The sequence below is a fragment of the Tiliqua scincoides genome, chromosome 9 (assembly GCF_035046505.1).
Source record: "Tiliqua scincoides isolate rTilSci1 chromosome 9, rTilSci1.hap2, whole genome shotgun sequence".
Classification (NCBI taxonomy): domain Eukaryota; kingdom Metazoa; phylum Chordata; class Lepidosauria; order Squamata; family Scincidae; genus Tiliqua; species Tiliqua scincoides.
In genome coordinates, this window is record NC_089829.1 from 2,385,168 (window position 1) to 2,590,562 (window position 205,395).

Sequence of the window (205,395 nt, forward strand, 5' to 3'; positions counted from 1 at the left end):
GAAGGTTCTGTCCTCAAAAGTTTCTGATTGGACAGTCTAAATAAGTATGAAGTCACCTCAGTACTATTAGCATAAGAAATATAATAATGAGTGCCCCAAGAGGCACTCTTCTTGGGCAGAGGTTTTGGGTGCAACATCATGTGAGCTCCATTGTCCGCCATGGGAACCTGGCCTCACAGGTAGCCTGGAGCTAAGAGATCTGAGAGCTAAGAGTAACTGACCCAGGTGAGAGAGAGGGATTAATAGAGATAGCCAGCTAGCTTTATTATTTTATTGCTGATATGTTTCCTAGATGTTTATGCCTCTAGCATTTGCTGCCTTATGTAACCTTATGTACTTAATAAACTAAAATCTCTTTTACCAAGTTGTTTCATTGTCTGTTGGGGACAAAGGTTCAGAATTCTGCCTAGCTGTTCAGCAAGCTACCAAGTGCTCATTGAGGTCTAGTAACTTGTGGGCTGAAGCTTTAATTGGAGAAAGAGCTCGATGCCTGCAAGGGTTAAGAGTTAAGCCTAGAGGGTCTCAGTGTCCCTGGACCGAGGCATTGGCACATACAGGGTGTTGGCAGTACTACTGGAGGGTGGGGCCTTGAGGGCTTTCGGGCACCCCAACTCTGAGCACCTCTAACCACTCTAAGTTAGCGACACAGGGGAGCAGTCCTCCTTCCCTCCTCCTCCCCCGCGCGGGGGGGGGGCTTCCCAGAGGCAGCGGGGGGGGGCGCTGTGGGAAAGGGATGTTGGGCGAGGTGGGTCCCTTTCGGCCTGATCCCGCGGCGGGGCTTTTCGGAGCAGCAGTCCCGAGGCTGGCTCGCGTGCGGGGCGGCAGCTGGGCGGCCAAATGCTGCTCCCCTCCCCGACGGACTGAGATACCCCGCGAGCAGCCTGGCAGCGGGACGGAAGGGCGCTCGAGAGCGGCGGCATGGAGGCGGCTGTCCCGGCTCTCTGCACATGCTCAGAGGCCCTCTCGAGGTGCGGGGGTTGCGGTGGGAGTACGGCGGGTGGGCACATGGAGAGGCTGCGGGGCGGTGCCAGGAAGATCCGCCCGGCGGTCAGGTACGGCCTCCCGCCCGCCGGCCCGCCCGCCATTGGGCCCGGCCGGTGTGCGCGGGCGGGCGCGCTCGGAGCCGGGCGGAGCTGTCCTTGGCGGGCGCTGGGCAGAGGCCGTGCCGGAGCGCGTGTGGCGGGGGCGGCGGAGCAGCGGCCGGGCCGCCATGGTGAGTGACGGGGCGAGGGCGCGGCGCGGCGCGGCGCGGCGAGCTGCCCTTCCCCGCTCGGGACTCCGTCTCGCGGGCGGCAGGCGAGGCCGCTCCCTGCGCGGAGCTCCTCCGCTCCTGCCCCGAGATGCGGGCTGCGGCGGCGGGAGCGGAGCCTCCCCGGCCAGAAGCAGTCGGGGCGAGGCGTGCGCGCAGCCCGGCTTCCGCGGGCCCTCCCGGGGCGTCCCCGCAGAGCGAGCGGCGCGCTGCCGGCGCCTCTCCCCGGTCCCCCGCGAGCTCGGCCGGGAAGCCCCAGCGCAGCGCCGCCCGCTCCTTCCGTCTGCGCGGCCTTCTCGACTCGGAGCCGCCGCGGGAGACGCGCCCCCCGCGCGCGGGGCTTCCCCGCCCGTCTCACCCCGGGGGCGGGCTGCGCCTCCCCCGGTCCGTCCGCCAGCCAAGCGGGCAGAGGCGGCGGCGCGGCGAGACTGGGCGCGCTCCTGCTCGGCCCGGGCCGCCCCGCGGGCGCCGCAGGAGGAGACCTCTGCCCCACTGGGCGTGAAAGGGGCCGAGCCCGGCAGGGCGCCAGCCCCTCGGACCCCGCGCCATGGCCGGACCGTCTGACGCACTTGGCGGCCTGCTCCCTCGCCTCGGGCCCCTCCAGCGCCGCCCGGCCCCGCTGCGGCGGTTGTCGAAGGATCCTGGAGGGGGGAGCGTGGGCGTCCACCCCCGCCTCGTGCGGAGCCGGGAGCCCCTGCGCCCCACTGGGGACCAGCCCGGCCACGGCAGCGCGGCGCCCGGGTAGAGTGTCGGGCAAAGGGTGCGCCTGCGTGCTGCGGGCTCCCGCCGGGCGGGACCGGACCGGACCGGACCGGACAGGGGTCAGCCGCGCTGTTGGTGCAGCCCGGGCGGAGGCCTCTTGGCCAGGCAGGGTCTGGGTGGCGTTGCTGTTTCTGGGCTTTCTGGCACTGGAGCGCGGAGACTTTTCTGCTGTCCTTGCAGCAGCTTCTGGTGGGAGAAGGACAGTCTTGTGGCCAGTTGTGCACCAGGGTCATTTGGCACCCAGGCCCAGCAATTGTTGGCACCCTTGGCTGTGACAAAGTTAATCTGGGCTGCAAGTCCAGGCGGGAGCCCAGGTCTACCCACCCAGCAAACCTCAGCTACAGAGGCCCAAGTTCTACCTTCAGCCCAGTTCTGACGGTTGGTTGACCTTGATCTGGGCTCTGAAGTTAAGATAGTGCTCATGCTCGACCCCAGCACAAACGCTGCATTCGTCCCTGACTCAGTGACATACTGCCCCTGCATCTGGAGGTTCAATGTAGCTATCATGGTTAATAACCACTGTTAGACTATCATCCACCAATCGGTGTTTAGAATCCACTTTAAAAGTCATCTGGGCCAGTGTACAACACCCAACCTTCCCACTAATGGCATTTCTAGGGCTGGTGTCATCTGGTCATGATGTCAGCCGCATTAAATTTATTTGTTTTACTATAAAGCAGTGCAAGTTACCCAACCAATCAGTAACCAACAAAAAAAGTGGCCAACTTGATGACACTCACTCAACTGAACAGGAGTTCTAGTATTAGCTCTGATACATGGAAAAAGGAACTGACTCATACTAACATCTTCTTGGTTCCCTGCCGTCTCATAACACCTCATTAGCTCTCAAAACACTCAGACTCATTGGTCACTTGTAAGTTAAGGAAATCCACTTTTTGTGGCATAAGGCAGTTGTGTTTTTCTTTAATGGTGATTTGGCTATAGCTTTTGATAAAACACAGATATTTCAGTGCAGATATTTCATTGCATTCTGCTGTAAATCACACATCAAATGATATATAACATGATGGTATTATTCTTAAAAACCACAATTTTGATCACTAGTGATGTCACCTCCCCCAAGGATGTCACCTTACTAACACTTTATTGGTTCCATACTGTGTCATAATAGCATCTCATTAGCTCTTCGAGCAATCAGTCTCATTGATCCATTTTCTAAGGAAATGTACTTTTTGTTACATAAGACATTTGCATTTTTGTTTTCTGGGTTTTTTGGCCATAGCTTTTGACAGAATGAAGATATTTCTCATTGCATTCTGCTGTAAATTACGCATCAAATGGTAATTTGAAAACACCTTACTAACACCTTATTACAGTGGTTCTCAAACTGTTAGCTCTGGGACCCACTTTTTAGAATGACAATCTGTCTGGGACCCACCAGAAGTGATGTCTTGGCCGGACGTGACATCATTGAAGAAATTAAAATAAATATAAATAATTAAAGTAAAATAAAAATAATAAAATAAGGGGAAGCCAGTCCTGTTTCACCACATGAATTTTCTCTAGCCTGCCTGCAATCACAACCCCCTCCCCCCAAAAAAAATCAGTTAAGATTTTTAGCCCTACCCAGTGCCCAGTTCAATTTTTCTTCTATTTAAACCATTTCGCCATCAGGACACCCCTAGCATTATAAGTCTAAAAAAGAAAAAAAATTAACCTTACCAGCCGAAACCTCTGTTTTATTCCTTTTATTGGGGGGGGCTGCCTTTTGAAGCATTTGTTGGGCAGGGGTGCCCAAACCCCAGCCCTGGGGTCACTTGCGGCCCTGGAGGACTCCCAATCCAGCCTGCAGAGCCCCAGTCTCCAATGAGCTCTGGCCCTCCAGAGACTTGCTGGAGCCCATGCTGGCCCGACACAAATGCTTTGCCTGATGGCCAACTGTTTGACCTCTTGTATGAGCTGAGGGACAAGGGTTCCCTCCACTGCTTGCTGTTTCAGATCTGTGATGCAGCAGTGGCAGCAAAGGAAAGGCTGGCCTAGCTTTGTGCAAGGCCTTTTAGAGGCCATGGACTATTGCCAGATCTTCATTCATGAATGAATGAAGTTTTGCGGAGGTGTTTTCCCGAGTCCCTGAGGCAGTTCATGGCTGAACACAGTCACGTTCTGGCAACTCCTGCAACACTGCTGGAACCAACCATATTGGCCTCTGTCTTTCCATTGGACCATTTCAATGACGTGGAGAGGGGGGATTTGCTGCATGGGTAACAGTCTATCCTCCATATCTACCTTACCCAGGCTTCATGCACTGGAGAGCACACTCTGTTCCAGAACCACCATTCAGAGTGCGATACCACAGTCTTCCAAGACTGAAGGATGCCAACCACCATCCATTCATATAAGTTCCACCTCTAATGTATTCATTTATGTAAATTTATTCGAATTTGAAATGTAAATTAACTCCCACCCCAACACAGTGTCAGAGAAATGATGTGGCCTTCCTGCCAAGAAGTTTGGACACCCCTATTCTTGGGTGTATTTTGGGAGTTGCGTTTTATCGGATCAGGACCATTAGGATGTCATTGGATTCCTCTCAGCCTGCCCTTTCCGATGGACTATGGCAGTGGTTTTCAAACCCTCAGGGAGATTTTGAACTGCAGTAAGTCTTGGTGGGGGTGGGGGGGGAGTCACTAATGGGGCTGCAGGGACTGGGATGCATTCACCAGTTCCTCCACCTCCGCAAAACTGGCCTGATCCAGCTGAACTCTTCTTATGTTCTTATGAGGCAGTGAGTCTGGGGCAGGGGTTGGAGTGAGAGGCAGCCAGGCTGGGGGGGGGGGGTATTCCTTTCTCTCTTCCATGCTTGGAAGGCCTCCTAAAGCACTGGAGGGATCGGCCTGGAGGGATTCTGCAACTATCCCCCTTTGTGACGAAATTGTTTGTGTGCTGGGTCATTTGTGTGTGTGGGAGCTGCTGGGGACGATTGTTCTGAACCTGCACAGGCCCCAGAGAGCAACTGGGTTCTTCCAAGCTGAAGAGATGGGCACCAAGGGAGGGGTCAGTTAGCCAGAGAGCCGAGATGCCTCAAGATGCTTGGCTTGTACCTGACTAAAAAGGACCCTGCCTGGAATCAGCCACACCCCCCTCCCATTTGCAGGGGCTTTCCTCAGTGTGAGATGCAGGGAGCTTGGAGTCCCCCTGCCTATTTTAGGGAAGCCTCTTCTGGCACTGGTGCTCTCCCAGGCTATTGCAACCCTTATGTCAAGCAGAGCTCTGCATGGTGGGGTCTCTTGGGAGGCGCCCTGAACATTCCCTCCCTTGTGCTACTGGCCACTCAGAGCATGGCACCTCCCAGGAGTGCGGCTTCCAGGGCTGCCTCTGCAGCTGATGGAGTTGGGGAGGCCTGCATGAAACCCCAGGAGGGGCCCACAGGCCCAAAGGGGGTTTATCTGTGTATCTGTTTACGTGATTGGACCCCCGCGCTGAAACAGGAGTGAAACATGAAGTGCAGCCATAAAGAATGGGGGGGGGACACACAGATGTCGTGAAGGAGGAGAGCTCCCCCCCCCCACTGCTCTGGCTTGGGACCGCCTTCTCCGGAAGCGGCTGCTGTGCACAGATGTGCTCATTCTGCGTGAGAGCTGCTCTGGTGTCCTTGTCACTCAGGCTGCCCTGCCTGCCTGGGTCATTGTGCTGGCTCCTTCACGCCGCTGCCTGTAGTGGGGGGCTCTGGCTCTGGAGCCCTGCGTGCTGCGCGCATGTCCTGGGCCTGGCAGGTGGCAAAGCTACTAGCTTGGGCCAAGGCAAGGCATGTGGCACTTGGAGCCAACTTCGTGGGGCACCAATCCAGGCAGTAGAGGCGGCTGGACCGCTCCCCCCCCCCCAAACAGCCTGCCAGGCCCTGCTTGGAAGGCCAGGGGAGAGCCGGGCTGCCTCCAGCTGCGCACAGGGGGGGGCTCCCCTAGAAGTGCTGGCAGCCCGGGCTGCACCCCTCCTTGGTGAGCGAATCTGGGGCAGCCACAGAGCCCTTCACGTGGCTGTTCTGTGGAAGACGACACCAGCCTGCCTCGGAACACCCGCTGCGGGGGGCCACCGCTGGGAGGGGGGCGGACTCACCCGAGCGGCCGTCTGCGGGGGCGCCGCGTCCCTTCGCGTCCTGCTGCGGGGGGCCGCCCCCCTCTCGCCGCCCCGGGCCTCTCCTGAGCCCGGCTCCCGCCCGCAGCCCTCGGGGTGCAGCAGCAGGAGGCGAGCCGGGGCAGCGCGGCCCCCGGAGGACCTGCAGAGCCTGCGGCGCAGCTGCCGGCGCGACTTCCGGGCCCGGGTTGCCTTCCCGGGGGCGCCGCTCCTGGGGCTGCGGCAGGGCCCCCCAGGGCAGCCGCGGCGAGATGACCCGCGGCCCCGCTCGTCCCTGTTCCGGGCGCCTCCGGGCCCGGTTGCGACGGGGCGCCTGGCGTGGCGGAGCTGCTCCCGCGGGTGGTGGCTGGGTCCGTGCCCGGGCGAGGCCTCGGCGCCCCTGACTTGTACCCTGCGTGGGTGAAAGCAGCGGCTCTGGCAAGGGCGCAGCCCCATCGCGCGCCCGCAGCTCCTGGGGGGACTCTCCAGGCAGGCACTTCCCAGGACGCCTCCTCCAAGTGCTCTGAAAGGGTTCGCCCCGCACAGCCAGTCGGCAGAAGGTGCCAGGAGCCCTCTCTTTCTAGGCAGCCCAGACTGGCATCCAGCAGTGCCAGCTTTTCCCAGGCCCAGGAAGACAGTCAGTTTGCCAAGAAGGCCTGGCAGGTGTGCTGAGAGCCTCCGTTTGGGGCAGCAAGGAAGGGTCCCCTGCCAGGCCCCCTGCTGAAGCCAGCAGCCTCACTCTGGGAGAGGGCCGGACTGTGACGCCAGTCAGCAGGCAGGCAGGCTGGCCCTGTCAGTGAGGACTCTGCTGTCCTTGGGCTGGGCTCATTGGCAGGCAAGGATGTCAGCAAAGTTTCCTGCAGGGGGAGGGGAGTCAGGCGGGTGGTGTCAGCAGCAGCCTGACCTCTGTGTTCCCCAGCCTGACCTTGCACTGTGTTGCCCGCAGCTCTGACCACCCACCCAGAGCTGTGATGGAGCGGCTTCCTGGCGCCTGAGAGGTTTCTGAGCAAAAAAAAATTGGAGCAGTGGGGAGCTCTTCCCAAGGCTGTGAGCGGTGAGGGAAGGCTTGCTCCAGCAGTGCTGACTGCCCTCACTCTGCCTCAGGGGCCATCACCATTTCTATTGAGTTTGGGGAGTTGTGGCTGGAGGGGCCAGGTCCCCTCCACTGCCTGACAAGGCTTGACAGCTGGGGCCAAATTCCACCTCCATGGTTGCTGCTGGTCTTCAGTTTGCCCCTGAAAACCACTGGCCTGGGACTGTGAGGTGGGGTACCTTGGAGGCGTTACCAACTCCTGTCCCTGTCAGTGTTGACCAGGTGTAGGAGGCAGAAGGCACTGGGGTTCCCAGGGGGTGCCATGGAACTGCTGAGAGCCCTCGTGGCTGCACCCTGGGGTGGCTGCCCCCGCCCTCCCTGGTCTCTCTCTCACGTAGCTTCCCATGGTAGTTTTCTAGCAGTGTGAATTGGGGGGGGGGGATCTCTTTACAGCTCTTGAGAGAAGCCTCTCAGGGACCCAGGAATGCTCAGGGGTTGTCTGGGTCCAGGAGGAGAGGCACCACTGGAGAACAAGGCAAGAGGGTCCCTGGTGCCTTGGCTGACCTGCACAAGCCTCTTATAGGAGTTCTGGCCAAGGAGTTCTGGTCCCCCCCATGGCCCTCATTGGACCAACCTCCCCACAGAAGAAGCAGGGCAGCCTTGCAGTTGCTGTCGCTCAGCGACTGAGCAGCCCGGTTCTGAGTCCCTACTGGAGAGGGGCTGCTAGTCAGTAGCGGTTCATGCCCCTGACTCCCCTCCTGTCCCGTCCAGAAGCATCTTCTGCTTTTCCCTTGCAAAACTTCTGCTTTTCCCTTGCCACCCCAGACCTGCTTAAAAGGCCCTGTGCTTGGCTTTGCCGGAAACTCATTTGGCTTACTCTTTGTCCTTCCTGTTGCTTGTCCCGAAAGTCCAACTCCGAAATGCCCCCCTTCTCCCTCCCCACAGAGTCCAGCTTGAGGAGTTGTCCACTGTTTGCTGGGCAGCTGCTTTTGCTTGAGCCTCCCGACTTGTCTTGTGTGGTTTTGGTGGCCCTGCCCCTCCCATCTCTCACTCCTGAAGTGTCCGATCAAAGTGCAGGTTTGATTGCTGATGCTGCTGTGGCTGCCAGGAATGCAGATCTGGAGTGTTAGTTGGTGTGTGTCTGCTGGGGAGACAGCCCTGCCTGAACTGTGAGGCTCCACATGGCTTGACAGAGCATGACTTCCCTGGTTCAAAACTCACCTCGACCAGAACCTTGCTAGGTGACCTCAGGCCAACCATTTCCTCTGGGCCTCAGTCTTCCCAGTCTGCAGCATGGAGCTAATCATACTAGTCTTCTGGGGTGGCGGTGCATGCTCAGAGCACCTGCAAGGGTGAGATGGTGGGGCTTGCAGAGAGGACTGTCTTCCTCCTGCCAGGAGGATTCTGCATGGCTCTGGAAGAAGAAATTCCCCCCTCAGGTGGAGGGAAGGGTGCTCTGGAAAAGTGGGGCAGGCCTCAGAATAGTCTCCTGCCCGTCTCCTCTGCCCTGGCAGTGCAGGTGTCACATGTGTCAGGTGTGCGTTGTGTTTTTTGGTTGGCAAGTGTGGCTATCAAGGGCTTTGTGTAGGCTGCAAACATGTGCTCTACAAGCGCATGTTTGCAAACCAAAACAAGAGAAGACTGTGCGTCATTTTCTGGACCGTGCAAACTAATTGGAACTGAAATATTGAATGGGGGAAGAAAAACCAATGAAGTGAATTTGAGAGCTGACTCCTGAAGGCTATCTTGGATCTATTTTAAAAATCAGGCTACTTGGGAATATTTCAAGGCACCCCCCCCCGCCACAGGCAACAAAAACAATGGTGCCTTAATCTAGACTGGAGACATGGCGGGGGCGGGGGGCGGGAACACGTTTCCAAGCAGTGGTCAGTGGTTTGTGTGTATCGTGGACTCTTGCCACAAGAGTAGGCCTTGCCTTCCAGCAGCACCCAAGCTTCTCAATGGAGTAGTCTACCCGCATCCAGGTGCAGTCTACTTTTGCATAATAATAATAAATTGTATTGGCAACCTTCAGTCTCGAAAGACTATGGTATCGCACTCTGAAAGGTGGTTCTGGCACAGCGTCTAGTGTGGCTGAAAAGGCCAATCCGGGAGTGACAATCCCTTCCACACCCATTATAATAATAATAATAATAATACAGGTATTTCTATACCGCCTTTCTTGGTCCTCAGATTTCTCCTTAGACTTTATTCAAGGCGGTTTACATAGGCAGGCAATTTAAATCCCAGTAGGGATTTTTACAATTTGAAAGAAGGTTTCTATCTTTCAAGAAACCACAACATTCAAGATGTTTCTTTCATGATCTGGCCGCACATTCTGGCCTCCATCCTCCCACGCTCAGAGCAGATGGAATAGCTCGGCTCAGCTTGTCAGCTGCTTCAAGGTCGCACGGTGCCGGTGGCCTCGAACTGGCGACCTTCGGATGTTATCTTCAGGCAAATGGAGGCTCAATCCTCTAGACCAGACCTCCTGCCCAGATGTGGTGGGGGACACAAGCAGGGCAGGTGCATCTCCTCCATACATGTGGGCTGTGAGCTCTGCTGGGCTGTGGGATGCTGCGCTTGAGGGACCGGCCAGCAGGGCTCCTCTTTCAGCTTCTTCCTCAGTGGGCCTGCAAGTGTTTGTCTCCCTCGCTCACTGGAGGGATGGGCTGCTCGCTTGCTTGGGCACTTCGTTTTTCTTCCTCCTTTGTTCTGTGCCCCTTTTGAGGGAGTAGGAAAGCTGCAGACAATCTCTTCTGGCCTTCTGCCCCTCCCCCAAGGCTGGCCCTGTTTGTTTACCCTGTAATTGGAGCTCCCTATAGGGCCAGTTGGCTTCCAAGGTGTAAGGAGACACCCTTCTTGCCTCTCCCTTTGAAATGTCAGCTCCAGCAGAGCTGCTTCTAGGGCTGGGGGAGAAAAGGAGGGGTTGGAGGAGTGGCAGGCCTGAGCCTGGGGGGAGCGTTTGGTGGGGGGAGCGCTCTCCTTGCTCATAGAACTCCTCCCCCCTCAGGCTAGGGTCGAAACCTTGACTTGGTCACCCAGCACTCTGCTGGATTAGATCTCACTTGGTGTTGTCTGGCTGGGTTCTGTGGTTGGGATCCTGGAAAGGCAGGCCTTGAGGGGGGGAAGGTCCTGTCAGGGGCTGTGTGTGTGAGCACCCTGAACACAGCCCACCTTCTTCCCTCCCGCTTGCCCAGAGCTCTACAGCCAACCCTGCTTCACATTGGGCAGGTGGGGTGGGGGGTTCTTTTGGCAACTCAGAAGAGGATCTTGTTAGCAAGCTTCTGCCTGCCTTGGTCTCTTGCTTGGTCTTGGCAGCGTCTCTGGCTGTTTACTCGCAGAACTGGTCCTGTTGTGGAGCCCTCTGGGGGTGAGCTTGGACTTTCCACTCTTGGTACCAGCCAGCAAGACCTGCTGGGGTGGGGGCTTGAGGGAGGAGACAGCCAAGTGCAGGGAAGAGCCGTGGGAGATCTCCCCACCTGAGCCTCTAGAGAGTGTCTGCTGGGAACATGTGGTATAATGGTGTCTCTGTGAACTGTTGGCGGCTGGAGGATTGGCAGAGCTCTTGGGTTTTGAAGGTGCAGGCCTTGTGTGGTTTCAAGGAAGCCCAAGGAAGCAAATCCCAAGGGAGCGAGCCATGGACACACATCTGTGCTCTCCTTCTGTGACAGAAGCACTGGGAAGGTGGCTCGTCAAACACTTTGGTCTTTGCTTTGCGCTGGTTGATGGCCTTGCTGCGGGAAGTGGCCAGTTGATCTGTCCATTAGCAAAGTGGAAGTGCCCCAAGGCAGCCAGCTGTGTGGTTGTGAATGTGTGTGTGAGTGGGTGTAGTGGGAAGGGGGGCTGTGGCTGTTTCCCAAGTGATAGCCCTGGCTATGCCTGGTGGCTAGAGTTCTGATTGGCCATCCTAGAGTTGTGAGGTGAGGGATTCAAACTTGCTGAGGCCTTGGCAGCAAGGCAAGCCCCAGAGCTCTGTGTGGCAGAGTCGTAGCTAGGTCATTTGACACCCAGGGCCCATAAATTTTTGTCACCCCATATGATTTAACTATTAATTAATTGCTAATTTATTTAATTAATTCACTTTTTATACCACCTTTTCTCTAAGCAGCTCAGGGTGGTGTACATGGTTCCTCCCCTTATTTTGTCCTCACAACAGCCCTGTGAGGTAGGTGAGATAGAGATAGTAATAGTCATGACACAGAATGAATAATCATAATGGCCAAAAAATAAATGCAGTGAATATTTCTCCACAAGCAATGGATGAAATTCTGCATCAAATGGTATAGAACATGATGGTATTATTCCTAAAAGCCAGGATTTCCAGAATTTTGGTCACTAGCGTGTCACCCCCTCCCCCTCTGGATGTCTCATTGGCCTGTTTTGATGTCTTCATGGCTGGAAGTGACATCATCAAGCAAAATAAAATAATTATAATAATTAAATAATAATAATAATTAAATTAAAGAAAAACAGATAAATAAGGGGAAGCCAGCCCTGTTTCACCAAGTGAATTTTCTCTGTAGCCTGCCTGCAATAACATCCCCCCCCCACAAATAAATTAGTGAGATTTTCAGCCCTCCCCAGTGCCCACCTTACCAGCTCAAGCCTCTGGTTTATTCTTTGGGGGTCTGCCTTCTAGAGCATTTGTTGAGCTCCACTTTCATTAGATGGGGACCATGCAGCTAGCCTTGCATTCCCCTTTGCCTGACTTGACCAGGAGCCAAGGCACATTTGCTTACTCGTGAGTAAATGCGACCGTGTGGCTTACTTTCGCTTTCCATAGGGCTCAATACATTTGTCTGCTTGGAGGGAAGGACTTCCTTCTTGGGTGTTTTTTTGGGGGGTGCTTTCATTGGGTAGGAACCATTCTGGTGTCATTGGATTCCTCTCAGGCTGCCCTTTCCGATGAACTATGGCAAGTTCGCCTACTCACGAGTGAACGAGCGATATGACTCAGTTTCGGTTTCCATAGGGCTCAATGCATATTTTGGTTTCCGGTTTTCTGGTCATAACTTTTGATAGAAAGGAGTTATTTCAATGCGGTTTTTTGCACTGCATTCCGCTGGAAATTCCGCATCCAATGGCATATAGCATGACGAGGTTACTCCTAACCATCGTGATGCTGGTGATGTTGGGGCATTTATGGTGTTACACCCCCCCCAAGAGTGGTACCCGGGGCGGATTGCCCCCCCCCCCGCTAGCTATGCCACTACTGTGTGGGACAGCCTCCTTTTGTGACAGGGTCGTACCTGCGAAGGGTGCTACAGTCCTCTCCCACCGAGGTGGGCTGTGACCTTCCCTGCCCTTGACTGGTCTGAGCAAGGTGTCTGGGGCTGGATGGCCACTTGGCTGCCCCTTGGCCAACCCGTAGCCCCTTTGGTCCAGGGAGGTGCGCTGCTGGTTCTGTCGTTCTGCAACAGGCAGGAAACAGTAGGTCTGTGGGAGTGTAGGCCACTTCCTGTGTGTCTCGAGGTTTGAGAACTGATAGTGACCATGGCGGCAGCACCAGGCGTGGAGTGGTATCAGAGCAGGAAGCAGAGAGGGACAGCTGGCCTGACCGGTAGCCGGTAGCAGTGGCAGCCAAGCTGTGCTGACGCACCCAGAGGAGGGGGGCAGAGCCCCCTAAGTGCCCAGTGGACTTGGCTATCAGTGCAATTGGAGGAGGGTGGTTGATCAGTGGGGCTGGGGCTCCCCGCGCCCTGGGGCTCCCCGCGCCCAGGGCAACCCCCAGAATTCCAGAATTTTGGTTCTCCCAAAACGGTCTTGGGTGAGAGGGCCAGGAGGAGACTGCTTCCCAGGCCCCGGGGGTTTTGTTTGATGCCATTGGGCTTAGGGGAAGAGGCTGCTCTTGCCCTGGTGCCCTGGCAGGGGCCAGCTCGGGTGCTTTAGGAGCTGTCTGCAGAGAGGGGAGGGTGGGCAGGGGATGAATGGAGCAGGCGGGGTGGAGTGGAGCGGCAAGGCTGGCGGTTATGGGAAGGCAAGGGAGGGCCTCACAGCGACAATCCTCTGGGCGCCTGCTCTGGAATGTCGCTCAGCGAGGCCTTCCCAGCCTTCCTGTTTTTTGTTCCCGCTGCTTGCCAGTCCACCAGCCCTGGTGTTTGCAGAGGGGGGTAGACGCCTGTCTCTTGCAGTCTGCCCTGGGCTGCTTTTCTCCTGGGAGACTGAGCAGTGCAGGGAATGGTCCAGGCAAGGGGGGTTGCATAAGTGAGCGGGGCAGAGGGGAGACAACTGTGGGTGGGCTGACCTTGCTGCTTCCTTGTTATGAGGTGGTTCGGTGGCCTCAGAGTGTGGAGCTGCTTCCACTCAGGCTTGGGGGAGTCTCTGCCCTGGCGGGATGGATGCCTCCTCAATGTGCCACAGGCCTGCCTCTGGCCCTCCATGCGCTGCCTCTTGCTGCTGCTGAGACTCGGGGGAGTGGGGGCAGAGGAAGAGTGGCCCTGTCATTCTCCAGGTGGAGCTGGTGATGCTTGGACAGTATTGGCGTGACTGAGCTGAGCATGATGTGCCTGGCAGCTTGCAGTGCAGTGCCCCAGTCGGCTGGCCTGGAGGCGCTCAGGAACTCTGTCCTCCCTTTGGCCTTGCAGATGTCGACATACAAGCGGGCCACCCTGGATGAGGAAGAGCTGGTGGACTCCGTGGAAGGCGAGGTGTACCCCAATGGCACACAGGTAAGGATGTTTTCCCTTGCTCAGGGCTGTGGTGGGCACACATGAAATGGAGGAAGAGGGGCTACCTGCAGAAGGGCTCTGGGCAGGTGGAACAGGAAGATGGCCTGGTGCCCCAGAAGGGGTGTTAGAGGACTGGTACTTCGCTCTGGCCCCTCTCCAGAGACCACTGGCCACTGCGCTGCTTGGGCATGGGGTACTCTGAGGGGGATCTGTCCCACCACAAGGCTAAGGGGGCAGTGCTGCAGGGAGTCCCACCTGGCTGTTCTGGGGAGGCCCCGTCCATCTGGGACTCCACGAGAATTGACTGGGAGGAGGTGCCCCAGGGACTGGGGAGAGTGCCTGGTGCGCTGGGACCGAGTTTACTGCTTGCAGCCACCCCCTGACCCCTGATCCTGGCTCAGACTGGCCACATTGGTTGTTCTGTCTCCAGCTGCCCCCCTCCCATTTGCCTGGGTGAATAGATGGTGGCCAACGGAGGGGGCTGCTGCTTCCCATCCTACCAGACCCAGCCCTTGCTCCTGGGCTAGTGCTGTCCCATCAGCTCTGCCAGTGACGTAGCTGAGGAGGTGCAGGGGGTAGCAATTGCACCGGGCTACAGGCTTTAGGGGGGCAACAAGCTGAGCTTGACACTAGTGGCCAAAATTGTGAAAACATTGGTATGTACAAATAATACCATCATGTTATATATCATTGGAAAGGTAATTTAATGCTGAATGCAATGAAACAAACCACTTTGGAATATCTGTATTCTATCAGACATTATGGTCAATTACCCTGAAAGCTTTTTATTTATTTACTTAATAAATTAAATTTGATTTCGTTGTGGGGGGGGGGGCCTACAAAATCTTATTGAACCCCAGGCAGCAGATGTCTTAGCTATGCCAGTGTCCCATTTTTCACTTTTTTAGAAGTCTGGGTGTGGTGTCGTTTCTGGAAGTGATGTCACTTCCAGGGCATCATTTTGGGCACCAGGGCACCAGGCTACACTTTCACTAGGTCTGCCACTGGGCTCCGCTTGCAGGCAATTTCAGCTTCTCTCTCCCAGATGTGGAACTCTGCCTTGGCCGCAGTGGAGTTGACTTTGGGTCTTGTCGGCAGTGCTTGGGAGGCAGCCTGTCTTTCCCAGCCCTCCAGCTCCCCGAGGGTACTTTCTCTTCTGCAGCATATAATAGGTGGAGGGGATCTGAGCTGCTGCTGGTCCAGGGGTGCCCAGGTGCTGGCAGGGTTGGGGGAGGAGCAGTGCCTGCAGTGAGACCTCAGGAGTGAGCTGGGGGGGAGGGGGCTGGCCTTCCCCACCCACATTTGCACTGCTGCCAGAGAGTGCAGCAGCCCACGCGGTCCCGTTGGCTGACCCAACCAGTGAAAGGAGAGAGCTGTGGCTGTGGCTAACTTGGGGGCAACCTCAATCCTGGGAGGAGCTGCACAGAGCCAAGCCCCCCGCAGCCCCCCGCAGTCCCTCTCCCTGACTTGGTGCAGGCTTGATGCATACCTGGAAAGAATTGTCGCTGCTCCTGCTTTATTTTAAGGGGGTGGGAGCGGAAGGTCTGTTGCCAGTGACAGGATATCCTGGCAGGCAGAAGTGGTTGGGGGGAGACTTGGGAGGCCAGTGGTGGTTTTTGTGGCAGGCCCCCTCCTGCTGTGCAAGAAGGCCAGGCGTGCTTGTCTTCTCTGCCATCGTAGGTGGTGGATGCTGTGCAGTGGGGGTGGGGAGGTCAGCAGGGGCAGCAGAGACCCCTGGAGACCCCCTTCCTCCCAGCCCTGTGAAGGCCGATGGTGCAAGAGGACCATTGCCCTCAGCCCAGGCAGCCTGTGGCTGGCAGAGGCTCGCTATAACCCCCCCCTGCCCCTCCAGTCTGCCTCTCTCCTACCTGGCTGTGCTGTAGAGTCCTGGCTGGCCTGGGTTGTGGAACTCTTTTTGGGTCCTTGTGTGTTGCTCTAGCTGTCTGTACTGGGGCTTTGTCTGGGGGCTGAATCTCTCCCCTCCCCTTCCCTGCTTCCTGTCTCCCCATCCAGCACCCCCCCCCCGCTCCCTCACAGTCTCCGTCTCACACATACCCCCGCCCCCGGCTTTTCGACATCAGTGTGTGTGTGGATATGTGCCTTTTCGGCACAGAAATCCTTGAGTGCTTTGAGGACAGCTCCACACCCCCTCCTGGCCCTTGTGCTGTCCCTGGACGCCAGTCGCCTGGCTACCCTGCTACCTCTGCCCACACAATAGCATTCCTCGGACACCTTGGATGGTTGTGTGGGGGCCCTGTGTGAAGCTGATCCAGGCAGGACCACAGTGAGGGCGGTAGAGGATTCTTGGCAGGGAAGGCTTTGCTTGACTGACCAGAGAGAGGCCCCCTCCTGCGCCCCTCCAAGTGCAGGGGAAACTGGTGCCTGGGCCTTGGGAGGTGGGTTGCTCCTACCAGGAGTCCCTCTCCAGGAGGAAGGTGAATGGAGTAGAAGCTCCAGCACCCAAGGCACCGCTGAGGCCAAGTCCTTGCATACCAAGCACCGTCTCTGCCAGGCTGCCATCTGTTCCCTGATGCTCCCACTGCCCAGTGAGCTTCACTCCTCTCGTGGGAGGCAGGCAGAGCTGGTGGGCCCTCCATGGAGGCCCTGGGTGACTGGCTCCTCAGCCTTAGGCTGGGACTGTGTCCTTGGAAGCACTGGCCAGTTGGGCAGGCAGGTGCAGGAGCACTGGTGGGCCCTGGGAGTGCTGGCCTGCTTCAGAGTTGCTCTGGGGACCTGAAAGAGGAGGAGTGAGTGACCAGCCTGTCCTGGGAGGGGGCCCTGACAAATGGACCTGTGGCTTGTTCCAGCCCCTTGTGGTGGCCTGTTCTGCAGCATACGCTGGGCACTGTGGGCAGAAGGAGCTGTCTTAGGCAGCGGTCCTCTGCCCAGCCAGCCCTCCTTGTGGACTCCCCTGCTGTGTCCCTGCAAACTTCTGGGATTTTTCTTTGCTGCCACTGCAGTGATTCTACTGGAGAAATCTGCCCTGGCCTGTTGGGGCCGTCTTTGCCACCTGGCTCTCCCCTCCCTTGGAAAAGGGGCAGTTGCTCGGCTCTTGGTCCAGGAGCAAATGGGCAGACGTGGGCTGACCTGGAGCAAGACAGCTGCAGAACCAGGGTTGGGTCTGGCTTACTGCAGGCTTACTGCAAACCCGCCCCCCCTGCCCGAACCATCTGTAACCAAAACTCCTTGTGCTGAGACAAGTGCCCCCCCCCAGACCTGGCAGGACCAGTTGGAGCTTCAGTCTCACTGGACTCCTCCCATGGCCCCCTGATGGCACACCAAGTATCCTTGGGGTGAGTAGGCAATCAGTGCAGCCATTTCCATTCCCACGGCTGTCGTCCTGCTTCCTGGTCTTCCTGCAGACAAGGCAGCTTCTGTTACACCTTGTTGATGGTGAGATGATCGTGTTGGCTGGGGAGGGACAGTGTTTGCAATGTTGTGAGCTCACTGGATGGATTAACACTGAGCAAGACATCTCTCCCCTGGCTGGCCGGCCAACCGCCTGTGTGCCTGCCTGTCCCTCGGCCACCTTCTCCTCTCCTTCCCTGGACCTGAACCCGGCTGGGGCTCTGGGACTGACCCCCCCCCTTTGAGCCTCGGGATGTTTTGGGCCAAGTACTGCCTGCAGTAGTCAGAGGGGATCTTGCGCTTCATGGCCACTTTGCTGCAGCACTGCTTCCTGATGGGGAGAACGTGGTCAGCCAGGCTCTTGTTCTGGGACCTCTCGGCTGCCCACAGTGGGGCATGGAAGTGACTCACACCCTTTCTCCTTGATAGGAAGGGGCCCTGTCCTAGGACTGCTGCTCCCCCCTCTAGTCCCAGGGCTCCCTATTCTGTTTTCTGGCATGTTGAGTCTCCTCCTCTTCAGTGGAAACTTGTGTCTTGTGGCATCCTGGCTCCTTTTCGGTCCTGCCGGCTCCCACTAGCTGCCTCTTGGCCTGGGGAGCAGCTGCTCAAGGGAGTCCTCGCTCCCTGCAGCCCCTGTCCTGTGTCTGAGGGCGCTGTGACCAGGAGGTGCTCCTCCTTCACCTCTCCCCCTCAGGACAGCAGCTGCGCTCACAGGAACCTTGTGGCTGGCGGAAGCACAACTGGGCACAGCCAGGCCAGGCTGGGTGCAGGCAGCCCCCTCTGGCCCTTCCTGGGAGCAGGTGGTCTGGCCATGCCCCCTGCCCCTTGGGGCTTCTACCTGGGGCTGCTCTTGGGTGGTGTGGAGATTACATGGGCTTCCCGCCAGGCTCTGGCCCTGGGTCAGGGTGCTGCTGGGGACCTGGACAGCCCTGTGCAGTTTGGGCCCCAGAGCAGGCCGCCAGCCGCCATGCAGACCTTCAGGAGAGATGCTGCTCCGTGTGTGGGGGCTGTGGGACTCCCCACTTCAGACCCTTCTTTGCTCTGGGAAGGCACTGGAGGCACAGCTGCCCCCTGGGTCTGCTGGTCTCTGGAGCCTCTAAACTTGCCGGATCTCCCTTCATTGCCAGCGGTTTTTAGGTTTTGGGTTGGCCACTGTGGAACAGTTTGGTGAGAGACAGAATAGAAATGACCAGACTGAAATCAGGGAGGCTGGAGGAGCCCCAGGAGGACAGTGTCCCAAGGCAGGAGCTGAGCTGGCAGCCCCAGCAGTTGGTCTGTCTGTGTGTCAGATTTCCATGTGTGTCTTTTGGGGAGACAACACGTGCAGGGGAACTTGCATGGGGTGGGCCAAGTGCCTCCTGGGGTCATTAGCCGGTCTGGTTTGAGAAGAACAGTTCCTTCCTGGCACCCCCTGCTGTGGCCTCCCCCTCCCATTGACAGTGCTCCGCAGCAGTGTCCTGTAGCTGCCTGTGTGTAGATAGTTCTTCCCTCCCAGTCCAGTGTGTTCCTAGGGAACAGAAGGAAGGCCCCTCTGGCTCTTGCCTCCCTGTGCAGAGCAGGGCTGGTTGTGTGGCTGCAGCTGTGCCTGCATGGGAGCGCTTCCATGCTGCTGCCGGCCAAGATCGGCCCCTCTGCGTGGCCGTGGTCCCCTCGGGAGAGGTGTCCCCTAGTCCTGTGACTCAGCCGTTCTTGGCAGCGGGACTGCATTTCGGGAAGTGGGATGCCTGGGCAGCGAGGGTCGAGTCCCGCTCCTAGCCCTTCCCATGCATTTCCTCTCATGGGCCTCTGTCCTCTGTGCTGGGAACAGGCAATAAAAACAGATTCCAGAGGCGGCACAGGAAGTGGTGGATGGAGCCCCCCTTTTCCTTTCCTTCTCTGCCTCCTGTATGTGTGCTTGGGGGGGGGGGGGGATTGTGCTGTGCTTACAGAGGCCGGCAGGGAAGCAGCGCTGGAAATGCTTGTTGAGGCAGCCTGCCCTCTCCTGGGGGCTCAGAGCAGTGCGCAGAGTATTTCCTGTCCCAAGGTGCTCACCTGCTCCTTCTGAATAAGCAGGTCTGGGACATAGATGCTTGTGTGCTTGGCAAGCCTTGTGTGCAGCTGCCGCGTCCCCTTGGGCAGCGCTGTTGGCGGTTGCTGTTCTCAGCATAGCACCTAACTGGGAGCCCCCTTCACCTGCCATCCCCGGTCTAGGCCCTTCCGTGGCTGCCTCACAGTCTGGCTGGGCAGATCTCTTGCTGCCTCACCCTCTTTTCTGTCATCCGCAGGTGAATTTCTGGGGCTCCAGGAGTGGTAAGACCTGGTGGGCGAGGCGGGCGCGAACCGAGAAGGGCCTCTTCCTGTTGGTGGCAATCCTGGCGACTGGGCTCTTGGCCTGCGGACTTGTCCTGCTCCTGCAGTTCCAAACCAGTGAGTGTCCCCCCCCCCCTGCAGCCCACCTGGCTAGCTGGCTGGGAAGTTGCCTTGCTCCAGTTCTGCTGGAGTTGTATTTGCAGAAGGCCCCTGACGCCAGGCTCCATGCGCAAGTTGAGCAGCTGGCAAGGGACCCAGTGTGCTTTGTGTGGCTGGCAACAGTGGCTCAGCCCAAGAAGAGCTTGGACAGTGGACCGTCCAGAGTCTTTCGCAGCCCTGCTGAAAATTGGAACTTTTTGCATGCAAAGCAGGGAGTTGGGGCCTGAGGGGACCCTCTGCCCCTGGACCGAACGCACTGGCTGGCAGCAGCTACTGCCTGCAGAGAGCATGCAGAGAGCCTCTCAGCCAGAGGCACTGCTGCTAGGAGTTTGTGTGTGCCAAGGGAGGGCCAATTTGGAGAGATGTGGCCTGCCCCCCAACTCCAACAGTTTTTCTTTTATGACTCTGCTTGGTCTCTCTGCCTCTCCTGTCAACCCATCTCGCCCCTTGGCGAATCTCCTGTCCTGCCTGTTACCACTTGCAGGCGCTAATGGTGGCCCTCTCGCTCCCTCCATAGGACCCTGCCTGACGGAGACCTGCATCTCAGTCGCCAGCTCCATCCTGAGTTCGCTGGACAGGACGGTGGACCCCTGTGAGGACTTCTTCGGTTTTGCCTGTGGTGGTTGGATCCAGGCCAACCCCGTCCCTGATGGCCACTCACGCTGGGGCACCTTCAACAAGCTCTGGGAGCACAACCAGGCCATCCTCAAGCACCTGCTGGGTGGGTGAGCGGGGGAGGGAGGGAGGGGAACCTCCTAATCCTCTGCCTGAAGCCCAAAGAGGGTGTGCTACTACTGATGGCCAGCCTGCAGTGAGGACAGGGCCACTTGCCAGGGCAGGGGATGCCCTGGGGGGAAGGCGACTCTCTCCTGTGGAAGTGGCTTGTAGATATTCGCCTGCCTCCCCCACTCCACCACTGTGGAGGGCAGCTGGGCAGTGGGGGGGCGGAGGCTTGGGGGGGCTCCCCCTTTCCCCCACTTGCACCGGGAGAGCACGAGAGTTTCCTGTGGATTTCTGTTCCTGTTGCTTGTGGCGGAGCACCTATCTTGGAGACTGATGGATTCCTCCTCTGGAGCTCTTTGGGGCTGCCTGGGTGGGGTGGCAGGACTTTGAGGGTAGTGCTGTGTCCTATGGTAGGCAGTTCCATCCATGCAGAGAAGTGCTGCTGACTCTCCAGGCTGGTTGCCACGCACTTGCAGAAAGCCCTGAGCCCTTGAATTCCCTTGGTGAACTGAGCTGCTGGGCAGGAAATAGACTTCAGGAAGAGACTGAAGCCGAAGGGATGGGGGTGGGGCAGAAGGGGCCGACTCAATTCTCTGGCTGGACTTCTTGCAGAGAATCAGACGGTTGGCGCAGCTAGCGAGGCGGAACGCAAAACCCAGCGCTACTACCAGGCATGCATGAACGAGAGCAAGATTGAGGAGCTGAGAGCCAAGCCCCTGCTGGACCGGATACAGCAGGCAAGAGCCTCCACAGGCAGGAGCAGGCTATCCCTCACTCTCGGCCTCTCCACTCTGAGGAAGGGCAAAGTGGGGCCTTCTCATGGGGAGAGGGCAGCAGACAGGCAGGCTGGCATGAGGGTGGGGCAGGCACCCAGCGGGCCCATGTCTCTCTTTGCCCCCCCCCCAGGTTCACTGCTCTGTCCTTTTTGGCAGGAAGAGGGATTGGAAGGGGGGTTTTCTGGATCCGGTGGTCCTGCATTGGTGGTAGCAGTGGGGAGTTTGCCTCCTGGGCAATGGATGGGGGATGACAGCGCCAAAGCAGCCATCTTCTGAAGATTTTTGGAGCCCTGTTTGGGCTTGCGCTCTGGTTGGCTGCCTGCGCACCCCTCTCACTCAGCACCAGAACCAGGGGACATCCACTAAAATTGAGTGTTGGGAGAGTTAGGACAGACAAAAGAAAATATCTTTCCTCAACGTGTAGTTGGTCTGTAGAACTCCTTGCCACTGGATGTGGTGATTGCATCTGGCCTAGATGCCTTTAAAAGGGGACTGGACAAATTTCTGGAGGAAAAGTACATCACAGGTTACAAGCCATGATGTGCATGTGCAACCTCCTGATTTTAGAAATGGGCTATGTCGGAATGCCAATGCAAGGGAGGGCACAAGGATGCAGGTCTCTTGTTCTCTGGTGTGCTCACTGGGGCATTTGGTGGGCCGCTGTGAGATGCAGGAAGCTGGACTAGATGGGCCTGTGGCCTGATCCAGTGGGGCTGTTCTTATGTTCTTAACTACAATTCCCAGGAAGCCTTGCAGGTCTCTTGTTATCTGGTGTGCTCACTGGGGCATTTGGTGGGCCGCTGTGAGATGCAGGAAGCTGGACTAGATGGGCCTGTGGCCTGATCCAGTGGGGCTGTTCTTATGTTCTTAACTACAATTCCCAGGAGGCCTTGCAGGTCTCTTGTTATCTGGTGTGCTCCCTGGGGCATTTGGTGGGCCGCTGTGAGATACAGGAAGCTGGGCTAGATGGGCCTGTGGCCTGATCCAGTGGGGCTGTTCTTATGTTCTTAACTACAATTCCCAGGAGGCCTTGCAGGTCTCTTGTTATCTGGTGTGCTCCCTGGGGCATTTGGTGGGCTGCTGTGAGATACCGGAAGCTGGACTAGATGGGCCTATGGCCTATCCAGCAGGGCTATTCTTATGGGTCTTCCTCCTTCTCCTCCCCCCCCCCCCCAGCTTGGTGGCTGGAACATCAGTGGCTCCTGGGAGGGGGGCGACTTCAATCAGACGCTTCTGGCACTGGTCGCCCACCAGCATGTTGCCCCCTTCTTCTCCGTCTACGTGAGCGCAGACTCAAAGAACTCCAACAGCAACGTCATCCAGGTGGGCACGGGAGTGCTGGCGGGTGTTTGGAGGGGGGAGTTTACCTGCTTCCCCCTGCTGTTTCTACCTGGGTGACTCCCTGGCAGAGCCCACAATGGTCAAGGGTGCTGGCAACGGACTGCAAGCCTGGCTGTTGGCAGAATGCCCATCTAGCTCAGCCCCTGACTTGCTGCAGCAGGAGACCCCCAGGTGCAGCCTGCCCTGTGCCACCCCCATCTGCCTACTCACACCTGTGCCATCTCTTCTAGATCGATCAGTCAGGGCTGGGACTGCCTTCCAGGGATTACTATCTGAACAAGACGCAGAATGAGAAGGTGACCCCCCCCCCAGTAGGATGTAATGTGCAGTTGTTCCAGGAGAACTGCTGCCTCAAAGGGTGACTGGGGAAGTGCATGGGCTGCAGTGGGAGCAGCTTGGGGGGCGGACCAGGGCTGCTTACCAGGCAGTGGGGGGTGGAAGCAGCTGCCGCCACACGGAAGGGTGCTGGGGGACGTGTGCTGGAGTGTCTTGCCCAGAGCTTGCCCGGACCTGGACCCAGCCTAGTCTGGCCAAGAGGGATGATCTGAGCCTACTGCCCCATTCCCCCTGGCCCCCTGGCCGCTGCCCTTGCTGACCCGCTGGTATCTCCACCCTCCCCTGGGGCTCCTCCGGCCTCCCCCTGAGCCTGTGGTCACAGCCCCGGCCCCACTCTCTGCCCCCAGTTTGTGGGCTGCCCACATACCTTTCTTCCTTCTCCCTGCCGCCTGCCCTGCCCATCGTTGGTGTCATTCGTGTTGGCCTGCTGCCACATCCCATCCTCGGGCATGTCCTCCTCAGGTGCTGACGGGGTACCTCGACTTCATGGTCCAGCTGGGGATGCTACTGGGGGGGCCGGATGAGGCCTCCACTCGGGCAAAGATGCAGCAGATCCTGGACTTTGAGATTGCCCTGGCCAACATTACCACCCCGCAGGAGCAGCGTCGGGACGAGGAGCTGATCTACCACAAGATGACCATCAGGGACCTCAAGGTGCGTGTGTGTGGGGGGTGACCAGGCCAGGCCTCCCTGGTTCTCCTCTCAAGCTCAGTGCCAAAGTTGCCTGGGAAGCGGCAGGAGCAGGGCGGCAGCTGCCGGCTCCGGGTGGCATGTTCTGTGGTGGCAGCATTGCAAGGGGTGCTGAGGACTGCTGCTTGGCACCTGGGGTGGTGGAAGTGCCCCAAGTCGGCTCTTGCCCAAGTGCTTGCTGTTCCCTGGGAACAGCAAGGACAGGCTTGTTTCTGGAGCCGCGATCATGAGATGTGTGTTTGGAGATGCTGCAGGAAGCATCTCCAAAGACTCGCTGTCCTTTGGGTCTGAATTGGGGGTGGAGGGGCAGAAATGGTGGCTGTGCTCGAGTCCTTCCTTTGTTGGCTGAAGGAGGGGAGGCGCAACTCCGTCAGCAAGGAATGGATCGGACCCCTTGCAGCTGCAGGTTGAATGTTTTCTGTGCCAAAGGCAGGTGTGGCTGTCTGGGTCTGACTTGCCACTGATCCTCTCAGGCTTGCTGAGAGGGGAGGAATTCGTGGGTTTGGGTCTCCGTGGAACGGAAGGTTTCATGCTGCCACTTTATATGTCAGCCTGAACGCAGGGAGGTGGGTGGAACCTCCTGCCACCTGTGGGTGTGGCTTCCAATGAGAAAGGCCTGGTGTGCCACCTGTTCTGCCCCTCTCCCACTGCTGCCCCATTGCAGCAGCGGACCCCCTTCCTGCTGTGGCAAGGGCTGACTGGGCTCCGGCCTGGGCCCTCTGTCCTCCTCCCCAGAGTTTGGCTTCAGCCGTGGACTGGCTGCCCCTCATCAGCGCCATCTTTGCCCCAGTGGAGATCAACGAGTCGGAGCCAGTGGTGGTCTACGCCCGGCAGTACCTCGAGCAAGTCTCCTCCCTCATCCTTAGCACGGACAGGCGGTGAGTGCCAGGGAAAGGGGCTGCTCTGCCCACCCACCTGTTCCAGGGGTCTTCTTCCTGGCTGGATCCCTGCTGGCAGGAGCTGGAGGCTTGGCAGGGAGGACCAAGGCCCCCACTAGGCACTCGTCGAACAGCCTTAAAAACCCAACTCCACCTCTGAACTTGGGAGCCAGTGACGTTAAGACCTGCCCACACGGGGGATGTTCTTGACAGGTACTTCCTGTGTAGGTGACGAGCATCACCCTGTCCCTGAGTCCTGCACTGGGTGCTAACATGAGGTGTCGGCTGCCCAACATGGCTGCTGGGCTGAGTTTGGGAGAGGCTAGCTCAGGGTGGGGTGGGGGCCCGTAGCATCCTTTTTCTGTGATTGGGTCTCCTCTGGGGAGACGTGGCCTGCTCCTTCTAAACTCCCTCGCCCCACATATCTGACTTCTAGTGCCCCCACTGGAATCTGTCCCACAGTACAGAAGGGGAGGGGCGACAACGTGCACACAGGTTTTTCCTTGAGAAGACCTGCGCAACCTCTCCCTCATGGGGTGCTGGTTCTACTTTGTGGGTGGCTCTTTCTCCCTTATCAGGCTCTTGCACGACTACATGATCATGACCCTGGTGAGGAAGACCTGCTCCCTGCTGGACCGGCGGTTCCAAGACGCAGAGGAGAAGTTCATGGAAATCATGTATGGGACAAAGAAGGTGAGGGGGGCTGGCTGGAGACCTGTAGCAGGGGCTGCTGCTTGGTGGCAAAGCAGGCTAGATCTGGCCTTGGAGACCCTTGCAGGGGATGGCAGCACCATCACCTCTCCCCCCCCCCCACCAGACTGCATCCTGCACAGGATTGGCATGTTGTGTCATCTGACATGCCATGTCCCTCTTCAGCCTCCCTCCCCCAAACCGGGAGCAGCTGAAGCCCCTGCAGCCCCCTGATCCCACTTGTGCTCTGGGTGGGGGTTTGCTGTGGATACTCCATTTTTGGCGTGGTCTGGTGTGGCAACCAAAGCTGTTCAACAAAGCAGCTTGCATGGCACAGGTGATGAAAAGCAGTTCCCTGCCCTGAGGTGCCTGAAGTCTGGAAAAGGAAGGGCAGGCAACCAGTGGCCACTGGAGAAGTGGCTATGTCTGGGCGCCACCAGAACTACCAGGCGCACCCAGTGTCCTCCTGTTGCTAGTGGCTGAACTCTATGTCAGGACATAGTGATGTGGGACATTCCCCAAATGTCAACATTTCAGCCCCCAGCTGAAAAAACCGCTAGCCGGGCATCTGTGAGATAAAGCCTGTGGCTGGGGCCTTGCAAGGGCACTGCTTGCACTGGCTCTCCAGGACAGTGTGGGCCAGGCAGATTCTTCAGATGCCAAGTAAGGTGGGTGCAGCTGAGCTGCCCAGAGGTGTAGAGCAGAGCACTGCTCTGGTCTCAGTGCAGTATTGCCTTTGCAGAGCTGCACGCCACGCTGGAAGTACTGCATCAGCGATACGGACGTCAACCTGGGCTTTGCGCTGGGCGCCATGTTTGTGAGGGCTACCTTTGCCGAGGACAGCAAGACCGTCGTAGGTGTCCTCACACCCCCCCCCTGCTCGCCCAGCACCTCGGTATAGTCTGCACACTGTTGCAGCAGGGCTGCCCCACCCTTTCCCCCAGCCCACCCTCTCGGCCAGGGCTTTGCTCTGCAGCATGCAGAGTGGCTGCCCAGACTCCTTTCCTTTCCTATGTGTTGCAGGCAGAGGAGATGATTACTGAAATAAAGATGGCTTTTGAGGAAAGCCTGAGGGGCCTGCGGTGGATGGATGAGGAGACGCGGAGGGCCGCCTGGGAGAAGGCGGACGCCATCTATGACATGATCGGCTACCCCAAGTTCATCACGGATGCCAAGGAGCTGGACAAGATCTTCAGTGATGTGAGTGGCTTAGCAACCTGGGAGGCAGGGGGGCCGTCTGCAGTCGGGCCAACAACTGGTCCCCCCCCACCTCACTGTGCTGGGCTTTGCTTTCTGGCAGTATGATCCCACATCGGACTTCTATGAGAACGTCATGCAGTTCTTCAACTTCTCTGCCCGAGTGGCTGCCGACCAGCTGCGAAAGCCCCCCAACCGGGACCAGTGAGTGGTGCCCCCACAGATGACCCGCTCCGCTCGGGTCTGGCACTCCTTTCCCAGAGTGGCAAGCAGGGCCCTGAAGGAAAAGGGCCTCCCTTGCTGGTGTGCAGCACCTGGGAGCTGGGAGGAGCTTTCCAGTGGGTGAAGGGGGGGCCCTCTCGTGAGGAACCCAGACCCACTTACTTCAGCCCCCTCTGCACAGGGCTGTCATCCCCAGCGCCTGTGGTCCAGCTGTGAGGCCTCTGCACAAAGTGCTTTCAGGAATCTGCATTGGACATGGCTGCCTGTTGCTTCTATTGAGTACCTCCCCCCCCCCCCAAAACCCTGGAGTTGGAGAGAAAACAGAAGACATGCCTTTCTTTGCCGTGTCTTCTGTGATCAACCCTTGCCATGTCCCCAGCCCCACGGACGGGTCTCTCTCTCTCTCTCCCTCTCTCTCTCCCTCGAGACTCTCTCGAGCAAAGTGCCTCAAAACCCTCTGCTGCCCCCAGTCCCTTTGTTCTTTCAAAGTCACCTCCAGCCTTTGGGTCCAGCCTCCAATGTGGACAGAACTGGGGCCAGATAAACTGCAAGTGGAGACTGGACCCAAAGGCTGGAGGCGACTTCGGGGGGGTGTCCGTGTCCTGGAGCAGTTCAGGGCTTCCCAAACACAGGAAGGTCATTTGGGCTGTGAACTTGGCAACATGGCAGCTTCCAGATTGTCAAATGGCCAGGGGGTTACTGGGCCCCAAAGGGCAGTGAGCAAGGGGGTGTTGGGTGCTGCCAGACAAGCGGAGGGGAAGCTTTCCCCTTCCTGGTCACCACCTGCCCTGCTCAGGTCTGTGTGGAAAAATGGGGCTGGGGGATGTGGGGAGGGGTCTGGGTGGAAGAAGCATTGGCATTGTCTCTCGTCTCCTTCCATCCCCACTGCAGGTGGAGCATGACTCCCCCCACAGTGAACGCCTACTACTCCCCCACCAAGAATGAGATTGTCTTCCCTGCTGGCATTCTGCAGGCCCCCTTCTACACCCACAGCTCCCCCAGGTATGAGCTGGCCCCATCCTGGCATCAGCCTTGTAAAGTTGGGCAAGGGAGGGGGCTCTGGCTTCTCTCCCCAATCCAGTTTTGCTGCCTTGGGAGGCTGGAGGGCCCATGGAGCTGGCTCAGCAGGGAGGTGGGAGGGGCAGCATGGCTAGCACTTCAGGGTACATGCCCTGGCAGTGCAGCCCTTTGCAGTCCTGCATTGTGGGGGCCCCCACATCCTGGCCCAGCCCCTGTGGGACCCAGTGGCCAGTAGCAGGGGCAGAGGGGCCTAGTCCCTCCTCCGACATCCTGGTCCCCTCTCCTTTCTGCAGGGCCCTCAACTTTGGTGGGATTGGCGTTGTGATGGGGCACGAGCTGACGCACGCATTTGACGACCAAGGTGGGGCTTTGCTGCCACTCCCTCCCTGCCCCCCTGCAGACACCTCTACTCTTGCTGTTGTCCTGGGGGGATGCTCAGAGAGTTCAGATCTGCTCCTCCTTAATGCCAGGTGCTGCCAGCCTCCCCAATGGGCAGTTCATCCCCTACAAAACCTGGGCTGCTTGGAGACATGGGGGGGGGGGTCTGGGGCCCTGCTTGACCGATTTTTAGCACCTGCCCTATCACTCCAGCCTGTGTTGGGGTTGCCTTTCTGCAAAGGACCAGGAGACATGTAAATGCCCATGCGTGGAAGGAGTGGTCCTGCACTTGCCCCTGAGCACCGTTGGGACGGTCCGTGAATGATACCAAGTTGCAGTGGCTGCATCTGGAGCTGCCCCATTCTGCAGGCAGTGGCCAGGACCCCAGGTGCAGCTTGGTGCTGCCCCAAGCGGTTGCCCTGCCCTGGGGGGCTGTGCTAGGGGGTGGCGGCTCCCAGGGTGGTTGTGGAAGGCAGGCTGGAGAGGGAGCTGCAGTTGGCTCCGGTGTGCTGAGATTCTCCGCTGCCTCCAAGTGAACCTGCTGCACAAGCCTCACCCTAGGGGTGTGTTGGCTCCAGAGCTCACGAACTGGATCCCTCCTGGGGGCCAGCCAATGTCATGGCTTCTGACTCTGCAGCTGGCAGGGAGGGGCCCTGGCTGGGTGGGCAGAGCCTGTGGCTGTGGGCAGGTCCTGTCTGGCACCTCTCATTACAGGCAGCAAGGCCTCTGGCTGCCAGTCAGAAGAGCACAATACAAGACAGTAGCAGGGCCCAGCCTGGACCCTTCTGCTCAGCAGTGGCTGCACACAGACTAGCTGCTGCTTCCAGGGTCTTGGGCAGAGAAGGGCCTCCCTCACTGGAGATGCTGCTGGGAATTGGAAAGGGGGGTTGGGACACCTGTCGCATGCAGTGTATGGGGGGCTCTTTTCACTGAGCAACAGCCTGCCCCCGATAGGTGATGGGAGGACTGCTTTCTCCTCCCCCGGAGAGTCTGTCATCCTAGGCAGGGGCCTCGGTGGGCTTTTGGGGTGCTTCTGATGACCTGGTCCAAGCCCTTCAGCACACGGGTGACATTCCCCCTCCAGGCCGAGAATATGACAAGGATGGCAACCTCCGGTCCTGGTGGAACAACGTGTCTGTGGAGGCCTTCAAGCAGCAGACAGAGTGCATGGTGGAACAGTACAGCAACTACATGGTCAATGGCGAGGCAGTCAGGGGGCGGCACACACTGGGCGAGAACATTGCTGACAATGGAGGGCTCAAGGCTGCCTACCGGGTGAGGCTCTGGAGGACTGGTGCCTACTCCCTGGTGGCCTCTGCGCCAGGCGAGAAATTTGACTCACACTCAGTACCACCCTCCCTGCCTGGAGTGAACATGAAGTCGGTTCTTTGTGGGAGGGTGGGGGCTGTAGCTCAGTCAGCGAAGCAGTCTGCAGCCACTCCAAGAGGCCTTGGGGGCATTCCCCGCTTGTGGTGGCATCTCCAGGCAGACTCCTTCTCTGCCTGCAGGCTTGGAGAGCGCATTGGGCTGTGTGTTGTGATGGCGGAGGATGCCGGCCATCCTGCAGTCAGACATGCCCCCTGACCCATGCCTATGCCCTCTCCCTTCCACAGGCCTATCAGAACTGGGTTCGGAAGAACGGGGCTGAGGAGACCCTGCCCGCGCTTAGCCTCACCAATTACCAGCTCTTCTTTGTGGGCTTTGCCCAGGTGGGTGCTGCGATGTCGCCGTGCTTCACGTGGTGGTGGTTCCCTTTACTTCCTGTTATGCTCTCTTTCTCCTGGTGGGTGTTCTTTCCTTGCTTCTTCCTAGCAGGATGTTTCAGAGATTCTTGGCCTGCTGCTGGACCTTCGTTGGCATCTCACTTCCCACTGAGGCTCAGGAGTGTGTTGGGTGAAGGGTTAGCTGGGCTCCCAGCAGGGAAGGGGGAAGGGTCAGGTCTGTGCCCCTCTCTTTGACTGAGAGTGGGGCAAGCTGAGGCTCCACCGTCTATGTATGATTTGATGGGGACCATCTAAGTCACTTGCTCGTTTAGTCTGCCTCTCTGTGCCTTATTCTCATGGGAGAATTCTCATGGGAGAATTCTCATGCAAAATTCTCTGAGCTACAGTGGGTACCTGAGATTCTGCAGCACCATCTGCTGGCAAGAGATATTGCTGCAAGGAGTAATTCAATTGCCCTTTTTACTTTTTCTCTTTCATGTGATTTGGTTATTCCCTTTTTAAAAATTTGGCTTTTTAAATAAGAAACTTTTGCATATTAGCCTGCCTTGTTTTGGGAGACAATGGATTCTTCCATCTCCTTGCTCTGCAGGTGCTACTGTGAGACTGATTTTAACAAAGACCCCTGTGGTTCAGTGTCGTTCTAGGAGAGGGGTTCTGCCCAGGGAGCCCCTCTGGCTAATGTGATCCTCCTGGACTGGTGCCAGCAGATTCAAACTACGAGGCTTTTCCCCACTCGGCTGCCTGTCCAAATGTAGGGGAAGGGAATGAGTGTGCCACACTAGGCGCTACTGCCCTAGATCATTGTGTGGTTACTGGTAGCCCCTCTCTGGACCTTGAGACCGTCATTGCCTGTCGGCCCCTTTTTTGAGTTTCTCATTTGTGTTTAAGCAGGGGGGAGGGGTGCAAGGAGGAGCACCAGTAGCAACAAAGCCTTTTGCACCCAGTATAAAGAGGCAGTGACTCAAAGCCAGAAAAAATCCCAAGTCGTGTTCACAAGAGTCTGAAGACTCCTGTGGCAGAAAGTTCCATTGTCTCTGGGCACCTGCAGAACCAGCCCTACCTCATTTGCAGTTGTGGCCTATGTTCTCTGAGTGATTGGCAGATCTGAATGGGAAGGACAGTTGTGCAACAGGAGGCTACTCCCACCTCGCCTGGCCTGGGCTGGGGATTGAACTGCCACGTTCTTACCGAGGAGGGAAAGGGGGCTCCTGCTTGCTGCCCACTTGCTGTGTTCTGCTGTTTCAGGTCTGGTGCTCTGTACGGACCCCGGAAAGCTCCCATGAAGGACTTGTCACTGACCCGCACAGCCCGTCCCGCTTCCGCGTCATTGGCACTGTCTCCAATTCAAGGGAGTTTGCAGAGCATTTTGGGTGCCGGCCCGGCTCCCCAATGAACCCGCTGCAGAAGTGCGAGGTCTGGTGATGACCTGCCCATGGAGCAAGCAGAATGGGGGAACTGTTGGGGGAGATAAACGCAGCTGCCTCTGGTGTGCTGGGGCCTCCCTCCCTGGAGAAGGAAGCCATGAACCCTGGGACCCTTTGCCTTTCTGAGGGAGTGTCTTTCTGCTCAGCACACTGCCCCCCTCCCCACAGGGAAAGGCTCTCCAACCACTGCCCCAAAGCCCACTGCCCTGCGCACATCCCGGAATTGCTTGTGAACTGCCGGGGGTTGGGGGTGTCGTGCTTTCTTCTCTCTTACTTTTACCTAGACACACACCTACCTGGTGAATATGCACTGACTGTCTCTGACATAGAGACTTTTCCTTTCAGCAGGAAAAAAAACTCTTATGTTGCACAGGCTGTGAGGTTGACAGAACTTTCAAAGGGAGAACCACCCCACACACACACACACACACACACAAACACCCAGAGCCCACAAGTGAAAAGCTGCTATGGTCACCCACAGAGCTGTAGGCACTAAAAGCATGTTGCAAGATACTTTGGGGAAAACAATTTTTTAATCTTGTGGGAAAGCCTATTGCAATGCAAGTGTTTATCTGTGAGCAAAGGGAGCGCATATTTATTCCTCTTGAGTGCATAGCTATGGTGAGGGAGAGAGGGAGCACCTGTGGCCTGCCCTCTTGTCTTGTTGGCTGGGCAACAGAGCCAGGCTTCCCCCGCGGAAAGGTGGTGCTTGCAGAAGCCTGTGCTTTCTGCCTCTCCAGCGAGCTCTCCTGGGTCCCTGCCACTCTGCCCAGCCCTCATGGTGGAAACGAGCTATACCTGGAAGGCCTGGACTTTGGCCTCCTTCCACCTCAGGGCAGGGAGCTCCCAAGGTTGCCATGACTCTGCATATCCTCACTGCCCCCGGTTTCTCCAGGTGCTCAGCCTTGGCATCTGGTGGTGCCCACAGTCAGCACCTAGAGAGATGAACCACCACATAGAACATGCCATGGACATGAAGGCCCCCCCCCGCCACTCCCTGAGGGTCCAGCTACATAGCACATGCGACTCCCCCCCTGGAGCAAAGTCCTTTGCAGCATCACCCGGGCCTGGAAGAACATCCCCCCCGTCCTCTGTGGCCCTCACACTGGGCTCTGCCACATACCTTCTGGCCCTCTGGGAACTCCTCTGTCCAGCTCTGCCTCAGAGGTTTTGCCCACCCCTTGGTGCAAAATGCTGCAGTGGTCCTGCTGGAGTCGTATTGTTGTGGGCCTCCAATGTGTGGGTTTGGGCCTGGCACATTGGAATGGGCCAAAAATCAGGGATATCCCAAGAATGACTTTATGCCACTGGCCTTCCTGCCTGCAGCCAAATTCTTGCAGGAGTGACTCACCTCTTGCCTTGTCAGCACACTTGGCTGCTGTGGGGCAGCTGAACTGACACAGACTGAAGGTGGCAGAGGTGGAGGCAGATTGCAGGGTCTGAATACACCACATGCCTGCCGTGCTCTCAGACTATCAGAAGGAGGCTGTCGCTTGGAATCTGCTTTGGAAACTGGAGGGGGAAGCAGCCATCACGCTCCTTCCTGGACCTGCAAACATTCTCAAAGAAGGGGTTGCCTGCTATTCCTTGGGCTCTTTTTCCAGCTGTCGCATGGCATACCCAGGCCAGGGTGTGCTGTAAATCCTTGCTGAGTTTGGCTCGGACCCCTGTGCTTTGGGGGGCAGTGGTGGCCATGACAGCACGTGAACCAGGCAAGATGCAGGAGGAGGGCAGGCCTGGGACACCCTCCCTCCTGGCAAGAACCCAGAGGCCTCCAAGCCAACAACAGAGCCCAGCCTGCTATCCGGCAACCAGCAGCTCCCCTTGCCTCCTGCAGGCCTGTCTCCCTCTCAGGGCTTGTGCTGGGATCTTGTAGGTCTGCCCTCTTTGCCTGGCAGGCCTCCTGCATGGAGGGTGAGGGAGATGGAACCCCCCACCAGCACCCTGTCTCCTGTGGTAGTGCTTTGCTCATCCTGTGTGGCCTCTCGGATTGGCATCTGGGGTGCATCAGCAAGAGTGGCCTAGCTTCTGGGTGCCTGAGCTCAGTAGCCCATATAGAGCAGGTGGGGTTTGGCCATGCTCCCTCCCCTCTTAGTCTCTAGGCAGCCTCAGAGGGGGCAAGGGACTATATTGGCATGGGGTGATGCTGGAGTCCTGCAGAAACAACCAAGAGTGTGAGACCTGGTTCCCTGTTCTCATGAGTGAGAACCTTTCCAGTGCCTTAATCCTGAGACAGGCCCTGACCTTGGGGCAGGGGCTTTCTGTGTCATGTGTGACTGCTGATTTGGGCCAAAAGGGATCTCTAAAAAATAGATGGTGACCAAAATCCAAGTGGGAGCAAAGGAGGAGGGTATGGGTTGTGGGCAGGGGTTGTGACCCTAGTGGCTCCCCTTTACTTTCCTCACCTGTGGAGCTCACTTCCTGTTGCCTTCCTGAACCCCCTTGCCAGAGGGTCGCTCCTGGCAAGAGCAGGACCTCCGGACAGCTTGCCTTTTCCTTGTTTTCTCAAGCATCAGTCCCTTGTCATGTATTTTGTTCTCCAGGGCTGTTGTGTGGGGAAGGGGTTTTCCCCACAAGCAGCCAGGCCCTGACTGCAGCGCCAGAGGTAGGCTATGTGTCAGTGCAACTGAGGCCTTCCCCTCCTCACTTGCAGGCCTGCCATACTCCCCCACCATGTGTGTGTGCGCGCAAGTGAGTTTGGTTTTGCTATTGCCTTCCTTCTGCACAATTGTTTCCAGCAGTGCAACTGGATGGAGAAGGGCATGCGCTGATCATTTCAAGATGTTTTAAGAGGACCTAGGCATTTTGCAGGGAAGGGGGGGGGTTGAACATCTAGCCTCCCTGTCTTGACTAGGAACTGCCTCCCCTGGCACAAGGGGGGAAGGCAGATGGGGGGGGTCCTTATCGCTGGGTCTTGCATTGGTGTAGGAGGGAGCCATGCCAGTCTGTGTTGTTCCTTTTTGTCACTTCTTGTTTGGACGTTCTTGTACTTTGGAATAAAGAGCTTTTATTAAGTTTTACCAGCTGAGTATGCTTTCTGGCGTTGGGGCAATCCTATCCCCCCTCCTCACTACTCCTCCACCTAGTTTCTGGGGGGCTCCTCCATCTCCCCCACTGCTTGCAGCTATGGAACTCCTGGGCCTGGTTTTGTGGGCTTTGCTTGCCTGGAAACTGGGTGGAGGCAGAATTGGAGGGCTGAGTCCCTGCTGCTGACATCCTGCTCCAGTTGAGCCCTGCTGTCTCATGGACCAAGGCTTTGCTCTTCTGATTCATTTAGTCTTCCCTGATCCACATGGCCAGGTAGGGTTGCCAGCTCTGCAGCTGTCCTTTGTGCCTCTGCCTTCAGCAGTGGGCATGGCCATAAGAACCCTGCTGGGTCAGGCCAAAGTTCCTTGCTCCTCTTTTATGCAAGTCAGACTGCTGCCAGCTGGGTGGGGAGAAGAGGCTGGAGTGGGGCCCCTTCTGGGAGCTGAAAGAAGTTGGCACCCTGAGGTCTGCTCCCCTCCCAGAAGCCAAGGCTCTGGGCATAGTGTGGGTGGCCCTGGCCACCTGTGAAAACGGGACCCTGCATTGTGGACAGTCTGGAACACCACGAGCAAGAGGGCGTGGGGGAGGGGAGAGCTGGCGGGAGAGTTTGGGGGAGGGACTGCAGTCCTGGGAGGGGTGGGGGCGAAAGGGTCGTGCTGGAGGGGCTGCGGGGCCCTTTCTGAAGCAGCCCCGTCCTCTGCGCCGCCAGCAAACAGCCTGCCTCGCCACGCCCCGCGCGTGCAATGTAGACTATGCGGCCCAGGGCCGGGAAACGGTGCCTCTGAGCGCATGCAGAGTGCTGCATTCACCCAGGTTTCAGCCCACTCCTGAGGGCGCAGCGGCTTCCACGGAAACGCTTCTCGCTGCGCGGGCGGCCGGCCGGCCGGCCGGCGAGGGTCTCTTCCCTGCAGCACCGCCGGCTTCTGCTCTGGCCGAGGCCGGCCGCAGACTCGGCTCCGGCCGCTACAGGGTCGACGGGGAGCGCCCGAAGAGAAGCAGCCGGCGCCCCGGCCCGCCTGCCCGCAGGCCCCGCTCCCGCTCCGCGCCGGGGGCCCCGCAGCGCCGGCTCCCTCGCGCCGCCCCTCCCCGCCCGGTTCCGGCCGCAGCCCGCGGTCCCTCGGGGCAGCCTCTTCGGAGTGCGGCGGGCGCGGGCGGAACGCTGCCCAGCTGGGCCGCGGAGACTCCAGGGCGGCCCCGGCCCGAGGGCGCCGCCGGCCCTTCCCGGCGTGCACGGGCGGCCTCCGCTACTGCCCGGCGGCTCCTCCGGCAGCCGAGCGCCTCCGAAGCGGGCCGAGCGCGGCCGAAGGGCGGGCGCGCGCTGCGCGTCGTGCGTGCTGCGTGCGCGTCGCCGCCGAGTGCCGAGGCGTCCGCAGCGCCATGTTGGCCGCTCGGCCCCGTCCGTGAGCAGCATCCGCCGGCATCGCCCGCCCGAGAGCCGCCCGCGCCCGCGGAGCCGCCCCGCCCGCTCCAGCAGCGCCGAGCCCCGCCGGCGGCGGAGGCCTCATGAGCCGCGCCCGGGCCTGAGCCGCGCCGCGGCCGGCTGAGGAGCGGCGGAGGCCGGCAGGCAGGCAGGCCGGAGGAGGCGGGCGCGGCGTTGTCACGGAGACCGGCCGGGGGTGCTGGCCCTCCTGCGGGCTGCCCCCGCCGCCGCCGCCGCCGGCCTGGTGGTGGCTCCGCTTGGCCATGAGCCTCCCGCAGAAGGCGGCCCTCAAGCCCGGCGCGGCGGCGGCGGCGGCCAGCAGCAGCACCACCCCGGCGGCGGCGGCGGCCCCTCCTTCGACCGCGGGCGGCGGCGTGGCTGGAGCCGGAGGGCCGCCGCCCGCAGCCGCCGCTCCGCTTCCTCCGCCGCCGCCCGCCGGGCCGCCCCCTCCCGCCGCCGCCCCTGCCCCGCCGCCGGCCACGGTGGCCTCGGCCCCCGCCGGAGCGCCTCCGCCGCCCCCCGCCCCTCACCCGGCCGGCATCAGGGCTCTCCAGCCGCCGCCCCAGCAGTATCCTTTGGCTTTCTCCGCAGGGGCGGGTTGCGGACCGGGTGCCTTCCGCAGGGCGAGCCGCGGGAAGGCCGGCGCCCTCCAGGCACCGGGGAGGGAGCGCCGGAGGTGGGCGCGGGCCCCAGAGCCAGCGCTGAGCAGAGGGGCTGCTGGCGCCCCCCTCCAGGTAGCAGCGCGCGGGGCCACGGCAGGAAAGGGGCCTGTGGAGCAGCGCAGCCCCAGTCCAGCGTGGCCCGTGTTCCTTGGGAAGCCTGCGCCTTTCGGCGGAGAGGAGCCCAGCCTGTGGCGCTGGAGTGCGTGGCCCCAGCCCGTCCCCGCCAGCACTGGTGTGGGTGTTGTGCGCCAGAGTTGCCAGAGTTGTTCTGCTTCACCTTTGTGAGGCTGGGGCGGCGCCACCGCTGGGACCTCCCTGCCCCTTCCAAATGGTGCAGCGAACTTCTCTCCCAAGTGTTGTGTCCCACTGCGCTCCTGCAGGAAGTCCTCTGCGCCTGCTTAGTGGGACATGCTTCCTTCCAGGCAGCCAGGTCCAGGCTTGGCCTGCAGGTCTCGGAACACCTTGGGACACCAGCACGTGGCTCCTCTGGGCACTAGGTTGCAGTTTCCCACCAGGTACTGGGGGTGGGCAGGGAGGCCCTCTGAAAGGCCAAAAACACACTACTTTGCATGAAATGCGCCTGCATGGTGGGAAGTAAACCTTGCAGGGATCCAGCACCATCTGATGCTGAGAGGGGAACCCTGTGGCCTTGGCTTCCATGTGGGTGGCTATTTTGTGGTTGCTGGGGTTCCAGCAAAGAGGCATCTGTCAAAGCCTGGGCGGGGGGAGAGATTGTGCTGCAAACTCCAAAACCTTTTGCTGGCAGTGCGCATCTCACTCTTTGAGCTGGTGCCTGCCAGTGGCAACTGGAGGTGCTGGTGTTGCTTTGTTGGCAAACCCTCTCTGGTGAGGACAAATGGTGGCAGCTGTGAAGTGTTGGCACAGGGCTTGCTTCTGTTTTACAGCTCTTTGAGGCTGATTGAAGGGAGCACCCCAGACCCTGCTGGTGGGGTTGACTGAACTTCTGTGACAGGAGAGATCCGACAAAGTGACCTTTTATTTGGATTTGGGGAATGGGTGAGACATACCTGTGGTTCTGATCGAAGCTCCCTGGCATTCCTGTTGAGTATGGGGACTTCTGAAAAAGGGGCTCATTGGTGGGCCTCACTTACGCCCCTTAAGAGGTGCTTCAGTATGAGTGTGTTTTGCTGAGGGCTGCCTGCCTAGTGTGTTTGAAGTCTGCGTCGGCGTGATTCCTCCCAGCTCTGCTGGGTTCTCTGCCTCTGCTTTTTGCTGAAACAAACCTCCTTTCTATCCTACCAGTTGAATGGCTTTTCTGCTTTCCTCACCTTAGGCATGCCAAGATGCCAGACCTACACTGAGCTTCTAATCAGCCTGAAGTGTGCCTTTTCACAGTGAGCGCTGGCTTAGTGTGTCTTGGAAAGCTGGCCTACACACCACATGTGGACGCTGCTGAGTCTCTCAGCTCCTGACTGCTGTGGCAAAGGAAAGGGGCCTGGGGGGGGGTCAGTCTTATCCAACTTTTCAACACTGATGCAACCACAGTGTAGCCCCAAGGGAAGGAAACAAATTTTCTCTTATCTTAGGAAGGCCTCTGGGACTGCCCTCCCACTGCAGGATGTAGTGCATGCTTCTTTGGCATGGCTGCATCAGTGCTGGAAAGTTGGATGGGATTTGGGCCCTGGCTTTCTCTCATCGGCTCTCCTGGGAGGACCTCGGAGTGCCTTGTGTGGCAGAGCCGAACAAGAGATGCAGAAAAAGAGAGCTGCTGAAGCCTTTGCGGGCCAACTCTGGTTCTGTGCCTTGCATGTCACTTTCACTTGCAGTTCATACTGAACTTGGGCTTGTTTCCTCTTCTGGCTGCGTCTCATTAACTTTTGCTTCCTTGCAGTTTTGCTGTGTGTCTCTAGGGGACAATCTAGTATAGCAGACCTGAAGGATGGCCCCCCAAATGCACTTGCCAGATTTGCCTTGGGGCATCAGGGTGCAAATCTTTTGCACTTGTTCCCTAGTTAGCTGCAAACTTGGTTCTGCAGGGTTGTGTATTCCCCCCCCCCCCGAAATCTGGAGGAAATTGTGCAGTTTGGGTTTTGGCTCCATGTGCATTGATGGCAAAGACTCTTGAAGAGCCTTAGAGGGTTGTGTAGACTATGTAAAGGAAGGGGAAATGAAAGAGAAACTTGCTATGGGGGTGGGGGGTAAGAGAGCGCTTGCAAACGAGGCAGGCACGCCTTGGAAATGGGTCCATGAAGAGAATGTGCGTTTGTCCTCCATTGCAAGTTGGTGACTGGCTGGCTTTGTGCCGGCTCTGGGACCTGGTTGGTACCTCCTTGAGAAATTTAGCTTTGACTGCAGAGGGCATGCATGGGTTGTACTCAAAACGTCGCATGCCATGCCATGCCATGCACACCAAGTTGTGTTGCTCAGCCCTCCCCTGCCTGGCATGACCGTGATGTTTCGTCACCTGCTAAGAGTCCAAGCAGGAGGAATGATATCGTTGGTGCAGGGCTATGCATGCCAGTTAACCCCCTTTTAGTGTGGTGCTCTCCCTCCCAGGGGCTCGAAGGGGTACACATGCTGCCCTCTTACTTCTTACTGCCATGGCACCATGTGAGGCAGATGAGACCAATAGGTGGAAATGGGCTCTGCGTTTTCCTCCATCTGTGTTCTTCTGACTACAGGAGTGGCACTGACACCAGAAAAGTGACGATTGCATGAGCTTTGTAGACAACGCTGCCTTTTACCAATACCTGCAGTTTGTGAGCATCAGAATCTCCCTCGCCAGCACCATCCTCACTCTCACGTGTACCAGCATCCAGTGGTAAGATGGCCTTATTCCAGTGTAAAGGAGAAGGTTCACCCTGGTGTGTTGAGTTGTGTTCCGAACTGTGATGTGATGTGAGAGGAACCGTTCTGGACATGGAAGAAGTGCGAGTTCCACTGCCTGGCGGCTTGCACTGGCTATGGTGGTGGTCCTGATGAAGGTGATGCACTACTCCTGTGGTTTGGACTTGTCTCCCTTGCAGACCAGCGTGTTGGTTAGATCTTCTCCTTTGCTGAGCCCTGTTGTGCAGCCTTCCTTGCTCTGCTTTAATTTGTGTTGAAGTTTTGCACTACAGAACCAGGTCATTGGCTTCTTCCCTGCCTCAGCAAATCGTGTGCTGGAAAGGACCAAGCATTGGTTTCTTTGTTAGAGCTTGAATAGTGGGGTCACGTCTGCTGGTGATGCCTTCTCCTTCCGTTCCTTCTTGGCAGCGCAAGGCTGACTTTTTCCCCTGGTCCCTCAAATCCCCTTGAAATTGTCACTGGGACAGCCAACTCAGTGTCTGCAGAATGGGAGCTGGTGGAAGAGATGAGAACTTCTTTAGGTGTTTCCGCAGGCCACTGTTGGGGGTCCCAGTTTTTAATCCTTTGAGCAGTGTTTTATCCTGGCTTTCGACTTCTGCCTCCTACAGCTTCAGAGTTTCTCTCACACCTAGAGGCCGAGTGTTGGCTGCAGCTCTAGTTTGTCAGGTCAAGCATCACACCAAGCCATCTTTAAAGTTTCTGAGGTGCCATTTGGTTGGAATTGAGCATGACAGTGTCTTGGTGGTGCTGTTACTTTGTGGTCTTTAAAATAGACCGTTCTCCCCCCTCCCGGTTCCCTCAGTAGTCACCTTTCAGGTTTTTATGCCCAAAGGTGATGCCTGGACATTTCTGGACTTCCACTGTTCCAGCAGGAGTGTTCCCGGCTTAGCATCTGGGGAGCTGATGTGTGTTTCTTCTTCCTTGCTTGGACTAAACACCTGTATGAGTGCATAGGGTGGCAATCTGAATGATGGTGGGTCAGGTTCCTCTGGGAGGGGTGTGTCGCTGTGTGTCTAGTGGGGTTGATGCTTTGGGGGATTTGATGGCTGCAAGGTATTGGCCCAGTATGTTGGCTGCCATCTCTGCTGCTTGTCTGAGATCCAGTGTGTTTCCACTTGCCTTTGGTGATCAAGGTGAGATCCCACACAGAATGGGGGTCCTGCTGTCCTTGTGAAATCCCTTGGGCTTCCAGTTGTGCCAGCTTGGGGTGGCTGTGCTTGAAAAGCACTTGCTGCTTGTGGAACAGTGTGTGAGGACCAGACATGTAGTCTCATGTAAGGAATTTGTTCCTGCCAGGCAGACCACCTAGCTTCTTAGCCCAGCAGAGATTCTCTTGGCCTTGGAGTCCTTGGCAGTCTGTAGTCTTTGGTGGTGGTTTGGGATTGTTGGCATCTGTTTTCACCACATTGCCTTGTGATCTTTCTGGGAGGTTGTGAGCCTTCTCTCTTTACCATGCCAACATGGTCGTGCCTGGCATGGATGTAGGCTGGACTGCCTTCCTAATCAGAGTTCTTTAGTGCGTACTTTATGTCCCTCTTCCAGGGACAGTTCTAGTTTGGGAAGCCAGGAAACATCCACCAGAGAAATTCCTTCTAACAAGGGAGGGTGTTTGTGGGGACTCAGGGCCCAATCCTATCCAACTTTTCAGTGTTGGTGTAGCGATACTGCAGCACCAAGATGAGGAAACAAAAGTTCCCTTACTTTGAGGAGGCTTCCTTGAGTGCCCCAGCATCAAAGAATGCCGTGTGTGCCCTGCTTGCACTGCTGCGTCAGTACTCGAAAGTTGGATAGGGTTCGGCTCTCAGTTCAGCTTGCTTTTGTGCTGGGAAGAAGGATGCCTTGGGCCTCCCTTGATTCCTCACCTTTACCATTGGTGCCCCTGTACATCATTGTGCTGTGACCGATTGCCTCTTGGAGCACGCTTGCCAGCTCCTTCTGCATCCTCGCTGGGGCAAGTGGTCACCCCCCTGCGTACTCTCATGAACCTGTTCCAGGCCTCTGCATGCTCCTTGGGGATTGTCTTTGGCCTAATTGAAGGCCCCAGTTCAAGTAGTTGAATTGCCTTTGTTTCTTTGCTGTGCATCAAAAGTGAGAGAAGACTGCACCTGTTTCGGTGGCACCACCCTCGTCCCTTCTCTTACCTTCACCCTTGCTTGGGGTGGGCTCTTTTTGGTTTACCTGTGGTGGTGGCAAGCCTTGCCTTGGGACATTCTGGGTCCTTCTCTGGTCAGTGAGTGGGACCTGTTGCCCTCCCACTGTCTGTTTTGGGGATTTTGTGCCCAGCAGGTGTGTCCCCCTTTGGATGCCGCTGTGTTTGCCCAGGTGAGAGCAAAATGCTGCTGGCAGTTGTCCTGTGTGGCCAACACGTATCTGAGGAAAATATCTGCTGTTGTCAGCTTTCCGAACACTCACACTGTCCCATGTTTTGATGCTGCATGTTTCTTCTGGATTCCTGAAGCGCTTGTGTGTGCCTGACCTGGAAGAGTTTCCTGGGTCTTTTTGGCTGCCTTGCATGGGAAAGGGGGAACCCCTGCAGGCTGCACCACTAAGAGTTGCACACCTGAGTCTGTCGTCAGCTGCAGCGTTGCTAACTTGCCTCCTCATGGGCACAGATCTTTGTGTGCTTGCATATGCTTTTCAGGATTTGTATTAACCACTCCTTGGGGTAGAATTAGCAGAGCAAGGTGGTGGCGGTCAGGAAGGCCTTTCCTACAGTGCTAGTCGGGTGTGTTGTGGACCCAGCCAAGAGAATGTTCAGACAGGCTGCTGAGCTGCGCAGCTGCTCTCTCCGCTTTGTGGGGAGGGTGTAACATGGCATAGGAGAGGCCTGGAAGCTGGCTGGGCCCAAAGAGACTCCGTGTTGGGTCCAACTGCCCCATAACTGGGCAGTTGTCTCAAGTCATTCACAGCGTTGCTGATCATGCAGAGCTATAGTTAATAATAATAATAGGTATTTATATACCACCTTTATTGGTCTTTATTCAAGACTTTATTCAAGGCGGTTTACATAGGCAGACTTTATTAAATCCCTATTAAATAGGGATTTTTACAATTTCAAAGAAGGTTCTTTCTTTCAAGAACGACTACATTCAAGGTGTTTCATTCTGATCTGGCTTCACATTCTGGCCTCCATCCTCCCACGCTCAGAGCAGATGGAATTGCTCGGCTTCAGCTTGTCAGCTGCTCCAAGGTCGCACGGTGCCAGTGGCCTCGAACCGGCGACTTGTGGATGTTATCTTCAGGCTGGGGAAATACTTGGACACAGGCTGTGTTGATGTAGCAGCAGTGTAATGAGGTTGGATTCGACTGTCATAGTCCCAGCCTGAAGGACACAGCCAGGATGCTCACCTGTTCCTTGGAAACTTCCACTGGTGCACCTCCCCTTGGGACTTCTGGCAGTGTTGTCCTTTGTAGCCCTGCGGTGATTTGCGCTGGACCTGACTGAAAGGTAGTGCTGGTGTTGTGTCAGTGGAACTTTACCTCCACTGGGAGGCCTTGTGACGGCGGCTTGATCACCTGAAAGGGTTTCCCAAACTATTTAGACACCTCTGTGACTGTGGCGGCCATATGCCAGTCTTGGCTGTCAGCTCCACTCCCTGGGCCACCCTCTGTATAAGAAGAGCTCCTCTGGATGAGACCATAGGCCCATCTAGTCCATCTTCCTGTGTCTCACAGCGGCCCACCAAATGCCTCAGGGAGCCACAAGACAACGAGAGACCTGCATCCTGCTGCCCTCCCTTACGTCTGGCATTCTGAGGTAGCCCACTTCTAAAATCAAGAGGGCATTACACGTTACGTGACATGACATGACATTACACATCATGGATTGTAACTTGGTAATGGACTTTACTTCCAGAAATTTGTCTGATCCCTTTTAAAGGCATCTGGGTTAGATGCCATCACCACATCCTGTGGCAAAGCGTTCCACAAATCACCGCAGACACGAGCCCATGTCAATCTCACAGTTAAGTCGAGGGCAGGTTTGAGATAAAAATCATGGAATGTTCTGTGACCTTTGAATAAGTTGGTGAACTTTGAGGGGTGTCTGTAGTTTTGTCTGTAGAAAAAACTAGTAGTTTTGTCTGATTTTACCTGAGGCCAGATCCTGAAAAATAACCTACCATTAATTGTTACCTAAGAGCTGTACAGTCTCCAATTTATTGAAAATATAGTAAAAGATCATAAGATACTTTTTCATTCTTTAACTTTTTAAATTTTGATCTCCCCAACATTTTTGTATACAGTATCAGAGTCAGCGCACTGTAAACAACATACCAGTAGAACAGTGGGTCTCAACCAGGGGTACATGTACCCCCAGGGGCACTCCACAGAACCTTTAGGGGTATTTCAAAAGAATAATGGCAGAAAAGGGCAGGTAGTGCTCCAGAATGCCTTGCAGGACCAGCAAGGCAGGAAGGGAGGTAGCTAGTTGGCTGTGAAAGCCCCACCAATAGCTAGTTTTTGGTCATTAATTCATGTATGAATCAGTGATTAAAAACCAGCACAGTAAAAAAGCTGAAACATAATATGGAAAGTGAGCAATCACCGAGAATTTCTCAGGATACTTCTGGTGCAAAACAGTGCAAAGGCAGAGTCTTCAGTTTTTCAGACAAAAAGAAAATACTGTGATGAATACATGAACTATGGGTTTTCATATAGAGAAGATGGCTTATATTATTCAAATTAATTACAAACATTTTGCTAATAGGAGTACTATTTATGCAATGGGCTGCCAATGGGTATGCAAGTGAAAAAAGGTTGGGAACCATTTCAAGAGAATTAATCAAATTCTTCTTTAAGATGCTGGTGTGTTAAGTCAGAGGCTCTACATATAACATACAACTTATAACACATAACTGGGTGCGTGCAGTTCAGTTCACAGCAGAGAGACAAGCAACAAGGAATCACTGTGAACAAGAGCAGGTGCGCAAAGTTAACAACCCTATTTACTCAGAAGTAGACCATTGCTTTTCATAGGTGTTATTCTTATGTAATGGTGCATTGAAATGGAGCCTGGGACTTTGTTTCAAATGGAACCGAAGGTTACATCCTGGTGTTTAAAAAAGCAGACCTCTGTGAAGTATTTGCAGAGGCTGCAGCAGCATTTGCAAAATGGAACAAGGCTTGCTTGATTTAAAACAGGAGTGCCTAAACCCAGGTTGCAGGGGCCACTTGTGTCCCTCGGGGACTCCCAAACAGGCCTGTGGGGAGCCCCCAGTCTCCAATGAGCCTCTGGCCCTCTGGAGTCTTGCTGGGGTCCATGCTGGCCCGACGCAACTGCTCTCAGCATTAGGGTAACTGTCCATTCTCTTAATAATAATAATAATAATATACAGTATTTATATACCGCCTTTCTTGGTCTTTATTCAAGACTTTATTCAAGGCGGTTTACACAGGCAGGCTTATTAAATCCACGCAGGGATTTTTACAAATTGAAAGAAGGTTCTCTCTTTCAAGAACCACCACATTCGAGCTGTTACACTCCGATCTGGTTTAACATTCTGGCCTCCATCCTCCCACGCTACGAGCAGATGGAACAGCTCAGCTGCAGCTTGCCAGCTGCTTCCAGGTCGCACGGTGCCGGTGGCCTCGAACTGGCGACCTTGTGGATGTTAATCTTCAGGCAAATGGAGGCTCTACCCTCTAGACCAGACCTCCTGCCCTTGCGTGATATGTGAGTTGAGGGCTCCCTCCACTGCTTGCTGTTTCATGTCTGATGCAGCAGCAAAGGAAAGGCCAACCTTGCTTTGTGCAAGGCCTTTTAACGGTGTTGAACTATTGTAAGACCTTCGTTCATTCATATAAGTTCCATCTCTAATATATTCATTTATGCAAACTTATGTAAATTTATTGAAATTTTAAATGTAAATTAATTCTTTTTTCCTGGCCCCCACCACAATGTCAGAGACAATGTGGCCCTCCTGCCAAAAAGTTTGGACATCTCTGGAAGCCTTTAGCAGGAGAATAAAAGGTTAACTTTGTCTAGAGCTTTGCCCTGAAGGAGTTGCCTTGAAGATTAACAGCTGTCTGTCTCTGCATTGCTTCTGCAGCTTTGCTTGCAGAAGTTGCTTGAAAAGCCCTGACACCTGAGCTACTTTGGAGATAAGGTGAGAGGATGATACAAGCTTGATTTACTGGCAAAAATTTCTCACCCTATAGACGAATTTTCTGTTGTCTGTCCTAACTCTCTCCAACACTTAACTTTAGTGAATGTCCTCTGGTTCTGGTGTTATGTGAGAGGGAAAAGAGCATCTCTCTATCCACTCTATCTATCCTCTGCATAATTTTGTATGTCTCAATCATGTCTCAGGTGCCTTTTTTTTCTAGACTGAAAAGCCCCAAATGCTGTAGCCTTTCTTTGTAAGGAAGGTGCCCCAGCCCAGTAATCTTTTTGGTCACTCTCTTTTGCACCTTTTCCATTTCCACTATATCCTTTTTGAGATGTGATGACAAGAATTGGACACAGTACTTCAGGTGTGGCCTTACCATTGATTTGTACAATGGTGTTATAATATGAGCCATTGTAGTCTCTTATCTTTTCTAATGATCCCAAGCATAGAATTGACCTTCTTCGCCACTGCCGCACATTGGGTTGACACTTGCATCGAGCTGTCCACCAGCACCCCAAGATCTCCTAATCTGTCACAGACAGCTCAGAACCCATTAGCCTATATGTAAAGTTTTGATTTTTTGCCCCAATGTGCATGGCTTTACACTTACTTACATTGAAACGTATCTGCCATTTTGCTGCCCATTCTTCCAGTTTGGAGAGATCATTCTGGAGTTCCTCACAATCTTTTCTGGTCTTCACTACTTGAAAAATGTTTGGTATCATCTGCAAACTTAAACACCTCACTGCTCACCCCTGTCTCCAGGTCAGTTATGAAGAGGTTGAAGAGCACCGGTCCCAGGACAGATCCTTGGGGCACTCCATTTTTCACCTCTCCATTGTGAAAATTGTCCATTGACACCCACTCTCTGTTTCCTGGTCTTCAACCAGTTCCTAATCCAGGAGAGGACCTGCCCTCTAATTCCTTGACTGGAGTTTCCTCAGCAGCCTTTGGTGAGGGACTACATCAGTGGCCTTGCATGAAATGGGAGGCACAGTTTGTCTCTCCTGTGCCTCCCATTTCATGCTCCGATGGTCTCTTCTGCCATTGCATGGAATTCATTCAGCAGCTTGGGGAGCCAGGCTACAGTGCACCCAGGTGTTCATGTTGCTTGACTGCGGGATATCCCTGGAGTAGGTGCCTGGGCAGTCAGCTCTGTCCCCAGCACTGTGATGTGCCTCGCCTTGCAGAGCCTGAGGCTGCTGGGCTGCTGCACATCTGGAAAGCCTCCAAAGCCGTCAGTCTTAATTGCCCATATGGTTTGTGGCCTGAGCTGGAGCCCCTGGAGAGCCGCGGGATATATGCCACTGTCAGTGCCGTGAAAACGCTTTGTGGGAGGATAGGCGGTGCTTCCTGGGTCTCCTGGCCATTTAGGCTAGGTGCCTGCATGTCCCTGAGGTCCTGGCCTGTGCTGCTACACCTGAAGTGGCTCATTGCCTAGTGGTGCTAGTGCATGGCCAGGCCTGTTGAGTTGCTCGTGAGTGCAGGAAGTTGCCCGCCATGGAGTTGGCTTCTAGGAACGATTGTCCACACCAACTCTCTGAACTTTGGGGGAATGTGGCCCAGAGAGTGAGGTGGGGGGGCACTCTGTCCCTGAGCTTTGGCCTCTCCCCAGAATGGGAGGAGGAGAGTCCTGGAGCAGAAAACAAGGCGAGGCCACAAAGATGGTGTGGCATTTCAAGCAGGGCCTCTCCTGATCTTGCTCTTTAATGCCCCTTGCAGGATGCGACATCTGGCATGTGCGCTCTGGTGCCACTTTTCTGAACAGGCAAGGCCTATGTGTCTGGCTGCCGAGAAGACCCTGCAGGGCTCCTGCAAAAGCCCTCTTCTGCCTTGCTGCTTGGCAGCAGAGATGTCTCTGAGGAGCCGGCCCTATGGGTCTCCCTCCCTCCTTCTTGCTGCTCCCTGCTCAACCATTCAAAAGGCTGGCATTGACCACTGAGACAAAGAGCCCTTTCAGGACCAGGGCTTTTGTTCACACGCTCTGCTTCTCTGCTCTGCTCCCTGTCCCGATTGTTAAAGCTTCCAGTGGTGCTTAGGAAACGAAAGCAACTTCCTGAATGTGTTTAGAAGGAACACTTATGGTCAAAGGAGGGGGTGAACATTCCGTTCCACTTGTTACGTGGTTTTGGAGAGGAAAGAGTCCGTCTCAATGGAGTTTTGCAATTGGTCTCTCCAGAATTTGATTCTCTTGTGGTCACCTGGTTGTTTGCAGAACCTGAGTCACAGTGGCTGGGGCGCTGGTGCCTGCTAGTTGTCTTAGCTCTGTGATGGTGGCGAAGCCTGACTCGATTTTGGGCTTGATCCTCATCAGAAGGTTCTGCCTGACCTTTCCTGGAACAAAGGTCCAAGCAGTGGCACAGCCTAACTGAGGCTGATGTGCGTGTTGCAGTCCTGGAATGGTACAGTCTCTTCTCACTGCAACTACCATTTAGGTGATTAGACTGCCCTGGGGGTTTCAGTCATCCCACCAACAAGAAGCCATGTATGGCATCGTCCCTATGAGGCTGATCTCCAATGATCTGCTCTTCTCCTTGGGCAAAACTGTATGGGGTGGGTGTTGAGCTGTGCAGGGGCAAAGGCCCACCCCCCCCCCCCGCTCCATCATGATGGGCCTGGTGACGAAGTGGCCCAGACTGCCAAGTAGGCTTGTATTGGCAGTGTCCTGAAGAGCAGTGTCTCTTCTGAAGAGGGTGTCTCTTCAGTGTCCTGAAGAGCAGTTGCTGTAAGGGGAAGGGCCCACTCCTTTAGTCCTAACTGGGTCAGGTGGGGGGGGGGCTGGATGTCCAGCTGCACCTTCGGTGGTGTGTGTCTGAAGCTATCCAGGGCAAGCCAGAGTGGGCCTTCTGGAGCCTGCAGCTGCTTTTCCCAGGTGCCAGCGGTGACGTCTGCTGGGGAGAGCAGTGGGGGCCAGGGGCCTGCTACGGGGTGTCCCGGCGAGGGTTCTGCCCTGCTGTTCTCTGGGGAGCCTCTTTCCTTGCAGCCCCAATGCTGGCCTGCCTGGGCTTGGGACAGAGTGACCCATTGTCTACTCTGCTACAATGGCCTGTGTGTCCCGGACTGGGAAGCACGTGGTGCTGCTGGAGCTCTACTGCTTGATCTCAACAGCAGGAGCGGGCAGTGACTTGAAGCCCCCTGAAGCAACAGCCAGCAAGAGCTTCCTGCTCACTGGCCTGGGCTTCTAGCCCCGTGCACTGGAGCTGTTGTGACCAGCAGCAGCCGTGTACAGGCCCCCCAGGTTCTGCTTCCCAGGTCTCTGATTCGCAAGAGTTCAGGGATGCGGTGGCACTTGGGCGGTTCCTTCTTGCTCTCCTGTCCTGTGTTCACTGGGTTGATCCTGAACGAGCACAGCGTTTTGTTCTTCTGAAAGGAGGTTATTGACCACATTCTTAGAGAAGAGCAGGGGCTTTGAAGCCCCTGGGATTCGTCTCTTGAGTTCCAGTGGGGGCACCTGGCTGGCCTTTATGGCCATTAGCATATGATGCTTATGCATATTAATTGTATAACACAAATTAATTGCAATGCATCTTAATGGCTGTTATGGCCATAAGCAGGAGCATCGCTAGCAAGATTTGGGTCATGGTTCAGCAGGGCTCTTTTAAAATCGGCTCAGGCAGGTTGGCTGCAAGAGGGACTGGACTGTCAGAAGCGGCCTCATCCTGAGCAGGACCATTGGTCAGACGCTGCCAGCAGCAGCGTTTCTCCCAGGCTTCAGGCTGAGAAGGGCCCAGTCCTGCCCTGCCTGGCAGTGCTGCTGGGGATCAGGCCTTCTGCTTGCCAAGCAGGGGCAGCTGTGCCCCTGGGCTGTGACCTCCATATGCATCACTGAGGGTCTTGCCAGGGCACAGGTGGACCAAGCAGGGTGCTGGGCCAAGCAACTTGGAGAAGGTTCCTTGGCTGTTCCCCGCACTCCTGCTTCCAGAAATCCCAAAAACCCACAGGACCACTGCCGTTTTGCATGCCGAGCTGATTTTTTGAAGAGGAGTGTGTCATTGCTCATGCAGTGTGCTGGGCTCGTTGAGTGAAGTGTGCGGCAGTGGCCTCCCCCTCACCTTGGAATAGCCCAGTTACTGCCCGAGGTGAAATGCGGGGACCCTGGTCTAGCACCCCGCTGCAGCCAGTGGGGCTCGAGGCCTGGGTGCCAGTGGCCATGTGCTGGAAGGATCTTCCAGGTTGAGCATCAGACCCTTGGGAGCCAGGAGATGGGCACACTCCTTGTCAGCAAGGGGCTTCTTGAGGCTGCTGGATTCTGAGCAGACCACCCAGGCAGCGAGACATTCCTGCAGTGAGGGCTGCCAGCTTTGGGTAGCAACAGGACCAGACCTCTGAGTCCCAGCACTGCTTAGTTGGCCTCCTGCAAGCTGAGTTCATTTGCACCTTGGCCACACTTGCCTCTTCAGCCTTGCTTCCGAGCCAGGCATTCCTGGGAAAGGCGTGTCTTCCACAGGGGGCTGCAGAGTCAGAGAGCTGCCTCCTGTGCAGTGTCTGTGATTGCAGAACCAAGAGGATGGCGTAGCCAGCCCATGTCCTGGGCCTTCCCGCACTGTCTGGAAGCAGGTTCCGGCCAGGCTCCTTCTGCACCTCGTGTGTCTGTCTGTACACTTGTCTTCACACATGGGCTGCCCTGGGAAAGCCTTTTCAGGCCTGCCTGTGGCTCCACCCTGCCTTCCTCCAGCTTTCTCTGGTTGGCTGTGAGCCTCCGCCTGACTCATTCATTCTCTTCCCAGTTTCCCTCCAGTAATATGCCTGGAACCTCAGCTGGGAATGTGCCCACCCCATATCTCTGTGTGGAAGTGTGTTGGTTCAGACTGGCGGAGGCCACTTGAGACCACTTGTCGCCTGCTGTTTGGGACAAATCCTTGTGGGAGACCTGGAGGTCCCGTCCATCAAGGGAAAGGTCTCTTTCCCTGCCCACTTGGCTCAGGCTGGCTTGTCTTATGGACAAATAAGCTTTGACTGGGCTCAGAGATTGCTCCAAGGTCCTGGAGAGTGGAGGGCACTGGGCTGTCTGGCGAGTTGTTCCTGCAGAGCTGGAGCAGCAGCAGCCTGGGCTTGCTGGAGGAAGTCACTCGTTGGCGCTGCCAGTTTCCAGACTTGTTGACAAACAGCCCGCGTGGAGTATCACGTTTCCATGTTTCCCAATCCAGGGGCACATGTTTTGTGCCGTCACTGTCCTGCTTTTGGGATGTGACACATCACGTGGTGGGCTCCTTATTTTTCAGATGGGTTGCTGTTTGTCAGCTCAGATGTCTCTTTGACTCTCGGAGAGCAGATAGTCGTGCGTTGACAAGGGGTAGAGTTGAGAGATTACACGGGAAAATGAGCCTTGCGTTGCTGGTGGTGACTGTGTGTTGAGCTTGGAGTTCTTCCTCTCCATTTCCTTCAAGTGCTGGGTTGGTCAGCATTTGCCACCCAAGTTGTCTTGGAAACAACAGGTGCTTGGTGAGTTTGCTGGTGCTTCACGAGTAGTCGCTCTGGTGTCCTTGGGTGTAGACTGCAGGCCCAGAACTTGCAGGGTTAACTTGCTGGTCCTGTTCCGGGAGGGGGGGCAGGCTCAGGGGTGGTGCTTTCCGCTACGTTGGCTGGGAGGTGTTCCCTGCTGCGCTTTTCCCTCCTTGGCAATGTGGTTTTAGTGTCAGCTGTGCCCTGTGCATCCTGTGCTTGCTGCCTGCATATGTGGACCACGGGGCCTCCCAAGTCTGATCAGAACCAGGGAGGAAGGTACTGGCTGGCTGTCCTCTGAAGGGGCAGTGGCCAGGGCTAAGGGATGCTGCAGTGGACTCAGTGGACTCTCCTGGAAGGCTGGCTGGTGCATGCTGCTGGGGTGATCAAGCGGGGCAGACTTTGGCTTGCCCCCAAAAGCCATGGGGCAGACTCGGCTCAGGTGGACATGCAGAGATGCCCAAGGGAAGGTGCTGGTCCCCTGCCAGGTAAGAGGGGGGTCATGATGGAGCTGTGTGATGATGTTGCTGGTGCCCTGCTTCTGGGCTGGGGATCGTTCTCGGTACCTGCTGGGGTAGGGGGAGATGCTGCAAGGTTTTGCAGTGGCCTCATATTTGATGGTTGTGGCACCAAGGAAGACAGACAGCTACTACTTATGCCAGCAGTTCTCATCCTTGGATCCTTTGGGGCATTTCCTTGTGGCTGGGCAGCTGACTGATTCCAGAGGAAGAGTTTCCACTCCACTGTGCTAGTCTGTGCATGTGTATTTGTCTGCCAGCTTCTTTCAACTGGTTGAGTGGGCTCTGGTGGGTGGAAGCCTGTGCCCCAAGAAGGAGTGGCCTTTTTGTGGGGCCGCCTTCTCTGGGGCTCTGGTTCCTGGAGGTGCCTGGACTGCTCAGTTTTTGTCCCTGTGTTTTCCTTACTCGGCTGTTGGAGTGCAGAGGCTACCAGTTGCAGTGTGAGAATGTGTCTGCTGTTTTCCTGCTTGTGGTTCAGTAGTGAGTGAGTCTGGACATGCCCAGAGGCTGCTTAACTGTGCAGAGTGCACGGTGGGCAAACCGGCATTTGGTGCTGTGCAAAGGAATTGGACTCTGCTGCTGTGCGGTCTCCTCTCCCACACTGCGTCTCCAGCTTTTGTGCCATACTGGAGAAGGAGCCACCCGGTCCAGGGAGTTTTCCTCCTGCCTCAGGCCCTCTCCGGGCAACTTATCTGGCGGTGACCTGGTGTGTTGAATAGAGGTATGCCACTGTGAATCACTCTGGACTGTTCCAGAAGGCCACACACAGCTGTTTGAAGGAGTGCTCTTGGGTGGCTGGCAACATTTGGGGGAGACCATTGTGCACCCCCCCCCCACTTTGAGATTAATGTCCTGTCAAGATCCTGGGCCCTGCTTCTGGAAAAATGGTGCACCTCCTTGTTGAGGAACACGTGGCTACACCCAGAAGCTTGAACCCTTCAGATTATGGGGGAGAAAGAGGGAGGAAGGGAGGTGCTGGCCAGGGCTCCGAATTTCAGGCACCCTGTTTGTGGGAGTGCCTTGACCTGTTGCTGCCACTGGCCTAGTGCCTGTGTGGAGGACTGGCAGTCTGGTCATTGGAGGGGGCCAGTGGAGCGGGCTTTCCTGGAAGTGGCCGGAGGGTCCACCTGTTGCGTTCTTGTTCCAGGGTCTTCCTGTGGGGGAGGGGGGTAAGAGTGCCACTCACAGAAGGTGCTGCAGGTAACACTGTCTTTCTGCACTGGCCAGGCCACCACTAGAGGAGATGCTGGAGCTGGCTAGCTGCTTTCCTTGGAGATGGGGGGGGGGGCATGTGGTGTTCCCTTGGAGGTGCAGGTCGGTCATCACTCTTCTGGGTGGGAATACCCGTTAGGTAGTGAAGGCTTGCTTTCTCCTCCTCAGGAGCTGGCTGGGCCGTTGCACCTCCTAGCAGGGGGAATGGCTTTGTCACCTGTGAGTGCCTTTTGGTAGCGTGTGGGAGTGGAGGACAGGCTTTTACCAGAAACGGGGGGCCTGTTTCCAAGCTGCCAGTGACATCCTTCCCTTCAGCATACTGTTTTTCCTTGACTTGCTGCTCTGTAGAATCCCCCGGGGACCTATGCAGCAGCCCCTGGAGGATCGGATCTTCACCCCAACGGTCTCGGCTGTGTACAGTGCTGTAAGTATCTGCCGGCACTCCTGCCCAGTCTGCTGGACTCTGTGTTGGCTCAATGGCGTCCAGGAGCACAGGATGCCTTCTGCAACTGAGCAGGCAGGCTTTCTGTGGGCGTTTCTAGACCCTTGTGGGCTGACAGGGAGAGTTGCTGCTCCCAAGAGGGAAGAGAGCAGTGGCCTTCTGGTACAGCAGTGTGAGGGAATCGGATGCGTCGGTTTAAAACCCCTTTTCCCTTCACAGTTTCCTCAGCAGGGGATGCTCTTGCTAAAGAAGATGGCCTTGTTCGGGCGTCTCCCGCACTCTAAGGAGGAAGAGGCCTGCTTCTGAGGGCCTGCTAGCAAAAGGGGCCAGCTGCCATGCGTGTTGGGTGCCATGTTTTGCTGCTGCAGGGAGAGAGGCCTGTTCCTCAAGCAGCAGAGCACAGGGTCCCTTTCTGCATGTCTGGGAGGGGCGTGTTGCTTTTCTGCATTCATAGTGGATCCCTGGTGGGCTCTTGGGAATTTCACACCCACAAATACTTGACTCAGATATTCCCCCAATGAAGCAAACCCTCCAGAAAAGAGATTAGGGAGGATTAGCTGCTCCAGCAGCCAATCACTGTTTAGACAGGAGATCTGGGTCAGGAAGTCAGTCCACTTGTCTGTGCTGTGTGGTGGCCCCTGCAGCTGTGGCTCCCTCTTTCTCAAATGCATGCATCAGCTTTCTCCCCGCTGTAGCTTGCATCCTTGGATATTGCTCCCCAGGCCACATTGGGTTAGTTTGAATCAAGGCATTTTACATTACCAAGAAAAAGGTGGATTGAGCATCCCTGTGGAGCATAACTTTTGAAAGGTTTGAACTACTGGTCCCGGTGCACAGAGAAGGATGTTAAGCAGAGCCTCACTTGGCTCACTTCTTGGGGATGGGACAGTCTTGCCAAGCACAGTGACACTTGCTTCCTAGTAGACATGCATTCAGGATCATTCTGTCCCTATTGAGAACTTCCCTGAAACAAGGGCTGGTTCTGGCCAAACTGTAGAAAGTCAGAGCCCACCAGCCAGACTGGAATTCTAAGAATACCAAAGGGGAGAGCCAAACGTTTTGCAGGGGCCTGGGAGGGGGAAGGGCTTGGGATGGGGACATCTCATGGTTCGTGGAGGTGATTTGCTGGCCTCTGCTGGGTTTCAGGAGGAAGCCCCCGTGACAGTGGTAAGATGTTGCTCCCATGCCAAGAGGGCTTCCTGCTTGGTGGCAAGTCTTTGCCGGATGGTTGTGTGTTTCCTCTTTCATTCATTGTGCTTGGTAGATTAATATGTAGCTTTAATTAATGCAGCTTTAAGCCTAGGCTATAACTTGAAGTTTAAATTTTAGAGTTCTTTAATATAGCTGAAACATAAAGGTAAATAGAAGGATCCAGATTCCATTCAATTTTCCAGCACTGAGGCAGCAATGCCGAGGGGTCATCCACTGCATCTTGCAGTGGAGAGGCAGTCACAGAGGCCGCCTCAAGATAAGGGAATGTTTATTCCCTTACCTCAGGGCTGCGCTGTGGTTACATCAGTGCAGGAAAATTGGTTAGGATTGGGCCCAAAGGATGCAGTTGCTCTTAGGGTGCTCTCCTTTGACAGGCAGGCAGGCGTGGTAGCGGGTGGGATGGGGTGCTGTGGGAGACAGGGCTTGTCTATTGGGGAACATTGCTGCCTCTTCTTCTGTCAGGAACCAGTTGCAGTAGGCAAGGAGGGGTGTCCTGAGGAGCAGGCGTTCTTCCAGTCCTCTGCATGCATTCTTGGTGGTTGCAATCACCACACCAGCACCTGTCCCAGGATTCACTGAGTCCTGGATGTTTTGCTCTCCCGGCAAAAAGGACTTGCTGTTTATCGAGTGCTGGATGTGCTGGGTCTGCCGGTCTCAGCCTGCTGCGGGTGTGCATGCCTTGAGCCACCTAGCGGCATAGACTCTTGCGGTCCATCTGTTGCAAAAGGGAGAGGTGGGGTGGCAGAATAACCCCAAGTGGCCTCTGGAAAGCACTGTGCTGGACACTCAGCAGGCTGTGCAGCAGGATATCCAGGCTGATGTGACTGCCCAGAGCATTCCTATGCACAGATCAGCTTGCAAGATAAGTGGCGACATGGTGGAACGGTAAGCGCCGCTTTTTCTGACCTCTGAATCAAGCCCTTGGGATGAAGTTTAATGAGTCCTGTTTTAAATTGATCTTCTCTTTAAACCTCAACTTTGGAATAGCCTTGAGTGCTCCATCACCCCACCCTCAGAGTGCTGCTTTTGAGGAGAGCTGCTTCCGTGGTGCACCCTGCGATGGAGCCCTCTCCTCCAGAGAAGGTGGCCAGGCTGGCTGCCTTCCACCATGGAGGTGTCTGGGGACCAGGGCTCTTTTCTGCCTGCCTTTAAAGTTCCTTTTGGGCCCACCAAGTGGATTTAGCTTTAAAGTTAGCCTGTTGGTCTTTTGACAGCGCTGGGTCAACTCTTACAACAGGGTTTTACAGCGTGTGCCGTTTTTGTAAGTCATGTGGCGCCCTCTCATGACAGGAGAGGAGTGGGTAGTGGACAGCTCCCAGGGATCTGAAGTGGGTACGTGAGGTGTGAGTGCGTGCCGAAGGCTGAGGCCCTTGAGGATCACCCCAGCTAAGGACTGTGCAGCAGCATGTCCTGGTGCAGCTCCCCCCCCCCCAGGAGCATGCCCATGACCCATGAGCTCCATAAGTTGCTTGGGCCAGAGCACACACCTACTAGGATGCTCCTAACCAGTGACTGGCAGAAGAGCCAGTCCTCCTTCAGGAGCAGTGCAGCGCCTCCCCTTCTCCCAGAAGCAGCCTTTCTGACCTCTCCCCTCCCTCACCCCGACTGTTTGTCTCCTCACAGGTTGCCAGGCAGCCAGGCCCTCCTGCTCCTTCCCCGTATTCTGCACATGACATAAGCAAGGGGCACCCAGCCCTTGCCGCAACGCCACCAGGACACGCATCTTCCCCCGGACTCACTCAGGTAAGGTGGGGTGCCTTCCACCCATTTCTCCGTTCTTGCCCTGGGTTCTCTGGTTGGGACTGAGAGGCCTTTCTAAAGGGTGGGGGGGCGGCGGGAGGAGCAGTGCAGTGTCAGGCTTACTCTGGAGCACTGGCTGCCATCCTCTGTGCTGCTGTTCCTGATGGGTCAGGGCTCTGCTGCTGCTCCCTCTGCTGCTGGGGGGGCATCACTCTCACTGGGAGTCAAGTCATGTTCTGCCAGGATTCCTGGCAGCTGCAGTCAGCAAAGTGCCCTGTTACAGGAGGGAGAGGAATAGTCATCTAAGTGAACAAGGTGCTTTGCATTGAGCAGTGGGGGTCCACCAATGGCAGAATGTCTGTGCCTGATGTTTCCAAGTGAGGAGGGCCGAACGGATCGCAAGTTGGGACCTGGTGGGGTGGTGCTCTGCACGCAGGGAGTCTCGTGGAGCCTTAAGAGGAGAGGCAACCTCCAGGCAGAGTGTGGAGGGCCTTGACAAAGTGGGCAACTGGGGAGGCAGGGGTTCTGGCTTGAGGTCTGGGTACTCTTGATCTCCAGGCTCTCGAGTGTGACATTAGACCTGGTTCCTTGTGGGGGGAAAGTAGTGTTGCTCTTGACCTGCAGGGAAGGGAGAGTCCCACAGAGCCTGCCCCCCCCCCCAGCTTGGGACAGGGGTAACTCTTCTGTGGGAGTTCTTATGGGTTCAGTGGCAGTGGCCTGCTGCAATCCCTCTTTTTGCTGCTCATGGCCAGATCACTTGCTTCTCAAAGGCGTTGTGTCTTCCTGTGCATGGTAAGGCCCCCAACCCACTGCATCCCTGAACCCCCCTGTCCTTCCAGCTGTCCCTGGGGCTCCAGGAGGAGTGGCGAGAGGAAGCCCCCAATTACCTGCAGAGAGAGGAGCCCTTCCCCATCTTGAGCACTTGGCACTCCTCATCATTGGACTCGTCCCACCTGAACTTGCAGGTGGTCCAGGGTGTCAAGTCAGCTGTTGCTAGTTCCCCAGGCCTTGGCAAGAGGCTTTGGGCTGCTCCTGGGTGCAGGGCTCTTTCAGAATGGCCCAGGTGCTCAGCTTCTCCCTTCAGGGGTCGGGAAGCCCCCTCCCCCACTCAGCTGGGAGTGGTCTAGTGCAGCTGCTGTTGGCCAGGCAGTCCCGGAGGGCAACCACCTCTGTTGCTGCCGCAGGCTCCGTCTTCCTTTCTTCCAGACTGCAGGGCATCTCCCCCATAGGCAAGGCCCTTGCTCTTGCTTGTCAAGTGACACCAGCAATCCTGCCCAGGCAGGGCAGAGTTCCAAGCAAAGCGTGTTGGTCATAGGAAAGCTTCCCAGTCACGTATCTCTGACAAGGGACAGCTCCCCACACTGCCCCACTTCTTCAGGGCTTCCTGGAGCGACAGTTTCTGAGAAGAGCTGGTGGTGCTGATGGACTTGCACAGGGGGCTCTTCCATCCCTGTGACTGTAGTGGGGCTGTCAAAAGAGCGCACTGCTTGACTCCTGTGGGGTGGTGGTTGTGTTGAGGCTCTGGGCTTCAAGGCAGCAGACCTTCCCTACTGCAGTCATAGGGCAAGCAGAGTTCTGCTGTACTTGGGCGTGCCCAAGAGCATCTTGGAAGAAGCAGGAGGGAGATCCCACTTCTCCCTTTCACTTGGGATGCTGAACCCAAAGGACAAGGGCTAGGCAATGTCTCTGGAATATGGTTGTGTCTGCGGGGTTGGGGGAGGAGGGAGGCTATCGCTCAATCTTATAAAGAGGGCTAAGGGGTTGGTGGGAGGGAAGGAGTGAGTAGAGCTTTTGCATAGGCACGTGCTAGCCCCTGTCTCTCCCCCAACCATCTTCCCCCACCCCTATCGCTCTTTCTTTCTTACTCTGCCACTCTCTTTCACTCTCGCTCCAGCAGCCAGGAGGGAGGAGGGACAGAAGCTTTCCACCCCACCCAAGAGCCAGCAGTCTTTTTGAAGATCCAAGGGAACTGGTGCAAAGGATTCTGGGATGTGGGATGGTGAGTCACAAGAGGAAAAAGCTTAAGTGATGCCCTGCCAGAAAAGCCTGGCGCTTTCCCCCCCCCCCCATGTCTCTGTCTTTATCTCTGTCTCTTTTCTCTGAAGGGTGGAGGTCCTATGGGAGGGTCATAACATAGCACTGCTTTCATGGATAGAACATGAAAATACCTTGAGAACTGGAGGTGTGTGAAGGTTGGCCTGCAGGCCCCTCTCTGTGTCCTCTGGGCAGTCCTGTTACGTCTCATGCAGGAGTCAGCCTGGGAAGTGAGAGTTGTGGCCTTGGGCATTTGAAGGGCCTGGTTGGACCCTGGCTTCCTGCCCTGACCTCTGCTTGCTGATCTGGATAGCAGGGCTTTATTTCCCCCTTCCTGTTACTTCTCTAGGGCAGTTCTCCGAGGGGGGGAAGGGTGTGCCAGGAAAGGGCACCCCCTGTGCATATTTGATTTTGGCAGGGCTGTGAGTTGCCAAGGGAATCCCTAGCTGTGTGTTGGGAGCGGTTGTCTTCTCGAGTTGGACATTTTTATTTAGAGTGAGTGGTTTGCTCCAGCAGGTTCTGTAGCTGGCGCGTTCTAGCCTGGAGCAAACCTGTGCAGCAAGCCAGGATGAGGCCCTTTCCCAGTCCACCTGGGTGGGGGAGAATTCTGGCTGCTTGCAGTTCTTCATCTTCAGCAGCCAAGGCCAACTGCAGCCCACCCAGAGTGGTGCCTCGGGCTTTGCACTGCTGGTCTCCGCAGCGTAGAGGCACTCAGGGAGGCTCAGTGGTGGTGGTTTTGTGCAGTGGCATGGCCTCTGGTGCCATGGGCCTTGGCGGGGTCTCCCCATTGACCGCAGCAGGGCCCTTGGCTCTTCTGAGGTAGGTGCCTGCTGTGGAATCACCTGGACCACCTTTGGAAGGTAAGCTGCGGGCAGGTGGGGTCCTGCTTTGGCAGCGGTTGGCTGTGTGTCCAGAGTGGCAGGAGGGTGCTTCTCCCTCCCTCCTTGGAGGCTGGGGCCATGGGAGCAAGGTGCTGATCTTGGGCTGCAAGTCTAGTGGAGCCTTGGGCTGCCTGAGCAGCCTTGAAGGAAGTCTTTAGTGTGTTTCCATGAACCAGGGTGGCAGTTGTTGTGCCGGTGGGGGGGGGGGTGCACAGTTGTCCTGCAGGAAGGCCTGAGCCGGGGGGGGGGGGAGTTCTGTTGGCAGAAAGGGGAAGTCGAGGGCACTGCTGGTGCATCCACCTTCAGCACTGCTTCTGGTCCCACATCCTTCCTGCACAGGGCTTTCAGGACCGCCTTTTGCCGAGTTATGACCAGGGCTTTGTGCCCTGCGCTGGGTCTGTTGTGCTGGGTTGGTGGCTTGACTTTCCCTGCTGTCAGCTGCAGAGTGTGAACTGTATAATGCCCCTGGGTGTGCCTCCTTGACCTGTGCTGCAGTGCCCGTTCATGCTGCCAAGGCAGAAGTGTCAGTTCTGTTGTTCCGAGTAGAAAACAAAAGAGCAGTGTGTAACTCGGCGTTTTCTAGGGTCATGTAACATGGACAAGTGTGTCCTTGCGTATTTATTCCCAGCACAATTGACCCAGGGTGGTGGGGGGAAGGGGATATCATGCTGTGCAGCAAACCTGGGGGAGGCCAGTGAGGCTAAGTTGGAGCTGAGGAGGACACAGATGCTGTCTTTCTGGCAGTCAGCAGAGCAGAGGGGCTCTTGAGGGTGTCCTGCCAGGAAGATGCCCTGGGCACTTCCAGCATGTCAGGGGTCCTTCACTGCTCCTCCACTTGTATGCAGGGGGTGGGGGTGGCAGAGGAAGGTTGGGGAAGGTGCCTGGCAGCCCAGCCCCTGGTTCTGTGCAAGTTCGTGGTTGCTTTCTGCTTTGGCTGGAGGCGGTGAGGGTGGGGAGCAAGACCACTGCTGGTGTTCCTATGGAGTGCGCGTAGTGGGGGGGGGCAAGACCCACTTGCTCAGTTGCTCATCAGTCCCTGTGGAAGAGCAACTGAGCAAGTGGGTCTTACCCCCCCCCGCCCCCACTATGCACACTCTTCTCCCTGATTTTTGGAGCGACGTGACAAAAAGCTTGTCATTAATACCTGGCAGGCAAAGGCCTGAAATGCAGAGCAGAATCCCCCGAATGAGTCCTTACTCTTCTGACAGATAAGCTGGTTACAGTTCTTCTGTGCGTCCATTTTACTGTGCAAGAACAGCAGTCGAGACTGTTTTCCTGCTCAGTGGGCTTGACTAGAGGAAAGTCTAGCCCTGCACGCCAAAGGCACAGGCACGGCTGAGGGGCGTTCCTTGGGTCTGCTTCTGGCAGCAGCATCCTTGGGTCCTGGGTGGCCACTGTGGCTCTTTCCAGAGACTTTGGTGCGTGGCCCGTGTGAGGCACATGGTGGCTTCTCTGTTGGGTTTTCCGGCCTGTCTTGTAAAGTGGGCCACTGCAGGCAGGTGATTCTAACACGGACTTGGAACAGTGTCCTGTTGCTTTTCTGCATGAGCTGGACCAACTGTTGGGGAGAAGGGCTGGGGGGAGGGTGGTGCTTAGCCAGCAGAGGAAGCAGCTATTGGCATGTGAGGAGGAGGAGGTGGAGGAGAATCCCCTTGTTCTAGCAGGGAAGCAGGGCTTGGCGGGGCTCCAGGGCATGTGGTCTCTGTCATAGTCTGCTGGAGAGCCCCCTCCCCAGAAACCCCTGGCTGGTTACGCTGGGCAACTGGTTGTACCTGCGTGGCTGGCAGCACTGCATGGTAGAGAATGTAGAGACTCTGTAGCAGCAATGATACGTCAAGGGTGCCTGGTGCCTTGAAGAGGGAGGCCTGAGAGGATTCCGCTCCCTTTTCAGTCTGAGGGAGAAGGAGGAGGTCACACCCAGCCCCTCAGATTGCACCACTTAAGAGGAGCCTTCCTCATCTCTGGGTCTGTGGTGTTTCTTCACTGCCAGAAGACCTGGGAGTTGTGGCTAGGGGGGTTATTGCTTGCTAAGGTCCTACCATTGCTCATGAGCACCTTAACCCTGTATTCTCTCTCTCTCTCTCTGTGGCAGGCCCCTTATCCCTCCGGACAGAATGCTGCACCGACCACGCTGGTGTACCCGCAGGCCTCACAGACGATGAGCACACAGCCGCAGCCACGCTCTCCGGTAAGGGGCCCTTCTTCGCCCAGGCCTCCTGGTGGAGCCTTGGCTTCCCTGAGAAGAAGGTGGCTGAGCGGATGACCTCCTCTCCTGCTAGGTGGTGCAGCCGGTGCTGCCCACAGGCTCTCTCTGTCTCCCGAACCTTTTGGAAAAATGCTGGTGCAGAGCCACGGAGCAGTCTGGGAAACCCTGGCCCGTCGCTGCATGCATGTCCTCCGGAAGCCTGCCAAGCCAACTCTGGGGTCTCCTCCGGCCATACATGCCATTCTGCAGGCGAGAGGCAGGCTCCCTCTTTGACGGAATGAACACTTGGGTGTTGTGTCTTGGGTTCTGCAAGTGCTGGGGGGCGGTGGCGACGGTGGTCTATGCTGAAGGGACCAGTGGAACGGTTGGCTCCAAGCGTTCCATCTCCTCCGCTCTTGCCGCAGGCCGTGCCACATCGCGCTTTGCGAGGCCGTCCCCTGCCCGAACCTGGCTACTTCTCTGTCATGTGGATCCAGACCGTGGTTGCCTCTTAAGTGGGAGTGATGAAGTGGTACCTTCCAAGAATGTATTCTGGCGGTAGACGCATGCGTCCCCCTGCCCCCAACTGTGTATTGACCATGGGGATACTCTTCTGGGCTGGGGGGGTGGCGGCAGGGGCCTTGGTTCCTACAGTCGTTGAGGTCTGTGCCCAGAGATCCCATCAGACCCAGCCACATGCTCTGATGGTGGGGTTAGCTAGCAAAGGGTCTCCAGCCAGCTCCCTTGGGTTGCCTCCGTGCCGAGAGCAGGAGGAAGCCCCTGGGCTGGAGTGAGGGGCCGGCCTGGCTCGGGAGCCGCATCTCTAAACCGGTTTTCTCGACAGCCCAGCAGAGCAGTGCCAGGACATTGCCCAGAGCCCTGGAAGCGGAGGAAGGTTTTGGAACAGAGTCCGGCTTACAGGTCCCTGGCGGGAAGAGGCTGGATAAAATGCTGCATTGTAAGCAAGATAACAAACTGTACTCCCTCCTTGCGGGCAGCTGAGCCTGCAGCACTGTCTCAGTCCCGTTGCCCCTTCTGGTTTCCATTTGCATTTTTTGGTTTTTGCTGTGTGTTTTCTGTTTTCTTATAACCACATCGTTGACCGATTTACAGAAAATCACTATCTTGGTTGCGTTCTGTGACCAAGCAGCTGGGGGAGGGTGAGGCACGATTGCAAAAGGAAGTGGGAGCACTTTAGATCACCAGAATGATTGGGTGCCCCATGATTTTTTCCCCCAACCCTGGCTTGAGGGCTTGCATTTAATTGGATTAAGTGTGTGAGAGGATATTAACAAAACCCACCAAATGACATACCCCTCCAAGCATCAGGGGTTTGATTTGTAACATACTGGAGCTCTCTGCATGTCATCAGGCATTTTTCTGTGGTCATGAACAATTTTTTTACCCTTGTTCTCCTTCCATCTGTGTGGTCTTTGCCATCTGTCTCATTTTGTGACCATTGCCATCCCCTCACTAAGAACTCCTCACATGACCTTTTGTTCCCTGCCCCAAATCCAGAACCACACAATGTCAGCTGGCCTAGCATTTTGTTCTGGATTTGGCTTCATTGTTTATCCCTCCTCTCCCCTTGTAATGCTGAAAGGAGGCTTGGTGGAGCGGGTGCTGAGGGAAATGGCTGACCATGGCACGAGATCCCAGCTGATGACCCAGAGCTGAGCCTGCGCGCTCTGGTCGAGGGGTGGCTTAGTTACACCCTTCTGATCCTGCTTTCAGGGACTGCTGGCAATGGCCAGAGCCCCTTTACAATCCAACTGGATTCCCAGGCACACGTTTGGGGGCTTTTGTGTAGTGGGATGCAGGCCACAACTGTTGCATGCCCATTCCAACTGGGGAAGAATACTTTTCCTTTCTTCCAACTTCTCAAGCAGCCTGGCCGACTTCATGAGCTGCTGGAGGTGGTGGGGAAAGGAGAGCTGGCAGCTGTTCCCAGGTCATAAGAACATCAGAAGAGCCTCTCTGGGTTAGGCCCGGGATTCATTCTGTCCAGCTTCCCATATCTCACAGTGGCCCACCATATTCCTCAGGGAGCACTCAAAAAGTCAAGAGACCTGTTGCCACACCCTTGCTCCTGGAATTCAGAGATAGGCTAAAACCCAGAGGTTGCATACAGTCCTCGTGGCTTTTAACCTGTGATGGACTTTTCCTCCATCAATCTGTCCAATTCCTTTTAAAGGCATTCAGGGCAGGTACCATTACAATGCCCTATGGCAAGGAGTTCCACAGATTAATGACATGCTGCATGAAGAAATACAGGTTGAATCTGATTATATGCAGAGGTTTCGCTTTCCAAACCCTTGCTGATTAAAAAAGTTCACATGTAGTTAAACCAGAAATCCATTCTAAAAATGTCTCTTTAAATGTTTTTCAACAAGAAATAAGTGCAGGGGGGGGAGCTTCCCTTACCTTGTGCAGCAAGCTGGTGGGCAGTCTCTGGACACTCCAGGAAGCTATTTCCAGATCATGCCATTCACCCTCCATTGCAGAAGCTACCCCCAGTGAAGGAGTTGCCTGGCATCTTACAGCACAGCCACCTGCTGGTCTTATGTACACACGCACAAGGCTGTGCTTTCCTAAAGCCCCTTTCCCTCTTACCGCCGCCACCAGCACTCTGCATCTCTCACGTGATCTGCCCCCTTCTCACAAGCTGGTCTAGGCTCAGAGGAAAGTTTCAAAAGACATCCCCGCAGCACTTTTGTGAAGCAACTGGCTGAGATCTCCAGTCCCCTCAGCTGGTTGCTTGCTTTTGGGCTTGCTCATGTCCTCTTAAAAACATTGAAACAAGGGGGAAAAGTTTTGGCTTCTGCTTCCTCGTGTGTTGGGGGTCAAGGGAAGCTTTGCAGCTGGTTAGCTTCATCTTGTGGGTGGAGAGGAACCAGAACCAGGCGAAGCCCCCTTGTTTCAATGCTCTTAAGTGAGCCCGCAAGCAAGCAACTGAGGGGACTGGAGATCCCAGCCAGTCACTTCACAGAAGCGCTGCTGGGGTGTCTCTTTAAACTTTCCTCTGAACCTAGACAGGCTTGTGAGGAGGGGGTGGACTCCATGAGAGGTGGCAACAGCAGAGGGGGAAAGGGGACTGCAGGGCTTCAGGAAAGCACAACCTCATGTGAGTTAGTGAGATCAGCAGGAACCATGGTGGTTATACTGTGAAGTGCCGGGAAGCTCCTTCGCTGGGGTAGCTTCCACAATGGAGAGTAAATAGCACGATCTGGAAATAGAGAGTGTCCACCAGCTTGTCATACAAATTAAGGGAAGCTGCCCCCCCCCAACGCGCACACACTTACATCTTGTTGAAAAACATTTAAAGGGATGTATTTAGCAGCTCAACATGAATGACCACCCGTGTTGAGTCAAATCGAGGGATGCAAAATCAACTGATAATGAGGCTCAACCTGTATTTCCTTTTCTTTTCTAACTCTGCCATCATTCAGTTTTAATGGATGTCCCCTGATTCCGGTGTGTTGTGTGACAGGGAAAATAACTTCCCTTTATCCATCCCCTGCATAACTGTGTGTGTCTCAGTCATGTCCTCCTCTCAGGCACCTTCTTTTTAGATCAGTGGTTCTCAACCCTTTTAGTACCGGGACCCATTTTTTAAAATGACAATCTGTCAGGACCCACCAGAAGTGATGTCTTTCACCTGAAAGTGATGTCATGGCCAGAAGTGATATCACTCAGTCGGAAAATTTTTAATATCCCCCAGATGACAAAATCAAAGTAAATTAAAAGTTTACAATAAGTATAAGTTTAACCGTTTATTTAAAATAAAGAATAATCCTCCTAAGCAGTTGCTGATCTGTTTTTAAAAACTTCCCCAAACACTGCAGTCTTATCCACACTTACCCAGGTGTAGGCCCCCTGGAGTGACATTGTTCAGAGCATTGATATAGTGGCCTGTTAAAAGTACAGATCTGTAACCTTTTCCCAAACGCTGTAGGGTAGCATCAAGTCTCATATGAAAATTAAAATACACATTGAAATGAATGGGGACCCACCTGAAATTGGCTTGCTTACCCACCTAATGGGTCCCAACCCACAATTTGAGAAACACTGCTCTAGACTGAAGAGCCCCAAATGTTGTTGCTTTTGCTCGTAAGGGAGGTGCCCCAGTCCACTCAGCGTTTTGGTCTATATCTTTTCTAGTTCCATTATATCCATTTTGAGATATGGTGACAGGAACTGGGCATGATATTCCAAACGTGGCCTTACCATCGATTTGTACAATGGCATTTTGATATTGGCCACTTTACTCTCAATCCCGAGCATGGAATTCAGCTTCTTCACAGCTGCCACACACTGGGTTGATATTTTCATCAGCTGTCCACCAGCACCCTGAGATCTTTCCCAACTCAACCCAAGAGTGTATATGTGAAATTTTGATTTCTTACCCTAACGGGCGTCACTTCTCACTTACTTACATTGAAATGCATCTGCCATTTTGCCACCCATTCCGCAGTTTGTAGAGCTCTTTGCAATCCCTTCTGGACTTCACCACCTGGAAAACATTGTCACCTGCAAACCTGGCCACCTCACTGCTTATTCCTGACCCCAGGCAGTGGCACAGCTAATGATCATGTAGCCCAATGCAAGCTCAAAATGATGTCCCAACCAGAAGTCATGTCATACCCAAGCTTTTTTAAAAAGTGAAAATCAGGGGAAAACCTGCCTCCTTCTCCCTGAAGCCCACCACCCACTTGCTCTGCTGCCTCCCCCCAGCCAGTGGTATAGCTAAGGCATCTATCTGCTACCTGGGGTCAAAGAAGATTTTGTAGCGCCCCCCCCCCCCACAAAATCAAATTTAATTAAATAAATGTGCGCCTTTTTGGTTAGTGATGGCCTTACCAATCCTAACCTTACCAGGATGGCTGCAATCCTAACCACACTTTCCTGAGAGTAAGCCCCATTGAACAAAATAGAACTTCTGAGTAGATCTGGTTAGGATTGTGCCCTGTACTGGGGTGAAGAGAGGGACAGTTATACTCCCCCTGTTAAATATAAGAGGAGCACCACTTGAAAAAGTGCCTCTTTACACAGTTAGCAGGGGTAACTATAATATGATACACAGAAATGAGAGCTGACTCATATTAACACCTTACTGGTTTCCTGCTGTATCATAATAACATCTCATTGACTGTTCGAACAATCAGTCTCATAGGTCAGTTTTGAGTTAAAGAAATCCATTTCTTGTTTCATAAGGCAGTTGTGTTTTCATTTTCTGGTTAATTGGCCAAAACGTTTGACAGAATACTGATGTTCCAGTGAGGTTTGTTTCATTGCATTCTGCATTAAATTCCCTTTCCAGTGATATATAACATGATGGTATTTGTACATACCAATTTTTATCACAATTTTGGCCACTACGTAGTATCAAGCTCAGCTTGTTCCCCCCCCCCTAAAAATTGTTGCCTGGTGCAGCTACCCCTGCACCCCCTTAGCTATGCCACTGTCTCCAGGTGATTTTTGGAAAAGTTGAAAAGCGCTAGTCCCAGGACCAATCCTTGGGGTGCACCGCTTTTCACCTCCCTCCATTGTGAAAATTGTCCATTGAAACCTACTCCCGTTTCCTGATCTTTCTGATCTTCAGGAGGATTAGGATCTTCCTGTTCCTAATCCATGAGAGGACCTGTCTTTTTATTCCTTGATTGTGGAATTTTATCAGCAGCCTTTGGTGAGGAATGTTTCAAAACCCCTCTGAAAGTCCAGATACATTCCAGATTTCACCCCAAATCTGTGGCACATGTGACCCCTGGCAACTGCATAAAAAGGTCTGGGAGCAAAATGGCTCTTTTGGGCAGGGTTGGGGGAGGTACATACAACATAACTGTAAAAGAAAAAAGGAACTTATTTTTAGTCTAAGCCAGCAAGGGCCTACAGTTTGTTCTGTTGCTTACAGTAAGTACCCTGTCAACAGGAATTATGCCACCACTTGCCAATGGTAACAATTGCAAAAGAGACGAGGAAACTCATTTACAAATGCTGATCTTTCTCTAGTTTTCATGTATAACTTCTCATGACTCCAATTCACCTAAGATGCATCACCTCTGCCTTCAATTTCCCATCTGTTAGAGAGGAGGCATTTTCTGGGGCCTGTGCTGGGGCAGGGACTGGGTCGAGGACACAGTTTGGCCTGATACCCCCTTCTTTTGCTCACTGAGGCACTTTTCTGGGTTTTCTCCCTTCTCCAAGGGTGTCCTCGAGTGAAAAGGTGGTATGTCCTTCCAGTGCCGCCATTTACTGGAGAATGCAGCTGGCTGGAAGGGTTGGTAGCATTGCACATGGGGAGGGGGCGTGGGGACAGGAGCGGCGTGCAATTCTTTGGGAAACCTTTGCTGGTGGCAGCAGTGGCCTTGGCCTGGCACTCTGCATGTTGGTGGAGAAGCAGCTGGACCTCTGACAGTGTGGGGCTGTCAGAGCTCTGACTGGGCTCTGACTGGTGTGGGGCTGTGCTTTGCTGTGGTGGTCGGTGTGCTGGAGAGACTGTGTGGTACTTCAAGGTGGTTCCTGTGGCGCTAAAGGCAGGTGTCAGAGTGAACAAGGCTGCCTTATTGGTGGTAGGGGTTTTGGTGACAGCTCAGTGCGCTTTCCTGGAACATCTTGCACCTGGTTCTGTCCTGGGCACTGAAGCAACCTGGCATTGAAACGGGAATCCCTGTTCCTTCCCTCCCCCCCCCCCCAGTGCTCAGCCACTTTGAATGTCCTCATTTTGGTTCTGACCCCCCAGCAGGCTAATGGCAGAGCCCTATGTGTGTGCTGAGGGCTACCCTTCACCCTTTGGGCACAGCGTGCTGCCACCTGGGGCCTCCTCTGCCCAGCATTCCCCCTCTTGGTATTACAAAGAGCCAATCCAGCTGCAGCAGATCTTCAGGCACATGTGACTAGTGTGCAGGGCCTTTCCGGCATTTGATGCCACTGACGGCCACCACCCCTGGTGGCATCGTTATCTTGTGGGGATCGCGGCATCTGTCTGTCACTGTCCTGTAGCAAAGCTTTGACTGTGTAGTGTGGTGTTTTTTCCTTGTGGGTTTATTTTGCATACAGTGTGACATGGTTGCCTTTTGTTGTGGTCTTTCTGACTCTCTGTGCCTTTCCTTTTGTGTTTTGTTTCTCCCGCATCTCCTCAGTTTGCAGCAGGGCCACGACCTGCCCATCACCAGGTACAGTACCCGCCTCGCCCCTTTCTTATCTCTCTGCTGCTCCTTGTTTGGGGGGCATGGGAGGTTGGCTGCCCTCTACTAATGCTCGCCCTTCCTCTGCTCCTGATTCGGGTTACCCCCTAGTAAAGGCACTGGGTCCTCGTCCTGTTGCATTGATTAACAGCCCCAATAATTGCACTTGGTGCTTTGACTGTGCCTGCCACAGGGCTCGCAGGCTGCCCACCAGTGGTCTTGAGGAGAGACCTGGTCCAACAATCTACCACTCCTGGGCAACTGGGAAAACAGGTGGAGCCCTTAGGCTGCCCCATGGCAAGCAGCCCTTGTGACGGCATAGCACCATTGGACTCTCGAATTAGGTCCAGCTGGCCTGGCCTGTGCTTTGGGCTGAGGAGAAGCGAGTCTTTCTGAATGAGTGCAGGGCAGAGACACATCCGAGGCGTTAACATGAGAACCGCTAACTGCAGAGAGGACCTTGGATGGCAGGAAACTCTCCAGCCCAGCCCCTCTCACAGAGGCAGGGCAGCTGCTAGAAGTGGTACTTCCTGCAAGCTTGATTCCCATCTCGATCCAGGCAACGTGGCCCTTTGTGATGAAGCAGCTCCCGAAGATTGCAGGGCCCCAGTTCCCACAGTGTGATCTGATGGAGCTGGTGACTAAATGAGTGGGGTGCGCATGACCTGGATGAGACTGTTGCTAAAAGGCACCTGTGGGTCTGAGGCCAGGGTGGCATAGTCTGTGGCCAACTTGGAGCACCAGGCATGTCTCGGGGTGGTTGGGTGGCACGGGGATGTGTGCCTACCATGCCTGTGCTCACAGGGATGGTGTAGGTAGTGGTGGTGTACTTGCCTCTTCAGGTCTCCTGTGGTCAGGGAAGGGCCACTGGGATTCCTGGAGCCATGGCTGCTGGAGAACAGGAGGGGAATCGGTGTCCTGGCTGCAGGGAGGGTGTTGGGTGTCCTGCTGGGGTCCAGGAGAGGAAGCCTTCAGGTGGGGTGTCTCTAGCCATGTGCTTGGTCTTGGGTGGAGTGGTGGTTTGCCCAGCAGGCGCGGGCAGCAAGTGCCTAGCAGTCGATGCCTGCTTCAGTCCTGAAACTGGAGCAACAGAAGGCTGGGGCTGGAAAAGGCCAAACCGAGGAGGCTGCCATGGGGAACCCCCTGCTTCTCGGAAGTCCTCCTGAAAGCGTGACTGTAGCAAAGGCTGTTAGTCCCAAAGGTGGGACACCCATCTCCTGAGACCCAGAAGGTTGAAATAGTGGCAATGGGGCCTGTTCTCAGAAAGCAGGGAAGCAAACTATGACCTTGGTGTGACCAGGCAGCTGCGGGAGCATCCGGGGGAGTGGCAAGGTGAGAACTGGGGGCCTGTCAGTTCCTTCTTGAGAGCTGTGGTCCAGCAGACTCCTAACCCTGGGCCCTTGGAGAAGCACGACTTGTGCCCAGTTGCTACAAGGACATGCTGCCTGCCTACTGCCTTTCAGGATTGCAACACAGATACTCTTTTCTTTGGGGGGAAGGCTGGCTCTTTCCTCCAAGGGCAGCCAAGATCTCTGGCCATGAACAGTGGAGGCTGCCTCACCCTTCGGTTTTCCAGATCCAGTTAGCAGAAGGGTTGGCATGTGGCTGTGTGACGTGAAGCTGTTAGAAGCAGCTGTGAGCTTGGGGAGGAACAGTGAACATGGGCAAGAAAGGGGGGACAGATGCTTTACCTCGCAGGAATGAGAGTTCCTGGGACCAGTTCACGTCAGTTCTTCTGGGTGGGAGGGCTTTGATTCCCACAGAAGCAGTGGGTCACTTTTCTGCCCAAGACTGCGCCTTGCCTGAATTCCAACTGAAGAGTTGCGGTGGGTTCTGTGTAGCCATTGGAACAAGGAGAACTCAGCCTGCCTGGGTGTTCTGGTGGGGGCTGGAGCACAACCTTCTGCAGCGGGATAGCTCCCCCCTAGGAAGACAGGCTCAAGGGACCCCTTCACCGGGAGAGTGGTCTCCCCTGCCCTCCCAGACTAGCCTGTTCCCTGGCAGAGACTGCCCATTTGCTGAAAGGGAAATACCGGCTTCCCTAAGTCTCTGTGGCAGGCAGGGGCCCAGCAGGGCACAGGCAGGCAGGCTGGGCTGCACAGTGGCCTGGCTTCAGCTGCTGGCTGCCGTTCTTGGCCTGTCAGGGCAGGTGCAGGAGAGCCACCAAGGGCTTTGCTCCCAGAGGGTCCTGCAGTGGGAGCTGCCCGTGCCCCTGACCTTGAAGGCTCCACGATGATGTTGATGGGTGTTCCTCCACCGCACAATCCCAGGGTGTCCTTTTATTCCAAGGACTTCTGCTGCACTGGTTTGGGCAGCCTTTCCTCTTGCCCAGGCGTTTGGGATGCGCACAGGGCTTATCACTACATGCCACACTTGCTTTCCCCAGGGTATCCCTGGGAGCAGAGCTTTGGGATCCGCCTGCCTGCTGACTGTTGCCCAGCGGAGATGCGTTCTGCATCTCTGAACAGGGGGACCCAGTGGAGGTGGTTGAGGGGAGGCCTTTCACTGCCAGGCTCTGTCCACCACATCAGCCAGAGGTGCCTGGCTTGACACTTGCTGGCAGCGCTCCCCTCCTTCCCCTCTGTGGTGCTTCTCAGTCTCTGGGCTGCTTGATGGTCTGAGCATTATGGGAGCGAGCCCTGCGAGATCAATGGCTGCTTGGTATCAAGAGGGGAAAGGGGCGGGGGCAGTGTGGCATGCTCCTTGTGCTTCTCTTCAGCCGCCAGCACAGCTACTGATACCCCAGAGGTAGTGGTGGCTGCTGCCGCTGCTGCCACCCATGGCAGCCCAAATCTGTGCAGTTCCTTCCCCCGCATGCCCTTTCTCTGCAGGCAGGCCTCTGGCCCCAGTCCTCTGCAAGCATCCCATAGTGCTGAGATGGGAGCCTGGCTTCCTTCCACTTGTGGAGAATGGGAGGGCAATGGTGGTGCTGACACAGCCTTGTGGGGGGTAGGGAGGGCAGATGAATGAGTGCCAAGGCCTTTCCATACAGTGGTTTTTGTGGACCTTGTGGCTGCCACTGGGGCTGCTCTAGCTGGGGGAGAGGACACTTTGGATGGTGCATGCTGGATCTGCTGGCTGTCTGGCCAGCTGGGGAGAGGTGTCGGGGCAACTGGAAAGGTAGAGCGTAGCAGGGAGGGTTTCCAGGTGCATGCTGGGCCCCACTCCCTCCCCTCCTTGACCTGTCAGCTGTTCCATCGGCTTTCTTTCTGTTTTCCGCTGCTTTCTTGCTTCGTGTTGAAGGGAGGATTCAGACCTATCCAGGTAACTTCATGACTTGTTCTGCATGACTTCACTGAGTCTTGATCCCGTGTCCATGGGGATGTTTTTTGTGTCCAGCCCGGCCCTTCTGCACATTGAGCGTCGAGATGGAGGCCTTCAGGGCTGGGGGGGCCTCACCATGCTGCACAGGATGGGCGAGTGCGGCCTTCTTGTGGTGGGGGGGAGAGAATTCAAGCCCAAAGAGGCAGCCCAGAAGTGCTCCAAGGAGGCAGGAGGGAGAGGCAGGTGGCCCAGGCCGGCCGCTGCTTCTGAATTCCCAGGCAGCTGCTATGTCGTCTCAGCAATCCCTTCACAGAAGCTGCCTTCCGTGCACACTGACAAGGCCCCTTTCCTCACTTCTGGGGCAGGACTCTGGGGACAGGCAGGCTTGGGTGTTCCTTGGCGCTCTGGAGAACTGCTGTGGGCTGCATGGCACAGCCTTCTGGGGCTAGAGGGAACCGCTGCCAGGCAACGTTGAGAACACTGAACTCCTTGCTTCCTCCCCCCCCCCAGTTTTTTCAGAGGCCCCAAATACAGCCTCCTAGAGCTACAATCCAGAACAGCAACCCTTCCGTCCGCCCTGGGGCACAAGCGCCCACAGCCGTCTATCAGACCAATCAGCACATCATGATGGTGAATCACCTTCCAATGCCGTACCCGATGCCTCAGGGCCCCCAGTACTGCATCCCGCAGGTAAGCACTGCCCAGTGAAAGCGGGGGCAGGGCAGGAGAGGGTGCTAGAGCTGCAGTTGCCCAAAGCTAGCCGTCCTAGGGCTGCTTCCAGAGCAGTTGGGGCCACTTCCCAAATGCCACTGATGGGGAGCTCCAGCCGATCCGAGCTCCCTTCCCCTCTCCAAGCCTCGTCCTGGCTGGGAGGAGTTCCAGTCATTCAATGCAAAGAGGTTGCAAAATCCGTTTCCAGTGGCTGCTGTCAGTGCCCTGCCCCCCCAGCTGTGTGGAGAGCCATTTTCCAAACGGGGGGAGCAGCCCCCTGTGCATCTGCTTGAGAAGGGTGCTCCCTGCCGACCCAGTGAGCAGCAATGCTCTGGGCTCATTGTGCTGTTTTCTCCGCAGTATCGTCACAGTGGCCCTCCTTACGTGGGCCCCCCGCAACAGTATCCGGTTCAGCCACCAGGGCCTGGCCCATTTTATCCAGGACCAGGGCCTGGAGAGTTCCCCAATGCTTACGGTAAGGAGAGGGGGCAGAGAGCGATGCCCCTCTTGGCACCAGAGCAGAACATAGCAAGCTGCAAGGAAAGGGGGCAGGGAGCCAGGGCAATTGTCTCTGCTGGAGGCAGCCCCTTGACTGTCCTGTCCTGTTGGGAGGCACAGCACCTGTGGGCTTGTGGGGAATTCTTTGGAGGGCCCCCCCCCGTGTGCTTCGGGGTGAAAGTCTCCAGCTGTTCAAGCTGCCCTGTAGTTTGAAGCAGCCCTGCACCGGCTGCCTTGCCCCGTGGTGCATTTCAGCCCAGGGTGGGTTCTTTCTGTATGGCTCTGCAGGCCTCTGGGTGAGGGACCTTCCTCTTCTCTCTGCTTGGCAGGCCCAGTGGCCCAGGCATTGGGGTTCCTTCTCCCCTAACAGGGCACAGTATCTGTCTGCCAGGTGTGGGTCTGTGACTTCTCCACCCTGCATCACTGTCCCATCTCCTCCAGCTGGAGAGGGATTCCCACAGAAGAGGGGCAGCATCTTCAGTGGGGCATGCTGACTGGACTCCCCTGGTGCTGAGTGTTATGTCCCTCTTTCCTCCTCTGCAGGAGCACCTTTCTATCCAAGTCAGCCAGTGTATCAGTCTGCACCCATCATAGTGCCTACGCAGCAACAGCAGCCACTCCCACCAGCCAAGCGCGAAAAGAAAACGGTAAGAGAGCTGGGGGCAGAGGCTGGAGACCCAGCAGGTCTCCCTGCCAGGCGGCTGCTTTCTGGGCCCCACAGTTGTTGTGTCCTGAACTTGAGGGGACTGTGTGTTCCATGGTTAGAGTGCAGCAGCTGGTGAGAATGCTGGTGGTCCCCCTTGCTAAGTCTTGTGGGAACAGGGTGCTCTTTGAGGACTTGAGCTACGGGGTGAGCTGCCTCTTGATCACCCCCTGCCAGGGTCTGAAGTGGGCACTGGGGGCAGCATGGCCAGACCAGGCACGGCATGTTGGCCCTTTGAGAAACAATCTGAGCAGAGTGACTTCAGGGACTTGGTTCCTCTCTCCCTCCAGATCCGTATCCGGGATCCAAACCAAGGGGGCAAAGATATAACAGAAGAAATAATGTCTGGTGGAGGGAGCCGGAACCCCACACCCCCCACCATCAGGCCCACGTCCACACCCACCCCTCCCCAGGTAACTGTGTGGAGAGGCTTGCTGGTGTATCTCCTGCTCTCCACCTTTGTTCTCTGTGTGCTTGTTGGCTGTGAGGCGGATGGAAAAGCTTGCTGCCCAAGAGGAGCTGGCCTTTGCGGGCACACTCCAATGGCTGTACTCCCCCCCCCCCCCCGCAGTCATGCTGCGGAAGGGGCATTCTGGCTTGGGGAGGACATTTTCCAGTCTTCTTCCTGTGCCTCCAGTAGAAGGCTGCTATGAGGCGCACCCAGAGGGAAGGGTGGTTGTGGGTGGTTTCAGCATCCCCCATGGGTCTCTCCTGTTCACCAGCCAGCAGGCGTGTAGGTAGCTGGAGAGTGGGCCACCTCTTCAGCTGGCCACACTCTGTCTCTCCAGGTGTGAATGGCGTTCTTTGTGAGCAGGGGAACTTGGCTTCTTTCCTCAAGGTTAGAGGGTTGGAAGGGATCCTGCCCCAGACTCTTGAAGCGGCTTGTGGTCCTTAGAGAGTGGCTACAGTGAGGGCCGGTCCACGCTCCTTCGCTGCTGCTTATAATGATGGCTTTTCTTTGCCCACCTCCTCACTCCCCATGTGCTTCTGGCCCCTCACTTTTGTTCCTCTTTCCCTCTGCATCTTCTGTTCCTCTCCGACCTGACTCTATCCCTGGATTCCATGTTTGTGTGTCTGCAGGCTCACTGCCATCCTTCTTTGTCCTTCCAGTCCCAGCAGCAGCTATCCAGCCAGGCCCCAGAGCACAGTCCTGTTCCAGGCGGGACAGTGGAGAGCGCTTCTCCTGCCAGCAGTAGCAGCAGCACCCCTGTCAGTGCAGCAAGTGACCTGAAGCCAGGTTGGTTTGCAGATCTCTTGCCCCTCCCCAAGGGGGTGGCCCTCAGGAGCAGAGAGCAGCACTTTCTCTGTTGCCAAGCCCAGTGCCAAGGCAAAGCTGCTAGCTTCGAAGAGTGCCCTTTCCCGTTCTCTGCCATCAAACATTAGCAGTGGCGAGCAGTCCAAGGCTCCCATCAGAGCCCTTTCTGAAGAGCACTCCTTGGAATGGAGGCTGTTTGGAGTGGGAGCCACTGCCACAGGTTGAGGGGGTGTGGTGGCTCTTTGCTGCCTGTCTGACTCAGAGGCCACTGCCCACTCCGGTGGCTGTGGGATAGTGGTCCCAGAGTGAAGGGGCATATGGTGGCAGCTGTGGAGGCTTGTTGCCAGGCTTTTAAATCTGCAGCGGGGTGGTGACCTGGCACTCCAGTGCTTGCCTGCTGGTCAGAGGGAGGGAGTCTGTGGCAAAGGCAAGCAGGGGTGGGTGTGATCCTTGCCCCTCCCCCACTGCCCAGACACGCTGCAAGCAAGTCAAATGCCGCAAACTAGGAGGACAAGGTAGAAGCCAGCAGGAGAAAGAGGAGCAGGAAAGTGTCAGCAGCTTGGCTGACTGGTGGCCTCCAGAGAGGAAAAAAGCCGAGGGGGAACAGCATGTGGCCTTACTTGGTGGTGGTACAAAGTTGGCCCTCTCCCAGCGACACCTCAGTGCCTGGTGAGCGGGATGACACAGGGAGCACTACTGGATATGCCAGGAAATATAAGGGGCAAGGCAGTGCTCCAGAAAGGTTGTTGGCAAATTGAGCCCTTGATGGCAAATCGAGCCAGGCGGTAAGAGGCTCCTTCAAGGAAAGGGGGGGGTGGTCCCTGGGCAGGTGAGGCAATCCTCACAGCGGCTGAGCAAAGGTCTGTGTGGGGGGGCATTCTTACTCACTTATTGAATTGGGTTTGCATCCCAGTTTGCACTGTGGTGGTCTACATCTGCACCCACAGGCGCAAACACTGTGTGTAAGGTTTCTGACTTCACAGACTTTTGGTCCTCACTGCTGGCATGCAGTCAGATCAGGCTTCTTGATCCTCAGCCAGCCTAGGAGCAGCACGTGTTTGCCTCGAGACAACCGTGGACAAGTGGGGCTGTGGCCTCCAGCCTCCCTGCACATATTGTTGGCAACTTGGAGCCCAGCAGCGATGGGACAAGTGGCCGTGGCCAGGGCAGTCTCTGTGCCTACCCAGCGGTGCAGGCCCCCCTGATTTTCCACAGCTGCGTTTGGAAGCCTGTGGTCATGAGCAGTGGTCATGAGCAGATGCCAGGCTAGCCTTGCGTCCTCCCCAAGAGGCTCAGGGGAGAAGTTTTACTGAGAAAAGGAGGGACGGACTGGTGCTGCTTCTGTTGTCTCCAAGGACTTGTGTGGAAGAAGAAGCAGGCGGATGGCCTGGAGCGGGTGCATGGGGGAAGCGGTGTGCTTCATCCAGTCTGAGCCGCCAAACAAGCCTCTTAACTCTCTCTTTTTCCATTTCTTCAGAAGAGAAGCCCAGAGCAGATCCAGTATTAATATCTCCTTCGCCTGCTCTCAAACCGGAGTCTACTGGAGAGAGAAAAGACCAACTCGATCTGGTAGCCGAGACCCTGCTCTCCGCCGAGGCCACCCCAGAGCTTCCCCTTGCTGCTGCGTTGCCCTCCCCAGTTGCAGTGGTTGCTGCTGCTCTTCCTCCTGGCAAAATGACATTTGCAACAGGCTCTGAGGATGGATGCACACTGGTGCCCGTGGCCCAGGAGGCTGCCCCACTTCCCAGCACCGCACCCTGCATGGAAGTGCTCGCCTGCCCCACTACGGATCTGACCAGTGTAGATGCCTGCAGCGAGCCCCCTAGACTAGTCTCAGTCGGGCTGCAGGCGACTGTTGGCATTAATCGGAAGAGTGAACTGAACGGAGTTGGTGACAGGGGAGCTGAGCCTGATGGTGTCGTTGAAGAAGTCGACCAAGAGGAGGGGCCTCTGCTGGCCGAAGAGTTGGAGAGCCTTGAGAGCTCGGAGGCAGAAGTGGCAGCCGCACCTCCTTCAGTTGCCACCGTTCCTGCTGCTGTGCTGCCGCCAGCGCCTCCCAGCCCTCCACATTCTCTTGCTGCTGCCGCTGCTACCACTCCCAGTCCGCCCCCGCCCCCTCCTCTCTCACTGCCTGGCGCCCCCCCTGCTTTTCAGGGGGATTTGGAAGAAGAGGAGGCCACAAGAACAGCCCTCGACAAAGACGCCCAAGAAGTGCTTGAGGGAGAAGAGGGGGAGGTGGATGGGCAGCCACAGGAGAGCACCGAGTCTCAGGGCTTGAACTCGAGGGCAGACCCCGGACCAGGTGAGCACTCCTGCCCATAAGGGTGGTGCAGGTTCTGCTCTTCCTGGAACAAGGGATCCAGGAGAGCTGTTGGGAGTGGGGTGGTTGCGGTTGGGAAGTAAAGGTGCTCTCAAGTAACCTGGTTCTTGCCTGCCACCTAGTGTAGCTTGGGAAGGAGGGGGGGGGTCCCAGCACAAAGTTCATTTAGGAAATGTCCACACTGTAAAAATGAGGTGAAGATGAATCTTGCCCGGACCTCCATTCTTCCAGTCCAGAGTGCCTGCTCAGGCAGTGCTTCAAATGCCAAGCTCCCACACTGGCAGCCAGCGTCCACTTACTTCGCCGTTCATGAAAGAGTGGCCAGAAGCTAAGGGGTTGCTGGGCCGAGAAGCAGAATTCTGTGGGAGGCACCTGTGGCTCTTGCTGCCCCATGAGCATTCAGCACCCAGGCAGGAGTCCTGTGACAGTTGCAGCTGTCTGTGGCTGGGAGAGGCTTGAGAGAGGCTGGCACCTGGTGGCTGCTTTGATGAAGGCCTCCCTCCCCTTGGTGGCTTGTGGAAACTGGAGGCTTTTGTGAGTAGGAGGGCTGTGTGTGCTGCTGCAGGACAGGCCTCATCATTTCCCTAGTGGGACAGGGGAGCCAGAGGTCGAGCGGCTCGAGGTTGAGTGTTGGGTGGAGTGTCAGGGCTCAGTGGCTGGCACCCAGAGGCCCTGGTGCACCAATGACCCTCCCTTGCTTCCTCTCTGCATTCTTTTGGGGTGCCTGCGGCATTAGAGCTGCATGTTGCTCAGTGGGCACCGTTTGCTTCAGCTGAACTAGATACAGCCCCTGCCACATCAGGCCTGTGAGACCTGCATTCTCAAAAGGGACTCTGAAGAGGGATGGGAGGACCAGGGGAGGGTCAGAGGTCTCCCCAGAGGGTGGTTCCCTTCCTCCGTTCCAGATCTGAGATTCTGTGTGTTTCAGGGAGACTTAGCAGGCCTTTAGGGCCTGCTCGCCAAGGCATCCAGGAATGGCAGCTGAGTACTTTGTGCTGAGAGAGCAACAGCAGTCACTGCTTAAGGCATGAAAAGCTTTTAAGTGTGAAAAGCTTGGTAGTGTCCCACTGCCACCAGCCCAGGTGTTTTAGAATTTCCCAGAAATTCTGGGAATTTCTGGGCAGACCCCTCTTTAGAGAATCATGAAATTCTTTAGGATCTTTATAAGGTTGCCCTTATAATCATGCTTACAGACACAAGTTGTCACTGATTCTCTGAATGAGGCAGAATAAAGCAAATAGAAGTTTAATACAATTTAAAAACTGAACAGAAAAGCAAGGCAACAGACTTGGAATTAGCACAACCAAACGGGCAGAACAAAACTATTTTTGCAAGTTAAAAACACAAAACATAAAGCCACCAAATGGTTGCACAATATAAAACACTTCAAACTCTATAAAACAACATGTACAATACAACAGTTACCAAAGGTTGTAGAATGATTGGCAAGAGAAAAGCCTAAAATTAAATTCCTGTGTCCCTGACTCACCATCAGAACCACCCTCTCCTCTTTCTCTCTGGCTTCCTGAGGATTTGTCCTCCAGTTGGGAACCATCTTATCTTCTAATTGAGTAACACGAATCCTCTACCTTTCGCTTCCCATTTAAAGGAACGTGCAGGGACTTCCCAGAAAGGAGAAGGAAAGGAAAACAAAGTCCCTAAAAGCCATACACCCCCAGGACACAAAGAGGAACTAATACACAACTTCACCACAAGGATAATTGCCGAGCCCTTCTGGGCCACCGTGCCCAGCTGGTGGGCCATTGGGGGGGGGTGTTGGGAGTAAGACGAGCCTGGCAGGTTGGAGGTCAGGTGGGATGTGAGAACCAGCAGAGCTGCCCTGGATGGGCCAGTCAGTCCAGAGAATCTGTAGGTCCTTCTAAGAGCGACAGGCTCACAAGGACAGGTTGAGCAGCGGCGACGGGATCTGCAACTGGGGTGCTCCCCCCCCCGGGTCATAGGTGCAGCACCCGCAGGCTTTCCCTCAATGCTGCCTCTTCTTTGGTTCCCAGGCAGACCTGTTCTCCCACTTCCTGAGTGGGAGAACACTTGATGTGGCGCCTTGCAGTATACTGATGCCTGAGCAATGGTGCTGGCCTATAGATTGGCATTGCCCTGAGTGCCAGGTGGACCTGGATATGAGGTGCTTCAGCATGCAGTCCCTTCTGTGGCCCCTTGACCAAGCAGGTCGTGAGAGCCAGCAGAAACTCCTCAGGGAGGAGGGCTTCATGCTCAGCCAGGTGTGGATGCTGAAGAGTGACCCTCCTTCCAGGGCCGAGAGCCTCTCCATCGCTGCAGCCTGAGCATGGGGGGGGGGGGGAGGTAGCTGTGCTGCAGTGCCCTTGTGGTCTGGGTGTGGCTGTCCAGAGGGTCTCTGCTCAAGGTTTCTGCTCAAGAGACCTCCAAGTTCTTGGTTGCTGGACCTGCCCCCCCCAAACAGCAGTTGTTGGAGTTGCACCCCCATGCCCATAACCTCAGCAAGGAGCTTGGCTCATTTTTGCAGCCTCAGCAGTCAGAAACAAAACTGCGCTCTAAAGGAGAGCCTGCCAGTCCTGAAGCCCTTCTCTGAGACAGAGACATAGAACTGTCTAGGTTGGCTGCTCTCTGGACAGGAAGGAGGTGTCCACAGAGACTGCATACTCTCCCTGTGTCCCAGCCTTCAGCCCTGGTCTGATTGTCTTCCAGTTCCCTTGCCCTTGGTGAGGAAAAGCAGGCAGGCATGTAGGTGAGTTTGTCCTGGCTTCCTCCAGGATTGGAGAATGCTTTGACTCTTGAGAGCCAGTGTCAAAGGTTTTTTCCTTCTGCTTCTCTGTGACTTTCTTTCGACTCTGAGAGAGAGAGATGGACACCTGGGGCTGTTTGCATTTGTGAGCTGGTAGTTACGAGATGGGAGACGAGAACAGGACGCAGGACCTCAGAGAATAAACTTTTGGGAGTTTTGTTCTGTGTGCTCCCCCTGCCACATCTGTGTATCGTCTTCTGCCATGCAGGAGGCAGCAGGGTCACCCCAACACTAGGTCACTTTCTCTGGAGTGCAGGGAGACATTTTGGAAGGGCAGCAGCGCTAGTTCTCATTCTAGTGGAGTCTTCTCCAGTACTTCCCCTACTGGTGGGGGGCCAGGCTGCCCATCTGAGAGGGGCCCTTGCCCGACTGTGGTCACATACATTCTCTCCGCCCTCTGTAGTCCTTTTAAGCTTGAGCAGTGGTGCCACTGCTCAAGACTTTCCTGTTCCCAGCACTGGGTGGATTCAACCGGTAACTCACAAAACTTGCTTTGTAGCCCAAACATCTGCACTTGCACCAAAGACGTGGAAGATACCAAAAGAGTGGAGCCCAGCCACCGAAGAGGGGGCGGAGGCTGAGCTGGAGGTAAGTAACACTGGGACTGCACGGTTTGGCCCCCAGAGCCCCTTGGCCAGTTCCCTCATGGTGGTTTCCCTCACCCTTCCCTTGCGGGGACAGCTTAGTGGAAGGGTACAATGTTGTCACCCAGTGTTCTGCTGGGGCTTTTAGTCAGTTCTGGCTGGGTGGAGTTGGTTAAAAAGTGAACCAGTCTTCTGAAACAGAGTTGGATCATTTGCAGGGAGTGGAGGTATGTTGAACTGGGGACTGCATGTTCCCTCGTGACTCCTTAACTCCACTGAGTTCTCCCTGACCCCCCCCCCCAGCCCTAACTTTCTGGCGTTTGTTCCAGATATGGTGGGCCTGCTGGGTGTTTGGGGTAGGGGAGTGGGGGCTCTTAGCGTAGCATAGTGTTCGCTGCTGTGTGGAAAGGGGTGTCATGTGTTGCTTCAGGCAAAAGGCAGCCCGGAAGCATATGATCGAAGCCAAGAGTGCGTTGTTGGACACAGGCTGCAGTGCTGAAGAGGGGGTGCCTGGCACTTGACAGAGAGAATGCAAATTCTGGTTTGGTCTCTCCTCCAGCTGAAAGCAACAGAAGAAGAACTTGGAAGTGACAGAATGCTTGAAGCTGAACCAGAGGCCGTATGTGTCAGCCTGTGCCCCGGGAGGGACTCACCCTCCGACCTCAAAATAACCAGAGTAACAGAAGAAAACGGAGAACAGGAAGGGGAGCCCATCCGTAATGGGGCCGAGAGCGTCTCAGAGGGCGAAGCAGGCGATGGGAGTTCAGTTTGCACGGAAAGCTCCAGTGAAGCCGCCACGTGCCAGTACAAGCTGCGTAGGTCTTCTCTTGGGCTGCTGCTGTTGGCCACCTGGGCCAAGCCTTTCGAAGACGGGAGGTTGCATGCTGGGGGTTGAAGGGAAGCTGGGGGTTGAGGCTCTGCTGCTGAAAAGGCTAACCACAGGGAGAGCCTTTTCAGCTGAGGAGCTCCTGAACCCCCAGGGCACATGGGCAGCTGCCTCCAGCGTGTCAAGGTTTTCTTCCTGCCCTTGTTTCTCAGGATGCTGCACTGACCAGAGGTGGGGGGGGGGCTGCAATTCCACAGACTGTGAGCAAACCTGTACTTTGTGCAGAGGAGGGCCTGGCTCTCCTTCCAGAGTGCCCCTGGCTGGGTGGACATTTGCTCCTCTCCAGCTCTCTTCTCTGCATCCAGTGCAGAAAAGCTACCATTGCTTAGCCAGAGTTGGCCTTAGGAGCTGCAAGGCCCAATTGGAAACACCGTTGCAGGGCCCCCCTCTAATTTTGTAGGGACCTTCTACTAATTTTTTTAGCTCTTAGCTTGATTGGAGCCACAACAAGAAAAAATCTGTTACTTCTGTGCAAGTGGTGAGGACTCTTGTACTTTTAGTGATGGTGCAGAATAGGTGCCTGAGATATAACGAGGGATGAGGGAGCGCACACCCATCCCGCATCATTCCTCAAATCTCACCCATTGCTGCTCTGTCCACAGCAGCCTGCTCCGGAGCAAAATGGGGGAGAGAATGGTACTGGGAGCTGCAAGGGCGGGGAAAGAGCGAGGCATGATGTTGCTGCTTGCATGGCATCAATTTTGAACCAATTAGAAGCAGCAGTGGGTGAAAAGGCAGTGCGGGGGCCCCCATCATGCACAGGGTCCAATTGGGCAAAATCTTCCCAATTACCTAAAAGGTGGCCTTGTATTCAGCAGTGGCCACCCTGGAGCCTCTTGATTCTGTGTTGTGCTCTAGTAGTCCTCGTGGCTCCAGGTGTTGTCTCCCTGGAAGAGCACTTTTCTCACTTGTGGTTTCATTCCTGGCATCAGCGTCATGCAAGACTGATGCACCTCACTCTGCTGAGCCCACCTGGCTTTCTGTCCATGTGCTGGTCTGTCTCCAATGCCTGATCTTGTTGAAACAATTGCCTCCAGCTCGCTGGGAAGCGACTCTTGTGTCTTCCAAGCTATAGGGTGTGTTCAGATAAACCACACACTGTGCAGATGACACTGTGTTTCACCATCTGTTGTTGGCACTCTGGCTTGTGGAACACAGCAGACACGATGTCTCCCTAAATGTGATGAGAGTGGGTGGGTGCATTTGTTCCTAGTGGTGAGATAAACGGGGGATTCCATGTGGGGGAAGCCAGATTCTACAGGAAGTGTGTGAAGGCAGGTGCCAGGGTGTGAGGGGAAGCGCAGCATGGCCAGTGGCCCAGTCCTGAGGCTACCAATGTCATTACAGAGCAGTGGAAGCCCCTGGACTCTGAAGGGAAGAAGCAGTATGACCGGGAGTTCTTGCTGGACTTCCAGTTCATGCCCGCCTGCATCCAGAAGCCGGAGGGACTGCCCCCCATCAGTGATGTGGTCCTTGACAAGGTCAGGAGCCAAACTCTACACCAGGGAGAGGGCAGAAGTTGGGTGGGGTGGGTGGGGTTGCTGGAAAGTTGGGCATGGTCTTGCTCCATGGAGGAAGTGAAGAGGAGGTGCTGTGGATCCTGGGCTTGGTTACAACCAGGGGACAAGAGGTGGGGCTGGCAGGCAGCAGGTATGACGACAAGGAGGAGAAGACTGGTGTGACTCCCCCCATAGTTTCTTCCGGCTGCACACTTCAATGGCAGGGAGCCCCCAGGACTGCTGGTACTCACACTTCCTCCCTCTCTGGCAGCCTTCTCTGTCATCTCCCAGGCAGGTTGTGCCAGCTGTGTGTTCTTCTTGGCGTTGGCAGCTGTTCTTGAAACTCCTCAAAAGTGTTGCCCAGACTGGCTGCAGCGTGACTGTCCGGAGCCTTTGTGTTTTTCTGTCCATACAGATTAATCAGCCAAAACTGCCTCTTCGAGCTTTGGACCCCCGCATATTGGCACGGGGTCCAGACTTCACTCCAGCATTTGCTGATTTTGGAAGACAGCTCTCCAGTGGACGGGGCACCTCTGTGAGTGTGAGTTGCTCCCAGGCTTTCAGTGTTCACAACGGCCTTTTGCCTCCCTTTAGACAAGCCAAAGTCTGCAGCGAGCAACATCCTCAGGCACAGCTCCTCAGCAGTCAAGCGGGGGGGGGGCGGTCTTCTTGTTCTGCCTGTCCTCTGCCAGGCACTATGCCTTCACTGCTGTCGCTGCCCTTTGGTTGGCGTCTGGGTCCCTTCACCTCTGTTCATGTCCATCCCCTTTACATTCTCCTGTCTTCCTGTCTACAAATCCTCCCTTCTTTTCCCTGGCTCTGGTTGGCTGAAAAATGGTGACTTCACTTCCCTAGGAGCCAGTGGGCTGCTTTCTGTGGGAGGCCTGCTGGCCTGGGTCATCCAGCCTGGCAGCCTGCAGATCCCACTGCATGGAGTGGGTTCCCTTGAGTCCCTCCTGCCTGTGACTGGTGGGTAGGAGGGGATTCCTCCTGGGAAGCAGGGAGTGGAGTGGTGGCGTGTGCTGCTGGGCCTGAGGAAGAGAGCCATTCTCTTCGGGGGGGGGGGGGGGTCTGGGGTGGAGTTTGGAGTCCAGAGCTGCATTTCCTTCCAAGGCCACAGCACCATCCTGTCAGGGTGCAGGGCAGTCCTGGCTCCTCCATGGCTGTTATTGACGGTGCCTGCTTGGGAATGGAGAGGGGCAAGCACAGCCTGCTGGCAACATCACCTTTTTCCCTCTTCCTTTCTGCAGGCTTGCAAAATGCAACCCGCAGCCGGACTACAGTCCCTCACTCGGTGTGGCCCCCCAGCCTGCCCTCTGCTGGTCTCAACTCACCCGTCAGTGAGGAATCTGCCGCTAGGGGTAAGCCATCCTGCCCCCTCCCCCACATCTTTGAACCTCTTTTCATGAATACTTCTCTGCCGTCCGCCACCTGGAGCACGGAACTACCACAGGGAGGGCACTGGCCTTGCGCAGTATTCCCCCACCCCACCCCCAGGATGTCTCTGGTGCTGGGTTGGACACCGCCCACAGAGGGCACATTCGGACTTTGGCCTGACTGGAGCTACCCAGGTCTGCTCTGGCCATCTAGTGTTGCCCAGGTCAGCCTCACTTTGGTTTTGGTTTGGAGCTGTCAGTGCACTGTATGCACTTGCGCCCCAAACAGCGGCAGCATCTTCATTTTGTGTTTCTGAAAGCAGCTGCACTTTCCCGTCTTTGCCTTGGCATCCAGCACTGCTCCTCACTTGAGAAATGCCTTTCATTTTTTTAAAAAAGGGTGTCAGGTGAGGTGAACCACCAAAAGCCACAGAGCCTGGGTTCTGTGCCAGGTCGCTGTGCACTGGCCACAGAGCCTGGGTTCTGTGCCAGGTCGCTGTGCACTGGTCAGCCAGCTCCCTGGGTCCTTCACCATTTCACCACACCTCTTGCGTCAGCCGGTCTTTCTGTTCCTTGCAGTCTGGTCCTGGAGAGAGGCCTCCTTCCTCGGCTCACAGCAGCTGCTTTCCTCCCAAGGCATGGTGGCCCTGGCGCTGGGGTTTATTTTCTATTGGGGAGGACTGCCAGGAAGGGAGTGCTGCCATCAGAGGGCCCGTCTGATGACAGAACTGGTAGTGAGCTGCCGCAGAGGCACGCCTGACTTGGGAGATTCCTGGGTCCAGCTACAGGAGGTTGAGGGTCTTTGCCTCTGGTGCAGGGAACCAGGACAGGAAGGTCTTTTGGGGGTGGCCATGGAAGACTGTATTGGTCGGACAGGAGTGAGGAACCAGTGTTGAGGTGGTGCCTTTGCTCTTTGGTACTGTGTGGGGATACAATGTCCCAGCGCCTGCGTCTCCAGTGCCCTTCTGTAGCAGAGCAGGCACCTCTCTGCTCGAGGGAGGAGACAGCCTGGAGTGCCCAAGTTGTCAGGCTCTGCTGTCTTCAGGGCATCCCTTGATGGGTGAAGGGAGGGAGCTGCAAAAGCAGGATGCTTAGCTAAAGCTTCCCATGGGTGGGTGGGGTCGGGCTTATGGAGAGGTACCTGCTGCTGCCCTCTGTAGCTGAAGGGGGAACAGGATTCCCCCAGAGCAAGTGCTGCAGTGCCAGGTCTTCTTGGCAGCAGTGCGGGGAGGGGCGATTGAGTGCTCAGGTATCGAGAGCCACTTGGCTTCTCTGTCCTACATGTCACAAAGCTGCAGCAGGGCAGCCTAATGGAAGCACTGTGTGGCTCCAGCCAGTATCTTGAGCCAAGTGCCCCATCACTGGGCATCAGAGTGTGGCTTGACACCGGAGGACAGTGTGCACAAAGCAGTCTGGCCGGGGAACTGGATGCTGTTCTTGGCACCAAAGACAGCCACTTGCTGTTTGGAACAGGGCTGCTGTCAGGACCTAAGTCCTTGGGTGTCTCCTCTCTGACTTGGCTTTTGGGACAGAACTTGGCTGTGGGTGTCTCTTCTTTCTCACTGGAAAAGTGAAGTGAAGAGCTCCGGTGCAGTTTGCTTTTCTGAAAGGGGCAGGACCAGGGAGATTACAGGACCCCAAAAATGACCTCCCAAAAAGCACCTAGTCCACAGAGCAAGAGGAGCTTTTTGCAAGCTAGAAGAGTGAGATGTGAATGCACTCCCCCAGGCCTCCTGTGCCTTGGCACTGTCCTGGCAACGGGCCTTGAGTGGTTGGTCGCAGCCAGGCTTGGCCCAAAGAGCCCCAAGGTCTGTGTGGGGTGTGATTGTGGCGGGGGGGGGAGACAGGCTGCTTCACCCACACCTTTGTGCCCTGCTGGAGCGTGTGACAGTGCAGCAAACTTGCATTTCCAGGGGGGGTAATGTTTGGGGGGTGGGTTTTTGTTGTAGCTCTTGAACGTTGGGCCGCGGAGATCTCAGCCAGGTCAGAGGCGGGAGCCACGGAAGATCATCACCGTTTGCGTCAAAGAGGATGTCCACTTGAAGAAAGCCGAGAATGCCTGGAAGCCAAGCCTGAAGCGTGAGACGCAAGCTGAGGACCCTGAGAGCATCAAGACTCAGGTGAGGCAAGGCACAGCTGGGGGGTTCTCACCTGGATGCCAGTTAGGTTCACAGTTGAAGAGGCCAGCCGTTGCTGTCTGTCAGATTGCATCAAAGAGACCAGACAACCTACTACCTCTTGGCCAAGCGTCTTTCCTGCACTGTTTTCCTTGGGTAGCTCTGCCTTTGCTGTGGAGGGGGGAGAAGTGTCTCCACTAAGCCCTCCCGTGCCTTAGATCTTCTTGTGCTCCGCAGCACCACAGCGCAAAGGGTCCTCCTTGAGTTTTTGCTGTCTTAGAACTTTGCCATCTGCTACTTTCCCTGCTCGCCTCTCCCCTTCCATCCTGGAACTGCAGCCACTTGTCCAAGCTGCCCATCGCTGTTCGGGGGTCCTCTGGTGTTTGTGGCAGACCCCTGTCTGCAGCCTTGCTGCACTAACATGCTCTGGATGCCAGGAGAAGCCGTCTTGGGTCTCTTTTGTTTCACTTCCCAAGGATCTGGTCCCCTCTTGCCTTATCTTGGCCTTTCCTCTGCCTCAGGAGCTGTTCCGCAAGGTTCGGAGCATCTTGAACAAGCTGACACCGCAGATGTTCAATCAGCTGATGAAGCAAGTGACTGATCTGACTGTTGACACGGAAGAGAGATTGAAAGGTGTCATCGACCTGGTGTTTGAGAAGGCCATCGACGAGCCGAGCTTCTCAGTGGCCTATGCTAACATGTGCAGGTGTCTTGTCACGGTAAGGATGACGTGGGGGGCGGTCAGAGAAATGTACTGACCAATTTAGTGTGCCTGTATGCACGTGTGTCCCTCTCAGCCAAACGGTTCCCAGAGCAGCAGGAGCAAGGAGCAAGAAGTGGCTCTCGCTGATTTCAGGAGACACTAGCAACAGCCCCAGGGTGGGGAGAGAGGACTTGGCTGTGATGACTTGAGACCCTTGTTCTTTGCCTGCAAGCAGGGAGGGTCCCTGCTTGCAGCAGGTCACAAGGAGGGGAGCTTGGAGGAGGCTGCCTTGCACCAGAGTGTGGCTGGTCTGTAGCAGTGGTTCACCTTCTCCTCCCCCCCATGCGGCTTTACCATGTCTTGGCCACAGCTCAAAGTGCCCATGGCAGACAAACCCGGCAGCACGGTCAACTTCCGGAAGCTGCTGCTGAATCGCTGCCAGAAGGAGTTCGAGAAGGACAAAGCAGATGACGATGTCTTTGAGAAGAAGCAGAAGGAGCTGGAAGCGGCAGTGATGGTGAGCCTCCAGGAGCACTTCTGCAGAGAGGGAGGCACTGGTGGACTGGCTGCTCTGGGCAGGAAGGCAGCAGGCTGAGGTGGCAGGCTTGTGGCTTGGAGAGTCTTCTCACATGCCTGATTCCCAGTCACCTCCCTGTCCTGTCCTGCAGCCTGAGGAGAGGACTCGGCTTCATGATGAGCTGGAGGAGGCCAAGGACAAGGCCCGGCGGCGGTCAATTGGAAACATCAAGTTCATCGGGGAGCTCTTCAAGCTGAAGATGCTGACAGAAGCCATCATGCATGACTGCGTGGTGAAGCTCTTGAAGAACCACGATGAGGAGTCCTTGGAGTGCCTCTGCCGCCTGCTGACCACCATTGGCAAAGACCTGGACTTTGAGAAAGCCAAGGTAAGAACCTCTTGGACGTGCCCAGGAGGTGGCTGTCAAAGCCCCCTTGCAAAAGGAGCTGGAGTGTGTGCAGGTTGAACTGAGCTGGTGAGGGCTGATTGGGAGAAGGGCTGGAGCTATGTTGGCTCCATAGTTCAGGGTCCATGGGAAAAGTGGGTGCTGGGCTGAGAGGAGCCAGGACAGGACTGAAGAGATGATCAGTGTTGCACTGCCCTCTTGGAAGTGCAGTGGGTGTGGCTTTGGTCAGCCTGTGTCAAAAAGGGCCAGCAGGTAAGGCCGTCTATGAGTTTGGGGCCCCTTCCCTGCCAGAAAAGGTGAAGAAGCATTCAGAGCAGAGAGCACAGATGGCCTAGAGATGCATAGCATTGGGAGACAGGGAGCATAGAGAGAAGCGTTTCCCCCTGCATAAGACTTAGAATTCACGGGCGTCCATTAACCCCGACTGCTGCACAGTGCAGTATCAGTGTGTGGAACTCTCAGCCACAGGTTGGGTATTGATATCCTGAAAAGTAGGTGAGGCCACTTCAAGGAGGGCTAGGTCAGTGGCTTCCAGCCCTGGTGGCTGTGCAGAGCCTCCCAGCTTCCGAGGGACCTGCTTTTGCATACACACTGCTGGGCAGATGAGTAGCAGGAGGGGGCTGTGGCACCAGCAGGAAGGAGGCTTCTGTGCCAGCTGGGCCCCTGCTTGGTGTAAGCCAGCAGCCTAGGCTCCTGCTGGGTGGTGTCTGGGCTGCATGTCGGCTACCGCTGAGAGCTGCTGTGTGTTCTAGCCTCGAATGGACCAGTACTTCCATCAGATGGAGAAGATTGTGAAAGAGAGAAAAACCTCCTCTAGAATCCGGTTTATGCTTCAGGATGTCATAGACCTCAGGCAGGTATGTGCCTGGCAGGGGAGCTGCCGCCACAATAGTGAGTGCTGAATCTACCCAGGCTGCAGAGCCTGGCTGTTCTCAGGCTTGGTTTGAGACTCGAGGCGCTTTCCTCCTGTCCGATGGGTGGATGGCTGCAAAAGGGTTGTCCTGAGTTTTGCAGCTGACGTGGGTTACGTTCCAGGGATGGAATTACAAGCAGCTGCTCTCAGTACTGCCCTTGGAGTGCCTTTCCACAGCCCATGTCTGGGCTGCACTTTCAGTGGCTGCTTCACAGCACCCCCAAAGGAGATGGGAGGAATTTCCATCAGCGCTGACTGCTGTGGGATGCCCCCTTCAGGCCCTGCTTTCTCGTCTTCCGTAGTGCAACTGGGTCTCGCGGAGGGCGGATCAGGGGCCCAAGACGATTGAGCAGATCCACAAGGAAGCAAAGATTGAAGAGCAGGAGGAGCAGCGGAAAGTACAGCAACTGATGACCAAAGAGAAGAGGAGGCCTGGTGCGTCCCTGGAGCTTCAAGTGTGGGGCCTTCCGCCAGGCTGCCTGCTATGCACACAAGCCGGGGGGGGCGGGTTCTGCCCAGGGTTCTGGGTGACTCTGGAGGAAACTGGCAGCGCCACCCTCTGGGCCTGGGTGCTGAAGCACACTTCTCTGTATTGCTCATTGAGGGCTAGGAGCTGGAGAGTAGCCTCATCTGGGGTGATGTTTGCAGGCAGGGAGTGTAGGTTGCTGCGCGTGGGGGGCAGCAGTGCATGTGCTGCAAAGAAGCCTCCTAAAGATTCTGCCCCAGGTGGCTGCAGGGGGGGGGGGAGGACATTGAGGAGGGTACTCAAAGGCAGCTCTGCTTTTTAGCTGCCAGCAGCAGAATGAGGAGAGGCACCTTCTTTCTTCTGCAGGCATCCAGAGGGTGGAGGAGGGTGGCTGGAACACTGTGCAGGGGGCCAAGAATAGTCGCGTGCTGGACCCCACCAAGTTCCTTAAGATCACCAAGGTACGTGTTGAGGAAGTGGAGTGCCTGGTGGAGGGCTGAGGGGAGACTGGTTCTCACTTCTCCCAGCACTTGACCCCTGGGTGCTTGCTCCAACCAGAGGGGCCTCCCATCATGGAGAACCAGAACCAAGAGAGGGGAGAAAAGACAGTGCCCTCCTCCCCCCGGCTGGCCTGATTTGAACCCTGTCTGTTGCAGCCCATGATAGATGAGAAGATCCAGCTTGTGCCTAAAGCCCAGTTGGGCAGCTGGGGGAAAGGCAGCAGTGGCGGGGCCAAGGCCAGCGAGATTGGTGAGTGGAGGGCTCCTGGCACATGCTTGGGGGCATTTCTGGGGCGTGGAATATGCAGCTGCTGCCAGGCACTTCTGGTCCTCCAGAGTGCTCCCCCCTGGACTGGGTGAGCACTATGCTTTTTCTCCATCCTACATCAGTAACAGTTCTTCACCCAGGTCCAAGTCCATGACCTGCCAGCACTTGTTCAGATTAGCATTGTTTTCCTCCCGCTACTGCTGCTCTGCAGCCCACTCAAGCTGCTTGCTCCCTCCCTTCCCCCCCCCCCCCAGCTGCTCAACCATCCCCCTGGCTTCTGGGATTTCACCAGACAGTACTGGACATGCTCTGCAGCCTTAAAGACTAGGAACAGCTGCTTTGAAAAGTCACCCAGGTTCCTAGGCTGGGTTCAGTACTGGCCTGGGGTGGTTGAACATGCCCCGTCCTACTTGTAGCATCCCTTACTTCAGGAGAACTTGGCCTGCCTCTCTCTCTCTCTCTCTCTCTCTCTCTCTCTCTCTCTCTCTCTCTCTCTCTCTCTCTCTGTGGCTCCCCACCTCTCAGTCAGGCCCCCCATTAACACCTGTCTTTGTCACCAGCCATCTCCAAAAAACCACTGGCTCGCAACAGGCTTCCAGGGGCCTAGAGATTGGGGTGTTTTCCCCTGCCGCCCACTAGGAGGCAGCAGCTTCCTTTGAAGGAAGACCTGGGCAGGGCACAGGGGGCTCCAGCAGTTCACAGGCAGCTTAGAGATGGCCATTACTCTCCCCCACATCCTCTTGCAGATTCCTTACGACCAAGTGCCACTAGTTTGAACCGGTTCTCTGCACTGCAGCCTCCTGTGCTGTCCGTGTCTGCCTCAGCCACATCCTCCGAGCTGGACTCTCGCAGGGCCTTAACTAGGTAAGTGTCAGGCAGTCCAACTTGGCTTCTTTTGTCCTTGCGCCTTCTCTCTTTCTCTCTCCTTGAGGTGTTCAGTACCTTCAGAGGGGCGAGGCTGAATATAAGGATCCCCTGTGCATGTAATGTTAATGTGCTTCATGAAAACAGACAGGGAATTAATAACCTTTCAGATAAGCTGCTTCTTTCCTGTCTAACACTTGCTGCCTGAGCTTGGCTTGCCATCTCTGGAATTCCTGAGGCGAGTGAGCTGGTTTGAGTGGTGACCGGGTAAGAGATCTGCCCATGAAATGTCTTTCCATCCATAGTCGTGGGAGCACTGGCAGAGAGAAGAATGACAAGCCACTGCCCTCCTCAGCCTCCCGCCCCAACACCTTCCTGCGGGCCAGCGTTGGCAGCAAAGAGCTTCTTTTGGACAACCAAGCGCAAGAGGAGCAGCGGAGGGAGATGCTGGAGACAGTGAAGCAGCTCACGGGCGGCCTGGAGAGCGACCGGCCCAGCACAGAGATGGAGAGGAGCAAAGTCAAGGACATGGGTGAGCCACCTTGCCGGTCACCAGCAAGAGCCCCTCCCCAGCCAACTGGGGTCCACATGACTTGGGATAGGTCTGTTGGGTGTGCTGAATGGCCGCTCCATGGAGCTTGTGCACCTTGGGCACATCTATCCCTTTTGAGTTCATCACTGATCAGATGTCCTTGATGAACCAGCCACAGGATGAGTGCTGTCACCTCTGGCCTGAAGGACAGGGTGTGTGGGGTGCAGCCAGTGTTTGGGGAAGGACCATTTTAGAGTTAAAATTCAGCCTCCTGCCATTCCTTGTAAACTAAGGCCCAGGAACTTAGAATTTTTGGTAAGGAAGCCAGGTGGAGTTCTGTTTTTCACAAAGTTAAATCAGAAGGAGGATGAATGCATCCCAACAACTACTGGTTTTACTTGAGCTAATGGCACAGTCCACCCCAGCTGTCCTCCTGGCTTGGTGGGGTGCTCAGGTCAGTGAGAGAGAGCTTCCTTGGTCTCAGCTCTGGGTTTTTCTTTCCTTCCATTGCCTGAACAGTCAAACCTGAAATCTCCACATTGCCTATCCAAGAAAAGCCCACGTTGTCAGGAGAGGAAATGGAGAGAAAGTGCAAATCGATCATTGATGAGTTCTTGCACATTAATGATTACAAGGTATGGAGGACAGCAGCCCCTCAGAAGGGGCCCAAGCAGAAACCCAGCATGGGTTACTCTCCCTGGTAGGGGTGGGGGTCACATAGTGCAAGTTAGTGGGATGCACAGCACATCAGAATGCCAATACCCACAATCTCCCCCTCCTGGTTTTGTCTAAACAGGAAGCAATGCAGTGTGTGGAAGAGTTGAGCGTGCTGCGCGTGCTGCCCCTCTTTGTGCAGGTCGGAGTAGAATCCACCCTCGAGAGGAGCCAGATCACCAGAGATCACATGGGTCATTTGCTGTATCAGCTGGTGCAGTCAGAGAAGCTAAGCAAGCAGGACTTCTTCAAGGGGTTGGTAGTGTCTGGCCAGGGGAAGAGAGCAAGAACATTTCTTGTTGTGGGCATTCTCAGCAGAATCTGAAGACCTGGGGCTGCCTGCAGAAATGATCAGGGGCTTCCCTGAGAAGACATGGGAGTAACAAGCTGGTTTCTTCCTTAGATTTGTGGACACCTTGGAGCTAGCAGATGACATGGCTATCGATATCCCGCACATTTGGTTGTACTTGGCTGAGCTGGTGACGCCCATGTTAAAAGAAGGAGGAATCTCTATGAGAGAACTTCTGACGTAAGCACTTTGCTTTTCTCTAGGGGAGCCTGAGCTGGCTGTGGGTGAGCCACAGCTTATGTGTCAGCCATGGCGGAACAAAACTGCTTCGGAAACTGGCAACCCATGACATCCCCTATGTGCCTACCTGTGTCCACTGAGGAGGCTCTGTTGCACCTGTGCCACTAAAGGGGTTGAGCCACCGGGCCCCCTTGGTTGCTCTGATTCTGGCTGATTCCAGAGATAAGTGGATTGGGGGGGGGGGTTTCCATAGCAGAGAAGTGCAGTGTTCCTTTGCAGCAGCTGCTGCCATTTTGTTTCTCTCCTGTTGCAGAGAATTCAGCAAACCCTTGCTTCCTGTGGGAAGAGCCGGCATCTTGCTTTCTGAAATACTGCACCTTCTATGCAAACAAATGGTAGGTAGGACAGGCCCCACTTGCAGATCTGCAGGAGCAGAGAACGGCGTTTGGGGTATGTGGGAAGTTGGCAGCGGAAGAGTGCAAGCTGCTTGCCAGGGTGCCCAAGGCTGCTTCCCCAGGGTCGACTCTGGAAGACCCCTGGAGCCTGGGTGAGCTCCCAGCTGCTGCTTGGACAGAGGCCAGAGATCTTTCCATAGCCAGTGGCAGGCTGGTTGGGGCTAGTACATAGGATTCTGGAGCCCTCCTGAGAGAGAAATGGGGATGACTCAAGGCTGCTGGGCCCCCTTGGTTGCTCTGACTCTGGCTGATTCCAGAGATAAGCAGATGGGGGGTGATCACTGCAGCACTTGTGGGCTCGAGCACTTGCCCTTCGCTTGTCACAGCTGCATGAATTGCTTTGTGTGCTAGAGCCATAAGAAAGTGGCAGCCTTATGGAGGGAGGCTGGCCTCAGCTGGAAGGACTTCTTGCCTGAAGGGGAGGATGTCCATGCTTTCCTTGTGGAGCAGGTGCGTTGAGTTGGGCCGAGAGCCGGTGTGGTCATTTTGGCCTCTCTGAGGATGCAACAGGTGGTCTCGGACTGCCAGGGTGTTGGAGAGGGTGTGTGGTGCCTCCCAGCCAGACTGGGGGGGGGGGAGCAGTGATGGCCCCTCTCTGCTCACATCAGGGCATTACAGAGTGGCGGCTTTCTGAGAAGGGCCAGTGTGGGTGGCTGCGAAATTTGGCTGGCCAGTCTTTCTTCTAAGCTGCTGCTGCTCCAACTCTTGTCATGCTGCAGAAGTTGGACTTCACTGAGACAGACAGCTTTGGTTCTTCAGAAGCACTTTCCAAGAAAGCCCTCTCTGCTGAAGAGCTGAACAAGCAGCTGGAGAAACTCGTGACAGAGGACAAGGCGAATGATGAGCAGATCTTTGACTGGGTAGAGGTACACACCCTATTGCCACTGTTATTTTAGCAGCTAGGGCTGCAGTGGGATCCAGCCGCTTTGTGAGCAGCTCTCTCCACTCCTGGTGCATTCTGAGTACACAAGAACAGCTCCACTGGATCAGGCCATAGGCCCATCTAGTCCAGCTTCCTGTATCTCACAGCGGCCCACCAAATTCCCCAGGGAGCACACCTGATAACAAGAGACCTGCAAGGCCTCCTGGGAATTGTAGTTTAAGAACATAAGAACAGCCCCACTGGATCAGGCCATAGGCCCATCTAGTCCAGCTTCCTGTATCTCACAGCGGCCCACCAAATGCCCCAGGGAGCACACCAGATAACAAGAGACCTGCAAGGCCTCCTGGGAATTGTAGTTTAAGAACATAAGAACAGCCCCACTGGATCAGGCCATAGGCCCATCTAGTCCAGCTTCCTGTATCTCACAGCGGCCCACCAAATGCCTCGGGGAACACACCAGACAACAAGAGATCTGCATCCTGGTTCCCTCCCTGCATCTGGCATTCTGACGTAGCCCATTTCTAGAATCAGGAGGTTGCACATGCGCATCATGGCTTGTAACCCGTATTGGCTTTTTCCTCCAGAAATTTGTCCAATCCCCTTTTAAAGGCATCTAGGCCAGATGCCATCACCACATCCTGTGGCAAGGAGTTCTGCCAGCCACGCGAACCCCCTCCTTATGCTGGGCTGTGCTCAGCAAAGTTCAGATGAGCCCTTGGGGGTGGTCTCTAGCTCAAGGGCATCAGGAGGGCATCTTGCAGGAGCAGGCACCAGTGTGGTGCAGAGGGGCTGGATTGCAAGGTGGGAGGGGCCTCTTGCCCTGTCTGTCCTGTGCCCAGTTGGGGCCAATCTTGAATGAAAGCCATCTTAAGGTGTGAGCTTGACCAGAGGACTCCTGCAGCAGTGGGCTCTCTGGAAGGGGTGTGGCTGTACTTTTTAACATCTGTTCTCGATTTCAGGCAAACCTAGATGAAGGCCAGATGAGTTCACCTACATTCCTTAGAGCTTTAATGACAGCAGTTTGTAAAGCAGCCATTATAGGTGAGTGACAACTGGGAAATCTGCACCAAGCACAAGGCACTTGACCCTGAGACGAGAGTGGCCACAACAGGGTAGGCGGGGCAACCTTCTGTCCCAACCTTCTGTCGGATTTCACCTCTCGATGCATGGATGGTGTGTGTGTGTGTGTGTGTGTGTGTGTGTGTGTGTGTGTGTGTGTGTGTGTGTGTGTGTGTGTGTGTGTGTGTGTGTGTGTGTGTGTGTGTGTGTGTGTGTGTTAGTCTTGTTTCCTGAGCCTGAAACCTCCTGGGTGCAATTGGTTGGTTCATAGTCAGCACCATCTTTGCTGAGTTTTCTTCTGTGCAGACTTGCTGATGTGTTTGATGCTTCCCCTCTTTTCAGCGGACAGTTCTACCTTGCGAGTTGATACTGCTGTTATTAAGCAGAGAGTGCCGATCTTATTGAAGTACCTGGACTCGGACACAGAGAAGGAGCTACAAGCACTTTACGCATTACAAGCATCCATAGTAAAACTTGATCAGCCTCCCAGTAAGTGTGTGGTGCATGTGCTGGGGGCAGGGCAGAGGGAGAGTTGCCTTGTCGTTCTATAAGCACATCTGGCTGTACCAGGGCAGTGTGGCCAGGGTGGTTGTCCCCATTTCAGTCTGTCATGTTTCCTCCTCAGTCATATGAGACCCAAGATAGTGGAGGCATAGGAAGCTGCCTCTTGGTGACCAAGTTGGACTCTTGGCTCAGTACTGCCAGCACAGACCAGTAGCAGCTCTCCCAGGTTTCCCGTGCAGGGGTCTCTTCCCAGCCCTTCAGGGAGAATGCTGCCAGGGGTGAGCCTGTGGCCTTCTGCATGATGAGTGAAGGCCTCTCTCGCTGATGCAGAGGACATGGCCATCTTTTCAGCAGCTTGGATGGCGATGTAGAGGAGGTGCTCATCATATTTGCATATGACCTCTGGATTGGTTACTAATAATACCTGGAAGGCAGGGACCAAAAGACTGTCTTGGCAGGTTGAAAACTGAGCCATGCAAACAGAATGAACTTCAGCAGGGATGAATGTAAAGCTCTGCATTTGGGTAGGGAAGACCAGAAGAACCAAGATGACACTGGGGGCACCTGCCTGGGCGGTAGTGTGTGTGAGGTGTGTGAGCAGATCACAAGTTAAACATGAGCAGGGGGTATGATGCGACAACAGCAAAGGAGACAAATGTGATTCTAGGCAACATCAGTGGAGGTCTAGTTGAGAGAAGGGCTGGTCCTGCTGTCCTCTGCTTTAGTCAGGTCCCAGCAGAAATGTTGTATCATGTTTTGGGAGCTGCAGTTTAAGAGGGACATTGATAAACTGGGGGAGGGTCCAAAAGAGGGCAGTAGAGATGTACAGGGGCTGATGGAGGTGGGCATCTTCATCTGGAGAAGAGATGGCAGAGGGACGACATGGCGAGTGCAAGTATCTGAGGGGCTGGCAGGCGGGAGATGGGACAGGTTTGTTCTTACCTCAGCGAAGCCAGGCGACAAGAACAATCTGCCTCGGGGGGGGGCAATCGACTCCCCAGGGTTGAAGGCCTTGAAGCAGAGCCTGAATGTTGTCGTCAGTTGTGGTTGGCCTGTGTTGATTGGCAGGGGCTTGGACTCAGGGACCTTATCAATCCCTTCTAGTCCCACAACTCCCTAGAGGTCTCCTTCAGTTCTTTAGACCAGTGGTTCTCAAACTTTTAGCACTGGGACCCACTTTTTAGAATGAGAATCTGTCAGGACCGATAGCAGTAATGTCATGACCAGAAGTGACATCATCAAGCAAGAACATTTTTAACAATCCTAGGCTGCAATCCCACCCATATTTACCCAGGAGTAAGTCCCATTTACTATCGTTAAAACCATATATGCAGTAGCCTCTTAAAAGTACAGATTTGTAACATTTCCCCAAATGCAGTCACATACCATGGTAGCATCAAGTCTAATATATTCGAAAGAAAATATTGAAAGGAAGGGGGACCCACCTAGTGGGTCCCGATGCACAGTTTAAGAAACTCTGCTTTAGACCATTTGGCTCTTGGTTTTTCTTTGGAAGCGTCTTCTAGTGTTAGGGGTCTGGATTGTTGCCTGCCTGACCAAAGGCAGAGTGTCCTACAGGTTGGGGCACCAGCAAATACGGAAAAGGGCTGCCACTTGGAAGAGCCTCCGGAGAGAGCTGCCTTGGCTAGAGCTCCACTGCTTTGAGAAACATGCAAAGTTGGGCACCATACAAAAGGAGTGAGTACCGAGTGCAGGTGCGCGGCCAGCCATCCCTGCAGTGTTGCTCAGCTTTCCAGCCTCTGCCTGCTACTGAAAGAGTGTTGTTATCCCTTTCTCTGCCCCCCCTTCCTCACACAGATTTGTTACGGATGTTTTTTGATTGCCTATATGATGAGGAGGTGATATCAGAGGACGCCTTTTACAAATGGGAAAGCAGCAAAGACCCAGCAGAGCAGAACGGGAAAGGCGTAGCACTCAAGTCAGTCACAGCGTTCTTCACCTGGCTACGAGAAGCTGAAGAGGAGTCGGAGGATAATTAAGACTGAATACAAAAAAGCAAAAACAATTTAAGTATTTTTTTAAAAAAAGTTTCACGTCTTCGCCAATCACAGTGCAGCAAGGCCAATTCTCGCGCAGAACCCGCCTCCTCCCACACGTGCACGAGTGGGAGAGGAGGAAATGGAGACCCACGCACAGGCGATCATGGAGGACAAGAGGGACTCGCGCATTCAGTTCCCTTCAATCCCGAGGGCAGGAGCACTACACCAAAATACAGCTATTATTTATAGAAAATACTTTGTTTTAATCCTTTTTCCTTTTTTAAACAAGGACTCATACTTTAAAAAGAAACAAATCCATTTAGAAAAAAGTGAGAACTTTAATTTATTATTTTAAGGACTGCTGCAAGCGTCAGTGTAATTTTTAAATTTGCAGTTTCTGTAACAAATTGTATAATAGGCAGCAGCAGCAAAAAGCAGAGAAATAAATTCCCCTCTCCTTCAGATCCACCTCGGTTTTCTTTCAAAAGCATGGTGGCTGTGTCATAAATGCTCCAGGAAGGGCTGGCTGAGGGGGGTGATGGTCTCCAGATCTTTCTGCCTGCCTCTCAGCTTGCATCCAACATTGAAAAAGAAGTTGTTGCCTTGGAGCTGAAGGAAGCACATTTGAGAAAATGGCTATGGACCAGATTGCTTGGAGAACAAGGTGTTCATCCCATGCAGACAAGTGCTACCTTGGAAGGAAGAGGAAGTGATACTTGGGATACTTTTCAGAACCTTTAGAGCAACTTTAAGGCTTGTAAATACATAGAACAAATATTTAAAACAGAAAGAAATGGACTCCGTACTATTTCTTTTCACTTTCAAAATATAAAGAACAAAATAAAGACAAACCCTGCAAGTTTAAAAGAACAGGAAGTGGCTCCTCTTTTGACAGCAACTGAATGTACCGACTGCCCCCTTCCCCTCTGAGCAGCAGCCACAGCCTGAGAGGGGGAAGGGCAGGCAGAGTGATAGGGGAACGAGGGGGGCTGCAGGTTGGGAGAGTCCTTGTTGCAGATGGAATGTTATGTGCGTCCATTCTGCCTCGGTTTGGCCAGGGAGCTATAAAGGTGCAGCTCTCCACATTGTACTCTGCTGAAGGGGGGAGAGACGCCTCCTCATCATTCTGCCCCCTTCCAGGAACTCCAGCCCCCTGTTCCTCACCTGTTCTCTTCAAGGAAAAAGGAATGTGCGACAGTGAACAAAAGCAAAGCAGAACGAAAGCAAAGTGTTGGCCTGGTGGGGAACATCACTGCCTGGGCCTCGCCAGACACCATGACCAAGCACCTCTATGGGGTGAAGGTGCTGCTGCTCCTCAAGGCCCCATCCTCCACTGCCCCACACCTGACTGCGTGCCATCGCTTTGGACGGCCAAAGATAGCCACCACTCCTGGGAGACAGAGCTCCGGGAAACTCAGCTGCTCACTGTGTCCTCCAAAACAAGTGACTGACACTGTGACTCCTGCCCAACTGCCTCACTTGTTAAGGGAGTGGGTTGTATTTGCCAGATACAGTTTGAATGGAAAAAGGTATAGCCTGAGTGTAGCTGAGGGTGGAGTGGGGGGGGGGGCAGGACGGACTTGGGAGTGCTGCTCTCTCCTAATACTGTGAATATGACAGCACCCTGGCAGTGTCCTGATCGGCAAGCAGTCTCACTCTTTCTCTGTAACTTGGTGCTTGCCCCCCATATGGAAATTATACCCATTTTTAATACGTAAACTATCAATGGCTTCTGTGTGCCTTTGCGAGAGGCTTCTGTGCAGAGAGTACAGGCTGGATTAGCCTCAAGCCTCTGTGAGTGGTTTGAGGGGCAAGAGCTTTTTTGCATGGGATGCACATAGACTGCCTGGTTTGGGTTGCTCCTTAGGACCATACCCTTTCAGCCAGGCTAGTTTTGAGGATAGTTCTGTGGGAGCCTGCACTTGTCTTGGTGAGCATTCTTATGGTAGTGGTGCTGCAACCTGACTCCCCCCCCCCCCCAGTCATTTAACCTGTGACTGGTTGCAGGGGGCCCAAAATAAAGCAGGGAGCCTCTTTTGACATGACTTGGACATGCCTGCCCCTGGGTGGCCCACCATTGGCTCTCAATCCTACAGCAGTACTGTTTGAACACAGCTTCCTGGGCTTTTCCCATCAGAGGCAGGGGTTAGCCAGCTTTAAGAAAAAGGTCCCCTCCCCATTTGCCACACCAGAAAAGGGAGGGGTGAGTCAGAAACACTTCAGCCAGGAGGTTGTGTCGAATTGTAACAGCTTGCTAAAAGGCAGCAGCAGTGTTCACATCTTTTAGGAGATGTAAGATATTTCTTCTGCCATCATAACTTGAATGTTTGCCAACAAAAATGTCACAGGACAGGTTGAGCATCCCAAATCCGAAACAGTTTGAGCACCAACCTGACACAGCAAGAAAAGCTTCCTTGGTCGTGAGCACTGAGGTGGATTGATCTGCCTTTGTAGAACATGCCACATCCCCAGGCAGGCAGGCAGGGAGAGAGAAAAGGCTGCACTTCCAAAAAAAAACCCAATGCCCCAATAAGTAACAAAAGGTAGCTCCAGCATGCTTGATGAAATTCTAGAAACTAAATCACACCCACCTGTCTCATTATGAATCTCAACCCACTGGTGCCAAACTGAGAAGCAAGCAACATTTTCTACATTTCCCATCCTGCACAGTCCTGAGCTTGGACTTCACCCAAGTCTGGCAAAAGCCTGGGGAAACAACCACCACCCCCACAGCAATGTCCTCGTGGTGTGACTGGACTCTGTAACCAGCATCTTTGCCAAAAGTCCCAGTGCTTCTCCTGTCACTGTTCTAGCCTCAATGCCTCTAAAGCACCAGCACTGTTGTATATGTTGTATATACTTGTCCAGTATAACAGTATATACTTGTATATACTGTTCCAAAATCTGAAGCACTTCTGGTCCCAAGCATATCGCATATGGGATTCTCAAACCTGTGTGTGCCTTATTATGGTTGGTTAATGTTATCCTGAAAATGACCAGGTCATTTCTGATTGTGCAGCAGCAAATTGTGGTCATCTCAAAGGCATTGGTATGTAGTCATGTGCATGATACTGCTTCTTGCTGTATTTCTACACAGACAATATACTAGAAATAAGTGGGTTGGGGTTTGTACTGCAAATGATATCTGTCAAAATGGGCATATCTAACACTACTTTTAAGCATGATGTTATGCTCTGAGGTGGGCTCAGGTAATGGACTGTGCTTCCATTGGTCAGGGTGGGGGCAGTTGTTCCTTATGGGAAGCCCCCTCCCCTTTGACTGACAGGCAGGGTTGCTCAGCAAGGATGACCCCAAGGAAGTAGGCACACCCGTCCTGACAGTGGCAGGGAGCTGAGCCTTGCCATGAAGTGTCTGTTCTGCTTTAGAAATTCCTCTGCGTGCAGAAGCCATCAATGCAGTTCTTGTTCTAAAGTGGCAGGATCCCGATTGTGGCAAGGGTCTCTAGAAATGTAGGATTGTGAAAGGTCTCTATAGACCCTTCAGCAAGGCATCTCCATAAGTACTTTCTTTGCAGAAGGCTTGCATCTCTGCCTTGAGGGTGCTCATAAAGCCACCTGTTGACTTGGCCTGCTAGGAGCCAGTCTCTTTCCCTGCCCATATGATGCCTTCTTTAGGTCTCAGTCCTGGGGAGGGAGGGAGATAAGCAATGCTTCCTCCATGCTGAAGCAATGCTCTCTCCCACCCCCTGCAGAGATGTGAGCTGGCCAGGTCCAAGTCTTGGGCACAGGGGAGCTTTTGCTGCTTGGTCAACCATGAGGCCTGATGGTCTTGCAAGCAATATCTTGGCCATTTCAGGGGCTCCTGCTGCCTTCTACCTTAAACCTGCAGTGTGAGTGGAGAAGGGTGGTTGGGTAGTACTACAGCAGTGTCAATTTCCAAGCAGACCCACCCCAAGGATATCTCTAGTAGAACCACAGAAAATTAGGGGTGGGTGCCCTAGGGGACCTGCTCTTCAGTCAGTGACCAGAAGGCTGCCAGGGCCAGCTCTGCAGTCTCTTGCTCAGTGTCTCTGTACCAGCCAGAGCAGGCCATGGAGGTTTTGTCAAAGGTTTTTCCACGCCTGCTTAGCCGAAGGAGTCCCACTGAATTCCTGGGCTCGCTCCCGGGCAAGCGCAGGACTGCAGGCTGAGGCCGCGGTCTGGCAGCACAAAGCGGGCCGGAGTCCACAGCGCAGCCACCCGCGGAGCCCGGCAGTGCTGGAATTGACGGGCAGGCGCCGCGCCGGACGGGGCCTCGCTGCCTGCCCGGCTGTCCCGGCGCGACGGCCTGTTGCAGACGGACGCGCTCCTGCTCCTGCAGCGGCCCTGGAGGCCCGGAGCGACCTCCGCCTCCCGAGCTGACCGGGCTCCGCGCTCGGATCGGCGCCGCCCGCCCGCGCTCCTGCTGCGGGGCCTCTGCCGGCCCCCCGCACTGGAGCGGCAGTCGGAGCCGGGCCTGGGAGCGGCTCGGAGGAGCTTCCGGGGGCCGCCAGGCAGGCACCCCTTCTGGGGTCGGGACCGCGCGGCCTGGCGAGGTCGGAGCCGGAGCCTCGCGCCAGCTGGCCCCGCGCTCCGAGCGCCTCGGCCGCACCTGCGCACTCGCGCCGCAGGCTCTTCCGCAGCGCCGCGTTCGGCCAGCGAGAGACGGGCCTAGAGCGTTGAGGCTCGCGGGCGGAGCATGCGCGTGGCCGCAGCGTCCATTGGCCGCGCGTCGGAGCGAGGGCGGGCCTGAGGCCCGGGTTCGAAAGATGCTCGCACCGCCCATTGGCCCGCGCCGCCGCGGCCCCGCCCCTTCCTCCGGTGCCGCCGCCGCCATTGTTCGAGGCCGCTCCGCCGCCGTCGCTGCTGCTGCGTGTCTTGCGCGCCGCCGACGGGCCGCCCTGAGCCGGTGAGCGAAGACTCCGCGGGCGGCGCCCCGCTCCGCTCAGGCCGCCGGGGCCCGTCATGGCCGCTGCAGCTCCCGGGGCGAGCCCGGCCGGTCCCGCAGGCCCTGCCGCGCAGTCAGGCCGCCGCCGCTCTCCTGCAGGCCGGCGGGCCTCGTGAGCGTCGCGCTCCGTTGGGCGGGTCCGGGGAGGGCCCCGCTGCCTCCGCTCTGCGCCTGGGGGCGCGGCGATCGAGCCTCGGCGAGGCAGGTCCCGCCGGTCCGCCCTCTCTGGAAGGGCCTCTGCCCGGGCCAGAGGCGGGGCGGGCGGGGACCGGGCTGCCCTCCCCAGGGCCCGCTTGCCTTCGGCGACAGAGAGGGGCGCGCCCGGCGCCGTTCTCAGGGCTTGGGGAGCCTGCAGACTCTTCCTGCGGCGGGGCGGCCCGGGGTCTTCGCCGTGCCGCCCGTCGAGCGCTCTCTTCTGGGGACGGGCGCCTGCCTGCTGTCCCGCTCCGTGCTGCGGGGAGCTGGCAGGGGCGTCGACCCGCCCCGTTCCTGTCGCTGGGGCCGCGGCCTCCTCGCAAGTGCTGCTGGCTGCGCACCGACCAAAGTGGGGTCTTCCAGCTCCGGTGCTGGCGGGCGGCCTGGGCAGGGAGGATCCCCCCTGCTGTTGGCAGGTCCCCAGACCCCTCGCTGGTCTTGCCCGCATGCCAGAGAAGCATCCTGGAGGCTTGCGCAGCGATTCTGGGGGCCTCTGCTGTTCCCACCGAGGCGGGTCTGCTGCTGCTGGGGAAGCCCCTCCCTGCCTCCCTCCCACAGAAAACAGTCCAGCCCCCCACGCCCTGCTGAGGCTGGCAGCATGTGTGGAATGCAAGTGTTTCCCACCGTGGCAGGCCTGCCTCCGCAGCAACCTCCGCCTGGTGGTTCACCCACGAAGGGGACGCAGATGAGTTTGGTGTCAGGTGCGGCAGAGCTGCCTGTGCTCTGGGCAGCTGAACTCTCCCCTCATCTCCTTTGGGCCTCGCCTGCCCCAGCCAGAGGCAGTCATCACCTTCGGCATCCAGAGGTTGGTGGGGGCTCTTCCTCTGCTTGAGCAGGGAGGGAAATGGAATGCAGGCCGAAGGCTGCTAACCCCCCACCCCTCTTCGGAAGGCTTGTCCGCAAAGACAAGCTTGAGCAAGGGGTCAGTGGCAGAGGAGAGCGTGCAGGGTGGCGAGTGGGAGGACTCCATTTCAAAGATGGTTGTAGGCAGCTCTCGAGGGCACGGCTGACGTAGTCTGGGCTTGAGAGCTGCGCTAAGACCCAAGAGGGCCAGGGAGGAAGCACTGGGCCTCTCACATGGCATTATAACTCAGGGCTGAGGCTGGTGAGCCATGAAGACCCCCAGGCATGTGGCAGAGGGGGGTTGCTGTCCCCAGCCTGCACAGGCATTGCCTGCGGACCTGGTTCTGCAGCAGGCACTGTTGGGACACTTTGCCTGGGGCTTCTGCCAGGCCAGTGGGGGTCAGTCCACTTCCCCATGCTGCCAGGCAGGTACACCCCCTCAAGCCTGTGGCTTTCTGGCTCTCTCCTGGGTCCTGGGCAAACTGTTGCTGCTCTTTTGGCCTAGCTCTGCAGCATGATTGAGGAGTGGGAGGAGTGACAGTTGTCCTTTGTTTGTGTTCTTGTCTTGTTCTCCTCGTTGCTCTTCTTCACCACAGTCTCTTCTGCATTCTTCAGGTTGTCTCCTCTGTTAGGAAGGTCTTCTCCCCCTTGAGGGTAGCACCTGGGGCTCCAAAGTGCTGCCCTCACGCTGGGGCTAGACAGTTATTTAAATGGCAGCCGAAGTGTCTGAAGCGGATCTCACTCCCTGTAAGGCGCCACCTCTCTTAGCGGGCGCTCCCCTGGACACGCTGAGTGAGGTAGGGGCCGACCCTTCTGCACCTTCGCCCGTGGACTGGCCCTGGCGAGGCCTGCTCTGCTGCTGCCGCTCCCCCGCTTATAGGACTCTTGGTGGGGGCTGCACCAGCGCCTCCACCCCCATCCCTAGGTGCACTCCCCCCTACTTCCTCGCTGGGTCTGAACTGAAGCACTCTTCTCCTTGTCTCTTGGGAAGTTGCCACTTCTGCTGCCTCCTTCTCTTCCTCGTGTGTCTGGACACAGTTGCTACTCCCTGTTGCTTTGGATGGGCTGGTTTTGAGAAGGCACCCAAGGTTGCCCACCAGATGCCTCCTTCCAATTTCCCTGGCCTAGAAACCACCACTCCTGCCTCCTGGGCTCTTGGCCTGACGCTCTTCTCCGCTTCCCTTCCAGACAGTTGGTGACGGCGCCATGCCGATCCGAAGGGTTGTGAATGCCTCTGCACGGGAAACTCCTCCCAAAAGCAAACCTGCAGAAGGTGAGGAGGCCCAGCCAGGTAAAGTTCCTGCAGACAACTTGGTCCGTGTGAGCCTCAGTGTGTGCGGGACTTGCATGTCAGCACAACTCTGGGTGCAGGGTGGCAGCTTGTGGCAGGCTCTTGCCACGGAACTGGTGGAGCTCAGGGGAGCTGGCTGCTAGGCCTCCAGGCTTTGGTGCGGAGGACTGAACTGCTCTGGCTTTCTCTGTTTGTGTCTGTTGGCTCTGCTGTTGTAGCTCCAGTTTGCCCCCCAACATTACAAAGTGGTTTTCCAACTGGTTCGTGCACTTCGATGCAGGAGCCTTTTGTGTAGAAGACCACTCTTCTGTGGTCTTTTCCTGTGGTAACTGCTCAATGACATTTCTGTTGAATGGGGTCTGCAAATAGCAGTGATGTGCAATGATCCTGTCCAGGGAAGGCAGGGACTCGGCTAGCAGTGAGAGGGGGAAAGCACTCACCACAGCTGCCCAGGGAGGTCTCAGGCCAAGGCGCAGAGCTGCTTGGCAGGTATGTCTGCATCCCTGCCCCCACCCAGAGCTCCCCTTCCATCCTCCCCTGTTCAGTCTGACATCCCAGGGCTCTGCTTTTCCCTCCAAAAAGCACCACCAACTGCACAGACAAGAATACCTGCAGCTTTCCGCCTCCACTTGAAAACAACTCCCTAGGCTTTGTGGCAGCAGGGTTCCCCCAAACCTGGGCCCCATGGCCTGGGCGTCCCTGCCACCACTGACCCTCCCCCTTTGCTGGGAAATTGGGGCTCCCTGGAGACAGCAAGAACAGAGGGGAGCCCTTACCATCTCTGCAAAAATCTCCTAGCTGCCAGGGGGGGGTGTTTTCTAATGGAACCTCTCGTCTCTTCCGTGTGTGTGTTTTTGTCTGGTTCTGAGAAGAAGCTTCTCTGAACAGGTTTTTGGGTTCCTGTTTTGGATTAGTTTAATTCCTGCTCAGAAGTGAGAGGTACGTGAGTTGCAGAACCACAGACATGGACCAGGCAGGCTGGAAGCAGGCAGAGATCGAAGTTCAAGGGAGGACGAGGATGGGGAGACAAGCTGCTCTGTCTGAGAAGTGGGTTCTGAGGCAGGAATTGTCCTTGGGGCTTGACTAAGCCGGGCCGGCAGCCCAGAGAACACTCCCGAGTCCCAGACTGCAGCACAGGGGAGAAGATCCTGGGGCAGGGGGAAGACTTACAGCCTGACCCTGCTGGTGTGCAATGGTTTGTTGGTTGAATTGGGAGGCGCCTGAGTGAAAGCACAAGTGTGCAAGCAGAGGGCAGACTCACCTGGGACAGCAGGCCTGGTGGCTTTCCTAGCCTGCTCTGCTCGGGGCAGGCCCCACTCCACCTGTTCTCAGCTTGACCTTGTAATTGAGGGAAGTTCTGAAGCACCAGAGCAGATCAGCAAGTGGGTTGTGCTGGCGACTGCAGATCCCCACTAGACGTGCCAGGCGCTGGGGCTGGCGCCGGATGTCCTGCCTGCTTCTGAACAGAACACCCTGGCAGGGTGCAGTGGGGGTGGGCCATGGGTCCTGCTGTGGGGCTGACCCAGCCTGGGGTGCTGCCAGCGGCACCTGTGCAGTGTCACCACCTGTCGCCCCTATGCCGCTCCCTGCAGCCAGGCTTCTCCTGCCCTTCCTCCCCTCCTCCCTGCCCAGATCCAGATGTAAGTTCCGAGGAGTCAGCCTCCACCGTTGAGGAGCAGGAGAACGAGACCCCGCCAGCCACCTCCAGTGAGGCGGAGCCCCCAAAGGAGTCTGAGGCTGGGGACAAGAGTGTGGAGAAGCCTACTGAGGAAGCCAAAAAGGAGTAAGGAATGCAATCTCCTAGGTGCCTGGATGGGGCTCTTGGAGGGGTTGGAGGAAGGGGGCGTCGTCCAGAGCTGCTTCCCGAAAGGATCTGTAAGGGAGGGCAGGTGAAGCCGGTGCTTCTGCAAAAGACTTCTTCCCCCAGGCTGCTCCAGCTTGCTGCTCTGGTGAACTGGAGTTTGGCTGAAGGGGAGGGTGTTGGGCAGGCTGGTCCTCAATCCCACCGCACTATCCATTGCCACAGTCCCAATTGTGTAGCCAGGTGTTGTTCCTGACAAATGTCTGATGCAGCAGGACCCCCCCAAGAGTTGGCCCCACCCAGCGCGTGGAGGCAGCAGCAGGAGCTCCGTTGTGGTTCTGCACCCCTGAGCCGCCTGGCAACCTCCCCACCTGATGCTCTTGTCTCGTGCTGTGCGCAGGGAAAAGGACCCAGGGAAGGAGAAGGAGAAGAAGGTCCGGAGGACCATCCCTGCCTGGGCAACCCTCTCGGCCAGCCAGCTCGCCAGGGCCCAGAAGCAGACACAGATGGCAGCCTCCTCTCGCCCTAAGATGGATGCCATTCTGATTGAGGCCATCAAGGCAAGTGGCTGGCAGGCAGGCAGGCAGGCAGCCTCGTGGGCAGGCAGGGCTGTCTGCTGATGGTCTGCTCCCTTTCAGGCCTGCTACCAGAAGGGGGGGGCGTCGGTCGTGGCCATCCGCAAGTACATCATTGGCAAGTATGCGTCTCTGGAGCTGCAGAGGAGGGGCTATCTCCTGAAGCAGGCCCTGAAGCGGGAGCTGGAGCGGGGTGCCATCCGGCAGGTGAGCAGTGCCTCTGGAGACACCTGGCAAAGGTGTCCTGCTAAGCCACAGGAGCTGCTGGGGGGGGGGGCATTGCATCTGGCTTAAAGCATTAGCCCGCTCTTGAGGCTGATGGTGTTCAGGTTTCGGGGGCACACTGTGTCAGCCTGCAGGTGTTGCTGGCGGGGGGTGGGGGAATCAGGATTGGTGCCTCTTCAGGCTCGAGTCGGCTAAGAGACTGGCTCTGTAGGGCTCCACCCTGCTTTTTCTGGATCAGATTAGGTTAGGCTTCCAGATTTGGAGGGGCTTTCTAAAAGGCGTCAGTGAGTTCTTTAGGTGTGGGTTTCTCCATGTCACAGAAGATTAAGGCAGCTCTGCCCTTGAAGCTGCAGATCTGGCTGAGAATGGCTGGTGGCTGCCCCCTCCCTGGGCCCCCTTGCGCATCACCTGCTTTTCCAGAGTCTTCCTGATGCTCGACACCGACCCTTCCTTTCCATCTACCATACTAGGTGAAAGGGAAAGGAGCCTCTGGCAGCTTTGTGGTTGTCCCAAACTCGGGGAAAGCCGCTCCAAAATCCAGAGACCGGAAGGTAAGGCCAGCAGGCTAGGCAGGAGTAACCCCTCCACAGGACCCTCCTCTCACCAAGGGCTTTTGCTCTTCTTGCAGGCGTGTGGAGGAGGGCAAATGTGCTGCAGGGCAGTCACAAGGGTGCCCCCCCCCCGTGGAGCCAACAAGCCTTGTGGCATGGCCCAGGGCACTCTCCCTAGGCAAAAGCAGCACCTCCCCCTGCCCTGAAGACACTTCCACCACCCAATGGCCCAGGCGCTGGTGCACTCCAGCTTATACCATGTAGGGAGGCTGCCTCCTATCCCTCGTGGGCTGATTTCCCACCTGCCTAGGTAGTCCCTGCAGCTGCCCTCGCCCTGTGGATGCTGAGGGTAGTGGGAAGATCCATCCACAGCATGCCTGGGAGAGAGAGTGTATGCCTGGGAAAGGGCCTTGCCGTGCCCCCATCCCAAGCGCTGTTCCACCTCTGTTGCCCTCCATTCCTCTGCCTGTGGATGGGCTGCCCAGTGGGCTCCTGGCCTCCTTCCAAGGGGTTCCACACTGTCTTTCAGAGGAGTGCTTTGGCCTCCGGCCCAGAGCAGCAGGTGAAGCTAGAAGATGTCCTCCCACTGGCCTTCACCCGCCTCTGCGAGCCTAAGGAGGCCTCCTACAGCCTGATCAAGAAATACGTCTCACAGTACTACCCCAAACTGAAGGTGGACGTCAGGTAGGTGGCTGGAGGCAGTCCAGGCAGATCAGCAGCCCCCTTCTGGGGGGGGGGGAAGCATCGCCTTGGCTGCCCTCCCTCCCCTTGCCTTGGCAGCCAGCTAGGGGTGCAAGGCCGGCTTTGTGTCCCCTGGCCCAAGACAATTTTCTCCGTAGTGTTCTGAGCACATGCAAAACGGCCTGTGCTTGCCCCCAGCATGCAGCTGGGGCTGAAGGGGGGACGTGTGTGGATTTTGGCCTCCTTGACCAGGACCACCCACCATGCCCTCAAACGCCAAGCCACTTGGCTTGTTCCACCCTCTCTTTGGGCTTCCGCACTAGTGCATCTCCCTCTGTTTTACCCCCCAGCAAAGAATGATGCATCTCTGTTCCTTGTGAGCATCACAAGATCACGGGAGCATCATGGGTGGTCTCTGGGGGCCTTTTTCACGGCTAAATCCAGCTCTGCTCCCTTGCGGGCCCTGGACAAGCAAGTCTGTTCTGCCCCCATAAGATGACAGGATCTCCTTCTCCATGCTAGGGAGAGCCATTTGTGTGAACTCTGGAGCCCTAGTCCAGATTCCCTAGAGATCTCTTTGGGTCAGGTCTCCATCCTTCCCTTGCCCCATAGCAGGTGGGCCTCTGCTGCTCCCCACAGCTCTGCCAGTGGTTGTGCCCAGGGCGGGCTTGACGCACCTGCTCCTTCCTGCAGACCCCAGTTGCTGAAAAATGCCCTGCAGCGAGCTGTGGAGAAGGGCCAGCTGGAGCAGATCACAGGCAAAGGAGCCTCTGGGACCTTTCAGGTGGGGAGTAAGGCACCCTGTGCACACCTCGCTCCTGCTTTTTCAGAGCAGAGGATTCGAGTACCAGGGGAGGGACCTTTCTTCCTTCTCTTTATCTGACGCCCCCTGTTTGCTTTCCCCAAAACAGCTGAAGAAATCTGGAGAGAAGCCCCTGCTGGGTGGGAGCCTGATGGATGACGCTATTCTGTCAGCCATTGCCGCCATGAATGAGCCCAAGACCTGCTCTACCACTGCTCTGAAGAAATACGTCCTGGAGAAGCACCCGGGGACAAACTCCAGCCTCCAGGGTAGGTTGCGTCCTCGCCTGTTCCCACACAGGCAGGCACGCAGAAGCAGTGTCCTTGCTAGCCATGCTGCTTCCTTGCACAGTTTGGACTGGCACTGGTTGTAGTGATGGCCACTGGCTCGGCTGGGGCCTGAGATGCATGCAGGGAAGAGCCCTTCAGGGACTGCTGGTTGTGGTGGCAAAATGCTGCTGACTTCGTGGTCCGCCTCTGAGCATCAGTGTGCAGGAGTGGCTGTGGAATTCTTGGGAGCATGGCTACTAGGCAGGATGGATCTTCCTTGGTTTGCCTTGGCAGCAGCCAGGGTTTTCCACTGCTCTTACTAAAAGAGAGGGGCTGGCGTTCTCCATGTTCCTTAGCAATCTGTCCCTGGGAGAAGGAGCAGGGACTTCCTGGAGTTGCCTGTTGGTTACCTTGGGGAAGAGATGCGGAGGGGGTGGCAAAGGTGTAGGGGTGCTGGCCTCAGGAAGTCCTCCTGAGCCCATCTGGCTCAGGGCTATATGTGGAAGAGAGTTCTGAGTGGAACCAGCAAAATGCCCTGGTGGAGCTCTCCCTGTCTTCCCCTCCCCCCAGTAGTTTTTTGTCCTGGTAGTTTTTGCTTGGGCTTCCCAGCCATTGATTTTATCTTGCCAGACAAATCTCATCTCCTTTTTTGATCCAATTACTAGCTTACTGGACTGTGGGAATGCAGTAGATGTAATATATCTTGACTTCAGTAAAGCATTTGATACGGTCCCACATGACATCCTAATCAGCAGGTTGGTAAAATATGGGTTCAACGATACAATCGTTGGATGGATTTGCAACGGGTTGGATGGCTGTACACAGAGGGTGTTTGTCAGTGGCTCCGCATCAACCTGGAGGGAAGTTTTGAGTGGGGTACCTCAGGGCTCTGTCTTGGGCCTGGTTCTTTTTAATATCTTCATCAATGACTTGGATGAGGGGATACAAGGGAGCCTCATCAAATTTGCTGATGACATAAACTGGGAGGAGTAGCAAACACACTAGAAGACAGCGGAAGCCTTCAGGAAGACCTGACAAAATGGAATACAGGGCTGAAATGAATAAGATGAAGTTCAACAGGGATAAATGCAAAGTTCTGCGCCTGGGCAAAAACAACCAAAGACACAAGTACAGACTGGGAGATACCTGGCTTGGGAGCACTATATGTGAGGGGGACAATGTTTGGCATAATGAGAGCATTCAGGGACAAAGGAGCTAATAAGCAGCCTATCCTGGGGCATTCCATGTATAAATGCTTTTATGCAAATGCCCGGTCTCCAAGCAAAGATGGGAGAACTGGAATGTCTGGTGACAAGAGAAAACATTGACACAGTGGACATAAGGAAAACCTGGTGTAATGTGGAGAATCAGTGGGATACCGCAGTCCCGGGCTATGAACTCTACAGGAGGGACAGGGAAGGGCGTGTTGGGGGTGGGGTGGCCATTTATGTTAAGGAAGGGTAGAATTCAGCAAAGTAGAGATTGAAGGTGGGTCTGACTCCACCATAGAATCTCTGTGGGTTAAATTACCAGGCCTGAAGAGTGATGTAATACTGGGGGCGTACTATCGTCCTCCAGACCAGAAACCAGAAGGGAACTTGAAATGAGGAAACAGATCAGGGAGGTGACGAGGGACAGGGTTGTAATCATGGGGGACTTCAATTATCCTCATATTGACTGGGTCAACTTGTGTTCTGGTCACAAAAAGGAGACCAGCTAAATGACAGTGCCTTAGAGCAGCTAGTCATGGAACCCACCAGAGGACAGGTGACTCTGGATTTAATATTGTGCGATACTCAGGACCTGGTTAGAGACGTCAGTGTTACTGAGCCATTGGGGAACAGTGATCATGCTGTGAACCGTTTCGACATGCACGTCGGGGGAAGAATACCGCGCAAATGTCTCACAAAAACCCTTGACTTCCGACGAGCGGACTTCCCTCAAATGAGGAGGCTGGTTAGAAGGAGGTTGAAAGGGAAGGTAAAAAGAGTCCAATCTCTCCAGAGAGCATGGAGGTTGCTCAAATCAACAGTAATAGAGGCCCAGCAGAAGTGTATACTGCAAAGGAAGAAGGGCTCGACTAAGTCCAGGAGGGTGCTAACCAGCCATGTCAGAGGCCGTAAAGGGCAAGGAAGCTTCCTTCCGTAAATGGAAGTCTTGCCCTAATGAGGAGAATAAAAAAGAAGGTGATACGGGAGGCTAAGAGAGACTATGAGGAACACATGGCCAGCAGCATTAAGGGGAATAATAAAATCTTGTTCAAATATGTTAGAAGCAGGAAACCCGCCAGAGAAGCGGTTGGCCCTCTGGATGGTGAGGGTGGGAAAGGGGAAATAAAAGGAGACTTAGAGATGGCAGAGAAATTGAATGAGTTCTTTGCATCTGTCTTCATTGCAGAAGACCTCGGGCAGATACCGCTGCCCGAACGGCCCCTCCTGACCGAGGAGTTAAGTCAGATAGAGGTTAAAAGAGAAGATGTTTCAGACCTCATTGATAAATTAAAGATCAATAAGTCACCGGGCCCTGATGGCATCCACCCAAGAGTTATTGAAGAATGAAGTTGCTGATCTCTTGACTAAAATATGCAACTTGTCCCTCAAAACGGCCACAGTGCCAGAGGATTGGAGGATAGCAAATGTCACGCCTATTTTTAAAAAGGGAAAGGGCGGGACCCGAGAAACTATAGGCCTAACATCTATACCGGGTAAGATGGTGGAATGCCTCATCAAAGATAGAATCTCAAAACACACAGACGAACCAGCCTTGCTGAGGGAGAATCAGCCTGGCTTCTGTAAGGGTACGTCTTACCTCATGAACCTTTTAGAATTCTTTGAAAAGGTCAGCAGGCATGTGGATGCGGGAGAACCCATGGCCATTATATATCTGGACTTTCAGAAGGCGTTTGACACAGTCCCTCACCCAAGGCTACTGAAAAAATTCCACAGTCAGGGAATTAGAGGGCAGGTCCTCTCCTGGATTGAGACCTGGTTGAAGGCCAGGAAACAGAAAGTGGGTGTCAATGGGCAATTTTCACAATGGAAAGAAGTGAAAAGCACTGTGCCCCAAGGATCTGTCTTGGGCCTGGTGCTCTTCAACCTCTTCATAAATGACCTGGAGACAGGGTTGAGCAGTGAGGTGGCCAAATTTGCCGACGACACCAAACTTTTTTGAGTGGTGAAGACCAGAAGTGATTGTGAGGAGCTCCAGAAAGATCTTTCCAAACTGGCAGAATGGGCAGCAAAATGGCAGATGCATTTTGTTTCAGTGTAAGTAAGTGTAAAGTCATGCACATTGGGGCAAAAAATCAAAACTTCACATGTAGGCTAATGGGTTCTGAGCTGTCTGTGACAGATCAGGAGAGAGATCTTGGGGTGGTGGTGGACAAGTCGTTGAAAGTGTCAACCCAATGTGCGGCGGCAGTGAAGAAGGCCAATTCTATGCTTGGGATCATTAGGAAGGGTATTGAGAACAAAATGGCTAATATTGTAATGACGTACAAATCAATGGCAAGGCCACACCTGGAGTATTGTGTCCATTTATGGTTGCCGCATCTCAAAGAGGATATAGTGGAAATGGAAAGGGTGCAAAAAAGGGCAACTAAGATTTTTCCAGGCCTCTGGAATGTGGTGTCCACTTCTGGTCACTCCACCTCAAGGAGGAGGGATATTGCAGACCTGGAACAGGTGCAGGAGCAGGCAAGGCACCAGGCAGCCAAGATGGGTTGGAGACCTAGAGTTCCTTCCTGATGAGGAAAGGCGACAATGTTTGGGGTTCTTAAGCCAGGGCATCATTGAGACTTGCAAGATGATGTGTTAAGTAGAGAAATGTGTCTTCCCCAAGCATGGCATGGGGACCAGGAAAGGGGGTGCCCAGTGAAGCTGACGGCATGGCAGTGAGATGGCCATTCACTTGGAGGGACACCCAGCTGGAGGTCTGTCCCTGGCTGGCAGACAGGAGGGCCACTGTCACCAGGTTCCAAGGCAGCCTGCCCACTGAGTGCTGGGGAGCTATGGGTGGGAAGCATTCCTGACTGCCTCCTGGAGGCAGCTGGGGGGAATGCTAGACGTAACAAATCCTGGGACCTGATTTCGCAGCCAGCCAGCCACTCCTTTGGTTCTTGTGGGTAGGGCTGAATTACAGGGATGCTGAGACCACCTCCCCTCATCTCCCCCCCAGTCCATCTGCTGAAAAGGACCCTGCAGAAATGCGAGCGGAACGGCTGGATGGAGCAGATCTCCGGGAAGGGCTTCAGTGGCACTTTCCAGCTGTGCTTCCCGTACTACCCCAGGTAATGGACGTCTTGGAGATCCCCAGGCCAGGAACTGCCTGGCTGCTGTGAGGGGCCTGTCAGACTCTTCCAGTGCCTGAACTGCAGGGGTGCTCGGAGGGGACTTGGGGCCAGGCCTTTTCAGTCCAGAATCTGAGGAGTAGGAAGGAGGGGCTCCAGATCCTGCAAAGTGTATGTGGTCTGAGTGGCTACACCCCCACGCTATGGGGCACTGTCTTGTTTTAACTCCCACACGCCTTATTTCTGACCTCCTGTCAGCCCAGGCATTCTGTTCCCAGAGAAGCAGAAGGGGGAAGATTCAGAGTCCTCTGAGGAAGAGGAGTCATCATCTGAGGAAGAGGAGGAGTCTGAGGAAGAGCCCCCTCCCAAGAAAAGGTATTGTGACCAGTGGCCCTGTGCTGGGAAGATGACACCTTCTTTGGAGTGGGAGCCAGACCAGGTGGTCCTTGGGCCCCTTTCCTGACTGGTTTTCAAGGGATGGGGCAGGACCCTCTTCGGCAAGGCTGAGGGGAAAGATATGTCCTGCAATTTGTTCCGTGGCCAGCACAGGCTCGCCAAGTGGCAGCAGCACTGGTGCCCACCTCACTCGCCATGAGATGGTTCTGAAACAGGTGGGAGGAGTGTTGCCCTCTTGGCATTGCTGGTCTTGAGCTCTTTTGCTCCTGTCAGCAGGACGCAGAAGCAGCCCCCTCCGAAAGTCCAGAGCCGGGCCAGCACAGTGCAACGGCGAGAGGCCAAGCCCCGCAAGGCCACCCCTGTGGTGCATCGTGGGAAAGCCAAGCCCCCTCTCAAAGTCAAAGCCCCCACCAAGAAAGCCAAGCCAGCACCCCCTCAGGCTGCCATCAGGATCCCCCCTGGCAGCAGCCCCGCCCCCAAGAAGCCCACCAGCGCCAGGAAGGAGGTGAAGCCCTCAGCCACCAGGAAGAGCAAGCCTACCATGAGGAAGTCCCTGCGGGCGAAGAAGTAAGGCCACTACTCCCCTGAGTGGCAGCACCTCTGTACCCCTGTGCTTTTCTTCTTCGAGGTCCACACATATTTTGTATCTTAGTCCTTGAGCTGCAGCTGTTCTCTCCCTCTTCCCTCCCCCTCACCGGTAGCAGCAGGGGGGAAACCAGGACATCCAAGTGATGCTCCACATCTAGGCATTTTGGTCTCTTCCCTGTGCCTTCTCGCTCACGCTCATGTGCTCGCCCCTCCAGCCACCTCCTTTTCTCGCCCCAGACCAATCACCAGTAAACATAAGACACTACTCAAGAAACAAGGCAGCATCGGGTCCTTGGTGCAGGGTGCAGCTTGGCTGTGGAGTTTTGGATTTGAAAACTGGTTGCGAAGAAGATGGTTATATTTTTAGAAATTAACAGCTTTCGCAGAAGGTGGAGGCGGCAGTTCAAAAGGCCTTTTTTGTCCTACCCCAGAGTGCTGCCTGTGGTCCTTGCCAACCAGCAGGTTGGTTACCCCATCCTGCTCTCCCCCAGGTATTGGGGGGGTCAGGGTCTGCCTTGTGGGATGGGGGCCCTGCTGCTGCCTTCCTAGCTAGCGTGTTCTGCTGTCATAGCTTAGTTCCCCCTCGTGGTCTCTGTCCCCTCAAGACTGGGCTTGCGCAACTGTCACCTTGAATCCAACTCTAGCAAGATGGAAGAGCCTGAGGTTTTGTCAGTTATCTGCCCCCTACCCTGTTTTTTTTTTAAGAGGAAAGAGCAGAGAATGAACACAGAGCCACGAAGTGAGGAAAATATAACAGCAACTCTGAGCCTGCTGGTGTGTGTGTGGTTTTTGTACCTGGAGGGCCTGGCCCAGAGTGAGCATCCCTTGTGCTGCTGGCTGAGCCCTGCTTGGGCACTTGGAGCCTGCTGGTGGTTGGGGCACCCTCCTGGAGAACGGGGTCAGCAGGGGACTCCCCCAGGCCTAGTTCATAGTGGGGCCCTCTAAAGAGTAGGTTTCATCATCCATTCTGTCTCTGAGAATAGGCAGGTCCAGGTGAGGGAGGCTTCAGAAGTCAGCAGCACAACTGGGCTGGTTCAGGATCCCTCAGCTGCTGCTGAGCACCTGAAGAGGAGCAAGGACTGGCAGCTGCTGCACAGTTGAAATGAGTACTGCTCTGAAGGATGGCTTGCAAAGACGGGTGGGACAGAAGCCCCCAGACATCAGCTGGGGGACTCTGGACCTCTGAGATGATTCCTAGATGGTGTCCGGCCTGCCAGACCTGAGCATGCACCCCTATGGTCCTCTGGAGCGAGGCTGGCCCCTGCTCAGTTTCCTGGGCACCTGGCAGCTTGGAAACAGCAGAAGGGGGGTCCCAGCTGCAGAACCAGCCCTCCAGGAAGGCTTGAGCCTGCTTGACCAGTGGGGAAGGCAAGGAATGGGGGGGCTCCTATCTCCCCCTGTCACAAAGCCACTGCTGTGTGAAATGACAAGCACACCCCGTCCGCAGGATTGGGCCCCCTGGGAAGGGGCTGTTGGGCCGCTGGGCAGATGCAGGAACTGCAAAAGGGTGGGGTGTGGCTGGATTTGAGTCATGTGGGCAGGTTCGGTGGGAACAAGGAAAAAGCTTGTGGGGAGGACGAACTGGAGCTGGCGGGCGAAGGGGGCCGCTGCCAGGGCTCTTGCCAGGTGTGCCTGGAAGGGCCACCTCCTCCACTGGAGCTCTCTGACCACGCATAGCGCAGCTGACGCTCGCGCCCCTGCTGCTTCCGAGGAGACCTCCAGCTCCACGCTGTTCCCATCTCGGGCTGGGCCCGTTCCCACTGCAGACAGGATGACCTGCAGCTGCCGCCAGAAACGGGGCGGGGAATGCCCGGAGCGCTCGGACGAGCCCGGCCTTCCCTGGCTGCCAAGCGCGGGCTCACCTCTTCGGCCACAGAGGAGACGCCAGCCCGGCCTCGCGTGGTCGCCCTCCCACCCCTTCGCCTTCCGCGGCTGCCCGGTGCCGAGGAGCCAGCTGGGCTCGCAGTCCTTGGAGTCGGGCTCGGCCCAGATCTGGGACGCCCCGTCCTTTCCCCGCCCGCCTCCGCAGCGGCGCTTGGGGGCGGGTGCGCGCAGAGGGCGCAGGGTCAGGCCTCCCCGCTCGGGGCGCTACGTGGGCGGAAGGGGCTCTGGCATCCCCCAGGGGTACCGGCTTAGCGGAGGCCCCTCCGCCGCGGACGGGCTGGGCAGTTCCCGGTGAGCAGCACGAGGCTCTGCTCCAGCCAGGGCAACGCGCAAGGGCTGCCCCACGGCCTAGGAGAAGGGGGTGAAGGGCCCAGGGTCAGAAAGGGGCCCAGAAAGTTCCTGGGACCGGACACTTTCCTCTCTCACCTGAACGCGCTGCCCGCGCAGGATGCGGGGGCACAACCAGGGCAAGCAGTGGCAACTGCGCTGCAAGCCACACACGCGGCCCAGGAAAGCATCCGTGACCCTCCTGGACGCAGAGTCCCACGGGGAGGAGCTGGTCTGCTGCAGTTGCTCTTCGGCTTGTTGCTGGACAGCCCCGGAGGAGCGCAGAGGAGCTCAGGGCAACGCTGTGGGGCTGCCGCTGCCGCAGAAGTTCATTGTGGTGCATTCTAGGAGGAGCCCCAAGACCCAGAGGCACGTTTCCTGCAGTGATTTTCTATACTGCAAAGTTTTTAAAGAGACTTAGGTTTACCATACTAGCTGCCAATGCCACGTGGTGGGGTAGACCCGGCTCCGAAGACTATTCTGGCTGCCAGCACCCTTCCCCTGCCCTCTTTTGTCGTCGCCCCCCCGTTCTACCTGCCCCCACTGCCCCTTCCCCCTTTGGGAAGGGGCCCAAAATAAACGTTGTACCCCCCGATAAACTCCTCTCAGAGGCCCGGCCCTGCCCCCTTCGGAGGCCCCTCTGAACGCGGCGCTAGGGAGACGCGGGCAGGAGCGCGAGGGCGTCTGCAGGCGGTCCGCTCCGGGTTCCCGGCAGGAAGAAGCGGCCGACCCTGCGGCGCCCTTCGCCCCCGGACTCCGGGAACGGCGCGGAAAGCCCCTCCTGCCGGAGCCGCCTAAGGCCACTCGCGGGCTGACACCGGGCGCGGGGACGGAGCGCTCCTCCTTCCACGGCGACCCGCCAGGAAGCCCGCAGGCGGTTCGCGGCCACAGCGGCCTTCGCCGGAGCGCCACCGGCAGCAACCCCGCAGCTGGACGTTGCTCCGGGGAGCGGCTGCTGCCGACAGACCCCCCCCCGTGCGTCCAGGCCCCGAAGCCAGGCTGGACAAGGGGGCGCTTGTACCCAGGAGCCAAAGGGGATGCTGGCCCGGGTGCAGAAGGCCCTGCTGGAGAGGCCCGCCGCAGACGCCCGTGGCTGGAGCCGCGACGCGGCGGCTGGGTCGGGGAGGCTCGGACGGGCTCTCGCCTCCTGGCTCCACGGACGCCGACGGGCAGACCCGGGCCCTGTCTGCGGAGCCAGCTCGGCCCCGCCCCTTCTGCTCGCCCGGCACCAGCCCCCGCTCGGCTTCATCCTCCCCTTTGCAAAGGGGCCCGGAAGAAACTTCACCCCCCTCAGAGGCCTCTGCAGCGCTGCTCGTGGAAGGGCAGCGGGGCGGAGAGTCAGGGAGGCGCCGAGCGCTTCTCCGCTCCTCCCGCAGATGGGGCGGGGCCGCGCAGGGCTCGGGGGCGGCGGCGGCACCTGCGGCTGCAGTGCGGCTCACCGTTGGGCGCTCGGGCCGGGCGGACGAGCTGGGCTAGCAGCGCGCTGAGCGGGGCATCCTGCGCCGGGTGCCGCCGCCCAGGTAAGGGGGGTGCGCTGTGCTACGCCACCTGAGGAGGCGGCGGCGGAGGGAGCCGGGGGCGCAGGTTGCCCGGCACAGGCAGGAGCCGGGCCCGGCAGCGCCTCCGCGCCTGCCAAGCGCCCCTCCGCCTTGGCCCCTTTCTCCCGCCCCGCCTGTCCAGCCCCGGCCTTGCCTGGCCGCGCCCGGCGATGCTCCCGGCTGGGTGCCAAAGGACCCCCGCCGAAGGCCGACGCTGCCGGTGCCCGCCTGCAGGGATGGAAGGCGAGGGATGGCAGGACTCTGCCGGGGCGGCGGGGGGCTGCCCGCGCCCCGCCCCCCCCCCACGGCCCCGCCAGGCGCGCAGCCAGGACTCGAACTCGGCTCTCCCCGCTCCCGCCTCTGGGAGGACCCGGACTCGGCGCCCCCACCCGACCGGCTCTCCCCTCCAGGACCGGAGGGCGGTGGCCGCCGGCGCCGCTCACTGCCCGTCTCCCCTCCCACCGTTTGCAGGCGAGGGGCCGCGGGCGCCATGAAGAAGCAGCCGTCCGGGAACGGGCGGGCCCCGGAGCCGGCGAGGGGCAGGGTCGTGGGCAGGCTGGCGGAGGTGAGTTGGCGCCCGCCGGGTGGGGCGCCGCAGTGGCAGTGCTGGGCCTGGGGCGGAATCGTCTCCTCCTGCGCGTTCAAATGGCCCAAGAGGTTCCTTCCGCAGCCAGGCGCTTGTCATCCCCCCCCCCCCCGTGGGCCCGCATGGGGGCCTCGCCCGAAAGGGGGCTCCTGGCTGTGGCACTTCGCGGGCCTTGATTCCAATGGAAATGCCAGAAACCCAGAGGGTGGGCCTGCCAGCATTTCCGGAGATGGAGGCTCAGGGCCCAGGCCTCGCCAGCCGCAGCGCAGGCCCAGGCAAGGCAGCAACTGTTCGAAGCAGTGCACACCCCACAGGCACTGGCAAACTGGACGGACTGGGCTGGAAGCAGCAGCCCAGCAGGAACCTTCCTCTGGCTCTGCTCTTTGGATGGAGCACAGGCTGCTTTCCACAGGCAGCCACAGTGACAAGCGCAGCAGGCTGCCACCTCATTGCCCAGGCAACTGCTCTCCCACCAGCAGCTTGTCCACCATACATCAAGGTAGGCAGAGGGCAGGAGAGTTCTAAGGCTGAAGGGGGACAAGAGAGTGGGAGAGGGTTTCCTTGCTCCTCCTTCCACCAAGGAGAAACCAAGGCAGCTTTGGGGCTGTGGGCTCATTTCTCCATCCTCCTCTGCAAACAGTACTTGGGTTCCTTCAGAATTGAAGATGTGGAGCTTCAGCAGAAGGTTCAAATGATTGACAAGCGGCTTCAGGGCCTGAAGGTGAGTCAGGGGCTCCTGTGGTTCAGAAGGCGGACTTCTCTTGCTTCAAGCACTGACACGGGCCCCAGCCTGAGCAGCCATCCCTGACATGTATCCTCTGACAGCCATGTGGCCCTGGTGGGTAAACATGGCATTTTCTGCTATGGCACTGGTGTCAGAAGGCAGGAAGCCTCTCAGGTGTGGGGGGGGGGCTTCAGAGCCAATCTGCAGGATAGTTCTGTTTTGCTTCTGGGCACCCCCAGCTTCCAGGCCCTGCTGTTTCTCCGCATCTTTCCCTCCCTCCCTGTTATTCTCAGACACAGGACTGCCCCAGGAGGCAAACCGTTGTCCTGAAGTTCTGCCTGCAAGGTCTGAAGATGTACAGCACAGAGGGGGAGGTAAGCAGGGCCATGACCTGCTGCTGCTGTGTGTGACTGTTTGCATGTCAAACACCACTTTCTGTCACAATGTGGCCCTTCCTTGGGAGGGAGTCCCATGGAGTAAGGCTGATGGAATCAGCATGCACAAGATTGCATTGCTGGAAGCCCTGCCAAGGAGAGTTAATGGCTTTTTCTGGCTTTCTGCCTGGCCTATCTCGCAGGGAGGGCTATTGTCAGACAGGCAGGTAGGGGTGTGTACAAGGCTGGGATGAGGCCAGCCCGCTGGCAGCAGGTGAAGGAGCAAGTGGTGCCCTGGCCCTTCTGCTGCCCCACTGTGTGCTTCTCTCCGACAGGCCCTTCTCATGGCCCATGCTCTGAAGCGCATCCTCTACAGCACCTGGAGGCCTATGGACTGCCAGTTTGCCTTTGTGGCCCGCAACCCGCACAGCCCTTCCAGCAGGCTCTTCTGTCATGTGTTTGTAGGCAGCCAGCCGAGCGAGGTAGCAGGGGCAGTGGGACTCTGGTGGGGTGTCATGGGGGCAGCGGTGCTCCCCGCTTGGGTCACCTCCAAGCCAGCGCCCAAGTTTGCGAGTCAAGAGCAGTTCCAGCTTTCCACTTGTCTTCCTGGGTTTTCCTACCAAATGAATAGCGGTAGGATGAAGCGGTTCCCCACAGGACCAGAGCTGTGGGTCTCCCAGGCCAGTGCTGTCTGCAGTGGTAGGCAGGGAGTGACTCTACCCTACTCCAGGGGTCTTTCTCAGAGCCACCAGCAAGACGTGCTGCCAAGGATTGGCCCTGGGGCCAGCTGCCCACACAAGGACCCATGATGATTGCAGACTCCTTGCTCAGCACCTCTGAACACCAGTTGCTGAGGCACAGCAGTGAGAGGGAGGTGGAGGAAGGGGGTTGGGATAGGCTTCCCGGAGGCAGGGTGGAAACCCGGGGGGGGGGGGGGAGTCCTAGAGGCCCTCAGTTCTGTGACCAGTGGAAGAAAGGCCCTGTCCTGAGGAATGCTGCTCTCAATCATGGCCTGTGTGCAGAATTGGCCTAGGCGTCACTCTGCAAGGGAGCCTGGTGCTGATGCCTCCTTCATTTCCCACTTGCTAGGTCCAGGCCCTGCACTTGCTGCTCTGCCGCTCCTTCCAGCTTTGTTATCTCCTGATGCACCCTGAGAAGCAAGACTGGCCCCCAAGTGGCCCCACTCAAAGGGAGCCAGGAAAGCTGCTGGGATCCCTGCCAGAGAGCCAGCTGGTGTGGGAATCCCTCAACCCAGAGGACATTTCCCAGAACGTGAATGCGCTGGTGTCGTTCCGGAGGCTTCCGTGTCCTGCTGCCTTTGGTTCCTCCCTCAGTGTGGTGAGTTTCCTTTGCACAACTCACACAAGTAAACCAGTGGACAACATGTCACTGGACAACATGTCAGCCCATTAGCAGGGGTCTGCTCCAGGTTGCCATGTGCCAAAATCCCAGCAGATCAATATCCCAGAGGAAAAAAACTGTTAAGAGAGAGGACAGGGAGGCAAGGCACCAGGGATGCATTTTGCTGTTCATACAAATGAGTCAGACAAAGGAGCAAGTCTTAAAGGGATTGGCCCTTATGGTCAGCCAATCATGCTCATCACAAAGCTGATCAAGAAGACATTGAGTACAGGAACGGGACAAACCAAGAGCACAAGCAAGACTGACCCATGGAATATTCTAGAGATGAACTGTATCCGCTAGTATCCTCTAGTCAATTATTTGTTCTTTATACCCCACCTTTTTGCCTTTGAAGAGGCCCCCACAGTGCTAATCTGATCTCCAGCTTCAGAGCTCCCATACTGCAGACTGAGGGTGCAATCCTAACCCCTTATGTCAGTACTTTCCAGCAGTGGCATATGGGATGTGTGCTGCATCCTGCAGTTGGGTGTCACTCATGGAGGCCTCCTCAAAGTAAGGGAATGTTTGTTCCCTTACCTCAGAGCTGCATTGCCCTTAAGTCAGTGCTGGAAAGCGCTGACATAAGGGGTTAGGATTACGCCCTGAGTGTCTGAGTTCTGATTTGTGTCACTAGAGAGAGAGACTGGATCTGGAGGAAAGGAGCAGCTTAGCCACCTCTCACCCTGGAAACCCATTTTGCTCCCCAATTCTGGTGCGCAAGAAAGCCATACGCAGCAAGATCCTCCGCTCTGGAGCATATCGGGGTTGCACCTTTGAAACTGAGTTGCAGCAGTGTGTCGGAGAAATGTGTGAGTATTGGGGTAAGGTGAAGTATGTTGGTGGCCAAGGGTGCATGAAAGACAGAAAGGAGTTGAGTGTAGCCTGATGTTCTTCCTGTCACTACCATTGCAAGGTGAGTCTTAGTGGTCTATGCCATCGACTTAGGGTGCAATCCTAACCATCTTTCCAGCACTGGTATAGCTGTGCCAGTGGGGCATGTGCTGTATCCTGCAGTTGGGGGGCAGTCATGGAGGCCTCCTCAAGGTTAGGCAATGTCCATTCCCTTACATCAGAGTTATATTGCTGTTATGTCAGTGCTGGAAAGTTTGTTAGGATTGTGGCCTGACAGCCCAATCCTATGCATATCTACTCAGAAGTAAGTCCCATTACAGTCAATTACACTTTACTCCCAGGAAAGTGTGGATAGGATTGGGCTATTAGGCTGCAGTCCTATTCATACTTATCTGGGAGCAAGCCCCATTGACTATAATGGGACTTACTTCTGAGTAGACATGCATAGGATTGGGCTCTTAGCGCCCAATCCTATCCAACTTTTCAGCGCCAGTGCAGCCGCAATGCAACCTGGATGTAAGGGAACACATGTTCCCATACCTTGAGGAGACCTTTGTGACTTACTACTCCAACACAGGAAATAGTGCATACCCCAGCACCAGCACTGGAAAATTGGATACGATTGGGCCCTCAGTGATATATGTTGCACAGATGTAGCTATGGGGACATGTGTGTTGTAGAGGTGGGAGACAAATTGGGTCATCCTAAAGACATGCCAAGCCAAATTGCTTGCTGGCACGAACACCTCAACATAGGAAGCTGCCTGCACAGAGTCAGCCCCTTGGTCCACTTCGTCTGGGATCATCTAAACACTGACTGGCAGAGGAGCCTGATCTGGAAAGGCTACCAGGGCTTGAATCTGGGACCCTCCATATGCAAAATGGGCTCCATCTATGAGATCTTGTATTTGCACATTTTGGAATCCTCTGGGGACTGCTCTTTGCTTCTCCACCATTCAAATGGAGGCTGGTGCCCCTCCTCACTTGCTGTGCAGTTTTGATTCCACTGGCTCCCTTTGACAGAGACTTGTTTGTCTTCCCCATGCCTCTGTGTTCTTCTTGGCTGCAGTTGACACCAGCTGTGATGGCCAAGCCAGCAGAGGCAACTTGACAGAACATGACAGCAGCCTGATGGAGAACGTTTGGTCTTTTGCAGGCATCGACAGGTACATGGAAACCTCCTGTGCCTTTGTGCAGCGGGGAGGGGGGGGAGGAGGCCCTGAGCCGCAGTGGACCCTAGTGGGATGGGTGGGGGGACACTTCTGGCTGACAGCAAGACAATCAGTGCCTGTTTTGTTATTTACCAACTTACTGTTGGTAAATATTGTTCACTGCTGAATTATGTAATGGAATTCCACAAAAGTGGTGCGTGTGCTATGAGAGCAGGGAGTGAGCAGGCCTGGCTGGGTGTGGGGAAGGGCTTCCTGTTCCTTCCTGAAGTGGCTCTGGGGGCTTGCGCTTCCCATCTCCAGGGACGCTGGGGTGGCGCTGCTCAGAAGCGATGTGCTGGGAGCCTTCCTTCTCCGGGCAGAGCCAGAAGCCGTCAACCAGTGGCGGCTCACGGTGAGGACGCGGTGTGGAGTCGTCGGGTACCAGATCTACAGGAGCCAGCTGGGGAAGTTCTCTATTGAGGTGAGGCCTGAAGCTGCCCCTGTCCCTCCGGGTGGCCTCTCGCGACTGGGTGCCGGCAGGCGCGCAGTCCCTCAGAGCAGGGCCGGGCGGGGCCAGGAGACCCGGCAGGGAGGGCGCTGCGCTACCAGGCCAGAGCCGCAGGACGGGCCTCGAGGCCTTTCCAGGGCGCTCTCCCCGCCCGGGTTGGTCTCCTGGGGCCTCGAGGGCGGCAGGCCGACTGCTCTCTCCCTCTCCAGCACCTGCAGGCGCAGTTCCCCAGCATGGAGGCGCTGCTGGAGCGGCACTGCGGAGGCGCGCGCGGGCCCTTCTGCGCCCTGGCCGCGGGCCGGCGGAACCCCTGCTACGAGGCGGAGGACTGACTGCGCGGCTGCGCACGAGGAAGCGGCCGGGCGGAGGGAGCTGAGACGGCGGGGGGCGGGGGGGCCGCGCGCGTCGCGCCTGTACCGCGCCTCAATACAGCCTCTTCAGCCGCAGCGCCTCGTGTCTCTGGCTTGGCCTTCGGCGGTTCCGTCCGGGAGCGGCGCGGTCGTCCTGGCGACAGGGGGCGGGGCGGGGCGGGGCTGCCCTTCGGCCGGGGGCGCGGCGGTCCGTCAGAGCGAGCTGGCCGCCTCCGATTGGCCGTGCGGGCGGGGGCGGGGCGGGCTCCGAGTGGCGGGGCGGCTGCGCGAGAGCCTCGGCCGTGCTGCGAGAGATGGCGGCGGTGCTGCTGGCGGTGCTGGCCGCGCTGGGCCTGGCCGGGGCGGGGACGGGCGGGCGGCGCACGCTGGTGCTGCTGGAGAACGCGAACCTCCGCGACACGCACTCGCTCTTCATGCGCGGCCTGCAAGGTCAGGTCTGGGCGGGCAGTGCGGGCGACCTGCAGAGCGCCGGGCCCGCGGGCGGCTGTGCCCTGAGCTGCGGCCCTGCCGGGCGCGCGCTGCAGGCCCGACCTGGGCTCGCTCTCCGGAGCTGCCTCGGGTGCTCGGGCGGGAAGGCCCCGGGGCTGGACGCGGCGCAGCTCCGCGCAGAGCGTCTCCTGTGGGCTGGAGTGGCCGTGCGCTGGCCGGAGGCGGGCTCTACTCGCGCGCTGCGGGCCGGCGGCGGAGCTCTGCGTCCCGGAGAAGGGGAGCGGCTGGAGCAGCGGAGCCGGGAAGGCCGTCCAGGGCCTCCCGGCAGGGGCGCAGAAGAGCCCGCCTCGGGAGCAGCCCCGCTGACTGCCGAGGGAACCTGCCGGGCTGGGCTCTGAGGCGACGCGCTTCTGCTTCCCAGACAGGGGCTTCGACCTCACCTTCAGGACTGCCGACGACCCCGGCCTGTCGCTCATCAAGTACGGGGAGTTCCTGTACGACAACCTGATCGTGTTCGCCCCGTCCGTGGAGGGTGAGCCTTCCTGGGGGGCCGCTTCTGTGCTCGGCTCTTTTCTGCTGCTGCTTCTGGTCAGAATTAACGTGCTGAGTTGTCTCAGTTTGCGGAGAGGAAAAGGTTTCTGCTCCCAGGTGCAAGACAGTGTAGGTGGGAGGCGGCTTTTGCCACCTCTTATGGAAAAGTGAACGGACAGGAGTCAATGCGGGTATGTTCAGTCGTCAGACCCTGTCCGCTCCTTGTGACCCCCTGGACCACTCTCTCCCTAAGTTCCAGAGTTTGTCCAAATTCCTGCTCGTTGCTTCGGTGACGCTATCTAACCATCTCATACTCTGCCTTCTTTTGACTGGGATTTATCCCAGCATCAGGGTTTTTAATATGGCGCATAAATACAGTTTGGGGCTACTATTTTGCCAGAAGGTAGTTGAGGTACAGGCATCAAGGTTCCTTTTGGGCTCTTCACATGGAAATCATTTGAGTTGTATCGGAACTAAAAGGCAAAGCCCTTCACTTGCTTCTGTGCACAGCATCAGGTAATGACCCCCCCCCCCCCGCTCTGTTTCAGATTTCGGAGGCAACATCAACGTGGAGACTATTGCAGCTTTTATTGATGGAGGCGGAAGTGTCCTTGTGGCTGCCAGCTCGGATATTGGTGAGTGACAAATGTTTATCAAAGAGACGGAGAGCCACAGAGCTGCATGTCTATTGGCCACTTTGCTTGATGCTTGAGTACGAGTCTTAAAAGGAAGGCCTGTGTAGCCAAGTCCTCATTCAGCCCCAGCTGTCCTGGAACTTTGAGCATTTTTGTAACTAAATGGAAAAGAGAAGAGCCAGGCACCCTCAATAACTTTCTGAATGCGATTTGTGTATGTGTTCACTGCACATGAGCTGAATTTTGCTCAGCCACCTGTCAACCTGGGGCATGGATAGGCTAGGTGTTTGAGCCCCTTCTGTGCTGGGTGGTGGGTTCGCTGGGATGGTAAAGATCAGATGGCCCTGATCTTCAAAGAGATGCTTTGCATTCAGTTCTCCCCATGTAGATGGATAGAAATAGAAAGTGTCTGTTTGGGTTTCTTGGCACACTTTGAAGGGAATGTTCATGTTTCCTTTCCTGCTTCCACACACACAGCACCAGGAAGTGAAGCATTTCTAACAGATGAGATGCTGTGTGCATGTTCTTCGTTTGTTTTTTAAAATTAATATTTCCAATTTATTTCCTGCCAGGTAGAATGTGGCCCTGATTTCTTGATAGCTCCCCTTTCTCCTGAGCAAGTAATAAACTGCAATCTTGTTCTTCTCAGGTGACCCTCTTCGGGAACTGGGAAGTGAGTGTGGGATAGAGTTTGATGAAGAGAAGACAGCTGTCATTGACCACCACAACTACGATGTCTCTGATCTGGGCCAGGTAAAGGTCAGAGTGGTTCTGTGTGATGTGGGCTGTGGTGTGAGCCACTGCCCTGGGTGCTGTGACCCTTCCTTGTCATTGTGGCTTCCACTGCTCCAGTTTTCTTACAAAAGAAAGAACAGCTTGTGTGCATGACCCTGTAGTGTGGCCATTTGGAGCTTTGGACTTAAACCCACCTGCATACACAGTCACACATCTTCCTGGGTGATCTTGGGCCAGTCACTGCTTGTCTCACAAAGGGTTCTTTGGACTAAAAAACAGGTAGATGACCCTAAACTCAGAGGAAGGGTGGGTGGAGGCTGGGTAATAATGTAAGGTGTACGGTGGCTGGAGTGAATTGCTCAGAAAGGTGGAGTGGCTCATGTGGTTGGGGATGGGGTGTCATGGGCTACTTCTGCTCCTGAGGGCAGAGTGCTGGCCAAGAGAAGAGGAGACCAGGTGGACCAGCAAAGGGTTTTGCTGAGCCTGCTTGCTGGACATGTAACCTGCATACAGCTAACTGCAACCTCCTGTTAACACCTCCCTGCAGCACACCCTCATCGTTGCAGACTCTGAGAACCTCCTGAAGGCTCCAACTATTGTGGGGAAGAGGCTGCTGAACCCCATCCTCTTCAGAGGGGTTGGGTAAGTCTCCTGAAACCTCAGTCCAGACACTGGGAGGACTGCACAGGTTTTTTCACTTGCCTGTCATGCTTTTCACTTTACTCAAAAAATGAGGCTGGTTCATTCTGTGCTTATATGCTTTTAACAATGATAGTTAATTGGGCATACTCACGGTAAGTGTGGATAGAATTGCAGCCTAGGATTGTTAAAAATTTTCTTGCTTTATGATGTCACTTTTGGCCATGACTTCATTTCCAGTGGGTCCCGACAGATTGTCATTTTAAAAAATTAGTCCCAGTGCTAAAAAGTTTCAGAACCAGTGGCTTTAAAGGACTCCTTGAAGACAATTCCTTGGTTTTCCTTCCCTCATGCTCGCCCTCCTTGCCAGAAGCACCCTGTGCTTGCCCCTCCTCTGCTGTCATGTGTGATCCTATCTCTGCAGGATGGTGGCTGATCCTGACAACCCCCTGGTGCTGGACATCTTGACTGGCTCCTCCACCTCTTATTCCTTCTTTCCTGACAAACCCATCACACAGGTACGTGCTGGTTCTGAGTGTCTCTGCCTTTGTGCAAGGGACACTGGGCAGCAGCTGTCTTGCCTCCATTCAGGATGACCCGCACTGCATTTGACCTGTGTGGGTTGACTCTGGTTGCCTAACCCCTAGCCTCACTTATGCATGACTCAGCCTTGCCAACTGAATGTAGATTGTATTTTTGCAATTCTTCTACTCGCCCGTCATAGCAGCCTTGTGAGGAAAGGAGCATATGCCCATTGTGCTGAATGTATATGAAGACTGAGAGGGCAGTTGTTCTTCACTGTCTCGTATGGAGTCCACCGACCTCAGTACTGTCTGCTCAGACTGTACTGGTCTTCTAGGATTGGAGCTGGGTTTTTCCCCAATCCTACTGGTGTTTTGGCCAACATACAAAGCTTGAGCTTTGCCAGCAAGCTGCAGCTCAGTCCGTGACTCTGTTGCTGTCTTTCTCTAGTACCCTCATGCTGTTGGGAAAAACACACTCCTGATTGCTGGTCTCCAAGCCCGGAATAATGCCCGGGTGGTCTTCAGTGGCTCCCTGGACTTCTTCAGTGACGCGTTCTTCAATTCTGCAGTGCAGAAGGCTGCGCCTGGCTCTCAGAAGTACGTGGGGGATTCTGCTCTCTAGGCTGCTCCTTGCCTGGCCTGGGCTCACTGCTGTGGATGAATTCAGGCAGAGTATGCTTGCTGATTCGCCTCACTCATATCTCACGTGACTCCCCCAATATGAGGCATCTGGAACAGCTCATGACCCATTAATGTAATGGATGACTGAAAAAAGATTGGTGGTTTTCTGGCCTGGATGCCCCACATCAACACAGGAGAGTGGGATATGAGTTGTGTTAAAACACCAACTAAGAACCCAATCCTACCCAATTTTCCAGTGCAGTTGTGCTAGTGGGTTGTGCACTGCATTCTGTGGTGGAGAGGCAGTCATGGAGGCCTCCTCAAGGTATGGGAACATTTGTTTCCTTACCTCGGGGCTGCATTGCAGTTGCACTGGTGCTGGAAAGTTGGATAGGCACTAATGGAGCAGATAAATACAAAGCCAGGACAGTTGGAAGTTTGCCAGAATAAAAAGTCTTCTATCTGGTGTAAAATATTGTTGGGGAGGGGACAATCTGAATGTCCTGGGGCAGGTGGGACACAACTACAGAGGTTGTCTCCCACGTTTCTGCCAGTTGACGGTTGCTTTTTTAGTGCTGTGTGGGGGAGGGGGATCCTTGCTTGGTCCACAGTGCAGTTGCTGGTTTTTCTCTGGCATTGGATTTGAAGGTTGGTGCTGCCTGGGATGTTTCAGGTACCTGCAGACGGGGAACTATGAGCTGGCCATCGCCCTGTCCCGCTGGGTGTTCAAGGAGGAGGGCGTCCTGCGTGTTGGAGAGGTCTCGCATCACCGTGTTGGAGAGACAGCGCCACCTAGCGCCTACACGGTCACCGACCTTGTGGTGAGATTTGATGTGGCAAAGTTGCTCCAGTTGCTTTCGTATCTGCACCGGCCCTACCTGTCAACTGACTGATGGGTCTTGTTTTGCAGGAATACAGCATCGTCATTGAGAAGCTCTCGGAGGGGAAGTGGGTCCCTTTTGATGGTGACGACATCCAGCTTGAGTTTGTCCGCATAGATCCGTTTGTAAGAACTTTCCTCAAAAGGAATGGTGAGTCACCCTTTGTTTTCCCCCTTGTGAGCAGCTTCACAAAAAAGTCTGAAAAATGACTGGCCTGTGCAAATGTGCAAATGCACAAGCCCAGGCTCCTTGGTCACTCGGCATTGACCCACCAGGAGCAGCAGCGACCACCTGACTAGGTCTTCTGGTAGGGAGCCAGGGTTGGCTGTTCTATCTCAGGCAAGTGTGTCTTAGTGTAAGCCAGCCATGTGGGCTGACTTGGGCTGTGGTTACCCCTGCATTCAGGAGGAGAAATGCAGGTGGCATGAAAGAGGCGCCTGTTGACACACCTGAGCCACATCTCAAAAGGTCAGTCATTGAGGAATGGCTGCAAATACATGAGCCAACTCTGACTGGCCAGCTGGATGGTTTTCCTTCATTAGCTCAGCTGTGAAATGGTCACACAGCCCACAGGATTATGAACAACAGAGCTGTTGGCCAGAGAGCTTATTGAGTGGGGTGGGCAGACATTTTAGCCCAGAAGCCACATTGGGTTATGACTGCCAAAAAGTGAGCTGCCATCATTATTGTTTATTCTATTTATATACTGCTTTTCAACAATGAAGTTCACAAAACAGTTCACAGAGAAAACCAAATAACTGAATGGCTCCTTGTCCCAAACAGATTCACAATCTTAAAAAAATGCAGAAACACCCCCCCCCCCCAGCAAACAGCCACTAGAAAAAACACTGTTTTGGGATGAAGAGGGACAATTACTCTCCCCTGGCATGTACAAGAGGAGCAGCACTTAATGCCTCTTGCCCAGTTAGCAGGGGATAATCTAGACCCATTGTGACAGTTACTGTTATTGTGTTGATGCCATTTCTGTAGATATGGTAATCATTATCTGCTTTTTACAGTTTGGGAGAAGAAGAAACTAAGGGGCTTGGTTTTCCTAGCTTCTTTTAACTGCACTGCTTAGCAGGGCTTGCCTGTGTTCACTCTTCTGTATCGTCTTTCTGTGCACATCATAGCCCTCCCTTTGATATTGTGCTCAGGAGTGAGGCTGCTGGCTTGACCAGGCAACACCACTGTGTGTGTGTGAGCCGTGGACGGGGAACAGTCAGAAGGCTAGCTTAGAGGCTCTTCCAGGCAGATTGAGCATGACCCACCTCTGCCATAGAGCCTGCTGTGCTTCCCCTGAGGAGCCGGGTAGTCCCCCTGGACAGTTTGGGGCAACAGCTTCTGTAGATCTGTCAGACTTCTGCCAAGCCCCTCTTCTTCTCCCCTTCTTCTGGGCGTAACTCTCCCAAGTGTGTTTGGCTCCCAGGTGGCAAGTACAGTGTCCAGTTCAAACTGCCTGATGTCTATGGCGTGTTCCAGTTCAAAGTGGATTACAACCGGCTAGGCTACACGCACCTGTATTCCTCAACACAGGTGAGCAGCTGCAGCTTGGCTCTCAGCTCGCTGGGGAATAGGAAGAGCCGGGGATTTGGACCAAGGAACTGTTGGGCCTGTGTGTTCACTTGCATCTTGCTTTGGTACCTCTGCAGAGCAGCAAGCCATAAAAATGGAAAGGCTTGTCAAATTGATGCTGCAAATGCAAAGCCCTTCTCTGGCCCAGGAGTGGAACTAGTGCAGCCAGCGTGTTCAGGTGCCTGGTGTGCCTCTCTGTGGCTGTATTCCACCTCTGGGGCCTGTGCATGGACCCTCCTGTTCTGGTGTGTGGCATCACAGTGCTCATCAGGCACTCTGGTAGCATCAGGTGTCATTCCTGAAGTGCGGGGTGGAGCGTGGCTTGGAGCTGTGTAGGTGCACAGGGAGCTGTGTAGGTGCACAGGGAGCAGCCCCTGCATCCTGTTGCTCTTGTTTTTTTCCCCCTCCCCAGGTATCTGTGCGCCCCCTCCAACACACGCAGTATGAGCGCTTCATTCCCTCAGCATACCCGTACTACGCCAGTGCCTTCTCCATGATGGTGGGCCTCTTCCTGTTCAGCCTTGTGTTCCTGCACATGAAGGAGAAGGAGAAGGCAGACTGACCAGCTCCCCAGGAGGGGGTGGAAGAGGAGGAGACACCAAGAAGGGGGGTGGGGAGGGGAGGGGAGGGGGAGATGCCTCAGCGCAGGAGCACGTGCAGACCTTCCAGCGGACCTTCCTCTCCTTGTGCACAGTGGTTGTCATGAATAAAGAGCTGCTTCCTCCCTCCAGCGCTTGAGCAGGTCTTTTGTGGGGAAGAGACACTGGGTGGCCGCAGGGGGGGGCCGGGCCGGGCCAGGCCGGTGCGGGGGTCGGAAGGCTCGCGATGCGCTGGGAGTGAGCGCGGAGGGGGGCGGAGCGGGAGGGCAGCCGGGCGCTCGGCTTCCGCGGCCTCTGCCCACGGCGCGGAGGCGGAGCCGGGCTGCAGCCGGCGCCCCGGTCCCCGGAATGACGAGGCTCTGCGGTCGCCGGCGAAGTGACGGCGCGCCTCCTCCCGGGGAGTGCGCCGCCAGGCGGCGCTGCGGCGACCGGCCGAGGGAGCGCCTGGCGCGCACGCGCCTTTTGCGACCGGCCGCCGAGCGCGCACGCGCGCGGCGGCTGCTTGGCGGCGTCTGGCAGGCGGCGCGGCGCGGCGATGCTGCTGACGGTGTTCTGCCTGCGGCGGGACCGCTCCGAGCTGACCTTCTCGCTGCAGGTGGACGCCGACTTCGAGCTGCAGAACTTCCGCGCCCTCTGCGAGCTCGAGTCCGGCATCCCCGCCGCCGAGAGCCAGGTCAGGCCGCCGCCGCGGACTCCTCGGGCGGAGAGGCGGCGCCGCCGCGGCCTTCTCCGGAGCGCGGGCGGGCGGGAGACCGTCGCGAGGGGCCCGCGGTTTGGCGCCGGCCGGCGGGGAGGCAGCGCGGAGCCGCCCTCCCTCCACCCGGCGGGCGAGCCGCGGCTTCGGCCTCGCGGGGCCTCCGCGACTGGGCGGCTTCCCAGGGGGCCGGCAGGGCCCGGGCCGCTGAGCCTCCGGGCAGAAGGAGAACGGCGCGGCCGGGGCTGGGCCGCCCTCCCTGACGAGCGCAGGCCTCCCCTCGGTACTGGCGGCCTCTGCAACCGCCAGGCAGACCGGGTCGCTGGCTGCGCCTGGGGCTGAGCGACGCGCCCGTTCCTGGGCGGAGGCGGGGCCCGTCCTCGCCCCAGCTGACTGCCGAGGCACGTGGGCTTGGCTGGCCGGGGCAAAGTGCTCACGGCCGGCGGAGGCCTGCGAGGTGGGCACACTTCCAGCTCCAGCAGCCCATTATGCGGGAACCCTCGTCGCAGGGGCTGGCCTGACCTCTGGCACCGGCCTGCTGCCCAGGCCCTCCTTCCGACCGGCTCCCTGCAGTGGCGCTTCTGGGTTCTTTCCTGTTTTTGTCCGATGGGGCAGGTCACAGGCAGGAGGGGGGAGCGGCCAGTGCAGGCAGCCCGGGCTGGTCAGACACTCGCCTGGACCCTCCTCCAGGCCGGGAAGGCACAGGGGGTCTGTTTCAGGGGAGAGCCCCAGCTGGGTGCCAGCTGTGGAGGAGCAGGGTTCTGGTTTGTGCTTGTGGGAGCGTTGTGTTCTCCAGCGTGGTGCTGGCCTACTGGAGTGAGCTGTGGCTGTAATGAGAATGCTTGTCTTGCAGGAGGAGCCCTGATTTGGGACTCGGGGTGGGGTCAGTGCCTCCTGGCCCACATCTTGGGAGTTGCAAAACAGCTGGGCGTGTTCTGTATCTTTGTTTAAGGCTCTTCGAATTAATGCCTTATGTTTTCTCGCCTTCCAGATTGTCTATGCAGAGAGGCCTCTCACGGACAACCATCGGTCTCTAGCCTCATATGGATTAAAAGACGGGGACGTGGTGATCCTGCAGCAAGTGGACAATGTGGAGGCCCGTCCTCCAGCTCCACTTCCTGGTGAGCACCCCATGCTGCCCCATCTAGTTGCATGGCCAATAGGCGGGAGGCCAGATATGGTGGTCAAAGCACGTTGTTATTCTCCACCACTGTGGGCATTGGCCTGTTACCAGCATTGGCAAGAGCTGGGCACAAAGCTACTTTGTGTAAGGCTCTTAATGAATGAAGGTGGGGCTGCGCCTGCCCTACCACCTTAGGACTGCCAGCTGTGCCAGGTAGCCTGGCTCTCCTCTGGATCAGCCCACTCCTTTGCATAGATAGCTGTCATGCTGAGTCAGGAGGCTCCTGGGAGGGGTCAACAGTGGCTTCCAGCAGAAGATTCCCAGGACTGGACCCTAACAGCAAGGCAGGGACTCTACCACTACGCTTAGCCCTGGAGTGGTGGTCAGAGTTGCTGCCTGCCCTGCTGGCGTGCCAGCAGCAGCCTGCTAAAGCAGCTGAGTGAGAGCCACGGTGCTTCCTCAGACAAGATGGTATGTTTGCTGCCGGCTGCCACTTGTGGTTTGCCACGTTTAGATCTGGTCTCTAAAATGAAATGAGCCATTTTGCTCAGGTTGCGTGCACTTAAAAATCACAAGAACAATCTCCAGCATAATACAAACCAACCCTTAGTACTGCAGTGAACCTGCACCTGAGCGGGCAACACACTATCAGCCAGCTCGAAGCCCAGACCGTCTGGGGCACACCAGGCAAAACGAGAGGTTTGGATGGCCCTTGAAGAGTGGGCGGAGTCTGATTCAATTGGTGCTCCAGGGACATCTGGTTGGGATGGATGTTTTGGGCTCCTTCTGTGCTGGAAAGAGGAGGGCCGCCTTCTCCCCCCCATGCCTGTCCCTTGGGCGTTCATCCCTGTCTCGGGGTTGGGAGAATGGCTGCCCTCATGTGTTGCCCGCTCTGCAGCTGTGGCTTTGCATGGGGGGGGTGGCAGCCTCCCCTCCATGTCTCTCTCATATCCTGTTCCAGGCTTGCCCAGGATTGACTTCAGCAGCATTGCTGTGCCAGGGACGTCAGCCCAGCCCCAGCCATTGCCAGCAGCAACAGACTCCCACCATTCTCCTCCAGAGCTCCCCTCCTCCCCACAGGGCTTGGACAACCCAGCACTCTTGCGGGACATGTTGTTGGCCAACCCACATGAGCTCTCCCTGCTGAAGGAGCGCAACCCTCCCCTGGCGGAGGCTCTGCTCAGTGGAGACCTTGGTAAGCAGCTGGACCTCTCAGAGATCTCCAGTGTCCCTTTACCAGGCCCTGTGAAGAGAGGAGTCTAGTTGCGGATGTAGTGCCTATTGGAGAGCCCACGCTTTCCCTACAATGTAGGTCTCACTTTTGCCCAGCACTCGCCAGGGACCCTGGGCAGCTGGTCTTGGGCGCCTTGCCTCAGTGTTTCTACCTGCGTATGGGAAAAACACACACTTGCCTGCTTTGCAGGGGGACTGAGAGGATTTTAACAGGAGAAGTGTTAAATGGAGAAGTGGGGAATGATGCAGAAGCATTCATGGTTTTTATGTGTAATATTGTGTTCCCTTAGAGAAATTCACTCGAGTGCTGGTGGAGCAGCAGCAGGATCGGGCTCGCCGGGAGCAGGAGCGGATCCGTCTCTTTTCTGCTGACCCTTTTGACCTAGAGGCTCAGGCCAAGATCGAAGAAGATATCAGGTAGCAAGCTCCAGACTAGCTGTGGGGATGGGAAAGACCTTGAAAGTTGTTGTCAGGACACGGATACGCAGTGGGCCAGAGCTGGCTGATCTCTTGTTTCTGCTGCCACGGTGGTGTATGTTCCGTCAGCTTCTTGTTGGACCAGACTCTCTTTGTGAGTCTGGAAAACGTGGTAGCTGCTTTACCGATGCGTTTGTTTAGCTCCCTGGCCTCTGAGTGACCTGCTTGGAGGCAGGCTGTGCAGCATGGCCTTTCCCAGTTTGAAGAGACACTTGGCCAACAGTCTGAGGCAAAGAGGCAAAGAAGGAAGGCCCATAGCCAGGGAGACAGACCAGGGACAGACTGCACTTGCTCCCGGTGTGGAAGGGATTGTCGCTCCCGAATTGGCCTTTTCAGCCACACTAGACGCTGTGCCAGGACCACCTTTCAGAGCGCGATATCGTAGTCTTTCAAGACTGAAAGTTGCCAATACAAAAGGTGGTGTGGGGTTTCTGTTGTTGCCCCGAAACATGCATCAGTGTTCTGGAGAGCAGCTGATTGGGTCGGTTGTTTTTCTGAGAAGTCTCCACAGGTGAGGCAAGCGAGAAAGAAATGAGCTGCCCAAAATTCCTCCACACAGCCTAAGAAATGGAGGCTCTTGGTTCAGAGGGCGGGAGAGAGAGTGAGTGTACAGGCACAAGAAAGAGAGAGGGAGCAAGCACAACAAATTTGCTCCTGTTCCGTTTGGCCCAAATTAATCTGGATCAACTTAATGCAGCTCTTTCCAAGTCCTGTGCTGGTTTAGAGCAGGAGACTGGCTGCCGCCTGCCACCCAGTCAGTTTCGTGCTGGGGATTGCGTGTAGTGACCTTTTGGTGTTAATGTTGACTGCAGGCAACAGAACATTGAGGAGAACATGACAATCGCCATGGAGGAGGCTCCTGAGAGCTTTGGCCAGGTGGTGATGCTCTACATCAACTGCAAGGTCAATGGCCACCCTGTGAAGGCCTTTGTGGACTCAGGTGCGTCTCTTCCCTCTGCTGTGTTCTTATGCTCTTCTCCTGCAATATGCACTATGCAGGGTGGCCTGGGTCAAGTGGTGCCCCCAGGGGCCTCCCCGGGCCACAGCCATACCTGCCTTGCAGGAAGGAAGGCCATAGCTTCGCTCCCCTTTCTGGTTCCTCAGGGTCTCGTGTTGAGAGGCCCTGGGAAGGCAGCGACTTCAGTTTAATACTCTCACCCAGAGGGAAGTGCCCGAGGCTGCTTAGAATTAAAAAAGGAAACAATAATTGGTTTGAACAAAACTGTCCAGAGTTGGAAGACTGAGAGAGAAAAGCAGCAGCAGCAGTGCAACAGTCCCCAGAGCCCAACAAGGCAGAGCCTCAGAAGCCTTGGAGACCCCATGGGTCAGCAGCTGCGATTGCCCTGCTGGCGTAGTGGACATTCCTGGGCCACAGAAGAAGGGCACTGCGCAGACCTTAGAGACCTGCTGCTGCCACCACCCCCTCCCCCCCGAGCAAACCAGGCCAGGCGGATCAGGCATCTGGCCTGGTGGCTGCTCTACAGTTTGCGCCTGTCTCAGAGGAGTCTGAGCAGTCTGGTGTGTGAGAGCAGCCTTGTGTCTCTCCATGGAATTGGGAGCAAGAACAAGAGCCAGCCCTGTCCCCCCCGTCCCCCCGCCCAGAGGCCTCGACCTGCTCTTCAGCAGTGGCTGTATTGTCTGTTTGTCTGGCAGGTGCTCAGATGACCATCATGAGCCAGGCGTGCGCTGAGAGGTGCAACATTATGCGCCTGGTGGACCGGCGGTGGGCGGGCATTGCGAAGGGTGTGGGAACCCAGAAGATAATTGGTCGAGTGCACCTAGGTAAGCCAGGTCGGGCCGGGCCTTCTGCAGGCCAGTAGGGGCTTTCTGGGGCGCAGGCAGAGGTGACACTCAGTGGTGGTTCATTCTCCTCCCACTGCAGCTCAGGTCCAGATCGAAGGGGACTTCCTGCCCTGCTCGTTCTCCATCCTAGAGGAGCAGCCCATGGACATGCTTTTGGGGCTGGACATGCTGAAGAGGCACCAGGTGAGTGAGGCCTGGGCCTGTGTGGAAGTGTGGTGGGGGGCACAGCAGCCACTGGACATGCACAGAGTCCCAGACTTTGACCTTGGCAGTGCCATCCGCAGGCCTGGGAGGGTGGAGGAGATGCTGCACAGTCATTGTGGTCTGACTCGGGCAAGCAGAATGAAGTGCAGGGGCAGGGGCCTGCGGCAGAGTGCATTATTTGTGTGCGGGAGAGCCTCTTCCTGGGCAGCTGAGGTGGCAGAGAGCCTTTTTGGAGCCTGCTGCCAGGCTGGGGGACCTCTGGGACCTGGAGCCCCCTGTTCCTCTCCTGCATTAGAATGGGGGGCAGTCACTTCAGATTGCAAGCTCTCTCTTAAAGGGAGAGCAGAGCCCCAGACCTTCCCTGCACTGGAGGCGATGGCTTAGAACCTGAGCACGCTAGGCAGCCAGTTGCATCACATCCATGGGAGCACTGTGTCAAGAGCGTTTCTTGGCCTGCAGCGAGTAGCCTTGGGGTCTGTGGGAGGCTTGTGTGGCAGCTGTCATCCCATTTCTCCTAGTGCATCTTTCTTGTAGTATTTGACGTCCCCAGTGAGGCTGGAGTCGTTATCAGAAGGACTGTGATTGACAGGGCAGTAGGCTCTTTTTGGCTTCCCCAGCAGCACCATGTGGCGAGAGTCTCTCTGCGCTTGCCATTGAGCACCTGCTTTTCTACCCCAGTGCTCTATAGATCTCAAGAAGAACGTCTTGGTCATTGGCACCACTGGTTCTCAGACCACTTTCCTGCCAGAGGGGGAGCTGCCAGAGTGTGCAAGGCTAGCGTATGGGGCAGGGCGGGAGGACTTGCGACCAGAGGAGATCGCGGACCAAGAGCTGGCTGAAGCGCTGCAGAAGTCTGTGGAGGAAGCAGGTACTGTAGGGGCTGGGCTGGGCCGGGCAGCAGAAGAAGAGGAAAGTCTGCGAGGGAGTGCTGGGTGCATCACTCTCCCAAACTCTGTGCCGCAGTGCAATAGCATGCTGGATTCCTGACCTGCTTGCTGAGGTCACAGGAAAGGCTTGCCTTGGAGGTGCTGTAGCAGACGGGTGTAAATTAGGACCTCCCTGCTTCAACCTGACTTGGGTGTGGAGGGGTCTGGGACGGCTGTGGAGCCTACAGCAGTCTTGCTATGTGTGTTGCTGGGGGGGGGAGCAGCATGTGGCCACTGGGCCCCCTGCCTGCCAGCCAGCTGATGCTGTGGCCAGGTGCGCTGAGTCTCTGCTTGGAGCTCACCATGGGTCTTTTGAGCAGTCGCGACTTGTGGGTGTCCTGCCAGCCAGAAGTGTAACCTGGCAGTGACCCAGTGAGGTGGAACGGGCTGGAACACTGCAGCCATCCAGGGCCATCCGGTGGCCGTCACCATCTGCTCAACCAGGCCAGGCTCAGTTCTTGGTACCATGTTGACCATCACGCCCCACAGAGTTGGCTGGAACCTGTTCACCCTGGGGCTGTAATGCCCCAGTTCCAGGGGTCAGTCTGTGCGCGCAGGATTTTAATTCAGTCCAGCTTTGTCTTCGCATAGTCATAACAGAAACGTAAGATGCAGTCCGTAGAACAGAAGGTACAAGTTACAGTTGTGGCCATTTTAAAGCCATAGTAGCCCCAATTGACTTTTTCACCCACCTCCTTCCTTCGGAAGCCTCAGTTGCTGCTGAAAGTTTGCAAGAGAGCCGAGTCAGAAGGCAGGAAGACAGATGGAGCCACAGAAGGCGTGGACGGTCTTCAAGAGGCACTGCCCGCCACAGGGCCGTCTGTGTCCTCCAGTAGGTGCCTGGCAGCCTGTCCTGGGCCTTGCAGCTCGCTTCAAAGTAGAGAGGGAAGTGCCTCAGCGCGCTCTGTTTTGCTATTAAAGTTCCTTTCAAAGAGACCTGAGTCAGTCCTGAGCTTTATTGAGACCTTCCTGTCCTGTACCCCCCAACCCAAAGAGCTGCAGCCAGCCTGGCTGCTTTTTAGCTCAGGGCTTCCCTTGCAAGGTGTCAGATCTTTGCAGTTGTGTCCCACCATTGCAGTCCTCCCACCAAGTAGAGCTCCTCTGGGGAAAATACAGACATGGCAAGACCGCAAAAGATGGCAGCAGTCCAGAAGCCATATCAGGCCTGCCACCTTTTGGTTTGGCTGCCAAGCCCTGCAGGAGATTGAGCTCCTGCACAGAGTTAAATGGCAAGAGGTTGGGAGGGCAGAAATTTCTTCCATTCCGTTATCTGCACCCGCATCCTTCTGCTGTGAAAATGTGGGTGAGGACATGTGCATTTCAAGTTCCCCCCACTCTTGCATCCATTCGTAGGCAGTGTGAGGAACAGGTGAGCTCTGCTGGATCAGACCAGAGCGGCCCAGTGTCTGGCTTCCAGGCGTAGGGCGCCAGATTCTTTTGGATTGTGCATGTTGCCTTCCCCCCCTCACCTTGTTTCATTTCTTGAGGGGAATAGACTGGTGGATTGATCTTGGCTTGAAAGGTAGGAATCCCACCTGTGCTCTTGCCTCTGGTTCTGCCCAGCAGTCGGGGTCTCACACAGGAGTGCTGCAGAGGCTCCCACCTCCAGCCCTCCCAGATCTGGACTCTTGTTGCAGGTTTTTTGAGGTCTAGATTGCCAGGGATTGGCTTGCAGAAGAAGCTTGCAAGCAGCAGACACAGCAGCGTGCCTGAGCACATTCTGCCAGGTTGAGCCAGCCATCTTTTGGGTCTTCTAAGGAGAGGAGAAGTTTGTGGAAGGATAGAGAGAGTGAAGGAAGCTGGAAGAGCGGCCGGAAGCAGGAGAGGAGGCAGGCAGCTAGTCCTTGGTTTCCAGCTGGGCAGGTGGCCTTGGCCATGGCCTTGCCAAGGTTTTCTGGATAGAGACAGACTGACCAGGACAGGAGCGACTCTGCAGGCCTGAGCCTCTCCCCAAACCCAGGACCCACCTCTCACAGGTCCAGTACAGCCAGAGATTTCTGCCTCCTTCACTTGTGTGGAGCACAGCCAGCGACCTGAGAACATGAAGTCTGTGGTCAGAGAGCCGGGGGCTCCCTCTGGGCTTGACTGCGCTTCTGAGCATCAGGAAGTGTCCAGGGAGGCAGAGCTACCAGGCAGCTTAGCCGTAGGAGTCCTCCGCACCATCCGCAGGGCATCCAAGTGAATCTTGTAGACCAACACACGATGGGAGAGAGAGCCTCTCTGGGACAAGGAGTGCTGGGAGAGCGTTGCCTGGAAGAAAGCCCCAAGCAAGAGGGCACGGAGTCTTGCACAGAGAGGTCCTAGGAGGGGGCAGCGCAGAAATGACCCCCCCACAAGCCGCACGTGTGCAGTGTGCTAACCCCAGTTTGGTGTGTTTGTCTCCTAATTCGCACAGAGCGCCAGAAGCCTTGATGCATGTTGTGTGGGTTTGCTGCCGCTGGAGCGAGCCACAGACCAGGTACTACAAGTTCTTGGGGGGTTGGCTGACGGGTGCGTCTTGTGGTCCAGGTGGAGCAGTGAAGCACCTGCCCCTGAGCAGCAGGAAGGGAGCGCGCTCTCCTGTCAGAAGTGAAGTGTGGCCTCTTAGGGCTGGTGCAGGATGTGCGAGGGTTGGGATGCAGCACCTGCCTGGAGGATCTCAGCTAAGTAGCTGCAGGCAGCCAACCCCAGGGAGTGCCTTTGTGCAGTAGCAGGGCTGGCAGGCGGGCGACCTGGCCCTGTGGTGTGGTGTCATCATGTCCTGGATTCCTTGCTGTGGGCTCAGAAAGGCCAGTCAAAGCCTGCACCCCCACAGCCCCTGGTCTGACACCTTCACACCGCTCCTGCATGCAAGCACCTTGGCATGGTTGGTTTTGGCAGTACTAATTTATGTCAGCCCTGTCCTGGGGTGGATCTGTAAAGGGGTGGTGTCAGCACACAGGAATTGCCAATTTGAAAGGCATCTGTTGGTTCTCTTTGAGCTACTCTGTCTCTCTCGTGTGCTGAGGTAGAAGAGCTGCATGAGGTGAGGTGAAGGGGAGGCAACTAGGGGCCTGCTTGGGCAGTGTTAGCAAAAGGGCTCTTTCTCCCGAATGTGCCTGGAGAACAAGATGCAGTGACAGACCAAAGTGCTGGGGAAGTCTCCGTAGAGGGAACCTGTTGGTGGGCATTCTGCAAGGGGGCCTCTCAGTTCAAGAGGCAAGACACAAGAGGGGAATGAGGGCAGGATGGGAGGTTCCAACTGTGACAAGCTATGTCAAGACTGGGTTTAGATGCTTGTGGGGTGGAGGGGAGTGGCAAAGGGTGGCCACCAGTCTCTTTCAGCCGGGTGAGTTCTTGCTCACTTCCCTCTCCCTGTGGCCACCCTTAGGTGGGGGGCTGTCGCAGACAGAAGCTGTGCTGGCTGGTGGCTTGATGCCAATGCCCCTCTGCATGTCTAGCCCCGGGGGGGGGCACCAGGAGTGGGCCAGACACCGTGTGATGCTGCTTGGACCCAGCCCAGCTCTCATGCGGTGTCCTGCTTTCTCCTTCCCCTGCACAGAGAACCGTGATGAAGCAACTACCTCGCCAGAAAGGCCACCGCTGCCAACTTCCGGGAGACCAGCCTCTTTCCCCGACGAGATTGAGCTGAGGACCGGCCACCCTGCCAATCAGCTACTGGGCCGCTCTGCCTCTGCTCCTTCGCTTTGCTCCCAAGCGGGCAGTCAGGCTGAGCCTGTCAACAGCCAAGCTGCATGGTCTGTGGACTCGTCTCTTGAATGCCCGGAAGGGCCGCTGCTGTCACCGCCGGACATCTCTGATCATGCTGCCTGTGCCACTGTTGACACTCCCCTTGCAGAGGAGCCAGAAGCCGGGGCCTCTCCTGGCCCACACCCAGCCCTGCAGAGCACCCCTGACCAGCCTGCCACTTCTGGCAGCCAGGAGCAGTTGCCTGCAGGTGACGAAGCGCCTGGGTCTCCAGTGGAAGCAGCTGGGGGGATGTTCGGCACCTGGAGCCCCACAGAAGACCTGGGAGCAGCTTTTGCTTCAGAGTCCCTGGAACCGAGCCAAAGGAGTAGCCTCTGCTCGGGCCCCCAGACCTCTGATGGGTCTGCTCAGGACCCCTTCCCGGGTGACCCAAACAGCAAGCTCACTGGCCAGAGACAGCCGTGCCTCACGGAGGCTTCTCTGTCACATTCTGAGGGAGAGCAGCCCTTTGCATTCTCTGCTGAGGGAGGAAGTGCTGGGGAGGGTGAGGGAAGATGGGCAGGATCTGTCCCCTGTGCATGCCCCAGAGGTGAGGCCTTCATGGAGGTGGAGCTTGTGGAAGAGGAGACCCTGGTCGTGGCCGATCGGCAGGAGGCCGGCCTGCCCTTGGTCAGAGCTGTGGAGTTGGACTGTTCTCGGCAGGCCCCTGCATGGGCCGCTGATCTCCTTTCTGAGAATGACCCGACGCTGCCTGGGAGCTCAACCTTTGGGGCGACCAGTGCTGCCTCTTCTGCAGTCAGCCTCTCCGCTGCATCCTCGGAAGGCCAGCTGAGCAGCCTGGCAGAAGAGCTGTGCCCCTCCCTCACGTCTGCTTTGAAAGAGCTTCATTGGCTTCTGGTTGAGAGCTGCAGGGGGGACTCCCGGGAGGAGCACAGTTGCCAGCCAGCCGGTGCTCCTGAGGAACCAGCGGCAAGCCAGGCTGCTGCTGGAGAGGAGCGGGAGTGTCCTGAGGGGGAGCGCCTCTTTTCTGACTCGGGGGGTGGTGAGGCATCCCCAGGAATGTGTCTGCTGGAGAGCCTGGGCACGCAGGGGGTGCACCGGCTGGCTGCGATGTCTGGGCAGGAGGCTGTGGGCCTGGAAGAACCTTTGGCCTTGAGGGGTCCTGCTGTCCAGAGCCCTTCAGCAGCCTCCAGCCAGCTGGAAGTCAGCGAACTCCCTGAAATCTCCTCTCCGTGTTTGTTCTCCAGCCAAGGCCCAGGCTGTAGAGTGCTGGGGCAGAACCATCTGCTCTCTGCTGGCCCCCCACAGGCTGAGGATGCTTCTCAGAGTGCTGGCAGTTCAGCCGCAGCAGGACTCAGAATGCTGAGTGTCCAGGGGCCTCCACCTGAGTTGTCGCAGCCTCCACCTGGGCCTCTGGCTCTTGGGCCTGCAGCTTTCCCTGCTGAGGACATCGATCGGATTGCAGGCTCTGGCTTCACACCGGAGGAGGCGGGCGAGGCCTTGGCGCGCGCTGGTGGCAACGCAGACCTGGCCCTCCTCATTCTGCTGGCCAAGAACATTGTCGTTCCTAGATAAGCAGGGTCGCTCTCACCTGAAAGAGGTGCTCCTTCCTGCCCAGATGACAGAGCCCAGCTGTTGAGGATTGAGTGCAGACTGTTGATTTTCCGACAAAGCACCTTCTGTCTGTTTCCCTTATCAAATGTAGGCCTTTTAAACACAAAAAGAAAAAGCACCTGTTGGGATTGTATCCATACAGCAGCTTTTGATGATGATGATGATGTTGATGATTATTTCAGGCGATGTATGATGGAATAAAGAGAGTCTTTAATTATACTTGGCTTTATTCATATAAATACAGGGGTGGAAAAAAGCAGCTGCGGAGCAAGATCCCACTGGGAGCTCCTGTGCCTTGTCCCCCTTGAGGCTCCTTGGAGTGGCTCCTCGACACTGCGTTTTGGGCATAGTCTGTGTCGGCTGCAGCTGGGATTTGTGTCGGTGGTGCTCCTGGTGGGTGGGCGCTTGTGCCCGTGGATCACACTGCTTCCCTCTTTAGCCAGAAGAGCCATGTGTAGCACGCCTGCAGCTCCTCAGGGTGAGGGACAGAAGCCAGGGCTGTGCCTGCCTGGGAGCATCAAGCAGGTGCAGAGGGTCTTCCTCTGGCCACATCCCCTGCGCTCTCAGGGCCTGGGAGCCCCCAGATCCCAACCTTTGGAGTTTGCAGCAGAGTAGAGGTGCAGACTGAGCTTGGCAGCCCATCTTGTTCCCAGTCAGCCAGGTTAGCAATGTGGCAACTAGGAGCAGGAGCAGCCACTGCCTTTTAGGACCTGAACTCTCCCTAGGAGAGGGTGAGGCATTTCCAAACCCACACCTCTTCCCTTGGGCGTTTGCATGTGAAAAAAGTGTGTTTCACGCATGTGTTTGCTGAAGGTTGACTGGGGCAGGGCTGAAATTCTGGTGCTCCTGTATCTGCCTGGCCAACTCTGACAATATCCCTGTGTTCAGTGCTGCCATGGATGATTTCTTGCACCTGATGGATTTGTCTGCAATTTTTTCCTCCCAGAGAGGAAAGCCAGCCTGTGAGCCAGAGGTACAGCAGGCCTCCCATTGGGAAAGGGCCTGGATCAGCTGGGATCAGGTTTCTGCAGAAAGGGCTTGTGGGGGAGACCTTGGTTGGTCCTGTTTGCTTGGCTTGCTATGTCCACTGGTGGCTTGGTTCGACAGAACTTTGAACGGGCTGGTTTTGTGTACTTCAAAAGATGCAGGGTCAGTCTGGCCACTCTGCAGCATGGTTGCTTGGTCCGTGTCTCGATTCTTTTTGCACACTGCACTGAGATCCAACCCCACCTCCCAGAGGGGAACTTAGAGCATCAGAGTAGCAGCTGCTGGTGGAGCGTGGAGGAGCCAGGTATGGAGCATGCATCAAAGAGTGTTCGCCAGGGGACGAGGCTACTGGCGTGGTGGGGGCACAGCCTCTGGACCAGGTATGGCAACCTTACCTTGGGAGAATGGAAGGGAGATGTTCTTCAGGCAAAGGGAGGGCTTGGAGGGGCCTTCCCCTTCGAGAGAGAGCACCAGTCCTTTGGAGGTCCGTTGTCGGCAGTGGGGCGTTTCACTTTTCTGCCACCCTTCCTTCCCCTTCCGAGGGGCTCAGCTTGGCCCACCTGAATGGCTGCTGGTGCCTGTCCTTGCAGGGGACGTCCCTTTGTAGCCTCTGGGAGGGGGGTGTACAGATTAACCTGGGTCCCCTAAAGGGCAGGGGCCTCCTTGAACTCTTACTCTTCCAAAGATACCTTCCCACTCTCGCCCGAGTGTTTGCCTTATACCCAGCAGGAAGAACAGAGGACACCGGTGGGCTGAATAGAGAAGACCTGCTGGTCTCGCTGCCCCTGCAGTCGGTCTTCAGCAGCTCGAAGAGCGTCCCTGTTTCAGGCATGCAGAATCTTCGCATCGTTCCTCAGGACGTTTGGATTTGAGGCATGAATACAATCCGGAGTGTTTCTTCTGCAGGCAGTGACTGGCAGCCCCCGCAATGGTTTTCCTTGTGCGGTTGTTAATGCCAAACAAGGGGAAATCAGTGGTGCCCTGACAATCAGCCTACCTGCCTCACTGATGGGTCCTCCTCCACTCCCTAGTGGCTTGTGCTACACATGGTTCCTGCTCCTGGCAAGCTTCTTGTCTGGGCAGTGGCCTTCTTGGAGCTGATGTGGAGAAAAGTATGAGGCGGGCATGGCCCAACCAGGAGGCCCACTGACTGTGGCCTGGCTCTCCAGTGCCTCTCCCAGGTCTTGGACCTGGAGATGCTGCCAGGGGGATCTGCTGGGCTCCCAAATACCTTCTGGGACAGATGCTGGGGGCAGAATCCAGATGGCTGGGCTACACAGCTACGCACACAGCTGCACCCCCTGCCCCGCTCTCTGCTTCTGCATCAATCTCCCTGCCTGGAGCAGCAACACTCTCAGAGCAAGGCTGGGGCCGCCTCCTGTCTCTCCCAGTCTGAAAAATTCCAACAAATCCCCAGAGCCTGTGATTGAAATGTGTACCTGAACTTTTGTGTTCAGACAGTGACCCCAGGGCTGAGTGTCTGGACTGGTGAAAAGCCGAGCAGGGTCTCTGTCGGAGGGCCGCATCTGCCTCTCTGTCATGGGTGGGCACCAGACCCCCCCCCCCCCAGCCCTCTTGCTGAAGTGCAGCGGCTCCTGAGGGTCAACCTGGAGTTTCACCTGTGAGCCATTCTGCGACTTTGGCTCTCTCCAGCAGGGGGCCCTCGGGCTGGTCCTGCTCAGAAGTTCAGCAGAGAACAGAACATTCACTGGCAGGGGCTTGCAGAGGGAGCGCCCCTCCTGGGGTTTTTTTTACCATCTCTATCCCACATAACTTCCTATGTGAAAATAAATGGGGGGAGGGGGCTGTGTGCTGGACCTTTGGCTCTTTCTCCATTCTTCCTATTGCGAATCATAGCCAGGTATGGAGGAACAGAGAGAGGCGCTATGAGGACATGCCTGAGCCCGAGAAACATGCGGGCGATTCCACATTGCTCTGCCATGTGCTGTTTGGACCAAACTGAGAGGGCGACGCTGGCCACTTTGGAAGTGGGCCCATTGGCAATATTGTGAGGGAGCCCTGCTGTCCCACCCCTCCCTGTGACCTGGCAAAGGGTTCTGGGCTTCACCTCTCAGGTGACAAAACGTCTCTCTTGCAGCACCAGCTTCTCTGGGGCAAGGAGTGCAACTTTCTTTGATTTGCTGCTCTCTCAGGGACCCATGAGCCCTGCTGCCTCAGCACCTGCCAGCCAACTGGAGCTGCTTCCAAAGTCACTTTTTACAGAAGTGTCTTAAGATGCCCACTGCATCAGGCCTGTCTGGGTAACATGATGCTTAAGGGTGAAGAGACTACTGGGTGTAGCATTCTGCTTTGATGACTTGCACCAGCTGCCTTTGGCCTGCGATTGGCTCAGTGGGCTGTGGGTCTTCACTGGGGCCCATGGGGTTTGGCGAGGAGCAGCAACACACCAGCTCCCAGTCACGAGGAAGCCCAGAGAGGAGTGCTTGGCGCTTTGTGGCTGATTTCAGGGTGCCTGGAGAGTATCCAGCATTTTCCAGAAGTCCCTTCACGGAGGACATTGGGGCAAAGCTGGTGATTTGGATCTTAAGCTGACGTATCCTTCTGCGGGCCTAAAAAAAGTGTCGTGTGTTGGTGAGCATGTTTGCCACCCTGAGTGGCAAATAGGATCAGTGCCCTACCCCCTTTGTTTCTCCCCATCCCCAGAGGCCTCTTTTCTTGGACTTTTCTTCACCCCATCTTTAGAAATTCCATCTGTTCTAGTCCATACAGTATATAATTTTAGAAAATGGGCACCCCATCACGACTCTGTTCCTGTCGGAGGTTAAAAGGAACTTAGAATGGTGGAATTGGGAGAGCCTGACAATGGGAGAGATGTTATCAGTGCTTCCCTGCCAAACACACACTTGGCAAAAGTCACCTTGAACGGTTGAAGAAGGAAGACCTGCAGGTCTGGGAAAGGGGTGGGGTGTGGGGTGTGTCTTTGCTCAGCGGCAGTCAAGCCAGGCTTCCTTTCTGCTTGAGAAACAAATGTTCCAGTTTGTGAGGAGAGGTTCTCTGCCTGTGGGGACTCCCAGTGGGGAAAATGACCACCTCCCAGTGGTTTGGATGCAAACCTGCATGACTACTCTCTGCCCACAGGGTTTGCGCAGAGAGACTGTGTTTGGAATCCAGCTTGGGAACCTAGTTAAGAGACACACCTGCACAGAACTTCTGGTTCTGCTGGACTGGGGTGTGTGTGTGTGTGTGTGTGTGTGTTCACTGCGTCCTGGGTGGAGAAAGCCAAGGGGCATTGTGGTTGGGTTGGGAACCTGCTTGGAGACAGTGTTTTTGGCCCTTAAAAATTTTCCTGGTTCTTAATGCATCCCCTTCTGCTGCCATTGTAAGTTCAAGCACAGTCTGCTGAAGTGCAGGCCTTTGAGCTCAGCATATTTTGCAAGAAAATTGTGGAAGGCCTCTCAGGAGTCCCCGGGCCACACAGGGTCTTTGTTGCTTCCATGTCCTTTGTCCCTTTCTGTGCTTCAGGATACTTGGTCGAGGTTATCTTTGCTGCTGCTACCCTGTGACCTGTAGCACAGGGGGGCACGGGGGGGGAGGAGGGTGATTCTTCTGTTCAGGTTTTGAGGTTTTCCTTCTTGCTTTAGTGGCCCACCATCCTTTGTTTCATCTTTCATCCATTTCAGAGTAGAATTTTAAGTGTAAACATATTTTAAAGCATAAATAATAATTATATATAATAATATAATATGTTATAATAATTATATAACAATATAATATGTTTAATATGCTTTACTAAAGAACCTTTTATTGTAACAACAGTCTGGTGAGTTTTCTTGAGCTGGAAAGAGGGGATGAGAGGCTGGAGGCCAGCTCCTGAGTCCAGGGTTGTGTCTAATGGGGGCCAGGGGGCCAATGTGCTGAGTTCGGCCAGCTCCGGGAGTGCCTTTTGCAGCAGCCTGAAGCTGCCCTGCTGCTGAGTCCAGACCGTTGGTTGCCTTGCCTTGGCTGTGACCGGTGGCAGCTATCTTGGCTTTTCTTTTTTTAAAACCTTTTAATTTCATTTATTTATAATAATGTTCCCGAATGAACACACACACGGTTCTTTGGATTTTTGGAGAGGCAAACAAACAGGCGACAGGAGAATTCAAAGGACTTCTAACGTTTTACTCGTTTGCAAATGGGGCCTTCCACAAACACACACACGTGGAGAGACCGTGAACAATTACAATGATGCTGGTTTTATAGGATAGACTAGGTAGGGGAGGGGGGACAAAAGAGCACACAAAGAGAGCAAAACACATCCATGGCAAGCATGGGAAAAATAACAGACCAACAGTCCCACAAACATTTGGCTTGGTTATCAGATCAACATCTTGATCCTCAGGATGTTCAGGAGGGCAATTCGATCCGCATCGGCAATTTGTTTACAGATATATCCATTACAAAGGATCTGGTACTCTATGCATCCCTTTTATTTGTTTATGGCTCTTATTTATGACTTTCTGTTTACCCTTGTGAGCATACCACAGTTAGCCTGTTCTCTAAGAGGGATTTTTAGATGCTGGCTTTTGGTCAGAGAAGAGCCTTATGGGTGAAGTGGGCATCTTGGGATATTTCTATATTGTGAGCTCAGCATATTGTTATCAATAATAAAAGAAAAAGGAAAAAAAAGACAGTAAAAAAGAAAAAAATAACTGCAGATACAAAAAAAATTCTAAATAAAATTTTATTTTATTTATCTAATAAAAAATTAGAATACTGCTAATGGTGTAGCGGGGTGAAGTTGAGTGCTCTAAATCAGTGTTTCTCAAACTATGGGTCAGGACCCACTAGGTGGGTCACGAGCCAATTTCAGCTGGGTTCCCATTCATTTCAATGTGTATTTTATTTTTAGCACATTAGACTAGATGTGCCATGGTATGTAGCTACATTTACATACATTTACATACCATGGTATGTAACTGCATTTTTTCAAATTGCTACTTTGAACAGGCTTGTACATGCTTTTAACCAGTATAGTCAATGGGGCTTACTCCCGGGTATGTGTGGAGAGGGTTGCAGCCTTTGGGATGTTTGGAGAATTACTTTTAAACAGATCAGCAATTGCTTGGGCAGGTTAGGAGGGTTCTTTATTTTAAATAAATTTTCAAATTTATATGTATTGGCAACCTTCAGTCTCGAAAGACTATGGTATCGCGCTCTGAAAGGTGGTTCTGGCACAGCGTCTAGTGTGGCTGAAAAGGCCAATCCGGGAGTGACAATCCCTTCCACACCGGGAGCAAGTGCAGTCTGTCCCTGGTCTGTCTCCCTGGCTATGGGCCTTCCTTCTTTGCCTCTTAGCCTCAGACTGTTGGCAAAGTGTCTCTTCAAACTGGGAAAGGCCATGCTGCACAGCCTGCCTCCAAGCGGGCCGCTCAGAGGCCAGGGTTTCCCACTTGTTGAGGTCCAGTCCTAAGGCCTTCAGATCCCTCTTGCAGATGTCCTTGTATCGCAGCTGTGGTCTACCTGTAGGGCGCTTTCCTTGCACGAGTTCTCCATAGAGGAGATCCTTTGGGATCCGGCCATCATCCATTCTCACGACATGACCAAGCCAACGCAGGCGTCTCTGTTTCAGCAGTGAATACATGCTAGGGATTCCAGCACGTTCCAGGACTGTGTTGTTTGGAACTTTGTCCTGCCAGGTGATGCCGAGAATGCCATGCCTTGCCCTTCATGTCCTTGTGGAAAGATCTGATGATGCTGAGGAGCCTGGGTGGACATCCAATCTTGGGGAGAATCTTGAAGAGGCCGTCTCTGCTGACCAGGTCGAAAGCCTTTGTGAGATCTATGAAGGCTATAAAGAGTGGCTGTCGTTGTTCCCTGCATTTCTCCTGCAGTTGTCTAAGGGAGAATACCATATCAGTGGTGGACCTGTTGGCTCGGAATCCACACTGCGATTCTGGATAGATTCTGGATATATAAATTTATATAGTAAATTTTTAATTGATTTAATTTGATTTTGTCATATGGGCATGTTAAAAATTTTCCTCCGTGATGGAAATTTTCACTTCTGGTCATGAGATCACTTCCGGGTAATGACATCACTTCTGATGGGTCCCAATAGATTACCCAATGCTTAAAAGTTTGAGAACCACTATTCTAAGTACTTATTGTTTATAAGTACATAAACTGGAGATACCTATTATATCTCCAACAGCCCCTCATATCTACTTGTTATAAATTTTCAATTTCACACTATTATTCCAGATTAATGTTCTCTGTTCCTTTCAATCTAATCTTCTTTTTAAAAATATTTTTATTTATTTAGAACAAAGCAAAAAAAATCAAAAAATAAAAGCACATTCTTAAATTACAGCAATAGTGAAGTCCCAAATTATAATTACTTATTTCTTATATTTCCAATTATTCTCTGACAGCCAATCTTAATTCCATTATTATCTTCCTTATCTGTCTATGTTAAATCTGCACAAAATATCTCTATCCCTTACCTGATCTTATTTACTTTCCCCTCTCATCTCAGAGCCCAATCCTGGGCTCTGTGCCGTGACTCCGTGCTGCTGCGGACTCCGTGACTCCGTGCCGTGACCGCGCCTCGCTGCCGGGCTCCTGCCCATGCTAGCCCAGCGATCTCATGGACCGCCAAGCCGCGGCACGGTAAGCAGGGGCGGGGAGGAGGAGTTCCGGGGAGGGGGGGCTAATTAATTCCACCCTTTTTATCAGTTAACTTCTTCTTAGTCCATTATTATATCCCTCGTAACCCTTCCCATTTACCCTATAGATGCTCTACTAATTTCTCTCTTCTTGGTGTACTGTGAGATGAGAAAAGATTGAAAAACATATCTGAAAAATTTTTAAGATCATAAACTCTCTAGAACTAAACAAATACACCTAATATCTACATTTTATATAATTCCAGATACATCTAACATAGGTCATAATATTCTTCCACTTAGTCTTCATTAGTCTTCCACTTAGTCTTCCCAGGCTCCTCAGCATCATCAGATCTTTCCACAAGGACATGAAGGGCACTGTTGTCTTCGATGGCTCCACATCAGACCCCTTTTACATTCGAAGTGGTGTGAAGCAGGGCTGTGTTCTTGCACCAACCTTGTTTGGGATTTTCTTCGCTGTCCTGCTGAAGCAGGCCTTTGGAACTGCAACAGAAGGCATCTATCTCCGGACCAGATCTGACGGAAAGCTCTTCAACCTCTCCAGACTGAGAGCAAAGTCCAAAGTCCAGCTGAAATGTCTGCGTGACTTCCTCTTTGCCGACGATGCAGCTGTCACTGCCCACTCTGCCAAAGATCTCCAGAAGCTCATGGATCGTTTTAGCAAGGCCTGCCAAGATTTTGGACTGACGATCAGCTTAAAGAAAACACAGGTCATGGTTCAGGATGTGGACTCACCTCCCAGCATTACAATCTCTGCGCGTGAACTGGAGGTTGTCCATGACTTTGTGTACCTTGGTTCAACTATCTCCGACACTCTTTCTCTCGATACCGAGCTAAACAAACGCATCGGTAAAGCAGCTACCACGTTTTCCAGACTCACAAAGAGAGTCTGGTCCAACAAGAAGCTGACGGAACATACCAAGATCCAGGTCTACAGAGCTTGCGTCCTGAGTACACTTCTGTACTGCAGCGAGTCATGGACTCTTCGCTCACAACAGGAGAGGAAACTGAGCGCTTTCCACATGCGCTGCCTCCGACGCATCCTCGGCATCACCTGGCAGGACAAAGTTCCAAACAACACAGTCCTGGAACGTGCTGGAATCCCTAGCATGTATGCACTTCTGAAACAGAGACGCCTGCGTTGGCTCAGTCATGTTGTGAGAATGGATGATGGCCGGATCCCAAAGGATCTCCTCTATGGAGAACTCGTGCAAGGAAAGCGCCCTACAGGTAGACCACAGCTGCGATACAAGGACATCTGCAAGAGGGATCTGAAGGCCTTAGGAATGGACCTCAACAAGTGGGAAACCCTGGCCTCTGAGCGGCCTGCTTGGAGGCAGGCTGTGCAGCATGGCCTTTCCCAGTTTCAAGAGGCACTTGGCCAACAGTCTGAGGCAAAGAGGCAAAGAAGGAAGGCCCATAGCCAGGGAGACAGACCAGGGACAGGCTGCACTTGCTCCTGGTGTGGAAGGGATTGTCACTCCCGGATTGGCCTTTTCAGCCACACTAGACGCTGTGCCAGAACCACCTTTCAGAGCGCGATAGACTTTCAGAGAGTCTTTCGAGACTGAAGGTTGCCAATATATAGTCTTCATTTCAAACCTCAGTGAAAATACATATATACTTTTATATTTCAAAGCTCACATTTTAAAAAAAAGTTTTTTCTATTCTTTTTTCTTTACATTTTTCTAATAATTTACTTATAGATTTGATTATTAATTCCACCCCTTTTACCAAATGATTTTTTCATATTCCCTTATTGTTTCCCACCCCAAATATTTCACCTATCCCCAATGCTTTAACCAACACCTTCCCATCCAAAATCCAATGGTACCTCTCCTCTTACCAGCTTGCCCCACTTTTTATTTGCTCTATATCTCTTGCTCGTACCCACTTCCCAATCTCCCCAAACCAACCTGTACAGGCACCAACAGTCCCTCTAATCTTTGAACTCTTCTGCCCCACCCCCTGTAAGCTGTGTCTCATTACTATAGTACTGCATGTCTTCTCCTTGTCCTTTACCCACAGGCGAAGTCCAGGATTTTCCTCCTCCATTCTCTCACAATCGTCCCATTGCTGGTCACCTTTTTCTTGCTTCATTTCTGTTCCTTGTACTTCCTCTGTTTCTTGGGTTTTCTTCTCCTGCTTTTCTTCTGACGATATTTCTGGATCTTTTCCCAACTCAACAGCGCTAATTTGAAGATTTGGGGGCAATCCTTCAATTTTTGCTTCTGTTTTTTTCTCAGATCTTTCTTCAAAGTTCACTAAGAGCTGTTCCAGAAGTTGTAAAGTGATACATGATTTTGTTAACTTTTGTTAACTTTAACTGAATATTATTCCTGCATTTTTTCTCTTGCACCACCAAATGTCACTTTTACAAGTCCACTGTTTTCATACTCAGAAATTTCCTACCAAGTGTTGTCTTGTAAAAACATTTAGGATTCCACATATGCCAGAAAAACTGCAATCCTTTTAAGTGCTTATTTTAGTCTTAAATAAATCCAAAATCCTTCTTTTTCCCCCCACCTACTGCATACCTTCAAACTCCTTATATATTTAATCAATTTCTTATCTTCTCTTAAAAAGAAAATACAGGTCCCACCTTGTTATACACAGATTTGACTCATCACAAATGCCCACTGCAAATGAGAAGGAATGTGCTGATCCCTGGAGAAAGGGAAAAACGGTCTGTTTAAAATCACAGTTTAAAAAAATTTCTTTTTTTACTGTCGTAGAGAGATAGGCATGCAAGTGATTACAGGTATAACCTAATTATCCATGAATTGTTCACCCATGGGGTCTTCCATGTTCATCTGTGTCCATCCACCCATGTTCATCCATGGGTCTTTCTATCTCAGTGTGATGAGAAGGGCCCTATAAATGAAAGGAAAACAGTTGTTTAACAATAGCCTGTTAATTAGAGAGAGGGCAGCCAGCTGACAATCCATCAATCATTCTCTCTCCAGGCTTCACTCCAAGGCAAGCAACCCCTCCCTTCCCCTTGAGCTCGTGAACAACAACAACAACAACAACAACAACAACAACAGGTATTTATATACCGCCTTTCTTGGTCTTTATTCAAGACTTTATTCAAGGCGGTTTACATAGGCAGACTTTATCTAAATCCCTATTTAAACAGGGATTTTTACAATTTCAAAGAAGGTTCTTTCTTTCAAGAACGACTACATTCAAGGTGTTTCATTCCGATCTGGCTTCACATTCTGGCCTCCATTCTCCCACGCTCAGAGCAGATGGAATTGCTCGGCTTCAGCTTGTCAGCTGCTCCAAGGTCGCACAGTGCCGGTGGCCTCGAACTGGTGACCTTGTGGATGTTATCTTCAGGCAGACGGAGGCTCTACCCTCTAGACCAGACCTCCTGCCCAGATAATCATTCATAATCAATGAAAGATAATGCTCTGGGTCAGGGGTGTCCAAACCTTTCGACAGTAGGGCCACATCATCTCTCCAACATTGTGTTGTGTTGTGGCCGGGGAAAAAAAAGAATTAATTTACATTTCAAATTTGAATAAATTTATATAAATGAATATATTAGAGACTAATGACTCTGTCTTACATCACAAAGGTCAACAAGGCTGTTTTTAAATCACCTGAGCAAAGGGACTTTGTTTTAAAAGGATTTGCTTTAATGTAATTTTTGACATTCATGTGCATTGTGGGAACGGAACCCTTGCAAATAATGAGACTCAACCTGTAGTCCCTTCTTTACAAACTCATTTCTTATTCCTCACTCTGTTGTTTAATTTGTCTCTGGTTGTCAGGTTCTCACCTCATAAAAGCTGTAAATCTGATCTTCGCAGGTTGTCCTACAAATGTAAAGTAAAATTCCAGGGAGGCTGGATCTTCCTGCCATCATGAAAGAGATGAGCTGGTGTTGATACCCCTTTTTCAACTAAAAACTGTGACAAAAACCAGCAGTACTTTGCTGCATGAAGTTGACACAGGAATTAAAAATGAAGATTGTGCGTTGCTGCCATGCTCCCTTTTAATTCCAGGAAGCATTCAACCTCTCCAGACTGAGAGCAAAGTCCAAAGTCCAGCTGAAATGTCTGCGTGACTTCCTCTTTGCCGACAATGCAGCTGTCACTACCCACTCTGCCAAAGATCTCCAGCAGCTCATGGATCATTTTAGCAAGGCCTGCCAAGATTTTGGACTGACGATCAGCCTTAAGAAAACACAGGTCATGGTTCAGGATGTGGACTCACCTCCCTGTATTACAATCTCTGCGCGTGAACTGGAGGTTGTCCATGACTTTGTGTACCTTGGATCAACGATCTCCGACACTCTTTCTCTCGATACCGAGCTAAACAAAACACTTCGGTAAAGCAGCTACCATGTTTTCCAGGCTCACAAAGAGAGTCTGGTCCAACAAGAAGCTGATGGAACATACCAAGATCCAGGTCTACAGAGCTTGCGTCCTGAGTACACTTCTGTACTGCAGCGAGTCATGGACTCTTCGCTCACAACAGGGGGAGGAAACTGAACGCTTTCCACATGCGCTGCCTCCGACACATCCTCGGCATCACCTGGCAGGACAAAGTTCCAAACAACACAGTCCTGGAACATGCTGGAATCCCTAGCATGTATGCACTTCTGAAACAGAGACGCCTGCGTTGGCTCGGTCATGTTGTGAGAACGGACGATGGCCGGATCCCAAAGGATCTCCTCTATGGAGAACTCGTGCAAGGAAAGCGCCCTACAGGTAGACCACAGCTGCGATACAAGGACATCTGCAAGAGGGATCTGAAGGCCTTAGGAGTGGACCTCAACAGGTGGGAAACCCTGGCCTCTGAGCAGCCCGCTTGGAGGCAGGCTGTGCAGCATGGCCTTTCCCAGTTTGAAGAGACACTTTGCCAACAGTCTGAGGCTAAGAGGCAAAGAAGGAAGGCCCCCAGCCACGGAGACAGACCAGGGACACACTACACTTGCTCCCAGGGTGGAAGGGATTGTCACTCCCGAATCGGCCTTTTCAGCCACACTAGACGCTGTGCCAGAACCACCATTCAGAGCGCGATACCAGAGTCTTTCGAGACTGAAGATTGCCAACATACCCTAACCCTGTACCACCAAGCACATATCACACCATGGGCACCCAGGGAGGGCGGTGTTTTTGAAGTCAGGCATCCGGCAGGGCTGCCCCATGAGTGCGTTGCTGTATGTGCAGGCATTGGATCCCCCTGCTGGTCCGATTTCAGCGGGACGCTCAGAGCTGGGGCATCGAACTGAACGGGGGGGGGGAAGGGGAGCCATGAAGGTCATCATCCTTGCAGATAACTTCTCCCTCCTGGTGTGGATGGCAGGGGAGCTGAAGGTGGTCAAGGAGCAGATCCTGGAGTATGAGGATGTGTCTGGGGCAGCGGTCAACCTGGAGAAGTTCAAGGGCTTCGTCCTCCAGCCCCAAATGAACTTGGTCCAGCTACAGTTCATGGCCTCACTGTGGGAAGTGGCGGAGGAGGAGGAGGAGCAGGTGGTAGTGGCATGGAGAATGTGCAGAGGAAGGAGGAGCATGTGAAAACCTTGGGGGTGCACAGCCGGGGGTGGGATTGCAGCTGGAGGGCCTGGGAGGAGAAAGTGGAGGCCAAGCTCTGGAAGCCTTAGTGCCTGAACGTGTACCAGAGGGTGTGGTATTTTAACACCTACTGCGTCCCAATGGTGATGGGCCTGATGGCCGTGTATCCACCACCCAAGCTTCTCCTGGAGGTGGCAGGGCGTTTCTTCGAGCTCCTTGGGGCACCAGGTTCTTCCCTCTGGCAAGACCCACTGCCTACAGGAAGGTGGGACAGGGCAGCCTCGGAGCGTGGCATCTTTCTGGCAGCCAACTGAGGGAGCGTCATCTGGTTGCAGCAGGAACAGGAGGAGGAGAAGGCGGGCGGCCCCCTGGCCAAGTCAGGTGGGTCAGTGTGTTGCGGGACATCCTGGAGGACACGGCTTGGGGGAGGTGGTGGTGGCCAGGAGAGGAGACAGGCTTCTGCCTCACACCGCTGGTGCTGAAGCTCGGCCTCCCAGACTACTGCCAGGAGAGAGCGGGCTGGATTCGGGAGTATGCAGCAAGTGCACAGCAGTGCAAAGTGCTGGGCATGGAGTAGAAGCTGCTGAAGTGGACCCTCTATAGCACTCTCCTGTAGGGGATCCTAGAGCAAGCAGCTGAAGAGGGCCTGGATCTCAGGGTACTTGCTGCAAGTTGGGGCAGCCAAGAGCACCGGCCGATCCCCTACAGCCTGCGGGAGCTGCATTGGTGGGCTTTCGACCAGGTGCTGCAGGTGGGCGTGATGACACCCTGGCTGGTGGCAGCGCAGAAGCGGTGTAAGCGGCCTGCGTGCGACTGGTTCCACCAGACAGAGATCGTCGAGCACTTTGTAAAAGCGTGTGCCCTGGCCCAGTGTCTGTGGAGGGGAGTCGCAGGGGACTTAGACTGGCTGAGCCTGGTGGACCAGGGCTGGTAGCCCCCCTAAAGGTAGAGCCTGCGTGGAGGGCTGGAGAGGGACGAAGGCCAGCATAGACCATCACACGGGCTGGGTGGCCTTTGCCGTGGTGGTGAGGCTGGAGGCTCTACATCCCCCTGGCACTGTCCATTCAGCGGGGGAAGGAGCTGCAGGGCAGGAAGCCTACCAACACGGCAGCGTGGGCAAACTTTATTGTGTTTGCAACCAGGCAAGCTACGAGAAGGGCAGGATGTCGTGGGAGAAATGGAAACGGAGGTGGGGCTGGCTATGAAGGTTGCTGCCAGAGGCACACTTGCCCATCACCTAATAACATCTTCCAAGTGCTGTAACAATCTGTAACAACACGTAAAGAACTGTCAAGTGCTGCCAACGTCCTGTAAATGTGTGATCAGTTGTGAATAGTTGTAAATATGTACGAGACCCTGGATGGACATTTGTGTTTGCCGTTGTAACTGGAGGGACTGTGTTGGGGGGAAGCGCAAACTGTTTGGGGGAATGTAAACTTTTAACCTAGTACTGTGTAACTGTAACCACGAAGCTTCTACCTGCATGAAGTAATGTGTGACCTGTACTGTCTAGCGGAGCACTGCCTTGTGTGTGTGTGTAACAGGCATCTCCAACCCACATGTGGTAGGATGGTGGTTTCAACCCAATAAAAATTCTATTTTCCTAACCTAAACAACATCTGTTAAGTGTTTCCTAACCTAAACATCTGTTTAACACGCTAAAGAACTGTAAATGTGTGTCTGTGTCAATAGTTGACAATAGCACTAAATATGTATGAGACCCTGGATGGACATTTGTGTTTGCCTTTGGAGCTGGCAGGGCTTGGTTGGAGGGGAGGGCAAACTGGGGGAATGTGAACTTTGTACTTTGCACTGTGTAACCTGCAACTGTAAACTTGTACCCGTATGATGTAATACATGCTGTGTACTGTGTAGCAGAGCTCTGCTTGTGTGTGTGTGTGTAACAGGCGTCTCCAACCCATGTGTTGTAGGATGGTGGTTTTAACCCAATAAAAAATTATTTTCCTAAAAGAAAATTTTTTCCTAACCATAGCCCTCTAACCCTTTCAGAGGATCCTGGGGGGTTTTCAGATGGTTTCTGGGGGTCTCAGGAAAGTTTTCAGGGGCTTTCCTGAGAGTTTTGACAGGTTTCTCAGGAATTTTCAGGGGGTTCTGGGTGTTTTCAGGTGGTTCCAAGAGGGTTTTCAATGGTGTTTTGGGCATTCCTGGGTGTTTTTCAGGTTGTTCCTGGATTTTTCTTTGGGTTTTCAGGGGTTTTCTGATGGTTTTGGAGGGTTTTCAAGGGGATCTTGGTGGGTTTTCTGGGGTTCCTGGTGTCTTTTCCAGAGGTCACCATCAGTTACTCAGCAGTTTCATGGGGTGTTTTCACTAGGTTTTAATGAAGTTTCTGAGGTGTTTTCAGAGGGTTCAGAGAATTCTTGTGTGATTCAAAATAGTATCTAGTGCAATGAAATACACTGGACCAGACTATTTATGGGAAATTTATAGTTGTTAAAATTTGGAAAATTCAGTCAGCATGGTTAAAAGATGGTCTTTCCGTAAGACCGTCTTCTACTGTCTTCTATTGCGCTTGCTATTCCTCTCAGCTTGGTGTCATCCGCAAATTTGATGAGGCCTCCTTGTAACCCTTCATCCAAGGATCTCATATATCTTTCCTGTGTCTCATTTCCCCCCCCCCCATGTTTTCCTTATTCCAATGGTTTTTCCTCCACAGTATCAGGATCATACTTAGAGCGGCTTCCTTGTCTTATGCCTTTTCTTTCTACAGACCCCCCTTCCACGCTTTTTTCTTACATTACAAAGCTTCATTTCTCCAGACTTCTTTGCTTCTTCTTTTTACATTATGAGGCTCTATTTGGTCCTCACTTAACTCTCCCTTGCCCCTTTATCTTTTCTTTCCCACTGAGCACTCTGTTATCCCTCCTTTTTCATCCTATCCTTGATTCAGATTGTCCATCTCTTAGCTCTCTTCTTTTCTTTCTTATATTAATTACCAGGCTGAATTGGGTCAAACATTGCTTTCTTTTACCCTTCTGTCATTATCACGGTCAGGCACATCCCACAGGCAATGCTAAGTAAGCAGCCAGACTTGCACTTCTGGAGGAAGTCCAGAACTCTCTCAAAAAACATTCCAGAATCACAAGGGGCAGAGGGGAACCATGACCACAAGGAGGCCCCGAGGGCTCCTCTCCCTTCACACCTGGCTGGGAAGAATCAAGCCCTGCTCTCAGGAGTGTCTGCTGCATTCAGGGTGGTTTCTGCCACAGCTGGGAAAAAAACCTCCTGCCTCAGACAAACTGTCTTCTCCTGGGTGAGGGTTGGAAGTATTCCCATTCATGGTGTGCAGGCAGCAAAGAGGAGGCATTCTCTCTCTTCCCTCTCCCCCCCCCCCAACATGAAACCAGCCCATGAAATTGGATTTCAGCTACTGGATTCAGGAGGGTCAACACAAGATCAATTTAATTTATTGCCGTATATACTTTACTTTAAGTAAAAAAAAAAAAAAAGCCTTAAACTTGACACTGAAAAGATGGGTTGACTTATACATGGGCAATATGGTAAATAAAGCTTCTGAGAGCAAGTGCATGCCTGAGGGCAGCAGGACTCGGGGTTGCAGGGGACACAGCCGTTTCACTTGTCCATAGTTGTTCTGAGGCAGCAACAGAAAGCAAACAAAAAAGAACCATTTTACCTTCTCCAAACAGGAAGAGAGGTGCAGGCGCTTACTGCAGCCCTTGTGAGGAATACAGCCCAGCACTTCCACACTTCCAGCCCCCATAAAGCTGACAACTCTCATAAGCGCTTTTATCTCCCTTAATGTTTGGAGGGAGATAAAATGGCTCTGTTTCCCTCCCTCTTGGTTTTCTGTTACTACCTCAGAACAATTACTGGTTAAGTTGTTTTACAAAGAATTTCACACCTCCCTAAGTTTTACCCTTGATTTATCCATCACAACAAATGATTTTTGGTTTAAAACGTGCCCTTGACTTCTCCATGAGACAGACAGCAGGCTCCAAACATAAGAACAGCCCCACTGGATCAAGCCATAGGCCCATCTAGTCCAGCTTCCTGTATCTCACAGCGGCCCACCAAATGCCCCAGGGAGCACACCAGATGACAAGAGACCTGCATCCTGGGAGGTTGCACATACACCTCATGGCTTGTAACCTTGTAATGGATTTTTCCTCCAGAAACTTGTCCAATCCCCTTATAAAGGCATCCGGGCCAGATGCCACCACCATATCCTGTGGCAAGGAGTTCTACAGACCAACCACACACCAAGCAAAGAAATATTTTCTTTTGTCTGTCCTAACTCTCCCAACACTCAATTTTAGTGGATGTCCCCTGGTTCTGGTGTTATGTGAGAGTATAAAGAGCATCTCTCTTTATCCTTCCTACTTTATCCTTCCCATGCATAATTTTGTATGTCTCAATCATGTCCCCCCTCAGGCGTCTCCTTTCTAGACTGAAGAGGCCCAAACGCCGTAGGCCTTTCCTCATAAGGAAGGTGCCCCAACCCAGTAATCATCTTAGTCACTCTCTTTTGCACCTTTTCCATTTCCACTATGTCTTTTTTGAGATGCGGCAACCAGAACTGGACACAATACTCCAGGTGTGGCCTTACCATCGATTTGTACAACAACATTATAATATTAGCCGTTTTGTTCTCTTCTAATGATCCCCAGCATAGAATTGGCCTTCTTTACTGCCGCCGCTTGGGTCGACACTTTCATCGACCTGTCCACCACCACCCCAAGATCTCTCTCCTGATCTGTCACAGACAGCTCAGAACCCATTAGCCTATATGTGAAGTTTTGATTTTTTGCCCCAATGTGCATGACCTTACACTTACTGACATTGAAGCGCATCTGCCACTTTGCTGCCCATTCTGCCAGTCTGGAGAGATCCTTCTGGAGCTCCTCACAATCACTTCTGGTCTTCACCACTCAGAAAAGTTTGGTGTCGTCTGCAAACTTGGCCAGCTCACTGCTCACCCTTGTCTCCAGGTCATTTATGAAGAGGTTGAAAAGCACCGGTCCCAGGACAGATCCTCGGGACACATCACTTTTCACCTCTCTCTATTGTTAAAATTGCCCATTGACACCCACTCTGTTTCCTGTTCTTCAACCACATCTCAATCCAGGAGAGGACCTGTCCTCTAATTCCCTGACTGTGGAGTTTTTTCAGTAGCCTTTGGTGAGGGACTGTGTCGAATGCCTTCTGAACGTCCAGATATACGATGTCCACGGATTCTCCCGCAAGCACATGCCTGTTGATCTTTTCAAATAATTCTAAGAGGTTCATGAGGCAAGACTTACCCTTACAGAAGCCAGGCTGATTCTCTCTCAGCAAGGCTTGTTCGTTATGTATTTTGAGAGTCTATCTTTGATGAGGCATTCCACCATCTTACCCAGTATAGATGTTAGGTTGACCGGCCTATAGTATCCGGGGTCCCCCCTCTTTCCCTTTTTAAAGATCAGTGTGACATTTGCTATCCTCCAAGGATTTGCTATCCTTGCTTGTCCTTTTGAGGGACAAGTTGCATATTTTAGTCAAAAGATCAGCAACTTCATTCTTCAGTTCCTTAATAACTCTTGGGTGGATGCCATCAGGGCCCGGTGACTTATTGATCTTTAATTTATCAATGAGGTCTGAAACATATTTAACCTCTATCTGACTTAATTCCTTGGTCAGGTATCTGCCCGAGGTCTTCTGCCATGAAGACAGATGCAAAGAACTCATTCAATTTCTCTGCCATCTCTAACTCTCCTTTTCTCCTAAGAGCGACTAAGGAGGGAGACCCTTTCCCTCCCTCACCATCCAGAGGGCCAACCGCTTCTCTGGCGGGTTTCCTGCTTCTAACATATTTGAAGAAGCTTTTACTATTCCCCTTAATGCTGCTGGCCATGTATCTCTTGGCCTCCCGTATCACCTTCTTACATTTCTTTTGCCACTGTTTATGTTCCTTTTTAGGGCAAGACTTCCATTTACGGAAGGAAGCTTCCTTGCCCTTTATGGCCTCTCTAACTTGGCTGGTTAGCCATGCGGGCACCCTCCTGGATTTAGTGGAGCCCTACTTTCTTTGTGGTATACACTTCCACTGGGCCTCCATTACTGTTGTTTTCAGCAGCCTCCATGTACTCTGGAGACTGGACTCTTTCTGCCTTCCCTTTCAACCTCCTTCTAACCAGCCTCCTTATTCAAGGGAAGTCTGCTCGTCGGAAGTCAAGGGTTTTTGTGAGAGTTTTGCCCGGTATTCTTCCCCCGATGTACATGTCGAAACGGATCGCAGCATGATCACTGTTCCCCAATGGCTCAGTAACACTGACATCTCTAACCAGGTCCTGAGTACCACACAATATTATATCCAGAGTCACCTGTCCATGGCTCCATTACTGTCATGGGCTCCATGACTAGCTGCTCTGTCATTTAGCCGGTCTCCTTTTCATGACCAGAACACAAATTGACCTAGTCTATATGAGGATAATTGAAGTCCCCCATGATTACAACCCTGTCCCTCCTTGTCACCTCCCTGATCCGTTTCCTCACTTTAAGGTCCCCTTCCACTTTCTGGTCTGGAGGATGATAGTCTGGAGGATGATGGTCTGGAGGCCCCCAGTATTACAGGCCTGGTAATTTAACCCACAGAGATTCTATGGTAGAGTCTGACAATCTCTACTTCAATCTCTACTTTGCTGGATTCTATCCCTCCTTCTTCTTTAAAGGGCCACCCCACCTCCAACACGCCCCTCCCTGTCGCTCCTGTAGAGGTTATAGCCCGGGATTGCGGTATCCCACTGATTCTCCGCATTCCACCAGGTTTCCGTTATGCCCACTATGTCAATGTTTTCCCTTGTTCTCCCATCTTTGGAAGAACATTCCAGTTCTCCCATCTTTGCTCGGAGACTTTGGGCATTTGCATAAAAGCATTTGTACATGGAATGCTTATTAGCTCCTTTGTCCCCGCATCTTCTCACTGTGCCAAATGGTCTATCGCCATGCTACCATTCCCAGTTTCTTCTCCTACTCTGCTTTTACCTTGTTATTCTCTAACCTCCCCACCCTCGTCCCATAGGGACGGCATGTGGGCCAGATCCAGCAGTTAGGAAAAGATGGCCCCGCCTGGTGCTTCCATTCTACAGAGTCTTCTCTTTGCAGTTGATTTTCACAGAAACTTGCACTGGGCAGCTGCTTCCACCCATAAATCGGGGCACAGGCCCTGCTGGGCCAATGAGCAGTGGAAGTGGCTACCTGGCCCAGTTTTCTATAGATTAGCTGGAAAGAGAAGATGCTGCTGCATGGAACAGACAGCACCACTCCATACAGGGATACCTTTTTCTAGACACAGCAGTCATGGTTTGGAGGCCACTGAGATCAGACAATATATACACAAGTATATATGGTGATTTGCAGTCATGAGAGGGGCCACTATTAAAAAGGGGACATGGCAAGTTCACAGAGACCCATCCTGGCTGTGTGAGTTTCAGGCCCAGAATGGCCTTCCCCAGCTCTGCCACTTGCCTGAGGTAGCTCTAGCCTCTGGGGTAGAGGGGTAGCTCTAGCCTCTGAACTCAGAACTCCCATCATGTGAGTCCAGTAAGATTTTTTTAAAAATTAGCCACCTTTGTAAGGTCACTGCAAAAAGCAGGATCTTGCTCAGCAGAGGGGAGCGTTTTTGTAAAGGGGATGGGAGTAGGGATTATTTGCTCACTTCAACTGATGTGCAACGGTAAGTGTGGACAAATGGGCCAGTACCACAGGCAAGTTAGCAGATGTCTGAAGATCTCACTCAGTTGGCATCGTTGGTTTTATATTTCTCTACTCCAGGAACAAAGCCGTTTAGGCTCAGAACCCATCTCTCTTCAACCAACCCAGGGGCCAGATTCCATCCCCCACCCGTGGCACCCTCCCCCTGGCAGAACTTCATTTGTTGTTGGCTGGTTGCAATCAAGGGGGTGAACAAGTTGCTTAGACTACAAGACAGAGAGCAGGGCTGCTCCAAGTCAACCAAGCCTGCTCCAAAGTCAGACTTCAGTGGTTCCCACATTTATTGACAAGAGACTCTCCAGCTTACATAGGATCAAGAATAGCAGCAATCAGACTAAAAGTAGAGCCAGAAGGAAACCAGACAGGCTGCATTCGTTGCTGAAAGGGGACCAAACCACCCACAGCACCTGGGGAATAGTACTGAAAAGTCCCCCACTTGACCCCCCCCACAGTTTAAATTCCAGGCCTGATGGCTTGATTACCTATCTTTCCCCTACTGCACAAAAATAAAGTGGGGCAGCAGCAACAATGCCAAATTAAAGGCCAAGGAGAAGGGCAGGATTGTCCTCTGGGGACAGGAGCACCAAAGGCAACCATAGCTGGAGGCCAAGTCTCCCCCCCCCCCGAACCCTCCTCCTTCCTAGCAAAACATCCCTCCCCTCCTGCTTTGGGCAGCTGCACAAAGTGCAGGTGCTTCATTTCTGATTACCCCATAGGTGCAATATAACCAAACTAAAAGGTGGTGGATTAAGTGAGAGAACAGAGAGTGCACCTGGCACTCAGGTCCCCCAGTCCCAATTCAGGCAGCCAGCCACCTGCAGCTCTGGATCCCAAGAGTCTGCTGGGAGTCTGGGAAATGGGCCTTCCCTGGCCAGTCTGGTCCTTAAAGAGCAGAAATGCATCCCTTCACCTCGTGTCACCAGCCTGGAAAATCCAAGCTTCACCTGCTGCATCCATCGACAGCCACTCAGTGAAGCCACTCACTTCCTCGTTCAGGATGCAGCCGCTGAGCAGGACTTGGAAGCATCTTCTTTGTGCAGATTTGAGGGCTGCTGGGAGAGTCTAGAAGAATACTCCTAAAATTTGTCGCCCCCACAAAAAACAGGAACAGAAATACCAGGACTACTCAGAGAGTTGCAGTTCCAGGTCTGCCCAGCAGTAGCATCCTCAGCATGGGTCTCTGGCTTGAAAAATGGTGGGCTTTGGGGCCCGGTCCGCCAAGGCAGGTCCCAGGCTCCCAAAGAGCCACTGAGAAGTTCCAGCTCCCCTCCCCAGCTCCATCCCTCCTGCCACCCTCTTGGCCACCGCACTCCCTTCCAACGCTCACCTGCTTCCTGCAGATGCCCAGCAGGACACCCACCCTTGCCAGGCACCAGAGCTCCCCAACCAGCGAGACAAGGACATTGACGATGTCCAGCCACCGGCCCACTGTCATCAGCAGGATCAGGAGCCCAGCCATCCTCACGACCACCGTCTGGTAGACCATCTGCTCAGAGGGATTTTGCCGCTGCTCCTCTGCCAGCCAACAGCCCAAGTAAAAGGAAAGTCAAGGGAGGTTCCCGCTGGCTGCTGACAAACAGCCCCCCCCCCCCGCACAGGGCTGCCCACGCCTTCTTTGCAAGCAAGGAATCCCCCAGTGGGACAGAACTCCTTCTGATCCTGAGCTCTTTTCCCTGCAATTCCTCCCTTTTTGACAAGGAATTCAGACACGGTCCTCCACGCTGCCCAGTCTGCAACCGCTTCTTGGGGTTTCTGCTAAAAAACATGCACTGCAGTGCCTTCCTGTCCCCGTGGAGAGACCCCTGAAGCTTTTAAACTAAGAGCTCCCCCTTTGCTGACTTCCTGCTCAGAGTCAACTGCCCTGATTGGTCAGCTGCTCTGCCCTCTCCTGGCTTCTCCCACCACTGCAACTAGCTACGTATGGGGAACTCAAGCCTCCCCTGCTCAGACCCACTTCCTTGGGCCAGTATGTCCTGTGCTCTACACTGCGTGTGCAAATATTCCTCGCGTGGCTGTAGAGTTAAGCCTGCCCCACGGCGCTAAACCTGCTGTGATGTCACCTCCTGTCCACAAACATTCCAACGACCTGCAAAAACGGCAGTTCTGGGGAGCAAAGGGAAAGGCCAAAGGTCTCACATGAGAACTGGGAGGAAGGGAGGAAAGGCTCACCCTGCATGTAGATGACCAGAAGCGTGTAGCAGATGGTAAGCGGGGTCCAGAAGCGGACAGCCTCAGAGGTGGTGAGGAAGTCCCGGTTGATGAGAGCCACAGCTGCCAAGTTGGCCACCAGGAAGGTGATTTTGAGGGCGTTGCACAGAAGTCTGGGGATGCCGCGCCAGGTGGTGAGCAGGAAGAGACACACTCCACAGTAGCGCTCCTTGCAGTGCAGCTCGTACATGGTGAAAACATGGTGGCCCAGGCGCCAAATGTAGTGAGTCAGGAGGGTGGCCAGGCCCACACTGAGCAGCAGGTTCCACGTGCGGTGGGGCGCCCCCTCCTGGAGGTGGCTGAGGCTGCACGAGATGCCACACCCCAGGGAATACTGGCAGAGCAGGCAGAGCTGGATGCTGTAAGCCCCCTGCAGGCAGAAAAGCAGACTGACACCTGGCCTGGCCTGACACCACTGGGCTGTGAGAGGGGCTTGCCTGCTTGTCTTCCTCAAGCACAGCAAGAGGAAGCCTGTTAGGGGCCTCAAAGCAAGGGAGGAGGAGGCCTCCCATCCCTGCAGTGGGTGCAGGCGGCCTGGAAGGGTCCTGCTCCAGTTATGGGTACATGGAGACATCCACCAGAAGTAGGCCCAGGAACCTCCACAGCCCCGCTCCCCCTCCCCTCTTTCATTTCAACACATCTCAGACTATGACTCTTTGTGTAGCCATCATCCTCAGCCGCCTGAAGGTCAGCTCCCTCAAAGTCTCTCCTGGGACTCCAGCTCCCTGCCTCCCTCGTGTCAATATGTGGATTGCACACCCCTCAGGTCAGGGACCTACACACAGGCTCCAATGCGCTCTTTTGAAGAGAGAGCCTAGTCACTTGGCTGCTTGAGGAGTGAAAAGGAAACACCTTTTCCCTTTTCCCACACCTTGTTGAGGGACAGAAGTGTGGAGACAGCCCGGAGGGAGAACTCCAGCACTACCAGGGCAGCCACACGGTACCCGACCACCGTGAAGATCCCCGTCAGCACAAAGAGATGCAGCTGGTCAAGGAAGGGCCACTGGCGCCGGACGGCCTCCTTCTCTGCCTGCCAGTCGGGATCACTGGAGAGGGGCCAGGAAAGGAGAAAAGAGATTAAGGCAAGGAGCAAGTACCCCAGAAAGAGCCACACCAGAAAGCTCGAAGGGAGCAGCTGCACAAACTGCACTTGGCCCACATCAGCCCACTTCCCCCAGACAGATTCTTCTGGACTCTGGTCAGGGGAGTCTAGTGCTCTGGCAAAGAACGAAAGGACAAAAAAACACAGAACTGCAGGATCTGCAAACACACACAGCACCAGCAGAGGAGCCTTTCCTTACCCCAGGCAGCACTCAGACACCAACCTAGGCAGCAATCACAGCAGCCAGGATTCTGGTGGCCACACGCCAAGGTGCAAATCACACCCCACATTCAAACACTGACATATCGACTCCTTCCTATTATTGACCTGAGTATCCTCCTGAGAGGTGAGCAAGTCACCTGACAACTGGTATCATTCAGACATGCATAAGTTCCGCCCATCTGCAAGTTACACCTTCTGCACCTCCCACCTAACCTGAGGGTGTGTGTGTGTGAGTTGAGGTTACTTAGTGGTGAGAGAAAAGGCACCTGTGTACATGCTCAGGGAAGCACTTGTGATCACTGCTGCTTCACCTGGTCATGTACTGGAAGCAGGTCCCCAGTGCTGTGGGTAGCTGTACACTGCCAGAGGCAGAGTGCCGATGTGACAGATCCCCCTGGGGGCAATCAGGGTGGTCAGGCTGCAGACAGGCCTAGTCCCTACCGCAGTGCTCCAGCTGTGGTGGGGGGGGGTATGGGAGAAGCATGGCCAGCTGGCTGCTGCATTCTTGGCCTTGAAGCGGACAGTCTGAAGGTTGGTTTCCCCAGGTTGCAAGGGTACGTGATTTGTTTTGATACTGGGGTGGGAAGGGGAGTGCTGAGGGGAGGAGAAGCATCAGGCTTTGCTGCTTGGGGGGGCACAGCACTGGTGGGTGTGTGAGTGAGGGTGGGTGCTTGCCTGGCAAGGAAGCCTCTTTATGGCAGCTGGCTAGCTGCCCCCCTGCGCCACTGCCTGTGGCGCCCTCTTCAGCTACGCCACTGCATGGGGCCCCCCAACTGGCCCCCACAGCTCCCAAGACCAGCCTGGCACCCAAAGCTGCTCCCAGTCAGAGATAAGCAGCTCCTTCAGCCCGGCTCCTCCGCTGGGGGGGCAGGCAGGTGCCCTGCGGGCCTGCTGCAGCGAGCGCCTCGGACCTCCCCCCAGGTCCGGGTGCGGGGGGGGGAGGCCGGCCGAGCCGGGTCCCGTCCCGCCCCGCGCTTGCGCCTGCAGGGGACCACCTGCCCGCGCGACGGGCGCCGCTGGTCGAGCCTCGGGCACGGTGCGAAGGTGGGGCGCCTGCAGGCGGGCGGCACGTGCTCCGGGGCACTCACCTCAGGCAGCGCACGTAGAGGAAGACCCTGGCGAGGCCGCAGAGGACGGAGACGGCGCAGGCGCCCACGAGCCCTGTGGGAGGCAGCGGGGGCAGTGGTCAGGCGGGGCGGGAAGGGTAGGGGCGGGAAGGGGCACGCGCGGGGCGGCGGGGCTCACCCTGCAAGGCGGCGTCCAGCAGGCCGGAGCCCCAGGCCAGGGGGAGGCCGCCGGGCAGCCAGGAGAGCGCCTCGGAGAGCATCGCGCAGGGCTCTGCCCACAGGCGCCGCAGGGACTTTGGTCTCGGCGGGGCGGGGCGCCGGACACGCCCCGCCTCGGGCTTCGCGCTGCTGCCCGGCTTGGAGACGTCGCAGGCGGAGGCCGGCCGGCCGGTCCTCGCTCTTCCGCTGCCCCTTCCTCTGGGGCGGCGCGGCACCGGGGCTCAGGCGAGGGACTCGGCGCGCCGCATGCCCGCCTCCGAACAGCCGGGCGGCCGGGAGAGCACGCGGGACGCCGTCGATGGAGCGCGCGGGCCGCGGGCCGCCGCCTTCCTCGGGCTCTCCCCGGCCTGCTGCGGGCGGGCGAGCGCTGCTTTCCCGGCGCACGTGGGGAAGCCCCCCCCCCCCGACGGAGGAGCCGCCAGCAGCGCGGAGGAGAAGCGGCGGGGCCCGGTCTGGGTGGAGGGTCTGGCTGGGAACGGCGCCGCTTCCTGGACCGGCCGAGCCCGCGCGCAGCCGGCGTCCCGGGCGACCTCGCGGAGCAGCGGGGCGCAGGGAATCGCCCTGGCTCTCCGCCCGGCCGGAGCCTGAGGAAGGAGCTCCGTCCAGTCCCGTCGCGGAGCCTCGTCCAGTGGCGGACCTCCGTTGGGGAGCAGCGCCCCCAAGCCTCCTCCGGAGCGGCCGGGCTGCCTGTCGCTCTGGGAGAGTTGAGGCAATGCTGCCCCCCGCCCAGCCTGCCCTTTGGCCGCTTTCCTGCTCCTCTTCTGCCCAGAGGCCCTTCCTTCTGCTGATGGGCAAGGAGGTGCAGCCGCGGCCCCCTTCCTATCGCGATGCTCCTCCCACCCCAAAGACCAAATGGGCCACCCTGGCCACCCACAGCCGGCTTCTTCCTACTCCCCACAGGCAGCCCAGAGCCAAGCAGTTGTGCTGTTGCTTTCCTTGTGCGCAGGCTGGTTGCCTCTTTGCAGGAGACATGCTGTTTCCCACCCCCACTGGCAGGTAAAAGGAGATTTTCCAGAGGCTGAAGCAGGGCTCAGTGCGGGGGGGGGGGGTCTGTTCGCTCCCCTTGTGTACCTGAGAAAGGAGAGGCCAGCGCTCAAGACTGTCCCTCTGAGTGACCAGCAGATAGGACAAGGAAACAACATACCCTGAGTTTTTTGGTAAACGTTCTCACCTTACAGGCAAGTATCTATGGTAGCCTTAAATGTGTGGCAGCCCCAGCACCTCTTTTCTGGGCACTGGAAACCCAGAGAGTGCCTCCTGCTCAGTAGCGTAACTGAGGGGGGCACAAGGCAGCACTCCAGAGCAATACTGCCCCTGCAGTTCTGCCCCCCCCTCACTGACACCACCAGTCTTGCCATGGTTGCTTGGAGCAATGCTGTCTGCTCTGGCAGTGGGCAGCATCACTCCGAGGCAGCAGTGCACAACCAGAAGCAATTGCAGCGAAGTTGTCACATCACCACAATTACTTCCAGGTGGGGGCAACAGCTGCAGATGTGCCCTGGTGGGGCATAGGGTGGAGCTATGCCACTACTGCTGGGGGCTGTTTGGGTGGGACTGGTTCCCTCATCCCAACCTGGGTGTCCTCAATGCCCTTGGCCCTGTGTCAGGGTTGGTATGGCTCAATGGAGGGCATTTTTCCCCTGGGTTGAAAACAGTTGCAGTGTTTGGAGGGGGGCTTAACTGTTTAATAAGCAAGCCTTCCAGTTCACTCTCACCATCCCTTCTGTCTGCAAAGGGGCCCCCTTCTGCCTCCAGCCATCTCAGCACACAAGTTCAGAAATAGATGATAATCAAATTCCCCTAATTCAAAGTGCTCATCCCTGTAAAAGTGCATGCTGGACGCTTGGGATGTATCTGGTGTCCTAGTTTATGCCATCTCGCTTCAGGGGCGGATCCAAGGGGGACCTTGTTTGCATGACCCCCCCCCCCAACTGTCTGCCAATAGGGAAGTGTGCCAACTGGGCTGGGGAGCAAAATCAGAGGAACATCCACTGGCTGGAATGGGAGCCTAGGTATACCCAGCTGCCAGATGGGAGTCCAGGTCTATCTACCTAGGCAAACCTTGACCACAGAGCCCAACTCTATGTGCCTGGTTGACCTGGGCTCTGGGGTTGGTATTGGTCATGACCCCCCCCCCCCAACACAAACCCTGAATCCACCACCCTGTCTAGCTTCCAGTGGTCTGTGATCAGGGGAAGTCCAACCAGCTGAATCCCTTGCTTCGGTTGCAAGCTGTGCTGGCTTGCCCCCTGCCCCACTTCTCTCCACCCTCTTCTCTCATGCGAGAGACCTCTGTACCTGCTTTTTTGGCTTGCATATTCCTTTTGCATAAAACAAAAAATTGTTTTATGCCCCCTTCCCCCCTGAAATGTAGTATAGAAATAAATGCCACCCCTGTCAGTGCAGCTAGCCTGGGCAACAAGGCTGATGTAGCATCTTTGCATAAGGCATCTAGCTCATGACATAGCTGAAAACTGAGCCCAGGACTTCACGCCCTTGTAAACTACTCTGTGGTGGTGGGGAGTGAAAGGAGTTCTCATTTCACAGCCCAGGCAGCCTGTGTACAAACAAGCTGGGAGTGGCCTTTTAGATTATCACACCCCAGAGCAGTGTTTCTCAACCAATAGTACGGGTACCACCAGTGGTACTTGAGGTGATGCCTGGTGGTGTCAGGGGAGGCCTGGAACCTGCCCCCTGGCAGTGAGAACAGCAACACAAGGCTCTGAAACATGCTTTCCGCACTGAGCCTCTTACTGGTGGTTGCTGCTGGGTCTCCCAACCCAGAAGTAATTTTCAGTGATGTCACTGTCAGTTACTTCTGGTGGTATTTCGAATAGGTGGACCATGTGAAGTGGTGCAGCAGAGGACAAACCTTGGGAAACACTGATCTAGAGAACAGAAGAAGCCCTTTAAAAGTTTGCTTGGAAAAGAAAGGACAAATGCTTAAAGTGCAGCCTATAAATACAACAATGTAGAAAAATATCTGGTTACAAGGAGCTGGGTGAGAGGCCAAGCTTCAGTTACAGCAGCTGTTGGAGAAATGTGTCCCTTCTGAGGGTGGGGAACAGGCTGGGACAACAGCTTTGCACTGAAGGAAGCTCCTCTTTCAGGGGAGGTGGAGCTCTGCTCTTGGCAGGTGGGTCGAGTGGTACCCATCAAAGGCCTGGGTTCATCAAGCTCAATACTCTGTTTCCAATAGTGGACAGCCAGCCAGATGTCTGGGAAGCCCATGAGCAGGACGCTGGATGCAACAGCCCCCCCAGTTGCTCCCCAGTCTAGATCATACACCTAAACAGCCACTGCTACACCTCCACCCCCAGTGTTCCCCCACTGGCTCTTAGCTCCAGCTCTTCAGCAGTGTGACATGCCTGTGCCCAGCCTGTATGGACTGAATGGAACATGAGTCCTGGTGGCGGTGCTGTGCCACACCAGCTCTCATTTTTCGAGGAGTGAGCTGCCCACACACCCCTCCTGCCCTTAGTGATGCCACGCACCCCTCCTGCCCTACACTGCAGGGTCTGCCTTGCTCTGGTAGCTCCTATCTCGCCTCCCACGTTCTCACTTCTCAGCTCTGCTTTATCTTCTCTTTCCCTTTCTCTGCAAAAAGACGTGCCCCTGTTGCAGTTCCTGTCTTTGTCGCCTCACCCCTTGAGGCTGCTTTAGAGCCCATCACCCCAGCATCTGGGCCTGGGGAACATGTGTGGCTGCTTCAGAGGCAGCCAACTGGCATGTCCCACCCCTGTTTCACATGCAGCGCCTGGTCTAGGAGCCCTCACCAGCAGGCATGTGCCAGGAACATCCACAAGACCCAGTGGAAGCTGCAGTTTCGCATCTGGCTCAGCCTTTAAAATCACCTGCTGCTGCTGCCTCTGCAGATGCAAGTGCTTCCGCTCATTTTAGGAGTGGGGCAAAGGGAGCAGGGAGGGAGACCAAAGTGGCCTTGGCCACATCCCCAAGAAGAGGCAAGCCCAGCCCGCAGTTCCCAGGACAGCTTGCTCAAGAGGATCCAGTCCAGGCAGAAAGCCCCACTCGGCACAAGCCTAACCAGGTCTACTCAGAAGTAAGTCCTAGTTTGTTGAATGGAGCTTACTCTCTTAAAGTGTGGCTAGGATTGCAGCCTCAGCCTCTAGAGCTGCAGGAGATCCAGGCTCCCAGCCAGTGCTGCCCCCTGCCCTCTCCGTTCCACCCAGGTTTCTGGTCCTCATCAATGAGGTGGCATGCACAGGAGAAAGAGGCCTTCCTCCATTGTCCCAGAGGGGCTCTTCAGGCTGCCTGGTGGCGATAGGTGAGCTTCCTCAGTTCGTCCCAGAAGAGGAGGCTGAGGATGGTGTGGGGACCCAGCCGGAGGTAAGCAGGCCCAAGCCCTTTGTACAGGGCCAGAATGCCCTCCTTGCCAGAGATCTGCACAAAGCAGTCGAAGAACCCACGATAGTGCTGACCCTGCAGGTAGGAGAGATCAGGACTGAGTGCCAAGCCTCCTGTGCAATCAAGGGAGGCTCACTCTTACCCTCCACCACTACCCCCAACCAGGCATGAGGAAGAGAGTCTTTGCCTGCTGCTCGTCCCCGTCCCGTGGCCACTGGGAGACCCAGTCTCCTTCCCAAATGCTGGGGACCCTCCGAGGCTGCCCATGGCCGTCTCTTACCATGCCCATTTCGTTCACTGGCTGGTTGTAGAGTCTGGTGCTCACCACGTCAAAGGGTGTCATGGCCACTGCCACTGCCACACTGCTGATCATTCCACCAGCAAAGGCCACTGTCCAGCTGTCGTCTCTGAACCACTGTGGGCAGGAGAGGTGGTGAGTCACAGGCACACCTGCCATCCTGCCTTTCCTTGAGTTTATAAGTGTCTCACCTGCCCACAGAAGCTACTGAGAAAGTGAGACAAATGAAACTGCAACATGCCAGTCAACCACTTTCAAGGCTAGGCAACTGGTGGTGAAGACAGAAACACTCTGCTAGCACCTGACTGATCAAATGCAAAATCGTTAAGGCTGTTGCTGGACTCTCCTAGTGGACGGACTCTTCCAGGCTGCCCCAGTTCTGCCACACTTCCTTGTGCAACGCAGCCTGCCAGATCTTCCTACACAACTCAGTACAGCACAACTCCAGCATTGGCAGTGCTTGCTTGTCTTGCTTCCTAAGGTCAGAATCCTTGAGCTCACCAGAATAGCTGCAGGAGAAGACTCAGAAAGACAGTACTGCCCCTCACTCCATTCTGTGTGTGCCCGGGAAGGCTGGAGGGCCTGTGGCTAAGGCATCAAAAAGAGAGGCAGGGATGGAACCTGCAGCCACAGGCTGGGCAGAGGCAGGTCTGCAACTCCATTGCCAGCATGCCTAAGCAGGTTCACGGAACCCCTGCCCTTCCTCCTCACCTTGTGCTTCTGGACCCACTCTTTGGCAGAGGCAAAAGTAGCCAACTGTACAGCTGAGCCCACCATGACACGAGGCACGGCTCCGTTCACTCCCCGCCACAGTCCCAGGAATCCTTGCTTCTTGTAAATGCTCTCAAAGGCGCTGGAGACACTCTGGGCAGCGGAGGAGAGAAAACACACAGGGGCACCATCAGTCTCTGGGAAGCTCCGGGACTGAAGAGACACTTCATGGACGTGGCAGAATGGCTGCCACCAGCACCCTGTCCAAGGGGGCTGCTTCCCCACCCCTTAATCTAGAGCAGTGTTCCTTAACCTGTGGGTTGTGACCCTGTCACCTGGACCCCGACCAGGTGGCCAGGAGTTCCCTGGGCACAGGGGTCTCCTTGGGAGTCAAGGCCTACTTGGGAGTAAGCCCCAAGTGTCAGCAGGACGGGGCCGTGCAGGACACTTACACGGGAGTAGGGACGGAACAGCTGGGAGCAGGAAGACACGTGGGCCAGAAGGGTGGGGTTAGGCAGACCTGAGGTAAGCCTCATAAGGGAGCTGGAAGGGGAAGAGAGAGGTTGCTCTTCTCTGGAGGGGTGGAAGGCCAGAGGGAAGCCAGTGGGAGAAGGCGACCCAGGCCAAAGGGAAAGGAGAAAGGCCTCCATAGGAAGGGGGCTACGGGCATCTCTGGAGAGAGGAGGCCTGGGCAGAGACCTCCCTGCCCCTGCGCCTGCCCAGACCCAGAGAGCATACCCTGGAGAAAGGTGGTTGTCAAGATGGACGCTCGATGCCAAACACAACCCAGGGGGACTCATCGAGAAGGGAGCAAACAGCAAGGTACCGTGGGCCCTCCCAAGGCCAGCCAGCCTGACCCCAGCCTGCTGGGGCAAAGCCCTCCAGAGCCCGGGCGCAGGGCTGAGGGACTCAGGCCGGGAGGCCAGGACTACAAGCTCCAAAGAACTGGAAGGCCCGGGGCCTGACACCAGTCAGCCTAGACTGAGGGGGGCCGTGAAGTAATGAGTCCCCATGAATGTAAAGAGGTTGACTCAATTAAACAGCTTGTGTAAAGCTGCCCTACCCGCGTCCCATGTGTTAATTCACCGCTGACCACCGCACCTAGGTAAGCCCCTCGCGCTCGGTACCAACCCCAGGGCAGGGGCCTCCTCCCGCCATGGACGTTACAGACCCCAATGGGGTTGCAAAGCGTCATTTGGTGGGTTGTGGCAGCCGTTCAAAGCCTGTGCAAGAGAAGGCTTTGGTCCAATCCAATCATGGTCCTGCCTTGTTGAAACAGTTCTTGATATCATCCTGCACAGCTGCTTCTTGCTGTGCTGCCTCGCGCCTCTTAAGGCTGACCCTGCTCAGGCTGCTACTTCACAGGGTTGTTATGGAAACACAAAAGGTAGGGAAGAAATGGGGCAGGGGTGGGCAGATCAGGATCCAGGAGGAAAATGGGATTGGTGGTGGCCCCCAGTCTACCTACCTAGATATCTGTTTTTTTGGGGTTGTGACCAAGACTACAGCTTTAGATTATGTTCTGTGTAGATTTAGTCTTGTCCCCCCCACCAGAGACGATGCAGTCTGGACAGAGTGACTCTCCAGGAGACCCCAGGCATCTTCCCCTTCATTGGGGAGCCAGCAACCAAAGCTTCCTGTAGGCACATGGCCTGCTCCTTTCCTGCTGCTGGGCCTCCGGTGAGGTGGGAGCTTCTCAGAATAGTTTGGACTCACTGTTTGGACATGCACTTGCCACCAGGAGGGCCAGGAGACAGCATGGACATGGTTGGCACTTGCTGTCACGCAACAGCATAGCCATGGCGCCACCACCCCGTCTTCCTGCCTGCTGCACCCACCCCAGGCTGTAGGAGGGAGGTGGGTCATTTTGTAGGCAGAGGAGCCATCCCTGGGACACCCTCAGGCAGGTGGGGGCAGTAGCGCAGATAGGTGTCTGTTTACCTGGGCCGTTTGTGGCGCCTCCCTGCTGGGATAGGAGCCAGCTGAGGGAGAGGCTCTGTGCCTGCGGGGTTGGCTGAGCAGACTTGCTGAGGCTGGCAGAGAGTGAGCCGCACAGAGGCGCAGCACAAACAACCCACGTCACCCAGGCTCCCAGCCCAGCAACACCCTGTCCTTGCTGCCCCTGTAGCTGCGTCAGTGTTGCAGAACGCTTCATGTGGTGGACAATCTGGTAGCGTGAACAGGTGGGAGCAGCCTGACCAGCAGGAAGGGGGGGGGGGCTGGAAACATGGGAACTGCTGCTGCTGCAGGGCCTGGGGAAGCCTCAGGAGGAATGGAAACAACTCCCATGCCAACACCACCCTCTCCCCCCCCCCCCGCCAAAGGGGCAGTGCAAGGACCTCCCACAGGCAGTTCCAGGGTAAACATCAGAACTAGCTGCCCTTACCAGAAATGCCACAAGCTGCTCAGAGGCCAGGCCAGGCCATGGGGTGCCTGCCTGCAAAGCCGCCATCTGCCAAGTTGACCCCTTGGGGCCTGGCTCTGATGGGGGGGGGCAGCTCTCCCAAATTCCAGGCAGAGAGCGCCTTTCCCTGCTCTCTCTGGAAGGGCTGTCAGGGGACCCCAGCAGGCCACCTGACACCTTTTGCACACTTCCCATGTGAATGTACCCACCAAGGTCGGTCTCTTTCAGAAGCTCTTTCCTGGCTGAGCCCTGAGGGTCCCTCCCCCCCCTCAAGTTTCTTCCAGCCTCTCCACACACATCAGCAACAGCCCACAGCAGGAGCATCCACACACATACACTTCCCCGTCCCACCTGGTGGTTGTGCTGGTGGCCTACTGCAATGGCGGCTACAGTCTGGGCTTGGAGGTGGGTCTTGACCTGCAAGGGACAAGTACATGAGTCACAGGGCAGCCAAGACCAAGGAGTGCTGTCTTCTTTCCCCGCTTGTTCCAGTTGTTCCCTCAAACCCACCTTTTGACAAGGGGAGAGGCACACTTTAACTGCTTCCTGGCCCACCCTCACTACTGGTCCTGACTGGAGACAGCCATGCAACACAACCCCCCACCGCTTCCATTCGGAGGTGGAGCTTGAGGGGAGAAGCTCCTTCAGCTTGTACTCCCTGCACCTGCCAGTCTTCTGCACCCCACCTCCCCTCGATGCCCACCCCACCCTCTTGCAAGTCTCAGCAGTTGTGGCTGTGTGGACGGAGGTGCCCAGGTTCTTCAACAGAAGGCAGAAGTGAACTCTGTGAACCCTGGAGCTCTCCTTTGCCCCCCCTTTGCTCTCCTGTCTTGGGTCCAGAGAGCAAAGTGGGGGGTCTGTTGGGCCTGAACTCTGAGCGATGCCAGCGCACATGCTGCTGTCAAGAGGTGAGCTTGGGGTGAGCGCCAGCAGGCAACCTCCAATCTGGAGCAGGGCTGGGGGTGCACGCTCTTCCTTCCCCACTGAAAGCCACACTCCCCAGCTATATGCCCCACAGTGGCTATTTTGCAGCAGCCTGGCATGTGTGTGTGATCAGCAGCAAAAAGGAATAAGGGGGAAAGGGTTAGCCACCTCCATGACTCATTTTTGTTAAGAGGCTGTGAGCCTCAATCAGACCACTTTGCCCCACACTGCCAGCAGGAGCTCTCCAGGGACTTCAGGCAAGCTCCCTCGTCCCCAGCCCTTCCTGGAGAGGATGGTGAGACTAGGGCTCTGCCACTGAGCTCCTGAGACCAGCTCACCTCTACTTTTCCTCTTGGCAAGTCTTGTCCCCCTAACTCTGGAGGTTAGTTGTTAACTCTGTTGCTAAGCTGTTGTTTGGGGCTGTGCAATTTGACCTGGGGGGTAGGGTTAGGGAGAGGTGGCAATTCTTAAATCTTGCAAGGATCCAGTGCCTGCCCCTACAACCCCAGTGCAGGATCCTGGGGTGCGGGGTAGCAGTGGTGGACTTGCTCTGATGAAAAGCACATCCACAAATGCTGACCTCGGGGCTGGGGCCTCTGTGCTGGTCTATGCTTCTGCTCTCCCTCCAGCCTAGGGCAGTGTGCCCAGCTGGCTGGCCCTGGCACTGCACAGCTTGGGTCCTCACTGGGCACAGTTGCGTTGTCATCTTGCAGTCTGTTTTTGCTGATCAGGGAAGGCAGGAGGAAGCCCTGGCTACTCCACCCCCAACTTAGAAGCTCAGCACCTTAGTCTCAGACAAGTTGACAGCGTGAGAACAGATTCTCACCAGGAGACCCCAGTCTGAACCCACAGTGCGCTCCCTGTGCTCACCCCTGCATTCCTGGCTTCCCATGGCCATTGTATTCCGTCTGAGCCAAGTCCTTAGGACAGTGACCTGGAATCTCCCGGAGCTGCCCCTAGGGTGCACAGAGCTGTGCCAAGGATAAGTGCAAGTCACTGATCAAGTTTCTAAGCGGGGATGTTGGAAGGAATGGCACCTCTGTAGAAGCCAGGGAGGATGATGCCACCTGGGAAGACTAGACCTCCACCCACCCCCACGCAGCTCTTCCCCCAGCCATAGCAGCCACATAGCATAGTGGGCGCTGTGAAGGGGAAGGCTGAGCTGCAGTCAGCCAGGATAATGCTGCTGCTCCACAGAATCACAGCAGCGGAGGTTGTTCCACGGTTCTTCTGTTGGGTTGGGTTGTCTGCAAGAAAGGCTGCCCCAGTTCTCGAGGAGTGCAAAGTGGCCATACCAGAAGGTCCCTGGCGACTCACCAGATACGCTGGACTGCCCACAAAGGCCCCCAGGGCCCCAGCCACCGCTCCAGCCACGATGGTCCCACCAGGCTTTTTGGTCAAGCCAACGTCCTCAGCATGGGAGTAGAAGCAGAAACGCACCCCATTCATCAGTCCCTGGTAGAGCAGTCCAGCTGTCAACCCCTTCTGCAGCCCCCGGAGTCCGTCGGCCTTGCTGACTGCCAGCATGGCTTGCAGCACCCCACGGTAGTGGCGGGGGTACGTGCCCTGGGAGCAGAGTTCCCCCTGCAGTTGCAAGCGTGTCTTCACCACCTCCAGTGGGTTAGTGAATACGCAGGCCATGCAGCACGCGGTGGCACCCAGGACAAAATCCACAGGTGGCGAGACAGAGACCACAGCGGCAGGGCTGTGGGGGGGCTCCATTACTAGACCCCCTGGGCAGGAGCCTGGCAGAGATGCAGAAGGTCCGCTACCAGCCAAGTGAGTGAGAGGCCCAGCAACCACCTGCCCCAGCAGAGGGGGCCACGAAGACTCACAGCCTGCGAGCCCCGGTGGGCAGCAATCGACTGGCAGCCTGGGGGCTCTGCTGTACCTGCTCTGGGCCCCTCTGCGGCTTCCTCCCTGCAGCCAGGACAGCACAACCCTTTCTCACCCCAGGGCCCAGCTTGCTCCCTGCCATCCCAGATGCCTTGGCCCCTCCTCTCTGCTCCAGCTCTCCCCCCTCTTCTCAGCTAGAGCTCTGCCTCTGGAGAGAGGAGGGTTGAGCCTGCCTTTTTATTTGCTGTCAGTGGCAGGGAGGGGGCTGGGCACGGGAGCAGGCAGCCGGATGTAGGGGAAAGTTCACTCCAGGCAGGCAGGCAATGCACACCTCCCGCCTACTCCCTCCCCCCTTGTGTGTACACTTGACCCAGCCCTTCCCAAGTCTTTGTACTATTGTTTTTGCTTTTATAACAGCAGGGACCCCCCCCCCCAACACACACACAGCTGTTCCAGCCTGCCTAGAACCCTAACCTGGCAAAGGCCATTTTGCAGGACCAATTTTGCCCCTCACCCCTGCACACATGCATTTCACAGCAAGGCACAGGTGCCAGGCCCCAGCAGGTAAAATCCCCCATGTGCCTAGGGGGACCAAGTCCTGGCTGTACTGCTGCAATTGTGGCAGGAACGCTCCCGGCCTGCCCTCTGCCCAGCCTGGCCAGGCACACGCAGGGCCTCTGCGGTCCGGCACGCTGGCCCTCTGCAGCTTAGGGGCACCTTCTGGGTGCATGTCCACATGGGGGCGGGGCTCCTCCTTGGCCTAAAAAAAGCAGCTTGGGTCACTGGTGAATTGCTGGCTCTGTCCAGAGCCTGAAATAACACCATGCCTGAGGATATGTTGCAAGGGCCAGGCTGGACTTGCTCAAGCTCTCTAGGCGCAGAAGGCAGGCCCTGGTCTATCCCCCACTGCCCTGGCCTGGCCTGGCCTGGCCGGAAAACTGGTGCCAATCCCACTTACCCCACACTCCCAGGGCCCTGCTTCGTCCATGGCAAGTCTCAGCGCTGTGCCGCTGCTGGTTCTTGGAAAGTCAGGCCTTGTTCCAGTGGCAGGGGGGCTGGGGCAGTCACAGAGCCGTACGGGGAGAAGTGCCTTGGCCCTCCCTCCACCAACGCCTAAGAGGCTCTGTTCTCAGCCCTGCTCCCAGAGGTGCCGAGGTGCCTCCCTCACTCCCCAGCTCTACTTGGGCACTGGTTTTACAAACTGTGCCATGGTGGTGTTAGCGCTGCAGGCTCCACCCCTCACAACATGTGGCAAAGCCATTGATGAGCTCCACACATCAGCAAGGAAGGAAGCAGGTTAGGAGAGAGGCTGAGTCAGCAGGGTTCAGGCCCTGCTGTCTCCACTGCAGAGACACGTACCCAGGAGACAGTCCCACCAGGCCTGTTTCTGCTAAGAGGCTCCGTGGAGGCCCCTTTGACCAGCACCACTTACCGCAGTGCACTGAGCCAACTGCTGCCAACACCAGCACACCACAGGTTCTCCCTGTAAAGGGGCAGGGCCGCCCTGGGTCCCTTTTAGCCGCCCTGGGTCCCTTTTTTGGGAGAAGGGCGGGATAAAAATAAAGTTTTATTATTATTATTATTGTGCAGGCAATGAGCATGCTGTGAGACAGCCAGCGAGACTGAGGCACTACTGAGTCACCAAGGAGCATTTATTACAGATTGGGCTGGAGATCTATACAAGTACAATCTGTCCCAGAGGGCCCCCCACCATGTTAACAGGTATAATACATGAGCAAGTCTCTAACTTGTTAAGAGAACCAACTTAAAAGATACCAAGCCAAGCAATATGCAACCCCCACCCCAACTCCACAGAGGGGGCATCCCTGGCACAGTCCCACCATGTGGCACCACCACCCCTGTCTGCCCCCTCCCCCCAGCATGGCCACTGAGAAGTCAGCCTGAAGGACCGGGACTCAGCTGGTTCCTTCTGCAAAATGGGCATGTGGAGAATGGGTGCCAACAGAATCCACACAAACTCTGGGAAGCCCCAGTGGCTGGAAGAGGAATTTGCCTCTCCCATCTCAGCCCACAAATGGTCATTTGGTAGCTCGGTTTGGAACTGGGCACAAGGTTCAGCCAATATAGGAATCCCTCCCCCTGGCCACACCACCCTCTGCAGACCCCACCCTGACTCTTGACCCCCACCCTGGTCAGCCAGTGTCTCCAACTGGAACTGCAGTGCTCTCCCTGAGCCCTGGCCTGCCTGTCCCAGAGTCAGGGCAGAGGCCCCCTCACTCAGTCACAAGGGTCAGGGAGGGAGGGAGGGAGGATGGACTATGGAGAGTTGCTGAAGGTGGCAAGGCCACCCACACCCCACAGCAGGGCACAGCAGTGCAACAGCTTCCCTCCTCAGGAGCAATGCTCACACAGCACATGGTACTGACGGCCCGTCTCAGCACATTCTCAGAACCACCAACCAGTTGGCACTCTGGCAAGCAGGAGACCCTGTGCCCTCTGCACCCAGTCCAGTCTTCCCCAGTAGCAGAGGACGGGGCAGCTGCCAGCTGGGAGGTGGCACACCCCACCTCTCCTCCTGCTGACAGTCTTGTACCTGAAACTCCTGCCAAGGTGGCAAAGCAGGAGACATACCTCAGTGCCCCCTTGGGGGGAGCTGCTCAAGGCAGGCAGGGCCCCTCCTAGCTGGGGCGCCTAGCACCCTCTCCTTTCCAGCGATGGGCCAAGTGACAAGAAGCTTTGAGCAGCAGCAGCAGCAGCCAGACCTCCAACTCTCAAGCCCCAATGATGTCAGCAGCAGCTCAGTCCCCCACCCCCACTTAGCCTGCACACTGCTTGGGCAGCCACAGGGAAGCGCCTCCTTCCAGAAGCCAGACTCCCCAGCTGCCTGCTGCTTGTCAGAAGGCAAGACAAAGCAAGCCCCCACAGCCCTCCCCTGTACAAGTCCTGTCTCTGCCTGGCCGGCAGGCTAACACCAAGGGTCCCGGGACGCTCGGCCACGGCACAGGCTGTCACTGCGCTGCCACGTGCTGTGGATCAGGCTCAGGGCATCCTCGCATTTCTTCCGGATGGAGCTGTCCTCAACTGCCTTGTGCAGAAGCTTGACCTGTAAGCACAAAGGGGGTGGGCGCTGTGGTCTGCAGATTGGTGGCTGGAGCCCCTCCAAACAGAGACCTGCACTCCTGCTAGGCACAGCAGCAGAACACATTACCTGGTAGGTGCTCTCCCAGACAGCGGCCAAGGCTGCAAGGAAGCGGTCTAGTTCTGCAGTGCAGCTGAAGTAAAGCACCCAGGGGGGCAGGAACTGCTCACGGTCCTGACTGAACTCCTATACACAGAGAGAGGGGAAGGGAGGCATGTGCAGCAGCCACTCCCTGAGGGGGTCTGGGAGTGCTCCAGCGACCACCCAGACATTCCTTCTGGCCACTCACCAGGATGCAGTACTCCCGGCCAGCCTCTGTGGAGACAGATGCCACTTCAGCCAGTGTGGCGGAGGCCAGTGAGCGGAAGAAGCTGGTCTGGCAGTCCTCATGGCAGGTGAAGACCTTCTGAGCTGTCACCACCAGACAGCACGGGATGCAGGGAGCAGGAGCCACACCCTGGGGGATGACCTGGAGGCAGAAGGAAGGCAGGGAGTCTGCAGCATGGCTCCAGAGGACAAGCTCCAGTGGGGGTGTGCGTGGAAAGAGAGCCTAAGAGCACCCCACTGGTTCGGGAACCCATTGCTCCTCCGGTTCTCCTCATAGGGACTCCAGGCAGATCGCCAAGTACAGCCCAAGTCCCACAGGCACCCCCTTAGCCTGCCCGGCCCACACTCACCCCTTTGGAGACGGCCTGACACAAGTACTGCATCCAGTCGGCCATCTCCTCCTCATTGTCGGCACTCAGCTCCAGGGAAGGGCGGTCGCTCAGGATCACCTGGAAGGAGTGGGGCCGGTCTGTCGTGTTCGCCCGCCGGCATCCACCACACTGCTCCCCACTGCAAGGATCAGGCAGAAGTGTCAGCAGGAGGGAGGGCGGGGAGTCTGGCCACAAGGCTCGGGGGGGGCACTCACCCCATGTTCACAGAGAGCAGAGGCGTCACATCTGTGCGGTCCGGGTACTGATACAGGATACCGTTGCTGCCAGGAGAGAAGACAGACATAGAGAACAGTCACACTCCTTGCTCCCTCCACCCTGCACTGCACTCGCATCCCTGCTGGAAAGCAAGAGAGGTGGGGGTACAGGCCAAACCCCAGCCAGGGCTGCTATCCTGTCCCGACCCAGGACACTGAGTGGGTGCTTCAGCCGTGTAACAGAGCAGCCCTCCACTGTGGCTGCAATGGTGCTGCTGGGATCCTGCCGGCACCTGGTCTTGCCCCCAGCCCCCCCCCTTTGAGGGTGGCCCTGGCTCTCACCTGAGCACTACAAAGCAGGGCTTCCAGTGCTCCTTTCCCAGGTAGTAGGTCCCTGCCTTGTAGCTCAGCATGCCTTCCTTGGTGACGCCGTTCTCAGTCAACATGCAGTGAGCAGGGGTGGCCACTGCTGCCTCTTCCATGGGGTCTTCCCAGTGAACAAGGCCATAGAATTGGACGACCACCTCTGAGGTCTGCAACAGACCCAGCCCACCCCAACCACCTTCAGGTGTTAAACCGCCTTCAACCTGGCAGCCAGACAGCCAAGAGGCAGGTGTGAGTCTGTAGCCTATGATTTTAGTCCTCTAAGTTGGTAGTGCCAGAAGGGCCTGTGCTTCTGCAAACGGGGGGGGGGGGGGGAGTGTGCTTTCATGTTGGGCAGAGGGGACAGAGGACTGCCCAGAACTGACCTGGGGGACTTCCCACACTGCCTCGACTTTGGGCTCTGCTTCCTGGGGTCAGCAGGGGCCTTGTGTCCGCATGGGTGGGCAGCTGTGCATCCAAGTCTGAGCAGTTCTGCCCTTCCCAGAGCAGACCCCTCCCTTTGGGGGACCCGGAATGGGAACACAAGTAGTACCAGGCTGCTGCCTGCCTTCAGGCCCACCAGCAAGCAGCTATCAGGGACTGCAAGCACCATCCATGTCTGTGTTCTCTTCCATGACAGGAGGCGAGCTTGGGGGAGGGACACGATGGGGTGCTTGGCTGAGTACAGGGGCTTTGAAGACCAAAGCTGGGCCACCTAATGGCTCCTGCTATCTTTCCCTGGTGCCCAGGGTGGGCCACAGGGCCCCCTCACCTCTCGCTTGGACTCCTGAGCCACAAACTTGGCCAGGGCGAGCCTCTCCATGGTGGCATCGGTCAGGATGCTGGGGTATGGGGGCTCACGGCACCCTTGAATCATGGCAGACTTCAGAGAGACTAGGAAAAACCTGAGGCAGGCAGAAGAAGGGGGTCAGGCAGGTGTCTGGGGAAGAGTGTGGCAGCTCCCCTGGAAGGCTGTGTCTGCAGCCAGGAGGGGAGAGAAAAAATCGCCCGGCCCTTAGCTGTGAGAGTAGTCAGTCAAGAAGCCCCAAACCCAGGCCCAGAAAGGATCTCCTCTTCCCTTTCTCCTGTGCCAGGAAGACACAGCTGGGCACTGGAAGTTCAAAGCTGTCCCAGAAGCAAGTGAACGGGCCTCTGAGAAGTAGCACGAGGCCACTTCCCCCTTCACTCGGTGCATCCAGTCAGCAGAGAAGCCCACCAGGGAGAGGCATAGGGAGCCTGCTCACTCACCTGGTCAGGGTGGCATCGGCCGTGTCCAGAAGGAACTGCTTCCTGCGATTGGTGCAGACCAGGGTCACTGTCTGCTGGTCCAGACCCACCTGCCCAGGAAGCAGAGCATTCTGGGTGAGAAGTGGCCAGCCCCTGGGCTCCCCCCCCCCAAGGGAGCCCTCTGCCTTTGAGAGGCTGCAGGACAGAGAGGAGAGGCACAGCCTCTTCCCTTGGCTGGAGGCCAAGAGATGTACAGGCCTGCTGAGGTGATTGCAGCCTGGGTGGCTCAGAGAGCGAGGCTGCACTTGGCCTGCCAGTCTCCATCATACCCTGGAAGAACCGTGAATAAGCACCCCAACGTGTCTGGGAAGGGTGGTCCTGGTCCTTGAATGCCCATCACCTTCAGTCATGCACACATAAACCACACAGTAGCCTCCAGCACCCCCAGCCACTTGCTCACCGAGACATAGTCCAGCTCGTTGTAGGAAACTGCCTCCTCCACCATGTATGGCTTCTCAGCAGCTCCTGACCAAAAAGGAAGGGAGGGTGTCAGCCAACACACAGAGGTGGGGAGAAAGCAACACACACACCCCACCTCCCACAATTACAGCTGCCAGAGAAACTGACCTGGGGGAAATTCCCTCCCACAAGACACGGATCATTTAGAGGCCCAAGTCCACCTATTCGATCATTCCCGTCTAGGGAATGTTTAAAATGGGAACCTCTCCACTCCCCCCCCCCCAATCTGGTTGTGGCCTGGAAGAAGGTGAGGCAAACCCCAACATTTGCATGGTAAGGAGGAGGTCTTTCTTCTGCCAGCAGCCTCCTCAGAGGCTGCCCTTGGAGAAAACCTCTCTCTCCAGCCCAATTCTGCCAGATCCCTGAAAGGGGGCCTTGGCCAGCATGCACTGCAGTGAGGGGCAGCACCCCCACATCTTTGGCGCTTGTGCTTGGGGTGCAGGCGGAAGGAGTGCAGACTCAGAGAGCCAGCCTAGCAGGTACCTTTCCGGATGAGGTACACATAGCAGTCCGTCAGCAGCACGTAGACCAGTTGCAGGTTCCCCTCCATGTGCCCAGTGCTCATGCGGATCATCTACGGTGGAAGGAGGGCTGAGATAAGGCACCAGGGAGGACAGTCCGGGAAACACTGGTCACTGCCTCACTGGGACAAAGCTGGTGCTCTGCCAACGGCCCACCACCCAAGATCTGCACAGCCCTCCCCACTTAGCTTTACTTCCAGTACTCAGCACCACAGTGCAAGCACATGGCTGCTCTTCCCTCTCCCCCTGCAGGAACCCCCCCATAGAAGGAGCAACCACACTCAGGTCTCCTGGGGATCTCGGGCCTACCCGGAAGAGCTGCTCCTCGTTCTCCCGGAAGACGTGGATCATCAGAAGCAGCAGGTGGTTGTTGTCCACCCTGTGTGAGGAGGATGCAGGAGTCGAAGTCAGGCAGGGCCATGGCCAGCCCTCCCAAGGCATGTGCAAGATGGAGAGAACCTGTAGCTACTTCCACATTAGGACCCTACAACTTTCAAGGGGGTTTTCCACAATCAACCCAAAGGAGATGGGATGCATAGGACCCATCTGGCACTGCTAAGACTCAGTGGTTCCCAAGCTTTTTAGGGACCCCAGAAGCTGCTGCCTGATTTATGAATGCCAAAGGGTATGACTAAAATGGTGACTGGGCAGCAGTGCTCCCCCTGTAGCAGCCTGTGTAACCACTGATGCACACTGCCTCATTTGCCCTTTCAGATCACATTTGCGGACCACCAAAAACTTGACCACGGGCCCTGGTGCATCCTGGACCCACAGTCTGGGAACCACTACAATGTCCTGCCTCGCCCGGCTACTCCAGACCAGGCCCTGTTCAGAGCAGGTCCCCTGTGGCCATTCTTAGAAGTGCCTCTCTTGCAAAGACTGCTGCTGCTCACTGCCCGTTTCATGCGAGGTGATAGTACTGACTTGCCCCTTCATCAGTCCGTCTTGGAACTTTTGCAGGGGATGGGGAAAGACTCTCACTGCCACTCTCACTTCTCCATGATTGAAAATGCTGAAGCAGTCCAATTTCACAGTAAAGAATGAGAGGAAATTGGAGTGGGCAGCCTGGAGACTGGAGATGATGGACTAAGGGGCAATTCAGCAATACCACAGAACAGGGAGCAATGAGTGGGGTGGCAGAAGCCAGCAGGAGGACCCTAATTACAGGCACATTCATCCTGAAAAACCTCTGCACCTGGGGAGACTGGCCCCGCATCTCCAGTCAGGTCTGAAACGAAAGCCCAGAGGACAACGTAAGGATACCAGGCTGCAAAGGATACCACCTTCCTCGCCCGATATGAGCAAGTGGAAGGAAAGAGTGGGCAGACTTTCTAAGGCCCTGCTCACCTGAACTCAGAAGGATGAGCTGCTTCTGAAGGGCTGCCCTGCCCCTCTTCCACCCCTGAGTCCTCGGCGCTGCTTGGGGAGGTGCTGGCCTGATCCCCTTTCCGCTTGCGGAGGGTCTCTATGTTTGCAGCAGCGGCAGCTGTCTCTTCCTCCTCGCCTGCTACTGGCCCAGCAGGTTTCCTCTCTCCTTCTCCAGCAGCTTCAGGGCCACCAGGAACATATGGCGGTTGGCCATCCCTTGGAGAGTCATGGTGGCCACCACCTGGCGCAGGACTGTTTGGACTCTCAACGGTAAAGCAGTAGAAGTCCATAGGGGCCGAAATCCCCTCACCAAGGCTGCCAGAGGGTGGTCCCTCACAGGGGGCCTCCCCTGGCACTTCACTCCGAAAGGACAGGTTGGGGGCATCCAAGGAGCTGCTCCAGCCGGCATCCAGTTGCCTGTCCAGTGTGTGGATCACCTTGCTCAGCGCTTGCCCCACCCGCTCTATAGAGGTGTCTTTCATCTCAGGGAGCCTCGGCTGCCCAACAAGCGCAGGGGTCTGGCTACTCACTTCAGGCTCAGCCTCTCGGGCAGACCCCTGCCTCTCAGCACTTTCGTCAGTTCTGCTGCTCCCCAAGGCAGTGGCACCTTGAGACTCTGGCTGGGCCGCGGTGGTGGGAGCGGGACTGGAAGCTTCCTCCACCTTGCCCACCTTCTTCCTCTTGCCAGTCTTCTTCTTCTTCGCTAACCTGAGGAGAGGAGGGTGCTCAGGACTCCAGCAGGCCACAGCCAGGCAATGGACCTCTGGCAGGGGCACCCAGCAGGCAGACTGGGAGGCCTTCCAGCCCCTCAGTTCCTGGCATCCTGCAGCTTCAAGACAGGGTGGCAACGTGGGCTGCCCTGGGGAAGAAGAGGGGAGGCCTTGCCCTGCCGTGCAGAAAGGTAGGACAGGCCCCTTCACCACCAACACCACCACCACCCCACTTGCCACAGAGTTTAATCACAGCAGTCTCTCTGCCCTCCCAAGAACGGATCTCTGGCTCTGCCAGGCAGAAAAGGCCCCAGCCCTGGCCAGTCACAGCAGCCAGGACTGGGCTGGGTGGATCAAGGCTGCTGTAGGTGCTCTGCCTTACTAGGTCTCCCCCGCTGACCTGATGACCTCCAGCTCTGTGCAGCTCCCCGACTGATCTGTGCCTTCGCCGATACCCTCCTCCTTCTCCTTGGAGGCAGAGTGCACTGGGGTGGTCTCAGCAGAGGAGGGAGCTTCCACCTTCTCGTTAAAAGGGTTGTAGCGCTGTGTGGGGCTCCTGGCAGATGCTCGGGCACTGTTCAGCTCGGAGGCCACCGAATGGGGGCAGCTGAGGGTGTCTGTGAGGTCTCCGTCTAGGAAAGGAAGGAGGAGGGAGAACACTATAGGCGGCTCCATGCAAGAAGTGCAGAAGAAGGACCCACATGCAGAAACAAAGCCCAGGATTCCCTCTCCAGCCCGGATGTTGCTCCTTTGTGCCTCCTCCTGCAGGCAGGCAGGCAGGGCCTTCCAAGAGAACTCCACCACCACTGAAGGCAGGAGGGACCACCTCCACTATAGGCAGGCAAGGGGTGCAAAGGATCCAGCACTCCCAGTCTGGCAAGTGTACCAGAACTTCTGAGGGCACAGTTGCCTCCAGAGATCTACAGCTTGAAGCACATCCACAGTCAAAGCCCCAGCCCCCTGCGTAGAGGTGCCCTCGACTTTGGCTTGGAGCCCAGGCAAAGGAAGGAGAAGCTGCCCGATCAGAGCCTGGGTACTGGCAGTCGCAAGCCCAGAACAGGAGTCAGGAGCATCACGCCCAGCCCATGCTCTGTGGCAGCTACACCTCACTGCAGAGGGCTGGCAGGGGCATGCTGTATTCTTGCCCCAAAGCACCCGGCTCCTAGCAGGAACTGCTGTAAGCCGCCTGAAGGACTGCAAACCTCCACTCTGGGTGCCTTGCACCTGTGAAAAGCCCTCATGTGCCTTGGGGCAGGCTTGCAAGTCATGAGATCTAGCAACTTGTTTTCAAAACCAAGAAAAAAACCAGCTGGATTGGAGCAAGAGCTTGTGGCTCGCCTGCTGACAAAACCCACATAGGAGGAGGCCCCTAGCTGGAGACAGTGTGGAGGCCGAGAACGGGGAGAGCAGGGGGGCTGCCTGCTCAGAAAAAGAAGCTGTAGGGAAAAGGGGGGTTGTGACAAGCAAGTCAGGCAGGGGGCTTCATTCCGGTCTTTTCCATGCACCAGCAGGACAGAGAATGTGGTTAATCACCCCAGACAGAGGGGGGTGCTGGCTGGTCTCTGCACAGGAGACGTGGTTTGTTAATTGAAAAACAGAAAGGTGAGTGCCGCGTGCTGCGTCAGAGGCACAGAGGGATGAGAAGGTTAGACACCCTTGTTAGGCACCCAGAGGGCAGATCAGACCCACCCTGACTCCCTGGGATGCTCAGGGAGACAGGCAGAGACCCAGGCTCATGTGGCTCAAGAGGCCGCTGCTCCCACCTGCTGGAGCCTTTGCCAGCACCCTTGTTAGCTGTGCGAGAGACCACAAGGGAGGGAGGAGAGATGACCTGCCCTTCCAAGATGCTTGGAGCCTCTGGGTTGCTTACTCCTGCGGGCACACGCACATTAGGGACTGCCCCCTGGCGCATGCAGCAAGCTCTGGTGCGGAAACAAAAGCGGCACAGCAGAAAGTGTGACTACGGACAACCGGGTGTGTTTGTCCCACCTTCCCAGGCCGCAGTGGGCAAGGATGGCGCTGCAAGGAAGACGTCTCCAAAATCATAATCTACAAAAACGAGGGACAAAACTGAGGGTTAGCAATGCAGCTGGCAGCAGGGGGTGGATGGAGGGGAAGTAGGAGCCATGGAACTCACTCCCCCATGATCCTGTGAGGCCTGGTCTGCACATAGGCAACAGCAGCCTGAGCAGTGGGGTGGGCTGGTCTGCTGTACGCAGAGGGTGGGGAGGCAAGGGCTGAACACTTTCCCACTTAAAACTCCAGCCCTGTGGGGAAGGGGAAGGTGGCATGCTCCTGACACAATCTTGCAAAAGGTGGTCCACCCCTTCCCAAAATGGGACAGCTCACTCTGCCAGCAGCTTCTCCTATGGTCAGACCCGAGCAGGAGAGGCTCAGCCAGGATGGCCACCGGAAATCTGCGTCTACTCCCTAGTGTGGTTTGGAAGCTCCCACAGGATGAGCAATTGTGGCCCTTTTGGTCAGTTGTCTGGCTCCCAGGGTCAGCCCCTGCACCTGTCCTGGCCCGTGCTGCCTGCTGGCGTTTTGGCTGTGGCAGGAAAGGGAGCGATGAGATTTCATCCACCTGTGTGTCCATTCATTCATCCTCCATCACAAGCAGCATGGGCCGCAGGCACCTTTCCATGCATACACAGGCATGGTGAAATCCTGCTAATTGCTGCAACAAGTTTCTGCTCAGTGCCAGTCTCTCCCTCTCTGCCTCGGCCCTTCCCCTCCCTCCCCTCCCATTTGTTCCTCCTTCTCTGCAGATGAATAGTAGCACAGTCAATGAAAGAAATAATACCACCTACATGTCTTTCCATTTGCCTAGAGAGTCTCCAGGGCTGCAAGCAGCACACTCTGGCTGGAAGAGGTTTTGACCAAAGCAGCGCTTCTCCGGAAGGAGCCCTGGGAAGTGACAGTTCCAGGCACAAGCAAGAGCTGACTCCCATGTGGTTTCCTCAATAGGTTGCAGTTCCCAGGTCTCCTCACAGGGCGCTGCTACACTGACCACAGAGGTGGCCAGGATGACCCCTCCTGCCCTCCAGCAGTTCAGTGCTCGGGGTACCCTCTGAAGCCACTTACCTTCACTGGAGGGGGCAATGGCACTATCATCCCACTCCAGGTTGGTGGAGGTGGCTGAGTTGAAGGAGTTGAGCGAGAGGCTGTCCGAACCATGGGCCGAGCTGGGCAAGCGGTCCTCAAAGTCCAGCAGGTGCTGGGGCTTGTAGTAGTCTGGCATGTAGGGGGCCAGGTCCAGGTATGGGGCGTCCTGCAAGGGTCATGGAGACACAGAGTAACAAAGGAGGGAGGGGGTGTTCACCCTGGGCCACAGACCAGCCTGCCCCCTAGCAGCCCCCCTCGCTTCAAGACCTGTGTCGGCCAAGTACCAGGAGAATACAAGGAGGAGCAACAGCTGTTGGTGCTAGCAAGAAATGTGTCTCAGCACTGTTTGTGAAGCCCCTATTTGCCTCACCCTTTTCAACTGCAATCCTCGGCCACTAGGCACAGGACAAAGGCCTCAAGGCAAGAGGCTCACCTCGTCCACACGGGCGCCAGTCCAAGCCCCATCTGCCAGCAGGTCTCCGACAATAGCCACGGGACAGTGCCTGTGGTGTTGGGAAGGACTGCACCCCCAAGGACAAGGTCTGGTACTGAAAGGGTGTGGTCATGGGATGCCCTCTGAGAGGCAGACTGCACTTGGAAAGGAGGCTTGGCAATCATGTTCTGCATTTGCTACAGCTCCTTGATCTGCAGCTACAACTCATGGCAGGTCAGTCTTGGTAGGAGCCTTTCCATTGCATTGGGGGGGGGGGGCGCAAAGGCAGCAGTGACTGTCTTTGTCAAGGCGAGTGCGGTGGGGGGAGGACTGGAGTCCAGAGAGAACCCAAGCTCCACCTGCTGGAGTCCGAAACTCCCCAACACCTAAGTTACATCTCAAACGGGTGCTTAACAAGATCAGGGCCACTAAAAGGGGAACACCTGCAGCCTAGCACCCTGCTTCTGACAGTGGCCTACAGGAAGCCTGTGAGACTGGGACAGAGTGAATGTCCCCACATCTGGCAAAAAGCACCCTGAATCTGCCACCCTCTTGCCCCCTTACCCCCTCCTCTGTTCCTGTCTGTGGCCCCTTCAAAACCCCTCCAGTCAGAGGAGTCAGTGAATTCGGCTCTCTGCCCTGTGCAAAGCAAGGCTGCTCACTTCTTGCCAAGAGGCAGGAAGAAGGCGTGTTCTTGCTCCCCGTGTAACCAGATTCACATCCTGACCTCTTCCCTGGGACAGGCAAGTTAAGCAGAGGCTGCCACCTGTAAAGGGTTCGCACCAGCAGGAATGAAGAGTCAAAAATGTGTGCGTGGAATGGAGAAGAGAGAGGCCATGTGTGGCACACTCCTCCCCTAAAGAGAAAAGTAGGGGCGGCCTATTGAAGAAGGGGTGGCCCATGAAAAAGGGCTTCTGAGCCAGAACCATGAGAGTGTCCTCATCCAGCCTGGCATGTCCTCCAGCACAGAGGCTGCCTCCACAGCAGTGGGAGCCTTGGGATGCAACCACCATACACGAAAGGCTGCCTGTGACCAGGCACCCAGGCCAGCTAAAGGGGGACAGCAGCCGATGCAGCAGGGCTCCTTGGGGATGGAAAAAAACTGCTCACCAGATCCAAGTCGAAGCGGATGAACTCTAGGCCAGAGACCAGTGTGAGGAACAGGGCCAGGTGATCATGGTTGCAGACTAGAGCATTCCTGTGGGGCAAAGGAAGAGTAGCCTCAGCAGCATCTAGGGCTGCTCCACCTTGGTGTAAAGTAAGAAGCTGGCTGGGAAGGGTTGGAGCTGCTACAGGGACACCTGGCAGACCCAAAGCATCAGTTGCAGAATAAGTTCCATAGGCAGAGATAAGTCGTAAATCCAAAAAGGTTGTTTAAAGCAGGCTCCCAGATTGCGTATGAGTCAGAGTCAGAGTTGTAACTGAGTTAGACTACCCAGTGTAGCTCCTTGGAGTGTGTCCTTAAGATCTAGATCTTCTGAGTAATAAGGTGGCTGTGTTTTCATACACATCAAGCGGAAAAAAATCTTAACAAAGACGAGTACCAGCAAAAATATTCTACAGGAAAAGCAGTTCGATGAACACTAACTCTAACAGACGTAATTTCACAGTACACTTCCCTAGTGCAGTTTGGCTCCGACTACCCCCCTGCACAGACTCACTTGACGTAGTATTTGTGCAGCAGGCTCCAGTTCTCCTGGAAGAGGCGCAGGTAGCTCTCCAGTGAATTCTCATTGAGGGCCAGGTACAGCCAGGCACGGCCTGCAGAGCAGGAGAGAAGGGAGCCAAGGCAGGCACCACTTTCAGAAGAGACCAGGGTCCCAGAGCCACCCCAGCTGGAAGCAGGTCACAACTCCTCTGGGCTCAAAACAGCAGCAGCACCCCAACAGCCTCTGTGAACTTATCACCTCTCCCCCCCAGGAGGTAATGCTTAATTGTGACCAAGGCAGCCCTGGGGCACACACTCTGACCTACAGAAGCCCTTCTTCCTGGTCACTGTGTGATGAAGTCCCTGGCCACAATGTATCCTGTATGGTAACATTAAAAAAAACTAGGCCCAACTGAAACAGAACCTGCTCTGTTCACACTCCAAAACCTCTCTGAGTAGGGAAACCAGATCTCTGCAAAGCACCCAATGCTGTTCCAGAGGCCTGCATGAAGCCTCTGGTCTGTGGAAGCAGAATGGTGGGGGGCGGGGGAGACCATGCTCTGCTCCCCCCACTACTCTGCTTCCATGGACAAAGCCAGTTGCTGGACAGGAAACCATGGGGACACTCGCCTAGAAGCAGGAGAGAATGCTTGCCAGACTCTTGGCAGTCGCCTGCCATCCCTCCCCCCGCTCCCCCTACTTCAGAAGACACACACTTACTGCGCCCCAGATTCGTGGTCACATGCTCCAGCAGCTCAATCTGCTCCACAGCTTCTCGGCGGGTAAAATGCACCACCAGGACCCAGTAGCCAGAAGGGAGGTCTTGTAGCCTGTCGAAAAGGAGGCCCAGGGGGGTTGCTGGGGGAGACCCCTGGGGAAGACCGCAGAAGGTCTAGGGACACTGGCCTTCCCCTCCCCCTGGCTGTGAAAGACCCTCTGACATAGTGGACCCAGGTGCTTCCCCTCCCCCACCCCTGGCCTCCAGAGCACAGCCTGCTCCTCTGAGGAAGGAGACCTTAACCTAGTGACTCTGAAGGACCAGATGTCTCCAGGCTCCCCAGGTGCAAGTCAGTCTTGACACCCAGGCCTTCAAAGCTGACTCCTCCGAACTCAAAGGCGAGCCTGTGGCCTGAGCCTCTGAGGCTTGAGCCCAGCAATCCACCAAGCAAGCTATGGCAATTCCTCCTATGGCCTCGCTCCTTACCCATAAAGCAGTGCGTGGTCCAGGTGCTCGCACAGCCGCTGCAAGACTTTGTCATGGTTCCGAATGGCTGGGGTCTCATCCTCACAGGCAGCAAAGTAGCTCTGCAACTGGGAAAAGGGGACAATCTTGGTGTGGGGACAGTGCCACTGACCACTTTGGGAAGCTCAGCCCTGCACAGTGATGCTCCACACGGTGGGAAGCAGCTCAACATGCAAAGAAAAGGGGCAGAATGGGAGTTGTTTTCTAGAAGCTGTTTTTGTAAGTTATTCCCCAGGAGAGCCAAAAGCGGGCCTGTCCTTTTCCCCCCCACTGCCACAGGAGGACGAGGACCACGCTTTGGCCCATGGATGAAGTACGTCTCCTGGACTGACTGAGCCAGCCTGATCTGGGCATCAACTGGGTCTCTCACATTATCTACAAATGAGATTTTTCAAAGGACAACATCTAGTGTGACGCTTGCAGGAACGAACAAACGACCTGCTTTTTCATCTCTGTGACGGCACAGAAGTTGTGAGGCTGGCGCTGGATGCCGGTTGGTGTGCCCCAAGGAGAGCGACAGCAGCCTTGCTGGTCTGGCTTACAGGTACAGCAGCCAGGAGAAGCCGCGTTCCCCACCAACAGGCTTTGCCCCTCCTCACAGCTGCCAGGCCCCCAAGCCCCCGGCCGCAGGGCTCTGATGCCAGGCAGGCTCCTGGTCACGCCCTCCGGCGGCTTTGGCCAGGGACAGAGGTTCCCCAGCAGGGTGCTGCCTCAGCCGGCAGAGAGCGAGGCCCAGAGAGCCCCACTGCCCTGCACACGCCCGTCCTGCAGAGGGCTCCACAGGCCACCCCCGCCCCGGACACGCCTCCCAGCCGGCTTCCGCAGCGCCTCCCACCGCGCTTCTCCGCCGCTGGGAAGGTGGCTCAGGAGAGCCGGGCACTGCGGCGCCGCGTTCCCAGCCAGGCGGGTTGCGGCAGGGGAGCAGCGCCTGGAAGGGCCTTCCAGAGCCGGGCCAGGCGCTGCCTTGCTCGCGAGCAGCTGCCGCGGCCGTCCCGAGCCGCTCCCAGGACCTCCGCCCACGACGGCCGAGTGCGGCCGGCGCACAGCGACCGGGGCAGCCTCTTCGCAGGGGGCGCGGGCTCGGCCTGGCAGGCTCCGCGCACAGCGCTGCCGCGGCCGAGTCTCCGCTGCGCCCAGGAGGGCTCCCTCGCGCGGGCCCGGGGTCTGCCCCGCAGGGCCTTGCCGGAGGACTCAGGTGCGCCGGGCGCGGGCAGCTAATGCTGCCCCGAGAACTAACGCGGGCTCGGCCGCCCTCGCTCCACCCGCCGGCCTCCCAGAGGTCCGAGGCTGCGACCGCGGCCCAGCCCGGCCACGGGCGTGGAAGGCCTGCGACAGGCCGGCCTCCTCTGCTCCGACACGAGGACTCCTACAGGCTGCGAGGGCGGCGCTGCCGGAGCCCCGGCCGGGCGGCTTCCCGGGGCGGCGGACCGACCGACCGACCGACCTTCTTGACGGCGAGCGAGACGTTCTGCAGCATCCTGTCCTGCACCTGCGCGGGGGGCTCCATGGCGGGCGCGGCGGGGGGGCTGCGGCTGCTCCTGCGGCGGCCCCCCGCCCTCCTGCGGCGGCTGCGGCCCAGCCTGGACGCTCCGCTGCCGCCGCTGGCCGGCCGGGGGACGGGACGTCCGTCCCCTCCTGCCGCCGCCAGGGGCCTCGATCCGGCCGCTCGCTGTCCTCCTGGCCGCCCGCCGCTGCCGACTCCGGCCCCCGCCTCCTCCCTCGTGACGAGGCAGCGCCTAGGAGGGGCGGGCGGGGGAGGGACTCCCGGGCGCCCGGCCGGGCCTCGGAGCCGCTGCTCGGGGCGGGAACTCCCCTCAGAGGCGCGCCTGTGTTCTTTCCGCGAACTACAGCTCCCGGCGGCCTCTGCGAGGAGGCGCGTGCGCGGAGCTGCGGCCGCGAGTAGTGCCGGGAGTCGTGGTCCGGAGGCGACCCTGTCGCCTCTTCCGCTCCCTCCCTGCTCGGGGCGCGTCCTGGGGGCGTCGGGAGGGAGTCCCCGCGCGGCGATGCGCGCGGGCACCGAAGGGGAGGCGCACTGAGACCCACCAGTGAGGCTGCGCTCCGCTCCCCGCACAGCGCCGGGCGGACCGAGGGAGCAGTTCTCTCCCCTTCCCCGAAGCGTCGCTGCGGCCGGACTGGGAACGGCCTCGAGAGCGGGCGCGCCCCGGAGGCTGCAGGGAGTCCCGCGCAGGCGGCACCTGTTGCTCGCCGCGGCTGGAGAGCGGAGGCTGCTGCCGGGCTCTGCCAGCGCCCGAGACTGACGGGCCTGTAACCTGCAGCGGGCCGCTCGTAGCAGCAGCACGAAATGCCCCGGACTGGCACCAGCTTCAGGGCGACCGTCCCTTTGAGACGCCGGGCACGCGCGAACCTCCAAGGCGCAGGGCTCCAGAAGGTGGTGCCGGTCGAGGCAGGGCCTGCGGGCCGGTCACTAAACTGCTCAGACGTTCCAGCGCCACCAGCAGGTCAGCCACACGGACCCGCAAAAGCAACCAGCCGCTTTCAACAGTCCTTACAGTGCTTGACTTTTCTTAACAGTCGGGATCAACCGCTATGGAATTGTTCCTGTTTTGCAGAAGGCCTCCTTACACCTACTTAAGCAAACTTGCTTGAACCCAAACAGTTTTACAAAACATCAAACAGCACGAAACATTAGCAGGAATAGACCAAAATTCAAATATGGCATTTGATACACAATAAGAACAAAACAAAACTGTTAAGCACATTTCCTCCCTGCAATGAGTGTGCACTGAAAAGGTTAAAGTAAGTAACAGTTTTGAACTGCTCCATATTACAAAATATTCTGCATTTGCCAGAAAATACTTAGGTTTTTTCTGAAACTAAATACCTCTTGGACATTTTTTCACATCTCAGAAAAATAAACTTGACATGAGCTTACAGAACCAAAGACAAAATTTAAGGACAGTACTAATGGCAGCCAATCCCTAGATAACTTGTTTGATGTGCTGTTCTGCCAAGCTCCCTGTTCTGAGCTTTGCCTAGAGGTCCTGTGCCCACTTTAAAGCTAATTAGTTCCCCCAGCTTGACTACAGCTAAATCTGCCTGGACCAGCAGGAAGGAGACCAGCAGGTGGCTTGCCTGTAAGTCTGCAGGGTCCCCGGCTCTCCAAGCAGCAGTCCTTCCAGGTAAGCAGCGGCAGTCTGAGTAGTTCGTTTGTTAGTCCATAGGTCAGTGCACAAGTTCACAGTTTGTCCTCTAGTCCATCTGTCACAGTGCCAGTTCGTTGTTCACTTGCCAGTCCAAGCAACTTGTGTGCCAGAAAGTCAGTTCAATAGGTAGAGCCGTGAGTCAATCTGTAAGTCCACAAGCTAGTAGGTCCGTTTAGCCAGAAAGTCAGTCTGTTCTGCCAGCAAGCCTCCTCTCACTCAACCTGCAACCCACAAACTCTCTCTGCATCAGGTGCTTCTGATATCCTGTAATGACCTGACTGCCTCTAGTGGCTGCAGCTGGGCAGCACACCCTCTGCTCAAAGCCCAGCCCAGGGTGTCAAACTCATTTGGTACATTCCTGATGCCTGCTGAGGGCCAAAAGTGATGCCATTAGGCAGGAAGTGATGTCATTGAACAGTTCATGACTAAAAATAAGCACTTTTTCTCACTTGGGAACTCATTAGCTGCAAATGACAGAACAGAAAATATACATATCTTGATCATATTCATGATATGGGAGAGCTCAATTTTCAAGTGGGCTGGGGGGGAGGGCCACTGCTGACACCACATGCTATCTCCTCGCCCGATCTTCCGCAATTCCAATACAAATGCATTTTGTGTTTGCAAACATACGTCAAATTCTAAACTTGGAGAGAAAAATTGGATTTTTCTTAGGAAAAAAAATTAATTCCATCCTTTATTCACAAAGGATCAGGCAACTAGTTGCTTCTAGTGGTCTGAATTTTAAAGAGCAGTTATTTTTTCTTTGAATGCTGTACACTAGGTCTTTCCCAGACAAAGTTACACATTGTTGAGCAGAAGATGCAAGCAGTTTCATAGCAAAACAGGGCGTATACAACAGTTTCAGAAGATCACATTTGCCAACATGCCACATATACACATTGTTATTTAGATACATTTACACAGTCTGTGTTCAAACAAATTACAGCCCAAATTACAGCCCACACTTTCCTGGAAGTAAGCCCCATTGACTTTAATGAGACTTACTTCTGAGTAGACATGCATAGGCTGCCAGTTGCATGGCTGTTGCGCACTGCGTGTACTACACGTGTACAATATATATTCAACTACTGTATGCAAATTATTGCTCTATCACTGGCTTTTGAGTGCAGAATCCAGAAATAATCATGTACATGGGATAATACTTCTATTTTGACTGTTGCACAGAGAAATCCTAGGAGTCCATAAAGAGCCAAAAATAGTAAAATTCTTCTTTAAAACTGTGCTATTTTTCCAACAGAAAATTAATGAGCGTATGAAAGAAACGATAATACCGCTTCAGAAATAATGCTTCTTTGAGTCTTGAAGTTGAGAAAAACTGCAACATTATGCTGAGGCCGATAAGGGACTCCCCTTCCATCTTCCCATAGCAGGAACCACTCTTTACAGGAATAGTCAGCAAAATACACACATTGGCAATGCTCAAAGCTCAGTAACTTTCCTGAGAAACATCTTGCACCAATGACAAAGGTTACCAAGATAGAGATCACAGCACAAAAACATTTAAAATACCAACCAAGCAACAATCCATTCGGCTATATCTGATGAGAATTAATATGAATATATATACACGTATATATACCTTTGCAAGCTGGGCCAGAGAAATAGATGCAGAAGAGTCATCAATCTGTTCATAAAAAATTAAACACACATTCAAGTTCCACAATCAAAATACAGCAACATTTATAGCCTCTACTGTGCTTTAAATATCTAACTTGGACTTGTGCCCTGCAGAAAGACATTTTTCAAACATAACATTCACTTAAGAACATATGAACATCCCCACTGATTCAGGCCATAGGCCCATCTAGTCTAGCTTCCTGTATCTCACAGCGGCCCACCAAATGCCCCAGGGAGCACACCAGATAACAAGAGACCTGCAAGGCCTCCTGGGAATTGTAGTTTAAGAACATAAGAACAGCCCCACTGGAGCAGGCCATAGGCCCATCTAGTCCAGCTTCCTGTATCTCACAGCGGCCCACCAAATGCCCCAGGGAGCACACCAGATAACAAGAGACCTCATCCTGGTGCCCTCCCTTGCATCTGGCCTTCTGACATAACCCGTTTCTAAAATCAGGAGGTTGCGCATACACATCATGGCTTGTACCCCATAATGGATTTTTCCTCCAGAAACTTGTCCAATCCCTTTTTAAAGGTGTCTAGGGTAGACGCCAGCACCACATCCTGTGGCAAGGAGTTCTACAGACCAACCACATGCTGAGTAAAGAAATATTTTCTTTTGTCTGTCCTAACCCGCCCAATACTCAATTTTAGTGGATGTCCCCTGGTTCTGGTATTATGTGAGAGTGTAAAGAGCATCTCCCTATCCACTCTGTCCATCCCCTGCATAATTTTGTATGTCTCAATCATGTTCCCCCTCAGGCGTCTCTTTTCTAGGCTGAAGAGGCCCAAACGCCGTAGCCTTTCCTCATAAGGAAGGTGCCCCAGCCCCGTAATCATCTTAGTCGCTCTCTTTTGCACCTTTTCCATTTCCACTATGTCTTTTTTGAGATGTGGCGACCAGAACTGGACACAATACTCCAGGTGTGGCCTTACCATAGATTTGTACAACGGCATTATAATACTAGCCGTTTTGTTCTCAATACCCTTCCTAATGATCCCAAGCATAGAATTGGCCTTCTTCACTGCCGCCGCACATTGGGTCCACACTTTCATCGACCTGTCCACCACCACCCCAAGATCTCTCTCCTGATCTGTCACAGACAGCTCAGAACCCATCAGCCTATATCTAAAGTTTTGATTTTTTGCCCCAATGTGCATGACTTTACACTTACTGACATTGAAGCGCATCTGCCATTTTGCTGCCCATTCTGCCAGTCTGGAGAGATCCTTCTGGAGCTCCTCACAATCACTTCCGGTCTTCACCACTTGGAAAAGTTTGGTGTCGTCTGCAAACTTAGCCACTTCACTGCTCAACCCTGTCTCCAGGTCATTTATGAAGAGGTTGAAAAGCACCGGTCCCAGGACAGATCCTTGGGGCACACCACTTTTCACCTCTCTCCATTGTGAAAATTGCTCATTGACACCCACTCTCTGCTTCCTGGCCTCCAACCAGTTCTCAATCCACGAGAGGACCTGTCCTCTAATTCCCTGACTGTGGAGTTTTTTCAGTAGCCTTTGGTGAGGGACCGTGTCAAACGCCTTCTGAAAGTCCAGATATATAATGTCCATGGGTTCTCCCACATCCACATGCCTGTTGACCTTTTCAAAGAATTCTATAAGGTTCGTGAGGCAAGACTTACCCTTACAGAAGCCATGCTGACTCTCCCTCAGCAAGGCCTGTTCGTCTATGTGTTATTTTTAATAAGAACATTTTTATTTTATTTTAATATGTAACATGTAATATGAACAGTAACATCAACTGAATAATTGATTCAGGGCAGGAGGTCTGGTATAGAGGGTAGAGCCTAACCCAGTTCCAGGCCACTGGCAGCTCCATGAGCTGAGTTATTCCACCTGCTCTTTGATGTGAGCGAAGATTCAAGTGAGAGATGAAGGAGCTGCTTGTCAGCCAGCATGGGAGGCAACTGGGGGTCAGAAGTGATACCAGTGAAAGATTCATCTGAAATGCTGTGCGGTTCTTGAAAGATAGAACCTTTCTGTGATTGTAAAAACCCCCTTTGGGGTTCAGAGAAAGCCTGCCTATGTGAATCACTTTGAACAAAGTCAGAGGAGTCTGATGACCAGAAAGCCAGTATATAAATACCATTATTATTATTTCATCCATTTAAATTAACATTTTTTCCCTTCTTTTCTGTTTTCTTTTCACTATCATATTTCATGTGGGGGCGGAGGGAGACATGCCTCCTGGTCACCTCTCCAGCTGCAGGATTTTTCTGTTTCTTAGGTCCACAATGAGACCTTCAGTCCTTCCTGCAGTTCCCCTCCCTTTGTAGGCTCCTCTCCGGGCCCAGGGCTCGGGGTCCAGCCTGAGGGTCCAGTCCCAGCCGGGCTTTCCTGGGAGCAAAGCCCACTGCTTCGAAGGTGACTTACTGCGGAGGGGCTGTGCTTAGATTGGGCTTTTGAATTATCTGTCTGTTGAGCACAGGGCAACTGCTACGTGGACTTGGGTATCAGCTAGATGAGATCAAATGTCCACGTCCAGCCATTCAAAGACAGAATTGCCTTCATTGAAAAAGTCCGACCAGGGGCCAGTACACGCTCTCAGTGTGCAGCCAGACACAATGTGGTATGTGGTTTGGCAGGAGAACCCACAGTCACACTGTGGGGTACATACCAGCCCCCATTTGAACATTGAGTCCTGACTGACACATGTAGGGTGTTGCAAGGTCTGCAGCAAAGTTCAAAAAGCAAACTCAGTAGGCAAGAGTGGTGATTGTCTGCAAGCTTTATTTCCTTGCCAGCAACGGGCCTTTCAGGGACTTCTTGGCCAAAGTGGGGAGCAGTGAGTCCTATGTGGGAACTCTCAGTGCCTCCAGAGAATAGCAATGTTCCAATGTGAATCCTTAGCTTATATAGGATTCTGGCTTCTTAGTCTGAAAAATCTCACTGTCATTGGCTGGGGGTTCATGACATCAGAAATGGGGGCTTTCTCAGGATTGGTTACAAGTTTACAACCATTTGATTGGTCAGTTTCAAGTTTCAGCTTCCTTATAAGAAGCTATATACATAGAAAACATGGTTTCCAACAACCACTAGATGGCAATGTTTACCCATTTATGACAGAACTAGTTTAAATTCCTCTCTATCAAACAACGTGGGCTTTCTATAAACTAAACTTTTGGTCTTCTATAATTCTCAATATGTATATAAACTTAATTTAATATCAAACAAACTGAATTCTTCCTGCAAACAAGGGTTTTCAAGAGACTTTTTTTTGTTAAATCCTGCTTTCTCTGTTAACTTAGAGCTTCTAATAATGTTTTCCAGTCAGGGGATCCTCTTAGGAATGTTCTTTGCTTATCTGTTCTTGTCTTAGCTGATTTGTAGGTGTTTGTATCTACCAGACGCTATCTCTGTCTGTCAAACAAGATAAACTGTCTTTTCATTAAACTGCTTCTGACCTCAACTATCTGCTCTTGGTACAAAGAAAGAGAGAGAGAGAGAGATAAATTTTCTGGTCACCCCCTAAGTTCTCTGTATGCTGTATCTTATCTAGTTCCATTAAGGTGACAGGCAGGATATAGAGCTGAAATGCCTTTGCCTAGATAAGAGTCTTATCTGTAAACTGTAACTTCTCTAGAGTCTCCTTGTCAAACTCCTAATTAACTCTAGGCAGGCACCTGCATTTTCAAGGCTACAGGGATACATCTGAGACTTAAGTCTTTTCAAGTTAGCTTCCACTATTCTGTGTGTCCCATGCTTTGATCAAACTATTTTTAACAGCTAGAATTCACTTCTGATACTACTAACATTGCTACTAACATTTTAAGCAATAACTATTGATATATTGATGAATGCATGCTAACTGTGTAATCCTTTGACACTTCCATCATGCTCTCATGTGCTGCCTTGGCAGTTTCCAGAGAGAGATTCTTCTGTTAATTTACAACTCTAAGGGCATTACTCATTAGGCATTAGAAGCACATACTCAGTAGCCTGTCATTAGCACAGATCTGTAACATTTCTCAAATGCAGTCACACACCATGGTGTTGCTTTGGTAAAATGCATATACAAGACTCTTCTGACATGAAACCTTCTAATAGCTTTGCACATTTTGGTTCAAAAGAAAGCTTGTTTAAACCCTAAATTGCTCTTTATTCAGCAGCAGGCATTCAAGTTTGGAAGTGTAATTTTAAAGACACTCCTCTGTTCAGCCTAGCTTCATCCATCACCCTACCAATTAGCCTGACAGCTGGTAAATTCCAGTCTCATTCTTATCTGATGCTTCGACAACTTAGCAATAAAACATCCCAATTTACGATTTGCCTTCAGCTTTGCTATTTTAAACTTCTTCAAAGAGGGCAAAATAGATTTCATATGTTTTAAGCATTGCTAAACATAATTTTCCCGTATTTCTTACTTAACTAATTCATCCATAACATTGCATTGACATTATTAACATAAGTAAGCATTTGCATAAATGATTAGTTTCAGCATAATGGCTACATACACTCATAGCTTCATTAAGCATTTGGTCTGTTAGCATTTGTGTTTGGCTTTTGGCTTTCACCAGGGTACGGATCCTGCATCACAGGGTACGGATCCTGTTTAAAGATTGGGCTGTAATGCTGTGTGTCAACAGGGATCAGACCCTGTTGACAAACCATTCATGGGTGATGCTTTCCAAGAATTTTGTAGACATTCACTATTGGTATTGATGGTTTTCTCTGCTTTGTGCTCTGTGGAATTGTTGTGTCTTTTTCTGACAATTTGCATTTTCCTTTTTAAGAAGTCGAACTGATCCAGTGAGTGGAACGCCAAAAGCAGTATGTAAAAACACAATCTCACACTTTTTCCACATTTCTGTTTACTTTTTAAAGCAAAGATGTAGGAATGATTGACCTTAAATATTTATTCCCCTCAGAAAAACTTCTGATGTTGTAAATACCATGTACTTTGATTCTCTTAGTGAAATGAGCAATGCAGATGATTTTAAAGTTAATATTGACCATTGTGCCAAGTGACATGCTGCATTGCATACTGAATGCTGGAATGTTGCCTGTATGACTTCATGTTGTACAGATGATGTATGATCGTTCAAGGAACATGTAAGTGAAGGTCTGAACACTGACTGCCTTGTTCTACATCTGTGTGTCATAGTTAGTAGCTGTATGTTTGTATAGGTTGTTGTGTGCTTTTTGTTTTCTTGAAATAAAAACATTTGGAGTGTATCTTTTTTTACCACTATCACATTGTGGCACATAGCGCTTCCCTTGATGGTTTTTGAAGGTGTTATCAAAAACCACGTTATTGATCTTCGTATTTTTCTCAGTGGGGTCCAGTCACCTATTGGAACATATAGGGTGCTTTTGTACAGCTAATGGAATCCTCCTTATAGGGTTCCAAAGCCTTGTACACCGGAATATATAAATGTGCCTGTGCAATTTCCATTAGCAGAGATCCATCTGCAACAACTGAGATCTTTCAAGTCTTGCAATTCCTTCCATTTTTCCATGAGCAGACACATAACGGACATTAGTCCCAGGAGTCAACCTGCTACATCACACATTTTGCACTACAGAATCCAAACCAGCTCCATGGAGCAGAGGTCTCCTCTTCTACTTCCCTGTGCCCAGCTTTCCCCAATTCCTTCTTTTGCTTTGTCACTGAATCACCTTTTGAGTTGGGCACTTGAGTGTGCTTTTCTTATGCCTACCATTGCTTACATAGAATCATATGGGTGACATTTTTCCTTCCATTTCAAGTACACTAATTTTAGTCTGTAATAATCCATTCGCTCTACATTTTGACATTCTGAATTATTTTGCTTAACTTAAAATATTGCAAAGGTGTCCAGAATCACAACTTGGCAAGTCCTGTTTCCTGTTGACTCCTGGATTTCTTTGAGAAAGGCGGGACATGAATTTTCCACGTGCCGGCGCGGGGCCTGCGACCTTCCAGCCGCTCCACTGAGTGGGGCACTGCTGCAGCCTCAGCGCAGCTCCGAGGGCAGGGAACGTCTGCGG

General features: G+C 55.3%; 9 protein-coding genes across 33 annotated transcripts; 6 read left to right on the forward strand and 3 right to left on the reverse strand.

Moving 5' to 3' along the window:
* The first annotated feature begins 816 nt into the window (after nucleotides 1-816).
* ECE1 (endothelin converting enzyme 1) lies at nucleotides 817-34,001 on the forward strand. Of its 6 annotated transcripts, none has more exons than XM_066637912.1 (18): nucleotides 817-968; nucleotides 13,703-13,786; nucleotides 19,399-19,540; nucleotides 20,100-20,303; nucleotides 20,918-21,042; nucleotides 22,258-22,404; nucleotides 22,653-22,718; nucleotides 23,221-23,412; nucleotides 24,184-24,326; nucleotides 24,905-25,019; nucleotides 25,759-25,869; nucleotides 26,040-26,216; nucleotides 26,317-26,417; nucleotides 27,327-27,437; nucleotides 27,749-27,816; nucleotides 28,918-29,108; nucleotides 29,447-29,542; nucleotides 30,803-34,001. In XM_066637912.1, exons 1-18 carry the CDS (start codon nucleotides 948-950, stop codon nucleotides 30,977-30,979), a joined length of 2,271 nt encoding a protein of 756 aa, XP_066494009.1. In that variant the 5' UTR covers nucleotides 817-947; the 3' UTR covers nucleotides 30,980-34,001. The 6 variants fall into 6 exon arrangements, with proteins under 6 accessions (XP_066494009.1, XP_066494011.1, XP_066494013.1 ...); XM_066637914.1 differs by lacking the exon at nucleotides 817-968 and adding an exon at nucleotides 1,087-1,213; XM_066637916.1 differs by lacking the exon at nucleotides 817-968 and adding an exon at nucleotides 7,055-7,136.
* Nucleotides 34,002-35,888: 1,887 nt separating this feature from the next.
* Nucleotides 35,889-98,036, forward strand: EIF4G3 (eukaryotic translation initiation factor 4 gamma 3). 10 transcript variants are annotated; one of them, XM_066637361.1, is made up of 37 exons: nucleotides 35,889-35,996; nucleotides 52,529-52,604; nucleotides 55,458-55,577; nucleotides 57,469-57,573; nucleotides 60,582-60,677; nucleotides 67,814-67,846; nucleotides 71,102-71,122; nucleotides 71,633-71,812; nucleotides 72,194-72,308; nucleotides 72,875-72,978; nucleotides 73,325-73,447; nucleotides 74,115-74,271; nucleotides 75,767-76,591; nucleotides 79,891-79,979; nucleotides 80,535-80,790; nucleotides 82,209-82,342; nucleotides 82,776-82,901; nucleotides 83,611-83,721; nucleotides 85,686-85,856; nucleotides 86,375-86,572; nucleotides 86,927-87,073; nucleotides 87,225-87,461; nucleotides 88,232-88,336; nucleotides 88,695-88,827; nucleotides 89,225-89,319; nucleotides 89,515-89,608; nucleotides 90,373-90,490; nucleotides 90,796-91,022; nucleotides 91,542-91,657; nucleotides 91,819-91,991; nucleotides 92,140-92,265; nucleotides 92,579-92,660; nucleotides 93,072-93,170; nucleotides 93,440-93,586; nucleotides 94,563-94,644; nucleotides 95,005-95,151; nucleotides 96,985-98,036. In XM_066637361.1, the coding sequence occupies exons 2-37, from the start codon at nucleotides 52,545-52,547 to the stop codon at nucleotides 97,164-97,166; spliced, it is 5,334 nt and encodes a 1,777-aa protein (XP_066493458.1). In that variant the 5' UTR covers nucleotides 35,889-35,996; nucleotides 52,529-52,544; the 3' UTR covers nucleotides 97,167-98,036. The 10 variants fall into 10 exon arrangements, with proteins under 10 accessions (XP_066493458.1, XP_066493460.1, XP_066493463.1 ...); XM_066637363.1 differs by having other exon boundaries at nucleotides 82,776-82,895; XM_066637366.1 differs by having other exon boundaries at nucleotides 74,145-74,271.
* Nucleotides 98,037-101,957: 3,921 nt separating this feature from the next.
* On the forward strand, nucleotides 101,958-115,363 carry HP1BP3 (heterochromatin protein 1 binding protein 3). Of its 4 annotated transcripts, none has more exons than XM_066637529.1 (13): nucleotides 101,958-102,053; nucleotides 103,746-103,927; nucleotides 104,319-104,421; nucleotides 106,054-106,204; nucleotides 106,623-106,782; nucleotides 106,861-107,004; nucleotides 107,493-107,573; nucleotides 108,103-108,257; nucleotides 108,948-109,038; nucleotides 109,166-109,325; nucleotides 113,502-113,613; nucleotides 113,872-113,988; nucleotides 114,286-115,363. In XM_066637529.1, the coding sequence occupies exons 2-13, from the start codon at nucleotides 103,841-103,843 to the stop codon at nucleotides 114,578-114,580; spliced, it is 1,656 nt and encodes a 551-aa protein (XP_066493626.1). In that variant the 5' UTR covers nucleotides 101,958-102,053; nucleotides 103,746-103,840; the 3' UTR covers nucleotides 114,581-115,363. The 4 variants fall into 4 exon arrangements, with proteins under 4 accessions (XP_066493626.1, XP_066493629.1, XP_066493630.1 ...); XM_066637532.1 differs by having other exon boundaries at nucleotides 104,319-104,403; XM_066637531.1 differs by lacking the exon at nucleotides 101,958-102,053 and adding an exon at nucleotides 102,720-103,092.
* Nucleotides 115,364-118,224: 2,861 nt separating this feature from the next.
* Nucleotides 118,225-124,283, forward strand: SH2D5 (SH2 domain containing 5). Its single transcript, XM_066637734.1, has 10 exons — nucleotides 118,225-118,328; nucleotides 118,818-118,911; nucleotides 119,573-119,653; nucleotides 119,950-120,030; nucleotides 120,366-120,512; nucleotides 121,120-121,368; nucleotides 122,066-122,240; nucleotides 123,352-123,448; nucleotides 123,755-123,914; nucleotides 124,151-124,283. The coding sequence occupies exons 2-10, from the start codon at nucleotides 118,837-118,839 to the stop codon at nucleotides 124,271-124,273; spliced, it is 1,188 nt and encodes a 395-aa protein (XP_066493831.1). The 5' UTR covers nucleotides 118,225-118,328; nucleotides 118,818-118,836; the 3' UTR covers nucleotides 124,274-124,283.
* A 289-nt stretch (nucleotides 124,284-124,572) lies between these two features.
* DDOST (dolichyl-diphosphooligosaccharide--protein glycosyltransferase non-catalytic subunit) lies at nucleotides 124,573-131,608 on the forward strand. The gene is made up of 11 exons (XM_066637571.1): nucleotides 124,573-124,741; nucleotides 125,163-125,273; nucleotides 125,821-125,907; nucleotides 126,557-126,660; nucleotides 127,190-127,284; nucleotides 127,706-127,799; nucleotides 128,254-128,402; nucleotides 129,100-129,247; nucleotides 129,337-129,457; nucleotides 130,737-130,843; nucleotides 131,295-131,608. Exons 1-11 carry the CDS (start codon nucleotides 124,606-124,608, stop codon nucleotides 131,442-131,444), a joined length of 1,302 nt encoding a protein of 433 aa, XP_066493668.1. The 5' UTR covers nucleotides 124,573-124,605; the 3' UTR covers nucleotides 131,445-131,608.
* Nucleotides 131,609-131,963: 355 nt separating this feature from the next.
* Nucleotides 131,964-143,440, forward strand: LOC136660507 (protein DDI1 homolog 2). 4 transcript variants are annotated; one of them, XM_066637724.1, is made up of 10 exons: nucleotides 131,964-132,154; nucleotides 133,167-133,296; nucleotides 134,260-134,493; nucleotides 134,822-134,948; nucleotides 135,821-135,948; nucleotides 136,662-136,790; nucleotides 136,891-136,994; nucleotides 137,694-137,883; nucleotides 140,337-140,399; nucleotides 141,462-141,540. In XM_066637724.1, exons 1-9 carry the CDS (start codon nucleotides 132,017-132,019, stop codon nucleotides 140,351-140,353), a joined length of 1,197 nt encoding a protein of 398 aa, XP_066493821.1. In that variant the 5' UTR covers nucleotides 131,964-132,016; the 3' UTR covers nucleotides 140,354-140,399; nucleotides 141,462-141,540. The 4 variants fall into 4 exon arrangements, with proteins under 4 accessions (XP_066493821.1, XP_066493818.1, XP_066493820.1 ...); XM_066637721.1 differs by lacking the exon at nucleotides 140,337-140,399 and having other exon boundaries at nucleotides 141,462-143,440; XM_066637723.1 differs by lacking the exons at nucleotides 140,337-140,399; nucleotides 141,462-141,540 and adding an exon at nucleotides 138,650-138,877.
* A 10,184-nt stretch (nucleotides 143,441-153,624) lies between these two features.
* TMEM82 (transmembrane protein 82) lies at nucleotides 153,625-168,952 on the reverse strand. The gene is made up of 6 exons (XM_066637337.1): nucleotides 168,871-168,952; nucleotides 168,714-168,786; nucleotides 167,173-167,347; nucleotides 166,263-166,671; nucleotides 165,421-165,608; nucleotides 153,625-153,711 (listed from the first exon to the last, which is right to left on the reverse strand). The coding sequence occupies exons 1-6, from the start codon at nucleotides 168,950-168,952 to the stop codon at nucleotides 153,625-153,627; spliced, it is 1,014 nt and encodes a 337-aa protein (XP_066493434.1).
* A 2,884-nt stretch (nucleotides 168,953-171,836) lies between these two features.
* On the reverse strand, nucleotides 171,837-179,634 carry SLC25A34 (solute carrier family 25 member 34). The gene is made up of 5 exons (XM_066637511.1): nucleotides 178,931-179,634; nucleotides 177,041-177,106; nucleotides 174,286-174,438; nucleotides 173,557-173,691; nucleotides 171,837-173,351 (listed from the first exon to the last, which is right to left on the reverse strand). The coding sequence occupies exons 1-5, from the start codon at nucleotides 179,333-179,335 to the stop codon at nucleotides 173,175-173,177; spliced, it is 936 nt and encodes a 311-aa protein (XP_066493608.1). The 5' UTR covers nucleotides 179,336-179,634; the 3' UTR covers nucleotides 171,837-173,174.
* Nucleotides 179,635-181,083: 1,449 nt separating this feature from the next.
* PLEKHM2 (pleckstrin homology and RUN domain containing M2) lies at nucleotides 181,084-196,412 on the reverse strand. 5 transcript variants are annotated; one of them, XM_066637273.1, is made up of 20 exons: nucleotides 196,044-196,412; nucleotides 194,561-194,661; nucleotides 194,077-194,186; nucleotides 193,370-193,469; nucleotides 192,819-192,906; nucleotides 191,255-191,441; nucleotides 190,160-190,219; nucleotides 188,571-188,802; nucleotides 187,440-188,168; nucleotides 186,402-186,471; nucleotides 186,055-186,145; nucleotides 185,513-185,577; nucleotides 185,074-185,162; nucleotides 184,598-184,730; nucleotides 183,805-183,995; nucleotides 183,463-183,528; nucleotides 183,227-183,386; nucleotides 182,839-183,018; nucleotides 182,619-182,735; nucleotides 181,084-182,513 (listed from the first exon to the last, which is right to left on the reverse strand). In XM_066637273.1, exons 1-20 carry the CDS (start codon nucleotides 196,104-196,106, stop codon nucleotides 182,376-182,378), a joined length of 2,970 nt encoding a protein of 989 aa, XP_066493370.1. In that variant the 5' UTR covers nucleotides 196,107-196,412; the 3' UTR covers nucleotides 181,084-182,375. The 5 variants fall into 5 exon arrangements, with proteins under 5 accessions (XP_066493370.1, XP_066493369.1, XP_066493372.1 ...); XM_066637272.1 differs by having other exon boundaries at nucleotides 194,561-194,667; XM_066637275.1 differs by having other exon boundaries at nucleotides 194,561-194,667; nucleotides 195,970-196,126.
* Between the last annotated feature and the right edge of the window lie 8,983 nt (nucleotides 196,413-205,395).

Excerpts from the sequence above, each read along its gene's own strand:
- ECE1 (XM_066637912.1), top strand. The coding sequence starts at position 948 with ATGCTCAGAGGCCCTCTCGAG. Across the intron at positions 19,541-20,099 it reads GCTCCTGCAGTTCCAAACCA|GACCCTGCCTGACGGAGACC; the intron begins GTGAGTGTCCCC and ends CTCCCTCCATAG. Across the intron at positions 27,817-28,917 it reads GCACGCATTTGACGACCAAG|GCCGAGAATATGACAAGGAT; the intron begins GTGGGGCTTTGC and ends TTCCCCCTCCAG.
- EIF4G3 (XM_066637361.1), top strand. The coding sequence starts at position 52,545 with ATGCAGCAGCCCCTGGAGGATCGGATCTTCACCCCAACGGTCTCGGCT. Across the intron at positions 83,722-85,685 it reads TGAGGAATCTGCCGCTAGGG|CTCTTGAACGTTGGGCCGCG; the intron begins GTAAGCCATCCT and ends TTTTTGTTGTAG. Across the intron at positions 95,152-96,984 it reads AAAACTTGATCAGCCTCCCA|ATTTGTTACGGATGTTTTTT; the intron begins GTAAGTGTGTGG and ends TTCCTCACACAG.
- HP1BP3 (XM_066637529.1), top strand. The coding sequence starts at position 103,841 with ATGGCAGCCGAAGTGTCTGAAGCGGATCTCACTCCCTGTAAGGCGCCA. Across the intron at positions 108,258-108,947 it reads AAACTGAAGGTGGACGTCAG|ACCCCAGTTGCTGAAAAATG; the intron begins GTAGGTGGCTGG and ends TCCTTCCTGCAG. Across the intron at positions 109,039-109,165 it reads GAGCCTCTGGGACCTTTCAG|CTGAAGAAATCTGGAGAGAA; the intron begins GTGGGGAGTAAG and ends TCCCCAAAACAG.
- SH2D5 (XM_066637734.1), top strand. The coding sequence starts at position 118,837 with ATGAAGAAGCAGCCGTCCGGGAACGGGCGGGCCCCGGAGCCGGCGAGG. Across the intron at positions 118,912-119,572 it reads TCGTGGGCAGGCTGGCGGAG|TACTTGGGTTCCTTCAGAAT; the intron begins GTGAGTTGGCGC and ends CTCTGCAAACAG. Across the intron at positions 123,449-123,754 it reads TCTTTTGCAGGCATCGACAG|GGACGCTGGGGTGGCGCTGC; the intron begins GTACATGGAAAC and ends TCCCATCTCCAG.
- DDOST (XM_066637571.1), top strand. The coding sequence starts at position 124,606 with ATGGCGGCGGTGCTGCTGGCGGTGCTGGCCGCGCTGGGCCTGGCCGGG. Across the intron at positions 127,285-127,705 it reads ATCCTCTTCAGAGGGGTTGG|GATGGTGGCTGATCCTGACA; the intron begins GTAAGTCTCCTG and ends CTATCTCTGCAG. Across the intron at positions 127,800-128,253 it reads CTGACAAACCCATCACACAG|TACCCTCATGCTGTTGGGAA; the intron begins GTACGTGCTGGT and ends GTCTTTCTCTAG.
- LOC136660507 (XM_066637721.1), top strand. The coding sequence starts at position 132,017 with ATGCTGCTGACGGTGTTCTGCCTGCGGCGGGACCGCTCCGAGCTGACC. Across the intron at positions 134,494-134,821 it reads TCTGCTCAGTGGAGACCTTG|AGAAATTCACTCGAGTGCTG; the intron begins GTAAGCAGCTGG and ends GTGTTCCCTTAG. Across the intron at positions 136,791-136,890 it reads AATTGGTCGAGTGCACCTAG|CTCAGGTCCAGATCGAAGGG; the intron begins GTAAGCCAGGTC and ends CTCCCACTGCAG.
- TMEM82 (XM_066637337.1), bottom strand. The coding sequence starts at position 168,952 with ATGCTCTCCGAGGCGCTCTCCTGGCTGCCCGGCGGCCTCCCCCTGGCC. Across the intron at positions 168,787-168,870 it reads GCTGGACGCCGCCTTGCAGG|GGCTCGTGGGCGCCTGCGCC; the intron begins GTGAGCCCCGCC and ends TGCCTCCCACAG. Across the intron at positions 153,712-165,420 it reads TGGGCATCTGCAGGAAGCAG|GGCCCTTCTCATCACACTGA; the intron begins GTGAGCGTTGGA and ends TTTCATTTATAG.
- SLC25A34 (XM_066637511.1), bottom strand. The coding sequence starts at position 179,335 with ATGGAGCCCCCCCACAGCCCTGCCGCTGTGGTCTCTGTCTCGCCACCT. Across the intron at positions 177,107-178,930 it reads TGGGCAGTCCAGCGTATCTG|GTCAAGACCCACCTCCAAGC; the intron begins GTGAGTCGCCAG and ends TGTCCCTTGCAG. Across the intron at positions 174,439-177,040 it reads GCCACCAGCACAACCACCAG|AGTGTCTCCAGCGCCTTTGA; the intron begins GTGGGACGGGGA and ends TCCGCTGCCCAG.
- PLEKHM2 (XM_066637272.1), bottom strand. The coding sequence starts at position 196,106 with ATGGAGCCCCCCGCGCAGGTGCAGGACAGGATGCTGCAGAACGTCTCG. Across the intron at positions 190,220-191,254 it reads CATTGCCCCCTCCAGTGAAG|ATTATGATTTTGGAGACGTC; the intron begins GTAAGTGGCTTC and ends TCGTTTTTGTAG. Across the intron at positions 182,736-182,838 it reads GCCGGGAGTACTGCATCCTG|GAGTTCAGTCAGGACCGTGA; the intron begins GTGAGTGGCCAG and ends CTCTGTGTATAG.